The sequence below is a fragment of the Catharus ustulatus genome, chromosome 22 (assembly GCF_009819885.2).
Source record: "Catharus ustulatus isolate bCatUst1 chromosome 22, bCatUst1.pri.v2, whole genome shotgun sequence".
Taxonomy (NCBI): domain Eukaryota; kingdom Metazoa; phylum Chordata; class Aves; order Passeriformes; family Turdidae; genus Catharus; species Catharus ustulatus.
The window spans coordinates 2386535-2615855 of record NC_046242.1 but is presented as its reverse complement, the minus strand read 5'-3'; the positions used below and the strand labels follow the sequence as shown (position 1 = coordinate 2615855).

The 229321-nt window shown below is 43.6% G+C and overlaps 4 protein-coding genes and 1 long non-coding RNA gene across 8 annotated transcripts in view; 4 read left to right on the top strand and 1 right to left on the bottom strand.

Annotated features, from left to right (window-relative positions):
• Positions 1-8708, top strand: part of LOC117005876 — a 9169-nt gene extending 461 nt beyond the window's left edge. Inside the window, exons 2-4 of the long non-coding RNA XR_004419898.1 lie at positions 6250-6390; positions 7045-7186; positions 8053-8708. This is a non-coding gene — a long non-coding RNA (uncharacterized LOC117005876). The remainder of the gene's footprint in view (positions 1-6249; positions 6391-7044; positions 7187-8052) is intronic.
• A 7229-nt stretch (positions 8709-15937) lies between these two features.
• On the top strand, positions 15938-70805 carry MED13 (mediator complex subunit 13). The gene is made up of 30 exons (XM_033078135.2): positions 15938-17428; positions 19736-19970; positions 29089-29257; positions 41155-41300; positions 42265-42462; positions 43297-43491; positions 44328-44490; positions 44797-44907; positions 46833-47516; positions 50128-50344; positions 51173-51257; positions 51587-51708; positions 52870-52960; positions 53137-53351; positions 53738-53934; positions 55108-56024; positions 57392-57559; positions 58610-58833; positions 59375-59564; positions 60018-60483; positions 61119-61338; positions 61914-62105; positions 62234-62457; positions 62908-63050; positions 63157-63315; positions 63402-63587; positions 63771-63919; positions 64145-64318; positions 65319-65419; positions 66047-70805. The coding sequence occupies exons 1-30, from the start codon at positions 17363-17365 to the stop codon at positions 66177-66179; spliced, it is 6540 nt and encodes a 2179-aa protein (XP_032934026.1). The 5' UTR covers positions 15938-17362; the 3' UTR covers positions 66180-70805.
• Positions 70806-70902: 97 nt separating this feature from the next.
• On the top strand, positions 70903-85510 carry INTS2 (integrator complex subunit 2). Its single transcript, XM_033078422.1, has 24 exons — positions 70903-71239; positions 71641-71779; positions 72410-72512; positions 72675-72788; positions 73062-73192; positions 73276-73449; positions 73907-74133; positions 74767-74892; positions 75372-75443; positions 75545-75659; positions 76280-76348; positions 76502-76636; positions 76791-76967; positions 77189-77297; positions 78011-78115; positions 78544-78708; positions 78864-79065; positions 79548-79673; positions 80237-80426; positions 81332-81589; positions 82478-82585; positions 83201-83306; positions 83427-83603; positions 84252-85510. Exons 1-24 carry the CDS (start codon positions 70947-70949, stop codon positions 84419-84421), a joined length of 3591 nt encoding a protein of 1196 aa, XP_032934313.1. The 5' UTR covers positions 70903-70946; the 3' UTR covers positions 84422-85510.
• A 518-nt stretch (positions 85511-86028) lies between these two features.
• Positions 86029-186057, top strand: BRIP1 (BRCA1 interacting helicase 1). Of its 4 annotated transcripts, XM_033078198.1 has the most exons (25): positions 86029-86124; positions 87024-87151; positions 87911-88022; positions 88364-88555; positions 88793-88920; positions 89365-89502; positions 94189-94479; positions 94916-95128; positions 95421-95620; positions 98374-98506; positions 99020-99171; positions 99255-99426; positions 99535-99672; positions 100802-100963; positions 117063-117222; positions 117546-117667; positions 125962-126074; positions 127492-127574; positions 128708-129019; positions 129695-130435; positions 134692-134907; positions 135524-135681; positions 175087-180951; positions 182590-182872; positions 183031-186057. In XM_033078198.1, exons 2-23 carry the CDS (start codon positions 87059-87061, stop codon positions 175177-175179), a joined length of 4122 nt encoding a protein of 1373 aa, XP_032934089.1. In that variant the 5' UTR covers positions 86029-86124; positions 87024-87058; the 3' UTR covers positions 175180-180951; positions 182590-182872; positions 183031-186057. The 4 variants fall into 4 exon arrangements, with proteins under 4 accessions (XP_032934089.1, XP_032934091.1, XP_032934092.1 ...); XM_033078200.2 differs by lacking the exons at positions 135524-135681; positions 175087-180951; positions 182590-182872; positions 183031-186057 and adding an exon at positions 132641-132693 and having other exon boundaries at positions 134692-134783; XM_033078201.2 differs by lacking the exons at positions 135524-135681; positions 175087-180951; positions 182590-182872; positions 183031-186057 and having other exon boundaries at positions 133174-134774.
• A 741-nt stretch (positions 186058-186798) lies between these two features.
• On the bottom strand, positions 186799-217736 carry TBX4 (T-box transcription factor 4). The gene is made up of 8 exons (XM_033077922.2): positions 217581-217736; positions 216804-216898; positions 205299-205418; positions 203465-203612; positions 192838-192990; positions 190319-190407; positions 189748-189989; positions 186799-188555 (listed from the first exon to the last, which is right to left on the bottom strand). The coding sequence occupies exons 1-8, from the start codon at positions 217734-217736 to the stop codon at positions 187945-187947; spliced, it is 1614 nt and encodes a 537-aa protein (XP_032933813.2). The 3' UTR covers positions 186799-187944.
• Positions 217737-229321: the final 11585 nt, after the last annotated feature.

Sequence of the window (229321 nt, the reverse complement as noted above, 5' to 3'; positions counted from 1 at the left end):
CTGGCAGGAAGGGGCACTCCCAATCACCCTGAGCCCCCTGGGTGCGGTGCAGGTGCAGGGTTTCCTCTCTGACCTTTCCCCAAAACTGAAAATTGGCGTCTCAACATTCCTCCTTCCCTGTTCAGGGACAATGCTAAGCTCGTGATGAAAGTGTTCCCCCCTAAAACTGACATTTTTCTGTGCTCACTCACCCTGAAGTGACAGAAGATAGGAAGGAGAGGAAAATGGAAAGGGAGGCTTTAGTTGCCCTAACCTTGACTTCCAAAACAAAACTGGACAAAGCCACCCCTGTGTCTGGCTTTGCAAACCAAGGCACCAGCATGGCCAGCTGGGGACAATCCCTGTCAGGGATGTTGCTCACAGCTCCCTGTTCTGACAGTGCTTGAGCTTTGTTGTTCAGTTTTGTCCTGGGCAGGCTGGGAGAGCATTTCCCCTGCTCAGAGTCCCTGGGGCATCTCCTCAGCACACCCAAATTCACCTTTCAGCCGGGCCCTACAAATCAAAGCCTCCTCATGGGGCAAAACCACATTCCCTTCATTGTTGTTGCACACTGTGTACCCATGAAGGGTCCTTCTGGACTCAGTTCTAAGGGGATAATTGTGCTATTTAAATATTAAACATCAAAGTTCTTTTTTTTATTGTTAAACCAATATTAAAGTAGGACAAAGCTGATTTACAGTTTATGGCGGCGCATTCCAGAGTCGCTGGCGTTGCAGCTGATGTCCTGTTCCAGCAATATTGGCACTGCCAGGAGGCAGAGAAATGGAGATTTTAATCAAAAAACTTTATTTGAGATCCACTCCAGTTAAATTATAAGTTAATCTTGCCTTGTGAACTTCCAGGCTGTTAAAAAGGGCAAATGGCTGCAGTGTCCTCTGAAACAATTCAAACCCTATTTTTCATCAGGAAATGATTCCACTGCCCTGGAATTGCAAGTTGGGTGTCTTTTCCTCACAGATTGTTATTTAATCTCTATATATTAGCTTTCATTGCCCTTTTGATATATTTAGGCTCATAAACTTCTCATTGACTAGATTGAATTTAGCACGATGTTGTTACTTTTTATGAACAGAATGAATCAATAGCAGATCTGTTGGTTTGCTCTCAGTTGTTTATTTTAAGGGATATTTAAACTCTGAGGGAAAATGGAAGGGCTGATGCCCAGTCCTCCTCTTTAATACTCATTATTTGGTAACACTGAGTACAGCCTGCCTCAACCAGCAACTGCTGCACACATTATCCAGACATCCAGGGCCAATAATATTTCCTGACATCCTCTGAAATGTAAAATATTTTGCAGTATTCCCAATTTATGGCATTTAATACTTGCAAATTACTTTATTGTTGTAATAGAAAGCTTTTGTTTCATTACTAGGGAATATTTCAGAATAAGATTATTTTTTCACTGAAAATAGTAACTCTGTCTTGAAAATGTCTGTCTGATATCTTAATATATGTATTTATATATGAGGAAATAGTAATTTATTTTCCTGTACTCCTCAAATAATCTGTACAAACCAGTTGACTTCATCTATAAATTTAAAGCACAGTACTAGGAAGTATCACTGGGTTCATTTATAATTGAATTTTAGGGGTTTGGTTTCTTGCTTTTTTTTCTTGTTTGTTTAATAACAATAAAAACCATCTATTAACCAAGTTCCACTCAGACAAATGCAAAACTGTGCCTAGTGGATCTAAAAACTCAGGAATTCTTAAATCAGTGTAATCAGGTGATAACAGCCCAGACTTTGTGCTTGCAGGAGGAATTGTTTGCAGTCACTGTTACCTCTGTGGGCTCCCTCCCTCGTTATTTATGCATCTTTATTATTGTATTAAGTGGTTAATTAAATCTGGTCAGGTTAACCTTTGTTGATGATTAGAAGTAGGCATCTCAGCCACTGGAAAGCAAATCATTTTGGGTGGAACATCTTGTTCTTGTTTGAATAATTATCTTTGTTTACATTCACACAGCGTTAATCGCTTGAACCAGACATTTTTGGGGAAAGAGGGGGAGTGCCCAGAGCAGGTTACACAGATTATAAAGGAGGAACATTTCCCTTCCTTCTCCTCTAGGAGAAAAACAGGGAAACTGTTTGAATTAATAATCCAGAATTCAAAGTATTCACAAAGAGCTGTAATTTGTTGTCAAATAACTTTCAAAAGCCAAACCTCCAGGCTGAGCAGCTGAACTGAGTCCTGTTTCCTTGGTGAGAATTCTTCAGCACTAGCATTCCAATATTTTCCTGGTGGAGTATTTGTCATTCTTTTCCAATTATTCCTGGTATTATTTTATAACTCTGTCTTTGTTCTGTGGTCTGTTCTTTTTTGAGTGCTAGTGAAAGCCTCTTGTCATTTTCCTTGTCCTTCCCCTTGGTTTGATATTTTCTGCCAACTCTCTGCCCTAAAGCCTTTTTTCCCCTTTTTCTCCATGTAATGGGATCTTGCTTCCATCAAACCACTGCTCAGGGAAGAGTGAATTTATCCCAGACAAATTCTCCAAATGTTGTGGCTTCTGTTATCAAGGTAGGAAAGACCAGAAGGAGAGATGGTAAAGTAGTGACCTCCTGGCAGAATTTCTGATTCTTCTTTGGGAAGAGCTCAACAACTCAGTCAAAAGATGTTCATTCTGGAGATTAATTTATTTTGATCATGAAATACTGTTTATCAACTGTTGCTTCTCAGGAACCAAATTGTGGGGATTCCAGGAGATCTGTAAACTCAGCATGGTCCAGGAAGTGGCATGGTAGGAAACTAAAGAAGAAATAGAGTAAAACCACAGAAGATTTCTTGGTACCACTACAAACCCTCATGTAGCTGTGTGAATGCTCTGCCTGAAAAAGGAGATGTTAGAACAGCAAAAGCTGTGGAGAAGGGCAAAAAATGCAATCAAAGATCTGGCAGATGTGGAAGCTGAGCTGTATTCCCATGTTCCTGTACAAAAGGCCTCCAAGTCATTTAAGGGTGCAACTTTCTTTATGCAATCCTTTTTCTGATTAAAATGGTCTTCTGTAAGTGATTTTATGATACATATAAATATTGTGGTTATCAGTCTTCACTGTTAAAATAAGGCTCTTTTCTTTGGCAGGAGGAAGGCTTTACATGCAAATTCAGATTTCTGATGCATTCCCACTGACTCTGCCCTTCTGTTCTGGCAGAATCAGGAAAAACTGGGGGGTTTGTATGTTCTTTTATTTGTTTCTTTATGTATCATGTGCTCTCTGATTCTCATTTACTTCTTATTTTGTTATCTTTCCTGTTCTTTTTCTTTTTTGTGGCTACATTTGTGGCTGCATTTTTTAGTTTTATTTGTTTACTTTGCCTTGAACTTTCTCCTAAATCCTTCTTTTCTTTTTAGCTAGACCTGAATAAACACATTGAAGCCTCATTTTTCTCTCTTTCCATTTCCACTTCCCTTCCTCTTCTACTTGCATATCTTTCCCCCTCATATTATCATTTTCTCCTCAGCATTTATTGATGTTTTTCTTTCCCATGAACTTTCCTTTTTTTGGTGTTTTGTACTTCACCTCAGGGGAGACTCAACAAGGATTTGGGCCTTTTTTCCTTAACAGTGCAAAACTGGAGAGAAACCACCTTAAAAATGTGTGGGACAAACTCTGTCCTAACTGTCCTGTGGCATGAGGATGACTGGGAGCAAATAAATTCCTGTTTAGCAAATTTAACTTCTCCTAAAAATTCAGCCTCCATCCTTCCAGCTGGAAACTGGATCATATAATGTGTTATTACAAGCTGTTAAAATTTGAGACCGAGGAGGGGGAATAGGCTGAAGTTATTCCATGGATTGTTCTGTTCTTTGTGGGAGGCTGTTAAAATAAAGCAACAGTATAAAAGATGAATTATATACAATTTAATGTAAAGCTGTTGGAAGCCATTAGAATATTTCTTCCTTGATGGTCTAACATTTGTGGTACTTTTACAAAGTTTCACATTTTTTGGTTCTTCTCGAACATTATGAAAATTGTACTGAGAGGAGTAAATTCATCTGCATAAAATTGACTGCAAAGAGCAATTAGTCCTTCATTAATATGCAAATTTGGTCCAGTGCAGATTCATCCATATATGAGGCTTAAATATGCAAGTCAGTCTTGCTGTGCGAGGAGCCCAGATGCTTTTATTTACTTTGAAATTGAGGGATTTGGTTAATGATGTTGTTGACAGGAAAACTTGAATAAATTTGATGATCACCATCTTTCATATTAGACGAGGCCCATGGAAAAAAATTACCAAGTAAAATACCAATTTTATTTGGTAATTTCCTATTACCAATCTTGTAATAAAATGTAAGATAGAAAGTAATAGAGTTAGATTTCCTAATGTAGTTATCCTGAGACTTAAACTGTTCCCCAAAGATGGAGCCATTTTTCTTAAACTTTGTTTTTCCAGAGGGTAAAGACATCTCCATAAGCTGTATGAATAACACACTGCCTGGAGATTTAATATTGGGAAGTTGGTTCTGTGTCTTGCTTCAGTTGGTGAGAGGATGAAAGCCTGGGAATGGAAAAGCAGGAGCTTTGGAAATGTTCTTTGTCATCTCCCATGATTTATCTTTAGGGTCTTTTCAAGAATTAGTGTTGAGGCCTTTGCCCTGAACCTGTGGAGCCACCCTGGAATCTGTCTGAACACACAGCCAATTCTGTTTGGATCACCTGAGCATCTTAATCAACACTTTCCTAAATATCTTTAAATCTTTACAGCCCTTGGTAATGATTCTTTCTTCCTGCTGGCACCCACCAGAGCAGGGCTTTCCCTCGCCAATAAATCCAATCTTGCCTCTGTCCTCCTCTTTTCCTGCCCCACAGTTCCTTTGGCACATCCAGGATTTCCCTGGTTCTGTCCAGCATCCATCACTCAGGTATGGGAACAGTTCCTTTGCACTCTCAGTCTTGATTCAGCTGCAACATCCCACAGCTTGTTCCTCCTCGTGTTTCTTCCTTTTTTTTTCTCTGCAATTCCCTCAGGCATAAATTTACCTTTGGCTTAAGCAAAACTGGTCTTTGATTGAATCATGCCCATTTTTTCCTGGACCAAACCTGGTCTTCTATCTTGCCTGAGCAAGGCATTGGAACTTCCAAAATAACAGAGAGATGTGGTTGAAATGGACTGAGCTGTGTGGTAATTTATAAAGCTCTAGTTGGAACTACCTGAGGACAAGTTAATAGATGAGACCATTTGATTGCTCTGACTTCCTGGCACAGCTGTTTGGGATATAAATCCTCACAACAGTTGGTTTCCAAATCCTTAATGTGCTGCACTAGGCAAAAAGTTTCTACAGCCATGTTGAGGAGAGAAAAAAAATTCAATGAGACACCAAAATTGTTCATGTGGTTTTGCAGATGAATCCAAAAGCAGGAAAATGAAGATGGAATTGAGTGTTTGGGAGGAACAGAGGAGGGATCTGATAAAGGCTCTGGTTATCCTACAAGGAATCTTTGGTTTTTACCATAAGAATGAGGAACTGACAGTGTCAGAAGGGAGTTTATTTGCAGTCCTTAATCGTTTAGGAGGTGATAAATTGATTAAAAGGTGAAACCTTAAAACCACACCATCTGCTGAGACTTAAATAGCCTTTGCCTTTGCAAACACAGAATTGTTGGGCAGTTTGTTCTTTTTCAGCATCATCCACAGCAATCTTGGCTTTCTGATCTAACTCCCAAGAGGGGGACAATATTAATTTTGAAGTGTATAAACAACAGGCATCTCAGCACAACCTGAGGTTGTCTCCTATCAACTATGTAATCTTTATATTCTAGATTAATAAACACTTCAGCCTTGGAGTTTATTAGTCCAAAATATATTTATTACCTCATAAATTCAAACCCCCTCCAGTTACCATCTAATTAAACTGCAGCGCTGTGCCTGCTATCTTTGGGGATGTATTAATAATGGAATTATCTTGTGAAACAGTAATTACATACTTTGTGCATTCTTTGCCACACTCTTTCTTCAGTGTCTGTGTGATGAGTGGGGCACACAGTGCTCCATTGTTTGGAGCTCCTCCAAACTCTCTGTGTATCCAAAGATAAGCAGATTTTTTTTTTTTCCCCTTCTTGTAGAAGAGGGAGAAAAGTTTGTGCATTTTTTGTACTCAGGAAGGACCAATACCACCAGACTAGGAAAGTTATGAAACATGATTGTGCAAGTGATTTTAGCTGGTGCTTTCTCCTCACTCTTTGAGGAGATTACTCTCAGGAGTGAAACCTCCTTGCAGGATATGTTTTGTTCTTACTGCAGCTGCCAAAAGCTGAAGACAACCACTTTATCTGCAAGAGAATATTCATTTATGGAACTTCACTGGTGGCATAGGTTTGGAAACAGGAAAAGAACCTTAAAGCCTTCCTCAGGAGAGAGATTCACTCACAATTTTCTCCAGTGGTAAGTGTCCTTGCTGTATTCTAATTTATAAATGTATTGACTCTGTGCTTTTGCTTTATAAGGTTGTCCCCTTCTCCTACTCTGGATAACTTGTATTGACAAGAATTCTTTTGCTCATTTTTCCTCACTTAATACAGAATTAGGTGTCTGAATCCTGCCTGGTGCTCCCTTCCCTGCATGGAAAGAGGCACAGGAGGCAACACCTTTGGCACATAAGTTCCCTGGAGTTTGAAGTGCCTTATCTGCAGTTCAAGTACATCTGTTGAGCAACACTGGCAGCGTGTGATTCTTGTTGACACAGGCTCTGCTCTACCTGACAGGAGGGGGGTTTGTTCTCTCTTGTGCTCCAGCATTCTGTGGGTTTAGGATCCATGTGTTGTGTTTTCTTGCCTTTTATTTGTTCACTGCAATTGCAATGTCTGCAGGGACAGGAAGGGCACTTCCCACCACTTTCCTCCCTGAATCTTTCCAATCTTTCCAGCACAAGTTTTGCCTTCTCCCTGCTTTTCTGCTCCACAAGTTCTGAAGTGTGATGCCAAATAAAATATGAGTAGTGGTCACTGACTTCATAGAGGGGTTTGATTGAACTTCCAGCTGGAACTCCATCACTCCTATATTGTGATTGCAGCTTAATGCTTTACTTGCATTTTACAGTCATTCAGGGGCCAAGTTTTCAAGTCTTCCAGATTTGGACTTGTTTTGATATCACTGCAAAATCCTGCAAGACTTCTGCCAACAGCAAGGCCAATGGGTTTGAAGGCAGATGGCATTTCCAGTACCTAAAGCCTGGTCAGGTGTGAGTATCTCAGTAGTAAGAGTGACTCAAACTTGTAGCTTTGATTTCCAATAAGACACTATTTGCTTTATCCAGTAATTTTCATCTGCCAGCACTCACAGTGATTTAAATCAGACTGTTTTCATGGATGAGTGTTATTCTTTGGAAATAAAGAATGCCTGACAAGCTTCTGTAGTTTCATGAATAGATTTTTGTAAACCACAAAATGAAATGTAATTATTGTATGAGATATGTTTTACAGAATCTCAAATGGCTTTATCAGCCCAATGTCTAGGAATTCACCTTCTGAGATTGAACATCTTGTGCTTGGTGTCTTAATAAAAATGGTGTCTGATAGCACTTGGCCACAGTGTGGAATGGAACAGCTTCTGTTGTAATGAATAGCAAACATCTGCAAAGAATAATTATATTTATGACATATTCCTCAAACACACATTATCATTCTTACAGCTCAGGATTAATTACTGCATTGTCAGAACCTGCTGATCTCAAAACTTTTGGTTGTCTAATATTTCTTGTGGCTGTTGATGAGAAGATGGTCTGTGTGTCCCCAGAATGGTTGCAGGTTGTGCCTTGCCTGTTCTGTCACTCTGCTTTTTTGTCCCTGGTATCTAAACTATTCAAACTAGACACCTTTCTGATGTGTTTTTCCTGATGTGAATAAATTCACTGCAGAATACTTGCAGAGCAAAAGATGTTTGTTGCCAAGCAATTATATCAGATGAAATCTACAGAAGGGTAATATTTTAGTCTGATTTTTTTTTGCTACAGGCATGAATCTGAAGATGAATTCTGGGAATTTAGGGAAGGAAAAATACAGGGCTTTTGTTTCTTAATTTTTTCCCCTTGTCTTCTGTATTTTGCAGTGATTGCTTTGAGTCTGTAAGGTCATCATGGTTGAAGGCATGAAGATGAGGACATCAAAGCCTTTGCCCACTTCTGACAATTACTCTGGAGACAAACACAGCTCAGAAGACAAATGTTATGAGCTACCTGTAAGTTCTGGTTCACAAAACAGATGAGAATCCAGAGATACTCTTGAACTTAGAAATGAAAATTATTCTCAAGGTAATGGTTGAGCTCATTATCTGCTGCTCTTTCTAAATGTAAAGTAAGGAGTGCAAGGCCCATATATTCTCTCTATACCAGCTGACATGTTTTCTGCATTCCTGTGTTTGCCTAAGAAGTCATGGATAATCAATTTGATGTGCAAAATACCCTGCATGGGTGAGTTCTGATACATATCACTTGCCATGGCTGTGCTGTTCTGAGAGGCAAAAACTTTCAGGAAGGGAAGAGCAAGAAAAATCTGCCTGATAATTTTCTCATCAGTTTTTCTCCAAGGACATATCTGTAGGTGGATTCTATAGACAGTGTTTGGGTTTTTTCCCTCCCCCTTGACTGGCTGGTTCTGTGTGTGTCAGTTATTTTCTCTTGCTGTATTAGAAATCAAAGCTACCTTATCACTTCAGGATAAATATATCTATATTTATATCTCTGTATCTATCTCCTGTAATCCTAACTAGGAAAAACTAACCTGAAACATTTCATTTTCAGCCTTTGTTATTATTTAAATATATTTTTAAATTATTTTTTTAATTCCCTACATGTATTACAGATAATTTCCCATCTGATTGGGAAGCAGAATAGGCAGGAACCAGCAGCAGACAGATGTGATTATAAAAGATGTTCTGTTTGTTGTAATGAGACTTATGGTCTTAATAAATTCTTAAAATGTTTTTAACACAACCAAATTAAGTAAGTTTAAAATTTGATTTTCTAGTTTTAATCCTATCAGATCACTTTTTGCCTTTTTTTTTTGGAGGACACCCCCAAAATTTTTCTTAGTTTTAGAGAATTTCTCACAAAATAGAGTATCTCTAGTTCCAGCAAAGAAAAAAAGGAAAATTTGTACAGATAAAAAGCATGAATGACAATCCTGATCATGTGGAAAAAATCAATCTGTGAGCTTAGACATAGTTTCACATCAGTCTCCTCCTTTCTTGGAAATCCACATTTTCACCACAATATCCAGCAGCATTACGTAGCCTGTCAAAATTTGCTCATAATATTTCATGTCCTTCTGCTGGAAAGAAACAGCTGGATATTTTGTGTCATGATGTGACCAATCCACCTCTGTTGTTGTCATTTTAATTGCTGGGGCTGTATTTTTAAGTCCTCCACAGAAGGTCTTTGTAGTGACAAGCGAGCGGTTCACGCTTCGTAAGCAAACATAAAGAATGCTGCTGCTAATTGGAGAGGGAGTAATGCAGTTATGATTCCATCAACATTTAAGTTGCATTGGGAAAGAACACGGTTTTTGTTGTGGTTCTGTTGCCACATAACATTTTTTTTCTCCTGGTGGATTTGGTGGGGAAGGTTTTGGGACAGAAGAGATTAATGCTGGGATTGCAGGGATGGGAGAGATGGGAGTGCAATTGTTCTGAGCTGCATCTACAGTATGGAAATCAGCATTTTATTGCTCTTTCTTTGAAATTGTTGTTATTAGTTGTTGGCTTGTGAAATAGCTTGTCTGTGGAAATGGGAATGGACATCCTCAAAAAACTCCCTTTCCCCTGCCCTGAAGAACTGCAGCCACAGTGTTTGATGTGGAAGAGGACTCCTCAAAAATCACCAGTGTCCCAAAGGAAGGAGGTTCTTATGCAATAATTTCTGTTTTTGGGGTGTTTTCCTCTTGATATTCTGCCTGTTGTACCTACAGACCTCCCAATTTGGGAAGTCTGCTGGACCTTGGTTCTTTCCTGAGTTACACTTCCATAGAATCCTTGGCTATGGATTAACAGCTCTGTGCCCTAAATTCTTTCCCTTTCATGCTGATTTAATTTTTTTTCCTGCTCACATCTCTCTTCTCAGGTGGAGCCTCATCTTAAGCAGCCTTGAGAGGGTCAAAGGTGCTTCCTTTTCCAATTCACTGCCTGGATTTTAGAAGATCCCAATTTTTAGCATTTAAAGAAGGAAATCACAGCTATTTCCATGGGAAGAATCCCAGAGATGACAGGGCTTCCCCCCAAACACTGCCTGTGTAATTGCTGAAGACATTCCAAGCCACTCTAACGAAGTGCTGTCTGCCAGTCATTATGTTCTCCTTGGAGGACCATCTGTTGCACTTCAAATATGTAAAGGTCTCTATCATTTATTGCTCCAAACAAATCCAGGCCTTTGTCTGATGTGTTGGAGCTCCTGAATGGATTCTAAAGGTGGTTTCAGTCACAAAGGACAGGGTATTCCCTTTGGTTGTACCCCCTCAGCTCAAATTTCAGAGCACAAATATGCTGATTAAACCAATATCTGAATATTTTCAGTTCAGTTAAAAATGAATTGTGAACAACAACAACTGAATATCTGAAATATGTTTTCTTTTCATTCAGCTAGGAGGACACTGGAAGATTTTTGCTTCTGGTGAACAAATCTTTCCATTGTAGTGGTATCCAGATTTGATGAAAATTACTTTATTTTAATGAAATTCTCTAATTAGCTTATTTGTATCTGAAACTAGTGATTCAAAGGAATAGTGAAAAATAGAGTGAGCAGATTGAAATGCTCAAACCTTCCTTAGCACATGTCCTTTACAGGGATGTAATACTTGGTTGTACAGTCATTATTTATAGGTTAATTAGGATCCTTTCCATGAGTAAAATGAGCAAGATCAGGCATTAAAATATGCTGTTTTTTGTTTTTCCTGCTGCAGATTTGAAAGAGCTGTACAGTCAGCTTGGAGAACATGAGCATTGTCTTTTCACAGCAGAAAAGTTCTGTTCAGAGATTTCCAGCCAGAGAAATCCATAACAATTTCTGTCTGATTAGGGAGTGGTCCTATCTTTTTCCTTTTCTTTTCTTTGCCTTCTCCTTCCTGCACAGCAGCTAATGTTCTGGTCAGAAGTAATAATATGTTAGATCTTGAATGTCAGTAGCCCCAGAGATCCTGACAAGACTATTCATGTGCATTCATACGTCTTAACCAAAGCTGACACTAAAGAGAGCAAGAATTCTCATATTCCTCTTTTTATTTCTGTGCATTAAGCTCAAATCTTCTCTTGGAGACCTCTGCTAGAAATGACACATTCACCATTAGAAAAAGGCATTTTAGCAAGGTCTAAACAAAGCAGCTGGACATCAATCTGGCTCAGGGCAGAGGCTCCTGTGAGAGCTCACAGTGCAAAGCTGAACTCTGGTTTACACCTTACAAATGTTGTCAGATAAATACCAATGGGAAATAACCATTCCTCCCAATCTTTCTAAAGTTCAATTAAAAATTAAGTGATTATTATTGTTATTATTTTACTATAGGACATGTCCTTATAGGGATATTTGGATTCTGTTTTCTGAGACACACACTGAGTGAGTATTCTGCTCTACTTTTTACTCTGCCTATATTTTACACACTCTTGTAGGATGGTGTATAGCACATGTTTGGGTAATTTTGCAGGGATCTGATTAAGTTGTTAAAACCAGGTAGGCAATTTTGCCAGCAATGATATTTTTAATCTTCTTTTTAAAAATGGCTTGGTAGTAGTTACTAAGGCAGACTAGGTGGCTCTGGGCAGCTCGCCATTTCTAGGTAGTTTAATTTGTTAAAAATTATCTTTCTTCCCACCCAAATCCCCTTGAAACCATTTGGAGAGGAGAACTGTTGAACAGTTGCCAGTAATAAGTCCTGCTGAGACCTCTGTATCCTCCTGACAGAAATGTTGGTGCCAACTGGAGACTGACTGGCACGAGTTTGAACTCTACACTGCTTGATATATTTACTTCACATGCACCAATTACAATAATTACCACCTCTGTAGCTGAAGTTTAAGCACTCACTCTGCACTCCATACCTCAGGTTGTTGGCAGTATGTTCAATCCTATAATCTCAATTTTCTTGGAATAATTAAGTAGAAAATAAATACTTCAAAAAATTAGGAGAGAGTCTGAATGGAAATCAGAGGCTGAATAATGGAGTTGTTTGTCACGTTGCTATTGTTAAGCTGCATTTATTTCTATTTAATCTTTATTTCTAAAAGGCAGCATCTTCTTTTCCCTGCAGAGATTCATCAGGAGATGCTGTAATCCATGGACTTTTATTTTCAGCAGTGGAGTATATCTTGATGTGAATGAAAAAGCAACATGAACTCCTACTTTGTTTAGGTGTTTTAAAAATACATTCCTTTCAAAATAAATGCTTTTGACTAGAAGGGGAAATCAGCCATCCCTTACTCCTTTTGGCTGGATGTTTCCATGTGAGATTATAGGGATTTAGTACCAGGACTGGCTTTAACTGCCCAGTTCCTGACAATTCCTGGTTTAAATCTGATGCAATGGGGACTCTCTCCCCCACCCCTGTTGTCTTTCCAAGAGACTGGTTAATTTTTAAATTGGATCAGCAACATTAAAAAAAAACAAACGGTAAAGTTTCTATTACACAAAGATAAACCTGAGACTGAGCACAAACTGACTTGCCTGTAGCTTTCCTAATGTGATTGCACTGCACAGAGTAGATACTAAAATTTATATTAAAATTTCTTTATGCGGGTTCCCTCTAGGGAGAGGAAGAGGGAAGGAAAAAGCTTCATGTGACAGATGCTAATTATGCAGCTTAATGCACTTCTGGAAGTTGCAGAGATGAGAACTCTATAAGAACCTATCTACAAAACAAAGCACATTTTCAACAGCAATTTTTTCCTCAATTCTTTTTTAATCTGCCTCTTCTCTGTTCTCCAGGAGGCTTTATTTCCAAAGAGTACAAAGGGCAAGGAGTGTCTCAGGTGCAGAATTCACCAGCCATGGATGTGATTGCTCTCCATTGTGTCTTGCTGTTCTGTGCATGGAACTGGGAGAGCTTCAGGGTTCTGAGTCAGGGAGAGTTTGAGTTCCAAATTCCCTGGCTGATGTGTTAGTTTTCTTTCCTCTTTTGTGGATATTTTATCAGTTCCTTATCCTGTGTTTAGGTTTACAGGACAAATGATGTTGTGCTGGGATCCTCTAGGAGGATTTCTTGTGATGAATGTGTCAGGCTGATGAACCAGATCCCAAAATGCATCATATGGAGAAGTGAGCTGAGACACGTGAGTTCCTCAAAGCTGGGAGGTGCATGCACACCAAACCCAGTGTTAGACACTAATCCTCTCTTCCAGACACTGACCTGTGCTGTCTGAGGGAAAAGAAATGGGAAAAATCGGTGTTATCCTGAAATCAATTCACACTTGCAAGAACCACCATCCTGGATATCTGAATCTACCAAATCTCTTTTACCAAATGATTTTTTTTCCCTCTTAGTGATAAACCCACACCAGCTCTTGTGTACTGAATGCTGCTTTCCCTGATTTCCTTCATATCCCTGGATTTCTCGGTGGGGAGGAGTGACTTGGGAACCCCTCCGGCAGGGACATCGCGGCTGGGACGTGCGAGGGGCTGGGGCACCCAGGAATGCTCCTGGCAGCCCGGGGCTGCAGGCAGCGCAGGGAAAACCATCTGTTTGCCTTGCAAAGGGGTTTGCTTCCCCCCGGAGCCCTCCCCCCGCAGCCCGGCTCCGGCCCCAGCTGCCGTGTTTCGATGAGCACTGAGGGAATGAATCTCCTGCGTTTAAAAATACTCTGCTTCTATTTAGATGAAAAGAAGAATCTTGCTTGCCTACACTGGCATACAAAAATAGGCTCAGTGTGAGTAAATCTTCAAAGTTTCTCTTGGTGAATATATCTAGCCTCACTTCTTTTTTTTAAACTTATCATATAAGTTTATTTATAGAGTGTCCTTCTTTCCTCCTACTCTATCAAGACATTTGCAGAAGGTTGTTGCTCGTCTTGTTCAGGAGTCCTGAAATAATTTGCAGGGCCTTTGAAACATCATCGTGTTGCATAGTTGTGATCAACGTGCTGCTGTTGCACAAACATATCATATTTTAATGTGAATGTCAGCTTAGCTGAGACATTCAGGGCTTTCTTTCACTTGAGGTGCTTTACACTGGTTTGTGTTTTCACTTGAACATTGCAGTAAAAATTCTGCATGTAGTAATTTAAAATTTTCCATTCTACATGCAAGGCATTGCCTAGAAAATTAATGTGTAATATGAGAGGATTAGTAAGATGCATACACTTTCCAAACATCTCTTAAAAATAGCTTTCACTGTCACTGTAGCATCTTAATTCTGAATAATCTCACAGTCCTTCTGCAAATCTGTGCATGTAGTAACAGAGAAGCCACCTACTTCATCCTCTTGAACTGCACAATATGGATCTGGGCATGGAAAAAACTGGGTTTTGGAGTAGGGCTCTACTTTGGCAGAGAGGCTCTGTGGGACTAGTGAGAGCATTAACACCTGCATTAAATATTAAAGTCAGCTTTCACAATACTTGCCTATCTGTTCAGAAAGGCTCCAAGATCCTGAGTTTGGAATTTGCTCCATGGTGCAAAGTGCCTGCACAAATCTCGGGAATCCTCTGCCAAGAGGTGGAAGCTGTGGAAGGGGAGCCAAGGCAGTGTTCCCTGTGCTGGGGGACACTCTGTGCCCGCACTTTGGCCCCAGGCTGACCGGAGGTGCCCTGGGCTGGGCACAGAATCCCAAATATCCACAGGGACCACCGAGCCCAGCCCTTATGGCCCGTGCAGGGATCAGCCCTGGGAACGGACAGAGCCCCAGCAGGGCTCAGGGAAGGGTGATCCCGAGTGTAAATATCTAAATGGGGGTGCCAAAGGATGCACCAGGCTCTGCTCCAGGCTGCCAACCACCAGGACATGGCACAGCAGGCACGGGAACTTCCACCTGAACTTGTCCTGGCAGCACTGGAGCACGTTACCCAGAGAGCTTGGGGAGCCTCCCTCGCGGCAGTACCCCAGACACGACCCTGCGCTCCGGGCTGCCCCTGCCCATCTGCCGCACCGCTCTCCTTCTCCTCTGCCCCATCGCACCATCCCGGGAGCCGCGGGCCCGGCCGGGAGCGGGACTCGAACCCATGGTCCGGCCGGGAGCGGGACTCGAACCCGCGGCCCCGCCGCTTCTCCGCCGCCGTGCGCGGCCGCTAGATGGCGCCCCCCCAACGAGCAAGGGGGGCTCCGCAGCGCCCCGGACGCCCCTGGCGGCCGCGCGCGCCGCCGCACCCGCCTTCCCCCAGCGGCGCCGGCGGCCATGGCGGTGCGCGCCCACGTGACGGCGCGGCGGCCAATGGGAGCGCGGCAGGGGGGCCCCGACCGCCGTCCCTGTGGCCGCCATTAAAGAAAAAGGGTCTCGGAATTACCCGGGAGCCGGATCCGCTCCCGCTCCGGCCATGGGGGACCCGCGCTGAGGCTCCCGCCGCCACAGGATGCCGCGGCCGGGCAGCCGCCGACAGAGGCACCGCTGAGGGGAGGCGACGCGCCGGCGGGGGCTTCGCGGCACCGACTCCGCCAGCGGCAGCAGCAGCAGCGGCCGTCGCGTCCCTGTGTGTCGGCGGCGCCGGGAATTGCGGGGCTCCGACCCCTTCGGGCTGAGCAGAGCCCGGGGCTCGGCCGCCGCCTCCCCGCCCTGCCCAGGAGCCTCGGGGAGCCGGCCCTCCGCCCCCCGCCCCCGCGGGGACCCGCACCTGAGGAGAGCGAGCGGTCTCGGGGCTCCCCCGCCCCCCCAGGACACACCGCTCCGGCCGAAGACGATCGTTTTTTATATTCCACCCCCCCACCCCCCGCGCTTTTTTTTTTTTTTTTTTCCTTCCCCTGTTGTTGTTTTTTGTTGTATTTTTTTTCCTTTTTTTTTTTTTTGTTTTTTTTTTTTATCGTTTATTTTTAAAGGACCGGCCTCGCAGCTGAGCTGGTCCCTCCCCGCCTCGCCGCCCCCCCGTGCCCGGGGTCTGGCGGGGGTCGCTGCCCCCTCCCCGCGGTGACTCGGCGGGGTCCCGGCTCCCCTGGAGAGACTTTGCGGGGTGCCCCCGCGGACAGCTGGGGGCAAGCAGGCTCCCCGAAGACACTCTGCGATTTACCGCCTCCTCCTCCCCCGAAAAGGCTGGGGATCGGCCTCCCGGAGACTCCTCCATCCTTCCCCGAAGAGACTTCGAGGGTCACCCGCAATTTCCTCCTTCCACCCCTCTCCCCCTCCCTCCTTTCCCCACGGAAGGAATTTTTACCCAGCGGAGGATATTTTGGTTTCGCCCTCGCTGCGAAGAGTATTTCGTTTTGGGGAGGGGGGGTTTCCACACGGGAATTTAATCCCCCGCTGGGCTGCTAAGGAGACTTTTTGCGGCCTTTCTCTCTCAAGGAATACCTTCCCCCCTCCCCTGCCCCCGCAGATGTTTTTTTGGGGTACACCCCAGGAAATTTTTCTTGCTCTGGCTTTACGAATTCTTCAGACTGGCCTTGCTTCTTCTGGCCCCTGAAGTTTGTTTTTATGATTTTAAATTTTAATTTATTTGGAATATTTTTGGAGCAGGGGAGAAGAATCTGACCCCCCCACACCCTGTTGCCCTCGGACTCCGAAGAGACGAGCCTGGATTTTTCTCTCTCCCACGGCCAATCCTTCCCAGTCATTCCACAATTTGCCCCTTTCTCATCTGATGACTAAAGGAACAGGAGGAAGAGGAGGGGGGGTTCTGGATTGATTGCCCCCGCTGGATTATTTATTTTTTCCTGCTTCTCTTGCTTGGCATCTGAGAAGAGAGGAAGGAGGGATGTCAACTGATTTTTACCCCTAGCCCCCTGGATTAATTACCCCATTTTTATTCTCTTGTTGGATCAATTACCCCTTCACCTTACCTCCTCTCCCTCCCCTCCTTATGCGAACCAGAAGACAAGAGGAACAGGGAGGATTTTGATCTTAATCTCCCGTCGTTGGATTACTTACCACCTCCCTCTTTCTGTTCTCCCCTTCCACGGCGGCTTTACACCCCCGATTGAGCTCCAGAAGACGAGAAAACGTTCTGAGTTCCTCTTTACATTTTTTAAAATTTTTTTTTTTTTAAATATATTTCCCCCCCCCTCTCCCACACCTCTCTGTCTCTCCTCGCGGGTTATTCCCCCTGCCACTATTTGGTGTGCGTGTGTCTGTAAATCCCTTATTTAATTGTATTATTATTTGTGCGTGTGCAGAGCCCCCCTCCCCCTTTCCCTCTCGCTGTCTGTCTCTCCCTCTCTCCCTCTCTCTCTCTCTCTGTCTGTCTCTTTCTTTCTTGTCGGAGGCTGTGGGATAATGGCGTGTGGGTTGTGGCTGTGAGGATGAGTTCCTGCTTCGTGCCGAACGGGGCCAGCCTGGAGGATTGCCATTCCAACCTCTTCTGCCTGGTGAGTGTCGGCCCCCGGCGCACACACGCCCGGGGCCACCGAGGGAAGGGCTGGGAGCTCTGGGGGAGGGGGAAGGGGCAGTGGAAGCAAAGCAGCCATTTTTAGCAGAGCTTCTGCTGGATGAGCCCTCGGAGTAGGCCCTGCCTGGAGCAGCCAACTCTCCCATGCCCCTCTGGTTCCCCTCCATCGCTGTCTGTCTCGCCTCGCCCCTCCCTCCGCTTTCTTCCTGGATAGTAGCCTCGCTGCAACTCGCCTTTTCCTTCCCTCGCCGTACCTTCCAACTTTTCCTCCTTTCTCCCCCCATCCCTGCCTCTGAGCGTGGTGTTTCTGGCAGGGGAAGGGAGCTGCTGCTGCTCCCAGCCCCACATCTCGGGGAACTTTCTCTTTTCCTTCCCCACTCGTGACATGCCAGGCAGATCCGAGGCCAAACCTCCCTTCTTCCTCGCTTTCCCTGCTTGTTTTTATTCTGCTTTTGGTGATGCCCTCCCTGTCTTGTGTTTTGATGTGCACCATTTTGTAGTCTTTTTTTTTTTTTTTTTTTTTTTTTTTTTAAAACCCAAGTATCAAATCGTTCACATTGTTGAATTTTGGTAGCCCCGAAAGTAAATTCGATGTAACTGGACTGTGATGCAATTTTTTGGTGTCTGTGCTGAGCTGTTTCATCAGCTTTTAATGCAAATGAGCTAATCTTAGCTGCCTGCCTGATATTTATGATTCTGGAGATTGTTACAACAATCCTGTGCCAAGCTGTGGCACTCATAATTTTGGATGGAGGGGAATCTGGACAGCCCGGCTGTGTCTGCAGCCTGCATCAGGCCTGCAGCTCCAGATTAACAGTGCAATTTTAAATCTGAAAGTCTTTCTAAAGTAGCAACTGTTGCAGACAACCTTTCATCTAAATTGCTCTCCTGCTGAAGGTAGGGAGGCTGCCATGTTAGGTTTAAATGTTGCAGTAATCTTTTGTTGTCATATTGGGAAGACAAAAAATAGTAACTTCTTAGCAAATGCCAGCCTGCCTCGCTCTGCCTTCCTAAAGAGAACCCGGGGCAATGCCTCCCGTACCTGCCTTAAGGTGCCTGAGCTGAGTGAAAAAACCGAGTGTTAAACTTGGTGTTGTGATGTAGATAATCCAGGAATTGTCTGCTTTCCATTACACAGTGTAGTAGCTCTTACTTGTGTGAAGTCAAATGCGTTTTTGCCTAGGAAGGGGTTTAGTGGATCGTTATCAACGTGGTTGCAGGTCTAACATATAATTAAATGATAAAGGCAGGGTTTAAATTCTTGAAATGTGGTGTGAGGAATGAAAAGCATGATAGCTCTTTGTAAAAACAGTGAACATGAGAGGCTTCCTGGGGGAGAGACAGAGAATTTTTTACAATGGAGAAACTTGTGACATTTTCCCAAGTGGTAGATGGCTGGAAGAATGTGTGATTTACTGTATCACCTATTTCCATGGAGTAATCTTGGATGGAAAAGGCAGTGTATGCATAAGTAAGCAAAAAGAAAGATGTTCTTTGCTAAGGCAAGTGTTTGGGAGATTGGACAGTTGCAGTCTGTGAATAATAACATTACTCACTTGTCTTTCACTCTTACTTCAAATCAAATCTGATTTTTCTCTGTGTAACCCTAAAGCTGCAGTGAAAACGAGCAGCTCTTGCTTTACTGCAGCTATTTAATGAGCTATTAAACCAGGCTGCCTGATTGCTCCCAGTTTATCTCCTAAGGCACTCAAAAGTGGTTCCCACTTAATGCTGGGGGATCCATTCTCCCCTTCTCCCCATGCCTGATTGCTCCCAGTTTATCTCCTAAGGCGCTCAAACCTCAAAAGTGGTTCCCACTCAGTTCTGGGGGATCCATCCTCCCTTTTCTCCCTGTGCCTGATTGCTCCCAGTTTTTTCCTGAGGCGCTCAAACCTCCCCAATGTGGTTCCCACTCAATCTTGGGGGATCCATTCTCCCTTTCCTCCCTGTGCCTGATTGCTCCCAGTTTATCTCCTAAGGCACTCAAACCTCCCTGACGTGGTTCCCACTCAATTCTGGGGGATCCATTCTCCCTTTCCTCCCCGTGCCTGACTGCTCCCAGTTTTTTCCTGAGGCACTCAAACCTCCCCATCGTGGTTCCCACTCAATTCTGGGGGATCCATTCTCCCCTTCTCCCCGTGCCTGATTGCTCCCAGTTTTTTCCTGAGGTGCTCAAACCTCCCCATCGTGGTCCCCACTCAATTCTGGGGGATCCATCCTCCCTTTCCTCCCCGTGCCACCACCCTGCAGCAGTACCAACCCGAGTGTGCTTTTCTCTCTCCCCCAGGCTGATCTAACTGGGATTAAATGGAAGCGCTACGTGTGGCAGGGCCCAACGTCTGCCCCCATCCTGTTCCCGGTCACGGAGGAGGATCCCATCCTGAGCAGCTTCAGCCGCTGCCTCAAGGCCGACGTGCTCAGCGTGTGGCGCCGGGACCAGCGGCCCGGCCGCAGGGAGCTCTGGATATTCTGGTGGGGGGATGACCCCAACTTTGCTGACCTGATCCATCATGATCTCTCAGGTAGGAGTTTGGGCACGTCCTTTGGTCGTTGAAGGTGCTCAGGGTTGGTTTCTGACGCCTGTACCAGGTGGAGTGTTGTCTTGGAGAAAAGATAAATTTGTTGGTGTAACCCTCACTGAGTTATTACAGCAGTGAGCAGCCATCTGCTCTGGGTTCAGCTCAGCTCAGGCTGCTCCCTGCTCCTCAGGATTCTCAAAAAAACAAGGGTTTTGCTCCCCACTTGTTCTCCCAAAAAAACCCCAAAACACAAGCCTAGGAGTTTTGGCAGCTTCTTTATGAGAAAGCTGTGCTGAAAGCTGTGCCTGTGATTCACAAGTGATGTCTTAAACATGTTTTGATAAGATCCCTTTTGTTGGGCAATTAGAATTTTCAAATTCAAATAGTAAAGCTCATTTTATTATGTAATAAGAAGCCTAGAGATCTGGGCTGCTCTTGAACCATTTGGAGTTGTTTTGGTTGAAATTCACACCATCAATGAGCAGCCCTCAGAAGGAGGCACCTGGAACTAAGCAGTTGTTTCCATGCAAAAATCTGTAAACCTGCAGTTTTTATGATTCCTCTCTCCCCTTCTTCCTGGTGCTCTGAACCTGCCTTTTGAAAGACTGATAATATTTGTATTTCTCAATAATGTCGTACTTCAAATTTGGCACCTTGCTTTGGAAATGTTTGCTTGTTGAGCTCAATTCCCCACGTAGATGGTTTCCAGCTGCTTATCAGCAAGGTGACGAAGTTAGATATTGAAATTGGGTGAGTCTAAAGGTGAGACTAAACTAATTTGAGGGAGAAAAAACCCCCCCAACAAACACATCACTCTAATTTCCTTTCAAATAATGTACAGTATTCAGATTACTGAAGTGTAAAATGAGACCAAGGTTTGGTGACCTGGTAACCAGAAATTGTTAATGCTGCCTGTGTGTGTGTGGAGAAGCTGGAGAACAAACAGGAGTTTAAAGTGCCACTGAGGAAGTTGACTTGAAACAATTTAATAACGTGTGGAATTTTCATACAAAAATACTGTGATCTGAAAAACAATTGAAGCACTGAAATGATGTTTATTTCTTTGAATAGTTGACTTCAAAGATTGGGCTGTTGCTCCTATTCCTGTCTGTCCTGGAACTACAAACTTTGCATTTTAAATGGCACTTACACTGGAGTTTACTTGATATTTTAGTGCATTTAAGGCTTCCTTATTATGACCTATAAATAACCTGTTTTGACCTGCAGGGAACATCCTTTGTGTGGCTGAGATGTAACTCAGACCCAGTGCTGGGTGTTTGTGGCCTGGGCCTGCCCTGAGCCAAGACCAACACTTGTGTGAATTTTGTGTGCTCCTGGTTGTTGGATTGAATTGAGACAAACACATTTCGAATGGGAAATCCAATGAAATTTAAGCTGTTTGAAAAGTGCAATTTCGTGCTGCCTAACCACTAAAATTATTTGTTTGAGCAACTTTCTTTGCCTTCTGTTGAATCTGATTTCTCACAGAGGGACATTTGAAAACAGCAATGGTTTGTAGCTGGAGTTTTAGATCAGCACCTTGTTTGTGCTTGTCCAGAATTACCCTTTTGAACAGGTAGATAAGCAGGTATCATCCCAGGGACTTACCAACTCTTAACCTCTCTTAGGGTATAAGGGAGAGATAGGGGAGGATTAGAGTCTCCCAGGCATGTCTTTGGGTATTTTCTTTGTTCAGGTCACCTGTGGGTGCCTGTGCTTCCCCAGAGCTGTCCCACACGTGTTCTGTGTAATGCTGGCACTCCTGAGCTGTCACCTGTGTCTGTGTGGAGCTGTCTGACACCTTGGGCTCTGCAGATGTGGTTTTGTCCTCTTTGAAAGAAAAAAGACATAATCTGTGAGTGTGTGTGAGGCTCCTGTGCCCAGGAGTTGGTACAGAGGATGTGGCTGAGGGGTGCCCACACCTGCACTTTCTCTCTTTGCTGTCACACAAAATCTGAACGTGGATCTCATAGAAGAGAGAATTATGGCTGAACCCAAACAATGTTATCTGACCTTTGTCTTAGCCTAATGGATTTTTTCATCGGTGGACAATTTCTCCTGGTAATTCACACTGCCTTGTTCTCCCAATGACTGCTTGTTACATTTTCAATGGGGATGATAAATGACTCCTTAGCACAGGCTTGTTACCTGCAAAATTGATTGGAAATTGTTTTGCTGCTGGAGGTTGAGGTGCTGCCTCATTTAGAAGTTTGCTGCTGGATGGGTGTAGGAGAAGGAGAAATCTGGGAGCAGTTTGTCCCTTGGTGTCTCTGGACAGATCTGTCCTGGAGAAGTGGCCCTTGAGAGAACCCTGGTCAGAAATCTGCCAGAGCCACGTTAACAACTCTTGGTTCTGGCCCCCTTTGGTCTGAAACTCTGCCTGTTAAGGAGAGGTTGGTATTTTGACACTTTCTGACTTTTTTGGTGATGTGTATTTTCAGTGAACAATGGGTGTTCAGTGACTGGAATACATCTTGGTTATCAGCCCTGGGGGATTTGAAATCTGTCAGCCTTCCAGAAGCCTTTTGTCCCCTTCCCAAGATGCCTTCAGCAGGGGATGTACAGCCTTGTGAATGTACATCTATGCATATCAGATTGAAGAAATAAATGCTATCTCTGTGTTCAGCTGTACATTCTAGAAGTTCACTCTGTGCCCTGGAGTCACGTTTGAATCCTGCTCGTGGCTGTGTCGGAGTTCTCATTCCAAGCCTTGGATAAGTGTCTTGTTGATGGTCAGGGATTGTTCTTGCCTGGAGGCATGTCAAAAGGAGACTTGTTCAGAGATGCTGATTGATCAGGAATATTGACTTCACTCAATCATTTATTTTTTTCCCCTTCCCTAGGAACCTACTTACTGTACATACAGCCAAAAAAACAGAGGTCTATTTCTAACCCAACGTAGCTAGAGGCAGACTGAAGTTAGTGAAATGTTATTTTAGCCTCTAACAACCTCAAAGGTTATGTTTTTGTTCTGACAGTGAGGCTTGATTATAGTAATTCTTGCAACTCAAACCCTAAAGTAGGACATCTCTTCCAATTTCAGCAGGCAATGGTCTCTCACGGCTCTGAGCAGCAGTTATTTTATTAGAAAGGTTCTTTCTTATTTTCATGTGGCTACTTCTACACTTGGATTATTTTTCTTTAAATTGGCAGTAGATGATTTTAAACCTGAGAACAGTCAGGTATGAATTATGTACAAGACACAGTCCCAAGGAAATGGTTACAATTTGATTAATGCTGGGATAGGGGAATGCTGCTATATGGCTTTGACCTTCAAATTGCATCTTTTAAATGGTGAGCTGCAAGATGCATCTTTTTCATTCTGGTGTCTATTAAATTTGGTTAATTTACTTTAAAAATTAAAGAGTTGTCTGTCATATATCAAGATAATCAGTTTTTGTTTGCTGAACAATCTTGCTCATGGTGCTGTGAGGGGGAAATGTATAAAAATAAAGCAGGTTGGAGGAGAGCTTGGAAGAATCCTGATGTTTGTCTGTGTGGAAAAAACACAGCAAAGCCTCATATGTGTTGTGTAGTTGTTAATGCATGTGCATTATAGATCAAATCCCTGTCCCCAAAAAATCAGTGGGATTGTGCTGATGTCAGCACTGAGTGTCTCATTACTCCAGGACAATGGAAAGCAGAGGGTGAGCCAGTTATCATTCCAAGGGGCTGCAAACCCTGCCAGTTGCAAGGAGTTGGCAAAGGCAGCTTGGAAAAGAGTTCAGCCAGTGATGCTTTTTTAAAATAACAATTGCTCCCTAAGACCATTTAACTCCTACAGAAAAAACACCCAAAAAACCAAACCAAACAACAACAAAAAAGGGGGAAGGATGCTTCTAAAAGGATTTAGCACCTGATGTGAGCACGGTGAGCTGCAGCCCCTTGTCTGGGAAGGATCTGTGTGTTCTGTCTCAGGCAGGAGAGGCATTCCAAGTGTTCCTGCTGCATTGATGCTTCAGCATTTCTTTAGTCCTCCATGTTAGAGATGTAGCCACTTAAGCAAAACTGCTGATAAGCATTATGCAAAAATTACTGAAGCAGTTTTATCAAACTTCTGTGACTTGCTGTGAGCTCAAAGGTGACAAAGGTTTAACTTTCCCCCATTTTTCCTTGACCAACTTGCATGTGAAATATCTGTGGAGTCAGGTGAAAAGTGCTTTGTCACAGGCAGTGAGGATTTGGCATGGTGTCATGTTGGTTGTGTGTACAATGTCACATGCAGAATGACCTGGATAAATCAGAACAATGAAATATTTTACTTACACTCTTACATCTACTTGCATATGGAATTACTTAGTGAGGTGGAGGAGATTGGATCATTTTGCTGGGAAGTTTTTCAGCTTTTCCTGTGGCCTTGTAGCCAAATTTACACCCCACAAATGGTGAAGGAGAGCAGTTACCTTGTTATCCTGACAAACTGCCATGGCTACACTCTTACAGAAAGGCTCTGCTTGGGAATTGTCAGGATTTAGAACATTCTCTGCTGGGTACAGAGCATAAAACCTCTGTATGTGACACTGGTAAAAGCCAAACAGCACAGAAAGGAGCCTGGGATGGTGCTGGATGTTTTCACTGTGCTGTTTTGGGGATCCAGAGTCTTGGGTTCAGGTTCTCTTCAGTGAGTGTAGCTAACAGGCACCACTCCAGCAGGAACAAACTTCAGTTGTCTTGCTCAGATTCTTAAATTGATGTTTTTAAGTGGTATTGTTTTCCTTTTTTCCTGCAAGATCTGTTGCTTCTCACTTGTTTCATAGACCCTCAAAACAGCATTTCTGTAGCTTTGCTGGGTAATTCTCACTTTGAGCAGTTTAAAGAATTTTAATTCAAGAATCTGGGTTTTTAGATAGAGAACTTTGAGTACAAGTGTTTCTGTCATATCATTACAATGTTGTGTACAGCAGCAACTTCACATTGCTTTGCTCATTCACTTCCCTTGGAATCTGAGGTTTATATAAGTTTAATTGTATAAATCAGGTTTGTGTCAGTGTTTTTATAACTGGCACAGTCATAGAATGTCTAAAAGGGAGCCTGTGAGGTAAGAAATGCTTCCAAAAGACAAGTCTCAATCCTGATATGAAAGAATGGATTTTCCTCTGTGTAATTGAAGTAATTGGGGGGAATTGTAGTCCAAAGTGGAGGCTTTGTTTCTTTGCATAGTTTATTTTAGAGGTTCATTGGGCATTAGGGAGATATTTTCAATGGTGTGGTAAACTCTCAGCCTGTGCAGGAACTGGTGTTTACTGGTGTCCTGTGTGTTAAAGTAGGGAGGGCAATCCATGTTCTAAGTCTTGTTAAAAATGACATTTTCAAGGCTGTATATTTATCTGTTGCAATAAAGATTTGTCTATAGATGTAATACGTATTACTTCTTAGAAATCCATGATTAATACATTTGGCTAAAGATCTGTGAATAACAATAGGCTTAAAAAAGCCTAACATGAATTACATTATAAGGTTTAAAGATACTCCCTTTTCAGAATTCACTAAAAATTGCAAGAGTTTTATATTCTGAGGGTACTCCAAATTTTTTCTTTACTTGTCAAAGAGCACCACACAGACAGAAGGGCATAATCAGTAAAAATGAACTTAACTTGTTCAGGTGAACTGTAGGAAAAATGGAAAGGAGAACATAAAAATTCTGAAGAAAAGTGGTCTCTAATAAAATTGATAATATTGAGAAGGTGCTGACTGAAAAAGTTTTATTTATGTGTAGTATGCAAATTGCTTTTCCCTGGCCGTTGTTTCCATGAATTCTTCATTTCCTGATTCTTTCATTTTCCTAATTTTTATCTTCATTTTTTTCCTTTTATCTTCATTTGAGGGAAAACTCAGTGTAACATGTGATGTAAAGAGAGAGGGAGCAGTGGGATCTGGATATAAATTGTTTAATGGATTGACGTAAAAACGAGTGTGCTGGGGAAGAGCTGAGTGCTTTAGCTGAGAAGAACTCATCAAAAATAAAGCACTTGTAACCTTCAGGTTGTCAGAGCACTTTTGTGGATAACACTTGTCCAGAGTGAAATTGTGGCTTAGCACCTTTTGAAAATGAGTCAGCAACTTCTGTTGGTTTGTTAGCATTATCAGATTGAACATTTGAATTTATTGTTTAAGAAAGACTGGAGGATAAAAGTGCCTCTTCCTCTCCCCCTCTGCTAATGAATGGTTTGCTGTGTACAATTTTCTATTAAGTGGGAGGGGTTTTCTCATGTCGAGAAACAACAATTTGAATTAAGAAGAAAAATAGTTGGCAGATGTGAGCAGATGTCATGTTTGCTTCTCTCCACCACTAAAAATGGGGGGAGGGGAATCACTAAAGAGACTTCAGAAAGTCAGAGAACACTTACTGCTGGCTTTTTTTGCATGAATTTGAATAATGTTCTGAAATGAGGGATTCTTGAGCTGACAGCTTCTCTTACCTTCCCTTCCTGTGGCAAGGTGCACTCCACTCAGAGCTGGTGGTCTGGTGAGCAAAGCTTGGAGTTTTAGAAGTGATTTCCATCCCAGGCTTTACACTTTGTCTAGGTAACACAATTAGATAAGAACTCTCTGGTTCTGCAACAATCTGAGTGAGAGCTTTCAAGAATTGCATCCTCTGGCAAGTTCTTGCATGGAAACTTGCTCCTAACTTGGTCAGCAGAGCTGATCCTGAATTAAATCCATGCTAAGTGAAGCACCTGACTGCAGAGAATGGAAACTTCTCCTTTGTGTGACACAAGATTTGTGTCACTTCAGTATCCCTGCAATGCCAGCATCCTCCATGGCACTGCCACACTAATACCCCAGCACAAAATCAGGCATAAAAACTGGAATTAGCTCCTTCCTTTCTGTCTTCTAGAAGGTCCTGGATGCAGGGGATGTGCTTGGAACGGTTCCCTGAGCTGACAGGAGCCGTGTACAAAGCCAGTGTGTAACCTTTGAAATGGTGAGGAGTTTATTGTGCAGCTAAAGTCCAACAGCAGCGAGCTGTGCAGTTAATGTTTGCTCTGCTTTTGGTCCTGCTGCCCCTGGGACAGGGCTGTGCCTGGGCATCCACGGAGCTGCACTGGGGAGCAACCTCTGGGCTTGGCACGGCCACTTTACACCCTTTGACTTTGGACTTTTGTTGCTTTTTGTTACAAAAACGGTGGATGATGTTTTTTTTAGTGAGTTACTCCGTTGTCTTGTAGTTTTACAGTTTTTAAAAAACAAGTTTTTGGTGGGGTGGGAACCTTGTGGTGAGATCTCTGCTTTGGGAAATGCTGCTCCTTGTTTTTCCTTGTGTTTCCCAGAAAGTTATTTTGTGGAATGATTCATCTGCAATGATGCACACCTCCTCTTTTATAAATGATGGGGCAGGTCTGTTTACTCTTATTCTGTCCCTCAGAGTTACTGGGAGTAACTTTTTTTTTTACAATACTGGTCTTGTGTGGAAATGTACTTTTCCCTGTGAGGAATATAGCAAAATATAAACATGGTCACCATGTTCTGGTTCCAATAGTATTGAAATTCCTTTCTCTGTCATCTGTCTTAAATATTGTTTATTGTAATAATCTGTAAGGGTTTTTTTCCTAACTAAAACTCTTAGGTGTCTGGTTTTCTAGATGCTCTCTAATTTAAGGATATCAAGACTTTAGTTAATAATGTTGCAACCTTTTAAGCTTGTAAGTGGCTTCCAGAGAAAGGTGAAGGGGTTTATTTCCAAGGGGGATTTAAAATGCAAAGGCTTGGCTGTGTTGCTGAGGTTTTCTGCCCATGGAGCAAAGCAGTGGAACCCAAAAGCTCTGTGAGGGAGAGGGGAGCAGGCAGGGCACTGCTGCCAGAGCTGCTGAGGCAGAGCTGGAGCCCAGCCCTGGGATGTGACACATGAGCAACCTGTTCTCACCTGGGGCTCCGTGTGCAGCTCCACAGGTCCCCTCCGACCTAAATTATCCCAAGGCTGTCCAGAGACTGGAGTAAAAATATGTCTGCAAATCTGTGTCAGACAAACTTCTGGTCTCTGCTGCTACCTGGAGTATAAAAGCAATGGCATTTGAAGAGTGACTCTGCTAGGTTAGTCCAAGGAGACCAGCAGCAGATCCTGAGGGATAAATGTAAACCACAAAATGTGAGGAATTGGAGCCATGAAGGCAAGATCTGATTGTCAGTGATTTAAGGACAGTATCTCAAGCTTTATTTTATTATTATCCTTCTTATTAGTATTGCTGGGGATGAATGATCTCAGATCTATCCTGGGAGACACCCCAGAATCTTTGAGATGTCCCTTGTTTTACCTGGGCAAGGGAATTGTGTGAGTGCAGTGCAGCTCTTTGGAGCAGTCCTTGTGCTTTGGGGGCTTCTAGACCCTGTTCAAGCACTGAGCAAGAGCCAGAGTGGTGGAAGAAGCTGCAGTTTCTTGTTGTAAATCTCCCTTTTCCATTTGGCAAATCAGCTTGGCTTGTGCAGGTTGGGTTCCATGCCTGTGTTTGGTTTGTGGGGCACAGAAGATGTCAGTGTTTGACTTCGAATCCCATCGGTAGGAGCTGGGCATTGTCTTGCTGATTTTTCTCTTCTGTGTGTACAGCAGAAAGCAGGGCTAGGCTGCTTGAATATCTTCATTTTTAATGTTGAATTGAAAAGAAAAATGATGGTTTTGAGTCTTCTGGAGAGAATCAGTTTGCTCCTACCAATATTCTGAATCTGTGTATTTTTCATAATCTCTAGCAAATTGTTGATCATTGAGGATCAGTTGATTGCTGACTTTTGCTCCTGACTTTCTTCAGTCAACGCTACTCCAAGACACCAGGGTGTATTAAAAATCTGACTGTGATAAATTTATTTTTAAACCTAATTGTCACCTAACTCTGCAGGATGAGGAATCCAGACTCCCCAAAGCACAAACCACAGATCACACAAGCTGAAATACCTCATGTGCTGGTGCTGCTTTTGTCTACAAATAATTGTTCAGACTTGTTTCCTCTTGGGGGATGAGATATTTTTATAGCTGATCACTTTTAGCAGTTCCATCACCAATAAGTAGAGTTAACTGAACTTTGATTGTATGCTATGCTTGAATATCTGTTAAAAACCTGTGGGAGAGAAAAGGGTTTTGTGCTAAATCAGAACTGGCAGGATGGAATTGAGAGCTGGTTTCTCCTTGCAGAAGAGGAAGATGGGGTTTGGGAGAACGGGCTGTCCTACGAGTGCCGCACTCTGCTGTTCAAGGCCGTGCACAACCTGCTGGAGCGCTGCCTGATGAACCGCAACTTCGTGCGCATCGGCAAATGGTTCGTCAAGCCCTACGAGAAAGATGAGAAGCCCATCAACAAAAGGTAGGAGGCTTTCTTGTGCTTTGTTGGACAAGTTGGAGGGTTTAAAAAAGTTTAATGAAAACCTTCCTGTGTATGATTTATTCTGGAGCCTGGGTCTCCGCTCTTTTGTGTTTTGCTGCTTTTTTTGGAGGAGTTCTAAACTTTCTTATTTAGCATTGCTTCCTTCATCATGAGATAAACAATCTCTTCTGTGCTGGTCCCCATGTCCAGACCATGGATAAAGGGTGTTGGAAAGAAGGGAGAGTCTTCCAGAAAGGAAGAAAAAGATAGCTGAATGAGGAGGGAGCTGCAGGTGACTGGAAGTCCTTGTGCAAACACCAAGGATTCATTGTACAGAGCTCTTTGCAGGTCCCTCCTGAGCTTTGGATGAATTACATCCCATGGGAGATGCTGAGAGTTTGGAATGTTGAGTCCTGGTCAGGAAAAGGATGGTATTTGGGAATGCTGATGTGAAAAGAATCCATGTGGTCTCCATGCTGGGGAGGAGGAGGGAGAGGAGAGAATTTTTGATCTAAATTGGAAGGACTTCTTCTCATGCTTCTAACGTGGTTTGACATGGTCTGTGTTGCCTAGCAATAAATAATGAAATGAATAAAAACTAGGTTAGCTGGAACAAGTTTAATCGCTGTTCCCAAATCAGCTTTTAAAATCCAAAGTAATTTAAAGCTTAGATGATGGGGTTTTTAGTGTGGCTTTTTCTTGTGTCTGTGTCTATGTATGTGTTAAATCTTGCATGCAGGAAATTTTGAGATCAGTGGCTTTTCTCTTTGGGTGTGGAGTTGGCCATTGTTGGCATCTTCTGCAATAAATTTAAACTTGAAAGAAATTTAGAAGCTGTTTTGGAGCAAAAAGAAGCAGAAGCACATGTTTGTGTGTGTTTCTATTAGTAGTTGTGAACTGCTGCTTTTAATTTTTGTATAAACTTGTCCTTTAGTTCCAGGCATTTCTTTCTCCACCCTGGTCAGGGCAAATGTTTCCTCTCTGGGGTGTCCTTGTCCATCCATATATTTTTTTTTTCTGCTATAAATCAAGAGTAAAAAGTTTACTTTTAACTATTTTGGCCAATATCATGTTGGCACAGTCTGGGCTTTCCTCCTTTGAGGAACTGGTTGACCAAATTGCCATTTTAAACTAGCATTAGTTATGTCCTGGATTCTCTTGGAGTAATTCTATAAAGCTCTCTAGAGCAGCTGGAAAAGCTGATGAAAGCTTTTAAAATAAAATAGCAGTGTTTGTTTAATTTGGAGGCTCTGATTCTTTTTTGAAGAAGGTCAGAATGTCAACATGCTTGATGAAAATAACCGAAGGAATTGTGTGCTTACTCACACAATTTCATCATATGTAGCCCAGAACTACTGGAAAAGTATGTAAAAAGCTTTAACAGATCTGTGTAAGGTATTTTATTGTTGAGAAATTTCAGTATTTCCTACCAATGCTCAATAGCATGAGATGCTTGTATGGAATGAAGTGGGGGAATGGTGAACAGATGTGTTCTCGTGGCAAATTTGGCTCATCCCTCCTAGGAAAATCTAGAATTGGGGTAATCTCTGCTCTCAGGAAAGTTGGGCTCTTCAGAGGGGTCAGTTCAGGCTTGTGGCAGAAAACCAAACACTGCCATGGATGCTTTGTGGTGCCACCTCTGTAGCTGCAAAGTCTGGAACACTCTTGTAGTGAAAGGAGCATTTCTCTCATGGCAAAGTTAAATGTGACCCTGCAGCAAACCCCACAGACAGGGATGTGCAGCCAGCCTGGAAAAAGCACTGAATATTGCACCTGGGGTGCTGATATGCCTTAGCTGCTCTAAAACTAACAAAAACTAAACCTAAATACAACTTTGCATATTTTTCATTCCTTAGGATCCATTAATCAGCCAAACCTATACAAAGTTTATCATTTTTTTGGTAGATGTGGCTGACTTAATTAAAAACCAAACTAAACCCCAACAGTGTTTGTGAGTATTGATGCACAGATCTTCAGAATCAGCTTTGAAGCTGTATTTTTATCTTTCATCCCATATTACTCTGCTGTCCTTGGGTCTGTTCTTTGCATTAAGATTCAGAAACCTTGGGAAGGAATTCCTGTGCCTGTGTAATTTGAGGTAATTTGGTATCCTGGGGATGTGGAGTTTGCTACCAGTGTGCTTTGGATCATAATTTATCTCACCCTGCACTTTGAGGCTTGGCCAGCCACTCTAGAGAGTTGTTCCCTGTGTTTTACAGCTGCAGATTTCAATCAGGTTGGTTGTTCTTGCTGGAAATCTTTAGTTTCAAGGAATTTGGCTGGGAATGGAGCAGTCAGTGCCCTTGGTGTGGAGGTGACTCCTTCCCCTGGGCGAGCTGCAGGACCTCAGCCCTGCTCTGTCCCTGTCTGTCCCTTTGAAGGATGTGCAAATAGAGCTGTTTCTTTCATTTGAAGCTGATCCCATCTGGATTTTTCCCAGTTCTGTTTGAAAGCCTGTGCTTCCAGAAGGGGAGATTTTCTGTGCTCTGCTCTCCCAACAATAGCAGCGGTGGCGGCGCAGCAGCCAGGAGGGAGCTGGGATTTCTAATAGGTGTTGGGCTGTGATAACAGCTCCTCCAGCAGCCCTGCCTTCCTGTCTGTTGCTCTGGTGGGTTTTTTCTCTCCTTGTATAAGGTTACAGCAAAATAAAAAGTCTGTCATTGTACATTTAAATTTTAAAAGGACAGTCCTGAGTGTTGGTAATTGATGCCGGTGTGGCACGTGAGCGGATGACCAGGGAAGTCAGAACGAGATAGTTTGGAGTGTACACTCTGTAATGAGGTGACTCCTAAACAAATAAACTCATTAAACTAATCTCTATTATATGAGATCTCTTAAAATTTTTGCTGTGGGAGCAGTAACCCCTGAGCTGTTTGCGTTGTGCGCTCACGTGCTGCGAGGTAACAGCCCTGAGCTGCTCTCCCCTGCCTCCCTCCCTGTGCTCCCCAGCTCAGAGCAGCAAAACTGGGCACAGAGAGGCACCCCTGGCTGGGCTGAAACCTCATCTCTGAGAACAGCTCAGCATCACCTGCCTGGGGAAACTCCCCGAGGTTTCAGAGCTCTTCCACTCCTGTTTATAGATGGGGCAGGGATGGAGCAGCTCCCTGAAGGGAGGGGTGTGCTGGGGTCTGGTTGCTCATTTTTAAATTTCAGTTTTCCAGATGAATAAAAAAAAACAAAGGGAAGATTTTGCTGAAGGTTTTTGCTGCAACCCAACCCAAAAAATATCATTGTGTCTGTATTTTTGGTCACTTGGAGACTGCAGAAGCCCAATAATGTGGTTTAAATGACTACACATTAAATTAAATTTTGACAAATAGAATGTAATTCTCTTTTCCCTTTTCCAACCAGTTGTTCTGTTGCTGCTTTCAGGAATATGGTTGTGTCTGTTTTATTCCAAAATCCCCTCATAAATGTGAGGTGGAGATGTGATCTCCATCCCACTGTACTGCTTGGATTGCTTCAGTAACTGCCTTTGGATGAGACTGTTCCTCTTACTCATTACTGGGGTATACCTGGAATAAATATGATTAGGAAACCTGTCAGATTAAATACTGTTTTAGATCCAATTGAAACAGATCAAATATGACACTCCTAATGAAGCACAAGTACCAAGTGTTTACGTGAGGGGCTTCTCTTTGGAGTTTTTGGTAATAATTACAACTTGCTAAACTTTAACACAATTGAAATAGCAGTAAGCAAACAATTGAGTAATCCTGAATTTGTGGGTGGATCTGATAGACAACTGAAAGTCTAGAATGCTAAAAGCTGCTATATTACTTGAATGGTTGGTTTTTTTTTTCCCCCTTGTAATTGGGAAATAATGCAGCCAGTTGCAGTGGGTGGCAAAGCAGAACTTGTGTGTGATGAGTTCACTTAAAAATGGTGAAAAAAACACCAGAGAAAAACACCACACACCCAAAACAAAAAACACAAAAACCACCCCACAAGCCACTTGGAAATTCAGAAGTGATAAGGTTATCATAACTTGTTGCACAGGTTTCAGAGTAATTCTGTTTACCACAAGTCTGGCTTGAGGATTTTAGAATGCCAGGCCACCATTCTCCTATTTCTTTATTCCCATGGAAATAGAAAATAATAAGTATATAACTTACTGGGAAGTGACTGCTGAAAAATATTCTAGATACCAATTTGACTTTATTTTAAACCTTTGTACATGTAGTTATCTCATTTTGAAGGTGTGCTTATCTTCTGGAGAGGATTTTTTTTTTTTTCCTACCTCATCTTGCCATGAGGAAGAGGTGGAACTGTGGGTGTGATTGCTGAGTTTGGTGGCAGCCCTGCAGTCTGGAATTGAGATGGCCATGGCTGCAGTGTGAGTTTGGGGGGTATTTTTTAAATTTGGGCCCTGGGAATTGTCCTGCTGGGCTGTCAGAAATGTCTGTACTGGCAGTGAGCAGTGTGGAGGGGATCAGCTCCTGCCTGTCTGGTCTTCACTGCCCTTAAGACAAAATTACTGCTGCTTTTGGTCTGCTTTAACCCACATTTCTGCCTCATCCCCCTGTTTGCCTATTTTTTCCCAGTTCCCATGGTTATCTTTCCACAGGAACAGAGAATTTTATTTCTTGATCCCCTGGAATGCTGTTGGGAATTATAATTATTAAGAAACAGAACAAGATTTCTGGGTGCTAAAGCTCAAAAATTCCTTCATACCTGAGAGAGTTAACTACCAAACCAAGGTTCAGCCCCAGGTTTTGGGTTTATTTCTGTCTATTTAGTCTGAAACCAAGTGGCTCTTCCCTGGTAATGCTGGAGTATTTTCTATTAAAGCTGCTCAACTCTTTGCAGTGTAAATTTCCTCCCTATGTTAATCTTTAAATCAAACAATGTCAACATTTTTTTACAGCAGCTCTAATGAGGCTGTTCTGGCATCATGTCCCGGCAGGAGAGCAGGTGATGTTTTTCCTTTTGCTGGAGACAGCTGGAATTGAGAGCTGCTGTAAGTAGGACAGTGCAGGATAAACAGCAGGAGCTGAGAGCATTGATCACATGATTGTCTCTTTGGAATATTGGGTTGCTACAGAGACTACAAGCAGACAAATTTAGCACTTTACATCACAAAGCAGTTTTCTCTTATTTAGCTTAAATTACACTGGTAGTTGGTTCATCAGGAAAAAGATAAAAAATGATATGGCTCTTGGTTTTGAGCTTTCAAGCATAAATCTACTCTTTTTGTTCACTGAACAATAAAATAATACAAAAGCAATACAGATACTTCAGATTTTGTTAAATGACAATTTTATAATGCATTTCCATTTTGAACTTTGAGGAAAATCTGGCTTAACAAGATGTTTGTAAATGTTTCAGGATGGGAAAGAGCAACACAGGGAAAGCTGTTCCCCTGGCTTTGGAACACAGGGATGTTCAGAGCTATTATCCTTTGCCCAAATATGTTCTGGATCTTTATAGCACAAGTATATTTCCCTGGGAAAGCTCAAGTTCAGCTAATTGAGATTTGCAGCCTCAAATTAAAGGATGCTCAAATCCAAGGTGACAGGTTTATTAGTCTCATTTAAGTTCTGAAGTACAGGAACGTGAGCAAACTCTTGGTAGTATTGTTTATAATTGTATCTGGAAAAAGATATACCTTTTTGTGTAAATATAAACTTCTTGCTGCCTTCTGAAAAAAAATCAGTTTGCTTTCTTTTAAAATACTATGCTGGAGTTTAGTGTGTATAAAAACAAAATTGGTTTTATTGGGATGAAGCTAAGCCCATTAATAATGAAGTTAATTTGAAATGTGGCAGTTAAGGCAACTGTGGCTTATTCTGGAATACAGATTGCTTGCTGTATTTGTTTGTTTTAGTGCACATAACTCAGTTATGGAATAAATAAATATTTTTAACTCTCAGGTCTAAGTCAAATCAAAACATCCTCAGCCACGAAGAATGCTTTGGAGAGCCTTTTGACAGGAATCATTAAAGATGTGCTTTGAACTGGAAGGGTTTTTTTCTACTTTGCTATTAGCTATGTTTTTCTGCTTTGTGTTATCATCAAAATCAGCTTTCTGCTGTATTTCCCTGCCTGGCCATGGGGAGTTACTCAGGGATGCTTGGAAGAACATCTCTGCTCTGTGGCTTTGTCCAGAGTGAGAGAAGCAGCTGGAATTGCAGCTCAGGATCCTTCATTTGTGACACAGAACATGCAGCTCCCAGAAAATGGAGCTGTGTATTTGCTGAGCTTCTTTGCCCTGGATTCAGTGTTTTACTTATTTCCCATTTTGCTGATCACAGCACAAGCACACTGAATTTCCTGCTCCTTTGTAGTCAGAATTAAGATTGGAGAGTTGGGCAATTCAGGATTGTGGAGGGTGAGTGGGAATTGGGGATGCCACGTTTGAAATAGGATGAGATTTTGGAGCAGCAAAGGTGGGAGGGAGGTGGAGAAGAAACTTGTGGTGTTCCAGCTGCACCTGGAAGTGTGAGTATTCCCAAAGAACTGTCCTATCCCAGCTTGCTTAAAAGGAAAAGAAAACAAAAACCAAACAGGAAGGGAAGGGCTTCATGGGGGGCACGTCACCTTAAATTTATTATAAGGAGAAAAAGGTTTTCATTTCCAAAAGAACCTATTTAATTGTAAGACTGTGCTCTCCATCCCAGGAATTTATTGTAGAAGGGAACTACAACATTTCCAGGAATTTATTGTAGAAGGGAACTATCACATTTTCAAAAGGAGGTTTTTGGATGCTTTGAATTTCTTTAAGTGGCACCCAGAGCTCATCTGTGGTGAAGGACAACTCTGGGAGATGTTAGCCAGACTTGGTGTTGATTCTTGGGGAAAATGCCCCACACTGGCCAAGAGGCACCAATTTTTGGCAATCATTTTATAACAAACTAAATCATGGTGCAAGTTAATTAATGAATTAATGAGAGCCTTACCTGGCTGCTGTGTTTGTGCTCCTCACCAGGTGTTGTTTCCTGCTGGAAGGGACATGGTGGGAGCAGGAGAGGGCCAGGATGAGTTCTGGGGCACAGCTCACTCTGCACTGTGTGGTTGCTGTGCAGACACTCTCAGGGTGCACTCTAGAAGGACTCAGTAAATATTTTGGTTGGGATAGCAGTGCTTTGGCAGCCTAAGGTGCTCCCACTTCAACTCAGAAGTAATTCACAAAGACAAGCTAGGAAAACAGGAGATAGTAATTACATAAAACAAACATTTTCTCTTTCAGCTGAAACATTTGGATTTTTTTTTTAATTTACTATTAAAATGTGCTTTTAGTTGGAGCCTTCCCTGTGCTGGTGCTGTGATGGGGAGGTGATTTGAGTGTGGGTTAGTGGGGTCTTAATGCAGCCAATGTTTGGGAAGATCTAAAGCTCTCCACAAGTCCTAATGTGGAGACAAAACCAGCCCTAATTACCTTCTTATCAAGAAGATATTTTCAGATTTGCTAATGGAAACCTCCTGTAGATGTAGATTTTAGTGTGGTTTCCCCTCCTACCCTTCAGTTATTCTTAAAAAGGTAGAAGTAGAAATTGTATTGGATTTATCCACAGCAGCTTCTGGTTTTTCCTCCCCATAAAATCATAATCCTTTGTCTCTGAAATGAAAACATCTCTGGTTTGTGTGATTAGAGTGAAGAGGGAGCATGGGGGAATCAAATGGTTTTACACAAATGTATTTAATGGAGTGTAGATGAGGACTGAAGGTTGCTTCAAATAGCATTATTCCCAAGGAGTGTTTCTTATTTTATTTATTTGTTTTTAAAGTTGCCTTCAGGATTGAGGGAATTCAATCCAACTGAATTCTGGTGTGTTCAGATCAAAAGTCATAAAGAATCCTTGTTCTGATGGCACTTCATATCTCTCCTCTGAAATCAGCTGGAAACTGGATTATTGATACCTGAATTATGTGATTGGGACTTTAATGAAATTAATTAGAAATATTAATGGAGCAACTTGATGTTCAGGGTCAGACAAGGCAAAGAGGGTTTTTCTGGAATTAGGATTTTGTTTTCAGAATTTTCTGTATAAAACTATATGCAACAATAAATGATAGCAGGAGTAAAATTACTAAGAAAAGGGAGTTATCAATGCTGACTTTAACTTCAGCTATTTTTTTTTCTCTATCTGACCTTAAGAACATCACTGATTCTCTCTTCATGCAGAGAAAAATTTCAAACTGTTGAGGTGTAAGGATTTTTTTTTCATATTTCAGTGGTGAGATGCTCTGCACAAATTACCAGTGATCTTCTGAGCTACCTAAAATAGTCTGCAAATAAAAATAGGATGAACTCTCTGTTAGCAGGCAGGAAACCACCAGCCTGGTTCTGTTACTGTGTCCTTGACTGAATTGTGAAGATAATTTGCCTATTTACCCCAAAGTGATATGTGATAGATTTTTTTTGCTTGATTGGGAGTTTTGGCTGTGAGGTGAGTTATTGAGAAAATTAGAGGAGGACTTAGAGAAATGCTGGAAAAAAAAGAAAATATCCATCTTTTTTTTTAAATTATTAGATTATGGTAAAGTTTGTACTCTTCCTCCTAAACTGAGGTTGTGCACTGGCAGCCAGGCTCCAGAAACTTAAAGAACTGGAGGATGTTCAAATGTAATAATTTAAACAAAACAATAATAAAAAGCCTGCATGTTTCTGGAGTTTATTGCTAAGTCCATAAAATAATTTGTGTAGGGGCATCCAGTACTGTAGAGCTCTGGTTCTTCATGTTCCTTCCTCCTTTTCTCTCCCTCCAAAGAGCTTCCCTGTGGTTTTGATTTCTTTTTTTTTTTATTTTTTGTTTTAATTAGGATTCTTTATTTGTATTTCTTGTGATTATTTCCATATGCATTGCTATTTCTTAAGTTCTGTAATCTAAAATAATTTAAATGTGAGGGAGCAGTTTCTGAGCACGGCTGGCTCAGAAGAAAAAAACTCTGAGTGTTAATTTTGCCTTTCAGGTTGAGCTTTGTTTTAAAGCAAACGGTGCTTGCAGGGGATGCTTTGTGTCCCGGTGGGATCTGGTTCCCTTATCCCGAGTTTCCAGACTCCTTTTTTTTATTGATATTTCTGCTGTCAGACTTCTTATCCTGCTTGCCAGAAAGTGACTGCTGCACCCCTAAAAGAGAACCCCCTGGTTCTGCTGCTGAACAGTTACATTTAGAACCAGGATTGGTGGAAATGGGGTGAATTTGGGGTTTTCCAGGGTGAATTTGGGGTTTTCCAGGATGAATTCTCTCTCCATGCCATGGAACAGTGGCAGTGGCAGCACTGGGTGCTCACTCACTGGATTATTTTGTTTTGCTGAGCTGGGGGACAGAAGAGGTTTGATTTGGGTTAGGTTTTTTTTTTTGGTTCGTATTTTTTGATTTGGCTTTTGCACGGTGACCTTGAGTTTTCCTTGCTCCTCCTTAGGACTGGTTTTGCAGTGTGATGAATTGAAATGCTTCTGTTATCATGCTGATGGCTCCCTTTGTCTTGGTTTATCTGAATTCCATCAGATTATGCTGTGATTGTTTGCCCTTTATCTGGCTAACAATGGGGTGTTTACAAGAGGTGAAGCTTAATTGCATTTAAAGTGTATATAGGGAATATGTGCTTTTATTTTAAAATTTTGTCTTGCTGCTACTGAGCTTCTGAATTGTGTCTGTCCCTGGGAACCACGGCACTGCCACCTCCTTCACCCTCATCCAGTGTGGTTTGGAAAATAAAATTCAGTTTGAAAATCAGTCTTCCACCATTTGCATAAGGATTAAAGTTTAATCAGATTTCCATACTGGAATTTAGTGGTGTGTCCTGGCCACGTGACTTCTGTTACACTTGAAGTCATCCTCACTGGGATTTGGAAATGTGACTTCCCTGGGATTCCTGAAGCAGTTTGATTCATCCAGATCCTGCCTTTTTTACCCCTCAAACACAATTAAACGTGGACAGCAGATGAGCAGAGCTGGAGAGCTGTTCTTCCTCAGAGCAGCTCCTCACTGGGTCACTGCAGCTCCTGCTTTAATGGAATAAAAATAAAAATAAAAAAGGTGCTGTTCTTCCTGCTCCTCCATCAGCACTCTGAGGGTTCTCTCATCCTGTTTTTGGTCCTCAATTTGAACTCCTCTGTGTTTTTGTCTCTGTTCCACTACTCTCCTCCCTGACTCAGGCTTGGGGGTGAGAGTGAACCAGCCCCTGTCCATTCCCATGGATTGAATGGGCTGTGCCAATTCCAGAAACTTCCCTTTCCCCTGGCTGCTCCCCTTCCCTCCATCTCCCTCTGGGGAGGAAATCTTGGAAGTGGCCCTGAAAATGTTCCCAGGAGCTGCAGCTGTGGGGCTGTGTTTTAATGTGGAGCTGTTTTAATGGGGCTCTCCTGGTGCTGGTGGTTCTCCTGCCCTGGAGCTGTTTGTGTCTGTCCCAGGAATGCCAAACTGCTTTTGAGATCAGGAACACCAATGTCCCAGAGCCTTCATGCCATCCTGGGACTGGCTGGTGGGATCAGGCTGTGCTTTTGGCACACAGTGCTGTTGCATTCATTTCTAGGCTGCAGTAGTTCATGGAGTGTTTTTTCCATGGGATCATGCAAAAATCTGCACCAGTATCTGCTGCTTTCACTGACTGAAATCAGCATTTCCTGTGACTTGATCCCTTTTTTCCCTGAGACTGAGCAGGATTTTGCTGCTCCCTCCTCATAAAGGAAGATTTATTTTCTCACCAGCACTTAATGAAGTTCTGCTCAGGTTCTCCTTGACCTTGGTCCTTCTCTGGCCGTGATGTTGGACCTAATTTAACATCCAAATGAGCAGCATCTTCTGCTTTTAAACATCTGCTCTTTTCCTGCTGGGTGCATCAGTCTGGCAGACATTTGGGATAACTTGTAACCACTATAACCGAGGAATGTTGTGCTTGTACAGCTTCTTTAAAAGGGGAAAAAAAGAGTTTTCCAGGTGGGTATTGAGGATGTGCCACTTCTGGCAGGGGCCTTCCTTTCTTCCTGCCCTGTAATTAAAATTGGTGGAATATATTTCATATATTTGATGTGGATGCAACATGAAATGTTTTCCTGGTTGCCCTTGCAGGGGTCAGCTGTATTTGTCTAACAACACCAGGGAGCAGGGCCCCAAAATTTAAAAATTCTCTTCAGAGTGATCTTGTGGAGTAAAAGGTTTCATGTAGTTGCTCGCTAAGAACTGTGCACTAGGAAACAGCATTTAAATCTGATTTGTAGGAAGGAGAAATGTTGGGTTTTTTTTCCCGTTGGTTTTTTTTTTCCCCTAAAACTCTGGGCCATGAGAGACATTGTCAGTGAAGCATCTGCTATTAAACATTGACACTTGCCTTAATGACTTTAATTAAGAATGTCTTGAGCCTCAGTTTTTTTAATTGATTGTATCTTCCCTTTTGTGTGTAGGTATGGGATTTCATTTTTAGTTACTCGATTGGCTTCAGGAACACGAAGATAAGATTCAATTTAAATAATAAAACAAAACAACTTCTCAAAGCTGTTGCCATTCTTCTCTTGCTCTTAAATAAGTGACTTGTTGGCTGGTATTAAATTCTGCTTAGTGGAGCTGTGACAGGACAACCTAGATATGACCTCATTAAAAATGAAATACCTTCAGAAATATTTCTAGAGATTTTAAATAAATGCATAAGGTATAAAAATATTAAATTACAAGTTTTTGTCTTGTTAAAAATTATGTTTTGAATTTCCTCAAGACAGTAAAATATAAAGTGTCAGACTGAAGAAACTGGAAACTTAGTGCCTGTTGTTTTCTGACTGATTTTTCTTTGGGTTTGTAAAGGGAACATATGTTCAGTGTTTTATTGCTATTTACATGGAAGGATATTTTGAGTATTAATGAATATATAGTGAGGAAATGCCTTCAAACTACTGAAAAAGAGCCCAACTTACTGCAATCCTGTACTTCAGACTTACTTTGTGCTGTTGCCTTTGCAGTGAGCACTTGTCCTGCTCGTTCACCTTCTTCCTGCACGGGGACAGCAACGTGTGCACCAGCGTGGAGATCAGCCAGCACCAGCCCGTGTACCTGCTCAGTGAGGAGCACCTCACCCTGGCCCAGCAGTCCAACAGCCCCTTCCAAGGTGGGATTGCTGCCTGTGCCACCTGCATTCACCCTCTGCTGCTCCCCCAGGGCTTGGGGCAGGCTGGCAGTGGGGGCAGAGCACGCCCTGCTGTCCCCAGCTGTGCCCTGGCCTCACACAGTCAGGTGCTGTGTGCTGGCCCTTGTGCAGGTGGAGCATTTCCATATTCATCTCTAGGCATGTAATTAAATAATTTGTCCTCATGGCACCTTTTCTAATTGGTGACTTAAATAATTTGCTGTTCCAACCTTATAACCCCCACATACCTTCACCAAGCTCCATGAGAAATCCATTTCTGGCTCAGTGTGTTTAACCTTTCACACCCCCTCCCCTCTCCACTTGGCTCTTCCTTGCCTGTAAATCCCTGTGGTTCCCCCAGCAGATGCAGGTTGTGCTCTGGAAGACAGAGGAGTGCTGGGGCCTGAGTCTGGTCAGTGGGGCTGTGTGATCCCTCCCTGCAGAAATCACTTTTCCTGCATGGCCACACACCTTTAGTAATGCTCAGTGTCCAAACTTGCTTTTTTTTTCCTGAATGCAACTTAACAGCAGCTGTGCTTCCCTACTATGGGCAAGACTAAACATGAAACAGATGATTCCCTGTGTATTCCCTGTTGTTGTAAGCAGCTGAATGAAAGGATGAGGAAACACCTAAACTGTGCCAGGATTTGGAAGTGTTTCTCTATCCCACCTGTATCTGAGACTCCTTGCAAGCCAAGATGAAAACCTGCCTGTTGCTTGTTTGAATGGATTAATTTGTAGCTGTTATTGTGGTTCCTCAATTCTTACAGTACCTGTAAATTTAACAATGTGAAGCTATTGCCAAAAACTTGGGTAGTGTAAATCATGATTAGGCTGCATTTTGTTGTTCATTTGGTGTGGCTGAAATAAGAGTGCTGCTATTGCAGAGGGGAAGGGGGAATTTGGGGTGGATATCATCTCCAATGGATTTTTATTTCTGTTGTAGTTATCCTGAGCCCCTTTGGGTTGAATGGCACACTCACAGGGCAGTCCTTCAAGCTTTCTGATTCATCCACAAAAAAGCTGATTGGGGAGTGGAAGCAATTTTACCCTGTCACATCCAACTTGAAGGAGGGATCTGAGGAAAAACAAGAAGAAATGGATTGGGAGGATGATTCTTTAGCTGCTGTTGAAGTCCTTGTTGGTGAGCCTGATTTACCTTTAATTACTGAAATAAACTGGCTGATTAAACAAAATTCTGAATGCAGAAGTGACCCCATTTGATATTTTGCAACAATGGTTTTGTTTTCCTGTTTGATGCTCAGGACTAGCTGTGATGAGTTGATGCTCAAAGCGGATTTTACAGACCCATTAGTAAGAAGTCTTTTTCTTATGTGTCCTGAGAGGCAAGATTTAAAAAAAATAAATAATTGAGAGTAAAAAAAGCCCTGGATGATCACTGTTGACATCTGAGCTGCTTAAAAAGCAGGTTGTGCTGTTTCAGGGTCTGTGCAAATTCAGACTTACCTTTTAGAAATGTCTTCAAAACCACAGTCCTGGAGAGTCTGATGTACTCAGGCACTGCCTTTATCTGCTGTTTTCCCCAAAATCCCAGCCCCTGGGTGCAGTGATTTGTTCTGCTGTGGGCTGGTGAAATCCAACCTTTGATTTGCCAGCAAATGCCATCCCCTCTCTGTGAGGAGCTCGTAGTGCAGTGATGGCTGGAGACCCTCGTGCTGCTGGGGGTGTTGGCAGTGTTAAATGATGCTAAAAAGGATTTTTGCAGCCTTTACAAAACAAAATGACAGAAGCAGGCAGCAGCCTGTGGATGTCTGCCTGTTCAAAACCCTTTTTATTCATTCACCCAAATCTTCTGTATAAAGCAAATCAAGTAATGATGGAGGTGACAACAGAGGTTTTTCTGTCCAAGGAGATGTTTCAGTAGGTGGCAAAGGGTCTGTCAGCTTAGGAGTGAGTGCTGAGATGGTGCCTGTGATGATTTGCAGTGGAACTAACTGTGCATGGGCTCTCTTGGCAGCTGGTGTGAGGATGGTGTACCCGGCGTGCTTCGTGCTGGTCCCTCAGACAGACATCCCTGCTCCCAGCTCCGTGGGGGCTCCCCACTGCTCCACTGCCTGCCTGGGGGTCCACCAAGTGCCTGCTTCCACCAGGGACCCTGCCATGTCCTCTGTCACCCTGACTCCACCCACGTCCCCGGAGGAAGTTCAGACAGGTGGGAAGGAATTGGCTTCTGCCTGAGGGAATCATTTCCATGGCTCTTCCTGCAAACACAGCAATGGGTGCAGGGTTCAGGTGCTCTGTGTGCAGCTGGCTTGGTAGGAAAATCACATTTCTTTAGTTCTGAGTTTGTTGTGGTAAAACTGATGTCACCAGTTGTGGGCAAAATGAACTCAAGTTCTTCTGTAAGCTGCTGAAATGAGAGCTGCTGTTGTACCTGGTGTTGTTGCCAGTACTTTAGATTGCTCTGGGGAAGTTTTGGGGTTTTTTCCCCTCTGTGAACCTGCCTGTGTTCTCACACAGCTCCATAACCCCTCTTGTGCCCTCAGTCATTAGTGCAAGGTGATGTTTTCTGCCAGCCCAGGAAGATTGGCTGTAGTTAAGTTTGCAGTTTCTGGGTGCCCTCTGCCCTGGGTGTGAGCTGTGGTTATGGGGAGCTGGTTCAGGTCACAGCATGTGAGACTCACCAAGTTTTAGGTGACTTACATAAGTGTTATTGTGCACAAGAGGTTTTGTTTCTTTTTTCCTTCCATGATCTTTTGTTACCTAAGCTTGGCCACTTTTTAAAATCATAATGTTGGCTTTGCTCAAGTTGTTTTCTATTTCAGATCACTTTCCTCAAAGATAAAGAATATCCAGCCCCCTTACACCACAAATGGTGCTTTTTAAAATCTCCTATAATAATCTGCTACTATTCTTACATTTTCTGTGTGTTTTTATTTCCTAACACTGAGTCAAGAAGATATTTTCTTCCTATGGTGATTGAATTGGAGGGATAGACACTGCATTGTCTCACTGCCTGAATCTGTTTCCTCTGGTGCTGCTTTTCAGTTGATGCTCAATCTGCCCAGAAATGGGTGAAGTTTTCCTCGGTTTCAGATGGATTTATCTCAGACAGTACCAGCCATCACGGTGGCAAAATCCCCAGAAAACTGGCCAACCAAGTGGTGGACAGAGTCTGGCAAGAGTGCAACATGAACAGAGCACAGAACAAGTATGTACTCATCTCTGAAGCCAGAAATATCAATATTTTGTGTGTAGCAATTAGTTCTGTTTGAGGTGCTGTGACTGCTGGTGGAATGTGCATTACTCTTCTAATAAACCATTTCTAAAGAAGTTCATTTTTTTCCCTTAACTGTTTAGGAATGACTTACTTAGTTCTCAGTTTAATATGTCAGGAAAAGGCTATTTATCCTTTCTTTGCTGAATCCCTTGTCACCAAACTGCTCTTGAGCTTTGCCAGAAGATAAGAGAAGAACATATGTTGCTCCCAAATAACTCTCCTGGTATTCAATCCTAGGAGGAAGTATTCTGCTACATCAAATGGCTTGTGTGAGGAGGAGACAGCTGACAAGGTGGCATCCTGGGATTTTGTTGAAGCCACACAGAGGACAAATTGCAATTGTTCAAGGTACAGCACTTGGCAGAGGCGCAGCCCAGCGATGTTTGCCGGGGCTCAAGTGCTCAGGAGAGGCTCCTGAGCACTCCTGCAGGGGTAATTAAGCTGGAGCTGCTTGGAGGAAAGCTGGAACAAAATTTGTATCTCCTCTCCTAAATGTCATTGGAGGTCTTGAAATTCTGCCCAGGAAGTTAATGCAGAGGTTGGAGTGAATTGGCTGAGGGGAGCAGTGCAGGGACAGCTCCTGATCCTGGGCTGCACCTCCATGTGGGTATGGGCAGGGATGGGGAGGGAATGTTATTTATTTAGGATTTAAGCACCTCTTCCACCTGTGGTGTTAGCTGTGAAGGGAGAAAGCTGTTAGTGATGAGCTTGGTGAATGGGAATAAAAACCTGTTCTCTGGGAAGGGTGGCATTCCATCAGTGGGAAACTGTTCCTCTGGGAGTGGATCTCACTGTGTGATTTTTATATTAGCTAGGGAAAAAGGGGAACTAAACAAAGGGCAAAAAGTCTGAGATTAAATAAATATATATATATAACACAACCTTTTTTGTGGCTGCAATGCCACAGACTGTTAATACAGGTATTTAAAATAAATGGAAACATTAATTTCATTGAATTCTCAATTTCTGTATTTATGGCAGAATATTAATCTGTAGGTGACTGAAGTGTTGCAATAGGTTTAAACACTTTCTCTGATTTAAATGTTACACTGATTACCTTGCAGTGAATATTGGTATCTTAGGAAAAAATTACTGTCTGGAGGATGTAGCATTTTGAGAGAAATGCATTTCTTAAACTCCCTTATTGAAATGGTTGGTTAAAGTTCTGTGGAAATACTTGTGTCCTGAGAAGAGCTGGGATGTGGAGGAGGATTAAATGATCTTTTCAAGGAGAATTTAGCTATGATAGCACTAGTTAAGAGCAAACCAATCAATTAAGTGTGTGAGGTGTGTATTAGAAATATGCAATTGCCTAAAGAGAAATTGCAAAGGTCTAAACCCCCTTATTATTCCATGTGTTTTGAATTCTAAGTGGAGAAACAACATGTGGATGTGTGTGAGAGTTTAAAGTAAAAATAGATTTTGATACCTCTTACCTTTTATCCCTGCCTAATCCTGTTTTTTCAATACAAGTGCTTCTTAACTTTGCTAATGGAAGAGAGGCAAAGAGCTGCCAGGCTCTGAGGATGTACGTGCAGTTCAATGGCTCAATCATAAACATTTCATCCTACCCCTCAGTATTCCATGGGCTTGTTCTGTCAGATCATCCTGGAAGTTGGCATCTTGAACTTGCAATTGAAATGTTTAAGCTCAAGTGCATTTACACTGAACAGACCCAGCTGTATTAATGCAGTTGAGACACCACATTTTTCTTTTTCCCACTCTTGCTACATTTGTGAGTTAGCAGCTACAAAAGCCCTGTAATAGCTTGGAAATAGCTTTTGGAGGAGTGAGCTTGGCTTCTTGGTTCTTGGTGTTAATTTTCCAGTCCTTAACCCAGTGAGGCTTGGGCAGCTCTCTTGGCTGGTATCAGTGTTTGAATTCCAGAAGCCATTCACTGATTCTTACGTTGTTCTACTGATTCATCAGTGCTGGCACTAGTTAAAAGTGATGGGGAGTTCATGTGACAATCTATTTCTGCTAAAGCAGTTATAACATACTGTCTTAATTCTGAGGATTATTTGTGTGTTTGGCTCAGAGGACAGATTGTAAGAGTTTTTAAAATGATATTCTGAAATCATACAGTGCTGCTCAAGTCTCAGATTCTGGTCAGAAAGAAGAGGCAGCTTCACTTCAGAACAGTTTCAGTTTCAGATGTCTCTCAAGGGCTGTTTAATGGCCTAGAAGCAGGTTCTTATCTAGTGAAAAAGAACACCATAGACATATTTGAAAGATTAATGTGGAGTCTTTTTTCCCCTGTATTAATTCTGCAGGCACAAAAATCTCAAACCAAGAAATTCAGGTCAACAGGGGCAGGCCCCACCTGTGGGCCCCCAGCAGCCGGCGGCTCCGAAGCACAAGACAAATGAGAAGCAAGACAAAGGGGATAAGCCACAGAAACGCCCTTTGACTCCTTTTCATCATCGTGTATCTATCAGTGATGATGTTGCCATGGAGGCAGATTCAGCGAGTCAGAGGCTTGTGATGAGTGCACCAGACAGCCAAGTGAGGTTTGCCAACATCCGAACTAACGATGGAGCCAAGGCCCCCGCGCTGCACGGGGCCGAGCTGGCAAACTCACCGCAGCCGCCGCCGCTCAGCCCCCACCCCTGCGACAGCACCGACGAGGGCGTGCCCAAAGCTCCCTCCACGCCTCAGAGTCAACATTTCTACCAGATGCCAACACCAGACCCCTTGGTCCCCACGAAAGCGATGGAGGACAGGCTGGATGGTTTGTCCCAGCCTTTCCCGGCCGCCTTCCCCGAGGTTATCGAGCCCACCGTGTACGTCGGCACCGCCGTCAATCTGGAGGAGGATGAGGCTGACACCACTTGGAAGTATTATAAAGTTCCAAAGAAAAAGGATGTGGAGTTCTTACCACCCCAGCTTCCAAATGATAAGTTGAGAGATGATCCAGTAATACCTGCTGGACAGGAAAATGTAACATCAGTTACAGAGTAAGTGGTGCTCGATGCTGGAGTAACAACACGAGAAGTGAGGGAACAGGAGGGCCAGAGGCAGGAGTTTCTCAGTGTAAGGATCTGTAATGCTGAGGGTGTGAGCACAGCTCTGGGTACAAGAAGTTAATCCTTGTGAAATGGGAGCACAAAGCACAGTCAGACCTGTAGCAAGACTTTCCAGCTTTTTCTCATTTTAGCTGTGATTTAACTGACAGCAGTGATAATTATTTTTATACTCTAAAATTAATTTGCAGCCAAATGATGCCTATTTGGGACTTAAGTCCCTTCCTTCCTCTCCCCACCAAAAAAAAAAAGAAATAACTTTTTCACTTTAGTATTGCTTTTTTCATTATTTGAAGAAAATAGGGATGGTCTGAGCTGCAGAGATCTTGTTGAAGTTTCTTCTCTCCTTTCTGCTCTTGTCTTCACTTGGAAGAGCTGATGTTACAAGCCCCAGCTTGTGAAACATTCTACTCTGCTGCTTGTTCCCATTGGGATAAAGGAATTGGTCACTTTGGATACTCTTTTAAGTTTTAATAAATTCTGGAGCTTAGGACCACTGAAGGAAATAAAACTCTGGTGGATTTAGTGTTAGAACTTAGGTTTGAGCTCTGTTTCACTGCAGAACGAGCCAAGATGAGTGAAAACAAACCCCCCCAAGATCCCCAGCACCAAATCCCCAAAGATGAGAGCAGAACCCCTGAGGCAGAGCCCCTTGGCCCTGTGTGCTGGGTCCCTGTGAGATGCAGTGAGTGAGCAGGAATTGTTCCTGTCATCCCTGTTTCCCAACACTTCCCTGTGAGGATATGCTGCTGGAAAAGGACAGCCCTGGGAAGCAGCAGGTGCTGACAGGGCTGTTAACAGCAGGCACAGCTTAACAGGACAGGGACATGAGGAGAGGTGACAAACCTGGGCTCAGGGCTCTGCCATCGAGGAACTGAGGACTGCACCCACAGCTGCCTCTGTCCATGCACTTGTGCTGATTATTTTTGCTCCAAATGTTCTTATTCATGTTCAGGTGAAAGGAGACCCTTACTGTGATCAGTATCAAATTGTGGAGAGCTTTGGGTTTTATTTTGGGAGCTGGGCTGCTGAATTTGGGGTGGAGGAACAGCTACTCACAAGACAGAAGCTTGGAGTTGGTTTTTGTCCCATTGCTGGCAGTGGGAGGCCATGGTGGCAGCACAGGGGTGGCTGTAGGAAAGCTGGGAGAAGGAGTGAGTGTGGGAGCTGGGAGAAGGAGTAAATGTGGTGGGAGAAGGAGTAAAGGTGGTGGGAGCTGGGGGATGGAGTAAAGGTGGTGGGAGCTGGGAGAAGGAGTAAATGTGGTGTAGCTGTTGCTCTGTGCCCACACAGTTTTTGACATTTTTTGTGGTCACTGTTTAAGAGACTCTTTCAAGATGTGCATTTATAGGATTTTTTTTTTAGTGCCTTTTTCTCCTTTGCCTTGAATTCACTTCAGCCAAGTAGATAAGGAAAGAAGTTTCCTTTTTTTCTTTCAAGACGTGGTCTTTCCTAGTTTGGTTTGACAACTTACAAAAAGTCCTAGGATATCTGGCTGTTAACTTCTCTTCCTCTGTGCTGGTCAAAAATACAGCAGAGCTGTTTAATTCCCCATTCCTAGAAAGAAGTTTCCATCTCTTTTTTTACCTTTTTTTTTTCCCTTTTCCTGATGGCAATTTCTGCAGGTTTTAGAAAACTGCTTTATTGAGCATGGAAGAGCAGCCTGGGTGGATTTGCCATTGTTGTTGGCTGTGAGGTGTTTTTTGGGACAGTTTGTTTCTAGGAAGTGTCTTTGTCAAAGTCAGACTGTTTCTATAGTTGAGAGGAATGTGCAGGAACTTCTCATCTTGTTTGAGGGAGCACCTTGCTCACCTGGTGCCTTTTGAATGTTGGGATACAGAAAATAAAGCTGCTTCAGGGGCACATCTACAGCTCATAATCACAACAGGTTTTTCCTTGCCAATATCTTTATTTTCCTGGTGCAATGTTGCATTTGTGAAACCAATCCTCCTGAGAGAAAACCTTAATTTCTGTGTACTTAGCAGCTCCAGTTTTGGCTCAGAATGTTAACAAAAGAAAAATGCTGATAAAAGCAAATGTGCTTTGATTTTTCCCATTAGTAAATTAGTGACTGGTGTGCTGCAAGCTTCATTTGTATTGATCTATGTGATATAAATGCCTCCTGAACACAGTGGCATTTGTGTGCTTTACTTGTGATTATTGCTTGGGCTTTTTTTTTGGGGATGCTGTGAGTAATTCTTTAGCCTGGTGATTTTTAGTGGATGTGGAGACTTGAATCCATTTGTGCCTTATAATAAATGACAGCCATGACCTGGGATAAATTACTAATCTTTATGTGAATTGACAGTGCTTGAGGAAAGAGGGGCAGGATGAATCACAGGGCTGGATCTGATGTGTGGAAGGAGGTGATATTAAATGAGTAATGATTTCATCTTCATCCCCAAAAGTTTTCTGAAGCTGGGCTGGGAAGGAAGGAAGTGGGAAGATGAGGTTGTTCTTGTCAAGGCTGTGTGATAGCAGGAATAATTCCATGTAACAAATGCTAAATAAATGATTTTGTGATTTTTATTTTTCTTCTGTTCAGATTAATGGTGCAATGTAGGAAACCTTTGAAGGTTTCAGATGAACTGGTGCAACAGTACCAGAGTAAAAACCAATATTTAACAGCTGTAGCAACGGAAGCTGACCAGGAACCTGAAATCGATCCTTATGCCTTTGTGGATGGAGATGTGGAATTCCTGTTTCCTGACAGCAAAAAGGACAGGCAGAACATTGAGAGGGAAGTGGGGAAGAAACACAAGGTGAGTAAAGGAGTGAGGCTACAAATCAGTGATGAGATTAAAACAGATTGCCTTAGGCACTGGATAGAATTTAAATCCTTCTTCGTGTATTTAGAAGCAAATTAAAAAACAAATTATATTCTAGCAGAAATGATCAATGAAATTAAGCTGCATGTCTCTAATGGCACCTAAATTTTTTTTTGGCACACTGGTGGTGCTATTGCATCAGGGTTTATGAGGAAAAAGCTGCTGGCTCTGTCTGGCTCAGTGGCCTCTCTGTGGAAATAGGTGGTGGCAGGTGCCTGGGGAGAGAGGAAGAACAGGGCCAGTGCTTTGTTCATGAGTGGAAAGGTCTGGGGGTAGGTGAGGTGAGCCCTGACTCCTTCCCTGGCCACTGAATTGCAATTTTTATTCTTTTTTTGTGCTTTAGTGCAGCTATGTGAGACTTGTACTTAAAAGCAAAAGGGCACCTACAGAAAAGGAGAAAATCTAACTGCACTGGGGGCTTGTCTGGGAAATAAATTTGCTGATTAGAATTGGTTATGAGTGGATGTATTGCATTCAGGAACTGGTACAGATAATGTGTAGCATCTGATAGCAAAGGTTTTTCCTTAAGGTATTGAAGCAAGAATCCACAACTTGCTTTGTAAATTTATCCCCAAGACAAACCCTGTGCTGGCAGCCCAAGCTCTGCTCCCCTGGGCCAGCAGCACCCCCAGCCTGTCCCTGCTGAGCTCACAGGGTAATGAGAACCTGATCCTTCTCCAGGGACAGAATTCCCACAGGGACATCAATTACCTCCCACCCTACTCATTAATTAAAGCAAACTTTTCTCTCCTTTTTGAATAGGCTGAGGATGGGACATCCAGTGTTACAGTTCTGTCCCATGAAGGAGAGGATGCAATGTCTCTGTTCAGTCCTTCTGTCAAGCAAGGTAAAGAAGCATTTTTTTTTCCTCTCTGTCTTAATTGTGTTATATTAATGGTACCTTGAATAGTCAGTAGGTTCTAATAGGCTGCTGAGTTTTGTGTTTTATGGTTTGTATTTCCCTTCAGTCTGCTTGGAACATTTCTTTGTTGCACCTTGCAGACAAATGTTGGCTATAAAATCCAAATGCTCTGAAATGGAAGGGCCCTCACCTCTGTGTAAGATGGATAAGTGGAACATCTCACCCCCTTGGGGTTTCCTGTCCCCCTAACTGTGGAAAGAGCTCAGTAATGAAGTTTTGAGTGAAGGTTTTGTGGTGCTGCTCTCTCTCCACAGATGCCCAGCGCTTGGCTGCCCACGCGCGCACTGCCTCGACCAGCCTGTTCCACGAGACAGACCTGGTGGTGTCCTACACTGACCTGGACAATCTCTTCAATTCTGATGAAGATGAACTCACAGTAAGTGATGGGCAAAAAGTCCTGGCAAGTGACAGCCAAAAAACCAGCCAGGAACAACTCTTGTCTTTCTGTGGTTTGGGGTTTGTTTTTTTTTCTGGTGTTTGTAGGAGAGGTTGCAAAACTTTCACACCAACAAGAGCTTGGCCCCTCAGTGGCAAACGGACTCCTCTGGTTGACTCATGCAGGCAGATTTTTGATGCAAACAAGCTTTTGATCTTACTTCCTTACAATCCCCACAATGTGTGCTGCCTGAACATACCTTCAGTTTGAGTTGTACAGATTCAGCATGTCCCAGTGTGTTCTTTTCCTGTGGTCTGGGCTCTGGTTAACTGCTCATCAAGGTAACACTGAAAGGAAACAGCAACTTCTGGAAGAGAAAAGGCATTTAAACACTGGACATTCTGCCAAAGAAGCTGCTTGTCTGCAGCAGCTATTGTCTTGGAACACTTTCTCTTGCAGTTTCTGATGGCTCTGAATCCATTATCTTTTTAGTTTCTGTTTCAATACTGTTTGTAATCAGTTGTCTTTTCTGAACTGTGCTTTGCTCCATGCTTAATCCCAAATCCCCTTACCCAGACAAAATGCCCATCAACTTTAATGGGAGCTGGGGCTGAGTAAGGGCTGAAGGATCTTAACAGCCATCAAAGATCATCAGTATGTAAAGGAAGTGTGTTTGCTATTAAATGTGAGCACTTCCATTCTGCAGATATCTGAACAGTTTAAGGATGGTAAAAGATCTCTTAATCTTTTACTTTTGGCAGTTTTTCTTTCCTGTATTTCTTGTTGCAGGATTTGTGTTTGTCTTCTCTGTTCCGGTGGTAACACCTGTGATGTTAATGTGGCTCTGGGAGTGTTATGGTTTGCTGTGGTAGACTGTGGGCAGCCCTAATTTAGCTTCTTTTACTGCCTGCTAAGAGGCTGAGGGTTATTTTGTAACTGGTTTTTCCCTTCAATAATATTGTGACCTATTGGGAGAGGTTCTCTGGATTCCTGGAATTAAGAACAAGTGTAAGCCCAACCTTAGGCTTCTGAGCTATTTTAATTTTTCTAAATATTATACAGTGTCTCAGCTTTGTATGTGCAGGTGAGATTTCCTGTTAGAAGGAAACATGAACATGTGTTTATGTCTGAAGTGATTTTATGGCAATACTTCTTTCTTAGCCTGGATCTAAACGAACAGTGAACGGCACCGATGACAAATCCAACTGCAAAGAGGCAAAAACAGGAAATCTAGACCCACTGTCATGCATAAGTAAGATTTTTGTGTTTTCTTTTTGCTTAAAGAGAATACTCGCTCTAAACATTTGACTCTAATATGTTGTGGCAATTTGGAAATGTACCCTTCATTTGCCTTTGCAAAATTTTGAGACTCAGGAAAGACTTCAGAAAGTTTTCATGCTCTAAAGTCTGCTTCTGATCTGAAATTAGGCACTGCAGATCTCCATAAAATGTATCCAACTCCCCCTTCACTGGAACAACATATTATGGGGTTTTCTCCAATGAACATGAACAATAAGGAGTATGGCAGCATGGACACTACACTTGGAGGAACAGTGCTGGAAGGGAACAGCTCTACTGTGGGGGCTCAGTTCAGAATCGAAGTAGATGAGGGTTTCTGCAGCCCCAAACCTGCTGAAATCAAGGTAGGTAGTGCTGACAGCCCTGATCAGTTTATTACTTAAATCTGAATAGGACTGGGGGGAGATGAAGTACAATTGGTAACTTGTCCTGCATTATTTTGGGGAGGTTATACACTCAGTAGTAAGTATGTAGTTTTTTGCCACCTGAGTAATACCTGAGTAGCCATCAGGGAGCTGCAGAAATGCCTTTCAGTCACTGCAGCTCACTGAGGTTTGTTTTGGTGTATTGTGAATATTGTGTGTGCACATCTCAGCTTTCTCTTGCAGCTGTGTCAGGACTTTGGGTTAAAGAGCTGCTGCTTGAACTCAGTCCTGCTTTTTTGGAGAAGCATTTAATTGCTGCAGCGATCTAATTTACACACTAATGCTTTCCCATGTCTGCCTTGCAGGATTATTCTTATGTTTATAAACCTGAGAACTGTCAAGCTTTAGTGGGATGTTCCATGTTTGCACCACTGAAGACTCTTCCCAGCCAGTGTCTTCCTCCCATCAAACTGCCCGAGGAGTGCATTTACCGCCAGAGCTGGGCTGTGGGAAAGCTGGAGCTGCTTCCTCCAGGCCCTGCCATGCCTTTCATCAAAGATGGGTACGACCCTGGGGGCTTCAGCTCTGTGAGGTGCTCACTTTGCCACCCCTAAATATTTATTTTCAGTCAGTAATGGGAATATTTGTATCTACTCTGTGTTTATACAACTGACAAGAGCCTTTAAAAACATCCTTCTGGCTAAACCTACTGCAGGAGACTCTTCTCAAAGAGCTTCTTAACTGTACATACATTTTATTTGTTGTCTCCTTTAAAGGTTTCTTGGGGAAGCTTAATGGTGCAAGTCCAGGTTTAATAAGTAATGAAGATGGTAACAATCAAGATAAATGTAAACTTGGGACTTTGTTTTTGTGGTGGTGTAGTCAGTGCTGGAAGGGCTTAGTAGGTGGTGCTGCTGTTTCTTAAATTATTTTCTTAAGTAGCACTAAACTCAACTGTGCTGGGAGTAGGAAACATTTCCTGTGCTGTGTGACCAGGCCTGGTCATAGCAGAACTGCAGGGGACATTTCTGTACCCTGCATTTGGTAGGGATGGTCTTGCTGCCAGCTCTTCTTGTGGAAAGGATTTCTTTCTTTTCCCCTCTGCATTAGTAGCTGGTAGAAATGGATTAGGCAGCAAGGACGTGCTATGTATTTCTTGATAAGATTATATGGATGTTAAATCTTGGATTAAATACTGATGTTGCTTCTGTTACTCATTAGCAATATGTTTCCAGGTCTCATTAGCCTTACAAGCCTTTGGAAATACTCAAGTGCTTAGGAAAGAAAATGTTAAATCTTTCCAGGTGATACTTTCCTCATGGATTCAGCTGAATCTGCTGTCAGTAGACCCGGTCTATTTTCTTAGTGTGTGTCAACACAACATGTAAATAAAACATGAATGAAAAAGGTGTCCTTTAGACTCCATACAACCTCAGAATTTATAATTTATTCTGACCACACTTGTTTCCTGGGAGCTTTGTGCAAAGGAAAAGACGAAAGGAGCCAGGGAGAGATTCCTTAACGGTGCTCTCAGTGGGAGTCCTGCAAAGTCATTTAGAGCAAATGCTCTTGAAGTTCCTTAGGGAATGAAAATCTTGCTGTGGATTATGAAAGACTAGCTTAAAAAAAAGCAAATATTAATTAGGGAGGTCCTTCTTTAGAAATCTGAGTCTTAAACTTCAAACCCAGTATGCTGTGTACTTAAAGCCTTTCCTTCTCTTGCGGCCGCCGTCAGTGATGGGAGCACCATGGACCAGGAGTACGGCCCTGCCTACACCCCCCAGACCCACACTCCGTTCGGGATGCCCCCCAGCAGTGCCCCTCCCAGCAACAGCGGGGCTGGAATCCTCCCTTCTCCTTCCACCCCTCGCTTCCCAACTCCCAGAACGCCGAGGACTCCGCGCACGCCGCGAGGAGCGGGCGGTCCCGCCAGCGCGCAGGGCTCGGTCAAGTACGAGAACTCGGATTTGTACTCCCCAGCTTCCACGCCCTCCACGTGTCGGCCGCTGAACTCGGTGGAGCCCGCCACGGTGCCTTCCATCCCCGAGGCACACAGCCTGTACGTCAATCTCATCCTCTCCGAGTCCGTCATGAACCTCTTCAAAGACTGCAACTTCGACAGCTGCTGCATTTGTGTTTGCAATATGAACATCAAAGGTGCTGATGTTGGAGTTTACATTCCTGATCCAACACAAGAGGCCCAGTATAGGTGTACCTGTGGTTTCAGTGCTGTGATGAATAGAAAATTTGGCAACAGTTCCGGGCTGTTTCTTGAAGATGAGCTGGATATTCTGGGGCGGAACACGGAGTGCGGCAAAGAAGCAGAAAAACGCTTTGAAGCTCTCAGAGCTACTTCCATTGAGCACGGCAGTGGAGGGCTGAAAGAACCCGAGAAACTGCCCGATGACTTGATACTGTTGCTGCAGGATCAATGCACCAACCTGTTCTCACCCTTTGGAGCAGCAGACCAAGACTCCATGGCCAAAGTTGGTGCTGTCAGCAACCTGGTACGTGTAGAAGAAAGGGATTGTTGCAATGACTGCTACTTAGCCTTGGAACATGGACGCCAGTTCATGGACAATATGTCAGGAGGGAAAGTTGATGAAGCACTTGTGAAAACTACTTGCTTGCACCACTGGTCGAAAAGAAATGGTAAATATTGAAAACAGCTGATTTTCTGCTTGTCTACCTGTTTGGGTTTTTGTTTTGGAAGGGTCTTTTTTTGTGGTTTTCCTTTGGGGATTTTGAGTGCTGTTTTTGCCACCTGTGTGCTCGTACAGACTTGTGGTTGATGGTGTTCAGAATAACCAGCCCTTCTATGTCCTGTGCTGATCTCCAAGCAGGGTGAGGCCTTGGCTCCCTCAGCTGTAAATTCCCAATATATGTCTGAAGTGTAACACGAGCCCACTGGCAGTGTCCACACCACTTCACAGGGTTTATCCTTTAAAGAGCTTTTGGTGAGTGGCTCTGCAGAGGCTCTGGAATGATTGATGCCTGTAGGAAGTGCAGGGGGTTCGAGTGGTGACCGTATTGTCAAGGCCACTGTGGCAGAATTAAACAACAGCTCTGATTCAGTTGGCTTCCCCCCTCCTTCAAGGAGGAGCTGGGGGCAGTAGGTTAATGGCACATGTGGCAAAAAAAGCATTATTGTAGCCTTCACTGTATGTTGGGTCTGCCAGAAATCCTTGGATTTTTCCTTTGAGGGCCTGACTAATGATGCAGTGTCTCCTGGAATATCCTTCATTGTGTGTATTTGTTTATTGTTCTCTAATAGAATTTTCAAGTAGCAATTCTTAACAGGGTTAGGGTGAAAGATAAAGTTATGAATCACAGGTAGTTGTAAGAGAAGATGAACACAGCCAGGTTTCTGTGCCTCACTGGGGGATTAACTTGGAAAGCCCAGTCTGAAAATAAATTGATGTTTTCAGGCACACAGGAGAAGATTCTGTATTACTGTGGCTGGTGTTTGGGACACAAAGATGTAAAGATACTTTAAACAGAAGACTTGGAAATTGTAGCCATGCCAAATTTTGTGTCAGCTTTTCATTCTAAAGCCCTGTACCTGAAATGGCCCAGTGGTGGCTCTGGATGGAATGGGCTGAGTGTGCTCGAGGCTTCCCTGATTTCTCTGAAATGAGCACTGGGTGGCAGCCTGCCAATCTGCCTTTGTTGGGAGGGACAATCTGGGACTTTCAGGCTTCTACAACTTGTTTGGGGGTTTTGGGGTTGTTTTTGTTTGGTTTGTTTTTATTTTAAGGTGTTTCCTTTTAGTTTAACTCATAAGATGGGATCCTTTCAATGGGAAAAACCAAAATTCAGAATAAAAATCCATCTGTGTATTTTGTCAGGGGAAGAAGGAGAATGTAAAGGAGAACTGTAAATCTGTGTAGGCTCAACTTGCTCCATCCCAACCTCTGGGTGGCCTGCAGGTGTTTTTTGGGAAGGGAGTGTTTACAGTGGAGGAGGTTTGGGGCTGTGGCTGTTGTGCAGCTGCCCTGAGCACGTTTGTGTCCCTGCAGTGGTGGATGTGAGCATGCAGTGCTCCCAGGACATCCTGCGCATGCTGCTCTCGCTGCAGCCCGTGCTGCAGGACGCCATCCAGAAGAAGAGGACGGTGCGGTCCTGGGGCGTGCAGGGACCCCTCACCTGGCAGCAGTTCCACAAGATGGCTGGGAGAGGCTCCTATGGTAACAGCTCCATGCAATCCTGCTCCCCTTCCTTGCTCCCTGCTCCCCTTCCTCTGCTCCATCCAAACTCTGGCTGGTGCTGCTCAGTTGGAATTCTGAAGGGCACTTGACCTTTCTTTAAACGAATGAAAGCTTGTTAGACAGAGGAGAATTCTTCTCTTTAGAAAAACAGAAAATATTTATATTCCTTAAAATAGGCAATGAATTAAAGATGTGCATTTAAAATTTACAGCTTCAGTTGCACTGTTGGTATACACCTGGCACTTCACCCAGTGAGGGACTGAAATTGCAAAGATGGGTTTAGTGTTAAAAACAGACTAACTGCTCAAGTTTGTATATGCAAAATTTTTCCATTCACCCCATTTTTATTACTCTAAAGACAGGGAGTTAAAATACTGATTCTGAAATGTTTGAGACAGTGTGCTTTATTGCTCATTACTGTCAGAACTGTGTTCAAGATCTAGTTACTCAGTGTCTTGTCTCTGATAAATGTTTGCAGTGGCCAACACGTGATGCATTTACAGTTGGAAGGTGAATTTTGTGCACTCACGATTTGATGACTTCATTAGCATATGAGATTGATTTACCACTGTGCTACAGGAGTGACCTTTCACCAGCAGATCTTTTGTAGCTATATTTAGAACATGGCAATTATACATTTACAGTACATGTAAATGCATGTTCTTAAGTTTGGTTCCTTCTCTGGCCCTTTACCCATCTGCTTAGAATATTTACATTTTTTTCCCGTGTCTTTGGTCCCTGATTGCTTTGGCTCTGTGGGAAAAGGTTTCCTGGACAGTGCTGATCTGTTCCTAGTGGTAGAAATATAAAACACTGTGGAACTTTTTCCTGAGGCTCTGAGATATTTCAAGTAAAACCAGTCAGCTGATGGGTTGGATCCTACACTTTGGATCTGTAAAATGAGAACTATTCCATTGATAGCCTGTGCTCCTTCCTGTGAGATGCTGGGAACACCAGAGCCTGTTTTATTCATGTTTCCTTGAAGTTAATTTTAAGCTTTCTGCTTAAAAACATGCCTTGCTTTTCCAGGAACTGATGAGTCCCCAGAACCACTGCCAATCCCAACATTTTTGTTGGGATACGATTACGATTTCCTGGTGCTGTCTCCATTTGCTTTGCCCTACTGGGAGAGGCTGATGCTGGAACCTTACGGATCTCAGCGAGACGTCGCGTACGTTGTGGTGTGCCCGGAGAACGAGGCTCTGCTCAACGGGGCCAAAAGCTTCTTCAGGGATCTGACTGCAATATATGAGGTACAGGATTTGTGGCAGTTTGCAGTGGAATGGATTTGGGGAAGGCTGTTTCTAATTCGTGCTCATAAGGACTTATCAGGCTTGTCGGAGCTGATAGCGCCGCCTGCTCAGGATGCTATCTGGGAAAGCTGCTCCCAGGGATTTTAGGAATGGGCACTTGGAAGATAAGGGCTGTTCGTGCTGCTCCCCGTTCCTTTCAGTATTCACCGTTGCCATCCCATAAACGCCACCCGGTGGCAAAGCCCTGCATTGCCACGTTAATTGTGTTACCTCCATTTAATTAATTAATTACGTGCTTGTATTGCTTGGATTGAATGAAGATGAGAGGAGATTATCATCAACCTGCTTTTCTTGCATTTAGGAAAACGCTGACAATAACCCATAAAATCACTATTCAACATTTCCTACTGGTGCAGTTCTAGAGCTAAAATGTTACTTTGGAATATTATAAATAATCTGAGAATTCTGTGCCTTTCTATGATATCTCCTTTGTGTGATGTTTAACAGCTTTTCAAGCTTTTTTTTTTTACCTTCTTTGCAGTCCTGCAGGCTTGGTCAGCACAGACCTATCTGTAAGTTACTGCCTGATGGGATCATGAGGGTTGGACCTACAGCCTCCAAGAAGCTCTCAGAGAAGTTGGTCACTGAGTGGTTCTCCCAGACAGCCAATGCCAACAACGACGCGTTCTCCAAACTCAAACTCTACGCTCAAGTTTGCAGATACGAGCTGGGTATGGCCTTTATTTAATGTCCCTTATATCATACAATTACCACTTACTCCTTTGCAGTAAAGAATCATGGCTTAATATCATATTGGTTGGGACAGTTTCCTGGTTTTAAACTGTATTTGTGCTAAAATGGCCTCTTACCATCCAGCAGTGCCTTTAGGGAATGGCCATCCTGGGACTTTGGTCATGTTCTATTGGTGATTTGGATTCTGAAGCAGTGATTTCCTGCAATTCAACACATCTGGAAAAAAGTTGTATTTAAAACAAATTAGTTGATATTTCTGAAAGGATCTTTTGAAAACAGAATTTGAAAATTTAGTACAGGTATTTTAATTTGAGAGGTAAAATGTATGCTTGAGGTTTGCTCTGTTTTGTTACAACTGTAGACTTCCATAGGTGACATAAGCATCAAAACAGCTGTGATATCAAAGTTATGCCTTTTTCCCCTGGTTTTAGGTCCTTATCTTGCTTCTCAGCCTTTGGACAATTCTCTACTTTCCCAAACAAACCTGGTCCCTCCCTCCAGCCAGGCAGCCTCTGCTCTGCCCCCAGTGCCAGCCCCTGCTGCCAATCCCAACACTCCGGCGTCGGCTCCCGCGGCTCCCACCAGCAGCACCATCACAGTGACCTCCAGCAGTGCCATGTCCTCTGCAGCCACTACAGCCAACTCCACCCTGACCACCACTGCCCCCTCGTCCTCCTCTGCCAGCCTGGGCAGTGGCATTCCAACGAGCAAACCTTCCTCCTTCCCACCTTTCAGCAATATGAACAATACCACTCCTGCCTCCCTGCCCAGCCAGGCTGCACCAGTCCCAAACGGGCAAACTGGGGGGCAGCAGCAACAGCCAACACTGCAAACAGCAGGGATGTCTGGAGACACGGCTGCAGCACCTGCACAGCCCCATCCAGAGGTTTCTGAAAGGTAGGGAACTGCAGTCACACCTTCAGCTGAAAAATCAGCTCAACTCACGTGAACTCACAAATGCATTTTCACCCCTTCAATAAAAATCCTGTATTTATTTTCATCAAACTGCTTTTAAGGGAGAGTGAGAGTTCAGTTGTGGTGGAGCTGAACCTCTTGGTTCCAGTTGTAGCTGCAGTTCTGACTGCATCTCAGTGTCTGCTCTGGTACAAAAATAAACTTCCTTTTTTTTCTTCTCTCTAAAGAGAGAAAATTCACCAAACTACTCACTTCAGTATTTTAAAGGGCTGGGGAAGGAGGGGGAGATAGATAATTGGCACCATCTTAGAGTTCTATTTTCTGTAATCAAAGTTAGAGTGGTAAAGACAGCTCTTCCTGTAGATATCCTCGTTCCCCAGTTAAGCAATAGTTGAGCTGTTGAGCTGCTGTAATAAAAAAGGCTAAAGGAAAGCAAAGGGATTCAGAGTTACTGATAAGCTCCTATATAAAAATGACATAAAAAGACTGTTTCTTATACTACAGTTGACTCAGAGATCTTTCAGATTAATAATTGACAATTTGATCTGGTTTTGAAGTAAAACCAAATCTTTATAAAACGCAGCTGTTTGTAACTGGATTCAAAATGTCCTTTCCAGCACTATGGATCGTGATAAAGTCGGAGTCCCCACAGATGGAGATTCACATGCTATCACCTATCCACCTGCAATTGTAGTTTACATCATTGACCCTTTCACATATGAAAAAAAGGATGAGAACAGCAGCTCATCCAGTTTGTGGACACTTGGACTTCTGCGCTGCTTTCTGGAGATGGTTCAGGTTCTTCCTCCCAACATCAAGAACATCATTTCTGTGCAGGTGAGGCAGCACAAACACACAGACTATCCTTGGCTTTGGCTGTGTTTGGGGGCAGTGATGCCTTCAAGGTGGAAGTTTCATTTCCTTCACAAACATTACTTACAGTTCTCCAGCTGTTCAAGCATTAGGTTATATCTTTTAGAGCAGTTTGGGTGCTATTAACCAAAGCTGAATCCTGTTGTACATTCCAAACTCATCAGTTTTATCTCAGAGGAGATGCAGTGCCCACTCAGTGATGAGTCCTGTGCTGGATTCTGCAGCCTGGCCCTGCTGGGCTGGAACCAGAGCTCCTTCCAGCAGCAGCAGCAGGACCAGTTCACAGAGGGCAGCTTTTAGGGGAATCACTAAGATTCTCTTCTAAACAAATTATTTTTTTCCTCTGAAGAAAATTTCAATGAGAATAATTTCTTGAAGAAATATAAAATATAAATACAATACAAAAATAACTTTTAGAAGAAGTGGAAGAAATTTGACTGCAATGTAAAATTTAAAAAGCAATGTACCAAATATTGTGTCAGAAACCATTTAATCTATTAATAAAACAATTATTTATTTTTTTTCTTCTCTCTTTCTAGATTGTCCCATGTCAGTACCTGCTCCAGCCTGTGAAACACGAGGACAGGCAGATCTACACTCAGCATTTAAAATCTTTGGCATTTTCAGCTTTCACTCAGTGTCGGAGACCTCTCCCAACTTCCACCAACGTGAAAACCTTAACTGGCTTTGGCCCAGGCTTAGCCATGGAAACTGCTCTTAGGAGCCCTGATGTGAGTATTGTTAATGAGCTTGTGGAATTGCCCAGATCAGAGGAAGTCCCTGCTTATCAACCAACCATCTTTTATGTTAGGAATCATTCCTTCCCCAAACTTCACTGTCTGTTCTGTCATCTTTCTAGAGACCCGAGTGTATCCGACTCTACACCCCTCCTTTTATACTGGCTCCAGTGAAGGACAAGCAAACAGAGCTGGGAGAAACCTTTGGAGAAGCTGGCCAGAAGTATAATGTGCTTTTTGTGGGCTACTGTTTGTCTCATGATCAGAGGTGGCTGCTTGCATCCTGCACAGACCTCTATGGAGAGCAGTTAGAAACTTGCATAATTAATATTGACGTTCCAAACAGGTAAGAACCAAACTTTAATTCATTTTTAGCAAGTATATTTTCTTTCATTCCCCTGAAGAATTACATTGGGTTTGGTGCTGTAAGAATAACTGACTTTTGTAGACTTGCTGTGTTGCAGAAGTGGCTAAATCAAATGAATATTTTCCCTATTATGTGTATATTGTTTTGAGTTAAATTTCTAGAAGAGCATGGTTTGGTTTCATGTGATTCTTGAGTTTACTGTGTGTGTGTTGATACTTCCCCATCTCACTTTACTGGCTGCTAATGTCAGTTTTAGAATGTGATTAATTTAAAAAACCCAAACCCCCTGAAGCTGCAGCTGATGGACTGCAATACCAATGCTCTTGGCTCCTGTGAATGTTCAGGTTAATACAAAAAAATTCTAAATGTGGTGTTAAAAACTTGTTGCAGGTGGGTTTTAATTTTGTTTTCCCTTCTTTCTTCTTGTAGAGCTCGCAGGAAAAAGGGTTCTGCCCGCAGGCTTGGTCTCCAGAAACTCTGGGAATGGTGCTTGGGACTGGTGCAGATGAGCTCCTTGCCATGGAGAGTTGTCATAGGCCGCTTAGGGAGAATAGGACATGGGGAATTAAAAGGTAACAGCAGCATTTTTTTGAGAGTCTAAAGCTTGATTTGAAGCTTTAATTTTTCAGTACTATCAAGTGTGTCCATCCACCTCACTGATGAGATTTGCTTCCCCAGACTGGAGCTGCTTGCTGAGCCGCCGGAACCTGCAGTCGCTGAGCAAGAGGCTGAAGGACATGTGCAGGATGTGTGGGATCTCTGCTGCAGACTCCCCCAGCATTCTCAGTGCTTGCTTGGTGGCCATGGAACCCCAGGGATCCTTCATTATTATGCCAGGTACTTGGGAAACTCTCTCTTTCTGGCACTTGTGGCACAGTTGAGGCTTTGCAAAGCTGAGGAAATGTTTGGTTTCTCTCCCAAAGATTCCGTGTCCACCGGCTCCGTGTTCGGGCGCAGCACCACCCTGAACATGCAAACATCTCAGCTGAACACGCCCCAGGACACCTCCTGCACCCACATCCTGGTGTTCCCCACCTCTGCATCTGTGCAAGTGGCATCATCCACTTACACCACTGAGAACCTGGATCTGGCCTTTAACACAAACAATGGTTTGTACTTGGATTTGTTCTTGCCTTCTAAAAACCCCTCCTCACTCCCCCTATCATAAGAATAAATTGTTCATTCTTAGAACCATTCCATTTCTATGGAAAATCACTTCACTTCTCAATGTGCTGTCATATCCTCCTCATTGTGAAATTGTAGGAATTCACTGGTCTTGTTCTTTTTTCAAGATGGAGCAGATGGAATGGGAATCTTTGACTTGCTAGACACTGGAGATGATCTTGATCCTGATATTATAAATATTCTTCCTGCATCTCCTGGTGGATCCCCTGTGCATTCTCCAGGGTCCCACTACCCCCATGGAGGTGATATGGGCAAGGTAACTATTGGAGTAAATACAGTTTTGTGTGTGTGTGTGTGTTTTGTCTGTGTTTATTCCATCTGTTAATTCCTTTTTGTGGAATGAAAGGTTTTAGATCACCTGAATATTGGATTGTCATGTCATGCTTGGATATTTCCAAATGCTTTGAGTTTCAGAAGCTACAGATAATTTCTATTAAATTTGTGCTCTCCTAATCCAAAACCTTTGCCTGTTGTGTTGCAGGGTCAAGGCACAGATCGATTGCTGTCCACAGAATCTCATGATGAAGTAACAAATATACTGCAGCAGCCACTGGCCCTCGGTTATTTTGTGTCAACTGCCAAAGCAGGTCCATTGCCTGACTGGTTTTGGTCAGCGTGTCCTCAAGCACAAAATCAGTGTCCCTTGTTTCTTAAGGTACTGTCCTGGCAGAGACTGGAGCAGCCTGAGGGATCTGGGGGTGAAAATGTTCAGTGCATGTCATGGGGATAGCTCTGCTTTGCTTCAGGAGAGGCCAGGGGTTCAGTTTTTGAGATTTGGCTGTTTGGAAGGCTCTGCCTTGCTCATGGTATCTTCCTGATAGTCTGGATTCTTCCTGGCTTTATGCTCCAGGATTTTGTGAGAACAGGTTGAGTTGCTGGACAGAACTGAGGCTGGACTCCTGTGGGAATGGTGGTAGAGAGGGAGGTACCCAAGTACAGCACAGTAACTCTGTTGCACTGGGTAAAATAAGGCATAAATTAATCTCTTCCTGTGTTGCACAAAGCATAAAAGCTGTTTTTTCCATGTTGGCTTTGCCAAGTTTCAGCCATGGTATCACCAGCCTGGTGGTGTGGGAGCCCCTTCTCTCCTCATGGCACAGCCAGGATACATTGGCACATTTCATTGGTGTGCAGAGAAACTTTCTGTATTAACAAATCACCATCTCTAATACTGTGCTTTGTTTTATAATGATCCAGATAGATCTTCTGCAGCCTTGTTTGTGTCTGGATTAGCAGTTCCTCTTGGCCTAAGCTCAGCTGTGGCTTTGGTATAGGATATTATTTTGAGGAGAGGATTTATTATTTACACTAAGCAGCTCTATATATGAAATATAAATAGAACAGGCCTATAGAAATTAACTGAACTTCCAAGTGCTACCAGACATCTTGGGCCACTTGAGTTGATTTTTTAATAATCACTTAATGTAGAAAAGGGATTTAAAAAAAAAACCCTAATAAATATTTTGCTACTAGCACTGTGCTTTGAGAATATAAATATTCTGATAATTGCTGACCTTGCTGATGGCCTAAGGATAAGATTTGTTTTGGCTTGTGTGTCAGACAGAGAAGGTGACTCCAGCTACAACAATATGGGGGAAGGAAATATGGTGTAGTTGGTCAGGCAATAACTTCTGGTTTCCTTCTTCCTTCCTCAGGCCTCTTTGCACCTCCACGTGCCTTCAGTGCAATCAGACGAGCTACTCCACAGTAAACACTCCCATCCACTTGATTCTAATCAAACTTCTGATGTGCTCAGGTATTTATCACTGGTCACTTGCAGAAATATTGTGCATTTAATTTTTAATGCTGCTGCATGTTTGTTTTTCCTGCTGATAGTTTTTTTTTCTTTGTGCAGCTGATATCCTTAGTGCAGATAAATTGCTGTGCTTTAAGTAATTTAAGGAATTTAAACCAAGCATCTCTAAGGTCTTTTTTAACTAATCAGTCTTTGATAATGTTTGAAAAACAACAAATTCCTCAAACTAGAAGAGAGTTTGAGGTCTAGCAGAAAAGACAGAAATAGTTAAGCCAGAATATTGCACAGCAATCTTGTGGAAAATCTGAAGTGCTGAAGGACAGGAGCCCAAATCTATGTAAACATAGGACACTAATTGAGAAAACATCAGATTATTTTCCTTTTTCTTGTTTTTTTTTAGGTGAACTTCTTGGTATGAATTAAGAATAGAAATTACAATGACAGTATTCCACCAAAAGCAAGCTTAGCTCTGAACTGCTGTAATAATTTGGAAGACATGTTATTTCTGAATGTTGGCAAACCTATTGTATGGTTTTGATGCCAGAGAAGCTGGATTATAGTAAATCAGGGCTGTAAAATCCTGGTGAGAAAATGTGTTGTCCTGACAGAAGGCTGTTTGTTTTTCAGGTTTGTTCTGGAACAGTACAATGCACTCTCCTGGCTAACCTGTGATCCTGCAACCCAGGACAGACGGTCATGTCTCCCAATTCATTTTGTGGTGCTGAATCAGTTGTATAACTTTATCATGAATATGCTGTGATCTTCATCTGAATTTTGCAAGACAAAAATGAGGAAAAGGGATATTTCACTGCAGGACTAAGTTATAATTCTTCTCAGTGCAAGTTGTATGTGATGGGGTATGAATCTTGTTACTTCCAGCAAATATTGTTTTGACTTGTGAGAGGGGCACCCATCGCCCTGCTGTCTTGGAGTCACTGACTGTGGGGGATGCTTCAGAATGATGAGCAGAAAGTGTATTATAACATTTTTAGTAGCAAAATTAACCATTTTTCCCCAGCCACAGTATTTGTGAAGAGTAATGAGCCATAGTACCCAGTCATGGTTAATGAATTTTAAAAGCATGGAGATGAGAAGAAACATGAGGAACAATTAAGTTTCAACCTATGGCTTCAGAACATCAAGATGTTCTTGTATTGGATTATAGTACTTAGTATTCAAAAATGCCTGCATCTCTTATTTATTGTAAGTTTTTAAATGTATAAATTGTCTTATATTTCTTAACCTCTTTTATAAAAATTTTCCTAGAAGGTTTATACTGCCTTCTTGCTTTAAAGCAATTGGTCTAAAATATATGTAATCGTCTTAATTAAAAGTTGCAGTAGGTTGCTTTTAGAGTATTATTTTTTTGTAAGGGGTGGGTGGGGACAGTAAATTTGTATTGTCTTGATGTACAGTTTAATGGGGATAGAGGGGTTAATGTCCATACCATTGTGTGTGGGGGATTTACAGCTAAGCTGTAGTTGCAGAGTACATGTACAGTAATGAAGTTCACTGTGTTTATATAAATTGAAAAGGTACCGGGTCTTACAGCATTTTATATCACACCTTTCCAGAGTAACAATGGCAATATATAAGTGATATTGTAGGTGGTTTAACTTGTAGTGAGAATAACATGAATAAACTCTTCAATTGAAGTTTGTGCTATGGTTCAGGGCTGGGGCTAGATTCTCAGATCCACTTCCAGGATGCAAGATTTAATATCACAAGAATCTCTCTTGTGCATTGTTGCTCCCTGGAACTCTTGGCACTGTGCTCACTGCATTGTGTGCTTCCACTTTTGTGATAAAATGCAAATCTGAGGTGGAACACACAGAAAACTCTGACCTTATCCAAAGTCTCCTGCCAGGCTGAAATTTAGCCCAGCTCTAGCCATTTCACAAATGCAAAAATAGTCAATCTTGACTTTAAGATTGGTGTGTGTTTAACTAAAATGTGGTGTATATAGATTCTCAGTGAATTCTGGTATTCAGATTTTATTCCACTAGTAAAAACAGCACGAAACCCTGAACATTTTCCTTTTCCATGTACTTTTGGCACTGTGGTGAAGGTCCCAAGTATCAGTGCATGGCCTTCCTTCCCCACATCCCTTTTCAGGCTCTGGCTGTGCCAAGGAGGCTTTGCCCTCCCCAAGGAAGGGACTGACAAACCACAAGGCTTTCCTAAACCTCTCCCTCTATCTACAGCCACCATTTTTTCTCAGTAGTTTCCTTCCTTTTTCCCAGCACATGCCAAATGTCTGGTGCTGCTCTAGAATAGCCCCTACGGGTGCTGAAGAGCAGCTGCAGATGCTTTTTCTGGGTTCCTTGTCTGACTGCCAGATAAAAATCTGAACTGCAGCGCTCCTGGGAGCCTGTCACCATAACCCAAGTCCTGCTCTTAATATTGTCTGTCTCTCTGGTTGAAACCTGCAAAGGAGCAAGTTTGGAGATCCATTTGTGCACCTGCTGTTAACTCTCTACAAGGAAGAATTTGCTTGCATTTACCAAATTTAACTGTGTTCATGAAAATCTCGTTTCCTAAATGCAAAAGACCTGCCTGAGGTGATTTTTTTTTTCATATGAAGTCTCACTGAATCGTGTACATACAATATTAGCAACTTTTTTTGGGTTTTGTATAAAGAAGTTGTACAATTGGTGATGAGAATTTTCAGTCATTTCTTCAGAACAACATGAGTGCAATCAGAAGCTAGCATATTTTGATAAATAGAGTTCAAACCTGGGTCTGTCCATGACTTTATCTGGGTGATGCACCGCAGATTAAACGGCACATTATTGTCTTACAGAAGGTTTTTCTCATTTGGTTGGCATTTTTGAAATGGAGAAGTGCTCCTAAAACTGGAATTTTCAAAGTGTATGTCCTTTTTTTTTTTTTTTTTTTTGAGCTTTGTTGTTACATGGTAATTTCTAACCCTGGCTCAGTTAACCAAGTTCCAAGGGCTGGGTTTTGGTGTGGCTTTTGTTTTGTGTTCAATCTGACTTGTATTCCCAAAGGTAAGTGCATCACTGCCTGAACATTGGTGTAACTGTGTTCTGTTACCTGGACCAGCCTTCCCTGTGAAACTCCTCCTGTGAAAGCTGCCAGTGTCCCACTCCTCCCCCCATCAAATGCAATTAAAGTAAAATATAATATCATAACCACTATAAAAGATGAGAAGGGCCATTTCTGGAGTGATAGTAATGTACATATCAAACCTGCCAGCACCACCGAGCCAACTACTATATTGGGCATCCTTTTTTTGTTAGCTACTTTCATTTAACTATTTTAAGTGCACATAATAGCTGGTTTATAAATAAAATCATCACAATCCAATCACTCGAGGTTGTTTAGCAAGTGCAAGCTTAAATAGTTGAAAATTTCAGCTACAACTTTTCAAAATGGCCTTGCAAGAGAATGTTGTTCCTATCAGTGCTATAAGTTGCTGTGGAGGTTTATCTCTTCCAATGAAAGAAGCTGAGATCCTTCCATTTCAATTAAAAATACATATTTTAACCCAGATATTTAATCCTTTCAGTCACCTTTCACTACTTCTGAATTAGGTTTCTGAAAACCCTATTGCTAACACCAGCAAGGCCACCAGCTGTACTTGTAACAACCCTCACATTTTAAAAGTAGCTGTAACATTTAGATCTTCCTAACATTCTCTGAAATAATTAAAGCTAAATGGATTTATATTTAAATCCTCAGCTATGTTCTTACTTAGCTGTCAGTTATGGCGCAGATTATTGTATTTCTATATTTACCACTGATGGTAATTTTAACTTTGTGTGTTGCTATGAAGACTTACCAATGTCTTTAATCAAGCACTATTTGTTAATACTGTAATATCAAAATATTATGTTGCGTTATTTTAAAGCTTTCAAGAATAAGAGTAAAACATTTTAAAAAAATGCTATTGCACCATATAATTTGCTGCACAGCATATCAGTCTGTTGGGATAGTAATGCTGCATTAACCTTGTTTTCATCTGGGTTTCTTTGGAGAACTCATTCATGGGGTGACATTGTACAACATTACTGTCTCACAACCTCCAGCTGGGAAGGTGGTTTTGTTTGTTTTATTATTTTCTTTTTTTTTTGTTTTATTTTTTAAGTAAAGGGCCCAGGACTATGCTTCGTACTTAAGGGTTTTTTTTATTATTATTTGTGGGTGTACTTTTTATTTTCAGTGGAGTAAAGCTTAATTTACAGTAAAACTGGATTTGGGACCTGCCACAATCCTCAGGGTCACTTTTTCAGGATGCTACTCATCAAGCTTTAGGTTTTTCCGAGTCAACTGGACGTGAGGACCTTGCTGAGCGCTGGCTTGGGATGCCACAGCCTGTGTGGCCTGGTGACTGGACACAGTGCGGCTGGACACAGCATGGAGCTGCTCTGACATCCTGCTGGGCTGGCTGGACACAGCATGGAGCTGCTCTGACATCCTGCTGGCACAGCTGGACACAGCATGGAGCTGCTCTGACATCCTGCTGGCACAGCTGGACACAGCATGGAGCTGCTCCACCGCCCCTCCAGCACGGCTGGACACAGCATGGAGCTGCTCTGACATTCTGCTGCCATGGCTGGACACAGCATGGAGCTGCTCTGACATCCTGCTGGCATGGCTGGACACAGCATGGAGCTGCTCCACCATGGCTGGACACAGCATGGAGCTGCTCTGACGTCCTGCTGGCACGGCTGGATACAGCATGGAGCTCCTCCAATGCCCCTCAGGCACAGCTGGACATAGCATGGAGCTGCTCCACCACCCATCCGGCACAGCTGGACACAGCATGGAGCTCCTCTGACACCCCTCTGGCACGGCTGGACGCATTGGGAAGCCATTCCAACACCCCAGCTGGACACACCACGGAGCTGCTCCAACACCCAGCTGGACACACCATGGAGCTGCTCCAACACCCAGCTGGACACACCATGGAGCTGCTCCAACACCCAGCTGGATACACCGCGGAGCTGCTCCAACACCCAGCTGGATACACCGCGGAGCTGCTCCAACACCCAGCTGGATACACCGCGGAGCTGCTCCAACGCCTCTGGCACTGCCGGGCCGGCCCAGGAGCTGCTCCAACGCCATCTGGCATGGCTGGGCAGGGCAGGGAGCTGCTCCCACAGCCTCTGGCACGGCTGGATGTACCCAGGAGCCTTGCACAGCCGCCACCATGTGCCCTCGGCCGAGCTGCTGCCATATTTATCGTGACAAAACACAAAAACAAAAGAGATTTAAGGAACAAACACTATTTCTGCCGAATGCCATAAACACTGAGTTGTACAAATTGTGATCGAGGAAATGAAGAAAAAAAAAAAAAGGTTTATACTTTTTAAGAAAAAAACAAAAAAATTCAAATGGAATAAATTATTCATGAAGCCTTGATTGTGGTGTGGTTTATTGGGCGGGCGGGGCCCCCTCAGCTTTTCCCGCCTCTCCCGCCGTGACGTCACTTCCTGCTTCCCCCGGTAGTGGCGGCGGCGGCGGGTGGGCGCGGGGCCGTGAGGGAGCCGCTGCCGCCGCCATGTCCGAGTGCTCGGCGCTGCAGTTCGTCAGCCCGTACGCCTTCGAGGCCATGCAGAAGGTGGACGTGGTGCGCCTGGCCGCGCTGAGCGACCCCGAGCTGCGGCTGCTGCTGCCCTGCCTGGTGCGCATGGCGCTGTGCGCGCCCGCCGACCAGAGCCAGAGCTGGGCGCAGGACAAGAAGCTGATCCTGCGGCTGCTCTCGGGGGTCGAGGCCGTCAACTCCATCGTGGCGCTGCTGTCCGTGGATTTCCACGCGCTGGAGCAGGACGCCAGCAAGGAGCAGCAGCTCCGGTAACGCAGAGAGTGGCGGAAGCACTGTGTGGCTTTTCCAGCTGTTGCAGCTGTTGCAGCTGTCCCTGGATCAAAGCCCCGGGGTGTTTGTGTGTCCTGCGGGTCTGCAGGGTTTGGGATGCACTGGGGGAGCTGCCCCGGCAGGGAAGGGCTGGTAGGGGTCTGGGATGAAGGGACAGCTCAGGTGGATGCGCTCTCCTGACCGCTTCTGCTGCTGGGCAATAGAAGCACCTGAAATGTTGATAATGGGCTGAATTAGCTCTCTTACACTGCAGTTACAGCAGTCTGTGCAGAGCTGTGGCAGGATAGAAGCGATCCCTAGAGAACCGCTGCCTGCCTTGAACCGGAAGCATTTGTGTCTTTGCAGAGATGTTTAATGCTTGTTTTGAATTGTGTGCCAGGCACAAGCTGGGAGGTGGCAGCGGAGAAAGCATCCTGGTGTCGCAGCTGCAGCACGGGCTGACGCTGGAGTTCGAGCACAGTGACTCTCCTCGGCGGCTCCGGCTGGTGCTCAGTGAATTACTGGCCATTATGAACAAGGTGAGCTGCCCCATAAGTGCATATTTTGGGTTTTAGGTTGTTCTCTGGGCTGACTGATGCTCTGGTTCTGTTCCTGGTGCTGCTGATGTGTGAGCACTCTTCTCCAGTCCTTACCTGCTTTATCGAGATTCAAAGTCTCAGTCTGATTGAACAGTGGCTTGTGCTTAAACTCTTTGTGACTTCCTAAAGAAAGTCTTTGCTGATGTTATAGAAACTTTATAATATCCTGTGCTCAAACATAATGTGGTTTGGTGATCTATCAGTGCAGAGATAATTTGGAAATGAAGTGATGGCTTTTCTTTATCTCATTATTTGCTCATATTGTAGTTTAGTATTAGCCATCGTATTTCTCTTCCCCCACTTCCTTGGTCACCAAACATTTTATTTTCTTTGTGTAAACTTAGAATGTCTGTGGGCTATTTTTCTTCTGAAAAGAAGCAATGGTACTATCTGTGTTGAAATATTTCCAGTAATAAATATTGCTCATTTCTACAAACTTCTTCTGCTTGTTCTGTGTTGATAGCTTTATGTTTTTGACAGTTTTTAATCTATTAAACATGCTGAATTAAAACAGATTTAGACAAATTGCTTGATAACACCTGTTCACTGATGATAAATGTTGTTTTTCAGGTGTCAGAATCAAATGGTGAGTTTTTCCTCAAATCCTCTGAGCTCTTTGAGAGCCCTGTTTACCTGGAGGAGGCAGCTGATGTCCTCTGCATTTTGCAAGCAGGTGTGTGCTGTTTCTGTATTTATGTTTTCTGACCTCTCCCAAACATAACAAAACTTTGGGAGCCGTTGTGACAGATGTGAGGTTAATCTAAGCTGTGCAGCTCTTGGAAACTTTTTCCCCCCCAGTGAAACATTGTGACTTTAACACCCTCTTTCCATGCAGAGCTGCCCTCGCTGTTGCCGATAGTGGATGTGGCCGAAGCTCTGCTGCACGTTAAGAATGGAGCCTGGTTCCTTTGCCTCCTGGTGGCCAATGTCCCTGACAGCTTCAACGAGGGTGAGTTACAGCTTCTCCAGCTTCTAAACCATGAGTTGTACAGGTTTGAGCTGCTGGGTGCTGCCACCTGAGTGTGTTGATTCCCATTTTTTGCAGCCTGGGCTCGCTGTATGTGTCAGCTTTCCATCTGTAGGTCACTGTCACAAAGGCTGATTGGGCTGAGAACCTTCCCCTATCCCTGCTAACAGTCCTTGTCCCTTCCCCTGAGCCATGCTGAGCTGATGATTTCCTTGGGAAGAGCAGAGTTGCTCAGAGCTGCTGTTGGATGTTTAGTGTGCAGAGGTTTGATTAAGAACGGCGAGCGGCAGGACGAGGAGAGCGTTGGGGGCCGGCGCAGAACCGAAGCTCTTCGGCACCTGTGCAAGATGAACCCTTCCCAAGCCCTGAGGGTCAGGGGCATGGTGGTGAGTCTGACACGAGAATCATCATCAAGAACCTTCCTGTAGGTTCAAACACAGCGAAGTCTGAACCTGAGTGTTTTATCCAGGTGGAAGAATGTCACCTGCCGGGTCTTGGTGTGGCTCTGACCTTGGATCACACCAAGAACGAGTCCTCAGAGGATGGAGTCAGTGACCTGGTGTGTTTTGTGAGTGGTTTGCTGCTTGGAACAAATGCAAAGGTTAGGACGTGGTTTGGAACGTTCATCCGCAATGGCCAACAGGTAGGAAGATCTTTGAGTGCTCTGCTTTTAAAGAAATGTTCTTGTAGCTTGCTCTGACTCTTCTGGACGTGTGCTGCAGATTTGTGTGAATGCACATAACTCCTGTAGCACAAGGAATATTTACAATGCAACCTGCTCTTCTGGGGCTCTCAGGTCTATAAATAATGTCCCTGAAGGCAACATCTATTTGAGAGGATTTTAGGCATAGAAACCAGGGAATTACATGTTTGTAATATTTGCCTGATAAATATGTTCATCCTCAGTGTTGACTGGGGGAAGATGCATCAGTGTTCACAGTGCGAAGATGCATCTTGATTTGCTGAGGTGATTTAGTTAAAGCTTGAAACTGAATTTTAAAAAAATAATCCTCTTCCTTTGATTATAGAAACTGTTATATAATACATTGTTCAATGGGCTGAATTTGACATGGTTCTCATCTTTTTAACCTCTCACACAGAGAAAAAGAGATAACATCAGCTCTGTGCTGTGGCAAATGAGGAGGCAGCTGCTGCTGGAGCTGATGGGGATCCTGCCCACGGTGCGCAGCACCCACATCGTGGAGGAGGCCGAGGCTGACACGGAGCCCAACGTGTCCGTGTACTCGGGGCTCAAGGAGGAGCACGTGGTGAAGGCCAGTGCCCTGCTGAGGCTCTACTGTGCTCTCATGGGCATTGCTGGCCTCAAGTAAGGAAAACCTCCTCATCCTCTGGGGTTTTGTTCATGGCTCCCATTTCAGCACAGGGTGAGGGCTTTGGGCACTTCAGTCTCAATGCCGCTGTGTCCTCAAAGGTTGTGGCAGCAATTTCAGTTCTGTGTGCTGCAAAATCACTTCTGCAGGCTTGGTAAGAGAACTCTAAACTCACATGACTGGAGCAGCGTGTAGTTATCAGCTATTTTCTCTTCTAGCAACATACATTGTATGGATTTTGAATTTCTATTCCTTTGCTTTCACTTTTTAGAGAGTGCTGATGTAGCATCTTTATGCATTGCTAGTTTTAATTTAAGTAGTTAGTTTTAATTTAAGTAGTTAGTTTTAATTTAAGTAGTTTGTACTAAAAGGCAAGATTGTCAACAACTGCTTTAACCACATTGTTGAGGGCAAACAAAGACATGAACATGACATCTCATTCAAGTCCATTTTCACAGTTCTTGTATGTAAAGCTAAAGGTGTTTGCCTTCTGCATTGGTTTTAAAAAGATCGATTTTATGCTGAAATTCTTAAAATAATGGGGAAAATTCAATGTTTAACCACTGTGAGAGGCTGGAAATGTGTTCCCTGTTAATGGCCAGCTCTGTTGTGCTCTGTTTCCTGCTCAGGCCCACGGATGAGGAGGCAGAGCAGCTCCTGCAGCTGATGACGAGCCGCCCTCCCGCCACCCCGGCCGGCGTGCGCTTCGTGTCCCTGTCCTTCTGCATGCTGCTGGCCTTCTCCACTCTGGTCAGGTACTCTCAGTGCAGGAGGAGCTTTGTAAGATCTCACTTTTAGCCCCTTTAAGGCAATGCCCTTCCCTGAGCTGCACTGGTTTTTTTGCCCCGTAATTCTTTATAAAATTTCTGTATGTTGATGGACGGGATTTGTCTCGCTCTGTGCTGAGTGAATGAGTGTTTCACTCTTGTTTTGTAGCAAGTCTTTTGAGAGGTGTGCATTAAATTCCTTAGAGAGAAGCAGTGCAGATAATTCAGGGGTGTAGCTTTCTGTTGGGTGCATTCCAAAAAGGAAGTTGCCTGACAGTTGGAGTGACCTTTGTGCCAAATATCGCTGCTTATCAGCAGTTGGATGCTGAAGTGAAGCAAAAAGTAAAAGTGGCAAAAAGTCTCCTGGTGTGAGATTCCTCAAATACTGGCTTTTCTGCAAGTGATGGTAAAACTAGCACTGCTTTTCTGGGAAAAGGATCTATTCTGGATTTTCTTTCTTTGTGCAGCACCCCAGAACAGGAGCAGCTCATGGTGATGTGGCTCAGTTGGATGATAAAGGAAGAAGCCTACTTTGAAAGGTGAGAGCAGGCTGGATTTCTTTTAGTGGTTCCAGTGATCTCCCATTTATTTGTGTCCTATTTACTTACATCCTGTGTTTCTTCCTCTTTGTTCTCATCAGCATTTCTGGGGTGTCTGCTTCCTTTGGAGAGATGCTGCTCTTGGTAGCCATGTATTTCCACAGCAACCAGCTCAGTGCCATCATTGATTTGGTCTGCTCCACCTTGGGAATGAAGGTAAATCCTCAACTATTTCTAGCCTGTACATCTGTCTGTTAAAATCAGATTTTTTTACTGGGTTTTGGTATTTTGGTATTTACTTTTCTTTGGTTTTGCTAAACCTAAAATAAATATAACCTGAAGAATGAGAACATTAAAATGTGCATAGTTCTTGATACAGAGGAATATGATGATAAAAGTATCTTTAAAAAGTGCTGCCCTGTTGAAATCATTATTTCCAATAAATGAACTTTTTAGAAGGCTAACTGAAGTAGTTTCCAAAGTGAGCTGCAAAGTTTATACTTTAAATAGTTAGAAGAAATATATTTATATGTAAAAATTAATTTCAGTAAATTGCCAAAGAGATTTGCCAGCAATTCACTCCTGTGAAACAATGTCTCACCAGATGTTAAAGCTGGGGAGGGAGTTTTTAGGACAAGGAAGACATGGGGTGAAGAACTTGTGACATTGAAAAATATTTCTGTTTGACATTTGATACAGATGTGAATTGGCTGAGCCACCAGGAAAGCAGACAAGTTTTTAAAGGCTGAAAGTTAACAGTTGATGAGATAAATTTGCAGTCCCTAGTTGTAAGAAGGACAGAACTTGCAATTTTAATCCTTTCTTCTGAATTTCAGATAGTTATTAAGCCCAGCTCGCTCAGCAGGATGAAGACAATCTTCACACAGGAGATTTTCACTGAACAGGTATTTTCAGCCTGGGGCTTTCCCCCCCTGCTTTGCCCTTTCCTTTCCCTTTGGGGTATTCCCCAGAAATGAGGAGATACCACTCAGGCTGTGTCTGTGTGACTTGTGCCTTGTGCTGAGGGGTGTTTTCTGTTTGGTGTCTACTCCCCTCAGGTGGTCACAGCCCATGCTGTCCGTGTGCCTGTGACAGGCAGCCTCAGTGCCAACATCACCGGCTTCTTACCCATCCACTGCATTTACCAGCTCCTCAAGAGCCGCTCCTTCACCAAGCACAAAGTCTCCATTAAGGTACCACCTTGGTTTTATTTCTCTTCTAATTCTGAATGCTGAGGAGGTTTTCCAGGCTGGTTGGCTTCTAGGAGGAGAATTCTTGATGAATCTTGTGCCTTCCTACATGTAATTTATAATGAGCTGTGTTTTGAGTTGGGATGTTGTCTTGCAGGACTGGATTTATCGGCAGCTCTGTGAAACCACCACCCCACTGCACCCCCAGCTGCTTCCCCTCATTGATGTCTACATTAACTCCATCCTCACTCCTGCATCGAAATCCAACCCAGAGGCCACCAACCAGCCTGTCACAGAGCAGGAGATCCTCAATGTTTTCCAAGGACTCTCTGGGGTAATCGTCTTGTTTGAATTTTTGTTGTACTTTATGTGGATGTAGTTCAGGATTTTGTATTTGTGTTGCTGCTTCACTTTTTGTTTTCACTGCTGCAGTGACAGTCATGTGTTTTGAAGTGAATCTTGTTGCTTAGATACTCATATTTGTGGGTGAATCCAAATCTCTCTTCCCAAGAATCAAGAATTCAGCCTGACTTTTGTGTGTGGTTTTGTGTGCAGGGAGAAAATGCTCGTCCCACGCAGCGCTTCAGCATCACCACACAGCTGCTCGTCCTCTACTATGTCCTGTCCTATGAGGAGGCACTGCTGGCCAACACCAAGATTCTAGGTAAATGTGAGAGCACCAGGGGGAACAGATTAACTGGAAATTAGTTGCAAACTGGAAAAAAATTCATGCTTCTGTCAGATGTAAGCACAGCATAAAACTTTTAGAAGTTGGAATTAAATGAAATATTGCTGTAGAGATTCAGGACATAAAGTTCCTGCTGAAACTCTCTGGTGGAGTAATTTGTTTTACAGATTAAAAGAGGTCCAAGCTGAGTTACAAGAAATGTTTATGAGCATCTAATGAATGCAGCAACAATTAACAATTAAAAATTAACAAAGGCTTCAGAATTATTTGAGATGTTCGTTTATTCATGTGTGTCATCAAACTTGCACACACTTTTCTTTGAGTTGGCAGCTTTATAGTTGGTAATACTTAATGATCCCATTTTTACCTTTGCTATGAAGACTTTAAATCAGTTCTAAAAGACTGTTGTGAAGTTAAACTGCAGGGAAAATTCAGTATTTATACCTGGTGTGTGTCTTTACCAGCCCTTTTTAAGGTACAAAACTTCCAGTGTTCTTCAGTCTTTTTTTCTTCATGTTATTCAAGGAAATCTGAAATGCTATAAAGTCAATTCCAGATATCTGATATTTTCTCAATTTTGCCTGGATAATGTAGAGACAAATGCTTTACATTTTCCTTCCTGATCCAGTTGGATAAACACTTGTTTTTAGCTGTAACTATGTGTGGTTTCTTGTCCTGTTCCCTTGCAGCTGCAATGCAGAGAAAACCCAAGTCCTACTCCTCAGCACTGATGGATCAGATTCCAATCAAGTACCTCATCCGACAGGCACAGGGGCTGCAGCAGGAGCTGGGAGGTAAAAAGGTGTCTGAAGGTCTAAAGTGCAGCAAAAGGAAGGCTGGGTGTTCCCAAGGCTGAGTGTTCTCAGCTCAGTGGCTGTTGCTTTTTCCATGGCTCACTTTCCTTTTTCTTGCTTTTAAAATCTGTCAGAGATGGCAGAGATGTTTGAAGAGTCACAGTGAAAGTGTGAGGAGAGCAGTTCCTTTTAGAGTAGTCTTACCTCCCTAGGGCAGGTTTTAGGGCAGGAATTAGCTGAGAATGTTGAATATTCCAGGCTGAGTTTAGGAGTTACTTTCCCAAGGGTAACTTTTGCTCTCTGTTGGAGTTGGAGGCTGTGAACGGGCAGCAGTTCAGTTCAGGGCTTGAAATAAAAGGCACAGATGTGTTCAGGTGACAGATACACCTGCTCAGCTCTGAGCTGTGGATGTCCCTGATGTCCCCAAGGGTTGCACTCTGCCCTGCTGAGGCTCCTGGCCACCAACTACCCCCACCTGTGCATCGTGGACGACTGGATCTGCGAGGAGCAGATCACCGGCACCGATGCCCTGCTCAGGAGGATGCTGCTCACTAACATGGCCAAGAACCACTCCCCCAAACAGCTCCAAGAAGGTAGAGAACTTCATTCCAAGTCAATTCTTCCCAAACTGATTGGGATGTAGTAGATTTGGAAGTGTGTGATTATACTGCATTTGTATAATTTCAAATGTCAGAAGTTCAGTTTTACCAGGATCCTGCTGTTTGTGTTTGTTGTTTCTGTTTTACAGCCTTTTCCATGCTGCCTGGAAATCACACCCAGCTGATGCAGATCCTGGAACATTTGACCCTTCTCTCAGCTGGGGAATTAATCCCCTATGCAGAAGTGTTGACCTCGAACATGAACCTCTTGCTGGAAGCTGGAGTCCCACGGGGGATCCTGCAGGCTGTCAATAAACTCTGGATGGTTCTGAACACTGTCATGCCCAGAAGGTACCAAGACTCAAAACACTGTTTGGTTTCTTGGTGCACATAGGTGGGAGGCCACTTTTTCTTTAAAAAACAGTCACACAATGCCTTTATCTGGGAGATTGGAGCCTGTGACTGAATAGAATTTGTTGGAGTTGCATTTATTTTAGTTTGTTGACATTTTGAACCTTTGCATTTAAAAGGAAGATGGTTTTTGTTCTCAGGGGAAAGGAGGTCTTCAGTTTAAAACACAGGTTTTTGTTGGTGATGCATTACTGATGGAGCAGGAACTCACTTTGGTCAGAAAATGCCTTTTTTATGAAGTGGATACTGCAGTGAAAACTGCTCTAAGTCCGGGGACTGTAAATTAACAGCACCTTCAAGGGCTGCAAATGGGTTTTTGCTACTTGATAGGCCTAGAAAAACATGTCTGAGTCACCAAATGCTTAGGAAACCCCTTATGCAAATTTTCTATTTAAAAAATCATTAAAATATTCTTATTTTAGGTTGTGGGTGATGACTGTTAATGCCCTGCAGCCTTCTGCAAAAATAGTGAGGCAGCAGAAATACACCCAGAATGATCTGATGATTGATCCCCTGATTGTGCTGAGGTGTGATCAGAGAGTTCACAGGTGAGTGTCTGTGCTGCTGCCCAGTGAGTGCTGTACAGAAAGGTGTCCAACAGAAAACTTCTAAAAGCTTTCAGCACTTCAGAACATCTTTTCAAACTAATCACAGGAGCTTGGCAGTTGCATCTTTGCTGTTTTAAGCTTGGCCTGAGGACTGTGGAGCTGGGCCTGCTGTTGCAGATTTCATCCTGTCCAACTGTGTTTTGAAAACTTTGGGATTTGCCCATGGCTCATCCATTTTGGATCTGGGTGTGTGAATTTGTGTAAACAGACTTTGCAGTGTGTTGGAAATGGCTGCTGGTGGTGGGTGAGGTTTGGCTGGAACATCCTTACAGCTCCTGTGCCTGTGGCTTATCCCATCCTTTTGGGCAGCCAGTGGGTGCTGCTGATGGATGTGACAGAGGCAGATCTGCTTCATTTCCCAGGGGAGTCTTTGCAGTACCTGGAAATTGGTTCCTCCAGATGTCAGCAATGCCAGAGGAGGAGCTGTGCTGCTCCAGCCTTTGGGAGTGCTTTCAGTTTGTTCATGCTGCTGAAATGTCTTTGTTTTACTGTTCCCATCTCAGGAGTCCTCCTCTGATGGATATCATTTTGCACATGTTGAATGGATATCTTCTTGCTTCCAAAGCTTACCTTAATGCTCACCTGAAGGAGACAGCAGAGCAGGACATTAGGCCATCCCAAAACAATGCAATGGGTCCAGAGGCCCCAGAAGTTACAAGGGAAGAGTTAAAAAATGCTTTGCTTGCTGCTCAGGTAAGAGGGAAGAAATGGATATTCCATGATGTGAGAAAAAACAGTGATGAAAGAGAAATGCAGAAACAGGAAATTAAAAAGTGAGGTCTTCTAAAATGTTTTAAAATGAGCTTCTGTTACCATGGAAAAGAAAACTGCCTGTGATTCAGGTGGTTAAATATTTTCTGTTTTCTAGTCTGAAGCTTTGTGCTGATGCACTGCTTTGATAGTGGCTGTTCTGTCTCTGCTCAGCAGCCCTTTGCCTTGATGCTTGTGTGATCCAGAGGCTGTTTCTGTGGTTGGGTTTGGAGCAGTAAAACATCAATAAATGTGACAGAGCCATGCCTGATCACTGAAAGATGTTTCAGAGAAGCAGCCAGCACTGGAAAGTGGGAGGCTGGAGGATGGTTCACTTCCTCTAGCTTGACATTATGGAAATTGTTGAGTAATCCTGTTCCACAGACATCTCTTCATCCCTGTCTGGAAAAATGTCACATAGGGAGTTCCCATTATGAGATGATTTTTGAGTTAATAGGAGTTTTATATTTAAATGAGCAAGGTGAGGAATACTGTGAGTTACATGGCCCTGTGCATGTTTTGTCTGCTCTGGATGCTTTAGGGGACCACTGGATATTTCTTTTGAAGCAATATGAGATTCCACTGAATTTACTCTTTGATATTTTGTTAGACTTAACCTTTTTTTTCTTTGCATCTTGATTGAGTTAAGGTGTTTAAGTTTTTAAATGTTCTACAGGATTTGTGATTCTTGAGCTGAGTCATTTTCATTCTGTACTTTAATAAAATCTATAGGTAGAAATCCTAATCCCATGACAATCTTCCATTTCTTAAATTATCCTTATTTTGTGTTTGATTTGTTTTAGTTCACTGGGGGGTTTTTAAACATCTGCTGTGGCTTTTCTCCCCAGGACAGTGCTGCTGTGCAGATCCTTCTGGAGATCTGCTTGCCTACAGAAGAAGAGAAGGGCCAGAGCAGCAGTGCTCAGGAACTGCTGAGGGATGTGCAGAGCCCCCCGAGCCCGCAGGGGGCTGAGGAGGAGGAGCAGGAGGAGGAGCAGGAGCAGAGTTTGCTGTGCAACCTGCGCGAGGTGCAGTGCCTCATCTGCTGCCTGCTGCACCAGATGTACATTGCTGACCCCAACATCGTCAAACTGGTGCATTTCCAGGTCAGCTCTGCACTGCTGCAGCTCCCTTCTGCTCTGTCAGGGGGGAGGGAGCCAAGGGGAGAGCTCAGGAAATGATAACAACGCAATTCTCTCCTTGCTGTGCCCCCAGTTCCTCCCCATTTCAGTGCTTGGGGGTGCAAACTCTGCCTGTTCCTCACCATTCAGCCCCTCCTCTGTGCCTCTGCCCTTTTCAGTTTGGGTATCTAGGCCAAGGGAAATGCCCCAATCATCTTGTTCCACATCTTCTGTGGGTTACTTCTTTCTGGCCGTGGTTTTAAATTAATATTGCCATTATTCAAAATTAATTTGGCTTCAAATGTAAACATCTCCTTATCTTTCCTTGTTGTTAGGGCACAGTTTATCTCTTCAGAGTGGATAGGACAAAGGTTGGCCCTGCAAAAGCACCTTAAAAAAAATAAAGGGGAAAGATCAGCAATTTAAAAAATATAAATGTGTTTTTAATGCATATTAAATTGCTCCTTGCCAGATGGCTGACTCTTTACAAGGAGTTAATTTGCCTTGACCTGGAACTGATTAAGTGATAAAAGAGTCATTATGGGGCAGTTGTGAAATGAGCAGGCTGGGGCTGATGGTGAAATTTGGAACACAGGAAAGACACAGAAGGAAAAGGTCACTGCAGTTTGCAGTGGGGAGTGGAGGGAGAGCTTCCATAAATAATGATTGAATATTGAGGGTAAAGAACTGATTCAGACCCTGGGTGTGTACCCTGCCTCTTGTTGCCTTGGCATTACAGGCCTGCTGTAAACTCTGAACAAAGGGAGTTATAAATATATTCATTTTAAAACAAAGCATTAAAATCCTGGTTTAAGCAGCATTTTTAAAGCACACCTGTGACACACTGACATGTGTGTTTTCTGAATCCCACAGGGTTATCCCTGTGAGCTTCTGGCACTGACTGTGGCTGGGATCCCATCCATGCACATCTGTCTGGATTTCATTCCTGAGCTCATTGCCCAGCCTGAACTGGAAAAACAGGTACAGTGCACTCACCTGGCTGGGGAATCACTGTGGGTATTAACCCTGATGAAATATTCTGAGCAGGGAGAATAAAACACCTAAAATGTCCTGTTCTAACTTGCCTGGGATATTCAGGTGATATTTGTAGCACTTTTACCTTAAATTAAAGGCCTGGCATTGAAGGCAAGTGGAATTTGTTGGGCTAAAGATTCCCTGTTTCTGTAGCAAACCAATTTTGTTGTTGCTCTTGTTTAATCCTTTCTAGTATTAAGTTACTGCTGATCAACTGAGGTTAAAACTACAACATATCAGACCTAAATATCTTCTGCAAGGGTTGTGTTGCACATTTTGTGTTGCTTTATTGCTCATCATTAATGTTGGAGCAATAGTGTCTGGGGAAGATTTTGAAACACTTTGATTAATGTTAAATATGTGTGGGTTATTTTTCTTGATACCAGCAGAAAAATAATCATCATAACTATGATTAAGGCTTCTTTGGCTTCAATTTCCTTCATGGTAGATGAAGTATTTCATGGTAAATGAAATATTTCCTTACTGTTAAGTGTGGTGAAGAGCTTTGGATAGAAGCTGTAAAACATCCTGTAACTTCATTGCTTTTCTCTCTTTTGACAGATCTTTGCCATCCAGTTGCTCTCCTACCTGTGCATCCAGTATGCCCTGCCCAAATCCCTGAGTGTGGCTCGTTTGGCCATCAATGTCATGGGGACCCTGCTCACAGGTACCACCAAAACCCCTGCATGATTTTCTGTGCTGAATGCAGTTTTGTCTAATTGCTGTTGTCAAAGTTAACAACGGTTCTTGATTGGATTTTACACTCACTGATTTTTACTTGTGGCAGTTCTGACCCAGTCCAAGCGTTACACCTTCTTCATGCCCACCCTGCCTTGCCTGGTGTCCTTCTGCCAAGCCTTTCCTCCCCTGTACGAGGACATCATGTCCCTGCTGATCCAGATTGGACAAGTTTGTGCCTCTGATGTTGCTACACAGACACGAGACTTCGACCCCATCATCACCCGTAAGTCAGGGGTTGGGGAGCTCCCCAGAGGGGTCAGAGCCAGGGAAAGGAGACAGGAATGTCCTGGTGGCTCTGAAATAACCTGTGGTCAGGTGTGGATGATACAATTCCTCCAAAGCCATCTTCCCCTGGCCTCTGGAACTTGCTATATAATAGAGGATTCCTTAAGAATTTGGTCACTCTCTAACACTTTGGAAGATAATTGGTTAGAAATTAGTTTGTGTAATTGGTCAGTTTACCTTTAGAAATTCTCATTTAGATTGGATGCTGTTCTTTGTATAAACTTTTATTGGCTGTAGTTTGAATCCCCTCTAAACCTATAAATGTGACTGTCTCTCCTTCATCTCTGAGAGATGCTGCTTGCCACCCTTCCCATGAAATAAAGATTCTTGTGGAACGTGTCAAGCAAGGCCTCTGGTCTTTATCTGCTGGCTGATGTGAGCTCCTGAGAGATGGCTGATCAATATTAGCACTCTCAGGTCCTGGTAAAACAACTACCAGGGACCAAAACCAAAGCTTGCTGTCAGGCATGCAATGGTGCTGGCTCAGCTTTGCAATCTCATAACAGCTGTATTTGTGTTATGGCTGGAAATCACAAATCTCAGTACTTATTTAGGTGTACTTTGCTTTTCCTGCTTCATTTTCTAGGTCTGCAGCAGCTGAAGGAGAAGCCACACGATTTCTCAGGGCTCTGTAAAGATTCCTCCAGCAAAAGCTGTTCCAGGGACACTGCAAGCCTGGACCCTGATGTTCGGCTGTGCCAGTGTGTGGAAAACACCATCATTGAAATCATTAACATGACTGTCAGTGGAATTTAGGAAAAACTCCAGGGAAGCTGGCCTGTAGCTTTTCCCTCTCTTTATGGTGCCTAAATTTGGAAAAAGCTGTGAAAGTGGACTGAGGAGCTGGAGCTCCACATTTTTTATTCGTTCAGTTCAGTCATGGCTGAGAAGAAAATCCCTTCAACAGGATTTTGTTGGTTCCAGTGAAAACTTCTGATGGGATCAGTAAATAATTTCCAGAGAAACAGTGATTTTCAGGCTTGCTCAGCTCCTGAAGTGACACAGCAACACACCTGGAAGGGCTTTATAACACTGAAAAAGGAATATTTATTCTGTTGGGCAAACAGCAAAATGGTGGGTAAGAAAAATTGGAGATTGAAGTGCTTTGCTTGATGTAAACGAGCTCCTTCCTGTTCCAGAGCCTTGCAGAGCAAGTTGGAATAAAGTATTCCAAGGAATACTTGAAAAAGTGGTGTCAAAAACTTGCACTGTCACACTGAGTTCTAAGAAAATTAGAAAATTTGTGTGTCAGACCATTGGTCAAAGCTTCAGTTCATAAGATCAGGAACTTAAAGATTAACCAGCCTTCACTGAGAGTTTGAAACTGATCTAAAATTTAAAAAAAAAAAATACTGTTAATAAAAATGAACTTTATAAATGGGATTTTTAAAGAATACAGCTCAGATGGTTTTGTGTGTTTTAACTTTAAAAAAAAGAGATAAAAAAGAAATGAGTGCAGAGCAATCTTGAGCTGTCATTGGGATAAGATTAAAAACAGAAATGGATGCTGAGGGTGACTGTGCAGAGGAATGAGGAGGGACAGGTTTCAGCCATGCCAAAGCAATTCCAAGGCCAAATCCTTTCTGCTCCATCATGGAGTTGGTTCTTTGTGTAAAAGGATGAAATTCCCACGTGGAAATGTGGGAAACCCCCGTGGGTTTGTGTTCCAGGATTCCTGTGTAACACCCCCTGTCACCATCTGCCTACCCAGTGTATTTTTGTCATCTTTATGTAAATTATGTAAATAATCTAAATGTATGTATTTTTTTCTCCTCAGTTCCAAGTGTAATTTTATATGCTGTAGTGGTATTTAAATAATAAAAACAAAAACAAACCAAAACAGTATGACTGAAGTTCCAAAGCTTGTTTTGCTTTTAAGCTTTCCTGAGGGAAGCAGCTAGGGGCACAGACACCTGACAAGAACAAGAGATGTGTGTGGCAGCAGAAAAGACAGGGACTTTCCAACAACTATTCATTTTTCCATCGTGTTTTCTGTGCCCTCTGCTTAAAACAAGGATAATGATAATAATAATAATATTATAATAACAATATGGTAATGATGCCCAATAATAACATGCAATACTTATAAAATATTATAAAACATAATAAATATAATAACAAGGTAATATAGCAATAACTATATTATTAATCATAATAATGATAAAGGCCAATAATAACTAGATGAGCCAAAAGCGCGGTTGCCTAGCAACGCGTACAACCCGGAAGCCAACAACGCGCCCTGTGATTGGCTCAGCGCGCGCAGGTAAAAGGCGGGAGCGTCCCAGTGTGCGCTGTGCTGATTGGCTGCGCGCGGCCCTTTCCTGTCAGCTGATTGGCTGGGGCGGAGGCGGGAAGGACGGAGGCGCTGAGGGGCCGCAGCCGCGGGGCCGTGAGGGACGCGGGGAAGCGGCTGCCGGCGCCTCCGCCTCGCCGAGCACACAGAGGAAGCGAACGCCCAGGTGCTGCTCTGTGGGCCGGGCTGGGGCGGCTCAATCGCTTCCTGAGCGCTGCCTGCCCTCGGGATGCAAAGCAGCGCTGCCCGGCTCCAGGTGTCACTGAGGGAGCGCCCGAAGGGTCTCTGCGGTGTCCCGGGCCCTCCCTCCTCCTCCTCAGAGCCAAACTTATCGGGAGCTGAGCTCGTTTAAGCGAGTCCTCCTCCCTGAATGGGTTGGGAAAAGTGAGGTGGCTTTTCCTTTTGGATATAAACTGTCAGAGATTTCCTTTTGCTAGAATTGCTTTTTCCTATTGGGAAGCTCGATGGTGAAGCTGAATCGTGCCATGCATTGGTGTTTTTTTAATGTATATGTTTAATTAGTAAAAGTCATACGAGGACACAAGTCAGTGAGTTAATTTATCCCAGGGAATCTGCCTGTTTAAAGTTGCTGTCTTACTTTGCCTGCGTTGAAAAACTATGAGAAAAAACCCCTGTGTTGTTCAAAAGTATTGTCTCTTAAAGCCATTTATGCCTCTTCGGTGTTTTTAATTCAACGATTTCACCTTTTTAACACAGGGAAATATCCAGAGATATTCAAGGTATTAATCACAGGCTAGTAAAATGAGTGATACTCCTTTTCCCCTGACTAATTACTGTGGAATTATTATTTGTGGAAGAAAGATTATTGGTTTTTAATCATCTCATTTTTAAAGCCACTGTTCAGTTTTATTTTTGTTGTTATTACTTGCTGGTTTTAGTTACTTAATATTCTGAAATGATGATGTTTGGGATAAATTCCTCTCTTCCAGTTCTGTTTGTATCCATATTCATAACCTGTTGCCAGGTTAACAACTTCCTGTTTTTATTTGGTATTGCATTTGTTTCAGGCTTTGTTTGTTTGCTAATTCTGTATTTTAATTGCAGTTTTAAACCTGAAGTAAACAGAAGAAAAGCTGGCAATGCCTTCTGAAGGGGCAGAATATACAATTGGGGGGGTGAAGATCCTGTTCCCCTGCAGGGCTTACCCCTCCCAGCTCGCCATGATGAACGCTGTGAGTAGAACCTGCCAGACTGAGAGCAAATGTTTTCCAACGTTTGGAATTCCAGCATCTCTGTCAGCATTTGGAAAGCTGGCACATTAAATTCAGAGCTTGCAGTGTCTTGAGGATTTCAGTTGTAACCACTCAGTGCTCTCTGTCCTGTGTCTGGGCCGTGGGTAGGGAATGGGGAAGGACATTTTGGATTTGGGAGCATTTATGTCAAGAAACAAGTTCCATGTGCTGTAAGTGTGTGGTTATTTATCTAAGTGTGCTGTAAGAACAGTTGTATACAAATGTTCATTTTTTTTAGGAGTGGAATGATTTAGTAAAATACATTTTTTAAACAGAATAATTATAGTAGGAATATTATTATATAAAATATAATATATATTCATATATAACTATACATTATAATTATATAATGTATTATAATAATAGAATATAATAATATACTACATTATACATTATACATTATAAAATAGATATTGTTAAATGTATTATAATATTATATTATTATTATAATATTATAGTAATATAGTACAGTAATATTTCAATAAGTTTTCTCTTTATTTTGGAGAAATTTTCAAAATTAATTAGTGCATTTATATTTAAACATTTAAAAAAAGTTTTAACCAGCGACAGGACAAGAGGGCACAACCTTAAGAGGTACCAGGGAAATTTGAGGCTGGACATTAGGATATTATTGCTAAGATTAGCTAAAGACATCTGCTTTGTCTTCTGCTAATTCTGTTTCTTTTATTCTCCTTAAAGATTGTTAAAGGCTTGAATAACAGGCAGCACTGTTTGCTGGAGAGCCCCACAGGAAGTGGCAAAAGCTTGGCATTGCTTTGTTCTGCATTATCGTGGCAGCAGGCTTTGTATGGTGAGTGTCTTTGTGTCTGTGTGACTTTTATCACAAAATATAAAATCATTAATTGTCTTTATCAGCTTTTAAACATTTGGTTCCAGGTCTGGGTCCACCACTGGACACCTTGTGTTATTGGCAGCAGTAATGCTAAGCTGGGTTTAGATGCCATAAGGGAATGTGACTGTTGGAACTTTGGAGGAGTTCCTGGTGGGTTGTGGTTGTGTGGATTGAATGGGAAGGGGGAGGTGTTCTGCAATTCTTGTTCTGCTTAGGAACTTTCATCTCACTATTGTGCTCCTCTGCCTCTCGTGTCCAGTCTGGAGTGGCTTTTAATGACAAATGACTTTGTCCCCCAGAGAAATCAGTGCCAACCTCGTCGTGTGACAAGGACAGGAAGGCAGAGCCGTCCCCACCGTGTCACTGCAGGTGTCACTCCCAGCCTCAGAGCAGCGAGGCTGCACCCAGTGGGACCCACAGTGCTCCTGGTTCTGCCAGTTATCCTGGCACAGCAACTTCCAGGAAACCTGGGAGCCCCCTGCCAAACACAGGTAACTTCATCCACAGGCAGCTGAAATTCTGCTGCTTTCAGGCCAGGGATGTTCTTTTTTTTTTACCATCAAAATAGCAGATGTGGTTCTGCCCTGCATGAAATCTGTACAGTGGTTAATGTGTCTACAAATGTCTGATACTGTTTCCTACACCATATATATTTATGGTAATTCCAGCAGTTACTGTTTCAAATGTTGCCCTTATTTAATGTATCCATTTTATTTTGTTCATTACAGGATGTAGGGAAAATGAAACACTGGCTTCAAAACTGTCTGCCAAAAAAAAGTTATCTCTTCGTGACTGTGAGAACGATGATTTTCAAGCAGACAGGAAAAGGATTCGTCCTTTGGAAACAGAGCAGCAGGTGAGCAGAGTGAAACAATCTGGGTGGAGCTCAAACCCTCAAATCCCAGTGAATGTTACAGAGGCTGTAGGAAATAACTGAGTCATATCACAGCCCCAGTTTGGTTGACAGGATTTTGTTCATTTTTATTGTTGCTTGTTACAAAGGAACCCATTGTTGCACTAAATTCTTCATTATACCCTGTCCTTAAACCTTTCACCTTTAAACAAGTTATATCCCCAAAATATCTATATTCCAGTTGATGGTATTATAATTTCTGTAAGTTTTGTAACAGTGGAAAAGCAAAGCAGAAAAGCTCAGCAATAACTAGATTCTCTTTTAATTAAAACTTCAGAGCTTTCCCTAATGACTTTTGTGTGGCTTAGATTTGGTTAACCTGTTGATGCTCGCCAGTGTGAGCACATCTCTCTGCCCTGTCCATTTTTACACTGTTTCTTTCCCCAGCAGCTTAGAAAACGTCAGTGCTTTGCAAAAGGAGTGCAGTTGGTTGATGCTTTAGAAGTTTATCATCAGAGGAAAAATGGAGAGCTGACTGTTCACTCTGAAAAAAGCATGAAAACTGCCACTTTTTCTCCCCAAACAGTGAGTAATTCAGTAGTATCTTTTACATCAGGAATGTTAGTTCCAGAACAATTTTAAACAATATTCTCTGTGAAGGGGTTATGCATGAAATGCAGCTTAATGAAGTTGGAGCAAACATTGCAGCTAATGCAAATGTAGTAACCACAAAGGAAACCAAAAACTCTAGGATTACTGTAAGATTCTGAGAGCTAACTATTTTCTTAAAAAAGTGAATCTGTGTTGTAGGCCTTTAGATGAGAGGTAGTTTTTATTAGTTTTGGAAAGCTCTGTAGATTTTTGAGTAAGATTTGAAATGCTTTGTGCCACTGAGCTTCAGTTGGTAGCTTAAAATCCAAACACCACCAGAGTGTGCTGTTGATTTTCAAATAGAGACCTTCTCCCTTCTTAACTATAAAATTTCCTTTGGTACTTTGGTGTGGGTGCATGAAAAATTTGGTTTAAAACGTCTAGAAATTTCATGTCTAGAAGAAAATTGAAAACTAAAGTTTGCTACATCTTTAGGAAGAAATAACCTAAAAAGAAAGAAAGGGGGTTATTTCTGGTTGAGTTTTTTTTTAAGGATGAAAGACTAAGGTGTTGTTTTGTTGTGATAAACTTTTCCTTTAATAGACTGAAAACTTGTCTGGTATCAAGAAAACTGCAGAAAATAAAGCCTTATTTCTCATTAGTAGTTCTGAGCTTTAACTGCATTTAGTTTACAGCAGGAAGAGCCTCACAGCACAGGCTGTTAGGTGTAAAATTGCTTTTCTGCTGGGGTTAGGAAATGAAGTCAGCAGAGCTTCTGTGCAACCCTTACCCTAATGGACTCATTTGGGGTGATACAAGCCTGTGATAACAGCTTGGTCTGGCTCACTGGGGCAGGGCTGCCTTTGAATGAGCTGTGTTTTACAGATTCAGTTTCTTACCGAGCCCTGTTGATAGCCCAGGAGGGAGAATGGGTTGGTTGTTGTGAGAGCTTGGGAGGTGCTGCATCCCAACACCTGCAGATGTGTGCCTGAGCATCCAGAGCTGCTCTCACTGCAGAGCCTGGGAATCCATCCCTGGCCCTCTGCTATTAACTCCTGCAAGGGAGGGCAGCTCTAGTGAGAGTCTAAAGGGGAAATTGTACCCTCAGGGTACTCTCTTGATTACTTCTGTCAAAGCATATGGCCTGAGAAACTGGGGCAGCTGGGTTAAGGAATCCCCATTTCTACCAGGGAAAGAAAGTAAACAGTAAATGGAGAGTAGTGTAACAAACACTTGGGGTATCAAAAAACAACTGTGAAAAGAATCTGTCTTAATGTGCTAGCCCATTGCAGTTTAACATATTGCTTACAACCTGCACAATGGGGTTTGAGTGACTTCTGTTACACATTCCAGGGGACTGGCAGCCTGTTACAATCAGGGTCTGGACTCCAGAATGGGCTAATTTACCACGATGGGATGAAGAAAGTTGTGGATTTGTATTACATGCTCTCACCTGACACTGTATCTGATCCTTTTCCTGCTGATTGACGTTTTGAATGAGCTCTTTGAAGCAAGTTCCAGCTTAATTAAAACGTTTGCTTGGTTAGCAGTGATCTGTGAAAGCCTGTGATAAATATTGAACTGGGTTCACCTGCTGGTGACTGGGGGAGGATAAACAGCTGCTTTGTGTGCTTTAAACAAGAGGCTGCAGCAGCAGCAGAATACTGGGCTTTGAGAGCTTCCAAAGGAGCAGTTGAAAAGCTCTTGGTAATGTCACTGCTGATATCTGCTAGATTGTGCTTGTGTGATATTTCACACAAGAGACATTCACTGCTGCAGCATTCAGCTGCCTTTGTAACTGGGAAATGTAGATGGAGATATGAGGAACTCCTCTTACCTCTTTGTGTTTCAAAGATCACAGCCCCAGTGTTTGTTTAGCTCTATTTTACACACAGGACAGGGTGCTGGACTCGATTATTCCTTTTTTAATCGGACTTCCACGTTTTTGCCATATAAATACTGATGTGATAGGCTGTTTTATCTAGCCCTGACAGAGGTACAAACAAGCTGCATTAGCCTAAGGTCCATATAGGCTGATATCTGATCTCTAATGGCATCTGGTCCTGGGTGTTTCTGATTAAATACTGCACAAAGTACAGGAGGATCTTTTTTAACTCTGCTCCAAATGAAAGTCCCTCTTTCAGATCCCAACAGCTGAAAACAGGTTTAGTTCTGAAGCCAGAGGGAAATATGAAATACAATTCTGTCGTCTTAATATGAATTATTTCTAATCAGCCTCCTTACCTAATTCCTTGGTAGGTAAATTGAAACATTTTCTAATTTTGTTACATCTTGTGCATTTACAGCTACATTTACATCTGTGGTGTGAGTGTAAAAATTCGTGTTTTGAGGCAGCACTGCCAAGGAAACCCCTTGTTCATGGAGACTTTTCTTTTTTTCTGCTGTAGGAACAGGAGAGGAGCACCACATTAGGTGTTGCTATATGATACCCACAGTTGTTTCTGCTTAGAGAAATACAGAATTAGAAGTTTGCCTTTAATAAAATTTAAAGATGTATTTTAAGGATTCAAGTGCAAATCGACTCACTTGAGTAATGTGGAAAGAATATGAAAAACTCAACTTTTAAATTGTGTTTTAACCAATTTTCTGAAGTCTTTCTTCATGACTAAGGACCCTCTAAAAAGGTTTTATTTATGAATGTATTTGGGGCTAATGGTGGCTGTGGCTTTCAGAAATGCTGTGACTACTGCAGGCACGTTTCTTTCTTAACTACTTACTATAAAATCAGCCTGAGTTTACAACTTTCTCAATATTGTGGGTTTGAGTGTTTTTTGAACATAAAACTTTTTTCAAAGTTAAAGGTAACATTTTAGTACTGAAATAATGGCTAAAGTGCTTCTTAATGCCACTATTATACCAATTCCAAACCTCTTAAACCAAACTTTTAAGCCCACCTGTAAAATACTGTAATTTATAAGCCTCACACTTAAGAACATTTTATTTCTTTTTTATGAAAAGAATATCCAGTATTTTTAGCCCATCACAGGAGAACTTTTTGTTCATGTTTTGTTTTTATATATTAATTTGAGCTGCATTTTCTTGTTGTTCTAAGAACTCTTGCAAAACAGCTGCCTCATGGGTCCTAATATTTTTCTATTCTTTTTCTTTGGCTTAGCATAGCAGTGAAATATTTTTCATATATATTTATCTGTGAAATATATTCATATATTTATCTCTATGAATACAGAAGTAAAGTCTCATCTTGGTGTCCTGTGCATTGTTTTTCCCTCTGAAAACACAATCTGACTTGGATTCAAATTAAAAGGTAGATATGTTCTTAAAGGCCCTACCTAGTCACTGCTTGAGTTAAATTAATTTTTAGCTTGGTAATGTGTTTTTCATTATTTCCAGGAGCAAAGCAGAATGTAACTGATAGAAATATCAAGGTAGCATTTGCAGTGGAGCTTTCTGTGTGAGCCCAGGGCTGGGCAGTGCACATATGTAACCTATACCATATGTCAGCTGTTTCCTGCTTGCCTGGTGACAAGAGCCCCATTCATAACTCTTCTTTTTATCCTTTCAGTGAATAAGTAATTATTCAATATAGAAGGCAGGATATTTGGAACTGGCTATTTAATGTGGCAGCACAGGGTAATGAAATCTGCTGTTGCTGGCAACTTGAGAGGGGAATGTAACAATTCCAGCATGGGTGTAACTTTATCTGCTTTGAGGCCTGTTTGTTTGGCACATCAGTGAACCTTTTATCCCAGTGAGTGGCAGCTCCAGAGGGTTACATTTACATGCTCTCTATCATGTATTGTAATATTTAATGGCAGGCAAGGCTGAGTGGGGCTGAGGCTCACACCAACTTGCTTTTCCTGGAGACAGCTTGATCCCCAGAATTGTGCTGTAACACACAGCATGACTTAGCATTTGTTTCTGATGGATAATCTTCCTGATACACTGCTAGGAGGGAGGAGTACGTGTTGTTACCTGCACCACCCCTGGAGCCCAAATCCAAACTCTGACACTGCCAGAACTCTTTGTTTTTCATGAGAGGTGTGTTTGGACTTGGTTACACTTGAGTTCCTTGTTTCCTATCTTCAAATTCATCATGACAATTTCATGCCAGTTGTTCCAGTATTTAATGTTCTGAATGACAGTGCTTCTCAGGAATAAAAAGCAAATATTTTACAGGATTAGTTTCTGTTTAGAATAATTCCCTGTGTTTCTTTGACTCTCCTGGTTACTCCATGGCCTTTGGCAGAATGGCACAGCAAGCATGTTTCTAATGGAGAGTGTGTGGTGTAGTCTGTTTTATCTGCAGAGTTCCTGAACTGTCTACAGTTCTTCTGCTTACTTTAAGGAAAAAAAAAATTAATTTGAGTGTTTGTTCCAAGTTTTCTTCATTGAAGGTTTTGGATTCTTGCTCATTGGAACTTCAATCTAAGAAGCTTTATTTGCATTATTCACATGTGTAAATATTCCACTGGATTAATAATTCTTTCTGATTGGGTTATGATAAAACTGTGATTGCTGGAAGGGTTTTTTATAGGGATTTCCAGGCACAAGGATGTGGTGCTTTAACATTTTAGAAGTTTTTGCAGCCCTGGTGACTGAACCAGCTACCCCAGAGGGCGCTTTCCAGACCATAAGCAGATTTAGCACATTCATCTCACAGTGGGATTTTGTGAATCAATTTTTTGTCTTGGTTTGCAGCCTCCTGGCCCTTGCACTGAGTGTTCTTGTTCTTCTGGGAAAGAACCTGATAAAGATCCCAGTCACACAAAGAAGAAAGAAAATGGAGATCGGTTGTGCGTTCCTAAAATTTTCTTTGGGACACGAACACACAAGCAAATAACCCAGATCAGCAGGGAGCTGAAGAGGACAGCATATTCCTGTGTGCCCATGACAATCCTTTCCAGCAGGGATTATACCTGTATTCACCCAGTGGTGTCCAACAGCAGCAACAGGAATGAAATGTGTGTAGAATTGCTGGAAGGAAAACATGTGAGTAATTTTGTTTGAGAAAATGAGCATTCATTAAACAAAGTCAGATTTAACAGATGGGATGAGCAACATTTTTTACTTCTTTGTATTATCTTGGTTAAATGCCAGCTGGTGACATTAAAATTAAATATTAATTGTTAGAAAATGCTAATACACAGTAGCAATACTGCAGAAACTTATGATGACAGGAATAAGATTTATGACTGCCAGGTTAACATTGCAATAAGACTTAAATTATCTCTGGGTCTATAAAGGAAGAAGAAAGAAGTGTCCTTTATTGATGTACATTTTAGAAACATGAATTTACCTGACATGAGGTGTTATTGTCTGGCATAAAAAGCAGCTGTTAGGAATGTTTCCAAGAAATAGCCAGTTGGAACATTGGAATGTTTTTCATTATTTCTTGTACCACTAAGTCTCTGCTCTTTGCTTTCAGGGCAGGTCCTGCTCTTATTACCACGGTGTTCACAAGCTCTGTGAGCACCATGCCCTGCAGCCTGCACCCAGGGCTTGGGACATTGAAGACCTGGTGAGCCTGGGCAGGAAGCTTCGTGCCTGTCCCTATTTTGCAGCCAGAGAGCTCATGGTGGGGGCAGACATCGTGTTCTGTCCTTACAATTATCTGCTGGACCCACAGATCCGGGACAGTGTGAGTATACTGCTGGCAAGTGGAAAGAGCTGAAGTTAAAAAGAAATTACCCACTGGATATTATGTTTCTGTGGTCAGCTGAGTTCCCATTCATGTGCAAAATATTATCTACAAAATAACTCCTGGGGTTTTTTCTCCCTTGAGTATTTTCTAGGTTCTGGAAATTGATTCAGAACCTGAAAAACTTCATTGCACTGTGATGCAGAATGTGCTTTTTTTTAACAGGATCCTGGTAGCTGCTGTTTCTCATGTCTTTCACTCTGTTTTACTAGCCAATAATTTCCTTTTTCAGATGGACATTAATCTAAAAGACCAAGTAGTCATTTTGGATGAAGCCCACAACATTGAGGACTGTGCTCGGGAGTCCGTGAGCTATGGGGTCACCGAGAGCCAGCTCCGAGCTGCCCGGGAGGAGCTCGAGCTCATGGTCAGCAACAGCATCAGGCAGAAGCACCATGAGCCCCTCCAAGCTGTGTGCTGCTCCTTGCTCAAGTAAGACAACTTTTTTATTGCTTTCTGTCAATTAATGCTTTTAATAATTACCTTTAAATTCCCTTTGATGGTGTCAGTTACTCGGTCGCATCAGATAAAATGGAGCACTTGAAAATCTGCAGTTGTTTGGTTTGTGTTCATTTGAGGAATCCACAGGGTTTGATCTATTAACTAAACTGCTGGTCTCACATTGGAATTCTCTTTTCAAAACTCTTGTGCTCTTCAATGATGTGCTGCTCTTTATGTGGCTTTTTTGGTTTATAAAGCTCAGTATGAAAGTTTTCATAAGATAAATTTTTGTGTTTCACAAGTTTCTCTTGGCTTATTTGACAAATAATAATAGCATTATTTTGTCAAAGAATGAATTGGTTCACGTTTATAGAATGCTTTCAGAGCCTTGGACAGGAGGTATTTGGAATGGGTTGGAATCTGTTCTTGGAATCAGATTGGAATCCACCAAATTCTTCATAGCTGAAAGTGAATTTGTCAGTCGTGCCCTTTGTCTTGCCTGGGAAACAAACTTCCTGGAAGGGGAAGAGCTGAACATAAATTGAAAATCATGAGAGGGGATGTAACCAAAGCAAATGGACAGAAGCCAGGAGGAAATGAGGGGTCCAGGGCAAAGTCTTTTGGGTGAAGTATCAAAGCAGCAGAAAAAAAGGGAATAATGCTCCAAGTGGCTTCACAGCAAACTGATTCTGCTTCAGTGTGTGCAGTACCTTCCTCTGCTGCAGTAGACTGTGCAGCACAGCACAGCAGGGGCTCACTCTCCCATCCTCACTCTTCTCAGAGTTAAAGTTTGTGTCCCACAGACAGAAGGCACTTGTGCTGCTTGGCAGAAACCAATTCTCCTACCTTGGATATTTCAAATGTTAAACTTTAGTAAAAGATAAGAACAGCATGGCTGAAGATTTGATTGCCTCAAGCTTTTTAACCTTATCAGGAAAACTAAGTTTGATTGTCTTGGCAAATCTGGCAGCAGCATGAGAAGCAGTTGCTGGAAGGTTTGAGCCTGGGTGTAAATAGCCAGTAATAGGTGACATGCCCCTGCACAGTGACATGGCTTTGCCAAATGCATGGGGAGCTAGAAAAAATTCTTATTTCACTTCCAAAGATCCTGGGCCCTCATTCCAGAAAGCACTTAAGGGTGGGCTTGGTGCCACAGAGGTGCTGCAGTGACCTTTGTGAGGGGTTTGCAGCCCCAGCACTGGAGCTGTGCTGGCAGGCTCTGCTGAGATGCACATTTAGCAGCACTGAGCACTTTGTTCAATGCAATATGCTGTGTCAACACTGGAATTTTCTGGTAGTGAGGGAAGCAGCAAATACTCTTCCTGGAATTGAAGGCATGTGTGCAACATCCATTCATTCTTTTCCTGGAAATACTGCATATAGCAATTTCCACTTCAAAAGCAGAGAGACCTTTCTGGGAATCAAGCTAATTTTATTTATGCTTCCTACTTAGCTCTAAAAATAATTTTACAGGCTTTGCAAGTAAATACTTTATTGTTAGATGGAATTTATTTGAGAATTTAGGATGTTTTTTGGTGATATTTGGCCATTGTGTTAAGTTTGTATTTGCATTTTTCATTTCAAAAGTATGTGATGGTGTTTGAAGTTCATAACAGGGAAACATTTTACATTTCCTGAAGTGTTTTACTCATTGTAAATCTGTTTGATTCCTGTCATAGGGGCCTTGTCCTAATTTCAATTCCAGGTTCTTTTGATGTTACACATGAGGAATTTGGGCTAAATTCTGCTGTGTTAGTGATCACTATTCCCTAATGAGACAAAGCAAATTATAGCCAAAGAAGTGATTGTTGTGGCAGTATTATTTGCATTTAACCTGGCAGAAGGGAAGTTATATTTTAATTGTTCCATGGATCAGATTATTTGTGGTGACAGGGCAGGAAATCTAGAAGTGAAACAGTCCCAGAGCCTTGCTGTTGAGCTGCTAATGATGAACTGGTTTTGCAGGTGAATACTTTGAGCTGTTGCAGCACTGACAGCTGTCCTTTTGATGCCTGCTGCCTTTTGATGGGCAGACAGCTCCAGCCTTTCTGGGAGGCAGGGAGAGGGAGCTGCCTGCTTTTTCCACGAGCTCTTGTGGTTCTGCAGGGATGAAGGAGGACATGCTCACTCAGAGAAAATTCCAGCTCTGCCACAAATGAGATGATCTCCATGTTCAGCTCCTGCTTTTAGCAGTCAATCACATTTTGCATTGTCTCACAGTTCTAACTCTCCTTCAGAATTATCAGCAGTTGCCAATACCTGAAGTGTGCACTTTTTGTTGCCCCACTTTCCCTTCCATGTGGTAACATGAAAAGTGTTCATTTCATGCCTCAGGATTTGTTCTTAATTGGAAAGTCAGGATTTGACAGGATGATAAACCAAGCTGCAGCCATTGCAGTAGTGATGAGTGGCTTTAGATACACAGCAGAAGTCTTGCTTGAATTAACCCGACATATCAGAAGAGGAAATTGCATTTTAATTCCTTTTCTTTATTATCTACTATATAAAGTATAAATATGTGGGGAGACATTTTCTTCTCATTTCAATGAGCTGCATCCAGAGCAGTTCCATAACAGTGAAAAGCAGGCACAAAGGAAAAGCAGAATCTCTCTCCTTACATGTAGCAAAACATTTATCATCATCTTAGAAGTCTGGTGCAATTTTTGAGGTTTGCTTTGTACGTGCAAAGTGTCTCTAAATCTCTAAAATCAATGCTGAAATGATTTCTGCTCTTTCTCTTCCAGCTGGTTGCAGGAGAGCTCAGGGCAGCTGGTGGAGAGAGCCTATGAAACTGCCTGTAAGGTGTGGAGTGGCAAAGAAATGCTCGGCTTTTTGCACAAAATGGGAATAACTGGCATTACTTTTCCCATTTTACAGGTAATGTTGTGTGCTGTATAGATGAGCACCACCATGCATAATATTGGTGGTGTTAAACATCCTAAAATGCACAGAAGTTAAATGCAAACAGATCTTTTAATTTACTGCAATATTGAAAATTGTCTGAAATGATTCCTGATGAGAACCAGGAGTCATCCACTTGAACTTACTGGGATTTTGGGGAATCAGTGTTGTGAAGGATACAACTGCTCACATAAAATTGTTTGATTTGAACCATTGAGCCAGTGATATTTTTGCCTGTTCTATCCAGCTGCATTTTTATTGAGTGTTGAAATGGTTTCACCCTATTTCCAAGTTTACCCTTCCTTTCTGTGTAAGCCAGATATGTTAAAGGCATTGCTAAAAATTGAAAGGATTGTTCCCTTTCCCCCTGACTTTATAGATAATTTAAATGACCTTTTGAAGCAGTGAGCTGGCAGTCTTGGATCTCTATTAACTTTGGTTTTGAGAAGTCACTTAGAATGTTGTTAATATGGAATTTGCCTCTTGCAGAAACATCTTGCTGCTGTCCTGGAAAAAGAAGAAAAAGTTTCTATGCATGGGAGAGAGGAACTTATTGAGGTGCCAGTAGTGAGCCCTGCAACACAGATTGTGCTCAAAGGCCTGTTCATGGTCCTCTCCTGTCTCTTCAAAGAGAACAGCAGGTCAGGTCTAACATTAATGAGCTGAATGCTCACAATTTGATTGTTCAATTGTAGATTTTACTGATATTTCTCTCTCTGTATAGGTTTGCAGATGATTACAGGGTTGCTCTACAGCAAACTTACACCTGGATGACTGAAAACCAACGTGATGATGCAGATCCAAATCCCTTCTTCGTGAGGCCCAAACATAAAAAGAGTTCAAGGCAGAAAACCCTTGTCCACATGCTGAATTTTTGGTGCTTGAACCCTGCTGTGGTGAGCTGAGTGTGGAAAAAGCTTAAAATAATCTGAGTGTAACAAATACACATCAGATCTGAAAGGGATTGTGTTGATGTTCTGAATTTTTGCTTTTCTTTCTCTCAGGCTTTTTCTGACTTAAATGAAGTTAGAACAATTGTTCTGACATCAGGCACGCTGTCTCCCATGGATTCCTTTTCCTCAGAGCTTGGAGTGAAGTTTTCCATTCAGCTGGAGGCGAATCACGTTATCCGCAACTCCCAGGTAAAGGGGTGTGAGCTCCAATGCTGCCCATGGTACAAAAACAAACCCAAGTGATGGCAAACCCATCCTGTCAGTTAAAAGAAAGGGCCAGACTGTTGCTTAGCTCAATGCAATGGAAAAGGACATTTTTAGATGAATAGAGGCACTTTTTACACACATTTCATGATTATAAGATGCACCATTTTGACTAAAATTTTGGTCCGAACCCAAAGTGCGGCTTATAATCAGGTGTGGCTTCTATATGGACAAAGAATGAAAAGTTGCTGTTTTAGTTGGGAGGACAGGTGTGTGCTGAGAAAGGCAGGAACTTCTCTTTGAAATGGAGAGTGTAAACCCCTTCCCTCCAAATTATTATAATTTTGAAAGCAAGAGGTTTTCAGGCAAAAATATGGGAATTAGGAATAACAGTTCTTTTCTAGGGAAATTAAAATAGAAATACAGCACTACAAAGAACAAACCCCAAACCCTGACACAGTCAGAGTACAACCTGACACCCGTCAGGCAGGGTGTTGGCAGCAGTCCCATCCCATGGTGGCTGCATCCTCCTGCAGTGACAGATGTGGCTCAGTTGGAGCAGTGCTCCTGTACAAGGTGCAGTTTCCCTCCGGAGCTCCAGTGGGGATGTGGAGAAATACGGTTTCCCTCTGGAGTCCAGTGGAGAAAGGGGCTCCCTTAGTGTCCCAAACCCTCTGTTTTTATCTTGGTAAGAAATGTTGGGCTCTTCCCCCTGGCTGGAGCAACTCCCAGTGGGATGCAGTAATTTTATCAGTCCCACAGTGGGACTCAATGGCCATGAGCAGAAAATGACTGGCTGGAGGAAGGATGGGTTGTGAAAAGATAAAGAACAATGCCCTGCCTGGTTTCAATGGATGGCCCAGCAGCAGAATATCTCCCATGGAGATCAAGATCACTGCCCCACCCTCAACAGATGGTGATAGAACAGATCCCTTTTATCACACCCTGGATTGTGACCCAAGACAGTTGCCGACACCCGGACGTGCATTACCTGACATCAGTTACTGCACTTCAAGTACTGAAATGAATTTCAGAAATACCTCAATATTTCTTTCAGACTTCAAATGTCCTTATTGAACCTTTAGAGTTAACTGTGTGCTCTGGAACACCCCAGGTTTGGGTCGGCACGGTGGGAGCGGGCCCCAACGGGCGCAAGTTGTGCGCGACCTTCCAGCACACCGAGACCTTCGAGTTCCAGGATGAGGTGGGAGCCCTGCTGCTCTCAGTCTGTAACACAGTTGGCCAAGGAGTTCTGTGCTTTTTGCCATCCTATAAGGTAAGGAGAACTGAATTGCCATTCTTCCCTGATGCCTAGAGGAGCTGGAACAGAGTTAAGAGGAATAAAATGGAATTTATTGAAGGGCCTTCAAAGGCCACACCCTGGCAGTGCCAGTGCCACAGTTGTGACCCTGCCCTGATGGCTCCAAGATGGAAGCAAAAGAGAGTTTGGTCAGGAGATCTCACATTTTCATAGGTTTTAATCCATTTGCATACAGGAATCAACTGTCCAATTAATAGCCTCAAATCATGAAGTTTCATCCTCCTTGCTTGCTTGCCCACCCTCCTCTTTCCACGTTGTTTATGCTCATGGCCTGAAGTTTGAAGAGATTGTCCTTGAGTCCCCAGCTGGAATGGGACTGTTTTGTCTTCACCACCTGTGAAAGATCCCAGGAACCCTTAATACAAAACTAAAAGCTGCACACCCAAGCAGAACAGAAAAACTTAAAGCTCAAGGCATCAAAACCACACACCTTTAAAATGCATTGTGATCTGCTTTGTACATCCACATACAGAAATGTAACAGCACAGTGGGATTATGCTGTTATTTCTTGGCATTCAGGTTTGTTTTCATGAGCAAACATGTTTGTTTTTTCTCAACAAATGTACTTATTAACACAGATAATAGTTTCAATCAGCCTTACCATAAAACCAGCCAGATCCATAATTTTTCCTTTTTTCCTTTCCCTGAAGATTTGGAAATTGTTTATTAAGAAAACAATAAAAAATCACATCATGAAATGATACTTTCTGTGTAACTCAGCAGCAAGAATGCCTTTGCATGTTCTCTCTGTGCTATCAATGCAGAATTCCTCCAGTTAATTTCTCCTTGCCTTGTTTCTTGTTCCATTTCACTGCATTGGAGATTGGAGTGTATTTTTCTTTAGTCAGGGGAATTGCTCACTGACATTGGCTGAAAGGAATCAAATTTCTCCATTTCAAGCTATGTAATATCTAATTTCACTGACAACAGTTATCTAATTATGGTTAATCTGGATCTCCCAGTAGTTCTGCTTTCTTCTCTATTTGTTGCTGTTGTTTATGGTCAGGATCAGGAATATAAACCTGCAAGATAATTCTGTAACTCATGCTCATTTTTCTTGTAGTGCTTGCATGGGTGTGACTTTTTAAATTTTAAGTGATTATTTATGATTTCTAAAAATCATTTAAACTGACAAAACACAAAGACCTCTCAAACAAAATCTCCAAAAAAATCCTACCAAATGATTAAATCCCAACATGATGGAAATAGAATTTCAGCCCTTTCCCTTCATCCCTAAGGTTCCTAAAGAGAGACTATTTTACAAAATGAAATAAAAACTATTTATTGTTTTTTTACAAACCCTTCATCTTGTATAATTTAACTGGCAGGCTGCAAAGGCAGGGTTGTTTCTTGCCTGGGTGTCTTTAGGAACTGGAACCACAGTGCAATTCCTGACAGTAACCATTAGGTGACCACATCAGACCAGGTAATGTAAGCCCCTGAAAAAGCAGATTACTGACCATAAATCCATTTAACCTCACAAAACTCTGCACTTGCATGCAAAGGAAATGATCTGACAAGAAATCTCCAATCTATTGAAGAATTTACTGGAGCATCTTTCAGTTTGCAGCGTTGTCTTTCCAAGTGTGTCACGTTGGAGAGTTGATCTTCCATATCCAGAGCTGACAAATATTTATGAAAGTTTTGATGAGAACAGTAATGTGAATTGCAAGTAAAGGGAGACTTTGTAATGACATTTAATAAAGGAGGAAAACAATTGCTGGCCAGCTCTGGAAGCTTCCCCCTCCCTGCCCTTCTGCCTCACTGAAAGGTCACCCCACACACAGCTGAGTGTTCTGTTCTTTGGAGGAACCATCCCTGAGCCCAGCAAAGTATTGATAAATAGAAATTGCACACAATTGAAGGATGATATTTTAAAATCACATTGCCAATATTTTTCTATGGATGCCCTTTTTCTTCCTAGTACTTTTGTTCAGGATTGGGTTGCCTCTGAGATTAATATGTTGGAAATACAGAATAATGTAAGCACATTAATACAGGGAAAACAAGGTATTGTTCTTTCATCATCATGCAGAATATTTGCATTTCAAAAGTGATTTTCACAGGAAATTGCTGCCTCTCTTTGAAAAGCTGCAGCCTTCAAAGGAATTTTTCAAGACTGTCAAGATCTGATTAATACACATGGTCATGGAGCTCACTATTATGAGTTAAGCAGATTTTTTGATGGCTCAATCTGTTTTATGAATTGAAGTTTCAACTTTGGTATAAATGATAAATAAAGGGTTTTTTCCCCTCTCTGGAAGGCTGAGGACAATGCTCTGAATTTTAAGTGCTTTCTATCCAGGTAATTTGATGGAGCTGGGATTTAGTTTGGTATGTACATTGGATTTCAGCTTGGAATTGCTACCTGCAGTATGAATGGGGGAAAAAGCAATAGCAGAGAAATTTCCCTTTATCTTAATCAGGTATTTGAGTAAATATATTTTTAATTGAAGACTGACTGTTTAAAATATGTGTGGCAAATCTATGGAGTTAATGCAGTGAAGGAAAATATGGATGGGCAAAGAAACCATCAGCTGTACATGCCCACATTTGCTGGGTGTCTGTTAGGAACACCTGGGATGGTTCATGTGGGATAACTCACAAACAACATGGACATTTTTAGTGTCAGTGTTGAGTTGTGGCACATTGACTTTTTTTAAAAATCAGCTTCATCTTAACAAGCACCAAATTCCAAACCTCCATCATTTTTAAGGCTCCTAAAACTGGTGATACTATGCAACAAAAATGCATTTATGTGAAAATCAGTAGCAACTCCAGCAAAAAAACACTCTATAAAAGAGAATATCAGAAGGTGAAAAGATTGCTCAGAAATCTAAGATGCTTTTAAACAAGATTAAGATAAGGCCCATTAGGGCTCATGTTGCCAACCTGTCTGCATTAAGATATATCTTGCCTGGTGCCTGCATCTTGGATGATTCATTCAATATGTGTCATATCAAAGTCAGGCTATCCAGCAAGGAGAAAAATGCTAATGCTTATAAATTTTAGTGCTAATCCATCATGATGAATTAACTGACCTTTCTTAGTAGCTTTTTTTTTTTTTTTTTTTAAACAAAAGAAGCTTTGGACAATGATGTTAATGTTGGTTTGTTGTGTTCTCTGAGGCATTGTTGGTTAATTTGGATCTGCTAATTGAGGAGTCATTACTTGGAAGCAAAATTTTTACAGTTGTAGTTGAAAAGGGTTTGAATGAGTGTTTTCAACAGGAAAACTCAGGAACTGGTAAGAATTCTCTGCTTGAAAACCTGAGCTCGTTGCAGGGAAGTTGGGCTGGATCCCATTTAAAGGTTCCATGACCACAATTAGCATAAATTAGCATAGAAATGATGAATGCTGATTGCTCTGGCTGCTTTCCTTGGGAGTTTTGGGGTAAGGTTATAATTCTGACACACAGCAGCTTTTGCCACTTACAAGAATAAATGCTGAATTTCACAGTTGGGTTTTTATTTGTCTCCTAACTTGGGGAGCTGCTCAGAGTTCAGGCTCTGTCGGTCTCATCCCATTTTCCTGCTCTCAGTCTCACCCCATTTTCCTGCTCTCAGTCTCACCCCATTTTCCTGCTCTCAGTCTCATCCCATTTTCCTGCTCTCTGGGCTGCTGCTGTTCTGCCCTGGGAACAGCCAGGGTTGGGTGACAGCAAATCCCTTTGGGCTGGGACTCCTCTCTTTGTTGCTTGGCTCCCTCTCCTGTGTCAGGTACCCACCAAACCTGCACAGGAGTCTCAGGCAGGAATTAACAATATTAATTTACTCTGAGATTGGTAGAAATTCTTGTTTTCAAGAAGTGTTTCAGTAACAGAAAGTGAATAGAACTCTGAAGAGACAATATTTTCATTTCTAAAACTTTCCTGAAACGTGGGTTTGTAAATAAATTATAAGAAACCCATTTTTTCTGCCATCAATAAAACAAAGCAATGCTGCTTTCAGACAACTTTTACTTATTTAATAAATTACTTCAATAAATTTCCAAAGGATGGTAGTCTGTTTAGCCCAGCCTATTAAAAGCATTAAGATTTGAGCACTGGCTGTTAAAATGAGTAAATGGCAATATCACAAAGTTAAACAAATGCCAAAAAACATTTTCCAGAGTACTGGGATTGTAACAATACCATTAATGAGGGCAAAGAGGTTTTAATGCAATTTGCACATTCTAAAGTTTCAAAAAGAGGTTTTGAGTTAGTGCATTATTAATGTTCTGAACATCTGGAACTATGTAAGAGCCACAGACATTGAGCAAGTGCAGGGTTTCCCCACTAGGTCTGATGCTGACTGATTTCCTCCCCAGCCAAAAGCTTGTTTTTAGAAGTTTGAGACAGTAAAATGACAATATCCAGATAAGAGAGAAACATTCCACAATGGCTTTTTGCTTGTATTATGTACAGAGGGAAAATTGCAAACCATAAGGTTCCTGCAATTAAAAGGTGAATTTGAAATTAAATAGGAAAATCATTCTTTGCACCACAGATGGGGCTCTGGGGAATTATCTATTAAATTCCATAAAAATGCTGAACTTTTGTTGGGTGTATTTCTGTATGACATGCTTCAGCAAGGGGAATATTCTCCTTGATGTTCCTGTTGACAGCTGTAGGAGGGCTCTGAAGAAGGAATTTACTCCTGTGTGTAAATACTTGCAGGGTGTAAGGATCTGTTCCTGTCATTTATGACAGAAATTTCTTCTTTCAAGTTCCATCAGCATTAACTTCCTGCATAATTTTAGTGTTAGGGAATGTCATTACACAGTTAAAATGCTGCAGGAGATGAGGATGTTGCATTGTCTGATCCAGTTTGAGGAGTGACTGCAGCCAGTGCCCCACATCCCTGGGATGGAAAGGAAGATTCCTTTCAACAGCTCTGGCATTTCAGGAGGGAGTTACAAAATAATTGTAAATTAATCATGATGCTCACTTGCTGCTCCCAAGGGAGAGGTTTTCTCTTTCTCCAGGAGCCTCCCTTGTTTGTGGTGGTGCTGTGCCAGCCCCTGGGAGCCCCCAAAGCTGGAGGGGAACAGAATCCTGGCACCCCTGTGCCCCAAAGTGCTGCCTGAAAGCAGAGCAGGGCAGGGAGCAGGAATTCAGCAAGCCCTGAGCAGCACCTGGGGCTTGTCCTGGCACTGAGCAGAGCCTGAAGTGCCAGGAGCTGTTTGGGGGCTGCCCCTGGCAGGGCTCTGACACCCCAGGGACCTTTTGGGCTTTGGTTTCTCTTTGGAAGGAAAGGCTCCAGGCCAGGGTTAAAGCTGCTCCTTTGTCCTTCCTCTGATGGAAATCTTAGGGAAGTGATTTCTGTCTGATGGGCCATGATTTGGGGAAAATCTGCTCTAAAAAACATCAACTCTAATGGCTCCCAAATTATTCATTTCAACACAGATAGAATTTCATTTTACTTGTCTATTTTTATTTCTTCATTGCTTGTTTTTTGCTCTTCCCCTGCACTGATAGTTTTCTTTTTGAACTTTATCTCAGCTTCTTAATGTTTTATGGGTTTTTTTCCCCATTAATCATATGCAGTATCTACTTTCAGTTTAATTCTCTATTTTCCATCATTTCATCATCAGTCATATAAACTGTCTTGCTATTGAGGCTCTCACAGTCATCCAAAAATACAAAAAACAATTATCTGAGGTGCCTTCTGAGAGCTTCTGTAAATCTTCTTGTGATTCCTGAAGTCTGCAGTTTGCTTTTCCCTTGACTTGGGTGTAGAAAATTCTGTAAAAATCCCAGTGTGAGAGGGAAGATTTTAACCATTCCCTCAGAGCACTCTGCTCTCATTTGGGCACTGTGGTGAAATTGCTTCAAATAACAAAAAAAACAGGAGCAGAAGGAATGATCAACTCTATACAAAAATAATTGGGATGAGAGTTTTTGTGTAAGCAGGTATGTAATATTTATCTTTAATGTCATCAGTTCAATCCAACCCTGCCAAACTAAATTTGCAGATGGAGCTGGCAGTTCCCAACCTGGCAGGATCATTTCTTGTGCAATTCCAGAGGCTACAGCAAACCACAACCAGAACACTGCTGGATTCTGCAAAGGAATAACTGTGTTGGCTAGTTGAAGTTCCCCTAAACTTTAATGATTTATTAAGTTTTAATTTAGAATTTTTTGACCTTGACTTGTCTGAGTTTTGTTATTTTTGGTGGGGTTTTTTTTCCCCACTGCTTGGTTGCCAACAGCAGGCCACAATAAAAATTGATCTTTGGGGATGATAAATGACAATCTGGATAATTGCAAAATGTGTTTTCCTTCTTAAATAGAGTGTCAGGATTATAGATGTACACTCCAATTATGGAGTAATTTTCCTAATTTCTGGGAATTAGGGACAATCCAAACACAGAGAAGCTTTGGGGCCTGAGAGGAGATGATCCAGGAGCCTGTGGCTGGAGGAGCAGCTTCTTCCCCTCTGACTGTTCTTGTGCTGCTCTCTGGAGCTCCTGAGCAAAGGAAAAGTTTTTATCCTTTTTATTCATTTTTTTCCCAGTTAGTTTCCAAGCTTTGTGAACTGTGGTGGCTCATGAGGAGGTCAGAGAAGTGTCAGAGTGCTCAGGGGAAGAGATGATATTGCACATTCCAAGATCTTCCTTTTTTGTTTTCAGTCTCAGGAATGAAACATTTTCATGTTTCTGGGGTTTTTTTTTAATATGTTTTCCAGTGGTTGGCTGTAATTGGAGAATCCATAAAGATCCTGGTTTGGAAATGCTGATTTTTTTCACTGTGGCTGATATTCTGAAGCTGCTGGTGTGAGTTTGCAGCATCCTTGAGTGGCTCTGTGTGACTGGGAATTAACCAAGGAACTGGAGAGGCACTCAGGTGAATATTCTGGGTGACTGGAGATGTGGGTGAGGTGATCTGAAAGCAAAGCCCTGGTGTGAGTCCTGGAGCCTGAGCAGTGCCCCTGGAGCTCTTTGCTGCCCCTTTCCCCTCTGCTCCTCCTTGTGCTGGAATGTTCTCCCCAGCCCAGGGGAAATCCCCACCTGTGCTTTGGCTCCACGTTCTCATTTTGAATTCCAGCCTGCAGAGGATGAGCACACACACTGCTCATGGCTTGCTGAGCTGCTGTGGTGACCAGCAAGGGCTGTGCAATAATTCAGGTGCCCTGTGGCACTTGCTTTTTACACAGAGCAGCTCCTTGCTGCTGCTGCTGCTGTCACACAAATCCAATCCAGAGCGACAGTCGTGGCAGATTATTGGATATTATGTCTAAAAAAATTATCTGCCGAGCTGGCAGATGAGTGTCTGACCTGTGCATTTCACACCCTGAGAGTTGGGCAGTTTAATATTTTATTGCACTGTTAATTTAAACACCCTGAGCAGACAGCATCAGGAAAATAAAGGAGGAATCTGTGATTGTTTCTCACCGAGCTCTGACTTGTCAAATGCTGCAAGCTGAATTGTTGTAGCTCGTTAACACATGCTCCACTTTCCCTTGTAATTAACACTTGCTGCTTGCATATTTTTCCTTTCATTTAAGTAGGAACTGCATTGAAAATGAGTTTTCACAGACAAGAAGTTTGCACTCTGATGGAGTAAATAGCAAATAACAGTGCACATGTCTTTTTCCTCAGCAGCTTTGATTAAAAGGGAAGGAAAGTTGTGAACAGGGAATAATCTCCATAAACAACATCATTCTTGAGAAGTGTATCCTGGCCAGTTTTAATGTTGTTCTGGACCTTTCCAACCTGCCCCTGTTGGTCTCTTTGCCATGGCTGGGAAGGATTCAGTGCCTGGTGTGGGGGAGATGTGACTTCATGTGTGAAAAACACAGATAGGAGAGGAGAGAACTGGAGAGGATTTATTTGGGGAGCATGGTGTGCATCAGCAGTGCAGCAACTCATTCAAGGATCTGAATATTAAATGTATTGAAAGGAATACTTGGGCTGGTTTAAATTCAGAGAAATTCTAAATCATGAGGAGGGGTCTGGGGTCCATCAACCTGTCTCAGGAAATGAGAAAAATCATGTCTCAGTTTTACCTCCTGATAGGGATAGGGTTAGCTAGCTAGTGTGAGAACATTTAATTAGTGAGTGATGGATTCTGAAGAATATTCATTGCATTTTGTTTAATTTTACAGCTCAGTAATGAACACATTTTCAGCAAAAATACTTCAAAATTAATAACCCACAATGTGCTACAGTAAAAACTTTTTCATCTTTTGCTTCCTATTTTTGATCATGAGGTGAGAAATTACTTCCCTAAGAATCAGAAAAGTTTTATTTCTTTCTAAATTTTTATTTTTTTAGGGGGACAGAAAGGATTGAGCTGGGTACTTGGAAGGAATACTTAGCTTATTTATTTATTTATTTATTTATTTATTTATTTATAATTGTCTCATGTTTGTGGTGGAAGGACATTAAGGGTTTCCTGCTGGGTTTCCAGTGGAGATTTGACTTCATCCATGACCAGTTCATCATTTTTCTTTTTATTCCAGACCAAGATTCAAACCATCCTTTTCAAAATCTTTTTTTTTTTTTCTTTGCATGAAGGGTTTTCCCTCCCTGGGATGGGAAGGTGTAATGATAGCCTAGGGTGGATGTACAAGCAGTGCCTGAAACACAGAACTTGTTGTCTTGGTTCATTTTAAAACCACAAAAGAAACCCTGGTTTGAACCAGGTTGTTCCTGAACAGCCTCCATGGAGCTCCAGGACTGAACAAATCCTCTCCAGCTTGTGTGGGGGGCAAACAGCTTGGGTTTTTGGGGAGAAAATTTCTATTAAAAATCTCCTTTAGCTGCAGAAACAAGATATTAACAGTGTTATTCTGAAGCCTTTGGCGTGCAAAACATTTCATTTTTCATTACTGTTGTCGCCGTTCATGTTTTCCATTATTCAGGGGCTTATTGAAAAATTGATGGTATGTTGGGAGCAGAGAGACATCCTGTGGCTGCAGTGTTGATTTATGGCACATGGAACACACTTCAGTGCTTCAGTTTGCTGCTGCTGCTGGCACTTTGTCATTGTCCCCAAAGAAAAAGGCTGCAGTGAAATCCCCCTGCTGCCCCCAAGCTGAGTGATGCATACTTTGCCTTTGAAAATGATGATGAATTATTCACCTTTTATTGTGCTGGAGTGTGCACATGGTGATCAGAATCTTGTTCATAATACAGAGTTTTTCACCATGGTCAGGGTTCAGCTGAATTATGGGGTTGTGTTGCACAGTGCTTGATTTCTTTTCTGTTTTCTGTGGTGGGTGAGCACAGATTTTACCCCACATTTCCCACCACGTGTGGGATTCTCAACATCATTCTTGACCCTAAATATTTGGATTTATTTCATGTTTGTTTAAAATTCTCGTTAATAAAATGCATACAGTCTTCTCAATTTAAAAAGACAACTTTTCCATGGAAATTCTTGAAAATTAAACCTCCATATTTGTAAAGTTTTATCCTTCAAACTCATTTTCTGCTGTGCAGAAATAGGTTAAGTGAAAAATCTCCTGGAGTAGCACAAAGATTTCTAATCCAGGACAGCTTTTTCCCAGAAGTGAGAGAACAAACTCCATGAGCCCCTGTTGGGACAATTCAGAGTCTGTGAGATCTTCCTTCAGAACTGGGGGAGAAATATAAAATATCAGAATAAATGTGTGACATGGCTCCAGCTCCCTGCACAGCCCCTTGCATTCATCATTTTATTTTTTTAAATCATTTTCTATTCTACTCTTCTGGAGCATCTCGTTCCAGCAGCTCTGTGAGTCTTTGGCAAGGGAAATCAGGCAGGAATTCAGCTGGAATTTGGGAACCAGGCAGGTTCAGAGCCCTTCTCTGCATTGCTGGTGATGCCCCCTGATAGAATAAAGAATTGGGAAATGTGCAGGAGAAAAATGTGGAGCCTCTACTTGATAAAAATAACATCTTTATGTGCCCTCTCTCCATTAATCCTGCATTAAATAAATTTATTTTTGGTCCATAAAGACAAGATTACCTTGTGTATTTATATGGATGTTCAGTATTTCTCTCTATTAGGAGTGGGAATTTTAAAGCTCTATTTTGAAAGTAAATTTTAATTAAAAAATGAAATATTTTGGCACAGATATTTTCATGTTCTCTTGAATTTAATCTGTTAGAATTGGAAGCTCAGGAAATGAAATTAGAAGTTTAAAATACCTTTTTTTAAATGAAAAATTATATTGTATTGACTCAGTCATTCAAAGGCATGAATTTGAAATGTCCTGTGTTAGAACCCTCCCATAAACACGAGGAGGGGCTGTGAATCAGACTCTTGCTTAACCTTTCATGAAAATCTAATTGAGTGCAAACAACTGCTTTAAATAATTCAATGGCCTCAGTTATTCCTGGCTGGTGGAGTCCCAGCCCAGAGCAGTGCAAGTGTCTGGGTGTTGAGCAAAACTGAGGATTTTCTCTTTTTTTGGGTGAAAAATGTGATTAAAATGACTTTTTGAGAAAGTGTGTGTGGTGATTAAGGAGAGGAAAAGGTGAAATGTAAATTATTTTTGCCAGTTGGGTAAATGACTTGTGGCCCAGAGATGAATATTCTTTAATCCTTCTCAAAGTGGGGAATATTTTTGGTGATTTTGATAAATGTGGCTGGGTTTCTTTGCTTGCTTTTCATCCCTTTTGCTCTTGTTGAGAGACATTGTACTTTTGTTTTTATGATTATTTTTAAATAGTTCTAAGGTGCTGTTCCAAACTGATTTCAAAGATTGGGATAATGGACATTAAAGTTGCTTGGTTAGCCCAAATATTTTCCCTCCTGTTTTTGGAAGGAAATTTCCTTTCACACCAATCCTTCCAGGCAGTTTGTTTTTGTCCCATCTTGAATTCCTATTTCATTCCTCTGTTTCCTTCCCTCCTTCTGTTCTTTACTTTCTTTTGTTTTGGGCTTGGTTTTTTTGTTTTTTAACAAAATGGAATAAGTTAGTGATCCTTTGGCCCCACACTGGTAAACTCTTTGTAAAGTCTTCTTTTTTCCAATGTTCCTGAGCTCAGCTGCCTGTAGGATTCTGGGTCATTTTCTACCAAGTTTTGACAAAGTTTTTAGTTCAAATAACTTCTGCTACTTCTCTGCTTTTCCAAACCATCTTAATCCTTGAAGAAATTAATTTAATAAAAACCTGTAAGACCAAAAAAAGTGGGTGAGGCCTGGCCAGATCCACTCTCCAGGATTGCTGTGAAATAACAGGAATTGAAGACCACTCTTAAAGCAATGCCTTGATTTAATGACTGAATGTGTTTTAGGATTATCACCAATGTAGGGACACTTCCATCCTTTCATAATGGGAACAGAAAATTCATCCAGGTGATTCTCCTGGGACCAGAGGGGTTGGAACAAAAACTTTTTTCCCTACAGCTGACTCAGCAAATCCCTCCTGGAAGTTTTGGAAGGGAAAGCAATTCCTCTGGAATGAGCCATGATCAAAACTTCTGTGCCTTGGGGTCAGCAGGGCATTGCTGGGGAGGAAAATGTGATTTCCTCAGCCTAGAGCTTCAGGTTGTAGCAAGACCTATCAGTGCATGGGTTTGTTTTTTATTTTTATATTTCTGTTCACTGAAAGGAAAAGAGGAGACAGCTGATGCAGGTGGAGGCTGAGTTGTTCTGTGATACACAACAACCTGTGCTTGGTGTTTCTGCAGGCAGCCAAATGGTGGGGAAAGTTTTGTAGCTGCATTTCTTCTCAAAAGGCTCTCTGAATTTAAGGGCTTTCAGATTTTTTTAAAAAGTCTGTTTGGTTGTGCCACTTGTTATTTTTCTGCCAAGATACAAACTGCAGAGCAATGGTTGGAGCAGCACTGGGAGTCTGTGCCACTCTGCATGTTGGTGAGAGCCCTGCTTGGTGCCAGGGGCTCCCTTTTCTCCTTCCCAATCTCTCCCTTGCAGTCCCAGTCCCTCCTCCCTTGGATTCCCAGTCTCTCCCTTTCAGTCCCAGTGTCTCTCCCTTTTCTCCTTCCCAGTCTCTCCCAGTCTCTCCCTTGCCTTCCCAGTCTCTCCCAGTCTCTCCCTTGCATTCCCAGTCTCTCCCTTTCAGTCCCAGTCTCTCCCTTCCATTCCCAGTCTCTCCCTTGCATTCCCAGTCTCTCCCAGTCTCTCTCCCTTGCATTCCCAGTCTCTCCCAGTCTCTCCTTTCATTCCCAGCTGGAGCAAACCCCCTTTTTCTCCCAGGACAAGTTCTGGAGGCCCCAGCCTCGAGCAGCTGCTGCTGCCCCAGCTCCTGTTGCCATCTCTCAGTTCTGTGCTGCCTGCCTGTGGAACTTCTGTTTGACCCCTCAGACACATTTCCAGCCCACTGGAGACACACTTGGGTTTGAAGCAGTGCTTATTCACAGAGAAAATCCTGGGAGCAAACCCAGGGAAAAGGCTTTTAGATCAATGCTGCTCCCTTGGGGAGCTCAGACTTTTTGCACTAACACTGGTGCCAATACTGTGATTTTTATTAAGAAAAACCTAATGGCTCTTCCTTTTCTCCTCTCCAACCACCTGAATATTTGAATAACAATGAAAAGTGCAGCTTTATATCTTTACAGAGAACCAAGATTTTAAAAAGCAAAGTTTGGAGAAGTGGGGTTATTTTAGAGTATAATGGCAGATTTTTAAGAAGGGTTGCAAAAATGTTTTTGTAAGTTCTGTTCACCTTGAAATACCTTTTGTGTGGTGAACAAGACAGCTTGTAGTTTTACAGGGGCACAAGGACACAATGCAATTGCAATGATAATTATTTTAAAATAGTTAAGAGTTGTTAAACTACCCAGTGAAGTCAGAGCTATTTTGCTCTGCTCTCAGGTGCTTCTTAGGTCATTATCCTTTTTGTCCTGTACTGCTCTGGAGCACCCTTGGATATTTTTAGGTGTTTTATTGCCTCCTCAAGCTCTTTGGATTATTTCTGTGATACCTTTTTTTCTCTGCTGAAAAGGTGTGATCCATTCATGATGTGAATATTTAAGGAATATTTTATGTAAAGAAATTAGCAGGACAAGAGCTAAAATAAGCCAGGATTTTTCTGTTAGACCTTCTCTTTTCTCAGCTATTTTCTACTCCACAACTCCCTGTCAGTAGGTGATGGATCCTGCAGGAAAAGCACATCCCCAAGTTTGATCCAATGGTGGAAATTACAATCAACTTGCCTTAGGGTAAAATACATTTAACAAATCTCTGGGTTTGCTTCATGACCTAATGTGATTTTTGGCACTGCATAAAGCAGAGCAGCAAATGGAAAAGGGCAAAACTTCTCCTTGGGGGGCACACAGGAGGGTTTGGCCTTGGAGAGAAAAGAGCTCCCCCCATCCCCAAACTTCAGAGCACTTCAGAAACTGCTTCAGAAGGAGGTGCTGGCTGGGGCACTGAGCTCCAGCATTTTCTGGATCACAGTTACAAGTGTCTTTACATGGCAGGAAGGAATAAAAGGGGAGAGCTCTCCCAGTAAACACCCCCAGTGCATGGGAAGATGACAGATTCTTTCTAACAAGATTTTCTGCTCTCTTGGAGGAAGACCATTTGTTAATAAACCATTTGAGAATCCATTTTTAAGGGATTTAATAAAATATACACAGGCTGCCTTCCAGTGCAGGAGCTATTATTCCCTTGGGTGGGAGGAGTGACTGGCTGGGGGCATTAATGGCTCCTTCCTGTGATTCCTGGCATTGGATCTTGCTCCCATTTGCACTTTTCCAACCCAAAGTGAAATAATTTTTTATGAGAAACCCGCACTTGGTTCCTGGCTCTTCTGAGGCATGTGTGTGTTCTATATTTTATTTATTTGTATTCAGTCAGCTCCATAATTCTTGTTGTTTTAGTGTCTGTCCATGCCATGGGTCCTGTGTTTTTGTGGATACAAGGAAAGTTTCCATATCTAGCAAACTCCATTAATGGAAGAGGTAATAGCTGTTGTGTGAATTAAATGAATTGCTCCATTCTTGCCAAAGATTTCATAAATAATTCCCATCTTTCCATCAAAATCAAAGATTTTCTGTTGTGGTGGTTGCTGTCAATGAAACAAGAAACCTGAAACTTGGTCCAAGAGAGACTTGCTTGGAGGGGCTGGGGAACCCACAAAGAGAAAAGATGTTTTCTTAAGAATTTGGATAAAGGTTTTCTCCAGCCATCTCTGCAGTTCTGAATATAAATTTTACTTCTTTCAAATATGAGAGAAATACAGTGGAATTGAGGGATTAAGGAATTTTTGTGAGGAATCTTGTCCTGGCAAGGACAGCTCCTAGGGGTGTGTTGGTGGGAAATACCACAGGGTGGGATGGGAGGAGAAAATCAGGAGTGAGTGACCCTTGGAATCAAAATGATGTAAATGTGGAATTCAGATACCCAAATATCTGCTGTGCTCTGTCCCTGGGCATGGCTGGCAGTGCCAGGAGCCAGCTCAGCAGGGATTGCTGAGTGGGGCCCAGCTCCAGTGAAATCTGGGCACTTAATGAAGTTACAGATCCCAAATGGATGCACTTAGAGCTGTAATGTGTTTGAGTCTTTGCTTTCCCAGAATTATCTCCACATCACATCCAAGAACTGAGGCCACAGTGGCAAGATGGACACTCATTGCTCAGTCACAGGATTAGAACCTTTCTAGAAAAAGAGATTACAGCCAGGATGCTGCCAGGAAATGGCAGGGCTGGGAGGGAAGGGGACACACAGGAGGACAGACACATTTAACAGAGATGATTTATTCTGCAGCTACAGCTGTGTGTGGGGGAAACTTCCTACTACTCATCACTTACTCCTCTGTGCTTGCTAATGGTGTCACATCAGTAGTAAAGCAAAAGTAATTCCCTGAGCACAAAACAGGGAAAATTCCAAATAACAGCATTTGTTCCCTCTTGTGAGGAACCCATCCAAATTCTTCATGTCAGAGAATGAGTTCAGATCTTTAATGCTGAGGACATGAAAAATGCAAAGTTTCCTATAAGTTTTCCAATGTGACAACAATTAGTTGTCATTAGTTCTGCTTCACAGTAGCACTTGAGCTGTGGATGTGGACACAGGACAGATGATTTTGGTAACAATCACCCATTCAGGATGCTGGGCTCTTGGCTGGAGTGCACTGGAAACAAGTGGGCTGCAGGGAAGGGATGCTGTGGCTTTTGGAGGAATGAAGCAGAGCAAGTGCAGCTTCCAGATGGAGCAGTTTCTGCAGCCTGGAGCAAAACCTGGAAAAGTCTTCAGTGGGGGAGTGGAGGGAAGTGCAGACACAACAAGAGCACAGCCCCTATTGCAGAATGGGAGTTGAAATCTCATAAATGAACCCCAGGAATTGCATGGGGTAACACCCTGAAGATCAGTGAGCAGCAGAAGGGGAAATAAAGGATTTCATTCTGCCCAGGACTCCTTGGCTCACTCTGCAGTGTGTTGTTTGCCTTCCCTTTGTCTCGAGGGCTCCAGGAGGGACTTTTTCACTCCCTGACTTGATAAAATTCAATGTAGAAGTTGAGGCATTTGCTGAATGACCCCCACCCAGCTGACTTCAAGTTCTGTGCTAATTTTAAACTTTGATTTCTGTAATGCATCATTTTCACTGTTTGCATTAAAAGTGGGACAAGTTTGCTTCAGAGATTTGAACATGTTCTGACTTGGAGTGAAATGTGCACAGTTCAGATTTTGTAATTCTGGAATTTTAGGTGTGACAGAGCTGATTCAGAAGGAGAGGAGGCTGAAATATCCTACATCAGTATTTCCTCTCCCAATTTCTCTGTGTAAATGTTCAAATATTGAAATGTTCTGGAAATTGAAGATATAAAAGCTTGTTTCAAATTAATTTGGAATTTGTTTCTGATCTTACTTAGTAACTTCCATTTTTCTTTGGATGACGTTCCTCTGCTTTGAGGAATACCACAAGGTGCTCTTTAGTGGCCACTGTCATAGATTTAGAGAGTTTGGCTTTGACAGCTCAGAAATCTGCATTATTTCTAATTAGCAACATCAGTGGCCCCTGTTTCCCAAATGCTGCACAGCTGAGTTCTGTGCATGGTTGGAAAACTTGCATTTACAAATAAAAAACTGAATAATGTTACTTCAGTGAAAGAAATGTCTGTGTGCTTTATTTGAGCAGCTCAAGTGGCTGACATGGGTTTTTCTGTTGGTTTTCAGATGCTGGACAAGTTAAAGGATCGTTGGATGCACACTGGCTTGTGGAGGAACCTGGAGGATGTTAAAACTGTCATTGCAGAGCCCCAGGGAGGGGCCAAGAGTGACTTTGATGAGCTGCTGAAAATCTACTATGATGCAATCAAATGCAAAGGAGAAAAAGGTACATTTTCAGCCTTTCAACATAGGCAATGCAGACTCTTCAAGTAAAATTCAAGGTTTAACATCTTGTTGTAGATATACCTTGTTCTTGTATAATTAATTATTATATAGTGTAGAATTATTTTGCTGTTTGATGGTCAAAATCAGAATATTATTGATCAAAGTGGAGTTAATCTCACCCCTCTAACAAATCTCTATTTTTATGACCACTCACCTTTTCCAGCCAGAGTATAATTGTAATTACAGCCCTGTGAAACATTTTGGTGCAAGTTTCTCCTGATCCTCAGCTTCCCCCTGCAATGATCAGTGTGTTGTGTCCTGCAGATGGAGCTCTGCTGATTGCTGTGTGCAGAGGGAAGGTCAGTGAGGGGCTGGATTTCTGTGATGAGAATGCCAGGGCAGTTGTGACCATTGGAATCCCCTTCCCAAACGTGAAGGACCTGCAGGTAGGACAGCACTGACATCACTTCAGAGTTGTACTTGACTTTGATGTCATCTTTAAAACACTTTTCAACTTTGAACTCCTCTCCATCCTGTTTGAATTCTTTGAGTTATCTTGCACAGGTAAGAGGTGGAGCAGCTTTAATTCTGCTTTAAACAAGGCAGGTTATTGCAGAAAACAGCTGGAAAGGTAAAGATTGTTTAATTATGTTATTATTTCACAGTAGAACTATGTCCCACTGCTTGCCCTGTCTCACCTTTCCAATCCCATTGCCTTCTTTAGTTTAATTGTGTCCCACTTCAGCACAGAGTGGAACTGGAAATCTCCAAGCTTGTGCTGCTTTATTAGCTTGCAATTTTGAAACATGAATTTATGACACAACATCAACTCTTCCTGGAGGCTGAGGACAGCACTAGTTGGAATATTCAACCTCCATGTAACTTTAAGCAAACACTTGTAAACTCCTTGTAAAAATAGCATTTTGAAATGGCTCCAGTGAAATAAATTTGAACCTATTTGTGTTTTTCAGGAGGTGGTGAAAGCAGCATCCTGTTGCACTGCTGTGTAATTGCCCACCTCAACACTTCCTTCCTTTTGACTTGAGCTGGGCTTGTCTGACAGATAATGTTCCATTAGAGCAGCCACTTCAGGGCTGAAAGGAAAAGAAAGCCAATAAATACAACAAAGTATTTTTCTAGGCTTTCTGCTTATTGAAAAGAAGGTTTATTATTGGTTAGTTTGTGACAGCATTTCATTCAGTGGTCTGTGCCACTGAGGTGCTGTCACTGCTCTGTCCTGTGTGCTCCTCTGAGAGCTTCTGGGACTGCTCTGTGAAGCCAAGAAACAAAGTGAAGGATCACAGAATAAATAAATACCAGGAGCAGCTGGATTCTGGTTCTCACCAGTGCCAAATCAAACAAGAAAATCATAGGTTTGCACTTGAAAGGCCAAACAGACTCAGCTTTGGTTTGAGAGATGTGTTCTGAGCTTAAGTGAACAAGCAAAGGCTTCTTTGTTGTCTGCAGCATGTGCCTAATTCCAGCCTTGCTGGGAAAAAGCCACATCCTACAAGGAGCAGGGAGGCTGTGTTAGGGCAGTTCTTCCAATGTTTGCACAATTCCTTGGAGCACTCGTTCAGCCACAACATTTTTTGTGCTTCTGAAATATAATGCACTCCACTGTAGTGTAAAATTTCCCATTGAAAGAGTGCTCAGGCTCTTTTCTGGAGTTGGAAATGCTGGTTTGTAGGGGCATGTGCTGACAAGGTGTTTTGGAAATCCTCTGTCTCTTGTAGGGCTGGAACTTTACAATTAATGCCAAATGATTTCCTGAAAATCCATGGGTTTGGGTTCTAAATGATACAAAATTAGGTATTATGGGTGAATTATCTTCACAGTGGATATTGGTTTGATTTTTACCTTGAGTTCAACCAAATACTTCAAATAACAGAATCACAGGCACTGCAGCACATTTCTGATAACTCTATTTTTAAAATCACTGTTCTCTTGAACTATTTTTTTAATTAGATTGAAGAAAAACCCTAAATTTTTCAGTAGGGCTAGAACCAGTAGCTGCCAAATTGCAAGCAGCTCAAGGTCTGAGTGTGTCTGTTTGGAGATGGGAATGCCCAAAGCTCTGCAGTGATCAATTCTGGATGAGAGAAGGGCAGGCCCAGTCTCTGAGCATGAGATCTGAGAGCTGCTGCAGGGCAGAGCTCCTTGCAGGATGCTGGAGGAAATGGGATTTATTTTAAATGTCTTTAGATTGAATTGTTTTGTTTTACTCAAGGCTTTAAGGTTATCAGATCCCCTGAAATTCTGGATTAATGCTCACTTTTTTTACCAGCTGAGTTACAAGGAGGATAAAGTGAAAGGAGGGTCACTCTGAAGAAGGTTGTTAGTATCTTTGTAGAAATAGAAATTTGGAAGATGAAGCATCTTTTTCAGCTCGGGAAAGAAATTGGAATTCCCAAATCAAAGAGAGAATGGTTACAACATTTGCAGGGGGGGATGCAGTTGGTTGGTTCCTTTGGGTTTTGTAGGTGAGCAGAAAACTGGGTAAAACCTGGAACTTCTGGGGAGCACCTTGAGTTTTCAGCAGACATAAAATCCACAAAAAACCACAGTGACCCAGCTCAGGCTGGGCTTGGACAGAAAATTGTGCATGTGTGGCTCTCACACAGCAATGGGTGCTCAGCACAGCGACCAGAGGAGGAGACTGAGAAGATGATTAATAATGACATTCCTTTAAAAATAGGAAATGCAGATGATTAACAATTCCCTTGGAATAACCATGAATTATGTGCTTCTGAGATTGGTTTAAAATCACTAAAAAGTGCTCAGCTTCTACATGAAAAAACACTTGAATGTCTGCTTTTTGGGTTAATAAAAGTCCTCTTAAGCCTCAATTCCATAACCCCTTACTCCTGGCCAGAGCTCTTGCTGGTGTGAGTGATCCTTTAATGCTGCTGAGCACAGGCAGCAGCTTTGGGCACTTGGACCTTTGCAGAGCAATATTTTATCCTGGCAGTTTGATGTTGGCTCATCTCCACTAATATGACTTGTCTGTGATCAACCTGCTTTCTAAATATGTTTTATGGTTTGGAGCTTGATGGGATAGCAGTGAGCTGTAATATTAGAGGACATAAATAATGTGCCAAGCAGAGATGGATAATCCCACATATGTGTTATCTGATGCTAACATTCTGTTAATTAACTTCTCTTAGATATTTTCAAGTGTAGCATTTTGGATCCAGACATCAATCTTGGGCAAAAACTCATTGTCAAGCGTGATGAATAATATCCAATTTTAGTTTTTCCATATGTTTGTGCTAAATAGATGCCACATTAAATGGCAAACATTTGAATTCCTTAAGTAACTGGGTGCTTTGATAAGTGACAGTATTTTCTGTGGAGGCTTTAAAGAGAATAATTTAGTTTCACTTCAACATTTTTAGGCATTTTGTATCTTAGACTCTCCTCTTCCAGTGAACCTAAAACATTTTTTTTCAGGGTTAGGGAGAAAGAAATTATTCAGGCTGAGAAGCAGGACCTGATTATAAACAAAAGAGATTGAAGAAAGAGGCCAACCCTCTAATTCTGTGTTATTGCAAAGGGTTTCATATTGCTGAAGAATCAGGTTGCTAAAACAAAATAATATAAAAGAAAATGTTCAAGGATTGCTCAAAGCTCTGGTGCTCTCAATGGTAGAGTTTGGCTTGAGTAAAGCAGGAAAATTTATTTCAGAGCCAAAAATTACTTCTTTGGCTGTGACCAGGATTTCCTCTGCCTACCTCTGGGACCTGAAAGCAGAGGTAGGAAAATCTGATTTTAGAGCCAAGTGTGACTTGTTTAGTTCAAGTCATAATTTACTGTTCTTACCTTGGGGAGCTGAAAAGAAAGAGCTGGCTCTGAAATGTTGGGAATGGGCAGCTCTGAGCTCCCCTGCCCAGGGAGCTTTGCTGCACTTCCACCCCTCCAGATGCTTTTGATCCTGCTGCAAAGAGTGAATTCATCATGGAGCAGCAGCAGAACTGCACCAAAATGCAGCAGAAAATGCACAAAGTGCAGCTCTGACAGCAGCAGATGTGCAAGGCTGGGAGCTCTGAGCAGTGCCATTGCTCAGGTTTATTTTTATATTATTATATTATTATTTCCCATGGCTGCCATGGGGGAATATTTCCTTTCTTTTTCCAGTATCATGACTTGTAACATGAAATCATCACTTCAGTTACAATTTTCTGGGCTTTATGTAACTTCATGATGCAAAAATTTTGCATGAACATTCCCTGAGCTCCCCATGAACATTCCCTGAGCTCCCCATGAACATTCCATGACCTCCCCATGTCTCAGGCTGGCATTCAGAGTGAGAACCCTGGCAGGGATTTGCCCATGGGGTACCTGGGGAGTTCAGGCTCAGAGGAATTGGGCTCTGCACAGAGCAGGAGGTGCCACTTTGGCTCATTTGCCTTTCCCTCAAAGCCAAAACTCAAATTTAAGTTTTGGGTTATGGGGAAACAAGCCAGCAGTGGTTTTCCCCCTGTGGTTTTCCCTCTGTGTTTTTATTTTTGTGCCATTTTTCTGTCTCAGTAACTCTCTAGTTTTGGTTCTATCTCCATTCACATTGCACTGCTCAATCCCAATATCTTTGCATGTTCCCTGAGAGACAGAACAAATCTGAGATCTGGGCTGTTACTTTTTTTATTCAGTGTTACCCAGGGAAGGCAGTTTTGGATAAGTGCACACAGAAATTCTCAGGCAGGAAAGGTGACCTGAGCAATGTCTGTGTAACAACATCCTGATGATAACTGAGCAATAAATATTGATTATGTCTCATTCACACTTTGGGGGGGTTGTTGCTGTTTTATAGGGAAATGCAGGATTTAGATGTGAAAATTAAAGTGTTATTTTTGTGTCTAGTGATCTTATTTAGTTACATGAACTCATTAGAATGCCCTTAATAAATGATTGCAATCAGCAGAATCTAATTTGGTAAAATTCAGCTAACAAGCATTTTCTTATTCCATATTATTTATATATTAACACTGCACTTGGAATGCTTGGAACATTTAAAGATAAAAATCCTGCCATAATCTCTTTTTCCTGTGGGCTAATAAATGGAAATGTTGTGTTGAGACAGGGGTGAGGATGTTTGAAACTTGTTCTGGGACTCACCCATTATTTGTCTTATTTGTATTAATTATTTGTATTAAGTGTATTAATTGTATTTTTATTTGTGCATTATTTGTCTTAAAGCTCCCAGCCCCTGTTGCTGCTTTTGAAGTGAGTGAAATGCTGCTCCTAGTTAAGGATTTTCAGATGTAAAAGAAAAGAAATGGGTTTTCATGTCTTAACTTTCCTGCACTCACAAACTTTTATGGTTCCTTGGCATTCATCAGGAGGAAAGTAGATGGCAAGCATGTTCCTGAAAAATTCTGATTATTGCTATTTCAGGTGGGAGACAGACTCTAAGTGGACACATGAGATTTTTAGGAGGGGAAATTTACTTAAAAACCATTTTTATGTCTTTTTTTGGGATGGAAGCAGGGAGTGCCCACCTGGTATTTTTTCTGCTTGTTTGTTTTTAAGATGTGGGGAAATTAGTAGATGTGAAACATGAATGTGACTTTACAACATTATTTTGGATGATGTGAGCAATGCTCTTTGTTTTCATTCCTCATAAAACCAGAGAAACAACTCAGTGCAATGGCAGCAAACATTTCTGTCCATTTTCTGCCAGCCCCACCTGTCCTGCAGTGACACAGCCCCAGCTTTATTTGCCCTTTCCAGCTCTTTTCTCTTCCTTTCCCCTGCCACAGCAAACAGGAGATGTTTGTGAGCATCTATCAAATAGCCCTGACTTGGTAAAAATAATTTTAAACTCTTACTTCTATTTGTTCTTAAAAAGCAAAGTTTGCATTTGGTTCAGTGAAGTCAAAATTTTGCCAGATGAAGTAAAAGCAAACAGAGTTAATTTTGCTGTTTTAAATTGCACAAAATAAATTAGCCCACTCCAGCTTCATGTCATGCTATGGCAGTGATAAATCAGTGATTGATTTTTCTTTAGAAATAATTAGTCTATAATAGATTGGTGTTTTATACCTTACTGTGTGTTCATTCTGAATAAACCTGGTTCAGCCTGGAGTGTTGCTGAAAGGCTGCAGGTTCTGTGTGGGAATTTGCAGATTATTTTGGGGGTCAAAACCAAGCTGTAGTTTTTGAGTTCCTCCTCTCAGAACTGAGTCATATAATCCATGATCATCCAGTATAAATCAATTTATATCCTGAGTAAGTCTGAGTTTCTTCACATGAAGGAATATCACCACGGGTAACTTGTTTTAAAATCCAATGTAACAAATGTCATTTAATGCTGTTGTCATTGGAGAAAAACCTCTGTTGCTAATTCTGTTTGAAAAATACACTTGAGCTGTAGCACAAACTGCCTCCAAGTATCTTTCCAAACCTTTAAACAAAATTAAATTGTTCATGGCATTTCTGTGTTTTTGCTGCCGTTTCCCAGTCTGTGTTGCAGAGTGAAGGATGTCCAGCTAATTAAGCATTAAAAGCAGGAGAGCTTTGCAGGTGGGACGTGGGGACATTGCAGTGAGCGTGCCTGTGACCTCCCAGACTGATCAAAGCCTAATCTGGGTGACAGCCCCAGCATGGCAGAGCTTGCCAGGGGCCTTGTGCAGCTCTTTGTCTGCAAATCCTGCCCCAGAGCTGGGAGGATGTTTTTAAGGATGAACAGGTAAAAGTAAAAGGCTGTCTTTTGACATTTTAACTAATCCCTTCTAGCCTGTGCTTTCCTGCACATTGGGGATATTTGCTAGCAGGAGGCACTGGCTTTTTCACATATGTAACATGTCAGCTTGAATCTGCCCTGGGATTGATTGGGGGGATGCAGCAGTGCCACCATGAAATAGATTCTGATTGCATGGAAATGACAGGCCCTGGCCTTTTACCTGCACAGCCTCCCCTGCACTCTGAGCTCACTGCCATCATCCCTGCTGGGACAAAACACTGCTTGTTTCCTGGTGACACTTTAAAATTAATCTAAGCAAGTTTTAGAGATATATTACACACTTAGAGCAAGGGATTTGGGTTTAAAAACCCCTAAACTCATGGGGTTTATATAATTTGAGCAATGAAATGTCACTGGTGGTGTGCATGATGCAATGAACTTGATAACACTGCCATGTATTAGAAGAATGTGGAAGTAATTTATTTTATTTAGGTGACCTGATCTTGCATTTTACTGCTGCTTCAGTGGGTTTGTGCACATATTTAAAATAATGTCATTTTTCAGCATAAGACACAGGACCAGTTATTCCAACACTGTTTGCACAGTCTGCTGGCAAAGTAAGGGGCAGGTAAATCTCCATTTGTTCCAAAGGGCCAGAATCTGACTGATAACAAAATCCTTCAAAAAATAAATGACTATAAAACTGCCCAGGACTAGAAGACAAGTGCAAAACACACAGAGGAGTAGATTGTCAATGGTTGTGTTTTAAAGGCTTCAGTGAACTTTTCCAACATCATTCCCCATTTCCAAAGGTGAGCAGTACCCTTTTCTTTCTCCAGGTAGTATTTCAGTTTGTAAAAATGCCCAGATAAAGCCAAATTCCTTTTTAAGGAATGGTTTAATGTCTATAAACCATTCAGAAGAAATCATCTTCTGTTTGGAAAATGACAAAGGAAACCTCACATGCCAGTCAGTAAATTCTGAGTGACTGGAACAAATATTAAATCTGTGAAATCAAACTGAATTTACTTTCTGGCTGTAAAGATTGAATTTGTAAATTTGACAGGCAATTTAAAGGGCATAAGTACATAAAATAAAATTTCTTATCCAAATGCAAGTTGAAAGTTACCTGTCAGAAGAGGTTAGAAGTCTGCTGTTTTCTCTCCTGAAGCGTGTCCTTTCACTTGTCAGTTTAGAAAGGTTAATACTGTACAAAAGAGCACCAGAAAGACCCTTTTTGGTGTAGTTTTATGCTTGTTTAAAAAAAAAAATAAAATCAGTTCCCCTTGCTGGATAACAATAATAAATCCTTTTGATATAAATAATGTTCTAATGCAGATTGTTCCAATTCAGAGCAGGCATTGTGTGTGCTTATCCATGTGGTTGGGAAGGGGAGGCAGGGCATTGCTTGGGCTGTTCATTCCACATTTTGAAGCATCAGGGATGTGTTTTTGAAAAGGGGAAGATGTTTTTTCCCTGCCTGCTCTCCACTGAAGCATTTCCAAGCCTCAGGAGGTGATGCCAAGCTGGGAATTTTGTTTGGTGTCGCTGACTCCTGGTCCTGGGAGAGGCCCCTCTGTCTCTAAAGCTCTTTTGCAGCTTCTGTAGAGGAAGAAAAAAAAGTTGGATTTGCTAAACCCTCCCTTGGGAAAAGCAGGGTGTGGTGCCAGCTCTGGGTTTGGTGATGAAGGGAAGGATGGAGAGCTCCAGTGGGACATTTCCTTTGGGAAGAGCCAATAAATCTGGGGCTTGGATCCCTCTGCCTGTGCCTGCTTGGGGTTTTTTCACCTGTCTGAACAGTTTATCCTCCTCTCACTGGCACACAGGTTGGGATGAGTGTGTGCTGCTCATGTCAATACATTTAAATGATTGGAACAGATCACAGCTAAGGGCAATTTTAGAAGCCAGAACTGGTTAGTGTACAATATACAGAATTGAAACACTGCAGCACAATTTATATATTCTCTTATTTAATCAGTGTTTGCTTGTTTTCCCCTTTTAGAACATCTCCTTTTCAACAGCATTAATAAACCAAATATTTTATCCTTTCTTTCTTAGGTTGAATTAAAGAGGAAGTACAATGACCAGCACAAAAGTACAAGAGGCCTTTTATCAGGGAGCCAGTGGTATGAAATTCAAGCTTACAGAGCTCTCAACCAAGCCCTGGGAAGGTGAGATAAACATAACTACAACTATATAAATTTGTAGAATTTTTTTTTTAGGGAGATCTTTAAGGATTTATTCCCCACTTTTAGCACAAAGGGGTAAGTGAGGCCAAACCTCTCATATTGCAAATTCTGTCTCTTGAGCTGCTCTGTGCTGACAACTCTGCTTTGCAGCCTCTTGTGCACTTGAGCATTGTTATAATCCAGAGATTTTATTTTACATTCAGAGCCCACTTCAATTTAGTTGAAGCTTTATTGCTCATAGTCCAGATACACAGGAAAAAAAAAAAAAGCACAAGCAGATACAAATAGTTGTTGAGCTTTAAAGCAAATGAAAATCCTTAGGACTTTTCCAATGCACTAATTGTTGACACTCTCAGTGGGCTCAGAGCACTTGTTTGATATTTAGCCTACAAGTATTTTTGAAAGGGAGAAATAGCAGTGGGGTTTTTCAGACCTTTGCTAAAGGTCAATTCAATTATTGTGCTCACTGATCTCTTGCCAGATTTAGAAGAAGTGGTGCAGCTTCCCTTTCCTAGATGGAAAAATCCCCCCAAATGTTATTAACAGGGTAGAATTAATTCATCCTCCTTCAACAACATTTATCATATAAATAAAGATTAGAACTGTCATCCATACCTGTCATAGGTGCTGTGCATCTGTCATGGACACAGAAACATCAGCTGCAAATCTCTCCTTATTTCAATTAGTCCTAATGCAAATGTGATGACATAAATGAAGGCTTAGGGAGAAAATGGAGAGAAATTGTAGCACTAGAAAATCTCATTGTGGATTCTTGTTGTTACAGGGCTGATTTCTTAAATTCCTCTGTAGAATTGAAGAGCATTAATTAAAATAGCTTAGGAAAACTCTCACTTTTGGAATACCAATAGTGAAACAATAACTGTGAAATCAACCTGAACTTAAGTCAAGTTTCAGTGACAATTCCTTCTTGTTTAATTTATCAGTTGGATATCTAAATTTCAGTGGAGAAATAGCTTCCTCTGCCATAAAGGTACAAACTCCCTCTAAAACCACGAGCCAAAGCCCCTGCTAACCTGAGGTGTGGGAAGGATTTGATAAAACCACAACATTCCACCAAGCTGGCAGGAAACTCTGGAATATTTACACTGCCCAGTTAAGAGAGGAAGACAAATGATGTGGTTTGATTAACTGTTAAATATTTGTGTGTTTTATTTTGAATTTAGCTGTTTTCATGTAAATTCAACAGCTGAAGAAAATGAAACTTCTGTGACATCCACAACAATTCTTGGTGCATGCAGTAGAGGATATAATTTTGTATAATTTTGTGTAATTTTGCATATTCCAGCTGACTCAGAGCAATCCCTGTTTCCTAATTCCCACAGATTTTTGCTGTGTGCTCTCTAATTACATAAATATTCTTTTTCCCCCTCACTTTTAGGTGTATAAGGCACAGGAATGACTGGGGGGCTCTTATTTTGGTCGACGACCGCTTCAGGAATAACCCAAATAAATACATAACTGGTAAGGGGGAAAAATCTTCTGGGGAAACTTCCTCATGCTGAAAAACTCTGAAAACTCTGAATTAATACAAATACAGGTGAGTGGGAAGGGTCAGAATGTGCCACAGCCATGGAACAGAAATTGAACTGCTGAATATTCAGTATATAACAAGGGTTTTCTGTTTGTGGTTTTATACTGGGTAGAAATAAATGCAGATGAAATAAAACAGATCCTGCACACAGGAGAAAAAAAAGAAAAATGAGAAAATAAACTGATAGGAATGTGTTTTTACCTTTGTTGCTGCCCTTTCTGCTGGGCAGAGCTGAGCTCACACCCATGCTGGGCTCAGTCAGCAGGTGGAGCTCAGCTGCTGCAGTTGAGTCCAGCTCCTTCTCTGATGAGCTTGTAATAAAAATCCTTCAGAATTATTGAAGCAAACACAAGGAATTCATGGAGGAGCACAAATAATCTGTATGTTCAAGACTTGCTAAGATTTCTTTCTCTAAAAAGTCAAACTTCACAGAATAATGAAGTTCTATGTGGCTGTTGTGGGTTTGATTTTTTAAAAATTTTTTTTAAATCAAAGAATATTTAGATGGGGTCAAAAGCACTTTCTAAAATCGAGGCAGTCAGTTTTTACTTGACCCCTGTGTGCTCCAATATCATCTAAAAAACTGTTATTTAAGAATTTTAAATATTATTTTGATAGGAGCAGGTTATAATAAAACTTGTAGTTGTGATTCTTTCTGAGTTGCTGCTACTTAATCTGACACAAAGTTGTAAAAGCTTCATTATATTCAAATTTTTATCAGACCCTGTTAATATGATAATAAATAACTGTACTCTGTGCAAATTGCTTTTAAATAATTCATGATAACAAGCACAATGAACACCCAGGCATCAAAGAAATAGAATGGTGTTTATGCAAGGCAGCAGTTTGAACCTAAAAAGAAGACCAGTGAAAAAGGGAAAGGCTCTTAATAGAAAAAGAAGAATATTTTATCAAAATACTGCCATTGAATAAATCAAATTCCCAGCCCTGGGAAGGAGGATTTGTTGTTTTGTGAGCAAATTCTTGCAACCCTTAAGCTATACCTACACAGAAATATTTGCACTCTCAGGAGCTGTGATTTTGGACTCTGTGTTTCCCTCAGGCCTGTCCAAGTGGATCCGGCAGCAGCTGCAGCACCACGGGGATTTCGGCAGCGCCCTGCGCTCGCTGCGCGCCTTCGCCCGCAGGAACCAGGGGGGAGAGCAGAGCCCAGAGCCCAGCCCTGAGCTCCCTGCTCACAGCCCTGAGCTCCCTGCTCACAGCCCCGAGCTCCCTGCTCACCCCACACACCTCTCCCAACACGAGGCCACCCCTCCTCTGTCCCCAGATGTTCCTGCTCGAAGTCAAGAGCAGAATTTGGCCTCAGCCACAGCATGGGATGAGCCAAGTGACAGCATGGCAGCAGGGACACCAAGTATGTTCTGTTCAGTTTCAATTGGGGATTTGCATCTTTTCTGGAAGAAACAAATGTGTTTGGGAATTACAGAAGTGCTATAGTGGAAAATGATAATTATTCACAAATGTGGAGGAGCTGTGCTCAACAGACTGAAATTAATTCTCGTTCCATCTGGTTGTCTTAAAAGAATAATCTTTGATAAGTTTATAGTACAATCAAAATGTTTTCATTTTCATTTCTTTTTCCACTGAACACTATGAAGATAATTTAAAATACATTTGAAGTACATCAAGATTAGCGTTATTGCAAGTTGAGCCCTGGTTCAAGCTGCATGTGCTGTTTAGACATTGCTGTGAGACACCTTCCATGTGATCCCTGGTTCCAGCTTCACAAATAAAACCCATCCCTAAATTCTAGGGAAGGTGCTGATTTCCTTTCAATCAAGAAAGAGCACAATAATAAAAGATTACAGATTTCAAATCCAGTCATACCTTTATGCACCTATTAATCTATTAATTTAATCAAGACAAGTCATGTGCAAAGGCAGTTATAACATCTGGGCTTTTGTTTCTATTATTGTTTTTAATGAATGTTGGAAAATCACTGTAAACCTTCTAGAGCAGTGGCAATTCTGATGTGCTGAACATGCTGTAAATCAGATACAATTCATCTCTGTTTTGTGATTTCTCACAGGTGACCAGCAAGTTGATGCAGAGAGCCATTCTCACCCTGTAAAACAGAGAAGGAAACATATGGAGTGCATCCCCAAAATGCCAACAATTAAAACAGAGACAGGAAAAATGAATGGTTGGAGCAATGCTGGTGCTGTGGAGGAGAATTGCTGCTCTGAACCCCTGACTTCAACCCCTGCAGCCAAGAACTGCAGGGCCACAGCAAGCAGCAGCCAGGAGCATTTGAATGGGCCCAGTGACCTCATTGATCATTTCAATCAGTGCCAATCATCACTAACTGCAGAACACAAACCAATGGGACCAGAATCATGTTTGGAAACAACTCATCCCCCAGTTAAAAATGCTGAAGGACATCCTGGGAAGGGAAGTCCAGCAGCAGGGAGAGCTGAGCCCTCCCCATTAAATGAGGATGAGGATGAGGATGAAAGCATTTACTTCACCCCAGAACTCTATGATGATGCAGAGCCAGAGGAGCAGAGAACTGAGCCCCCACTTCCAGCCTGTGGTACCACTGGGAGCTCCAGAGTCCCTGCTGATCTTTTTGTCACCAGCACCTCAGAAACACAGAATGTGGCTGGAACAGCTGAGGCTGGCAGAAATCCCCATGGAATTGTGGAACATGCAAGGAGCAGGGACAGTGCAGTTGGTGCTGTGGAGGTGGCAGCTGCAGCTGGAGCAGAGCAGGGAGGGTCTCAGGAGACCCCAAAAAGGAAAATCAGCCTTTCCAGATCCAGAAATAAAGGTGTGGCACCCTTCCTGCTGGGCAGTGGTGGCCCCTGGTGACACTGGGTGTGGGCATTGTGAGAGCCCTCAGCACCCCCCAGGGCAGCCCCAGCTTCCCTGTCCTGACGGAACAAAACTTCCCTCAGGCTCCATTTCTCATCATATTTTGGGTTTTCGCTGGGAGAGCTTGGCAGGGGGCAGTTTTTTAGAGGTAGAATGAAGATTCTTCATCCTGACTTCATGGCTAAAGGACATCATGTCTGCAAATTCTGAATAGAAGCCCAAGTAGGATCTGACTTGCAATTATTGGTTTGTCCATTACAGATTTAATTAATCCACCATTAAATACAGTCAGATAATGGGGTTTTTCATCAGAAATCAAAAGAGCCATATAACAAATTATGATTTCCTGCATTTGTCAGATTGTTTTTTTTAGTGAAACAGCTAGACCAATATCTTTGCAGATCAAGTCTTAGATTGAGCCTAAATACCAAACCAGGTGTATTCTTCCAATTTCTTACCTCAAAATGTCCAGCAGGAGCTGTGCACATTTTGATATTTGATGAAGATGAGAAGCTTCTTCAGAGAAAAAAAATTGAGGTTTCTTTAAATTTTCCTTTTATGAGAGGATCTAATTTCTGTTGCTTGGATTCTGTTTATTCATGTCAAAACCTGTTTTCTTTGTGTGTCCTACAAGCACCTTTTACATGTAACATATAGAATGTAAATTGTACACAAAGCTCTTTGACTCTTGCCCACTCTATTTTTTTTTGAAGTATTTTAATGTTTCTTTCATTTACTGCAATGAAAACAGCCAGGATTTTTCTGTAATAAAACATATTGACTTTCCAAGAAAAGATTGTTCATTGCCATCCTACATTTATATGGAGATGCAGGATTTTTACAATCTAAAGATTGGTTCATTGGTATTGATACTTTTTGTTTGAGATTATAAATGAAATTATTAACTGGTCATTTTCCATAGAAGTTCATCCAAGTAACATTTTGAATCCATCTTCAGAGCTGTGAACATGCTCATATCAGTAGGATTTCAATCCTGTCCTTTCTTTGCACAAAAAATTCATCTTTATGAAATTGGAAACTTTGCAAGAATGGGAAGAAGAATTTCTTTAGCTGGCAGCATTTGGCAGAAGGCATTTGGTTCAATTTTTTGCAGTATTGATGATCAAGTTTCCTTGGTTTAGGTTTCTTGGATTTCACTTTGGATTATCAACATTTAATTTAGTTGATATGGCAGAAATTCCAGTATTGAATTCCTAAATAGAGAAATACATTTATTTAGATAAATCAATCTAAATTAAAATCTCAAGAGAAATATTCTTAATTTCTATTAAACAGTGCTGAAGTTGCTGTTGGTCTCTGCCTCTGGAGCTGTCCTGGCAGGTGCTTTGCAGCCACATTCCCCAGAACTGAGCATCAATCTTGGCTTCATCCCCACGAGTCTCCACCTCAGTTTTCCTCAAATCCTCTGCACCAAACCCCTCTGGGCATTTTTGTGTCTAAACAGATAACAGAAATCACTTAAGCTCTGTGCCACACTCATCCACTGGCCCACAGCCTCTTATTTGTCTTGCAGAAGATTTGTCTGTCTTTAAATCCATAACATTAAAAAAAAAAAGAAGAAGAAAATCCATCTCCTTTTCCTTATCTGGAGCAGATTGTTCCTTTCTTGAGCTTGTGGTGCCTCTTCCTTTGATCAGAAATCCTTTAAGGCAGGGCCTGCTCTGTGTCAAATCACACTCATTGAAACTTTATATCAAATTAACCATTCTTTCTAAAATATCTATTAAAACATCAGCACTTAATACTCTGATTTCTTGAAAAAATTTCTGTCCTCTAAAAAATCAACAGGTGGATAAAAGCCCTTTGTGTCCTGCTGGGTTTGGAAGGTAAGGGGTGGGCTGTTTCTTTTGATGTAAATTCATCCTTATTTTGTCTTTATATTTAATAACTGTGTTATTTGATATGTTAGAGGTAAGAATATTCTTTATAGGTAATATCTTTATGGTAGTTCTCAGAATTAAATGCTGCCCAGCCTGCAGATGGAAGTGAAGTCAATATACAGAATTTCTTAGAATTATTTATTTGGATTTATCACATCTATCAAAGCTAAAATATTGAAAATGCTGTTCCTACTTTGATAGAATAGCTCAGTATATTCTCTGTTGCCTAAAATAATAACAGCATCTTGAATTTATTCAAGGATTGAAAGTTCAGAGGAGATGCAGCAGAAGGAAACCCCTCCGAGAGAGAAAGGTACCACATCCATGGATTCAATTCCTGTTCTGAGTGCTAAGGTGCAGGGGAATTAAAAATCATTTATTCTTTCATTTTTCAAGTGAAATAATACAATGAAATAGTTTCTTCCTGATCTCTGATTTACACACTCAATAGATACTTTTGTTTTTTGTGGGAAGCACAAAGGCACCAACCAGCCCAAGCTGCTTTGCAAAATTCCCAACTGAAAGGCTGCAGTGTTAGAGGCTGGAAAATCCCTCCTGTTTTATAGGAGTGTTTCTCTTCAAGTAAGGTTAAACATTTCTAGCATGGTGTATATATTGAATTATTAACTAATATAAATGATAAATGATAAATAACTCCTTTGAGTGTTTCAAGTACTGTATTTCTCTGAAGCATTTTTGATAGGTTTAATTTTATTTATATTTAAATGCTTCAATCTGCATCATTACTCCATGCAAACCAATATTTCCATTAATTTGTGCATTGCCTTGCTAGAAGGAAACCCAGAGGCAGCCTTGCAGGAAAGGACTTTATTGTGTTGTGTGTGGAGCTGAAATCCTGCCCCAAGCACAGGGTAAGATCAGTTGTGTCATGGGGAGGATGGGATTTCTTATCCACCCTTTCACCTCCCCACATTTGGATGCTGCAGGGATATTTTACAATAATTGGTTCATTTCTCCACTGGATTTGGTACCTGGATAAATGAGTTATGAGACCTGCAGAAAGCCTTTGAGGGGAGAGAAGGGAGTTGTGACAAGAACAATTATTTAAAATAAATTTTCAGTGGTCCTGCCACACTGAGTTTTGAGCTAAAATCTGATATTTGAGGGTTAACTGAAGGCAACTCCTGCCATTATGGGAGGCTGGAAGGAATTATTTGCAGCATAGTGGCCCTTTCATTGGGGTTTGTTCCTTCCCAGGATTAGGTGTTAATTTGCTACCAGTTGCTGTGAGAAGTTTGGTAATACCTTGGCACAGAAACTCAGTGAATCCTGTGCAGGTTTGCATGGAACTATCAAAAGTCTGACTGAAAATCCAGATAATTCCACTGCTGTTCTTCAGTGTGTAACCTGCCTTGTATTAATTTGGTTTTAGTCTGTTGTGACACATTGGAAATTCTTTGTGTTTTTGTGAGACACTTTCATTTAGGAACGTCTAAAAGCTGATAAAAGTAACAACAACTCAAATTTTAAAAATAAGCTTCATCTTCAGGCCACTGGGCCATGTGTGATAATGACCTAATTACAAGATACTCTCATCAGTCTCATGCAGAAACAATTAGGGATGCTGCAAGCTTAAACAGTCTGGATCTGATGAAACCAAGACAGGACAAAAATTTCTTCAGCAAACCAAACCTGTGCCTGAGGGAGAATGGGAAATATTCCATATTCTGCACCTATTAACACCAGGACAGATTAAAAAATCCACATTGGGCAGCCCAGGTCATGGAGGCACTTCTTCCCTCCCTGGTTTCCTAAAAGAACTTTAAAGATTTGGGTAATCTCATCAGGAACCTTCCATCCACTCCCTGAATTTCTCACAATCATCCTATCCCTGTGCAGGACCTGTGAGATGGAGCTCAGGGCTCAGAGAAGCATTCTGAGCTACAGGAATGTCTGCACTTAGCAGGGAGGCTGTTGTCAGCAAGAAGTTTTATGTTGTTTAAACTGAATCTCAGATGCCAGTTGATTGAGGAAAGTTAAAAAATCTGAAAATGAAAAATAAATGGCTTTATTCAAAGTGGATTCAAGCTCACTGGTTGATTTGGGAGTAATAACAAGGGGAAAATTATCTGTTGAAAAGTAAATTTTAGACACATTAAAAATTTTAAATAAGGCCTTCTTCCAAGGGCCATTCCCAGCAATAGAAGTCTTTTCAGTGCCTGCAGTGGGTATTGGATCAGGGCCTAAATTCCCATCTTGTAAATGTGGAAAGTTTGCAGCATGGTTGAACAGTACTGTATTGAAAACCATGTGTGTATGTAAGTCTTACACCCCACTTTTTAAATTATAGGAATTTTGAGAAAAGCTTGCTACAGTAATAGTGAGCTGCAAATAATCTGGAAAGTCTTCAGAAATGCCAATATAAGAAGTAAAGAATCCATTAATGATTGTAAGTGTAAGGCAGAGGCCATTTCAGAGGATGATAATGTGATGATGGTCATCTCAGATGCTGCAAGTCTTGCTCACCTTAAAGAAACTTTGAAGATTTATCAGATGCCAGTGGAAGGTAAATTCTTACTGATAAATTCATTTTTCAGTTAAATTAAATACCATTCACAACCCTGACACCCTTCCCCTGGACCTTTAGGGGAGCTCCTGGTGAGATTTTCCTTCCTCAGAGCTCTGTGGGCTCTGCATGTTTAACAAACACAAGAGGAGCTCCAGTGTCCCCTGCACTCCCAGATTTGTTGGGTCCTTTCAGAATATCCTGATGAAGAATAAAAGAAAAGAAAAAGAATCCATTCCTTACCAGTTAAAATCCATGGAGTGACCACATGTACCCCGTGGTTAAATCCCAAATGCTGGGTGTGATAGGAAATCATTGCAGGTGCCAGCCCATGGAATGTGCAACCTTTGCTTCTTCAGGTGACAGAGACCAAAAATGAAATTTTTATTTCATATATGGGCAATTCTGTTCCCCAGCCAGTGCTGTTAGGATGGCACAGTCAATGAGATGGGATTTTTTGCCCCAGGGACTCATTTTTAGGAGGGATTACTGAGCATTCTTTACCATCTTTCTGACATTTTGAAATGTGAAATACAACTGATAAAATGACTTTTATCTCTTCTAAAAAAATCTCTCTTGATTCCTATAGAAACCACTTTTTCTTTCTTTTTGAAAGACCTGAATGGCAGTTTATGTTTAAATGCTCTTTGGAATGAGAAGGAATCTTCTCTGACAAGTTACCTGCAGTGCAGGAGCTGTGTCCTTCAGTCCATCTCTCCAAGCCCTTTGATAGGAGCTGAGGTCACTCATTTCACTAATGAAGTGCAGTCATGGGTAAGTCAGATCAGTTTATTTTGTGTAATAAAATCATAAAATACTAAATAAAATACTAAAATGCTCTTTTTGTAAAAGGTAGGATGAATATTTATCTAGATAGTTTTATATGATTTATCTGATTTTTACCAGAGATTTGAAATAATAGTTAAGAACTGAGTTCAGGTGACTGAGTATATTTGTCTACACCTAATTTGTTGCAATGTCTGTAATATTAAATCTGAAAAGGGATATGAAAATAGCAGCCATCCATGTCTTTCATGAAAGGAAAACCAGAACAAAACATATTTACACAAGTGCTGTAGACTTGAATTTTCAGACATGTACTTTTATGTTGGTTTTGGCACTACAAAGCAAGAAGTTAATCAGCCCCTGAAGGATGAACATGGACACGGTTTCATGGAGTCAACAGGAAGAAATTGATTTGTAGGTATTGTATTTCAGTGTGAATAAATGGAATTCTCAATAGGAGCCTTTGAAATCTGGATGAGAAAACTCTGTTTTTCTCTCTGAAAAGGGGAGGGTGAGGCTCCACCCTGAGTGCTCAGTGCAGGTAAGCCCAGGACACCTCTGCCTTCCTTTTCCTTCATTTATTCCATGAATAGAAACACAGTTTTTAATGAGAGATTTTGGAGAGTGAATCTTTGCCAAAAGCTGAATCTGATCCTGATGTTTTGGTCTGTGTGTGTCATCAGCAGCTGTCCAAGCTGTTTGAAATGCAGAATGTGACAGTTTGGTGATGGGACAAGGTTTGTGAAGTATAATTTGCCATGAATTTTGGGATTTCAAACACCACCACGAGGATTTCATGGCATTTCTAACATTCATTTTGTATCAAACATAAAGAGATGTTACACTGAGGGAATTTATCCTGGCAGAATATGAAATAAAGGGATCCTCAGAGGTAAAATGAGTTGATTTTTTATTTTATCTTCTCAACTGTCCTTTTGTGGCTCTTCCATCCCATCAGCTGGGTTTGGCATAAAAATGTAAAACAAACCAATGTGTTCTTCTGAGCCCACCTGGAGATTGAACTTCTGTTTTTTTTAGCTAAAAATCCTCATTTAACTCCTGCAGATCTTCTGATTTTCCTTTCCCATTGTTCCCTGTTACTCTTTCTTTACCCAGCAGGAAGAGCCCTCAGAGCTGTGCAGGCCTGCAGGAGCTGAACCCCCCAGCTGTGGTTTGGGGAGTCACTGGGAGCTGGTGCCTTTGGGATAGACACATCTGATCTCTGAATGCATGGTTTGGTTCAGAGAGAGAGGGGGAAAAAATATTCCATCATGTTCCACAGGGCTGGGAAACCTTTGTCCACCTCTGCTTTGGGGGGTTCATTAATGTGCCAGGTGATTTGAATGTGCCATTTGAGGGGGTGAGGAAGGAAACCACTATCTTTTTATGAATTTTTTAAAATTTTGTGTGTGAAAATAATCATATATATTTACAAAGGTAGGATGGACTGGCAATGAATGATGCTAGAGGTAAATACAGCTTTAATTTTATCACCTCCTTGCTTTAAATCCTTCTGGCTGTTATCTTGTAATTGGGAATATATTCATGTAAATGAAGGCCCACAGAATGACTCCAAGGAGCTGAAAATGATGATTTATGATGTGCTATCATTTCCCAGAGCAAACACAGATGCACTAAAGTGAAGAAGCTGTGATTCAGTCACTCTTAGCTCCCAGTTCTATACTTTTGAATCCAAGCTCCTGCTGTTGCTGAGCAATATATTTGTGGAGATAAAATCAACATTCTCGTTCCTACTGCTGCCCACCCTGTGGTAAATCATGTTCATTGTCAGGAGGTATCGTGTGTCATCTCAAATTGCTTCGTGTCATGTGCTGACTATAAATCAAGTACAGTTGGTTCTGGAAGGCAAGGAATTGTTCATTTAATAGAAATCACATTGCTCCAGCAAAGCAAGCTTAAAATAGGATCCCTGGATTTGAGAGCTGTTATTTACTCCTGGATTTGGTCACTCTTTAAAGAGGCAATGCTGTATTTTCATTACTTAAATTTAAAGTGGGATTAACAAATTGCATCTTGTACATTTTTAAAATCTCCTTTTTAATCAATTATTTCTATTTAAAATTAGGTTTTTAAATTTACTGCTACATTTCTACAAATTCAACGACATCCTGTGTTCCCCATTGACCTAGAAACCTCCATTAACGTGAAATCAGTGCCATCTAAATCATTATTATTTTTGTTTTGCTTAAAACCCCCTAAATAATTGTATATTGCTTTTTGGGGAATAGAATTGTGTTTGTGACATGGAATAGAAGGCAGAACTTTGGAATTAGAGAGAACAGGCAGCACAAATGTAGGGGTGCTTTAAGATGTCGCTTAGCTAATGTACTAAATCATCCCTCGTATGTTAAAAGGCGAGCGAAACCCACAATTAAAATTTTAAACTTATTAAGGAGTTGTTGCTATCACTGATTAGACAGTCAGCTGTTGAGACAGTAGCTTTTCTAGAACAGGAGATTGTTTTGTTCATCACGTTACCACATTTGGCAAACTTTTATCTTAATGCGCCTACGGGGAATCGCGGTGTGACCTCAATCTGAGTAAAGCCTCGCTGGGGCTGGCGGGAGGTGCCAGGGCCCTGCTCCCAGACTGAATATTTGTTATCACATGTTAATCAGATTCATCATTCTGTTTAATAAAGATTTCAGCTGCCACGCGAATGCATAATCGGCTATGTCTGAGTGCCCGTCTTTTGTCTCGAGCAGATTGCTCCAACTGTATTAAGCATCATTAGACAAAAATGAGCACCTTATTAATTTGTCCTTTCTGTGTTTTCCAGCAGATTGGGCCTCATTATTATGCAAACACAGTACACAGAGCAGCACCAGAAGTAGCTCATTAATGTTTCTTTCCCCTTAGTACGTAACAGATTATTATTGTGAAGTGTGCATGAAATAATTGCTAATTACGTGCCTTAAATTGTACAGTGATTGTCTGTCTGGGCTTTTCACCAGGTTTAAGGGTACTGTGGAAACCATCAGAAGCTACAGGTTAACAGTGCTGAAGCCAGTAAAGGGGAAGGGAATCACAAAAACATGCATTTTATCACACGTTTTCCTGCCTGGAAGGAGTAATTAGGACAGCTCTGGATTGCTTTGTAGTTACCTCTCACTCCGCTGCTTATTGTAAAAGAAATGACTCCCAGCTGGCAAATAATTTAATAGATCTGTCTGCCTGTGAATAGATGCAGGGGAGTTTGAACCGTGGACTTTTGGTAAAAATCCAGCAGATTGTGCAGTGGTAAAGCTTGAGTTGGATCCCTCATTTCCACACCACTAAAATCTGCATTTCCAAACGCTGCTCTTTCCACCATGGCTCTCCATTTACTGTAATTCTCCTTAAAATGTGTAAGCATTACAGAAATTACATGTCAGGATTTGGCATGGGGCTGCAGTTTGACAACTTGGTGCTAAGTGTGTAATTGGTTTAGGCTGGGAGTGCCTGTCCCTGATCCATGGCACAGCTCCTGTAATCTGGCTGCCACCAGAGCTGATAAGACTTGGCCACAACTGAAGTTTTTGCAGCACTCAAAATGAAATCCTGATCCATTAAGGGTTTGCATGGATTTAGCTTTATAATCTGGTTTAGAAATTGTGAGTGGTCAGATCTTGGATCCAGGCTTTGTTGTGGAAAAGATGCCATGAAAACCATGACATCAGCTTGGCTTTTCCCAACCTGCTTTTGTTGACAATCTCAACTAAATGGAAGAGTGGCTTTTTCTGAGGCAAAGTGTTTGTGACTGGCAATTATTTATTGTGTAGGAGCATTAAACAGATATCTTGGGTGGTTAGGAGGAGAATAACATTCATCTGACATTACTTACATTAAATAATTGTAGTGTCTGGCTGCATTTGGTTGATATTACAGAGTTGCTTATGTCAGCTGATACCACCAGTTAAATGTGGTGGTGCCTTCATACAATTAAGATAAAACAAATGGAGCATGTGAGCTGTAAAATATTCTCTAAACATTTCACATAGATCATTACTGAGAATTTCTGAAGCACAGACCTATATTACACTTCCAAAAATTCAAAATGAAATTGTTCTGTGGAAACCAAATTCTGTTTACTGCACTGTTCATTGTTGGGCACATGGATATTGACTTGATAATCCCTTGAGAGACAAAAATTGAAAATAGTTGCAGAAATAAATATTTACTTGCATTATTTGAAATTAATATATTGCTATGAACAGGCTCAGCTATTGATGTAGAGGTTCTGCAGCCATGATAATAATTTTCTTTGTGAATTTTCAGTGTCTGTAATAACTGTAATAGAAACTCCTCTCTAAAGCAGCTCTCACCAGCAGTGCAGCCAATTGTCACATCATGTCCACAGTGGCTGCACACTGAAATTGTCACATCTCCTTTGGACAATTTTCCTTTTCCATCACAATTTGTATTTTCCTGTTCTTTTTCTGCCCTGCATTTTGTCTTTCCCTGCTACTTTGAGTTTAACTGATCTGTTTAGTTACCAATTTGAATTAATTAATTTAAACAGAACTATTTTTTTCAGTGTGTGATTGTGTTTCACATGAAAGGCTGTGACCCACACATCAACTCTTGAGCAGTTGCCTGTTGAGAATTTCCAAGAAATAATGTTCTGATGGCCAGGGAATATTGGAACTCACCTGACTTTGTGTCAATGGATTAAATATTTTCCATGAGTCTGGCTTTCCCTTTCTGATGCTGTGCATCCAGAGATGACCTTGGAAAAGGTTTTTCATGTTGCTTCTTTCTGCTGGTGCCAGAATCATTTGTCTCCCAGGAATTATCTGTCTGAATTGCTTTCCTTGTGCTTGACACTGAATATGCTTCTTTTCACTCAGCCAAAATGTGTTTGCTCCTCCTGTCTCTGTCAGTAGATCCTCACTGGGGTCAGTGCTGTTTTCAACTCTCTGGGAATATTGTTTGCTGAAGCCTTATTAAAGAAGAAAAAAATATATTTGTAACTCTGGGAAGAAGGTGAGCAGTGTTTCAGCAAATATCTCTATGTGTGTTTGCAAAATCTGCCATGTATTTCTCATCACATCCATGTTCTCTGAGAGCTCTTAGGTGTCAGGGCCTGAATATTTTATTCTTTAATTCCTTGAGGGCTATATTTAAGTGAAACTGAATCCTACTGAGTGAGAAATAAATGTCAACCTCTGAATCCTGCCCTGCCAGAGCTCCTCCCTGCTCATGCCTGCCAGAATAAGCCTGACATCTTAACTTAGCAGAATTATTTGAATACCACTGTATTAAAATTTGCTTTAAAATATATAAAAATTCTTTAAATATTCTTTAAAAAGAGAGAGATGTAAAAATACAGGGACAAACCTGCTATTAGCTGCCCCAATGTGTATTAACAATAAAGTGCTGAGACAGTCACAGCTCTGTGATTTATTGTCTGCCTGCTGCTGATAATCAAGTGATCTTTCATCAGGCAAGGCCAGTGCTCACTGAAGCTGTGAGTGGCAAAATGCAATCATTCCACTTCTTTCCTGGTGCAAAAGTAAAGCTTGGCTTAAATAATCTTGGGTATGGAGCTGGCTTGGGAGGAAAGGCTGAGCTGGAAAGGTTCTGCCCTTTCCCCTCTCCCATCTCACTCTGTGCTCCAGGCTCCACCAGGGCAGCTCCTGGAGAAACTGCCTTGCAAAATGCATCTCTGCAATGGTTTGGATTAAGAATATTGCCATTTCTGTGGGATTAACTTTATACTGGTTTATATCAGGTATCTGACTCGTGCTCCAATCCCACAAATGGTTTTTATCACTGAGATGAGATCTGGGATGCGAAGATGCAGAAAATGAGCGCGCTGATAGCTGATGCTTCAAAGCTATGGAAAATGTCCAGTAGCAGCTGCTGAAATTCCAGATTCAACATTCCAATTGTTTTATATTCCAATGAACAGCCATTGTTGCAGGCCAGTATTTGATAGTGATTATGGCAGGCCCAGGGTGCAGCTGCCACTGACCCCTGCAGCAGCCGTAACAAAACCCCTCTTTGTTACCACTCTGGGAAATGTCTTGGCCATTGTGGGGCTGAATTCAAACCAGCATTGCAGTCATGCACAGGGAAATTAAAAGCTCCACAATTCACTGACAGGAGGCTAAATGTCTATATTAATGATCGTGTTCAGGTCTTTTTAAAAATTAACTTTGGTATCTTGTTACGTAATTAAAATGGAGGTGAAGTTAAGGTATCTAAACTCATCATAAATTTAATATACTGAACTCTCCCTTCCTGTACATTTCTGTGCTATTCTAGAATGTAAATCTCCAATCAAGGTAAGAAGATTTGTAATTTAGCTTTTCTTCTCAAAGTGAGTGTGCTTTCAAGTGCTTGGACAGCAGCTTTACTAAGTGATAGCCATTCCTCACACTTTGGGTGCCAAGTGGCTGCAGCAGAATAAAAGAATTCGATTTGTTGCAGATGTTTTCTAACTCTGATACCTCTGGGTTCTGTGAGCCTTTCCTCCTTGCTAGGAAATTAGAATAAAATTGATTTATATAAGGTGAATATGGTGTTCTAGATTTACATAATTAAACTCCACAGCCTGTGGCATGCAGGGATACTCCCTGTAGTAGTTCTGTCTGGCTTGCTCACTGTAGGAATTCTACTTTGGGAGCTTTTCTACTTCTTAAATTGCAACCATACAGCAATAATATAAGGTAGGGGGGTGAAAAGACAGACAATTACCACCATTCTTCCATATGTAATTTGTGTATGGTATTGGTTATTTTTATTGTTGAAGTTCATAGTTTCTTCCTCTTGATGGAATACAAACATTTGGCCAAATTCTTTCCCAGAAGTAAGTGAAGCCAAACATAAATTTGGTTCCTTCTCCTCTCTGAATGGCTTGAAATAATAATAATAAAAAAGAATTGGCTAAGAGTCGAAATTTTCCTGGTGTTTATAGAGAGATGTGTGGCTGTACAAAGATTTAGCCTTGTCTCTCTTCAGGAGAGGAACAAGGCTATCAGCTAAAGCAATACCTCAGCACATTTGAATTCACATAAATCCTACGTGACTCCAGGCAGATTGGAGCTCTCAGTCTGGGGGTGAAAAAACCTCTGTGAGTTTAGCCTGTGTTCATTGGGTGCTCAGGTTAAAGTTTAAATAGTCTGCATTAATTACTAAGTAGGGACTGTGTCCCTTCTGCCATCTACATGCTTCTGTGGGTTATTTTTAAAGAATAATAATTTCTAAAAATGGAAGTTTTCCTTCTAATTGATCTAGACTATTCCATGTCTATGCAAGACCTCTCATATTTTTTGTTAATACAGTGTAGAGAATGGTGGCTTTAGCTGAAGATAAAAGTACAGAACTGTTCTTGGGCAGTTTTGACATTGAAGTTTTCTGTTTTATAAACCTCAGCTGCACTTCACACTTGTGGAAACTCTAAGTGTCCCTCTTATTTTTAACAGCAGCCCAGAGTATGGTTGAAAGAGGCATATTTCCATTTTGGCTTTTGTTTGAGCAGCTTCCAAAACATCATTCTACTTTTTTTTTTTTTTTCCCCCCTGGAAAATTTGCCAAGTCCAGCTCAGATTAAGTTTCTCTGTTAGATTTGTTCTTTTAAGCATCTGGATCAGAAATTGTATCCCATACTCTTTAGTAATGAAACATTTGGAAATCATCTGAGAAATCACAGTAAGCCACGATAGTGCTGTGCATTCTTTCTGAAAGCAGAAATACTTTGCAGAGTAGTTTGGGGTGGGGTTTTTTGGGTCAATGTGATTTTGTTTGACCCACCCCACCAAGAGCTTGCACCTCATTCCCCTGGGGCACAAGCAGGTGTTGTTATCTCTGAAATTATTGCCATCTCTTTAATCAGTGCACAGCACCGAGATGCAGATAGATTCCATGCCAAATTTGAACATTCTCTGATATTTATGGGTGGAAAACTAAATAAATACAGGTTGTTTTTATTGTAACTCATAAAGCCACAAGCTAAGGAATGATTTGGTTTGGGTTTTTCTGATGCATTGTGCTATTTATGCTTTTTAAAAGATGAATCCACAGTGGATGTGTAAGTTCATCAAGGCAGCTAAACCCCCTGTTTTACTGGTTCCAAATGAATCATTAGAGTTTATGGTCATAGAAAAAATGCTTTTCTCATGTCATAAATGGGAGAGCCATTGTATAAAGTTGGTGTGCTCATGCTGTACTTGGAGGAGAACTTTTATTGAAGAGCAGAGCTTGTTGAAGAGAACCAGATCTGGACTCCAGGGGTAAGGAACTGGCACATCCTCTTCATTAGCTGGAGCTGGAGCAATGTTTGTCCACTGAGCAGAGCCCCTCAGAAAGGATGGGGAAAGGAAGATGAGGCACTTGGGGAATTTGGAAGGGAATATGTGTGTTTTGCATTACTTTTTAGGCAAATATATTTATTCACTGCAAAGAATTAGTGCTGTAGCCAAAACACTCCTTGCATTCCCCCACAGTCTGCTGTCCACATGATCCACTGGGATTGAGAAGCAGCCTTTGTTTTGGGTGGTTTGGGAAGTGCAGATGTCTGACTGTTAATGAGTAGTTCTTGAACTTTTGAAAATTTATTTCCCAACTATTTTGTTGCTTTGAAAGTCATGCAAAGCAATGAGAGAGCTGCCATGAGTAGAAGCAGAATGTTGCCTTTCTCACAGTCAGATTTCAACTATCAGCTGATAAAACAGACCCCAAATATAAACCACTTGTTGCTTTGGGGTTTGTTATGAATGTCACCTTCAGGGAATGAGGAAGAGCCAATTTTCTCTTCAAGAGAGTGAAGTTTTTACTCCTGCTGCCTTCTAAACTTGTGTTATCTACTGCACTTTGTTATGTGGTGTCTGCTGTGAAATTTCTTCCCTCCCAGTTTGTATTGCAGCCATTATTTCAGAAATATTTAGCTTGGCTGCAAAGAGAGTTATCAAAGGGGACAAGTCAGAGACACTTATCAATAATCCAAATTTGTCCTTCCCCTCCAGCTTTATTCAGCTGCATTCAGGGAAATCACATTTGTTTGACATTGGCTGCCATAAACCCTTAGCAGTGTGGGATAACCTTGCAGAAGAATTTATGGCAATATTTAATCTGTGTGTGTGTGAATAATCAGTTTTCTCTGTGGGATGTCCCTGGCTCATGGGTTCATCCCTTCCCTGGCACTTTTTGTGCACCAAGTTCTTTCCTTGCTTTCCAAATCCTGGCCTGGCCTGGCTTAGGCTTGGCTTTAAGAGCTGATTTCTGGCACCTTTTTGTGTCACCCCAGATCATTTATTTTTCGTTTTTCCCTAAATTTTGGGGCTGTTTGCTCCACTTGTATTGATGAAGGAGAAAGTGGCCTGGGTGCTGGTGCAGGATGTGGGGAACAGGAACAGGCAGATGGCTGCTCTGCTAATGGGGCTTCTCCATTTGCTCTCACAGGGAGAGGGACCTTGCCATTGTCACAATTTCTCAAAGCTCATTGATTTTTCATTCTAGCAGGATTTGTTTGCTTTTGAACCACTGCTGTGCTTTTATCATTCCATGCTGAACCTTTCACTGGGCTGCACATTTCACTAGTTTTTTGATACTTGCTCTTTTAGGATTCCAGCACAGAACTTTTTCCTTCCCCCTTTGCATTGAGAACACTCCTTAGATTCTAAATAAACCAGGCCCAGTCATTCTGTTTTATTGTTTGAAATAATCTAAGTGCAATATGATCTGTATTCCAGTTTTAGTTTAGCACTCCAAAATATTAAAATAAAATTTTACCAGAACACTTGTGCTTTCTAATTCTACGTTTTATTATATACCAGGTTTTTTTCCCAAAAAATACTTTTAAAAAAGCATTTTCCTAATTTAAACTAAACAAAACCCACAAAAGATACTGTGGATGAAAGCTCAGCTGTGTTCTGCAGGGTCTTCATCCTCTTCTGAAGGAAACTGGGGTGAAATGCCTGGAGATCAAGGTTGCAAAACTGCACAAAGTTTTCTGAAGCTGTGCTTAAGCAGGAACAGCTGCACTCCTGCATTGCCTCTTTTTTAATTAGTTGAACCCACTTCCTCCACTCTTAACTTCCTGATGGGCTGGATCTGGAAAATGTGAAGATAAGGATTTAATAGAGATCCGTGTTTACTTACTTCAGCATTTGGCTTTATAGCCCAAAATAATGCAACTAATTTTTCTCTTCTCCTCAATTTATCATCTTATTATTAATATTTTTAGAATAAGCTGAATCCTGATCCTTCAAAGCTTTGTTTTCTGCAGTTCCAGTTGTGCCAGCTGGCTCTGGGCACCAGCCAAGCTCTTCTTTAGAGCTCTCCCTCTGCTTTTTAGCTGATATTTCACTGCATGAGCACAGCCCTGCTCCTCTCAGGGAGGGTTCTCTGCTTTGATTGCAGTTGATTGCTGCTCATCCAAGGTGCTCTTGCTTTTCTTTTTGGCAGAAGTGGGAATGTCAGCCTTTAGAGCTCATTTGTCATCACTGGGCTGGAGGCTGACTCTCCCTTCATGACTCTGTGTTTAGTGACAGCAATCTCAGCTGTGCTGGGTTTAAATTGTCACAACTTCATCTGCAGCAGAGCCTGGGATGGTGCCTTGGGAAGGAGCTGAAGCAGGGAAGTTCTGACTGCACAAGAACACAAACACCAATTGTTTTGGTGCTTCATGACATGCCACAGAAAAAACTTGAAATGTGGCATTTAAAAGTTTTCTTTGTGCACTCCATACTAAACCTCAGGTACCACCCTAGACCTAAAAATTCAAAGCATAACCCAATTCTACCCCTGTTCTATGGCTTTTGTATCTCCTCATGATTTCTTTTAAAATTCTTTAGTATTCTCAATGCCATACTTCAAGGATTCTAAAAGCTTCTGGTGGCTGAGGTTTTTAAGATTCCCTTAAATCAATTTTTGTCCCCTGGTGTAGATCAGTGTGTGACAAAAGGTCCTGATCACATCCCCTGGCAGGGACAGTTATGGGAACCTCTGCACAAATTGTTGAAATGTTTCCTAAAGACCAGGAAGGTAGAACCATGGTGAAAAACCCATGGGGATGCCTGTGCAGGCTTTGGGGCTCTTAGGATAAAAATTTTCTAATTTGCAAAAGGAAACTGAGGTAGAAGAGGGTGTGAATGAGTAACAGGTTTACAAACAAATGGAGAAATTGCTGCTTATCTTGTCCCAAATGAGATTAAAAGGCCTCTTCTAGACCTGAGTGATAGGAATTGATGGGAATCTCTGCTTCCATACCAATATTTTTTAGGTATAAAAGAGGAAATATGCCTGATGATATTAATTTGCTGTTAACTAATATAGTACAACATCAGTAAGTGGCAGTTAATCTATCAAACTCATGCCATGACATCTTACTTGTTGTTTTAATATGTTCTAAGCATGAAATGTGTTTTTCAGGTATGTTTTACATTTGCACCAGGTAATGGAAAGTACAATATATTATGTGCTTGTGCCCCAGAGGAAACTTTTAAACAAAAATAATTGAATGCAATAAATCAGCCCCTGCTCTGCCCTGTGCTCTGCATCTCTAAGGGCACATTTCTAGGAAGCCTTGGTGGGAGTGACAGGATAACAGAGCCCACTGCCCTGGCCCACCAGATATCTGCTTTGTGTTCCAAGAGTGAAGAATAAAAAGAGAGAGAGAAAATGAAACCATTTCTTCAATAAGCAACTTCTTTCCTTTCAAAGATTTAGGGTCTTATTGCAGATTGCTGTTACCATTGGTAGTAAGCCTCTAGTTTTTCAAGTAATTAGGAACATCCACAAGCTAATAAATCTGCCCTGAAATTTTCATTTGCTTGTGGACATTGTATGAGTTTGTATTTAACTGTGTCTCTGCATGGATGATTTATCAGGTGTTTATTCTCCAAAGATTTCCTCCTAGGCACTGCTGAGATGATTTGATGCACAGTAGGTTTAATAACTGAAATGCTGAGATTATTATTCCTGTTTGCTGTAGGGTTTATTTACTCCCTTATCAGACACTAATCTGAAAGATTTCCTTGGCTTGTGAATGTGCAACTTGGTTTAGTTGATGCTTAGAAGTAGGAAAATCTCCTAAGTCACCACTCATAGCATCTGGTGCAGTGAATAAAAACTTAAATACAGTAAATATTGCCCTCTTTTTTTTTGTAAATTCAATATCCCATTTGATCAATTCATGGCTGTTTGGGCTGGGTTTCTCAAAAGGAGTTTTGCTCCTTTAAAAGTGGAGATGTGAATGTTTCCAAGGATATCTCAGTGGCAGAGTTTTAGAAAGGAGGAATGGTGTGGATTATAAATAATCCAGCAAAAATAAATGTAGCCTGGGCTTGCAGCCCTGGTTCATCAGCTGCTTTCCCCACCCAGGTGTTTGTTTAGCAGGAAGAGATGATGAGAGAGGAACTTCACCCCAGGCTGGTTGGACAAGTCCAGTGTGGTTGCAGTGCCAGCAGCAGCCAGGCTTTGTTATCAACTGGGGCTTTAAATCAAAACTCTGCACCATTATTGATCTCAGCACAATGAATGCTCTGCTGGGCTCTGTATAAATATTAAAAACACTCTGAGTGGAGCTGTCACTTCCCCTGTGCTTTTATCTTTAAGAACTACAGCTCTAGAAATGCTTTTATTCTGATAATAATACAGAATGAAAAATCAAAATTATTTCTCAAAGTATCTCTGCTGATTTAAACCTGGTTTGGAATCTTCTCCTTTGTAGAGATCTGTTTAAAAAAAATAATAAAATCTCAGCTTAAGACCTACTTAGCTTAGAATTCAAAATATTACCAGCAGACTAAAGCATGGTAGCTGAAACCAATTGCAAACAGATGGGATTTTCTTATTCTGATTGGCCATATGTTGCCAGAGGAAAAAAATGGAAAAATCCAGACAAAACATAACTCATCTAAAGGAAATGACCTTGATAGTTCTTGACTACTATATGGATTTTTTTTAGGGCTAACACATAGAATAGTCCCAATATTCTGTAAGGATGGCAAAATATTGTAATATAAGGGGTATGATGCTTGTTGAGGTGGTTCAGAGGGAAAATGCAGCTCTGGGGGGGGGGAAAAAGCCACAAAAACCTGAGCAAAAGCTCTGCCATAGACACAGGTGGAAACACAAAGTACAGAACTGGTGCAAGGCTGAGATGAATCATTCCAAGCCATTCTCCTGGGCATTCCTTCATGGAAATGAATAATAACTGGAAGTGTCTGAGCAATGTAAATCACACTTGCACTTGGAAAACCTCTTAAAATACAAATGTGCTCAATTTCTAATAGACTGGGAAGTTTATGGCTTTTAAATGGGCAGCTTTATGTGACTAACTTCAAGAATAGTTCATATTCACTTACTTTTTGGGCCTTAAATTCCCATATACACAGCAATTACTTGTAATTGTTAAAGAACTAAAGAATTGCTGTTGCTGTATTAAAATACACATCAAACACTTGTAAAGGCACACAGATGAAAGTGCTTGTGTTGTCTGTTGGATCTTTTATCTGAAGGGTATCTGAATCCACTAGGACTTGTCTGTAGATAAGATTTATATCTTTTTATGATGTATTTATAAATGTGTACAAATACAGGTGCACAGCATTCCCATATTTCATGTTCTGCATTATTTCTCTGCCATCTTTCAAGCTGGCTCCTACAGAATGTTTTTAATTGCATTACACATCACAAACTTGCCATAGGACAAACTCCATACTTTGGCAAATCCATTTAACCTCGATTTTAAACACCCTTCCCAACATTTGAGAGCTGATTGCACCTCAGGGAGCACCTCAATGGGCTTTGGGGGGATTAATAACAGAACATGCAAAGTAAGTTGACAGTAAAACTTTCACTGGTGTTTGGCTGAGCTCATGTAAATATGACACTGATGAAGTGTGACCAAATCCCTGGTTAAAAACTTCAACTCCTTCCCTATAGAAGTGGAAGATTATTCTGGAGGGGTATTATGCATGCAGAAAGTAATTGAGTATTTCTCCCAGTGGAGGTTTATATGTGGTGTTCAGGGGGTTCTGCTTAGTTTAAATTCTATTAAAAATATGTTTTAGTAACATTGAATGCATTGTTGAAAGTATCAATGAGCTTCATGGTTCAGTTCATCATTTTGTTCTTAACATGGCCAATTTTGCCCCCTTGATATAATTGTTAGTTGTCTAAAAGTACATCCAAAAGTGTTCATTATGATTAGGACAATCTCAAGAAGGTTTCTTAAGCAGTTTAAAACAGTTTCTACAGATGTAATTGAAATAATCCTCCCATTTTCCAAATAAAACTTCTGTTTTGGGGCAAACTTTGTAAATATTGTCTTTTCATTGCTCTCTTAAAAAAGACAAAGTAGGAGAAGTGAAAATTGAAAATTCAGTGTATAGATACAAAAAAACCATTCTAACTTCACTAAGTAGAATAAGGGAGCCCAGGAAATGCCATTTTTTCTGGAATTAGCTTTTAAAAACTTGTGTTTTTCTAGTGTGTATTGGTCTCTACCTGAATGGTAAATGCAGGGAGTATATTTAGATACTTGGAAAAGGAGAATGAGACAAAAATTCCTTTAAAAAGGAAAAACCCTGTGATCTATAAAACTTCAGACATGTTTAGAATTTGCTGTGCTTGTGGTGTGTTCAGCCTTTACAGTCTGCTGCTTGAGCAGGAGAATGGAGTGATTTGGGAGCACAGAAACCAAAATTTGGAAAAGAATCCACGGAGCAATCACTGAAGGATGGGAGCAGAGAGAAGTTCTGGTTTGGGATGGGCTCAGATACAACGAGCCCATCTCTGCCCAGTGTTTGTCCTCTGCAAAATCCTTCCCTGGCAGAGGCTGCAGAGGCTCCCTGGGCTGGGTTTTGGGTGCCCCTGGAGCTGGGAGGGATTTCCAGGTGAGCCCCAAAGGCTGAGCAGGCTCAGCCCAGTTGTGCTGCTGCAGCCAGCACAGAGCAGGGGAGCAGCTCTTCAGGCAGGGATCATCAAAGTCCTGTTGAAAGGTTTGGGAGGAGACAGCTCTGCTAACAATGCAGAGTTCAATTCACTGCAAACCTTGAGCACAGGAGAAGCAGCTGCTGAAAGACAAGGGAGGGCAGCTCCTCATTGTTCTTAACCTCTCCTCTCTGCAGCTGTCATAGTGAGAAATAATATATTCAAAATAAGAATTGCATAGATATCAAATCCTGAACAGCCATGAGCTTCTGTGTGCAGAACCACAGCACTAAAATGCCTCATGTGGCTGGAGGTGCCTTCTGGTTACAGCCAGACCTGTGTGGAGAGCAAAAACCAAAGCTGAAAAGGACATTTTCATCACTGCTGCCTCCATTCTGAAAGATCATTGGAAGCTTCATTACATTTGATTGCTTTGTTTGAAAATAATAACAAAAAAAAAAAGAGTTTCTAATGAGAAGAAGAAAAAACAAAAGAGCTCAGCAGTGAGTGAGAAGTGTTTGATGTGCATGAAAGACTTTTCCTGCATTGTTGAATTGAATTGTCAGACTCCTTGGAGCAGGTTGGAACATGTGCCTTGTGCTTAAATGGATTCCAAAAGCAATCAGAAATACTCATGGAAGAAAGCTCTGCAACAATGATTGATTTAATTATTCCAAGGATTGAAAAAGGGATGTCAATAAAGAATAAACACCCACCAGCTCTGGAAATCCACAAACTGGAATCTGGGCTATGAATCATTATGATTGTCCTGATTTTTTCCTCTCCTGGTCACTGCTGGCCACTCTCAGAAGAATGAATCTTGTGGATTCAGCTGGATGTTAAGCCTGGCCTAAAACAGCTTTATTCAAATTGGCAGAGCCCTTGGGAGATTTCTAGTCCAGCTCCAGGCAGGATTGAGTCCAGAGCAGCTTGGGAATTTGTCCAATTCCCAAACCTTGGAGGAAGGGTGGAGATTTCCCTGCCTCTCTTGGCACTCTGTTATTCCCTCACAGAGGACTTCTGGGTTGGTTAAACTGGGATTAAACTGCTGATTTCAGCTGATTAACCTGATTTTCTGGGTACCTGAATCTTTAAATTCCTGTCACCTTAAAGCACTGTACAGAGGCTGTCCAATGCTCATGCAGGTCTGCCCATGTTTTTAAATTATCATTATTTAATATTCAGTGGAAAGGGCTTTCAGAATTTGGCCCCTTTCAATGAAAAATTTCCATCACTTTCCAATCTCTCAAATCCAACTTGGAGGTAAAGGTTCTACACAGAGAAAAGAAAATAAACCCATCAGAGTTAGGCAGTAAAGAAATAAATATACTTTGGGCTATAAAAGGGTGTTACTATTCCAGTGCAGTCTTTAAGATTTTTTTTCCTTTTACTCTACCAGCTATTCCAATTAAATTAAGTACCTTTTATGTGTGGAATCAGCATAGAGTGGATATTAATTTGTCTCTTGAGTTTGAGTAAAGAACATAGCTAGTGTATTAACTTCATAGTAAGGTCCTGCTATAAAATATTTATCTCTGGAATGAATATGATTATTGTAGGGACACAGTGCTTAGATGTTCATTGAAATGGAACAAATATATATTTCAGTAATCCTGCAGTGGTTTGTTTAAATAAATTAAATCAATAGAGGTGTAGGTGGTAGCTTTAGTAAGGTATGAGACTTTTAGACATCAAATAAGTGACACAAAAACAAGACCCTCTATAATGGAAGGGAATTTTTTACACTTTGTGTAGCGTCCCAAATTCAATTTAATTTTTATTATTCTGATCTTTTTCAAATTTCTATCAAACATTGAAAACATTTGACCTTTGAATAGAGGGTTTCTTCCCCAGCTTTGATTTTGTTCATGCTGTGCATTATAAAACACTCTGTTATTTAACCTGTGTTTTGCCACAGAACTACCAAAAGAAAACTTACTGGGTTATCAACATTATGAAAGTGCCACAGGGTTACTTCAGTTTGAATAAAATTCCTTTCCTCCTGCAGGCCTGACCATGATGGAGAGGGGGCTTTGCTTTTCCTTGCCAGCTATTTGTATAAACAATAGTGGAGTTCTCTGATGATACAGAACTCATCAATAACACAAATTGAGCTGGTAGCAAGGAAATATTCTTTTTTAAGTGGCCAAAATGCTTCAGAACCAACCTCTGCAGAGCTTCAGATCCCTCCAATTTCTCTGAGTCTTTCTGTTACCAAAAATGGGCTTTTTGCTTTCTTTTGTTCTGTGTGCTGGGAACGTTCAGGATGTAGCAGCACAGTGAGAAGAATGGTGTGGGCACATGGGGAGGGTGGGGGCCAACCTGCACTGAGCCCCCTGTGTGTGCATTTCCAACACAATCATTAACCATGTTTCATCAGCTCTCTTCCTTATTGTACTTAACCTGGGGTCACTGTAATATTTCTTAGTTTTAATGCTTCCAGATTTATGAAAGGGTTGCTGATAAATTCTTTTAATCCAATATGGCTTATTGATTCATGGATTTGAAAGATCTTTAATATCCTCTTTTGTACCTTTGATTCCTTAAGTGTTACAAAAAGGCAGAAATTGGTAATTGTTGATAACAAGATCTCTGGGCCTCAGAACTGTGTCTCATTCATTTAAAGAGGATTAGGGGAGGCAGGAGCTCACAGAGCAGGAGCCAGGACAGAACAAAACCACAAATAGAATTATGGAGAGAGCACACAATAGGTGGTTTAAGCATGTCTGTTGTAACAACAGGACTTGGGTAATCACGTGTCCCACCCTGGGAGAGGGCAGCTCACTTGTAAAAGAACCCCTGGCTCCAAATGCAGTGATCAAACGCCTCCTGAATTACAGATGTTTACTTTCATCACTTTATTTGATTAGGGGCACAATGGAAGGATGGCGTGCTAAAGGGAAAAAGCATTTTGTGCAGGAAGGAAAAACTTGCTGCTACTGGAGAGCCTCTTAATTCCTGTCCAAACTAAAACTGCATCTCTCCTGCATGGACTGAGTCAGCACTGAATTGCATTAAAGCCACTAAAAGGATGAAGGAATTAGAAAAGTACAAAAGCAAAACTTGTCCAGGCACAGAGCATTTCAACTTTAAAATGATGAACCAATTAGTTCATGAAGTGACCATCCAGGAAGTGCCAGTAGCTGCTCCAAGCACAGAGCAGAGAGAGCTCAGGCTCTTTTTTCCTTGCTCTCTTTCTTATTTCTTTTTGATGTTTCCTAGAGTTCCAACATTTTTTTCCTATTTTTCCATCAAAAAAACCCATTCAGCTTGGCGATGTTCTGCTGAATAATTCATTTAGATCCATCCCCAGAGAGGCCTGGGCAGTCTGAGAGCTCTGCAGCTCCTGTGAAGGGCCCAGGTAGTGATGTGAGCTCTGATGTGAGCTCTGATGTGAGCTCTGATGTGAGCTCTGATGTGAGCTTTGCACTTCTCAGCTGGCCTTGAGATCACATCAAACTCTCCAGGTATTCACCTGATCTGCAAACACTGGCACTGGCAGCTCTTTTGGGACCTGTTCAGCAGGTCTCATTAGTAAGGTTCCATGTGAGGAAATACAAAGAAATGACCAGGAGAAAGGAGGAGTTGCACAATCCCTGTGCATCCCTGGGGTGTTTGGTGTGTGTCAGGATGGGAACACTCAGATCCAGCGAGTGGGCACGATCAGAACAAGAGCATGGAGGGAACAACTTGATTGCTCTTGCAGGGAAAATTCCTCCTCAGCCATGGCTGAGAAGGGTCAGGACAGTTTTATCCTCTGTGGGTGCACAGAATTGCATTTCAGGATGGTACCATGCCCAGCTGTGATTGTTAGCAGCCGTGTGCAGCTTTGGCTCTCAGGAATTTGCAGTAAAGCCAGCGTGAGTTCAGCCAGCGCTGTGGCGCTCAGCCAGAGTGCTTTCCCAGGGAACACTGTGCCAGAGATTTCAAGCAAGAAGGATATCTGCCTGATAAGTTATTTTTCTCTCTGGAATCTAAGGTTCAGATCCTTCTGTCAGCCTGCATGTTCTCCAATTGCATTCCAGATTTAGCTAATGATCTTGCAATGCTTCAGACAGAAAGTGGAAGTGAGCACATGAAGTGCCAAAAGAAACTCTGAAAGAAGTCCTGCTGTAGCACAGCAATAATTCATGGCTGATGACATTACCAGAAGTGATGAGTTTCACACATTGAGAGGAGATGTATTTATTTCATAAAATGGAAAGCTGCAAAATCAATAGGAACAGCAATGGGGGAGAGTGCCAGGACCAGCCATGGCATCCTCCTGGAATTTAATAAGCAAATGTTGCCTGATGGTTTTGTTGTTGGAGCATTGTGTTGTCAAAGCCATCACAGCTCCCCATGATCCATTGGAATTCCTACTTTTGGGAATATAGAACTGGTGCCAGAGCTGTGCTGAGATACTGATACCAGCTGACTTTGATCACTGTGAACTTGGGCCAGGGGGCTTCCCATGGCTGACATGGGAATGACAGCAGAGATCCAGGGAGGAATGACAGCAGAGATCTGGGATGGAATGACAGCAGAGATCTGGGATGGAATGACAGCAGAGATCTGGGATGGAATGACAGCAGAGATCCAGGGGGGAATGACAGCAGAGATTCAGGGGGGAATGACAGCAGAGATCCAGGATGAAATGACAGCAGAGATCCAGGAGGGAATGACAGCAGAGATCCAGGAGGGAATGACAGCAGAGATCTGGGATGGAATGACAGCAGAGATCCAGGGGGGATGACAGCAGAGATCCAGGGGGGATGACAGCAGAGATCCAGGATGGAATGACAGCAGAGATCCAGCGGGGAATGACAGCAGAGATCTGGGATGGATCTGTTTAATTTTTTTTGGCTGTTCATACGTTGGATGTGCATTGCTTTAGGCAATACCTTTATATCTCTTATTTAAAATAGGTGAATGTGGGTGCCCACAAACACTTGTACTTACACACACATGCATTATTACATAGATATGTGTATATGAGTAACTTCCATTCTATATAAATTCCATAAGAATTTAAGCCATTCAGAACTGACCATTCAAAGCTGGAGATCTGTTACAGAAACTTTCTGGTTTAATCTCCAGCTTAAAGAGTCTTTCTTGGCAATAGCTTTGTTTATTTAAAAAATTACTGAGAAATTAGGAGCATTTTACACAATGCTGAAAGATGGGTGGGAGGTTGTTCATTTAATTTCTGTGGCTGTGGAAAGTCTTACTTGTCACTTCAGATCCAGGGCTGGGTGACTTCTGGATGTTAATAAATATTTAGAAATAACACACCCAGAGAAAGGGATCAGGATGTGGTTGGAGGCTGTAATAGATCTTTGCTGCTGCCTCATTGCTGGAGGAATGACCTGTAATCTCAGGAAACTATTTATATAGATTGTGGTGACAAGGAAAGCACAAGGACTTGTGACAAGTATGTTTGTGATGGCTCCAGAAGTGTTTGGAGTGTTTTATTAATGAAAGGTTAAACAGATCCAAAGCTTGTAGAAATGATAAGAATAACAAGTAGTGAATACATTGATTTTTGAACATTTACAGCTTTAAAACACAGCATGTTCACTTGGGGTTTGCTTCTTTACCCTTTTTTGGTTAATAGCTTGCTCTGAAGAGACAGAATTTGATTTTTGTGTTACCTTTCTTGTCAGACCCACACAGAAGAGCACTACATTTTTATATTTTCTTTTATTTGGTCCAGGTTTCCATAGGGGAAGACCAAAAGGAGGCATTACAGCATGTGAAAATACTTTAAATATTAAATAAAGAGCAGTTGGAAATTCTTTCTGCAAATATTGAATATTCCAAGCTTAATTGACATTTATTCATATTTTTCAATGCTTTAATACATTTAATCCTGAATTACTCACATGAGTGCATCAGCCTTTGGAATTTCTCAGTTTTCTCTTCAGTCATGCAAGATAATAAAATTTGCCTCATTTGGGGATAATAACCTGAATATATAATATTAATTGTTGAAAATTATATATAACTTCAGCCCCACTTGGGTTGCTGCTGAAGAAATGAGGGCTCCTGGTTCAGCTGCAGGTGGCAGCAGAACACTGGAGTTATTTCCACCCAGCCCCATGTACAAATGAACTTCAAGCCAATTAATAACATAAAAGCTGATCAGGCTGTTGAAAAATAGAGTTTTGTTTTTTTAAAATTTGTAATCTGGAAATATGTATTTTTATATTTATTTTTCAAATAGAAATTAATTTTCTCTTCAGTATCACAGAGCATTCTGTTCTGCCAGGGTTCTGAGATTTTCACTCTGGTGCTTGCAGAAATACAAATATTTACTGACCTCTAAATCACTGATCTTCTGTGTGTAAAGCCAGAACAGGGAATATTAAGCATTAATAAGATTAGCACTGCAGCTTTAAAAATAAGCAGGTGATTTGCCAGCTATGTTTGGACAGAATCCTGTAAAATTCTGTGCAGTAGTCAAATATTTGTAAGTGGCACCAAAATACAAAATATAAGCTGCTTGTAAGTGAATGTTTTATATTGTTTGCTTTCCTCTCTCTGAGGATTGTGGGAATAATTTGTGTTATCAGAGATAAGAGATATAAAAATGAGTCTCTGACAAACATTGGCAGTTTCTGCATTTATTATTTGACAGTTTTACCTTGTTTTCCGTTGGAGTTGTTTCTGCCTTTTATCAGAATTTCTTTTCCCCTTAAAAATCTGAAATATGACAGAAATAATTCTAAAAAATGCACATTACTTATTGATGTGGGCTGTGGGTAGACTGACAATGCTGAGATGAGATCAAACCTTTTCATGGCATAAAGGAGCTCCTTAAATGTGCAGTTATTGGGAAAGCACCACTGAGGACAATGGGCTGTAAGTCAGAAAATGGGATTTGTTTGTTTGATTTGTTTGATTTGTTTGATTTGTTTGCTCTCTCTCCCCTTTCTCCTGTTCTTCCTGCTCACCATTCACAGCACAGGGAAGTTCAAAGCACACTTTGAATTTATTCTGCAGGACAAATCAGCAATTCCCAGCTTCCCTGGGCTGTTTGAGGAGTTGTTTTGCTCTGCCTGAGTCACACACCAGCCTGGCCTGGGGCTCAAAAACCAAACAGGATTTCAGAGCACCCTGAGCACTGCAGGGGCTTTGCTGGGGCTGCTTTCCTCCAGGATGGATCCCAGTGAGACACAATTATAGTGGAGGGCTGGCACTGCTGGGGCACAGGAGATGTTTTCATTGCATCTTTATTTCAATAAATCTTCTCTCAATAGCAAGGTGCAAAAAACTGCTTTGGATCAGCACAGCAGAACAGACAAAAGCCCAGAGCAGCTCAGGCAAATGCTGAAATAATCTTTTCAAATCACCTCTGCAGGGTTGTCATGGCAAGAACCTGCAGCCCCAAACTCTTATTCCCCAAGCAAACATGAACTGGAGAATGTTCCAGCAGGTGTGCTTGTCCTGCTGCTCCAACTGGAGCCACCCAGCTCTGCACAAAGCTTGGCCAGCAAAACTCTTCCTTCCCAGATTTCTGCTGGAATTTGTTCTTAGGAGGAAGGCAAAATGGGCACTAAACTTGGATTCTTTCATCTTTGCTTTAATTTTCATTTCCATGTGAGGAACCTGTGGCTATTCCAAAGAGTTTTACAAACAAATTGGATGTGCATTCACCTCTATTCTAAAGCATTTTAAAATTTCCTTTCTGAGGCTCTGCTTTTCTTTGCAGCCATTTCATTATTCTGGAAGTTTCAGTTCTGCACAGTGGGGTCAGCCTGAGCAGAGTTGCTGTGCACTGAGGTGATTATTGTTGGGCCATCAAACTGCTAATAAAATCCCTGCTCAGTGTACAGAACTTTGAGACAGAAGAATATTTTTGTAAGGAAATAGTCCTCTTTGACTCCAATTAGGAGTGGCTTTTAGGATCAAACCCAAATTTGCTTTCAGAGATGTCATTTGCATATTCCTTAGGCTGTTTTACATCAAAGCTTTTATATATTTATCAGAATTTTGAAATCCATTTCTTTAAATACATATTTTGTTCAATATTACCCTTGTTATATTCAATTCAGCTCTTCAGTTCTGGTCCTTTGAGTTGGCTGGATGTTCAGTTTTGTCCTTTTTTGCCCTGCTGAGGGGTTAATTATGAAATGAAAATTTCACTTTAACAAAACAGCTTCAACTGGTTTATTGGAGACTTGAGTTTTATTAATTTGGATCAGCTGGTGCTGCTTTAACTGGGCAGAGCTGCATTGTAAATCCCAGGCTGTTTGGGAATGCTGAGTTCAGAGGGGATGGAGCCTGGTGTGATGGAGGGTCTCTGACAAGGCAAAAGACAAACATCAACCTGCAAAAGCTTGTTACAAATTTAAATTTATATTTTAATTGAATTGCATAGGTTCCATTCCCCTTCTCTCCTCCTGGTTTGCTCACTGTGAAGTTAGTTTTTAAATATTTGTTTTGAATCCTAAACAAAATGTAGTCTTGTCTTTATAAATGTTTGATGACTTCTCTAAGCTTGGTCCTATCCTTTTGTTCTCCAGCCCCTTTGGATTCAGTTCCCAAAGGATGGAGATTTGGCTTCATCCTAACAAGAACCACCCCACTTTCCCTTTGAATTTCTCTAAATGTTTGTCCTAGTGTGTTGAGATGACTCTGGTTTTTCTCACAATAACGATTTCTGCTTTATTTGATTTTATAACATTTTTGAGAGCAGAACAGAGAAACATTTCCTTTAGATCTCCACCACAGAAGCTCCAAACTTCACCTTTCAGATCAATGTTTTCAGTGCAAAACATGACCATTTTTCCCTGCTAGAAGCTCAGACAAGTCTATAAAGCTTTTATAAGTTAATGAATGTTTCACACCAGCTGCTGATTGCCTAAGCCAGGCAGTCTCCAGCCAGGGGGACTCAGCCTCTGCAATCACATTGAGACTTTCCAGACTTGAGAGTGCTCACATTTTTCATAGCTTAACTGTAAATCATCTTTCACTTAGAAGATTTAGAGACAGACTGAGGAGCTAAATCTTGGAGTTTGCCTTAGATGAGCCTCATTATGGTGTTTCCTAAAGGATTAGAGAAAACAGTTTGGTAATGTTCAAAGTAGGACAAATGCCATTACAAGAGGAGGGTTGGGTGTGATCACAGGACACTTGGAATTGTTTGGGGTGACAGAGTGGAGAATCAAAATCTTTCAGCTGTGAAATGATTAGGAATAAGTGATACTGGAAATAATTAGTTGGGAAATGTTGTGATTGGGAGCTGAAATATGTTTATTGTGATATCAGTTAATGACCAAAAAGGGAAATTCTTGGTGTCAGCACTGAGTGCTGCTGTCACTGAGCCTGCTCACATCCTTTATAGAAAACACTCTGCACTTCAGAATTTAGCTTAAATATTGGCTGTGTGAAGTATATTTATAATTACAGATATTTGCTGTATACAAGTGCAGACTGTGTATCTCAATATGAAAATAAGAATTGAATTGCTGTCACATTGTGATAAAATTCAGAATAACATTAGTTTCCATCAGCTGCCAGTAACAAATTATTGGCAATCCCAAATATATCATTTTTTCTGGATTGAATGCAGTTCAATGGAGATTTTGATTTCTGTGATTTTATCAAACACTAGTGTTAAAGTTGTGTTCCTTAGGTACCTTTATTGCTTCTTCAGTTTGGAGGTTTTGCTTTGTCATTTAAATGGAGAACTCCCCACTGAAAATGCTGTTTATTTGTATGTAGTTTGGATAAGTCTGCTTTTAATATCATGTTTGTGTTTATAGTAGTACTTAACTAAATTGAATTTAATTTCTTTGTTAAAGAAATGTGAAGTAAATATCACAGATATTTTACCATACAGAAATTGTTGATAGGGCTGTGGAATAAATTTTCTTTTTTTCCCTTCTCAGATTTTCCCTTTTGAAAGTCAAGAGAGCTTCATGAAAATGAATTGTTCTTTTCTTTGTCATATAAAACAAACTGAAAGGAAGGGGTAACAGGACACTGCTCACTGAGCTCCTTTAAACACAATGCTGTGTAAATTAAATCCATAAGTGAGAAATGCCCCACTCTGCCAGATTACACTGAAATTGCTTTATTCTTTATTGCTTTTATTATTTTATTTATTATTATGATTTTTGTTCAGACTCAAAACCAAAGCAATGCCCACACACCCCTGGTGTTATCTCAGTACAGAAATTAGTGGGTGGGTGTTTTCCTGGAAGTAACACTATATTTCTATTTCTTTTAGACAGCAATTTCACCTGAAGGACAGATTTTGTTCTGACTAGTGACTCTACCTGGATATCTTGTTTAAAACAAAAAAAAAAAATCTGCTTTTTGTAGTGAGATTTGGCTGTAACCCACTCCAACCTCAGCAGTGTAAGGAAAAGTCTCTGGGAATATGATTTAATGTTCCAGCTCCAAGTTCTTCTGCTGGAAAACAGCAACTAAAAGATAATTCTGCAAGGCATGCTTATGGATTTCCCCCTCTGGAAAATGGTGGTGTAATTTATTTAAAAGCCGCTTGTGTTTTATTTTTGATAGTATAGAGAAGCTCTTAGCATTATGAGCTTTGTCTGATTAAGTGCACAAAATGACAAACAAGGTTGTCCTGTGCTCATCTTCTTCCTTCTTTAGGCAGATAATCACCTTTAGGAGGCTGGATCCTATTCAGCCACTCTGTCAGTCAGCAATACCCCGAGCCCCGTAAGCCGCATTTATCAAACTAAACACTTGATCTGTATCGGCACATCAGCTGCTGCCAGCCCTAAGACACAAGATGAAAGTTGCAATTAGGATTTAGGAGGACATTTTATTATCTGAGATTTGAAATAGGTTTTGTTAGTTAATCCAAACATCTTTCCAGATATGTTGACAGAGCCCTTCTGTACATGTACTTACTTCAGCTTAAGTGGGAACTGCGGTGGATGTTGCCAAGATTTAATGCCTCTAAAAGGAGAAGACTTGTCAAGGGCAGGACACTGAGGGAGGGGACAGGGCAGTGCCTTGGGCAGCCTCCCTTCACGTGGCATTTTTCCTGAAAAATCAAATCTATTCCTTAATAAAGGAAAATTAGTAGCTTAACCAAGATTAGACTGTACCCCAGCTGCTTTTGTAAGTCTGTGATTGTGTGAACTCTGCATGGCCAGGGTTCAACATGTTACACACAGGGGAATCTCTCCCAGGCTTAAGGAGCAGAATCAAATCCTCACCTTTCTCATGCTCCCTAAAATGCCTCCTTGCTTTAGTAGCAAGGCATTCTTTTCTCATTGACATTTGTAGCCATAACTTTTGTATTTCTCCTGCACCTAAGAGGGACTTGAGTCTTTGCCATTCAGTCAGAGGGGGATGGATCCCAAAAATCCCAAACCAAATGGTTTGGTGCCATTTGATTGCCCTGGGGCTCATCCCATTGTCTCCAGCTCCTGTGTGTTTGGATTTCTCCCAGAGGATGGAGATTGTTCCTGTGCAGAAGGAACCCAGGGAATGTTTTTTCTCCACTTTGTTCTCCAGGCTGGAGCTACTGTGTCTGCTGTGATCACACTGGCTCTTCAGTGCTTTGGTGTCCCCAGTGTCACCTGCTCATTTCTTTTCACTCCACTCTATTTGAAACTGGGTAAGGAAAATATCCACAAATCCCCAAGTTTCATCACCACTGTACAAATTTAAGCAGGTGAATCAAAATATTCCTATAGAAATTCTCACAGAGTCTCTAACTTTATAAATCATAGATGGCTGAGCCACTCTTTTACAGAAATGCTGAGTTTATGAAGCTAAATGAACTATTTTTGAGAATTTCAGAGGTTTGTACAGCCAGAGGAATTGCTGTTCCCCAAGGCTGCTGAGCAGGGCTGCTGTTGGGAGGGTGGCTGTGCATTCCCTGGACAGCAGAGGTCCTCCAGACCCAGCTGTTCATCCCCAAGTGGGAATTTAGCAGCAATTACCTTCGATTAGTCACTCCAGAAAATCATTTTGCTCAATGATTTTGTCATGGAGATAAACAAAACAGACATCTTGTTTGCCTTGATTTTTTTTTGTTTTTATTATTATTATTATTACTGTGGAATATTTTCTGTTGTTATTTCCTCTGCAGTGTTGCAGCAATATTTTAGAAAGACACTTGGAGGGTTTAAATCCTCTGTGGATTCTTTTGAAGACACATCCAGCAGTATTTTAGCCAAGTATTTCTTGTGCCTCATCTATCATTTAGCAGCAGTGCTGCTGTCTAGAAACACAACTCTTTAATCATTATCAGAAAACACAAAAACATCTGAAATGTTATGGTTAGAATACAACTGATACCCAGAAATTATCAGGTCACTTTCCAGTATGATTGTAATGAATTTTCACCTCAACTTTGAGATACTAATTTTGATTATTTGAATGTGTACAGCAAGTAAAGAGTTGGCAAGGCCTCTTGAATTTATGGGCTTGGGCAAAACTTTAATATTTGTGCACTTATTGAGGTAACTGTATTATCAGCCTCTCATTTGTAGATTTATAGAAATCTTACCAAAATATAGAAATTATAAATATTGAAGGTGGTTTTTCTCCTACATACTCCACTGGCTGAGCACCTTAACAAGCTGTCTGAAAACCATTCCAACTTTGTTGCTGGTGACTTCCCTGTAACCTGGGCAACTAAGCTTTGAGGAGAAAACAAGAATATAAGTAAAAGTCACTGCAGTTTATTTTAAAATATTTTCCATTATTAACACATTTTTAATAGCAGGAGACGCCCAGATTTTGGCTCCATTATTAAACATGAGAATGGGGTTTGTGCTAGAGCAGCTGCCAGCTTTGTGTCTCCACTCACAATTATTTCCAAACTGTTACCCTGCTACTGCTATTAACTGGGTTGGTCATTCACAGGTTTTTAGAAGGCCAAAAAAAAGAAGAAAAAAGGGCATTTCACCATTTTATTTCAATTTGCTTCACTACTGTCTTTAACCTGTCGTGTTTTCTGGACAATCTCACCACGGTGCCTTTTTGTAAAAGCCCTCTGAATGATGGATTAAGATCTGCCTTGGATTTTACATGGATTAAGCTTTAAATTAACATAAAAGAATAACAATGTGAATCAATTTGATCAAAGAAAAAGTGTCACTAATTATTTAAACAGGACACTTAGTGCCGAGGTTTAAAGGCAAAGGAGCGGATTTCCCTTGCATGTGGATCGAATCAGAAGGATCCCATAATTGACTCTTTACAAGACCTTTCTGCAGAGTAATGGACTAGATATTAAAGCCTTAAGTATTTAAAGTGAGTTTCCGTCCTTCTCTAAATGGAGCTGCAGCACTAAGAGCAATTTTACAAGTCTGACACATTAGAGCATCCCTGGGAAATGCAGCCAGCCCGGCCCCGCGCTGCCAGAGCCCTTCCACGGTGTGAAATGGGGAGGGCTGAGCTGGGAGCAGCTCTGAGCATCCCCACAACACATTCCAGATGGGCAGGGGCAGGGATGCTGCATTTAGAAGCATTTAATTGGCTTGGTTTTTGTCACCTATTTCTAATTTTGTTGGTGTCTCTTGGGAAAATCAATTCTCGTGTGGCCTCAGAGCTCTGGAGATGTCCTCCTGCATTTCTGGCTGTTCACAAAGGATGAGATGAATGCTGCTGCAAATAAAACCCTGCTTTGTACCTGAAGGAATTCTCTATTTTCTCATAGCTTTATTTTGGAGGGGATGCAGTGAAGTCCTTCCCAAAACAGGCACTGCTCTCTCCTTGGCCAGGCTTGTTAAGGTGCTCAGCCAGTGGAGTATGTAGGAGAAAAACTACTTTCAATATTTATAATTTCTGTATTTTGGTAAGATTTCTATAAATCTACAAATGAGAGGCTGATAATACAGTTACCTCAGTAAGTGCACAAATATTTAGGTTTTGCCCAAGCCCATAAATTCAAGAGCCCTTCCACGGTGTGAAATGGGGAGGGCTGAGCTGGGAGCAGCTCTGAGCATCCCCACAACACATTCCAGATGGGCAGGGGCAGGGATGCTGCATTTAGAGGCATTTAATTGGCTTGATTTTTGTCACCTATTTCTAATTGTGTTGGTGCCTCTTGGGAAAATTCATTCTCCTGTGGCCTCAGAGCTCTGGAGATGTCCTCCTGCATTTCTGGCTGTTCAAATAAAACCCTGCTTTGTACCTGGAGGAATTCTCTATTTTCTCATAGTTTTATTTTGGAGGGGATGCAGTGAAGTCCTTCCCAAAACAGGCACTGCTCTCTCCTTGGCCAGTCCTTGTTTGCAAAGCTTATCCTTTCAAACTGAGCTCTTCTTCCTAAGAGAAATAAAGGAAGGACAATTTATCCAATCTTATAAAAACAATCCCAAATAAGACAGGAAAAGATGAAAATGTTGTAGGTGCTCCCATTATTTAGAGTTGAACCAATTATTATTATTTCTAATTATTGCTACATATAAAATGGCATGTGTTATATGAGGGAATATTCCTGTCAATATAAACTTTTATTTGTATTTATCCTTGTTTAAATTGTTGCTGTGCTTTGTGTTAGAGTCCATGAACCTCCTCCAGCTCTTTATTTTCCATCAATCCATGCTCCAAGTGGTTTCTCCCACCTTGTACCCCAGATTTCACCTTTTCAGACAGCCCCATGTATGTGGTACAATAATATTACACTGATAGGAAAAACCAGTTCCTTTTTGTATGGAAATAATTCCTGTATAAATATTCCTTTGCTATGTGGTTTATACTGTATAGACTTACAGGATAATGTTACTGGGAAAGCAAAAGAATCCTTAATATGAGGCAGAATTTACTTTTTGCCAATTTCTGGCTTCTGCTGTCAGGTAGAAACCAAATGAAAATCAGAGAAGGAACCTTGGGAAGGCAAAAACTTTGTCCCATACAGGCACAGCTTAAAATTCAAAAAAATGCAAAAAATCTGAATATCTGAGCTTCAATTTGTAACATCTGGGACTTCAAACCAGACATAAACAATGTTGAATGAATGATATTTTTTTTCTGTTTCATCAAAATAACATTGTAAATACTGAAGCCACAAATTATACTTTAAAATGAGAGTGGACATTGACTGTGATTACCCTGAAAGTTGAACTATTTCATACACAAAGATCAAAGAAATGCTGCTTAATTCTTACAGAGGAGAAATAATTTATAAAAGTTAGTCTGAAAGTCAGGTTATGGATTGAACTGTTCCTTTATGTGGAGGTGAAGAAAGAGAGCCAAGTTTTGAAGTATTTATTTTCACAATTTTTCCTGGGCTTGTCCTGTGCTCTGAGCAAAGGACCTCCCGTGTTTTGGGCAGCCAGGTGCTCATAGTGGGGATGTTGGGGCTCCTTCCCTGGGCTGCACACAGGGAATGAGGGGCTCATTTGTGATTTGGGCAGGGTGACCTCGTCCCCCAGGCTGGGTTGGGGTTTGGTCCTGCAGAGCCACATCAGGATCCAGCCCTGGTACAGGCAGGGAGCACACCCAGATCTGGCACAGGCAGGGCTCAGAGCACACCCAGCTCTGGTACAGGCAGGCTCAGAGCACATCCAGGGCTCAGAGCACACCCAGATCTGGTACAGGCAGGCTCAGAGCACACCCAGGGTTCAGAGCACACCCAGATCTGGTACAGGCAGGCTCAGAGCACACCCAGGGCTCAGAATACACCCAGCCCTGGTACAGGCAGAGCTCAGAGCACACCCAGCCCTGGCACAGGCAGGCTCAGAGCACACCCAGATCTGGTACAGGCAGGGAGCACACCCAGGGCTCAGAGCACACCCAGCTCTGGCACACAGAGCACACCCAGCCCTGGTACAGGCAGGTTCAGAGCACACCCAGCCCTGGTACAGGCAGGCTCAGAGCACACCCAGCCCTGGTACAGGCAGGCTCAGAGCACACCCAGCCCTGGTACAGGCAGGCTCAGAGCACACCCAGCCCTGGTACAGGCAGGCTCAGAGCACACCCAGATCTGGCACAAGCAGGCTCAGAGCACACCCAGGGCTCAGAGCACACCCAGGGCTCAGAGCACACCCAGCCCTGGTACAGGCAGGCTCAGAGCACACCCAGCTCTGGTACAGGCAGAGCTCAGAGCACACCCAGCTCTGGTACAGGCAGAGCTCAGAGCACACCCAGCTCTGGTACAGGCAGAGCTCAGAGCACACCCAGCTCTGGTACAGGCAGGCTCAGAGCACACCCAGCCCTGGTACAGGCAGGTTCAGAGCACAGGCAGGACTCAGAATACACCCAGCTCTGGCACAGAGCACACCCAGCCCTGGTACAGGCAGGCACAGAGCACGCCCAGCCCTGGTACAGGCAGGCACAGAGCACGCCCAGCCCTGGTACAGGCAGGCTCAGAGCACACCCAGCCCTGGCACAGAGCACACCCAGCCCTGGTACAGGCTCAGAGCACGCCCAGCCCTGGTACAGGCTCAGAGCACACCCTGCTCTGGTACAGGCAGGCTCAGAGCACACCCAGCCCTGGCACAGAGCACACCCAGCCCTGGCACAGAGCACACCCAGCTCTGGTTCAGGGGGTTTTGGGCTTTCTCAGCTCCCTCCACACTCTGGGTCATGTTCTGGATCTGCCCCCTGAGCAATGCCCAGGTAAATTCTGCACAGAGCAGAATTCCCAAACTCCCAGCAGCTCCCTGCCTGCTGCACCCCCTGCTCAGGGCTGTGTTTGTGCTCATGGCTCCATCCTTTATTTTCCCCTGGTGATTTCACAAAGGAACAAAATGGAGTTCCTATGGCACAGAGTTTTTTTTCCATTGACCTTCCAACTTTCCATATCCTGCTCCCATGCCATAGAGGGAATATTGGAGCTCTTCTGCTGCTTGGACTGTAGGGGTCTGAGTTGTTAAACCTTTTACAGCTCAGGGGTGGATGTGGTGTATCTGTCTTGAAATCTAAAGTATTTAAATCTAATAATTAAAATTATTTATGAAAATTTTCCTGATTTAAATCAAGCCAGAAGTTGATACTGAGACCCTCAAGGGTCCTGAGCATTGTTGTACCAAAAAAGAGTTTGCAGGTTTCTGTTGCTTCCAAAGAAAGTAAACCCAAGAAAACCCATAACTTTTAACTTGGTCTTAAAATCTTACCAGTCTAATTTTTCAGTCATGAGATTTCTGCCTGAAGTACTTTTTCTTGGGCTATCTTTGTTTTACACCAAAACAAATATTTTGAGAAATCCAGTTTCCATTGATTTTCTTCCCCAGAAAAGCAGCTAGGAGCTAATAAAAGGAGGGGAGCTGCTCCAAGGAAAGCACTGTGGCTCTTGGAGATCTGCAGAGCTGGGCTGGGGAGCAACAAGAGCTGCTGTCAATCCCCTTCCCTTTCCTCCTTTGCAAGGCACAGCTGGGCTTGCACCCACGTTGGGGCTCCTTTCCAACAGCATCCAAATGGAGATTCAACTCATATTAATTTATATCTAAAAATGAACCTAAGGAATCACCAAGAAATGTATGAAACTAATCATAAAGCAAAGCCTGATCTCAGAAAAATCAAAGTAAACTCTGCAGCTCTTGTCCCAGGTATTTTGATGGTGTTCTCAGCTCACCAGAGCTGATTTTATAGGTTAAGAATAAATGTTCATTTCTAGCTTGGAGCACCCAAAAGGAAATATCCAAAGTACAAAAGGCACCACTTGTAAAGAAGACACAGGATTAGGGCAGGATCCTCTGGTTCTGTTGATGACAGAAGTCATCAGAAGAAGAAAATATGAAAATCACCCTCATTCACCTTTTTTCATAAAGCAGCCACTAAAACAATTAATCTAAAGGTGTGTAGATCCACAGACACTGGAGATCCATCAGGTGAGTGAGCTTTGTGCCATGTTTTAAACCAACATGGAAATGATAAAGGAGAGGTTTTGGATCTCCTAATGCAAGGAGGAGCAGCTGCATTTCCAAAGGCAGAGCCCAGGAGAGGTTCCTGCTCTGCCAGGCTGGCCTTAGCCAGGTTTAGCTCAGCCCTCTTCGTGTCCAGCCTGCAAATAAAAACTTTTCCAAGCATTGGGTTTCTTTTGCAGCCCTTTGAAAGGCTCTAATTGCCAAATTCCTGAGGAGTCTGCTGGTACCTTTGTTACAACTCCTTTGTGTGCTGCCTCTCCATCTCCATCCCATCCTTGCCCTGTGTCCCACGGGTTCTTTTGGAGCTGGAGTGGTTTTCAGTCAGAGTTTCAGTGGAGTTTCAGTCCTGCCTTCAACCATCACAGCAGTGTTTGGTTTTTCCAGGGAGTTCTGTGGAGAACCAAGGAGCATTTTCCACCTGAGTCCAGCAGGCTGCTTGTGATTTGTCACAACAAGGGCTTTTTTAAGCTTTGATTTAATTTCTAGGCATGCTATAAATGCCCTCTGAATCTACCAAGCTAATCCAGTGTAGATTTGTGAGTAATATCCTCAAATGCAAGTAAGAATTGCTGATGTCTTTAAGCTCTTGGAGTCTCCTAAAGTCTGTAAGCATTGGTGTGCCCCAGGCTCTGCTTCCCTGGATCCAGTTCACCCTCCAGAACATTAATTTAACTGTGTTAAATTTCCTAGGGGTGTTAATTGAAGATGCTGGAAATTAAGGTATGAATTCTGCTTTAGAGTCACAAATGTTTTAATTCATCTCAAGACTGATTATTTTTAAGTAATGTATGATTTGGTTTTCATTTTCTCTTCATTTTAAGAAAGCTTCTGCATTGTTTTTTTCCTGCTGTAGTTAATCTGTGCATTAGGAGGAGCAGAATTTATAGCATAGAAGACATTCATGCTGCTTGGGGAGTTGAATCCATCACCCTGTGTTTATTTGTCAGCTGTTTAGATTTCCTTCACTTTGCCTCTTTTCTCTGCAACTGCTGTGTGCAGTATGAAATAAGTTCAAGCTGTGTATATAAATGTGTGTACACAGGTCTCTGCTTCCATTCTGGCAAGCAAACATTCACTCCTTCCTTTCTGGCTTTTCCTGAAGAACATGACTGCAAGTCAAGATGTTTGGGATGGCAAAACATCCAGAACCCCCTGAATTATATTTGGAAATCTCAGATCAGATGCAGAGCCAGCACACACCAGTGTATTGAATGTTGTCCATTGAACAGATCCAGTTCTGCCTCCTGCTTTCCCTTTAGATATTGATATGTTGTAAATGATTTCTTGATGGGAGACCACTTAGAACATTGCTGTGGGAATTAAACTGCCCCTTGTCTTTTCCCAAATTAAGCTGCCTTAGGTATAGTATTAATTTCTGTGACATTTCAGCCTTATGACATTCATTTCACTCCTTTCTCATTGTGGCCAGTATTTTCTGTTATTATCACTCCCACAGCCTGTCAGTGATCTCTCTGCCTGTATAAACTGACAGAATATCCTAAATATTGCTCAAGGTTGCTCCTTTCTCCAGGACTGCTCCATAGCTCCGGTACCAACAAGTTTCCAGGGATGATTTTTGGTTTGGATTGACATCTCAGTCCCACAGTTGTGTCCCTGTGGCCACTCAGGGGGAGCAGTGGGACACAAAACTTCCCATCCTGCAGCTGCTGGAAGCTGCTCTGCTGCAGCCAAGGCTGAGCTCCAGCACTCAGCAGAACCCTGGGAACCTCAGCTGTTCCTTTTCCCTGGAATCAGCCCCAAAAGGGCTCTGGAAAGCTCCAGGATGGATGGCTGAGCAGGGCTGGAGCCCCCAAAGCTGGAGCAGGATGAGCTGAAGGAGGAATCTTCCCTCCAGGATGGATTGTTCAGGCACTGCAGCTGACAGGTGAGTACTGCAGCTGTCAAATACTGACTTGCCACAAGCAGTACATTTCTGCTCTCAATATTAAAAGTGTGTCAGAATTTCCATTATGAACCACTTATTTTGTGGGTTTATAGCTTTGCCATAAAAATACACCTTGGGTTGAGCCCTGGCACACTGCCATTTGGCTTCTTCTAACACAATATTAATTCAGAACATCCAGACAGTGTTTTTAAACACCAGTATCTGAGAAGTTGTTGCTTCTTTTTTCTCTTTTTTTTTTTTTTTTTTTTTTTTCCTCAAGTCCCTTGTTTTCTGCAGGACTCACCCAGAAATCAAAGGTGGCCAGATGTAATTGCAACAAGAATCTGCAACATCTGGAAGCCCTTTCTGGAAGGACTGAGACCTGTGATAAGAAAGAAAGAAAGAAAGTTCTGGGGACATTTAGAGAATTCCCAGGCCAGGTGGGAAGGCTGGATCCAGACCCCCAAGGCTGAGCTGACAAAGTCTGAGTGCCATCACCCAGAGAACTTCCCAGAAAACAGCAGGAAGGAGGAAAGATGAAGATATAAACTAAAATATTCATTTTGGAACCAAATCAAAGGATCTTAGGTCACATTTGAAGCCCACAGTGCAACAAATGATTGTCAACCAGTGATGTCTGTGAGATGAGAAATTAGGAGAAAACCCAAACTTGTAATTTGGAATTTAAGAATAATTCTGATGGGATATTTCAGATCAATTTAAAAACTAACAAACCCTCTCCATCTGAGCTCTGGGCTTCAGGAGAAGCAAGGCTGGTCCTGTCAAATCCCAGCCCTGAGGAATGACTGCAAAGGTGGGCAGAAACTGGAGCTGCTGGCAGCCAAATCCTGTAACTCAAGTCCTGTTTGGAAAATGAATGATGAAAAGGGGCAATCCTAATCTGATCCCTGGCCTTACTGTGCAATTAGGAAAAGTGATAATCTTCATTTGTAAAACAAGGAAAATTGGCAGCTGTGAAAAAAATAAAGGAAGGAGTTCAGTTTAATATTAGAGTTATGAAAAAATTGGCCATAAAAGCAGTTGTGAGGCTGGCCAGGACAGAGCCTCAGAAATGTCTGGGGAATGTTCTTCAATCAGTTCAGGGAATGTGAGGACATGAAGCTGAAAGTGCTGAGCTCCAGAGGAATGAGGATAAATCTCCAGATTTGGTCAGTTTGCTTTCTGAATGTATATTGGCATCTGGGAAAGGAATGGAACAAAGTCCCTTTCTCAGACTGCACTTATTGGACAAGGTGGGCTGGAAAAGAATAAATTGGGCTCAAGCAGGGAGAGTGACTGCTGGCAGACATAGGGCTTTCCAAAGGTGGGGAGATTGATTTAGAAAAGTCATCCTCTGAGCAAGAAATGGAACTGAAATGATGGATAGGCTATGGAAGGATTTGGAGATCATTATGGCTGGTAATGGAGTAATGCAAGCTGGAAGTATTGTCTTACCAATGAAATCCCTGGAAATTTTCTTTAATTATGTGGCTCAGATGAAGCATGGACTTTGCAGATAACTGATTTGGAGTGAGGAGATTTTCCCAGAGCAGCAGGCAACTACTACAGCAGCTGCTTGTGGCAGCATCAAAGTAAAGTGGTGGAAATGATATTTTAAGGGCCAAGCATTTGCAGAAACTTTTGCTGCTGGATCTGAAGGAAAGGATGGTTTTTCTCTTGCACTAAACAATTTAAATTTTACATTCCTTGAAATGCAGAGCTGCAGCAAGATTTCAAGTGATTTCCCTGCAGCAGTGTGTGTACTTACTCTGGCTTTGCTCCAGCTTTCACAACTAATTGAAACTTTGAAAATACAACAGCTTAGAGGTCAATCCAAGTCCTGAAGATCCAGGAAATACCTCCAGGAACCACAGAGCCTCCACTGAATTTAGAGGTGCCATCACTGCTGGCGCTTGTGTGAACAGGGCTGAAGTCACCACAGCTGTGCCACAATCCCAGTTCCAGGGTGCTCTTTAGATTCCCTGCAGTTTTTTCCAGTTCAGAATCAGTTCTCTGAACCCAATAAACACACAGGCTGCACACAGTGGTGTACCACAGCTGGATTCTGAGGGAAACCAAGCCCTTCCCAGCACCTCTGTCAGAAAGTGCTACTGGGCATCCAGGGAGTGAACTGGGATGGATAAATGAGCTCTCAAGGATTTTTGGACCTCACTCCCAGTTCTGATTAAAGTCAAATGGTGGCTGGAGTGGATCCTGCAGAGCCAAGTTACAGGAAAAAGGGGAGGGAACACTTGCAGAGCAGGACAAGGCTGCTGCAGTGTTACAGAGATGACTTTTGGCCCAGCACCTGCTGCCTTTGAGGATGGGAAGGAGCTCCAGCCTGCCTGGATCCCAGCAGCTCTAGATGCTGTCTTGGTACCAAGTACAACTCTGAGGTGTCAGCTGATGTATTTACAAAGGCTCTGTAACACTGAAAGTCCTCAGCTGACGTCAGTTCCAAAGGCAAGGGGATCACTGGAAGCAGAAGTGATTAATTGTGATTAATTGTGATTAATTGTGAGTGCACAGCCAGCCAGGGAATGGTGTCACAGACAAAGGACACAGGAGGCAGGGCCCTCCCCAGGCAGTGCCACTCAGGTGAAGGTTATTTTAAGGATTTTTTTAAGGATTACTGCTACTATTTCAGGCAGATTTTTTGTGGCTTTGTTAATATTGTAAAACCACTGCGTGACTTTGGTGAGAAGGAAATCATTTCAGTGGCTGGCACAGTGTGATTTCTCATTTTCAAAGATGGTTTCTAACAAAACCTCTTGTAACTGCTCCCATTTTCACCTCCCCATGTTCCAAACACCTTCCAGGCTGGACACAGATGCTGACACTCCTGGCCTGGGGGTAGCACTGACAGAAGCAATCAAAGCACTGGAGGGGATGGGGGGCTTATTACAACAAAATGTTCTGTTCTCAGGAGAAAAATCCATATTCTGCTCAAAGAACATCTGACAGTGGTTAAATGCAGAGAAAGCTGCACTGTGGCTCCTTTGGCCAAGCCCTGGCAGGCTGCAGGGGCTCTGGGGAAAGCAGGAATTGGGATTCTGTGGGGTGAGACAGAATCCACAGAGCAGCTCCCCCCAGCATTGTCCCATCCAGGAAAATGTCACCCAAGTGTCCTGCTGGAAATGTTCCCTGGGGGACAGGGAGCTGCAGCAGTGGGTGAAGACATCAACTCCTGCCCTGGGATTCCTGCTCTCTTTGTTAAACACCACAACTGTGCTCAGGAAACTCGTGCCTCTATCCTCCATCAGCCTCTCCTGACATAAATACACAGCAATAAATTAAAATATATTCATGTGTTAGTGCTCAGGGAGATTATTCTGCTGTTAATTCTCCATCTCTGCTGTTGGATGAAGCAAAGAAAATCTGTACCTTAGTGAAGGTGTTACAACACCATGTGGTTTTATCTCTATTCATGTATAAAATATCATTATGGTTCCTTGCATGTGAACTGATCATTTTCTTGCTACATTAAACCAAGTGTTATGAAAATTCGAGGGGATTAAACTTCTAATTTTTTGTATCTGTGGTTTTATCTCTATTCATGTATAAAATATCATTATGATTCCTTGCATGTGAACTGATCATTTTCTTGCTACATTAAACCAAGTGCTATGAAAATTTGAGGGGATTAAACTCCTAATTTTTTGTATCTAAGCCATGCTTTCCAAAATGTTCTATTTTTCTGTACCCAAACCACCCTGCAGGAGTCCCATTACATTTCAGGTGTGTCTCTGCCATGTGCAGCAGTTACAGAGCTGGGGGGAAATGCCTTTAACCACATTTATGTGAAACTCTGATATCTCACACCACTGGTGGCAGAAAACTGCAAGGACAAAAGCTTGGCAATGAGATACTTAGAAATAATCAGAATTTAACACCTTTGTTTCATTTTAAAGCTGAGGCAGGGCTGGGTTCTCATGGATGAATTGTGCATGTGGATTTTATACACTGTAAATGCCAGGGATGCTTTAAAATCAGGATGGGAAGGAGAACCTCGTGCAGAAAGCAGCACAGTGGCATTAAATACACTCAGGAGTGAGATGTGCCTGGTGTTGGGGTCCCTGAGTCACTGACCCCACAGATATGTGTGTATTTATAGATATTTATATGTATATTTATAAGTATATGTATATATATATGTTTAAATGTATATTTTTATATATGTATATTTATATGAGTATATTGATTTTATATTCATTTTAATATTTTATATTTTTATAATTTTATAATTTTTGTATTTTTATCTTTTTATATTTTCATATTTATATTTGAGAGGTGCTTGCACTCTGCAGTGGTGAGGTCTGAGCACCTGCACAGATCTGAGGCAGTTTTTGGTTGAAATCTTGCCCTGCTGGGGCTGCCTGGAGGAAGGTTTGAGCTCCCTGGGTGTTTCTGATTTGTGTGCCTTGGTGTCTGTTCTGATTTCTGCTCCTCCCCAGGAGCTGTGCTGGCACCTGGAGCTCACCCTGTGGCTCAGGGGCTGCTCTGGGCCCAGCTCACAGCATTTCTTCAGGATCCTTAAATCCTTGCTCCATTCCAGGCAAGTGCTGAGCTCCCTCAATCCAAAACATCTTGCAGAATGAGGCCAAAAACTCTGAGGTAGGAAGAGGTGTGAGGAGAGCTTTATTAGTATGGCACATATTTAACCCATAGGAAAACCCACAAATTTTACTCATTTTAAGTGTATTTCACACTTTTCCACTATTTGAAATAACCACATTTGTAAAAACTTCTTTTAATGAATAGAGCTCTTTATGTACAAAGGCAAAGCCTTTTTTTCCCCCTAAGTACAGTCCTTTAAAAATCCTATTTCTTTTGTAGGTCTGGCTGCTTCCCTCATCTGTTCATTATTGCTTGCTGCTGCAGAATCCTCCAGAACTGAAACCAGGCAGTTCAGATTCTGTTTTATCTTAGAAGAGTTTTGCTGAGCCATGCCATGTATTCATCAGGATTAATAAGACAGATAAGTAAAGGACTTTTTAATTATTTAATGCCAACCCCAACCCAGCTGGTGTTCAGGACAGTATTTGTGAGTGAGGGATGGGAAGGAGGGACCTGGGTACAAATTCTGGCCCCACTGGGGGCTCTGCCTTTCACTGCCACAGAGCAAAGACTTCACCTTATGTTTAAAGGAAATATTTCCTAGGATTTTCTGAATGTGTTTTTATCTCCCTTTTCACTTTTAAATGCTTGTTTACCTTACATGGCCCTTCAAAGTAATTTAATGTAAGAACTTCTCATCAATTCCAAGTTTGAACTGCCTCATTTTTAAATTTCTTGTGCACTTAGAGACCCCACATGGCAATGGCTGGGCTGAAAACATGGTAGGGGAGCATTGGCATGTTTTGTCTTGCTGTGATTTCAACTGCATTAAAGAAACCCAGAAATGAAAACATTTCCATTTGTTTATGTAACTCAAAAAACCCAATAAAAATGGGCTAGAATATCCTTCCATGAACACAACCCCCTTTTGGAGCAGACCACAAACACAGGGACACCCCCCCCCACATCCCATCTCCCCCACCAATGACAAATTAGAGCAGGTCCAAATCCTCCCACTATTTGTCTTAGGAAATATGCACCACTTTTACAGGGGAATTTGGAAAATATTTTCTGTGGAAGGTGAAATCCTGCAGCACAAAGCACAGCCATGGGCACCGGCAGCCAACAGAGGGCTGCTGTAAAACAACCTTTTAATAAGGCATTAAAATGCCATCGACCTGGACACATAAAAAAAAAAAAAGCTATGAAAACAAATGCCTTTCAAATAATTAGGATCTTATGCCTGAGAGCAGTGCTGATCTCCATGCAGAGATTTTCCTGCTGCAATCAGAGCAGGAATGAAAAGAAATCGGCCGCGCTCGTCCTGCCGTGCACAGGCAGCCCCTGAGCCACCCTGCAGCCCTGGCAGCTCCTCCCTTCTGCCCCTGAAGTCTCATTTCTGAACCTAAAGTCTCTTTTCTGTTCCATAAAGTCTCATTTCTGAACCTAAAGTCTCTTTTCTGCCCCTAAATTCTCCATTCTGCCCCTACATTCTCGTTTCTGTCCCCTAAAGTCTCCTTTCTGTCCTCTAAATTTTCCTTTCTGTCCTAAATTCTTCTTTCTGCTCCTAAAGTCTCTTTTCTGTTCCATAAAGTCTCATTTCTGTCCCTAAAGTCTCCTTTCTGTCCCCCAAATTCTCCTTTCTGTCCCCTAAATTCTCCTTTCTGCCCCTACAGTCTCCTTTCTATCTCATAAAGTCTCATTTCTGCTCCTAAATTCTCCTTTCTGTCCCCTAAAATCTTCTTTCTGTCCCTTAAATTCTCCTTTCTGCCCCTAAATTCTCCTTTCTGTCCCTAAAGCAGCTTGGAATTCACTTGGGTTAGGATGCCAGAATATTTTTTTAATTGAATCTCAAGTTTTTATCATGAGCATGTGAAAGGTTTGATTTGCTGATTTTTAGGGTGAGTCTGGCTGATACAGCCAGGAATAGCTGCAAACCCCATTTTAAAATCTGCAAACCCCGTTAAAAATCTGCTGTGGGCTTTTCTTTCACTTCAAGTAATGTGCTTTATTCATTTCAAGGTTTAGCAATAGTTTGTAGTGTGAAAAATGCATCCAACTGTTGTATAAATGTATCCTTTCATGAAATAAAATAATTCTTCAAGAAGAATTTTATCCATATTATTTCCATACTGTAATGTATGGAAATACAAAAAGAATTCTAATAAATGATCATTCATGTCTGTGTGTTCAAGTCACAATTGTTGTCAGCACAGCTCAGAAAAGCTGCACTATTAAAAAATGTCTTTGGAAGGATGTGCATCTGTGATTACATAATTAACAGGATCAAATAAATTAATGAAATAAATATTAACAGGATCAAATAAATTAATGTGGCTCTTGCCTAAGAGTTGGGCATCAGACTCTCAGCTTTAAGTTGGAATTTAATACATTTTTAAATGAATATTATTAAATGAATATTGCTTTTCTTACATAATAAAATTTCTGTTTTGATCTCCCTTTTACAGACCACAAACATCAATAATTCAGAGAAATGAATGTATGTCCCTTCTGTATTTAATCTCATTTCCTGTTTTGTCCTTAGGTAACAGTTCCCCCTAAGGCACATTTTTAAACTTCCAATCCAGCCTTTTTTCCAGATCTGGGATTGCAGATGCTTCTCAGTTTTGTGTTTTGCATCCCCAGAGCTGTGCCCATGAGCAGAGCCCTGTGTGTAACATTCAGAATAAATCTTCATCCATTAATCCATTTTCTCTGACTTTCTGCTCACCTGGCTTTTCCAAGTGTGACAACCTCCACTGCAGAGGATTTTTATGCATTGCAACCCAAATTTTTGGAGTAAAATTCTGCAGCCCTGGTCAGGTTAGAAAGCTTTGGGCAGAATTTTCAGGTTGCTGTGAATTGCTGTTAAAGCTGTGTTGCTTTTTGGCTGGAAGTACATCCCAATTAGTGACCCTTGCATGGAGCAGTAGCACCAGAGAAGGGATTTGGTTGGTTTTTTTTCAAGTCAGTTGTAAATGATTAGTCCAAAAGAGCAGCATAAAACTGTGAGTCCCCTGCAGGAGTCGGCTGGAGGAAATTAAAGGATCAACAACAGAAGGGAAGCACTGAGGTAGGATTGTTCCAGGCTGCAGCCACAGGCTCTCACATGCACTCAGGAAATTGGCTCCATCAAAAGTGAGGATGCAGGAGTGAGGATGAGGAGGATCATGCAGGTGATGGTTCTAAATCCTGGCTCCAGACCCAAGGCACAGCTTTCCTCCCCTGCCCACAAAAAGCATTTCCCAGGTAAAAATGGAATCTTCTCTTTAGGAATCAATAAAAGCTCGGCAGAAATGGGAGCTGTAAATCTGATCTGACTCAATAAATAACAAAGATTCAGTTTCTCCACAATAATATCAGCTGGATGGGGATTTGTGCTGTGCCCTGTTTGTGTGTGAGAGCTGTGAAACCAATGAGTCAGGAGCTCTTGGCAGCCAGGTAAAGCTTTTCCTTTAAAGTCTAAAGTCAATTCATTCTGCAGAAATTTGCATCTTCTGGGCCTGGGATGAAGCTGAAACCTTTGCTGGTGGAGCAGGAAAGGATCAGAGGAGGGGAAATGCATAAATCTCCATCTGGAGCCAAGTTTGCTGGGAAGGAGATGGGGGAGCAGGAGAGCCAGAGCAGCTGAGAGCAAAATTCCACGGGAAAAGTGGAAGAAAAGAAGAGGAATGTCCCAGGAATTCAGCTCTTCTAATGCTCAATACTTCCATCAGAAGCAAACCACTGGGAAGCTGTAACCCAAATAAGGGAATTAGAGCAAAAATTACCAATATTCAAGTATTCAGATGTCAAAAGAAGCAGTGGAGTTATTGGTGTTAGAGGTTATTGCCAGAGGGGAGAGCTCAGCATGTCCTGGGTAATTAAGCTTCATTGCAGAGCATGGATCCCTTCTCCAGGTAAGAAAGTCTTTTATAGCATGGCATCTTTGCTATTGTAATTAAACACCATGGGCTATTCTGCATATGAAGTCTTAAACACTTCAGTCCTTTATCAGGGGATTTTACTGGCCAGGCAAAAAAAACCCGGCTGCTATAAAAAAAGAAACCCAAACATTTCTTTTTATTACTCCACTCGCTGTATTTTTATATATATTGAGCCAAATTCATCCCTTGTGGAGCTCAGTTGAAGCCAATAAGGGCAGATTTGGCCCATGTCTATATGAGAAAGGTGGTGACAATTAAAATATATTGTTTAATAATGAGAGCTGTGGTAGTGAAGTGTCTTTGTGTCTATGAAATTATACACCACGACACCCAGCCAGTGTGGAGCTGGGGCTAGCAAAACACATCAGGCTGGTTTCTGATGGCAAGGCAAAAGCACTCTGACTTTTATGATTATGATTAAATATCACAAAGGCATTTGAACAAGGCTAATTTAGGTAACATCTCCAGAAGTCTCATTTATAGTGCACTATTTTACCATTTGAAAATATTTCTTGCCTGTTTTTATATGTGGCTCTCAAGGACAGCATGACTGGCTGTTATTAGCAGTAAGTAAAAGAACAGTTTTTATTTCACTCACATTTGAGAGACTTTCAGCAATATTACAAGAAGGAATGTACCCTATTAAATGAAAAGTGAGGACAGCCTTTACTCTCCCTTTACTCTGGCAATTCCCAGTTGTTCCCTGCTCAGGGCATGGGACCAGCACATGAAAGGCATCCCTGGTACCCTGAGGAGCTGAAAATATTTCCAGTTTAGCAGCACCCAAAGCAGAGGAGCCCTCAGTGTGCACAGGGGTTGTTGTTTCCTGGGTCCTACCCAACAACTCCTCTGTGTATCCCTGGAGTTAAGTGGGGTGAATTTACAAGCTGGAGTTTGCTGTGCTCTCTGCTGCACTCTGGTTCTCCACAGCCAGGAGCAAATCCTCATCCCAGGCTCCAGCCCTGCTGCCAGGGCTGCTGGCTCAGCTTTGCTCTGCCTTGGAAATGTCCCAGATTTTGGCTCCAGCACTTTCCTGTTGTGTGGAGGTGGGGAGGTGGGATGAGAGAGGGAAAAGCAGAGATTTCCCTTGGGGAAAAGTCTTTTTCCCTGGGGCTCCTCTGTCCTGAGCCTTGGCCAGAAAGGTCAGAGGAATAAGAGAGATTTTGTTGAATAAAGAACTAAACTGGCTCTATCAGCTCACACCCAGCTGATGGAGCAGCAGAAAAGGCAGCTCTTAAACAACACTAAAGATATAAAATATCAGTTCTGCTGCCTCTGGTCTTCTAAGGAGTCACTGACCCCCAAAAATGAGAGTAGGGAGGGAAATGCAGAAGAATAAAAATCATTTTTGCTGTGCTTGTTACTCATTCTGAATCTCTTTTATGGAAATCTGGCCTTTGGCATCAGACTGAAATAATGTTTTATTAGAAGAAAGCATGATTCATGAAATGGGGCACTGCAGTATCTGTGGAAAGGAAAACTGGGAAGGACACAAGAGTTCAGCTGTGGAAAACCAACTCAAGGGACCATTGCCCCACCAAGGATCCCAACCCACAGTCAGAAACAACAGAAAGGAACAAAGTATTTCCAAAAAAAGTTTTAATATGGTGGTGGAGCCAAGTAAGGAATGATTTTTATATTATTTATTACTGGGTTAGATGTCAGGCAGGCTCATACAGCACCTGTGGAAGGAGAATACTCTGTCCTTTGGGAATTAATTGGATTTTTTATTAACATCAATGTGATGATCAGGACTGGCCCATGTACCTGAGAAACTGAAACTTAACCAAAGGAGTAATTAGAGATCCCAGCAGGAAGGGGCTCTTTGGTCTGTCCTAGACAGGATAAAAGTCACTTTTCTCCTTTTTTGCCCATTTTCAGAGATTGTTTTTGGAGCTGGGAGAAGCTGTGTTATCCATGGTTCTCTCTGTATGATGAGAAGAGAAGCAGCAAAAAGAATGAACAGAACAAGCTCAACCCCTCCATGTCACTGATTGCTCAGAACTCACCCAACACTGCAACTCCTTTGCCTGTTGCTTTTGCTCCTTGGCAAGAGAAGAGAATTTATATTTAATTATTTTCCTTTTCCCCCCTTTCTCTCCTTTAAGTTTTCCAGCTCATGTTTTCCCTGTATTTATTATATCCCTGCTTCCCCTTCTTTTGCTGTTAATAGGATGAAAACTGATTTTGGGACAATCTAATTAGCTACTTGCCAGAGGTGAGGGGATGTTATTTCTGTGTTTTGCATGAGAACCAAGTCATTCCCTGAGGGCTGGGGCATTGCTGGGGTAGGAGCAGAGTTAAAACCCCAGAGTTAAAACCCCAGAGTTAGAAACCCAGTGTTAAAATCCCAAAGTTAAATTCCCCAGAGTTAAAATCCCAGAGTTAAAACCCCAGAGTTAAAATCTCAGAGTTAAAACCCCAGAGTTAAAATCCCAGAGTTAAAACCCCAGAGTTAAAATCTCAGAGTTAAAATCCCAGAGTTAAAATCCCAGGGTTAAAATCCCAGAGTTAAAACCCCAAAGTTAAATTCCCAGAGTTAAAATCCCAGAATTAAAATCCCAGATTTAAAATCCCAGAGTTAAATTCCCAGAGTTAAAATCCCAGAATTGAAATCCCAAAGTTAAAATCCCAAAGTTAAAACCCCAAAGTTAAAACCTCAGAGTTAAAATCCCAGAATTAAAATCCCAAAATTAAATTCCCAGATTTAAAATCCCTTCCTCCTTACCTGTTGCAGTGGGGAAGGGACAGGGGCTCCAGGCACGTGCCCAGTTCTGCTGCTGGCTGTAAATCCAGCCCTGCTCTGTGATCCTGCACAGAAATCCCAGTGGAAGTTTCCCTGCCCTGGGCTGTCTCCTTGCCTGCAGGATGATGGATGTGGGAAGGGAAGGGTGAGGGAGTGGGGGGATCTCTCCCACCTTTGAACTGGCTGTGTCATCAGGAGGATGAGAAGGAAGAGCAGACTCATTTCAGGCAGAATTTTTATTCTGATGAAATCCTTTCACTCTTCATCACCTTTGGTGTCCTCATGAGAAAGGCTCAGAGCAAAGTCTCACCCAGAGGTGTCTGATCAGCTGAGGCTCTGTGGTTACTTGGATTTTTTTCTGTAAATCCAAGGATTCCCTGCCCTGCTCAGGAGCTGTCCCCTCAGCCCTGCACCCTGACTGATTTACTCTGCTGCACCAGCAAGTTCATCACCTCTGCAGGATGTCCCATGATTGATTCCTCATGGCCAGGGCAATCTGCTCCAAAGCTTCAGGCTCAAATCACCTCTTGGATTCAGAGGGGATAATCCATGGTTTGGGTATTGTTCTGTTCCATTTTCAGCTTTCTTTTCATGTATTAGATTCACAGCTGATATTAAATACAATATTCAGATTTTGTTATTCTCTCAGTAGCTGCTCAGATACCCTGGGCATGAGCAAAGTGCAATTTTCACGTGGCTGTGTCATCCATCAAACTCAAACTCAAATACTCTGTGCCTCATTCTGGGCTGCCCTGCACAGCCAAGGCTGCAGGCTGGGCTTGTGAGGGGAAGATTAAAGGGCTGCTCCTGCTGCACTGAAGTCTATAAAAGTTTTCCTATTGACTTCAACAGAAATAGGCCTGAGCCTTAGGATTTTGGCACGAAAAGACAAAAATTTTGCTTTTCATCTCTGCTGAAGTGCAGCAGGCATTGCTGCCTGCCTGACGTCAGGAATTGTTCTCTGTACATGTTGTTCTCCAGGAAATGTTCAAGGATTTGTCCATCCCTGCTGGCAGGGGCTGAGCATTAGCACACAGATCTGGCCCAGTGTCCTGTTATCAGTGTGAACCTCCCAGCTAGAAGATACATTTGTCAAATTTTGTCTTTCAGGACTGTTCAAACCGTTGCTGCCCAAGTAGACGGTGCTGACATTCCACCTAATTCTTCTTATTAAAAAGTCAATTTTCCACCAGTTTGTAAATACAACCCTGCTGAAAATGTTCCTCAAAACTGCAGCAATGTATGGTTCAAAGCCAAAAATCTGTGTTTGCTGAGAACTAAGGAGAATGACAACAAAAAAACCCAGATTTAAAATGTTGGCATTTGCCAAATACTCCTTCAAACCTCTTCCCCACCAGTATTTTTCAGTGGAACAAGAGCCTTGTGACCTGTGGTAGATATTCCTCCTCTTTTCATTCCAGTGGGGTTTGCTTTCCTTTTATTAAATGAGTTTCTAATTAACAAAACCTGCAATTTTCCTGATTTTAATTGAATTTACGTTATTAGCTCATTTAACCAATTAATCTCTTTTTTTTTATTTCCTTCTCTCAGGACCTGGTTGCAAAGGTGGGCAGGGGCTCAGGAGGGCAATTCCCATTCTGGAGGCACCTTGGTGCTGCAAACCCACTGGCACATCTGAACCTGCAATCCCAAAAGTGCTCAGACAGGAACATGAGCAGGAAAAGGAAAATGAAAAGGAAAAGGATCCTCCTGCAGGAATGGGGGCCACAAACACCCAGCAAGGTGATACAAAGCCCCCAGGGCATCACCCTCCCCAGTCACCCCTCAGTGGGGCTGAGCAACCCATGCCAGGTTTAAATTTAATCCTGGTTTAAGTAGGACTCAGGCTGGGCAAGGAGGGGCTGTGATGGAACCACCTCCTAACCCCTCAGTGTGTTTTAGAGGCATTTCTCCCATGGCAGTGTTTGCACATTAAATAAGGTTCATGTTGGACAAGGATTTCTGCTTTGCTTGTACCACTCCCAAGATTTAATTTTCTTTAATTTTTAATCTTGATCCTGTTCTTTGCAGGGAGCAAATCAGTTCAAAATGTGATATTTTCTACCAGCAAATCACAGGTTTGTGATTTCTCTTCCAGCCTATCACAGGAATAAAACCCCTCCAGTCACACTGAATTTAGGCTGCCTCTTGTCACAGCCAAGTGCATGGCACCTCCTTGGAGCAGGTCCTTGAATTAAAATATTGCAGATTTTTTTGCTGTTTAAGCACTACTGCAGAAACATGAGTGGCCAAGGAGAGAGGAGGTTTTTTTTCCTCCTCTGGCTGGAATTTTTCACTATAACCATCCTCAGGGGAGTTCTCATCTTCAAAAGAAACATTCTTTCTATACAAGCTGCAAAAAGAATTATTTAATGACATCATAAATTAATACAGAGAGGCACAAATTTTCCAAAATGTGGGGAGAGAGAAAAATAAATTCATGTTTGCCAAAAACACCCCAGCTCTTCCAGACTTAGGCCCCTCTTGAGCCTGTGAGCTGCCAGTGATGCCAAATTGAATGGTGGGGCTTTTGGCAGGACTGAAGTTTAGCTTGTTTAAATTTTGGCAAATATTCCTATTACTCACATTCTCAGCAAGCTGATACAAATATTTGTTCTATTTAGAGGGAAGTCCAAGCTCAGTCTGGCACCGAGTGCTGCTGGGCTGGGTGGAACTGAGCCTGCACCAAGATTAAATTTGGACATCTACCTTAAAGAAAAACAGAATTAAAAAAAAATTCCCTGGGCCTTTTAGTACAGATTAGAGCACATCAATGGAAAAGAGTCCTCCTGTGTATTCAGGTTTTTCTCACTTGCTAATTTTTGCTTTAATCTGATTTGAAGTGGGGCTGCTTTCCCTGAGCTTGGATTGCCATTCTGGGCTGCAACTCTGGGGCTGGAAAAGCCTCCACACACACAAACCTCCACATTCTTGAGAATTAAAAGCTGTTTAAACTGTAGTAAATCAAACTGGCACACAGTGAGCACACTTGATCTCTTTTAAAGCTGTGCAGGTTGTTGGGATTTTTTTTTTAGTGATGTGCCCAGTTTAGTGTTTTTGATTCAAAAAACAAACAGAGCAAATCCTGCAGGACACTCAGGACTGCTCTGCTTCATCCTGGGAATGATTCTGCTCCACCAGGACCAGCAGGACCAGCACCTGCCAAACCTTTCCAGGTGGGAAAAGCAGGAAAAATCCAATGGAACCTGGGTGCCTCACCTGGGAGCCTGGGATTGGGACTGGACACATACCCAGGTTGGAAATCTTGCAATGAAAACATAAACTAAAAAAGAACAACCTGTTTCCATCCCATAAATTAATACAACCAGCTTTTTTTTTTTTTTTTCCTGTGATCATCTTGAGTGGGATTTGTAATGTGAATAATTCAATGATTCTGGATGTTTTTGTCTAAGTCACACAGGAGGGGGATCCCACTAATACGACTTTTTAGCTGTTTGGAAATGGGAAATCTGCTCTAAGTGGCTGAACTGGATTCCTCTGAGTGGAAAAAGATTGTCACTGGAGAATGATTCATCCCATTTCATCTCAGTGTCTGATCTCTCTCCAGTGACTATAAAAGGAACCCAGATGACCAGATTAGCATATATCCAAATTTTGCACATTTTTATGCTAACTCAGCCTTTCCCAATCAGGTCCTGTGCTCATAAATCCCCTGTGCTATTTTTACAAGGAAAAGCTCATTATTTGGCACAGGGATTCCCAGGATATTCACTCAGCTCCAGGGGCTGCTGTGGGACAGAGCCTGGGCCCTGCCCTTTGCAAAGGCTGCCAGGTAAAACTTAAATTGTCCACATGACCAAGGTTTCTCTGAAAGATTCTGGGATGATTCTTACAGGAATTACTTTTTAAACTGCCTTAAATCAATAAATATTGCATGGATGAGCAGAACATGAAAAATGGTTGAAAAGGCAGCAGTGATTATTCATTCAAATGACATTGTTATTGTGTTGGTCACCTCTGGAAAACAGGCAGAGGATCCAGGCAGATTTTCCTTTGCAGCCTGGGCTGCTGACCCCACTCATGTTTGGGTTCCATTTGTCTGGCTCAGTGTTGATGCAGTGTCACAGTGAGAAATGAACTGAGCATTGCAGATTGGGCAGTGACACCCCCAGACCTCTCCCCTCTCCCTCCCACCTTTAATTCTTGAGCACTGAGCTCCCCCAGGCACAGGAACGTGGCTTTGTGCCCTGGGGATCAGTGGCTGCTTTTTCAGATCAACTCCTGTGACCCCTCAAGCAAAGAAAAATCCCAAATGAGCCCCAAAACCTGGTGGTGGAGCTTTGGGATGGTGAAAAAAGGGTCAGGTGTGCACTTGGGGAAGTGGGAGCTTGGTGAAGTCAGGCAGGGGAGACAGAAGAGAGATGAAGCATCTTAATTCACCATGGAACATTGTTATACTAATTATTGAAATGCACCCAGAGACAGCTTGTAGTAGTAAAATGACTTTATGTTCTGATATGTAAAATAAAATGTCCATGCTATGTAACAAACATTTAAAATTTCCATACCACCTGTATCTAATGTGGTTTCTAATAAAGATTTATCTGTAGTATATATGTTTTTTTGTCTAACCAATTCTTAGTTTTTACATCAAAAGTGTGTAATAAAAAAATTAAATAGATTGCTTTCAAAAAAAAAAAAAACCCTTTGCAACATTCATTTTTATTAAGTATTTCATTCATCAAAAGCAAAGCTGAATTGGACACGTGGCCTGCATTTGTGATATATATAATTTTATATATATATATATATAAAATATATATGTATATAAATAGCTATTCAGCATGCAAAAATTGTAGTGATTTCCAAAATCTGGTTACAAAATCCTCACCAGTCACACGAATTCTGCAGAGTGGGAGCAGGGAACTGTCCTGGCTGCAGTGTCACCTCGGGCTGTGTCACAGCCACTCCTCCCTGGGATGGGTTCACCAAAACACAGAAGCACCTCCCCACTTCCAGACCTGCATCTCAGCTTTTTGCCTTTGGGAAGCAACGGGAGGAAATAAAATCCCCCACTGTGCAATGAGTAAATCCTGAATATTTGTGCTCTTCAGTGAACCAAAGCCCAGCATCCCCCTGGTGTCCCCGTGCCTTGGTGGCACTGCTGGGGCTCAGGATGGACCCTGCAGGGGACAGGAGCTCTCTGGGGGAGGGAGTTTTGTCCCAGAAGGAATTCCTCTGCTTCCCCACGAGTGTCAGCATCCTCACAGAACCACTGAGGCTGGAAAAGAGCTCCAGGATCATCGAACCCACCCTGATCCCACCCCCCACGGCAACTCAGAGGAACCAGCCCTGGGCACTTCCACAGCAACAAAAGGAGCAATGAATACACTGGTTACAGATTTTACCTGTTCTACAAATATTTGTACACTGTAAAGCCTGACAGGTCATGGGGGCTCTTCCCTCCCCACCCCACCACTAGGAAAATATTCCTCTGGGCCTCCTTTAGGCTGGAAACAATTCTGTCTGAGTTAGCTGCGAAAGAAAAGAACATAGCACAAAAGGCACGTTTCAGCTGAATACGAAAGAAATCAAGGACCAGCAAATACAGAAATCGGTTCTGGAAAGTATTAGCGACTTTCAAGCTTAAACTTCATAAATATATTGCAATAAGCAAATGTGATTCAATCAAGGGACGGGAGTCTGAAGACACTGGGTCTGCTCCTAACGCTGCAATTAATTTGCTGTTTGGCCTCGGACTTAACTCTTCCCTTGCTCGCTTCCTTGTTGGCGGGGCAAGAAGAGCCATGTGTGCATCGCTGCCGTTCGTGCATCGCTGCCGTTTCTGCATCGCTGCCGTTTCTGCATCGCTGCCGTTCGTGCATCGCTGCCGTTTCTGCATCGCTGCCGTTCGTGCATCGCTGCCTCTGCTCCGCGCCCGCGGCTCCCCCGCGCTCCCCCGGCCCCGCGCCCGCGCTGCGCCCTCGCTCCGTGCGGAGGAACAGGAATCCCCGCGGAGGAACGGGAATCCCTGCGGAGGAACGGGAATCCCTGTAGAGGAAAGGGAATCCCCACGGAGGAACGGGAATCCCCACGGAGCCCAGGGCAGTCCTCGAGCTACGCGACCCGCAAATGGCTTTTTCCTTTGGGAGCTTGGGGAGGTTGTGGCTTCACCAGCCAAGGACCGTAAAAGTGAAGCTCGTGTTTTCCCCAAATAGCCAAAATTTGCTCACGGATGTTTAACGTTACAAGCAAAGAGAACATGACTAGCTACGGCACGCGTTAGTCATGGAGATGGTTTCTACTGGATGAAGACACGGGAATGAATTTATTTGGGAGTCACTAAGAGCCTGATGAATCCAGCCCACTGAGACAGGAGGTGGAATTCTCTGTGTGCCTGAAGATGCACACGAATCCCTCTGTTGATGCACACGTGTCTCACCGAAGTGCAGGGTACCCACAGGTATCAACAGCGAGCGCACGGTCCCGGAGCAGGGAGGCGGCTCACCCGTCAGCCCAGCTCTCCATCCCTGAATGGTACTGCAGCGACGACTCCCGGGACAGCGAGAAGCCCTGCGAGTACAGGAACTCGTTGGCCGCGTTCAGGTGAGGGGAGGGCGCTTTCCTCTCGCACACGGCCGGGTGTCCCCGCTCCCGGGGGAAGGCGGCGGCGGGGCCGCGCTCCCGGCCCGCGGGCTGCCCCAGCTGGTTGTAAACGCTGAACGGGCCCGGCCCCGGCGCCTGCGAGCCCTGCCCCGCCATGGGCAGCCGCGGCATCATGGGCCCGGCGGGGAAGTGAGCGGGGAAGGGCTGGTAGGGAACGGTGTCCATGGTCTGCACGCTGTAGCTGGTGTAAGGTGCCACTGAAGTCCACATGTTGCAGCTCAGCGGGGGCGGCGGCGGCGGCAGCTCGTCCACGGCCGAGACGGCGGCGATGTCGGCGCCGGAGCCAGAGTACATGCACGCGTCCCTCGGGGCCACCTCGCCGCAGTAGGACGGGCTCAGCATCTGCTGCTCGTAGGGCGGCGGCGAGCGGAAATAGTGATCGTCCCCCACCGAGGACGAGGCGTCCAGGTAGGAGCGTTTGCAGGGCAGGTCCAGGTGCCGAGCGCTTTCTGCAAGGGAAATTCGCGTTCAGGAGCAGCGCTGCTGGGACTCCCCAAGGGGGGCCCTTTCTCAGCTTAATCCGGTTAAACCATCTTAGTTTGGGGAAACAGTGTACAACATCAAAAAGACATTGTGCTGCAAATGTCAGGCTAATCCCCCCCGGCCCCAAAGCACTCTGGTGACATTTGTCAGCTTAAGTGAGGGACTCTTCTCACATCGGGGATTACTCCACGTTCACCCAGATAAGGAGGGCCCTGGCTCTCCTGCACAGTTCCTCCTGACAAATTCAAGAAGTCTCTTAAAGGGTCTTATCACAGCCTGCCTTCCTGTCATTGCAGAAATGGCTCTACATTTCCCAGATATTCACGTCAAAGCTGCAGAAATATTTCCAGATAAAGGAGCCCTTCCCCAGTCAGCAGCCCTTCCTCATCTCTGCACAGCCCCTGGGAGCACCACGGCCCTGTTCCCCAGCAGCTTTTGTTGCTTATTAGGAATATTCTCTGGATGAATTAGTGAATTCATCTGCACATTAAACATCTGCTAAAATTACACATTTGCCTTGCAGCCCTCATTACTGGTGCTGTTAGATTCTTCGTTTAGTCATGATCAGAGGATTCTCCCAGCTTAAATAAATTAGCAGGCAGCGAGACATGAAAATAGAAGGATTTTTTTCTTCTGTGCAAAATTTTTCCATTTAACTTAAAACATGCCATGATCTCATCTGATGCTGGACTAAAAGGAAGAGAATGCAGTCACAGCTCACTTAAATTTGAGAATTAGTGGATGAGAGGAAAGGGCTGCTCATACCAAGCTCTCACAGTCCCACTGGTCTGCAGACACTGAGGGAATTGCTCATGGCTTTGCCTTGGAAAGTGTGCAGTTTTGGTAATGCTAATGGCCTCCTGCAAACAATTTTGAATTCAGCTGATCCTAACAATGGATCATTTTCCACTGAAGCTCTGTGCCATTTGAATTACACATTCTAATTAATTGTTTCAGCTCTGTCTCAGTCTGAATTCACCTTCTATGGGACAAACCCACTAAAACTGCCCCAAACATCAGCTCTTGCCTCCTGACCCTCCAAAACACTCCAACCCCAGCAAAATTTTTGAAGATCAAGTCCCAACACACCAATCCAAACCGAACTCATGCTCTCAGGTTTATTTTCTGTAATATTTTCTAGCTGTGAACTCGAGTTACCTCTTCTCTTTAGACAATGGTAGAAGAGCCCTGAATCTCTCTGTGCTGTGAAGGTGTTGAGTGGCAGATCTTGAGTATCCGAAGCTGCAAACTGCATGTGAGCACCATTCTCATACTGATAATGCTGAAGGGTCTGGTGATTCCCATGGAGGGGGTTCACATCTGGCTTTGCTGACAGCTGCCCGTGACTGGACACCAACCTCTGCCTCATGATGCTTTTGGAAATTACTGGATATTCTTTGCTAAAAGAGGTGAGAAAGATTAAGACTGGTTAGGCAGCGAACAGCATCATCAGAATTTCATCAACAGAATGAGGAAATGTTGGTTTGGCTCCCCCAGAGCATCTCCAGCCAGTGACTTCACCCCCTGTGCTTCAGACGATGAACTCATCGCGCTCCTCTGGGCGTGGGCAAGAACTGCCAGCACAGAGTGTGTCAGAGTCAGGCAGGGCTTTTGAGGGATAGCAGTGGCATTCAGGCACAAGCAAACACGATGCCCATGGCTGTTCACCTTGCAGCTGCTCCTCCCAAGAGCTGCAGCCCGTGAGGAGCAGGGGAGGGGAGGGAGGTACCTCTGGAGCCGCGCCACGCGCAGGTCGCTGTCGTCGCTGCCCCGGAAGCCCTTGGCGAAGGGGTTGTTTTCAATCTTCAGCTGGGTGATCTTTAAAAGAATAAAACCAAGAATAAAGTGTTTGAGAGCAAACCAGACCAAAAGTGCAGCAACAGCAGGGCTGAGCTGGTGGGTCTCGAGGGGCCCAGTCCTGATGACCCCTGTGAAATGGATCCTGTTCTAGGCCCTGTGTTCTTATTCTGGAGTCCTGATAGGGAGAATTTATTTGTGTGATTTAAAAGGTTTCCTGTGTTAGAGAGCCCTGCTTGTCATGGTGTGGCTCTCCCTAATTCCCATAACAATTTAACACACCTTTATGGCCACCATTCAGTCATTTTAGCTCTGTGAAAAGCATCCCAAGTCAATCAGTGCTTTATCCCTGCACTGCCCCTCTCCCTGCTCTGAGCTCCCTGCATCCCATTTGAATGCTGAGGAGAGCAGCCAGTTCTGCTTTGGGATGGTTTTGCATGAGCGTTGCTGTTACTGACAACTTCACTTTTAGCAACGTTGAAAAATCTCCCTGACCAAAAAAACTCCTGAGAACACAGCTGGCCGCTATCAGTGCTGCAGGGGAAGGTGGTGACATGTGAATTTAAGCAGCCTCCAGGGCTTCAGCCCTTCCAGGGAAGCTCAAGCAGCTGATGAACCACAAGAAGCACAGGACCCTTCCAAACCCACAGCCTGACAGCAGGTTTGTACATCTTAATTTCATTTTGCTATTTAGTGATCGTGGTTTTCCTCTGATGTGAGCAGGATCAGGGCTTCAGTCCCTCCTTGTCACCTTCCCCTGGCCTCATCCAGCCCAGGGGGGATTTGGGGTGAGCACACACCTTCCTCACTGACCTGTGCTCAGGGGCAACCTCTACCCTCAACTTCCTCATTTTTTTTCTTTAGGAATACAATTATTTACAACCACACTTCTTGCTAGGAGGAGATTCCTGAGCTAAAAATACTTCAGCAGTTTGTTTCTTCTAAAAGAAACCCAGACCAGGTTTTTAATTGTTGATGCTTAAGAGAATAAATAAAACCATTCAGGTGTTCCTCTGAGGTTTTCTCAAGACCACACTGAGGTCCTGGTGAGCCCTTCTGCTGTCCCCTGCTGCAGGTCCCTGTGTCCCCTGCTCAGGGCAGTGTCCACCCCCCTGCAGAGCCCAGGGCAGGGCTGGGCAGCACCACAGAGGCTCCTCACAGCATCTACACTGAAGAATTTGGGCTCACCTGGGACATTTTCCCTAAACCTGTCAGGTCCTCCCTGTGCTGCCCCCAGCCACAAACCACCCCCAGCACAGCTGGACAGCAGTGACAGTGCAAGTGTGGAGTTTATGGAACACTTTGGGAACTTTAGGGATGAAAGGCACCATTGACAGCAGACATTTTAAATATGTATGAAATATAAGCTCTTTTGAGTCTTTTTGGTTAACCATGTTTGGGCAATTGGTCATTTTACATCAACAGCAACAACTTTTCTACCTCCAGTGTCCTAATGGGCACTTTTCCCCCTCCCTGCCTGACCATACCACATCCCTGTTTCTGCTCTGAGTCTCTTAACTGGCTCACTAATTGCAACATTTTTGCAAGGACTCCATGCTTCAAGCATCAAAGGGCACACAGGCATCCTGCTTGGGAGGAAAAGCTCTGGTCAGGTTATTGGGGAGGAAGAATTTCACACTTGTTCCTGTTCCTGCAGGATTTTCCTGTGGATGTGTAGGAAAGGAACTGGTGCAGTTACACAGATTTCACACTCAGGGTGACAGGAGGGGCTGGCACTCACTCTGCACCTTTAGTTATGAATTTTGATGCACTTTAAAAATTCCAATGAAATTATTAATTATTCCTCATACAGCAATTGGAATTTACCATGAGGCAAATGCCTGGGAGTGGGAGCTTGTGCAAAGGCAGAGCAGTAGCAGGATAGAATCTGGAGCATTTCCATCCCCTGCTGTCCCTGCCCTGGTGAGGTGACACAGGGAGGTGACAATTTACTGTCACTGCTGTCAGTCCTGCAGGGGTCCAGCCCTCAGACAGAACTCTGCCCACAGCACAGGTAACAGCACCTCAAACCACAAACCAGCCCCAGAGCACAGAACTGAGCCCTTTGTACTTCACACCCCCAAAACCTCCCCCAGCCCCCTCCTGCCTCCACGTGCAAACCACAGAGGCAGCTCTGAGCTCTGGTTTTTATGGTTACATTCCTCATCTGTCTCACTAAGCACACATTCTGTAATTACTGTCCACTGCAGATTTATGAGCAAGCTTTACTGGTCATTATTAGATGTGCTTTGCTGTTTGAATGACATCTCAGCTCTATGAGCACACAGAGTCAGGGGAGCCCAGGCTTTGCCAAAATATTGTTACCAGCAGCATCCCTGCCCCTCCTGCCTCATCCCTCATCCCTTGTCTTTTAAACCAGCAGAACAGGAAGATCCTCTCACAAAATTCCTGGCCAGAAATAAAGCATTTGTAGCCCCAGAAGCTGCCTACCTTGTGGTTCTGGTAGGAGGTGACAGAGATGAAGGAGGTCTCTGGGAAGACGTGGGTGCAGAAAGCCGTGTTCTTGGAGCCGAAGGCGTTGTTCTCGTCCGCCTTCACGATGTGCAGCCGGGGCTGGTACTTGTGCATTGAATTAAGGATGATCTGAAAAACAATGGGTGCTGGAGTGAGAAATCCATTCTAAAAAGAAAAGAGACGAGCCACGGCTGCTGGACACTTTGCAGCAGGACCCAAAGTCTGGCAGAGTTCAGCTTTAGCTTCGCTTGCAGTTAGAAAGCAAAATTTGCATTCTAGAAATGCACATGAACCAAGGCACAAAAGGTATCTGCAGCTCTGGCAAGCAGAGCTGAACTTAAAGCTTTCCTGGTAAACCCTCATTTTCCTATTGCTATTGGATAGAATCAGTCTGGGTGGAAAAAATGTCATAAATTTTTTTTTCCCCAGCTCACGCCGAAGCTGTACAATATATAATTCACCAGCAGCCTGCTCTGTAAAGATTCCTAATAAATACTTTACTGAGCTGAAAAATACACAGTTTAGCAGAGGGAAAAAAAACAACACAGAAACCACAGGGGGGAAAAAAAGCTAGAAAGCTATTTTTCTTTTATCTGCTGGTAAAAAAAAAAATAATAAATAAAACTACAAAGCAGCAGATTGGTTTTTCCTGCTGTTTGTGGAGTGGCTGAGTGTGGGTGGCTGGTCCAGGCACCTCTCCCCTCCTCAAGTCTTGGCCAGGGAAAGGCAGGACCAGCACCAGCCAAGGGGTTTTTTATGGAGGTGCCAGGGGGGCTGGGGAAGGGCTGAGGTCCAGCAGGGATCACAGGCTGGCTCCAGTAAAGGGATTTTTTGGTGGAGCTTTTTGGGCTGAGAGAGGCTGCCCAGGCTCATCCCATCCCAGCTCTGAGACTCCACAAAGCAGGGATGTGCCCAGACACTGCAGAAGAAAATGGCTTCAAGAAATGGAATTTCTTTTAAGAAGTGGGATGGTTTTAAGAAAAGCCTTTATTCCTTTTACTGGGCAAAGAAGAAATACTGCTGCCTTGTTTTCTCAGCATAATCCTTCCCAATCTCCTCCTTCCGCTCCCAAATGGGCTCATTGAGCCTGGCTGCTCCTGGGGGAGAGGGATCCAGCCAGGCTGGGCTGCCCAGAGCCCAGGGCAGGGACAGAGACAAAGGGCCAAGGAGGGGACACTGGCATGGGTGGGAAATAAAGGGGTGGAGGGATGAAACAGGGAGGGAGGGATTGATGGATGGATGGAGGGATGGGTGGATGGAGGGATGGATGGATGGATGGATGATGGATGATGGATGGAGGGATGGATTATGGATGGATGGATGGAGGGATGGATGATGGATGGATGATGGATGGATGAGGGATGGATGATGGATGGAGGGATGGATGATGGATGGATGGATGATGGATGGATGGATGATGGATGGATGGATGGATGGATGGAGGGATGGATTATGGATGGATGGATGGATGGATGGATGATGGATGGAGGATGGATGGATGATGGATGGATGGATCTATGGATGGATGGATGGATGATGGATGGATGGATGGATGATGGATAGATGGATGGATGGATGATGGATGGATGGATCTATGGATGGATGGATGGATGGATGGATGGATGGATGATGGAGGGATGGATGGAGGGATGGATGGAGGGATGGATGGATGATGCATGCATGGATGGATGGATGGATGGATGTGCACTCTGCAGCACAACAGCAGTTCACACTAATTATGGTTGTAGCCACTTTTGAATGCGAATTACCAGGAAGCTCTGTGGGTTTTTGGTCTGTGTGCAGAAACCCTTCCTTCTCCATGGCTGCCATGCCCAGGAGAGCTCAGAGCAGCAGCTCCAGGTGCTGCAGCCAGGATGGGAGGCAGTGCATGGAGCTCCAAACCCCCTCAATCTGCTGCAGCTCCCCCTGCCCACAGTAGCTGCTGCATTATGCACCACTTAAATGCAATTTTTACAGTTGACGTTTTCCAGACAACCCTCCCTGCTCCCCAAGAGAGAGAATGAGGAATTTTTGGCATTTTATCAGCTTTGCATCAAGCCTCTGAAGCACTTTGTGGCTGTTGGTGTGCAGGGTGTAGATCTGAGAGGGTCGGTTTTGCGCTGGAGCCTTTTCTCTGCTTTCATGTATCAGCCACTCATAAAACAAAGTAACACCCGAGGGATGGGACTTTAATAAAAGAAGGACATTTCAATTTTCAGTAATTAAGAGTTGAGCCATGCAGATAAATAATGGCTGGCTGGAGCAAAATCTGGGGTTTGCTGAGCTCTGTCCCACACTGCCCAGGATGGGTGACTTCTCCCCAGAGCAACTCAGCTTCAGGATGAAGAAAACTTTAAACTGAGATTTCCAAAGGGAAAATTAGAGCCCAAGTTTTGATACACACTGCAGGGTCCACTGGGCTATAATGACCCCTTTAAAAAGATAAATGTATTTTTAATAACAGCTTCAAAGTCAAGGAGTCCAAACAGTTTCCAAAATGAACAAATGAACTTCTTGGAGCCTGACAGAAGAAGTCAGGAAAGGATTTCTGACAGATGCTCAATGGTTCAGTTGTGGCTGCAGATCTGCCTGGAGGTTCATAATGAAAAAACCCTAAATGGCCTAATTTTGCCACTGAATTTACAAGTTTGGGTATTTCTGTCCCTTGCACACAAAGTGAATATTTGCCCACCTGCCTCAGTGTAATTCCTGTTGGAATTGGAGTGTGTGGCTCCCCCACAGCTGCACTGGGGATTTCCCACATCTTTTTGGGGCTCAGTAACCACTCTGCATAAAATCAGCATTTTACTTAAAAGCAAGAACTCCTGCACAGAGGCTGTGTCTGCACACAAATCCTCCTTGCTTGTGCTTGCTGTAATCCCTGAGCCTTCAAAATCCTTACAAACCACCCCAAACCCAACCTTTAGCCACAAAACACCGAGTCAGTGCACAGTGAAATGCCAACAATTCAGGCTAAATAGTTTTCAAGGCAGCTTTGGAAAGCTAAAAATACACCAAACAAATGTAAATTCCACTCCAGTGACGAACATCAGTGGAAAGATTAACTTCAAGAATTGTGTCAAAAATGAGAAGTATTTTAATTGATGGGACAGAGCCCTGAGCAGTGATGTAGGAGCCCTCAGCCTCAAAGGCGATGCTGAAACAATAACTTTGATTTTTCCTGTACTTACCTTTTTCATGGGGAGATTAATTCAGTGTCACACACATTTTAAAATTGTTTTTGTATAAAAAGTAATAATTTAGGATAGGTTGGCAGGGACCCAGTGGTGGGGACCCTCCTGGGCTGCTCCAGGTGATACCCTAAGAGCTCCTGGATATTTTGGGGAATGTTTTGCACCTCTTGGCTGCTCCCCCTGACCCTGGAATTGCCTTGGTGCTGGCAGAGGAGCCAGAGCATCCCCAGGGTGATGTCCCTGCTGCCCCTCAGTGTCCCAGGTGCTGAGCAGGCTGTGACAGAGCCCAGTGTGAGCTTACACAAACATCCCTTCAATTTTTGTTTTTATTTTCACCCCCCTGTCTCCCTCCTTTGTGCTGCTCACACACTTGCAGCTGGAACTTCAGCTGTTCCACAACTCCACTTCTTCATTTTTTTGGCGTTCCCCAGTCAGCAAGAAATGTTAAAAAAAAATGGTGTCGCTTGCTCCTTTTGTTTAATTTGACTTAGGAAAACAAACTTTAACTTCCAATCTCTCACACTGCTGAGTAATGTGGGCTCCAGGGCTGAGTCTGCAGGATGGGGCCCAAAGGCCACGAGCTGAGCTGAGGAAATGGTGCCACATTCCTTGTCACAAGGCAAACTCGCCTTGGAATCACCAGTAAAATGTATTTACTTTCATATGAAATTTGGGGAGTTGATTTAAGAGCTCCCTGTTTCACCAAGGTATCAGATGTCAGATGATGCAGTGGTTGCTATGGCAACTCCCCCTTTTTATATTGAATAGTAAATGGCTACGAAAAAGCCACATAATTTTATGGTTGCTCCCGGGGGATCACATAACTAATATAAAATCTTGCATTTTAATATATTTTCTGCTTCTTTCTTCCTTCCCTCTATTCTTTCAAAGTGAAAAAGCCTTTGAGCTGAGGCTGGCCCTGGTCCCACATTGGGAACAAAAACCTGACAATCCAGTTTTCTGCATGGAAAAAAAAGGGTTTTCATCAAGGGGGCTCTGCAGAACCATCCCAATTCCTATTCAGAGCATTTGGTGGTGTGGACCATCCCAGACTGAAGGGTTTTTTAGGAGTGAGTGGTTTGGAGATGCTCCATGAGCACTGGAGCTGACCCAGCTGTGCTGCCCAGGATGTGTCCAGGGGATTTGGGATCACAGTTCCCTCTTCTCCCTGCACCCACCCTGGGATTCCCAGGGACACCTCACCCCAATATTTACAGTGGCAAAGACCCCCTAACATCCCCCAGTTCAACCAAATAAAACATTCTATTCCCACACCCTCTCCAGCAGGTAAAACACAAGCTCTGCAATCCCCTGGATCCATCCTGGGGGTTTTCCCTCCCCAGGGAAGGATTCCCCTCGCTCTGCCCCAGGGCAGGGACAGCCTGGGCTCTGCCCACTGCTCCTGCAGGGCTGCAGGGGAGCCTCCCCAATCCACACGTTTGTGCTGGCAATCGGCACAGCAGGGAATAAAAGAAAGGCTGGAAAATCCTGGGAAAAGGTTCAACATGAGCTCAGACAAACAGTTCCTTACGAGATGGCCAAACTGGGATCTCTGAGCTTTTTCTCCCTCGGTTTTCTTTCATCTCCCATCAGCAGGAACTCATCAGGCACAGCCTGGGCTGATCCCACCCTGGCACGGGAGGGGTTTGGGCAGGGCCAGCTGGGACATCCTGGGACACCCCTGTGTGACCCTCCTGGCAGTGACCTCTTCCCTGCCCTTCTCCAGGCTGGCTCCCACCCCACACAACCATTTCAGGATCTGATTCCACTGAGACTTGACCAAAATCCGCTGCATTTGACTCCCATGAACCAGCAGTGTAACAACAAAAAGATTTAACAGAGAGAAGTAAATTTCCTTTTCAGCCACCAGCCCCACTGGCCACTTCTCCAGTATTTAGCAGGAAATCCTGGATCCATCCCTCCCTGTGGAGCACACTCCATTCCCAGTGGCACACAGCTCTGCTCCTTTTTTTGGTTTTTTTTTTTCAGCAAACAATGTAAAACTTCACTTTGTAATTTATTTGGATGCCACTATTGCTCTGATTTCCTAAAATGAATGGATACAAAAAAAAAAAAAAAAAAAAAAAAGAAAAAGAAAATAATCTTTTCGTGGATATTCTTTCAGCAGAAGGCTTAGTGGTGCTCTGAAAAAACTGCCTGCAAATTTAGGGCTGGACAAAAGGGTTTTTCCAAGGTTTACATGGACTGGGGGAAAAGGTGGTTTAGTATTGGGAGAGATTCCATAAATAAATAAATAAATAAACAAATACAAATATATATGAATTCTTACATGTGACTATAAATATAAATATAAATATAAATATAAATATAAATACTATAAATACTATAAATATTATAAATATATATTTATAACATAAATATAATACATATTTCATTCATTCCTTATACATATAAGAAATCATATATATTATTTTTAAAACTTTTCTATATATACATATAGCAAATGCTATATATAAATATATAAATACAGGAAATTTTTAGCTGCAAATTGCTCTGAGCAGGACAAGGGGGCTGAGGCTGATTCCTTCCCCCCAGGCAGGAATTCCCCCAGGAGCTGCTGTGGCCCCACCCCTCCCTCCCTCCCTCCCTGCTGATCCCGGGGTGGTGAAGCCGCTTCCAAGGCAGCACAGAAACCTCCCACCAGCACCCGAGAGGAAACTGCTTGGCCACAAGTCATAAAGCAAACAAATAAAAAAAAATTATGAATCAAAATTAGGGTTTTGCAAGATTAGCAGGACGTGGAGCTAATTAAAAGTGCCTGAGTGCGTCTGACGGGCACAGGCAGAAAAAGGCTGATTTAATTAATAGAAAAATGAAAAGGAAACCCCAGGACTAAGGGGAAAATTAAGGCTTTCAGTGATAATCAAATAAAACCAAGTGTGCAAATATTAAACCTGAAGAGGAATAACAAACTCATCAGCATTAATGAGTAAAGCCAGTAAACAGCGGATTTGGGTCAAGGGAAACAGGAATGTCACTTCAAATGCTGTCATGAGTGACAAGCCATCTATAATGTCCTGTAGCTTTAAACCTCACTTGGTAACATCCCAGAAACTAAAATAAAAGATTGATTTTAAAAGCAGATAAAATAATTATGGCAATTAAAAGGCCCAGGAGTGAGGTAGGTGCAGAGTTTGTAACACAACCAAGCTCAGCAATGCTGTGTTGGGGGGGGATTAAATGAAATACCTAATTTTATTTCTCACAACCTCCACTTCTAATCTCCATTTATTAATTGCCTCCTTTGTTTATTTTTTTGTTTCCCTGTAGGAGTACCTTTATATATTCCAGAATCTATTTATATATTCTTTATATTCTCATTTTTCTCATTTCCAATCGATCTGGTCCCAGTCAGAACCTCTCAAGAACACTGATGTGATGGGCTTGCCCTTTCCAAGCTGGCCTGGCTGCAGGAGCTGAGTCCTCTGGCAGAGAGCTTTAATTTCAGTGGAGTCACTGGCAAGAGCAGCACAACAACAGCACAAACCCCTCCTGGGATGCTTTTGCTCCTCTCCCATTTCCCAGCAGGTGACTGGAGTGACTCTGAGTGCTCCCAGCCTGCCTAAAAGCAGGGAAGAGAGGCTGGAATGTTTTCTGCAGCTGCCACCCACCTCATCCTTAACTCTTCTGGGTGCTGCAAACCTCATTTCAGTCCTCAGGAGAAGGATCCTGGGCTCCTGAGCTGCCAGCACGGAGCCACCACTCGTGGGCAGTGCCCAAAAGGGCTCCCCATGTCCTCCGTATAGCCCAGTCCCCAAATGGGTCCCCATGTCCTCCCTATAGCCCAGTCCCCAAAAGGGTCCCCATATCCTCCCCACAGCCCCAGTGCAGCTCTGAGCCACCCCCTCCTGGCCCTTCAGCAGCCTCTCATCCCCCTGAGCATCCCTCACTGCCAGGGCCAGGAGCTGCCCCACAGCTCCATCAGGATGGTCTCAAGGGCACCCTCCACCCCACTGTTTAAACCTCTGCAGAAAGTGGAATTCCATTCCTGAGGATTTATCACTGTGCAGACACACAATTGCTGTTTTTCCATACTGCCCTGAATCAGCTTTCTTAAAGAAGAGCAGGTGTTCTGTTCCCCTTTCCAACAGAGAGGGGACTTTGCATCCTCTGCAGCTGAGATTAGCACAAAATAACCTGGAGTGATGGAGTCATTCCTGTTTTTCACTGCTGGGTATGTCCCAGGCAGCACACATGGGAATGGGTAAGGGATGTGCCACCTTGCTGGCACTGCCAAGATGATTTTCACCTCTGCAAATGCCCTGTTACTCCCTGGCACAAAGCACCAGCCCTGCTACAACCCCTCGTGCTCATAATCACTCACCAACCCCATGTAAATCAGAGGCTCTATCAGCTTGATTATCTCTGCATGTAATGCTTTGAAAATACATAAATTCAGATTTCCCTCTAAGCATAGGTGGCTTACAGAGCTTTCTTTGGGATCAGATAGACCTCAGTGTAGCTAAACATTACAGTGGTTGCTGATTTCTTAATCCATTTTCAACATGAACGTGCCTCAGTTGTTAAGCCTGGTGTGAAAGAAACCTTTCATGGATGAAAAATCCCCCCGGAGCAAAATATACAGCCCACGTTTTCAGGCTGTGCTGTGTGAGCTGGGCACAGCCTTACCTGCCACAAAACCTGCTCAGCCACAGGGCTTTGGGGCAGATTACAGAGCTCTGAATTAGTTCTGATATAAAACCTGCTCAGTTTTACGTGTCTGCATTGATAAATGCCTCCCGTGCCTCTGACTGTAACCAATAATTGACCACAACAGATAACAGGCCAGGGCAAGCAGCAGGAGTGGGGTTTGTGAGGCTGGAAAGGGCTGGGTGTCAGAGAGTGAGGCTGTCCCACATCCCCAGCATGGTAAATCATCTCCAGTCTAACTCCATGGATTGCAGCAAAGGCTTTGACTCCACAGTTTATTAATTAAAATGTTTATCTTATTTATTTTAAACCTCCAATGTGCTTCCACTTCTTATAATCTCCATGGGGCTGCTCATCCCTGATGTTAGGCAGATATTACAGTGCACAGTCAGGGCATGGATGGATAAATGGATTCATGTATTGATGGAAATAATAAATAATAATATTATTGATGGAATAAAAGTGGAATTTCTGCTGCCTGTCATTCAAGTGAGATCCCAGGAGCTGGATCAGAGGAGCTGCAGCCTGTGTGGGGATGGGGACAGTGCAGTGGCCAAGGGAGCCAGGGTGGGTGACCCAGCACAGCCAAAAATGCCCCAGCCAGGGCTGCAGAAATCCTCACTCCACGTGGTTTTGAGGTTTGGAGGAAATCAAAGACAAAAGGAAACGCAGGCAGGCTCCGCTGGCGCTCGGGAAGGCAAACAAACCCTGTGGCTTTTCTGACTTGTTTTTTTAGGGAGCTTTAAGAAAGTGTTTGCAGTCACTGGGAACAAATTCCTAGAAATGAGAAGCTGTTATTATTCCTAACGTAATGCCTTCGTGGGACAGGCCCTGCAACAGCAGAGCCTGAGCTGATGGGAGCCTTCCCCTGGGCTGGTGCAGAGTCCAGCTCTCCTCTGTGAGCACCACATCTCTAAAGCAGATTATTAATTTAGAAACCTAATGAGGAGCTGGCTGAGGACAGGTTCAATGCCATTTAGGCAGGTTGTCAGTGCCTGAAGTGGCCAAACCAGGCACTTTAAAATCAATTATTTCAGCTATTTTCCCTTAAATGTGAGAGGGCTGTGGTACGTGGCCCAAGGACACTGGTAGATATTTCCCCAAAACCCAAACCAGAGTCCCCACTGTCTCACCAGGGAAACCTTGTGGGGACACAAGCAGGCTGTTCATTGGAAAGGAGGAGGGGGTTAAAACCTCCCCTGTTAAAATGCAGCGCTAAAATCTCCCTTAAAAAATGACAAAGTCAGGAAAAGCAAACGTTTAAAGTTGCAAAACCAACACGGCACATCCTGTTTGTTTTACAGCCACATTGCACATCCTGCATGTTTTATGGTTTACATTTTACAGCATAAACAGTCGTATATTAAGCTGCAGAGTTAACCAAGAGAAAAACAGGGAGTGAAAAAATGCCACGTGCAGAGCCAGGGGGTCGGGATGGCTGTGGCAGGGGAACAGTGGCAGGGTGGCTTTGTGTCCCTTTTACTGAGTGAGCCCTGGCACAGTTGTTTCATTGAATTTCATTGAATTTCATTTCATTTCCGTGGTGCTTCCCCCCTCCAGGGGGAGCAGAGATGGGCTGTGATTAATACCAGCAGCATTAACCAGAGCCTTTGAAGCTCCCACATGTCTCAGTGGGGTCAGTAGGGTGGGGAGGGGGTCAGGGCCCAGCACGGGGCTGGGTTATCACTGACTCCCTGCCAGGGCCCGGCTTTTGGAGGCTCAAAATGCACAAAAAAATTACAAACACTGGAGAAAATTCTGGATTTTTAGCAGCTTTTTAAGCTGGTAGGGTCCTCCTGCCTCTGGAGTCAACGCCCTAAAGCTCCAGCTGGTTTAGCTGGGTCAGAATTGCACTTTCTGGACAGCTTGGGAGGCATTGGAGTTGACTCCAAGTGAAAAGCTGCTCTTTAGAGACTCAATACACAATCATTTTAAACAAGACAGATACACCCCTTCCCACTCTGCACCCTTCTCACAGCCTCCCTTGCCCTCCAAACTGCTGCTGTTTAAAACACCATCAGGTTAAACCCACATTTGGTGACACAAATCAGGTTTTCTTACCTGTGGTACAAGGAGGAGCTCATAGCACTAAACCTGGGAGGATTTTAAATTCTCTCTTCCCTTCCTCCCACCAAGGATGGTTTATTTTTAGGTGATTTTCAGCTCAAGTTGTGCAAACCAACAGGTCTGTGTTTTTACATGGTTTTACATGGTTTTACATGTTTTTACATGTTTTTACATGTTTGTCTGAGCACTGACTCTCCTGGCAGGCTGCAAAGGCTCTTGGTCTGAGTTATTAAATATACTGGGGAAGATAACTGTGTGCTCCCCACCTCTGCATTCCCAATGCACAGGAATCAAGATTTTCCAAATAAAATACTTCATATTTCCAAGCCAGCTTGGAAAATCAGAAGTTTATGCAACCTTCTGTGAGCTGCATGTGCCACATGCCGGGCTGAAAATCCCACAGCACTGCCTGGAAAGTTGTTGAGCATGAAAGAAAAACTTGGTGGCATCCAGCAGGACACTGAGCCAGTCATGGCTGCATTTCCAAGAGCAGGGGAAGCACACAGATCCCTCCCTTTGCATTAAACACCCCCCATCCAGCACAAAATAATGTTATTCCTTATTACTAAATTAACTGTTATTAATTGTGACATCCCACGCAGCATCCCAGACACAAACTGAGCATTATGAGCCCACCCCCACCCAAAGCCCGTGCAGAATGTCTCTCTTACGTGTCCAAAGGGATCCAGGTGGTTGTTGGTGAGTTTGAGCTTCTGGAAGGACACCAGCTGCCTCATCCAGTGGGCTCCTGTGGCCGGGGAGTCGGGGTGCACGTACAGCCGGCCGGGCATGGCTGGCTCAGCCTTCCCAGCCACCATCCTGAGAACAGAGGGCACAGATGGCATCACCCTGGCACTGGGTGTAGAAAAGCTTTTTGTCCTTGGAGTCATCCCAGCAGCCCCCCTGCCAGCCCTGGGGGGATGCAGCAGGACATGGGAACTCAGGGAGGCTCCTGCTGCTCGTGGCGGTTTTTGGGATCCTTGTTCCAGTGTCACCCCATCCCTGCTCCCACATGGAATTTCCTTGGGGCAGTGTCTCCTCCACATGGGCATTGTGGAGACACTTTTCAAGGAGGGAAAAACTTGTCTGGGTTTTTGGAAGTCTTCAAAGACCCTTCTGCAAAGGGAGATGGCCCTGCACAGGAGAAAGCACCTGTGGGCAGGAGCAGGGCTGGTGTGGCTGCACCCTGCCCGGGCAGGCAGGGCTCCCACAGCTGTCCCAGGGGGAAGGGGCTGGTTCCCACTCTGGAGCTGCTCCCAGCACCCTCCTGCAGCTCCCCTTGCCCCACATCACCAGCAGCTCTCACGGACACAAGGCCCAGCCATGAGACATCATTTAATGGCAACGCCCTCATTACTCCACATTGTTCTCCTCTTATAAAACCCCAATAAAAGCAATATTACCAAAAACAACAGAAACTTTCCAGCAGCAATAAAAGGAAAAGGGGAAACAGCTCTAGGGCTGGCAAAAACTAAATTAAACAGAGTTAACAACTATCCATCATCTCGTGTTTAATGTCTGAGACACACAAAGTGGCCACCACGGTGCAGAGACCCTCAGTCCACTCCCCTTACCCAGCGGCATTCCGGGACAAAAGCACATGGAAAAGGGATTTTTTAAAATAAAAAATAACTGGAGCAGCACTAATGTGCAAGTAAATAATTATTGCTTTCTGGGATGTCACCGGGCTCGTTCCCTGTGAAATTTTCCATTGCTTTTCAGCAGGCAGCAGCCAGTGGAAGGGTTTGGGGAAACCACAGCGAATGGAGGCGGTGAGGGAGGCTGCCGGGCATTTCAGGGGGAAAAAATCAAAAGAGAAAACAACACGTTTCCTTTGTCAGAGAGCAAAAATCCCAGCTGCCTCTTGGGTAAGTAACTTTGCTGGGAAAGGCACAGGGAAGGGAAGAAAAACAGAAGAGAATCAGAGCTCTGAGCAAACCACCCCATATTTCGCTTTATAGCCGCACTCCTAAAAGCAAAATATTACTATAGAAGGAAGGAATTTAAAACTTTTCTTGAGTCACATAGAGACCTAATTTTGAAGGCCAAAATGGACCATTAGATCATCCTGTCCAGCCTCTAGTACAAGTCAGGCTGTGGCTTTACCTTCCTACACTGCACATGGCCAAATAACCTGTGCTTGGCCTAAAGCATCTTCTCCAAGAAAAGTCCCCAGCCCAGAACACTTTGGGGGTGGACAAGTCACCACCCCCAGCAGCACTTTTTTCCAGCAGTTAACCATCCAGCCTGTTAATAACATTTCATTTTACATTTGTCTGGTTTAGACTTCCAGCCCTGGCTCTTTGTCCACCATTGCTCCACCAAGGAGAGTCTGGGATGTTGGCACCCCTCCCGTGGGAAGGTTTTTCTGTTGGTTTCTGAGTTTGCACAACAAATGGTTGATCCAATTGCAATTTTCACATGGAAAGCCAGGCAAACAGAAGAGTTGTCTCACCAATTGCAATTTTCTTATGGAAAACCAGGCAAGCAGAAGTGTTGTCTTACCATTTGTTGTCACAGAATTTGTAGCGGTGGTCGTCGGCCGGGACGATGTCGATCAGTAAAATGTACTTGGTCTTGGGGTTCATCCCAGTCACCTTGACCTTGTAACTGGGAAACATCCTCCTTAGGGAAAGCAGAGCACCATGTTAGTGAGGGATGGAAGCACTGGAACTCATGGAAACTTGGAGCAGCAGCCCAAAAAGCAGATCCACCCTCCATCAGAGGGATTCCTGCGAGCACATTACTGGTTTTTGTTCATAACTGAATTAAACTCTCTCTTTCCAGAGTGTGTGCCAGTGCAAAAGTGGGCACAAATACAGGGAGGGGGACTATGGGCCAGTGCCAGGAAAAGGAGAGTGCAGAGAGAGATATAGGGAGGTCAACACATCCCTGTTTGTGGGAGGCTTGGACAAAGAGCCCTCACTTCTACAGGAGGCTCTACCCGGCTCATGGCAGCATCAAAATTGCAGATTTCTTGCTGCTGTGGAAGTGTTTGAAAGGTCAGGAGACCTGCCTACATTTCAAAGGAAACTGAGCACAGGCTTTGTCATTCTCACCATCCCAATATCCACCATGTCCCACCACTACCTTGTGTTCCCTCCAACAAACTGAGAACTGAGATCAGCAAAGCCTGGGGGAGACAAAGGGTTAAACCCTGTGGTGGTGCAGACAGGCTCCTCTGGCCTTCCCAGATTTCCCAAACTCACAGCACACCCATTAAACCTTGCTGGAGCCTGGAGCATGGCAGGGCTTCCCACCAAAATGTGCCTGTCCCACTGGCTTCAGCAACCAAACTAGAGCATCCCATAACCCAGAGCATCACCAGAGAACATTTACATGTCTCACAGACCTAAAGGGATTAAATGACATTAAATAACACCTTTTATAAAGCTGTGTGGCTGTGAAAACAGCAGATTCCATCACAGTCTGGCCTTGCAATCCAGAGGAGAGGGCGCTAATGGATACTGACACTGCCATGGGCTTCCCAATCCCTCGAGGCCGCGTCAGCAGCCAGGATTTGCAGGATTAGGCACTTCACATCCTCAGAAGTAACTATTTTCTTGGCTCCATCTTCCCCACCTCCTCCTCATCCAGTAAAAACACCCAAGTCAATAGAGCAAGCTGGCTGAGCACAGCCCTGCAGGCAGGACACAGAGTTCTCCTTGCCGCCGATGGAGGATGAGAATTGCCACATCCTGGACTCCTTCTAACTGCGTGAATTAAGATGGGCCCAAATCCTGATGTCATTTCTCCATCAGACATCAAGGCCACTTTGTCCCCCACTTTATCCCTCTTTTCCTGAGCTGGTCCAGGTCTGCAGCACCATTTTGTCGCTGCTTGGGGAGAAAGCAACAAAATGGGCCCTGTTCAAAATCCTTTCAATTGACTCTTTTAACCGCCCTGCATAAATTCCAGATGTTTACCATGTAATTAGCCTGGACTAAAAAGGGGTGGTTTACCAATGTCCCTCTTTGATTTTCATTCATAAACTCTGCACTCCTCTTAACCTTGTCCTCCTACAGGTAAGCACCTGGGTAAATACAGTAGGACATTTCAATTTGTGAATACACAGCCCAATTCACACATTGAAAAAAATTGTATAAGGAATCCAATCTGAATGCCAAGATTTTTTTTTTTTTAAATTAGGTCTTTAAATGCTTTAAATGGCATTTAAAAATGAAACAAAAAAGAAAAAAAAAAGAGGTGAAAATTATTAAAATCCAGAAATGAGATGGACACAATTTGACAGTTTATCATACCTGCATTGGGGATTTTTATAACATTGAGCTTCTGAATTTATTTTTCTCTAAATCATTTCGTTTACTGTAGAACATCCAAGCTGCTAAAGTAGCTGAACTGATATATTGTAAATGTTAAGTGCTTTTTTAATGGCATTTAAAATTAAGCTTCAGCATATGGAGTTCATATAGCATGGACATGCCTGAGTTTATAATGTTCTTTAGTATAGCCCTCTAAAATAAATACAAAGAGCCAAAGTACTACTATAATATATACAGCTGAAATTCTTTAAGGATAACAAATGGGGACTCACATCTGATTGAAGGTGTTGCTTAACTTGCAAACCACTCACTATCTCGCAGTGGTAGCATTGTACTCAGCAGTCCACAGACCCAGCTACAACCAAGTTTGCCAACTCTCTGCATTCTTTTCCAGGAAAACACTGGGTAAATTTTAGTAATTTGGCTGTGCATGGACATTTCATCATTATTATTAGCTGCTGCATTTTGGCCTTAAAGAAAAAATATGCGACTAATGTGCTGTCCAGGGACTTGTCAGTTTAATTTTCTTAATGAAAACATATTTCTCAACCCCTTGGCAGAGGCTCATTTAGTAAATATCTCTTTGCAATATGATACAAACATGGGTTGTGCATTTCTGGTGGGAAGGCATGACAAACCCGAGAGCTGGGGCCAAGGAAATGCAGTCATAGAGATTGAATTAAAAAGAAAAAAAAAAAAAAAAAAAAAGCCAGCAAGAGACAGCACCTAATATCATGTCCTGGTCCTTATTAAATGTCCCATTTGAAAGAAGGGAGCAGAAAACCCCGGTGGAGCTGCACCAGCCCTGCTTGGGAGCGAGCCTGTGCCTACAGTGGCTCTATAGAAGTCCTGTCAGCCCTGGGAAGGGGCCAAAAACCTGCCTGCTTCCCCAGATTTACTGCGGGTCAATGGAGCTACTCAGAGGCACGAGGAGCTGCAGCAGAGCAGGTTTGCACAAGCAGCCCCTCGGGCACAGCACTCCGGGCGGATGGGCGGCTCCGCAGAGGATGCTCCGCTCCCGCCAGCTCCTGGACAATAGGTTGCTTCATCATCCATTGCTCGGGGACCAGCAGAGGCACAGAAATCACCCAGTGCTGCAATAAAACTTGCCAAGGTCTTGCCAAGCTCTGGGAAAGCTCAGCTTGGCTTTGGTGGGAGGTCTGAGCGAGGCTCGGGCAGATCGCTGTTTTATCCACCCTCCTTCCCGCACGGCTCCAAAGCTGGGGAGAGCATTGCTGCGCAGGAACTGGGGACAAAAACTGGGAATTTGGGGCTTCCTGGGGAGCGTGTGCGAGCAGGTGACATCTGATTCTCAGGGCACCTCCTGTGCCAAGGGCAGCTGCAGCCCAGCCTGGGCAAACAGGGAGCTCGGCGAGGTTCAGTGATGGGCACAAGCGCAGCACAGCAACTCCCAGCCCTGCTGAGAAGTTTGAGCCACCAGGAGATTAATTGCAGCAATTCCTGGCCTCATCATCTTGTGTTCAGACCCAAAACTTGTTTGGACACAGAGTCCACGGGTTGCAGCAAATGCTGTGAATGTGCCAGTGACAATGCCATCCCTGCGGTGGGGATGTCCAGCGCTGAACCAATTTCCACTCGTTTTTCTGAAATCACACCAGGTGTGTGTCCAGCCCAGCAGCACACCTTAGGTGGAGGCAGCAGGGCCCCTCAGGGAGCCACCAGCAGCCCCAGAGCTCCCCTGCCCACCCAGGCACAGCCACGAGCCCTGGGAGCACCCGAGTGAAGGGACTCAGCACAAGCACCAGCCCCAACAGCCTCTCCTGCAAAACACCTGAACTGACAGCACTCCAGTTTTAGGCACATTCCAACCCATTTCTCCCTCCCTCCAGCTCCAGCCAGAGCAGAAGGGAGTATCCAGGCTCCCCAGCCCTATCCTGAGGGGCTCGTGTGCCCCTCTGAGCTCTCTGCTGGATTTAGTGGCTCTGTTGGTGGCTCTCAGGCGCGTTCCTGTCCCACCCCTGCACAAAGTGCTGCTGTGCCATGGCAGCAGTTCTCACTGCTCCTCACAGGGCTAAACTTAAATCAGTTTTCATGTTCACAAAATAAAGGCACCCTCAAAGAAGGCGATCATGAGGGAAAGGCTGCGGTGCCTCCTGTGTGAGCAGGACACCCCACATGGCACTGAAATCCCACAGGGATTTCCTGGGTGATGCCTGGGGAGGGCAGAGGGGCTGTGCCTGCCTCTGGGGACTGTAGGCAGTGGGAGCAGGGTTGGCATCACCAGAGCTTGGCACCACAATGCCACAGCACCAGCTAAACCCTTCCCTGCAGATGAAATGCAGCAAAACCAGTAAAAGCCAGGAAAATAAACAAGCAGCACAATTCCACAGGCCTCCCAAGCTTCAAAGATGATGTGCTAGTGAATTATTTGTTCTGATAATGAAGCAGTCACTGCTTAGCTAAGTTTATGCTAGGCACATTTTATCTCTACATGATATTCACAAATTGTTTTAAAATGAACTGTTAGAATAAGCATCTCTTGTTTATTTATTTATACTATTACTATCCAATCCCCTTAACCGTGGAGCAGTTGCTGACATGGAGCCAAAGCTTCTATTATGTTCAAACAAAGTTTAATTGATGTGTAATTGGCTGGTTGGATTTGGAAGTGAGCGATAAGAGGAAAGTTTTGCTTTCCTTTGGGGCAGCAGTTCCCAGCCTTTCAGGCTCTCCAGGCTTGGCCTCTTTGTGGGCATCTCACGTGTGTTTTAACCCCCAGACGAGCAGGTCTGGTTGATCCTGTCCAGCAAAATCTTATCTTTTGGGCAGGGGACAGCAAAACAGAAAAGTGGAGAGAATCAGAGCTGACTGAGGAGCTCCAATACTCATCTGAGCAGTGACTGTGCTGTGCCAGGCTGCACATCAGCAACAAACCCTCACCACCCTCCTGCTCACCAGGATTTGATCTGACCTTCACTTAATGCCAACACCACTCCTGAAGTCCCTGTGGATGTCTCTGAGCAGCACAGGGTAAGCAGGGAATTCAAACAGCATTTCCATAGAGAAAACTGCATGGAACCAGGACACCTGAGCAGCTCCAGCCATGCCCTCACCAAAGGCTCTCTGAAGCCCATGGATTTGTGTGGATTGGTGCTCACTGCACATCCCTGAGGTGTGGATGCTCCTTCAGACACTACTGAGTGCTTCCTTCCTCCTGCAAAAACATCCTCAAGCACTTCAGCAGCTCAGCAGCTGAAATCCTATTTTTTAAGACAATAAGACAAAGGTTTCCAAAGACAGGCAGAGATGTTACAATCCTTGCTTTTGGGATGGCCAAGTAAAGCAGTGACTGGATTTTTGGAAGCTCCCGTGCTGTGCTGCTGGGAAGGTGCTGCCTGTGGCAGGTCAGGCTGTGAAAGGATCAGAAAACAGCTGCTCACTCAACATCTTGGCTAACAAGCCGTGTCATGGCTGGGCAACCACCTCCTCAGAACCTGCAGGGCACGCTGAGATGCCTCCAGGGATGGTTTCAGAGCACCAAGGCAGGTGACACACCTGCATCCCTGGCAACGACTGATGTGGCCCCAAATTCTTCTGGAGAATTGGCCATGGCTGCTTGAGGAGGCTTCTCTTGTCTTCATTGTTAGGAGGGAAAAGAATGGTGTGCACAGGCTTCAAGAACTGTGTCTCCATTCTGATGACCTTTCTTCGTTTTTTTCTGATTTCCCTTCTTTTGACAAGTATTTCTTCCACCGACTTAACGCATCTTTAAAAATAATATTCTCCAGGGCAGATTAAAACAAATTTGGGGATGTCAGCTGTTTCTTTTAGCCTTTTAAATGGCATTTCCTTTTTGATAGATTCTTGCTTTCAGAAAATACTTTAAAGAGATCAAAGAGTTTTTCAACAGGGTCCCATTTTCCCAGTGTATCCTAACCCTCAGTCCCTTATTTCTCTTATCACCCACGCCACTCCGTTATGACGCTCTGTATACAAAGTAAGAGCAGTTAACTTTGAAGTGCTGGATTAGCCCATGCCAGATCCTTGCCTCAGAATAACAAACAATACAGGTTCAACAGGAGTTCTCATCAGTAGTTCATTTTTCAGCCCCAAATTCACTGTCACTAACACAAGCAACATTGAACTCTCAGTCTATGGTCAGATAGGAGAGATTTATCTGGTGGCAGGACCATGACCTAGTGATGAGAAGGTCAGACAGTTAAGGGATTTTTATATTTTGGAATGGCGAGGTTGTATTTTTTCCTTCTGGCTAGCACATCTAATTTTTAAATAAAACATTGTTTCTCACATACTTGAGAACTTGGTTAGCTAGATGGTTCTTTCATGGTCTAGAAACATTTCCTTTCTTTGCCCCATGGTGACTTGAGGCTCCTGGCCATGGGTTGCTTCCCATTTTGCTGCAGCTGAAGTTGAGCAGAGAAGGTCCCAATGAGCAGGAGGATGGAGAGGTGATGCCAGCAGCACCAGTGGCACAGCACAAAGGTGCCTCAGAGAGAAGAGCATGGTCACCTACAGCATTTCAGGGCAGGTTTTCTCCCTCCCCAGCCCAGCTCCCTCGGCAGTGGGATGAGGGAGGAGCCGAGGCAGCCTCGGCTCTGGGGGAGCCACAGCCCCGGTGTCCCGGAGCCTTCGAGGCACCAGCAGAGCCCCAGCAATGCTCGGGACCTTCCCCAGCTGATCTGGGCTTGAGCAAAGCCTCCCCTCACCCTGACAGAGCTCCAGCACAAGGACAAGCAGGGAAAGCTTCGGGAGCACCTTTAACTGTGAGCATCCCATGTTTTTAAAAAGCAGGGATGGCTGCATGAAGAGAGAAGTGCATTAAAAACCAAACTGCCATCCCTACCCTCTCAGTGTGCACAAGCTCTGTCTCCCTTGCCAAAGCTGCAGACAACCTTGGCAGCACAGCCAAGAGCCATTGGAGCTCACTCTACTTTTTCTCTAAAAGCAGGAGTTTGCCTGAACAGGATAATTCCAGCACCCCAAATTTAGGAGCAAGCAGATCAAACATTCCTCAAATATCTATTTTATTTCCATGTTTTAAATTGACGGCTCACATTCCTTTGTTGATCTCGGATATTAAGGTTTGCTTTGGGATCAAAAACCATCAGCAGAAATTCTTGTAACTGCCTCAAAAGATTCTGGACAAATATTTCCCTTTAATTGTAATGAGAACTGGGCATCCATATGCCCTGCAGAGCCATGGAAAATTTAACTTTTAAAGGATTATTCACACAGGAAAGCTGCACCAGCTTAGCCAAAGCATTTTTACTTCTTCAGACCCTGATGTCCTAAAAACTAGTTTTATTTTGGTTTACTAAAGTTGATTAGGAACAGATTTTTTTTTAAACTGAAATAAGCTACTTTTTAAATAAAACTTGAATATCTAAAAAGGATTTGGGTCTTTTCTGCACATGCAAGATACTTTATTGATTCTATTTTTTTTCCTCTGCAGTATTTTCCTATACATGCTCCTTAAAACCTGCTGCCATAGAGACCAAAGCTGGCTTTGTACCTGTGCACATCCTGCACTCCAACCAAAATTCAAATTCCGTATCTGGAGCCTCCTGTAACATCTCAGGGACAGTTCTGCCACCACAGAGAAATGAAACATTATTTTCTCTCCAGGAACTGTTCACAAAAATGAGACCAGACATCCTGTGAACTGGCATTTTTTACTGATGAAACAAAAGCTTTATCAAATTGTTTGTCCTTGGCAATACCTGCCTAGAAATTGCAATGCTGCAAAGACTGGTACTTTGGGGGAAAAACCTAGGAAACAGCTAAATAAATAATCTAACAGAAAGAAGAAATCCTGAGCCAGGAAGGCTGCAGAAGAAAAGATTAACTTCCAGCAGAAATAAAGTCTGAAAGATGAGATTTCACAAAGAATGGTTTGCCACCAAAAAAAAAAAAAAAAAAAAAAAAAAAAATCGACAATTGTTCAGTTAAATAATAGCACATAAAAGTGAGAGGATGGAATCGGAAAGCCAGATTTATAATGAAGTTCCTCATTTGCTTTCTGCTTTCCCCACCCCTCGTACAATTTCCCAAGTGTGGAATTCCTAAAACCCCGCAGGAAAGGTGTGCACCCAAAGCCACAGGGGAGGAATCCAGATGTGCAGCTGCATCTGCATCCTCTAATACACCCCGTGCCTTTATTAGCATCTAGATTGATTTGATTAATTGCATTTAATAGGATCTGACTGGCTGGAGCTTTAGCAGCGGGGGTTTTTAGGGTATATTTTGGTTAAATATTTTTTGAGGGATTTTTTTGTTGGTTGGTTTGATTTTGGAGGGGTTTTTGTTTGAACACACACACACACACACACACACATATATATATATATTTTTTTTTTTTTTTACACACACGGGAGGGTTTGTGGACAATTCTTTCCAAAAGCAGCACTCACAGCTCGCTGTGGTGCTGGGCTCATTCCCCCATCCCTGAAAATCGCCCCAGTCGTGCTGTGAGCAGGGATGAGAACCGGGATGCTGGAGAGGGGAGCGGGGCTGCTCAAACAACGGGATCCCCTCTGCCCCCCAAAAACCTGCCCTGAAAACACCCCTGGAGATGGGCTCTGCCTGGAGGGATCACCCGTGGCCGCTTTTCCTCTCGTTCCCCCCGGTTCCGAGGGTACCCAGCGCTCCGGGGACAGCGCAGACATTCAGCCTTTTAAAACCATCAGCAGATAATCCTCCGGAGGAGAAATCCGCAATTAGAGCAAACCTCAAAGCGGAGGAAGGAGAGGAAGGCTCTGAGTGATGGAGCGGCTCCCATCCTGCCGGCGCTGCCACGGGCGCTCCGAGGGATCCCAGCGCTTTCCTCCAAAGTTCAGGGGACTTTGCTAACATAAACTTATCTTTTTGATGATCCTTTTAATATAAAATAATCTCTTTTTTTCCCCTCCCACAATGAAGCAGTCGGACATTAAAAAGATAGCGAGCGCATTTTAAAGATGTTTCCACTTTATAAATCAAACTTTCTTGGCAACAACATGATTTCTATTTCAATGCTGAGCTTGCTGTGTTCTCCTAATATCTCCTACAGATCAGTCCTAAGAGGGAGTAATAATCCCCTAAAGTAATTCTCAGCCCTAAATTCTCGATAATTTATAGTTGGCTCGTTCTGTGGAGCTCTACAAAGAACGAAACAAATGACTCCCCCTTTCCCCCCAACTAAGTTATCAATATTTGCCTTGTTTATACAAAAAAGCTATTTTACACCATCGCCATGGAATTAACGCTTCCGCTGAGCTTTACATTTCCTCTCCATTGAGTGAACTTGTCATTAAAGTCACTCTCTTTTTCTGGTTGTTGTTGTTTGAAATTTAAAAATCTGACTTCCATTTCTTTTCGTTTGTGCCCCTTGAGGTCAGACGGACCTACATTTAAGTGATTTTAACTAACGGCATTCAGGGGCATCTCTGTGCCTGCTGGGAGGGGGATTAGAGTCCTGATTAGTGCCTGCAATTAGTCGCATTCCCTCTTTCCACACCCCCCCAATGCTAAATGCAAGTGCACGCAAATCTCCATTAACCATCGTTTTTTTAATTGGCTCAAGAGGAGGTTTATTATTGCGACTCTCTATTTAAATAGCTCGGGTAAAATAAAATCTGCATGAAGTAATAATTTTCATTTTGTCCTTTGCATGGGGATTAGCAGCAGATTGCAGCTCTGCCCTGCCCTCAGCACGGCCACGCGTGGCGCGGCTCTGAACCGACACTCGAGGCACCACGGCATTTCAGTTCCATTTTTCGGCCGTTCTCATGTTGATTATTTGGGGTAATTTCGCTGTCGGTGCTGCGGCAGAGCCCAGCCCGGGCCGGGGGGACCGAGCCGGGTCCGGCACCGGCGGTGCGGGGACTCCGGGGCTGCGCCTCGCTGCTAAAAACACCCATAAAAGTCCTGTGTTTTTACACCATTTGTAACTGAACCCACTGAAAAAAAAAAAGGTTCTTTTGTTCCGTGTTATTCATCAGCATTTCAGCCACTTCTTCCGTTATTTTTTAAAATTTAAAACTTTTTTTTTTTTAATTAAATTCTTTTAGCTCGATGGCGCCGCACTGAATTTCGCAAATGGAGAATTTAGCTCGAGTAGCTTAAAAAACACGAAATTTTTGTACATCTCGTGGTCTATCCCCCCATCCCACCTCCTGAAGGTGCATTCTGCAAGGAATGTGGGACTGAGCCCCGTCCATATGGAGCTGTTTAAACAAGCCCCGTTAGGACTTAGAGAGAGATAACGTGCACGGTTGGGATGCTTAGGGTCTAGAATTTGGTACAGATATTACACATCTCCTCACAGACACACTCACATACTATAAATTAAGGGTGAAATATCGGAGGTCTTGATCCCCTCATGTGAGCTGACTCAGGGAGCAGAGCCATCCAAACGAACCCGGCTCTTCCCATCAGCAGACGCTGCAGAGCAAGCCCTGAGGTTTTACACACCAAAATAAGGTGTGAAAAGGACGGTTACCTGCACCATCACTCCATAAACAGCCACATTGCAAATAAATGGAATATTCCCGGGACATACAACCCCTCTCCAGGGCGAATAATGGGAATATTTTGCTTATTGGAGTCCAACTTCCTACACGGAGCAGCTGCTGCACAGAGCAGCACTGCCGGGACAGAGGAAAGCAGAGGGAAAGCGCTCATCAATCCCAAAAATCCCGTGCCGAGGGTTGGGTTCTGGGTCTCACAGTGTGAGCAGCAAACGGGAGAAAATTCACACACACACTCCATGAGCATCCCCGGCTGCTCAGCACAAAGGGTCAGAGAGCACAGAGAAATAAAAACCGAAATTATTTATGAGTTTTTTTCTCTCTGTTTTCTGCCCGTTATTCGAGTGTCTGGATGCACAGCTCGCTAGTACGGTGTAAAAAAACAGTCACAGGGCACGGCAGAACCACTCAGCTGGGCTGGAATTAAATGTTAATTCCTCAATTTTCCGTTCCCAGCAGCAGCGAGGTGAGCCCGCTGCCACAGAAGCCAAGCGCAGATACTTTGGTGCCCACAGTGACACCCTGCTAATTTTCTCGGGATTATCTGATTCCCCAGCCAGTGATGGTCTGAGGTTTAATTCTGATTCTTCATTTTCTGACATTAATTCTGCCATCACCAGAGCAGCCCGGGCAGGACAGGAGCCCTGAGCAGATGCAGAGCTGAGTTCTCTGGGCAACTGAAGCTTCTGATCTCCCTCCCTGGGTGTACACACTGATTTTATAAAAATAACTATTTGTTTCCAAGGGAAAACAGATTTTTTTTTAAATCCAGAAGTGGCACCCGATTGTCTTTCATTTTTGAGATTAAAAGAACGTTCAAATTGCTAAAACTTTGCTGCAGAGTATTCCAGCACAGGTCTTAGTGCAGGGCACAGAAAAGGGAAGGGGGTTTGCTTTGTAGGAAAAAAACCCAAACCAAACCAAACCAAACCAAAAACAACACCACGATTATCATAATTTCCTAATTTAAAAATATTTTTTTAAAAATCATTACCAGAGAGAATCGGGACTAAATGTTCCAAACGACTCCACAACATTTTCTTACATCTACATTCCTACTGCCACGCTCAAACACATGAACAGTTTACACCGAAAAAATTATTTTACCCGAATCTTCAATCACAATAATATTTTTAAAATGCCGCTGACTGTGGCAGCTCTGCAAAACCCAGTCTCGGCAAACAGGACATTTCACAGAGATCAGAAGCAATACATGTTTGCAGGGAATTTTCACTAACCTGCCTGCTTTGGTTATTATCATTTCCGTGCCAGCTTCATGAAATTTCTTCCATAGCTCCTTCTCATGTAGATAGACTTTGATATTTTCTATTGTCTGAAAAAAAAAAATTAAATAATGAGAATAGCAAGAAATGATGGAGAAAAGCTGTGAGAAGGGCTGGGAAGGGCAGTGGTAGGGCTGGGGCTGGGGACATTCAGGGCCGTGCTGCAGCCGAGGCTCCGGGTGAAGCCACCAGCCTGTGCGGGAGGAGGATGGAGTCTCAAAAATTCCGCTGCCCTTTGCCAAAAATAAGAGAAACAAACGGAGGCCGGTTTTAATTGCAGACTTTCACAACCAGGCAGGACACTGCGGCTAAATGGAATTTTTTTTCTTTAATTTTTTTTTTCTTTTTCCTAGGGGAAAAAAAATCTGTTGGGGTAGACTCGCCCTAAGCCTCCCAAAAACCGGGCCCAGGAGCAGCCGCGGGGACAACGGATCCGCATCCAGGGCCGAGTTTTGTGTGTTCCGCGGGATGCTGGGGACATCGCAGAGGAGCGAGGCGAAGGCACAGAAGCTCCGTTTTATTTTAGAGATGGAAAACCCCCAGTGAATTCCCCGCCGGGCCGCAGCTCCGGGAGGAGCGGCGGCTTTCAGTGCTGGGATTCGCCCTTTACCGACCTACGCACCAAAGTCGGAAAACAAAATTATAACAATAAAAAAGTGAAGAAAAATGAGCTTTTCTCGCCGGGGGAGATGCGGTGGCGGCCGGGCTGGTGGCGGCTCGGACGGAGCGTACCTGCTCGGGGTCGGGGAGCTGCGGGCTGCTGAGCGGCGTGCTGCTCCCCCCGGCTACGCCGAGGACGGGGGAGCCGGCGGAGGTGTCCGCATGGCCGGGAGCGGGGGCTGTTGGAAACCCTTCCTCGGTTTCAGACAGGCTTTTCTCCTGGAGCATTTCCTTGGGGGAAAGAGGCGCAACGTTAGCTCGAGGCACAGGGGGCTACATCCACCCCCTGCCCCTTCACCCAGCCCTGGGCACGGCCACCTGCGAGCTCAGGCCCTCCCGGCCCGGCCCGTGGTCGTTCTCGCTCGGTGACACCGGGATGTGACACCGCGGGCCCCGGGGAAAGCCGCAGTGCCCGGCAGAGCCGGGCCGGGCCCTCCGATCCCCACAGGAGAGCCACCCACGCGTGGCTGCGCTCCCCTTGAGGCCAGGGCAGCTCATGGCTGATGTGGTCGCAGCCCCCCAGCCCCGATCCTTTCTCCCCTCCGGTACCGTCCGAGCCCGGCCCGCTCGGTCTCTCTGCCCCGTCCCGTCGGGGGCTCCGCGACGAAGCGCTGCGGCGGAGCCGGACGGTGTAAACAGGGGGAGTGCTGGGCTCCGAGATAAAAGGGCCCCTCTTAAACTTGGACGGAGACTGGGAAAAGCCAATAAAGATAAGGCCTGACAGCTCCGCCGGGGCTGCCGCGCATCAACGCCGACTTTTACAGCGCGGAGGGACGCGGCCGCCCGCCCCGCTTGACGGACGAACAGACGGACAGACAGAAGGACGGGCAGCGGCGGCGCGGAGGGGGAGCAGCTCCGAGGAGATGCGGGGTGCCGGTCCGGGGAATGAAACGGGCGCTGGTCCCCGAGGGAGCGCTCCTGTCCCGGCCCGCAGCCCCGCTCCCTGCCCCGAGCCGCCGAGGCCGAGCCGCTCTCGGGACAGCGGCTGTGCAGGGGGAAGAGGGGCTGGGATCCCGAACTGCACATCCAGCAGAGCTCCAGGGAGAGCGGGACTGGCACCCCAAACTCCAGCCTCAGCAGAGCTCCGGTGAGAGCAGGGCTGGGACTCCCAGCTCCATCCGCACCAGAATTCCAGGGAGAGCTGCCGCCGAGGAGCCGGATAGCCAGCCCGGCTGTGTGCGAGAGGACACACATACCCCAGTGACCAGCTGCAGTCCCCGGGGCAGGGAGCACCGAGCGGGGAGCACGGTAAGGGGCTCAATGCCCCGAGAGCTCCACTGGTCCCTCCGCCCGGCTCGGGGTTTCGGGACGGCCCCAGCCCGGCCGAGGCGCGGATGTTTCCCGGCGTCCAACCGCAGAGCGGAGCCGGGTGACCGGGAGGGCACAGGTGGGAGGTGTCCGCGGCGAAGCCCCAGGGCAAAGCTCCAGGCCAGCACCGGGACCGGTGCTCCCGGCACGGAGCAGGTTGGCTGGCGGGGAGCAGCAGGGAGCAGCGGGGCAGGCTGGCGGCGGTGTCCCAGCCCAGGCCGGGGCTCGGCGGGATGCAGGGACCCCCTCACCCTTGCACCCCCAGCTCCCTCCCGTCCTTCCCCCCGCACCCCGGAACTCACACGGCCGGCCGAGGGGCAGGAGGCGCAGCGGGGGGCTCCGGGCTTGGCCTGGGGGCGGCTGCGGCATGAAGGGCATCCGCGGGGCGCTCAGGCCGGGAGCGGCTCCGCGGCCCCCGATGGCAGCGACGTGCGGAGCATCCCCCGCTGCGCGGATTCACTTTCCCTTGATCTCGGCGGAAAATGTTCCATAAAGATCCAGTTTGGGGCCTTTCGACTCCCTCCCTCTTTGTCTCCCCCCCCCTCCCTTTTCCTTCCCCTCCTGTTGCTGACGTTGCCGCTGTCAATCACATCCCCTTACACCGACTCTGGCCCGCTCCGCCCGGCCCGGCCCGCCCGGCCCGGCCCGGCCCCGCTCCCGCCCGTCGGTCCGCACCGGGGGGCACCGCCGGGGGCAGCGGCCGCCCGGGCCCCGCGCACCGGACCCGGCCGCGGCCTTCCCCGGCCTGCCTCGGTGCTGCGCCGGGCCTGGCGGCGAGCGGAGCCGCTCGTAGCTCCGGGAGGAGCCCGGGGAGAGGGGACATCCTCGGCACCACCGCCCCCTCACAGCCCCGACGGTCCTGGGGCTCCCCGCTGCCCGCCGGGGACCGGGCAAGGCCGGGGCTGCAGCGGGGGCATAGGCCGCGCTTGGAAAGGCGGCCGGCTCGGCGGGACCCCGCGGCGGGAGCCGGGGTAGCTCGGGAGAGGTGATGGGGAAGAGCCGGGATCACTCCTGGGCCGGGGTCCCGCCTCGGGAGGGACCCACAACCCCCGTGGGGTTCCCTGACCCTGCACCACAACCGAAGCGTCCGTGTCCGCCAGCCTGCGGCCTGCCTTCGGTTGTGAATCTCCCTGAGAGCCTGGGGACGAGGACAGGGCTTCCCCTCCTCTCCATGTCGCGACATAGAGCCCCGAGCCTTTCCACAGGGCAGGCCGGAGCTGGGCCACCACAACAAAGCGACGGCGAGGCCAGGCCGTCGGGGCCACCCCGAGGTGAGGGTGGCTCGGGAGGGTGGCTCACACCAGCCCGCTGGAGCTCCATCACGCTGCGGCACGGGCACCCTGCTCGGGGCTCCCACCGCCACGATGAACCCCCAAATCAGGACAGCATGCTCAGGATAGCTCTGGAGTGCTGTCGTGACTCAAAGGGACACTCCAGCTCGGCTGTCGCGATCGCCAAGCCACCACACACACACACACCAAGCCCACAGCGCTGCCCTCCCTGCGCTAGGCCGATGCTCACATCCGACTGTGCCTGTCGCGACAGCTCCACTGCTGTGCCCTGTGCTATATCGCGACAGCACCAGTTCAGCACTGCATTGTGCCCCCCAAGCCCCTGCCCATCCCCGCCGCTCCCTTACCCGAGCCGGGGGTCCCGGGCGGGCGCCGAGGCTCCGCTCGCCGGGCTCACAGGGACCCCGCCATGGGCCGCCGGGGCTGCGGGGCCAGGGCTCTTATCGGGCTTTTCTTGAAAGTGAATTTAAACCCAAACTCACTCCCACCGTCACGTGGTGCCGAAATTGGGAACAGGAGCAGAATAAAAAGTAAAGTGGGGTCAACCTCGTAATGAACCTTTTCCCCACTCCTATCCAAAAAAAGAAAAAAAAAAAAAAAAGAGAGGGGAAAAAAAAAAGGGATCTGAGCGGGCCGGGGGATGCGAGCTTGGGAGCGGCGAGCGGAACCTGCAGGAGATGGGGCAGGTGAGACCGGGCCTCGGCGGGCCCCGACGGGGCCGGGGCGAGAGGGGACCTGCGACCGTGCTGTCCCCTCACAGACCGAGCGGGGACCGAGGGCCCGAGCAGGGGCTGGGGGTGAGGAGCCGTCCCGCCGAGGGGCAGCGAGAGGCCCGGCTCAGCCGCTCCCGCCGCTGGCCTGCCCCACTCGGTTCCCCGCCGGTTCCGTGCCCCAGCCCCGCACGCCGCGGGCACCGCGCCCGCCCCTCGCTCGGACCGCTCTGTCCCTCCCGCGGGCTCCACGGGGCTGGGCTCCAGGGTAAGGTGAGTTTTGGTGTGACTGTGCAGCCGGTACCGCCGGCTCGGCTTTGTCTGGGTGAGTCTCCCTGCCGCCCTTCCTCCTGCAATCGCGGCACGACAGGGGAGATGCCGGCCGCTGCCTGAGCTTCCCGACGTTAAATGCAATTTTTTCCCCCTTGAACAAAATAAAAAGTGCGACGGGGGCAATCCTGAGTGGGGAGGATTTAATTAAAGCAAACCCAATGACTCTCAGGCCTCGTCCCAGCCTCAGACCTGCCCGTCGGTGCGCATGGGGATGCTGCAGCGGTGCGGTCGGGCCCATTTTCCACCGTGCGGCCCCGCTGGAGTCCAGCCGGGCTCGGCTCACCGTGCCCTGAGCCCGGACAGCACCTGCCCGTAGCGGGCTCGGGGCTCGGTTCCTCCGGGAGGGCACAGATTTCCTCACCCCCCGAGCAGGGGAACGGGGCCGACACCGGGGGGTGAAACGTCCTGGTCGGACGGAGCCCCCGGCTGCGGCAGCTCCGGGCGCTTCCCGAAGGCTCCGGCAATTCACGGCTCGGCGAAAGCGGCCCGACTGTCATCACCCGGCAGATAAACGGCCCGATCCCCGACGGCAGGGTGGCTCCTATTCACGGCTCATCAGCGCCGAGCCAAGGGAGCAGTGGGAGGATAAGCCCCGCTTTCAGGGACCAGCGCTCCAAACCACTCATCACTGTCACCGAGCTCGCTCATGCCTTGGCCCTAAACACCGGCGATTAATAAAAGTTTACTGTCGCTTTTCTCCAAAGTTACACTCAGTCCGCGGTCGGGGAAGCCCGAGTGGGATCCGTTCCTCGGGATGCTCCAGCGCTCTCGCAGCCGCCGCGCTTTCCGTGGCTCCTCTTCCCCAAAGAAACCTTGCTTCTCTTCCCCCCCAAGAAAAGCTGCCAAGCACGACGGAGACGAGGGGAGAAGCGAACCCCGACGGAACCGGGCGGCCCCGACGGCGGCCGCTCAGAGCCCCGAGTGAGGCGCAGGGCGGCGGGGGGAAAGTCAGGAGCGAGCCTCGACCTCGGGGGTTGGCACAGATTCACTGACTCGAGAGAAAACTCACCGGTTTACACTGCTGAGAATGGATGAGTACTGAGAAAAAGTTGCCGAATTTGGCCAGTAACAAGGCTGGAAGAATGGAAGGCTAATACTGAGTTATGCATGGACTCGGGAGGAATTACACAGCATCAGAGTCTTGCTTCTAAACAGCGACAGTGCCAAATTTCTAATAACTGTGTAATATGCTTATTTATACCATACAAGGACTTACAAACCTCATTGTGCATAGCAGCTGGGTCATATTTCTTTACCCTTCCATTCCTCAGGCTCTTTTGCCAAGAGACTGGTACCAAACACTTCTAGGCTGAAAGGAAAACACAAAATTTAATCGCAAAGAAACGATGACAAGGAAGCGTGGGTAAGATACGGGCTGACGTGCAGCCCTTTAATCTTGAGGATCTGCCTAAAATAGATACACTGAGGGGGTATTGGAAATATGCACGGTTTGAAATTCAAGCCATTCTCTGCTTCTAAATCGTTCAGCCCAATTATCCACATGTATTTCCCTGACCTGGGCACGTTTGTGGGCTCTAAGGCTTTGTTTTAAACTGTTAAGTAAATATTTTAACGAATGTTTTAAAACCTTGTAAACGAATGTGCTGCTCAATCTCGCACCAAGCTCCGCTGGAACCGGGTAAATCAAACGAAGAACAATATTCCGGTTTGTTTTTAAATATTTGGTGGGGGGGTATTTGTTAATTTTATCTCAGCGTACCGAATGTACTCACCCCTCGTAATTACAAACAAAGCTATGCAAGATGCAGCCCGGCAATGTTAAACCTGTATCCAGAAATAATTAAACTATAAACGAATATTCATGTGTGTAGACATTTTTTAAAAGATAAATATTTTAGAAATAAAAGCTAACAATTGTGGAATTGGTTTAATTTTTAAAACTAACCCTAATTTTGTCCAAATGCTCTGGATTTTTATTTTTTAATATGCTCACTTACTATTTTTTTAAAGTAGCATCTAAAAAACTAACATTTCAAATCAATTGCTCATTTTTTGAAGGAAGAGCTTTTATTACGGGCTTGGCAAAGTCTTTGTAAGAATGAATAGTCCAGAGATCGCTGCCCTGGTGAGCATCAGTCTGAGATAGTCCCCAGTGCTATTTCCCAGCCAAAGCTCCGATTTAACTTCAAGATTTACATACATAAAAAAAAAAAAAAAGAAAAAGAAAAAAAAAGGGAGGGGGGAGGCAGCTCAATCTATTTTGCAATAACTTTTTTGATTTTAATGGAAAGAGCCCCTAAAGCTACAACATGCTGGAGGATGGGAGCAGGCAAATAAATGGAGCTGGAGTGGGAATTATGGTTTAAAAAATAAAAGGAGAACAAAGCCCAGTGCTTGGAGCACGGAGTTTCCTCTCCAGCCTGGCTTCCAGTGCCACAGCAGCCCCAGCTCTGCTCCTGCACCCACCAAACTCTGCTGTGGGATGGGATCCGAGCAGGGCCTGCCAGAGCAGGGCTCTGGTCACACCATCCCCTGGTGGTCACCGGCACTGCCGAGGTCTGGAGGACAGCCTGGCACAGAAGGGACTCGGGCAGTGGGGTGGGTCAGGGTGGCAGCCAGATGTGGCATGGAGAGGGGACAGCAGCCCCAGGGCAGCTCCGTGTCCTGCAGGGACCTTGGTGAGTGGGAGGAGGACACGTGGAACCTCCTGGGTGATGCTGCTCTGGGCAAAAATGAGAATAACATCAATCCACCAAGTGACAACACGGCAAGTCACTTGTCACCAGGCAGGAGGAAAAGACGAGAGGCTTGTCTTAAGCCTTGAATCAGAGCAAGAAACTGCCTCAAAGTATTGCAAACCCAGCCCAGGACACTGGCAGAGGAACGTGTGGCTCTGCACGGGGTCCTTGGCATCATCCATCTGTCACCCTGCAGGGATGAGGCACTGGGAGAGTCCTGCCCAAAGTGATTATTCAATTTGTGCTGGGGATGAGGAGGAGGTTATTGCTACGGGAAATCACTGTCCTCCAGGGTAAACGGAGGAAAATGCTGGTCTGGGTGAGAAATTCCCAGTGGGGGGAATGAAGGCAGGCAGCTGCCAGCTCTGTCTCTGCCCTGGAGCTGGGCATAGAACCTGCCCAAGCCCCCAGGGTGGCACAGTGGGATGCTCTGACAGAGCAGCCAGGGCCAGTGGGGCCAAACAATCTTGTTCAAACATCAGAGCCCCCTCAGAGGGCAGAAGCCCTGACCCACAGCCTGAGCAGGCAGCACAGCAAGCCCTCACACCCCACCAAAGCCTGCTTTTGGCCAGTCCCTGTGCCCCACGGTGCTGCCCAGAGGGAACCTTTCCTCCTTCTCCCTCATCCAGGGCCAGACCCACAGCGTGGCAGGGGGTCAGACCAGGGCTCAGCACTGCAGCTATGGGGAGGGAACAGAAAACACTAAGCTGGGAGCAAACAGAGGGGGTTAAATCCTTGCCAGATGCCTACGAGAGCCGTGCATCACCCCCCCAGGGGTCAGCCCTGCCCCGAGTCCTGGCTGAATCACCCCGGGCAGGTTTAGGGGTGTGAGGCTTTCAGAGCAAGGGGAGGCAGCCAGGGTTCCAAAGGGCAGAGGGGAGTAGGGAGCAGTGGGAGCAGTCGGCTGGAGTGCAGAGGCTGGAGCAGAGGCACAAACATTCATCCGGATGTGGAGCTGCTGGAGAGGAGGCGGCACAACGGGATGGAGGAAGGCGAGGTGAGAGGCAGACGAGAGCAGAGAGGAAGGGAGCTCTGGGGGTCTGGGGAGCAGGAGGTTGGGGCAAAGGGGCCACCTTGGGGAAGGGTTTTGCTTCCAAGGGCAGCACACATCAGCAGCCAGCCTCTGGGATGTGGCAGCTCGCTCCCTGCTCAGTCACATCCCTCCCATGCCTCCATCCCACTCCCTGGACACTGACGTGAAACACATTCCTTGGGCTGCAGTGGGGCAGGGCCAGGCCTGGGACAAATGCTCTTCTCCATTTTGGGGATTTTCCTCCTTGCCCAAGGAGTGGGTTTACTCTGAAAGCAGGGCTCAACCTCAGGGGTGCCATCGCCCCTCCAGTAAAGGGACAAGAACTGCAAAAAGTTCACATTCCCATTCCTGGGGAAGGTTCTCAACAGAAGCAAACAGGAAGGGAAATGAAAGCCAACTGGGATAGGGCCCAGAAGATGGGAATTTCCTCCTCCTGGGACATGACTTGCTGTGAGACCCCAAATTTGCTGCAGGTAGAACGAGGGTAACTGGACAGAGGGGAGGGATGAAATGTTGGAGCAGCATCTGCCCCTGGCTCCAGCAAGGACAGAAAGGATGGCTGAGATTCATTAAATAAAGAGACAGGAAAACCTTGCTTAAGGAGCTGTCTGGGAAAGGGGCCATTTCAGGCCTGCTCTATACAAGTGCCAGTGATTTGGGGCCAGAACAGACAATTGCTGAAATTTCCTCCAGGCTCCGCTGTGCAAGGAGCTGCTCTCAAGCAAAGCAGTTATGCAAAGTTGTGGAGAGTTTACTGGTGCTTTTCTGCTTGTGTTGAGGGACCAAGCTGGCTCCGTCAGGAGAAGACAAGGAAAAAGATCTCTCAAATTAGGAATTTTTTCTCACACCACAGCTCAGAGCACTGACATGGTGGTGCAGAGAGGGAGAGGCAGCTCCTGCTGGAGGAAGGACACAAGCATCTTACCATGCACTGGGAACAAGTGAACTGGGATGGAAAAGGGATTTCATGATCAGTCTGCACCTGTCATAAACCAACAAGGTGAAATTTGGGAAGAAGCAGGAGCAGTGGGACAGCAGGAGATGCTCCCACGGGGGTTTGCACCGCTGAACTTCAGCACAGCCACAGCTACAGAAGGAGTCCAGCTGCTTCTGGCCCTGCCATTCCCTGCTCTTATCTGGGAGCCAGGCAGGGAAGAGGCAGAAGGGCCCCAAACCCCAACCACTGCTGCTCCACCAGAGAGATCTGTGCTGGCATCTCTCACCTTGCCCCAGGTGCTGGGGCTGCTGCAGGTCTGCCTGCTGGTCACGGGGCTGGCCTGGCTGCTCTGGGACATCCTCAGGGTCACTCCCCACCTCTGCCACATGATGTTCATCCATTTCCATGCTGTTAAATGGCTGGAAAATGCTTGCCTGGGTTGGGAACACGGACCTGAGGAAGAGCCTTGGCCAGTGGGGTCCAGGGGAGAGCAGGCACAGAGCCAGAAGCAGGATGGTCCTCTCTGATCCTGACACAAAAATCAGGAGCTGGAGTGGGGTCCATCCCCTCTCTCCTGTTTTGCCATGTTCCTGCTCTGAGTTGAACCTGGAAAGTGTAAAAAACGAGGATAAGAAATGCTGCTCAGTGCCTTCCATAGCAGCATCCTTCATGTACAACACATTCCCAGCTGCTCCAGCCAAGGAGAACGCTGTGGTTTTGCCTCTGTGCTGGTGCCACCGACAAAGTGCAGAAAAGCCTCAGAGCTGGAGATAAATGCCCTGAACCAGACTAAATCAGCCGTGAACACCTGATCCTCATTCCCACAAGGTTATGGTTAGGGTTGCAAAACGAAGGAAGTGCTGCACTGGCATGCTGGCAGCAAATCAAAGCAAATGACATTAATTAAAGCATATGTTAGGAATAGGAAATTAAGCTAAAGCAACATTTCATCTGCAGCGTCTTCTCTGGGCACTTTAGAAAGGGTATAAGTTTACTGTAGAGAAAGAGAAATGAGGAGGCTGGTGCAGAGGATAGATGTGCGGGAAGTTAAAAGAATTAGAGGAGAGTTTTAAAAGCTTTAGACTATACACTCAAGGTCATGTTCACTCAGTATTTATTTTGAGTTGTGGGTGAGGGGGAAGGTTGAGAGTGCTGGCTGGCACTGTGGGAAGACTCAGGCTAACATGGACCAAGCATCCATGACCAGGGGGCTCAGCCCCAAAATTGGGACCCTCCTCACTCCTCCCTGCATGGCTGCACCAGGCACTGATGGACTTTGGCACAAGTTTTGCAAAAACAATTCCACAATTTTGCTTTTTTTTTTCACTTAACCCAGTCCCAGAATATACCAAAACTCAGCTCATCTCTCTGGGGACAAGAGCACCACTGTCCCCTGCTCAGAGGGGAAACTGAGGCACAGCATGATTTACGGTTTTGGAGCACAGGGCTGGGAGCACTGAGCAGAGCTGCACTCCAAGCCCCTGAGGAGCTCTGAGAAGCCGCTCAGACCCTGTCCCATGGTCTGTCCCAGCCACGGGCCCTTCCTCCTGCTCCTGCCCTGCGGCTGGCAGCGATGCTGCAGCCCCGACCCATCGGGAGCATTGCTGGGGCTGCTCTGACGCGCCCGTGTCATCCCGGGTCACCCAGCTTTTCTTGATCAGGGCCACATCCCGGGTCACCCAGCCTTTCTCAACCAGGGCCACATCCCGGGTCACCCAGCCTTTCTCAACCAGGGCCACATCCCGGGTCACCCAGCCTTTCTCAACCACGGCCACATCCCGGGTCACCCAGCTTTTCTCAGCCAGGGCCACATCCCGGGTCACCCAGCCTTTCTCAGCCAGGGCCACATCCCGGGTCACCCAGCTTTTCTCAACCAGGGCCACATCCCGGGTCACCCAGTTTTTCTCAGCCAGGGCCACATCCCGGGTCACCCAGCCTTTCTCAGCCAGGGCCACCCGCCTGTGCTGGGGCTGTGAGCGGGGCCAGCCCGTGGCCACCTCCCCGCGGCTGTGCCAGCTCACACAAATGACACCCGGACCCCGTGTCCCCGCGGGAAGGGGTGACATCCCCGCTGTCCAAGCTGTGCCATGAGCACGGCAGGTTTTCCAGCGCTGCCCTGCTCCTCCTCACCCTCCCCTGGGATGAGCGTGGCACGGACGGGGAGCGCAGCCAAGGCTGAGCCAAAGAAGCCGCTCAGCCTCCTGACCCCGGGCTCTCTGCTCCCTGCTCTGCTCTGCTCCCAGCCCGGCTGCCGTGTTTCCCCTGGAGCCATAAATTGCTGGCCGGGCCCAGCACGGGCTCCCCACGGCGGTGTCTCCGCGATGAGTTACGAGGAGCGAGCGGCGCAGCCAGGGCTCCGCTCCAGAGCCCCAGGGCAGCGCTGCTCCCTCCTCCCGCACACCCCAGGGCTCCTTTCCTCCCGCTCCCACCCTGCCCACGCTGCTGTCCCGGAGGGTTTCACCCCATGGGACCCCAGAGTTTCCCGTTTTTGCGAGGAGGGCTGGCTGGGGCGGTGTTTACCCAGGGCGAGCGGGCAGATGGCTTGCTGACAGCTTCAGGAACACCTTGTAGCAGTTGCGGTGATTCCCGAGATCCGTTGCTTCCCATTTCAATTCACACATCATGATTTCTAAACCTCAGCTTGTACCTTCCCGGCAGAGCTCCCCACCTCCAGCCTGGCTGCACGCAGTCGCTCCCGGCTCGGGAATGACGGGGATGGGGATCCTGTGGCAGCAGCAGCCACCCTGACCCTGCCTCCTTCAGTGGCCTGGGACAAACCCCTCAACCTGCCAAAGAAACGGGCACGAGCAGCACAGAGGCTGGAAATTACTCTGAGGATGTAAAAGTACTTCTTAGGGATGAAGAATTGTTTTTCCATCCCCTTCTCCAGCTGAATAATTGTTGTAAATGTATGGACAGAAAACAGGGCAGCGAGATCTGAGGTTGGCATGTGTGAGTCTCTCCTGCTTTTGGTGTGGAGCATCTCCACTTGGGATGAGTCCCTGCTGGGGACCAGCATTTGGAGCCTGGTCAGCTCCTGGTGCTGTTTGGGAGCTGCTCGCAGAGGCAAAACTGAAGCTGGGACAGAGCTTGGCCATGGTGGCTCCTAAAAACAGCAGAAATTTGGTCAGCAGGAGGCTCACACCCAGCTTCCCCACCTGGGATGGCTGCTGGCCCCAACCTTCCCTGGAGGAATTGCTTTCTGGGCCTGGTGGGACCCCAGAGCTGGTTGTGGGGACCTTTGTGCCCCCACTGAATCCCCCAAGCAAGTGTGAACCAGAGCATCTCGCACTGGTGTGCATTGCCCTGCCCTCCTCGTGCTGCTGTGGCAGAGCCTTGGCCTCAGGGTGACAAAAGGAGTGTGTTTTTCCAATTAAAAGAGCCAAATGTGTTTTCCTGCCAGTATTTAGTCCAGCCTAACATGCAATGTCTACATTTTAACCTTGAAGAAGCCTCTGGAGACGCTGCAAAATAAATCAATACTAGTCCACGTGCTGGAAA

Coding starts and splice junctions, on each gene's coding strand:
- MED13 (XM_033078135.2), top strand. CDS start 17,363: ATGAGTTCCTGCTTCGTGCCGAACGGGGCCAGCCTGGAGGATTGCCAT. Junction 51,709..52,869: donor CTGATGAAGATGAACTCACA/GTAAGTGATGGG, acceptor CTTCTTTCTTAG/CCTGGATCTAAACGAACAGT. Junction 58,834..59,374: donor ATCTGACTGCAATATATGAG/GTACAGGATTTG, acceptor CCTTCTTTGCAG/TCCTGCAGGCTTGGTCAGCA.
- INTS2 (XM_033078422.1), top strand. CDS start 70,947: ATGTCCGAGTGCTCGGCGCTGCAGTTCGTCAGCCCGTACGCCTTCGAG. Junction 73,450..73,906: donor TCATCCGCAATGGCCAACAG/GTAGGAAGATCT, acceptor CCTCTCACACAG/AGAAAAAGAGATAACATCAG. Junction 80,427..81,331: donor ATGCTTTGCTTGCTGCTCAG/GTAAGAGGGAAG, acceptor TTTTCTCCCCAG/GACAGTGCTGCTGTGCAGAT.
- BRIP1 (XM_033078198.1), top strand. CDS start 87,059: ATGCCTTCTGAAGGGGCAGAATATACAATTGGGGGGGTGAAGATCCTG. Junction 99,427..99,534: donor GGTGCTTGAACCCTGCTGTG/GTGAGCTGAGTG, acceptor TCTTTCTCTCAG/GCTTTTTCTGACTTAAATGA. Junction 100,964..117,062: donor GCTTTTTGCCATCCTATAAG/GTAAGGAGAACT, acceptor GTTGGTTTTCAG/ATGCTGGACAAGTTAAAGGA.
- TBX4 (XM_033077922.2), bottom strand. CDS start 217,736: ATGCTCCAGGAGAAAAGCCTGTCTGAAACCGAGGAAGGGTTTCCAACA. Junction 192,991..203,464: donor ACCTGGATCCCTTTGGACAC/GTAAGAGAGACA, acceptor ATTGTTTTTCAG/ATCATCCTTAATTCAATGCA. Junction 190,408..192,837: donor CCTCCTACCAGAACCACAAG/GTAGGCAGCTTC, acceptor ATTCTTTTAAAG/ATCACCCAGCTGAAGATTGA.